General features: G+C 40.9%; 3 protein-coding genes and 1 long non-coding RNA gene across 5 annotated transcripts; 3 read left to right on the top strand and 1 right to left on the bottom strand.

Annotated features, from left to right (window-relative positions):
• Positions 1-23,610: 23,610 nt before the first annotated feature.
• On the bottom strand, positions 23,611-25,782 carry PNRC1 (proline rich nuclear receptor coactivator 1). Its single transcript, XM_084514339.1, has 2 exons — positions 25,236-25,782; positions 23,611-24,742 (listed from the first exon to the last, which is right to left on the bottom strand). The coding sequence occupies exons 1-2, from the start codon at positions 25,653-25,655 to the stop codon at positions 24,302-24,304; spliced, it is 861 nt and encodes a 286-aa protein (XP_084370465.1). The 5' UTR covers positions 25,656-25,782; the 3' UTR covers positions 23,611-24,301.
• A 408-nt stretch (positions 25,783-26,190) lies between these two features.
• BORCS6 (BLOC-1 related complex subunit 6) lies at positions 26,191-27,578 on the top strand. Its single transcript, XM_084514340.1, has one exon. The coding sequence runs from the start codon at positions 26,237-26,239 to the stop codon at positions 26,933-26,935; it is 699 nt and encodes a 232-aa protein (XP_084370466.1). The 5' UTR covers positions 26,191-26,236; the 3' UTR covers positions 26,936-27,578.
• Positions 27,579-34,416: 6,838 nt separating this feature from the next.
• Positions 34,417-41,641, top strand: LOC311434266. The gene is made up of 3 exons (XR_014691349.1): positions 34,417-34,549; positions 39,646-39,762; positions 40,200-41,641. It is a non-coding gene; the product is annotated as an uncharacterized lncRNA (long non-coding RNA).
• Positions 41,642-43,469: 1,828 nt separating this feature from the next.
• On the top strand, positions 43,470-224,169 carry RNGTT (RNA guanylyltransferase and 5'-phosphatase). Of its 2 annotated transcripts, XM_084514322.1 has the most exons (16): positions 43,470-43,588; positions 47,892-48,001; positions 55,991-56,094; positions 56,235-56,323; positions 60,079-60,154; positions 63,989-64,238; positions 70,986-71,095; positions 71,890-71,991; positions 93,712-93,847; positions 102,483-102,554; positions 116,304-116,468; positions 136,050-136,118; positions 164,293-164,393; positions 192,226-192,292; positions 218,702-218,825; positions 221,371-224,169. In XM_084514322.1, the coding sequence occupies exons 1-16, from the start codon at positions 43,525-43,527 to the stop codon at positions 221,532-221,534; spliced, it is 1,803 nt and encodes a 600-aa protein (XP_084370448.1). In that variant the 5' UTR covers positions 43,470-43,524; the 3' UTR covers positions 221,535-224,169. The 2 variants fall into 2 exon arrangements, with proteins under 2 accessions (XP_084370448.1, XP_084370449.1); XM_084514323.1 differs by lacking the exons at positions 192,226-192,292; positions 221,371-224,169.
• Positions 224,170-267,073: the final 42,904 nt, after the last annotated feature.

Raw genomic sequence — 267,073 nt, 5'->3', positions numbered from 1 at the left:
ACGTGGACACTGCCCAGCACCACGTCCAGGTGGCTTTGAACATCTCCATGGAGGAGGCTCCAGCACCTCCCCGGGCAGCCTGTGCCGGTGTTCAGTGACCACACAGCACAGAAGTGCTTCCCAGTGCTCAGACAGACCCTCCCATGTTTCAGCTTGTGCTCATTGCCTTGTCCTGGCACTGGGCACCCCTGAGATGAGCCTGGCTCTGCCCTCTTTGCACCTTCCCTTTGGGTATTTCTGCACATTGAGGAGATCCCTGCTCTTCTCCGGGCTGAGTAGTCCCAGCTCTCTCAGACACTGCACATAGGAGTGGTTCTCCAGTCCCTTGGTCACCTTGGTGGCCCTCCGATGGCCTGTTTTCAAGTCTCTCTTGTATGGGGTGGAAGGGAGGGAGTCATTTCATCAACCAGAAGTCCTGTCTGCTTGCAGTTTGTTTTCCCCTTGACATTTCTGTGGGATTTCTGGCCCCTGAGCACTTGAAGTACCCATATGGTTCGGCTGATCAAGCAATGGTGGGTCCAGATCTCCCCAAGCAGCATATCACTGACCCCACAGCCCATGTCCCAGCCTCTTCACTGCAGCATGAATTTCCTGCTCCTTTGGGACAAAGGCAATGCACAGCTGTGAACCTACAGCAATACCCAGCATGGATGCTTTCCTTGTTGCAGCCCACAGCACAGAACGCCAAGTGTGTGGGCTAAACATCCACACAGTCCAAGCACAGACAGTGTGACGATTTCGGGAAGCCTCGACCTTGCTGCCAGTATGCTGCGTGCACCATGCTGCTGTCCACAAAAGCCCAAGTGATTGCCTATGGCCTTGCTGACTTTCATAATGAAATCCTGATGATCAGCTGCATTTATTTTTTTCTTCCCCCTGGAGCTGTTGTGCAACACAGCTTTTGTTTGAAGTCCCATGTGCACTTATAGCTAATGAGGACTCATCAGTAGTTGGAATGGGTGTGAAGTGCTCGTCATGGATTAATATTAGCTACAAGCCAGATAGCAGGGTCCTTGCCTGTCTAACTGTTCAGTACCTGACAAAGTTGAAGTCAGCAGGGAAAAAAAAAAAAGACTAATTCTGGCATTTTTCTTGTGTTTACTGAAGTAGTGAAATTTTACTTTTTGTTCAGCTTAATGGAAAAAATTCTTCTCCAGTCTGTTTATCAACTGTTTATCAACTCTGCTCCACAGTGTTTCTGTCACCTGGAGAAGTGCTTTGGCATGCTGAACATCAGGTTTCCCTTCTCCTTTTCCTGGTGCCACCCAAACTTTGCATGACCCTCGGTCACTCCAAGTAGAGCTCAGGCACTCATGCCCCTTACGCAAGTGTTTGTCACGAGCTATTTTTACTCTTGTAACACACTCCAGCAAATACCGTGGTTGTGGTCTGTTCTTTCCCTCAAATACTTTCAAGCAGACAAATGCCTCCACTCAGAAACACATGCTGGACTTCCAACTGTCCCATCCATACTTCCAGTCAGTGGTAGACAGTGCACACGCATAGCAAAGGGGTCACATAAAGTCTTCTTGCCTCCTGATTTTGAGGGCTGGGAGCCCTTTGGAGCAGTCAGGGAGTTACCAGCATGCTTCAGCAACAGCCACTCCAGGCATCCATCAAACCCAACCACTTTTGCACTCACTTGTCTGCATTGCTGAGTGGCTGTTCAGAGAAGAGTAGATCACACCTAGGGAGAGCTGGCTCACACTTGAAGTTGTACTAAGGGGAAACCAACCAAACAAACAAAAAAAACACAACTTTTTGTTCCTAACTACCCGGTTCCCCAAGGCAGTACTGTTCACCCTATAGTTTCATATTTCTTCAACCAAAGCAGGGCTCTGCTCAGCTCCTTAGATCAGATTCATCCTGTACCCTGTACAGCTTTATACACTTGATCTTCACCCAAAGGTGTGTGCTTTCAGTAGTTTTAAAACTTGTATGTTGGAAATGTACACGTTCTGTGGTGTGACATAGAATCACACAGAATTTTCTAGGTTGGAAGAGACCTCAAGGTCATCGAGTCCAACCTCCAACCTAACGCTAACAGCCCTCCACTAAACCATATCCCTAAGCTCTACATGTAAGTGACATGTACATGGTTCCTCAGGAGGATTAAATCTAGGGTGTGGACTTTGTCCATTTGCTCCAACAAAGCCATAGCCCTAGTTTTCCAAGGGGAATAGAAGCAGAGAGAACCCTGAATTGGGTTTCATAGATATTTGCTGCCAGTGGGCAAAAGGTGAGGGGCAGATGGGGACTCAGGCCCCATTTCAGCACAGAGGAGAAGTATCCTCCACAGAGCACAAGCTCTTCAGCTTCTCCTTTCCCAGGCATGACCTCCTTCTCTTGATGTCCTATCTGCATCTGCACAGTGCAGAGAACTGGAAGCCAGGAGCTTTTTGGGCAAGTGAGTGTTCTGCCAGGTTGCTGCAGTGGCTCCATGGGGATCAGATGAGAGCAGTCAGAGACGTGCCAAGGCAGGGCCAGGGTGACTGTGAGAGAAAGGGCAGAAGCAGGGAGGAGGCCAGTTCACAGATTGGACCCCGTCTAGGACTGGCTTAGGCTGTCTTGGAATCACAGCTCGGATACATCTTAGGCCTCTAAGTCTGTCAGATGGCCTTGACAGCATGTCAGTTAATAATGATAGGTGATGACAGAAAGCATTGACAGGATAAACCCAAAGAATACAGTAGGAAAATTATATGAAACAGACCAGAGTCTTGACATCCTAGCAATTAATCAAAGTAGAGAGGCTCCAAGAGGCTTGACTATCCTTCACAGCAGGGATATCACACCACAAGTGTCTCCTTTCTCTACAAGGAACAAGCGCACCAAGAGGCCCAGCAGTGCATGCCTCAGGGTGCTGTTCCCTCAGAGGGCCTTGCTGGGCTCCGTATCTCCTTGTGCCTGGGAGCTTCTCTTTCCTGGACATTTCAATGAGCAAATTAAGTCAGTGAGATGCAACTCAGAAAAGAAAATAGTGCTTTTTCAGCTGGCTACAGTTTCACGAGTCACATAATATATCTCTGCCCCCCATGGGTCTTCCCTAGTTCCACCATGATTTTCCCTCTCCCAGACAAAAACTCCTGCCACATGCTGTGTTTGGTATTTATTGGATCTGTACATGAGCGGATGTAATTCAATAAAATGGCAGAAAAAAACCCCCTTTGCAACAAGTTAGGAAATTTCTTGCTGATCTAGTGAGATAAACTGTCTCGGACAAAGGTCCAAAATGTGCCAGAGCTGGGAGTGGGGTGGACAGAATTGCCTGGCTGGGGGCAAGGGGTATCGTGAGACTAATGGTGTGGGGGCAGTGAGCTGTTGGTTCAGCTCAGCTCAGTGAGTTGAGGATGAGATGAGAATGGTCAATCCCATCCTGGCAGAGCTACTGGGAGCATCCCTGCCAAGGCCATCCAGCAAAAAGAAAATTAAACTACATTTACTGCTCTAGCCCAGTATCAGAGGAAAGGTGGATCTTGGCTGATAGCAAAGCATGGGAACAGTTTTGTATAAAGGAGAAGAGTAAGCAAGACCACAAGAGTTAGTTTTCTCTGTCACAGTTAAAACAGAGATGTGAATCCTGAAATCAGATCTATTTAGGAAAGACAAAGGAAAAGGTGTAGGTATTTTTAGTTGTAAGTAGTGAATGTATGCCAAGTGAGGGCTTCTAGTCCTGTTATACAAAGCCCTTGCCTTCCTACTGTTGTTCCTATTGTGTCTTCTCCTTGGTGTGTGATAATTGTTTGCGTGGAAGAACTTCTGGATATTTACACCAGAGGTGTGATGGTACCTATCAAGTGAAGCAATAATGGTTTTGCTCCTCATATTAGAAAACTTCAGCTCACAGTTGTTAGACTATCACAATTTTTCCCCTATTCTAGAAGACACTAGACTTTCAATATCTTATGCACATTCTAAAATTCATTGATTTACACTGCTAAGAAGAAAACATTTCTGTTTACTAGTTGCATTTTCTGTAAGTTGTACATTGGCTTATGATTATGAGAATATTGTAGTATAGTTGACATAAATAAGAAATCTACAAAATAAAAAAAATATACAGAACATGTTCTGATTTAGTAGACATGTATGAGTGCATTTTTTAAAAACAAGATCAAAAATATCATGCTGATATTTCTGTTTTGCTAAACAAATTGTAATGCACTATTAGCCTGCTAAAAATACCATTACTAGACAGATGAAATGCAATCCAGACATCATCACTGTTGTTTCAGAAAAGCAAGAACCATGCATATATTTATTTGTAAGTAAACAAAAACAAACTTCGCAGCTGCTGATTCAATTCATATTCCTGGAATCAAGCTGTAAACAAATGCTTGTATTTTTGTTTTAGAGGGTGGATGAGGTTTTGGACCTTTCCATTGGTCTAAAGGAAGGAACATCTGTTGTGGCCATAAAAAACTTGATGATCAAGTTTACCTCATCCCACATTAGCAACATTAGGCATTTAGGTTGAAATCCAGATCTGAATGAACCCAATGAAAGTCTTGTTATTAAATTCAGGGTGGCCTGGATTTCAAGGCAAAATCCAAAGCTTTAAAACAATAGTACAGTAAGAAAAGCAGAAGTATGTTGATGCTATGTGTAGAAACTGTAGGCTGACTTGCCTAAAATAACATTCCAGCATGGTTTACAAATAGGCTTGTATTAGAAAGTACTTATCAAGATATGCAGTGAAGTGAAAGTGGATTACATGTTTAAAAAGCAAGAGTAGTAAGGGGGTCTTTGGTTAGATCACAATGGCACTATCACAATAGAGCACACATTTTAAAGATCTTGAGAAGAGAGATGTCTTAAGTCACTGAAGCACATTGTCTTATTTAACTGTGAATGGATAAAGGAGGCCACGATATTATACATTGCTTATTAAGGGAAAATAAATGCACAATAGGTAGATTCAGAAAAGCAAACCCTTCTCCCTCCAGATATTTTGTTCCCACAACTGAAGATTTAATCACAGTGTGGTCAAAATTCCATTGTCCAGAGCAGACAGAGTCAGAAAATATGAATTTATCTTTTTTTTTTCCCTCAGATTTGGTCACATCATGTACAAAACTTGGAGTTAAATTGGAAATTCCTCACAGCATTTTTATTCCTCTGGATCATTTTGTCCTCCTTTCTCAGTCTCCCATGTGTTAGCTATTTGACTTAATGGCTAAGACCTCACCAATTGTTCAAATGCTGTGAACCTGCACCCAAAAGGGCAATGCGAAAACTGTGCTTGGAGCTCAGATACATTAGCTCAGAAGACAGCTGTGGCTATTTGAGATGTCACTGCCCCTAGCTCATTGTAACTGCCAAGGATGCCTGCTCCAGCTCTGGTGGCAGAATGAAGGACACAAATGTCTGGGAGCTGTTTCAAAGTCCAGGAGCTTAACTCCAGCTGCCCTTTCCCCCCTTGGCATTTTATGCTTTAAATGCTGGACTTTATCCTGAAGCAGCTTAGAATTAGCTGCGTTTTCAGCCTGCTGACTCTGCTGTGTGGGTGGTATCCTCTGGGAGAGAGGCAAGAATATTGTAAACCGACAGAGTTATTTTCAAAACAATCACTTTTATGCACCATTAACCACAGGGACTGGTGGAAGCTTTGGTAGCTTTAGACTGGTTCAACAGACCAGTGCTTTTGTATCTGATGCATATTTACATCTGCACTCAGAAAGCTGCGTGAATGCAGGCAGGATTTAGCTGTATTCTGTATTTCTGCTGTTTTTTCTTTTCCATCTCGGCTGTAATTTTTTAACAAGAAGTGTTAGCTAACTTCGTGAACAGTTCATGAAGTTAACATGAGTTAAGTATTGCCAGTTAGGGAAGGTAGCTCTTGAAAGATAGGGCTAGATAAACTCCTGTTTGTTTCTTCCGTTACATAAAACATATCAGCTACTATGGGGCTGCTTGAAGTTGCACAGCACAGAACATAAACAGAGAATTAATTCTCTACCAATAGCCAATACTCTTAACACACAAAGCTTGCTGACTGCTTGTTCTCTCTTCCATATTCAACCTTTGTTAGTTTTGTGATTGCAAGAAAAGTGGCAAATATCAAGATTCTTGCCTTGGAGGAAACTGCCTTGAACCTTTCCCACTGCTGCAATTAAAAATCCTGCTTCCAATATGTCTTTTTATTTCTTACACTGTTAAATTTACATATATATTTTAGCCTATAATAACACTGTATTTTACATTGTACTATGGGTCAAATGTTACAATTGTACCATTTCTATAGTAGCAACATCATTATGGTCATAATGCTATTAAAACTTGAAAGGATTTGTGATGAAAATGGCCTAATCACACGGATGTCCCATCAAGACACTTGATGATAAAACAGCTCCATTACTGACCCTGTTGTATTAGGTGCTTTTTTAATTGATTGTGCTTTAGATATTGAACTCCTTTCTACCTCCAAAAGGCAGGTTTTGCTCATTTAAAGACAGATAAATTAAACCATTCATTTCACAGCGTGACTTATTCACTGGACTGTAAACACAAACGGTCAAGAGGGGAAGGAAAAAGTGACCTTAACAGCTTAAGACTCCACTGCTACAAAATCTTCTCTACAGTCTCTGAAACAAGCCACCTCATGCTGAGGAAGAAGAGCTTGCACATCAACTGTTACCAGTGGCTTTCCTGCTGTAAGCTCACTAGTTTACTCAATGACCACTTGTGTTGTGCACAGCACCATCAACAGCCACACAGAAAACAGGCAGATGGAATGGTCAAAAACTGAGCAGATTCGTGAGATCCAGTGATTTCCTTCGTAAATATTTATATAGCTAAACAGAAATTAAAAAAAATAAAAATAAAATAAAAAGTTACACAAATGTCCACACATTTAATTGCTTCTCTCTTCTGTCAATTTTTAAAAAAGGTTGATTTATTTTAATGTTACCATGAGTGCAAATGTAAGTGAAAATGAAATCTGTGCAAAATTTTTCAAAGTAACGCAAAAAAGATACCTCTTTACTAACACATGTATGCTCCCAATTAGTTACAGTCAGGTCCTATTATGATAAAAATAAAGTTTAACTCTGATATTGATTCAAACAGAACTGCAGGCAGGCCCCAACTCTTTTAGCCCATTGGAGAAAAAATATTTTGCAGCTCTTACTGATCTTTATTTTTAATCCATTCATTTTTCAAAGTGGTACAGCTGTTTGTTCATAGGCAATCTCTGTTTGTGGGTTTAACAGACAGAAAATGACTGCTTAACCCAAACAATACAATACTCAATTTTCAGTGTTTTAAATTCCAGTTTAAATGTAGAGGGAGTTTTTTGTTTGTTTGTTTGTTTGTTTTCCCTCATAAAAGACTTTATGTGAAACACTCTAGTTTATTTTATTCTGGTATACTGTTTTGAAGTTAGCAAAAATATGGTATATTTACAAAATCTTAAATGGATTATTTCTGTTAGGCATCACAGTATTACTACTAAGTACTTTGTTGTGGATTTAGTGGTGCTGAGGGGTTATTGAGACAGCAAGCCTGCAGCTTGCTGTGTCTAATTGCAAATCTGTTACCCCCAAAGCTTTCTTTGCTATCTTTTTTTTTTTTTTTTTTTTTTTAAACCAAGTTATGATGGACTGCATAACCATAGATACAACTATATTAAGTGTTGGTATCTTTCATAATACCTTGGGAATTACATTAAGAAGAGACATTGGTTTTGCTCCTATTACTGAACAGATTTGTACCAATCATGCAAATGCAAACAAAACAAGTTTCATTTAATAATGATTATTTGCTTAAGTTATTCATGTAAAAATAAATATTTCCATAAACATACTTTATCTATTCACTGTGGAAATAAAGAAACTAATAACACACTGGTTATAGCCATTATAACACAGATTTTTTTTTTTAGTCTTTATTTAATTTAAGCAATATTGCATACTTCAATGCACTTACAGAATACGTTTTCACTCACCTTGTATAATCCTAGACTTACTGCTGGCAAGAATAGGTTTGCAGATACAGCAAATTTGTAGATTTGCCCAATTTTATATATATATTTTTTTCTGAAAACAAACAAACGAGAAAAAAAAAAACAGGCAGATAAGTGAAAAAAAATATATGTTTGTCTGCAGGGTTATTTAAAAGAACAATACGTTACTATGAACTTTGCTGACCTCGTGTATAGGAATAATTCATGAGTGTAGTAGGATTTTCTCAGGTCAATGTAACGTGCAGAACTCTGCAAGAGTTTCAGAGCCATTTGAACACAAGCAGCCATATTCATCACTGTGAAATGGAACAAGTGTGTTTTTATATTTTTTACATCTGAGAAAACTAAGACATCCGATATATCCAGATACCAGTGAAAAAGTACTGAAAATTGTAAACAATTGTGATCAAACTGTGCTAGGGATAAACTAGTCTGATCCGTATTGGTCTCAACTAATGGTTGAAATAATTTTAAGGTCAAGTCATGCATTGCCCGATGACTTCTGGCAAATTTTGTGAATGTGTTCTAGTTGTTTCCAATTCAAGAGAGCTTAATCTTCATTTACCCTAGCTTGCTCATCATTTCCTACAGTTAAGCTACTTCCTTTGTTTTTAACCGTATTATTAATATAATAATATTATTATATTATTGCTTTTTCATAGTTTGTTATAAATCTCACATCTGCTCTGTGCATTTGTACTTTATAGAAACCTGACTGTCCTATTGTCCCTAATCTTTTCACAAAATGGGTGACGGAGGTGGCTTAGTGTTAACAGGAGGAATATGGGTATGCCTCAAACAGCATCTGGTTAGTAGCAAGATGGCCAGGACTGGTGACTGTAATTAAAATGTTCATCATCTCCTGCATTCTCACACATAGTTCGTGCACCGACAGGCATTTGTGTGCTCTGTAGTATGTTTTATGTATGTTTTATACCACGTGTGTGTGACCTCCCCATTCCTTGTCAATGCTGCTTATCATATCACATACAAAATCTGTCCATAAGGCACTGGTTACGACTTGTGTGGTGCCAGTGATGTATCCCTTATTTCACCCATGTGAAGAGAAGTCCTTCCAGAAATCTTCCTGGGGATAACTCACATGTTATCATTTCAAATCTAAAGCACTATTAAGAAAAATCACCATTGCAGCAGCAATTAATTCCTCAAGCTTTCAGCAAGGCTGCTGGAGAAGACAACCATGAGTACCTCTTTGCTGAAAGCAGGGCTTGCCCAGGGTTCACCATCAGGAAAATATCAGGCTGCATCAACTCCCCTTGTGATTACACAAAACTCTCATATATAAATGATACCAGTACTCAGTTGCTAAAATTATTTCCCAATTGAATTAACCTTAGTGATTAGTCCTCTCAGTATATCCAACAGCTAGGTAGAACAAGAGGTTATTAATATATATATATTAAGCTGCAGGATAGGGAATCAGCAACCTGCTGCAACTCTTAAGCGTCCACAGATGGCACAGAGTGACCTACTTTGGGATAATAAATCAGAAAGAGAGAATAAAGTTGCCCTGGCAGCGAGTGCCTGTACCAGCACTGGAAAGCGAAGGTGACGGCGGGCACAGGGAAGTGACAATGGGTGTCCCACGGCTGCCAGCTGCCCTGGCAGCCCAGGCATCTCCAGTACGTGCTGGCAGCTCTGCAGCCTGCACGCTGTGTGCTGGTAATTTTAATCTGGGCTTCCCAGCAGCAGGTGCTTCTATCATAAGACTCTCTAGCGTGATTGCTCTGCAGATTGGCAGAAAGTCCAAGGTTTGAGCAAGTCAGAAGAGCAAAATTAAATTTCCAGCCCTTGCAATGTCTTTTCTGGAGTCGGGCTGCATATTGATTCTACAGTATCACTTTTTACTTTTAGTAAACCCTTAACAAACATGTAACTCCTATGAAGAAAAAAATATTGTCCAGTACTTTCAATGAGCACCACAGACATAAAAAAATTGTCAGGATTTTCCATTCTCCTCTTGCTTTAAGCTATACATTATCTATTAGAACTACTGCTAATTCCAATGGGAAAATCTCTATTTTTTTTTCCTTATAATATCAAGTGTCTTCACTCTCCTCACCAACCATCTTCAAAAACTCCACCTATTTTCCCTATCATATCTGTCCTTTTCCAGAACTTTCATTAAACAAAGAGCAAGGAGATGCTTATGTGCCCAAGGGAGGTGCTTGGATGCCCTGGGAAGATGTTTGGATGCCCCAGAGGCATGCTTGGGTGCCCAGGGAGGTTCTTGGGTGCTCTAAAGAGATGGTTGGGCACTCCAGAGTAGTCAAAGAGCTGGCTGGTGTCATCACGAGACTTACTCAATTACCTGGAGAGGTCCCAGTCAACTGAAAACTGGCAAATGTTATCCCAAATTTCAAGAAGGGCAAGAAAACAGGCACTGGCAATTACAGGCCTGTCAGTCTCACTTCAGTGCCTGGTAAAATTATGGAGAAGATTATTCTGGGAGTTACTGAAGAACACCTGAAGGACAATGCAGTCATTGAGCACAGCCAACACAGGTTTGTGAGGAGAAAGTCCTGGTAATTCGCTTTTATGACAAGGTCACACATCTGCTTAACCAAGGGAAGCCAGCTATTGTAATGGTTTTGGATTTCAGCAAAGCTTTTGATACTGTATCTCACAGTATCCTTCTGGACAAAATGCACAGGGTACAGCTACATAAATACCTGATGCAATGGGTGAACAGTTGGCTGATGGTCAGGCTCCAAGGATTATAGTCAATGGGGTCACATCAGGCTGGTGGCCAGTCACTAGTGGGGTTCTGCAGGGCTCCTTTTTGGGGCCAGTTCTCTTCAATGTTTTCATAAATTACTTGGATGCAGGACTTGAATACACACTAAGTAACCTTGCAGACAGTATTAAATCAGGAGGAACTGTTGATTCCCTTGAAGGTAGAAAGGTCTTGCAGAGAGATCTTGATAAATTAGAAGGCTGAGCAATCACAAAACACATGAAATTTAGCAAGAGCAAGTGACAGATTCTGCCCATGGTAAAGGGCATCCCTGGCTATATGTACAGATTGGAGGACGAGAGGCTGGAGAGCAGCTCTGCAGAAAGGGATCTGGGGGTTGTGGTCAACAGCAAGCTGAACATGAGCCAGCAGTGTGCCCTGACAGCCAAAAGGGCCAGCCGTACCCTGGGTGCATCAAGCACGACATTTCCAGCCAGCTGGGGGAAAGGATTGTCCTGCTCTGCTCTGTGATGGTGTGGCCTCTCCTTGTGCAGCTTTAGGCACCACGATATAAGAAGGACATAAAACTATTACACTGTGTCCATAGGAGGCTACAAAGATGGTGAAGGGTCTGGAGGGCAAGATGTATGAGGAGCAGCTGAGGTCCCTTGGTTTGTTCAGCCCAGAGCAGAGCAGGCTGAAGGGAGGCCTCATGGCGGCCTGCAGCTCCCTCACGAGGGGAGCGGAGGGGCAGGCGCTGAGCTCTGCTCTCTGGAGACAGTGACAGGACCCGAGGGAACGGCATGGAGCTGGGACAGGGCAGGGTCAGGCTGGGGGTTAGGGAAAGGGTCTGCACCCAGAGGGTGGTTGGGCACTGGGACAGGCTGCCCAGGGCAGTGGGCACAGCACTGAGCCTGATGGAGTTCAAGAAACATTTCTGAACTGCCTGTGGGTAGTGTCACGGTGTGCTTTCCCACAAGTTTGGCACAAACACTCTCAAGAGACAACAGACTAAACATCCATATGTACTGAGACGACAATTGCACAGTTAGAACACTTTGCACTAGATCCATCATGGTTTTTAACTCTTCCTGCTCATTCTTAAACATTTTCAGGCCTTTTAACTCAACATGAAGAAAACAGGGATAGATTGGTGTCAGACTTTTCCCAAAGCATTAGGTTTATGGAGGTACATTTAAACACTCTGGCAGGGAAAAATGTGTGTCAGGAAGAAGGTAAAGGAATTCAGTCATCCATCCCTCTGCCAGGCTCAGTATCGGGTGATTAGATGTAGTCCTGCATAACCTGGTCTGATCCTGCTGTGAGACAGGGTGGTCTGACTGCACCTTCCAGCCTGGTTAACCCTATAGCCAGATATTGGGAACTATTCTTTGCATTAGTCTTTAATATGGGGAGCCTTAGCAAAATTATTTTTCTGGAATGCCAGAAGCAACTTCCAAATTTCCACTCTATAACCAATGTGGACGGAGATCAGCTAACAGGCCAGCAGCTCTCCCCTGGTGTTGGTGTTCAGCTTACACCAAAACCATTTCAGACATCCCGGTTTGGAACCACACTCCTGCCTCAAAGGGGAAGGAGCCTTTACCTGTATGTGAACAACAACAGAAAATTATTTACTCAAGTAGTCCGTAGATCATGAGCAGATGTCCTCAAAATATATGGCTCATTTGCTACTACAGCTCTCTCCTCTCTTTCTGCTCCTTCACTTACTACACATGATCAGCTACTGCTGCTGGAGTCCCCACTGGCACTGCAGCTGTGCTGTGCACAGACCTTTCCATCAAGCAGGCACAAATCTTCACTGCCCACCCATGGTAGCAGCTCTGACACCACCTCCCTGTGCAGAGAGGGGCTACTAGGAACTGTGGAGAGCTCACAAATACACAGCCTGCAGCACAAAACATATTTCCTCAACTTGCCCTTCTCACCGGGCAGGTCTTGCCCTAATCCAAGCAGTGATTACCAACTGTCATGTTCATCTCTTTCATGCCCTCTGCAGGATGCAAACTGCAGATTGCCCTTAGGGAGCAATGAAAACAATGAATGTGTCCATACAGTTTGTGGAGAAAATATTAGTAAGTCTGGTTAACGTGCAAGACAGATCTTTTTCATGTATGGTAAGACCCTATGCATGAAGACACGTCCAGCATGTGTTTGATTTTGGTATGAATTGTCACTTCAGTAAGTCCACTCACTAGAAAAAAACGATGAACTTGTCAAAGCGTCTGTATAGTAAGGCCTTAGACCTTACAATTTTCTGAGATGAAATATATGTGCTGTGTTTTATTTGGGCTTGCTTTCTCTCCAGAATGCCTCTCCCAGAACTTGAATGTCCTCGCCTGGATACACCAGCCTGCGCTGCCTGCAGAGGAGGCCAACGCTCAATTAAGCTTAAACAGATGAAAAATGAATCCGTTTTTATTTTCTCTAGACAGATCTAGAAAACCACTACTCTGATATTGGTACATTTTGTACATAATTCCCACAAATCAGAAGTATTTGGCTTTTTAAATTATTATTATTTTCTTTTATTTTTTGCAAAAGTGTTTGTCTTGGTTCAGGAGACTCCCAAACACCTGGCAGATGAGCTGTTTCTGGAAAGTCTGTGGGGACAGCTCCTGACTACATGTGGAGAAACTTACTCAGGTGGGCAGATGTGTGGCTGGGGCAGGAGACTGCTCTGCACATGTGGTAGAGGTCCCAGGGTGAGAGGCGCTTTATCTCATTCAGCATTATAAAGGATTAATTTGTTAATGAAGCTTTATTTAGCTTCATGGCTAAGACAGCCTGACATTTTCATTTGTTAGATATCTCCTTTTCTTTTATCTTCTGCAGATTCTGTGCTCATGCAGGAATAATCAATTTGTGTGCAAAATGTAAAACAAACAAACAAAAAAACTAGGAAATTGCTTTGAAAAAAAATTAAACTCACAAAAATATGCCAGTGCCTAATTTATTCTGAAGAGACTGTAGGAGTAATATAGTCTCTTAAATGTTTTTTATATTTATTCTGCTGATGATATCACCCTACTAACTGAAGTATTTTTTATCCCTCGTGACTAATTTTGCAGCACAAATCAAAAGCTGTCAGACTGCATAAATCTGAAGGCAAAGAAACTACTGTTAAATATGAAAAAATGGTATTGTGTGGTACATAGATATGAGACCGAGCTGCTTTAAAAATCTTGAATAGATTTCAAAACTGAAAGCAAGAAATATGAACACTGTTCACAGAATTGACATGATAGCTTAAGGATGCATGCCTAAGATGTAATTTCTGCAAGAGCAAATACTGTTGTTTTATGGAAGAAAAATGTTATAATACTGGGTCTGTTCTGCACACCAGAGTCCAGGTGACACTCTTGCAGCCAGTCTCAGTGCCATTCCAGATCATTTCAAATATGCTGTAGATCAACATCACAAGGTCACAGTCCAAGCCATTAAGGGAAAGGTCAAAGAATGTGGAAGAATCAGAGGCGAGTTCCCAACAAAGGGAGTCAAGTTCCCTATATGCAGGAACAAAATCAAGATCTCATCAAAGCATTCTTCAATACTATGACCTCCATCCTGATCTCCCCAGAGGAAGACTGACATTCAACTAAAACACAATGTGAGGAAACATCACAATATGCACATTCTTTCTTGTGCTCCAGCTCTCAGAGTTTGTGTCATGAAACTGGCTGTTGGCTGGCATTTGAAGAGGACTGACACCTCATTTCATTTGGCTAAAATGGCTAAATCTCTCACTAGTACGGGACAAATAGATTACAAAGTTGTTTGAAGCTTCATAACCTTATGATAGCCTGGGTGTCTTGAAATGAATACGGTGAGGAATCTCACTGATGCTTGGTATTTCATTTGAAGGTGATGTCCTCATCTCAGAACTCTGAATTTGGGCTTACAATTAAACCTTTCCACTGGAAGGAGAAAATTTAGTCTGACACAGTGATGCTTAGAAAACTCTGTTAAATCAGTAGGACTGTTCATGTGAAGCAGCAGGGTACAAGGAAGACTTCAGGTTCTGTGTTTCTGTATCTAGGTGACATTTAAGCGCCTATGACCTTGAAGTGATGTCACAAGCGCATCCAGAACACAGATGAGGATAAACATTAAATTCTTGCAAAACTTGTCAAAAACTTGGCCTATTCCAAAAATAACTAACTCAGCTAAAGGCCGTGCTGAGTAAGCCTGAAATACGATCCATGCTCTGAACTTGAATTAACCCATTCAGGATAGATGAACAGTCAAGCTAGTTTCATAGGGTATTGTTAAAAACTCTGTGTTAAGCATAGTGAAAGGTGAAGCACGGGTAAATGAGACACTATCTGTCTGGCATCTCCATTGCATATAAAAATACTATTTTAAAAGTCAAAATTAAAATAAATCAGACATTTTGAATGGGACTGTCTTTAAAAGGTGTGAAATGTTTTCATGTTTGATAAGTAATCCACAGAACAACAGAACTTTATCCCCTATGAAAAAAATGTATTTATGTATATAAACGTATATAAATATATCTATGTATGTGTATAACAAAGCCCTGCATGTGTCCAAATATATCACCTTCACACATGGCTGAATGATGTCTTCATCATATTATAGCGGTATTTGAAAGTATGTTGCATTAGAAAACAAAAATCTATATACAGGGAAAGGTTTTTTGTTTGCTTGCTTTTTTTTTTTTTTTTTTCCCCAGTTGCAGGCTTTGTAGTTAACCTCACCGTGTTTTTGACCAATTGGGTTATCATGTGGGGGAAAAATAAGAAACATCAGACTATTCTAGAGGTAAAACTAATGATTGGGTAAGTTTTTGTTGTTGTTGTTTTGTTATATGTAAAGGAGGATTTTCAGGTGTGATAATGTATGAGTTTTAACTGAAATTTCTTTATCAAGATTCCATGGGTTATCTAGTCTGGGCCCAGTCTAAGAATACAACTGGATCAATTTAACTTCAAATAGAATTACCTAGTATGTTAAAAATACCTTAAGTTGAAAAAGTAGGATGCTTTTGATAACAAAAAGGAGACTTTGAAAGGACTTTTCTATATATTTTTACCAAGTAAGTAATTTTTTATTTTTTATGTTTTATTTTTTATTTATTTTTTAATGACATACAGGTTGTCTGTACATTGATGTAGCAGCTAATCTTTTTAAAAATAATTTTGTCACTTAATGGCCATATAGTCCATGGAACCTACTGCTGTGAATTATCACCAAAGCTAAAATCCAGCAGGCCTGAAAAGTATTGCAATTTATGTATATATATATATATATATATTTTTTTTTTTTTTTTTTTGCAATTAACAAATTGATTACAAACATAAAGAAGAATTTGAAGGAGACAAAACAAACAAACAAACATATTTTATAACACTCTGTAAGAGCTTAGAGATTTCTTTGGAGGTAAATGAGCTGATAACCACCTCCTCTTTCCTGTGACTATGTTACTGCTGGTAATGACAGGTAGCACCCTCAATAACATGGTGTGAAATTCTGAGAAACTGACTTATTTATAATTTCCTCCAAACCCGTAAAAATTGTCGCCATGAACCAGAGTGCCCCTTTCTGTTTGCTGACTGTTGAGGCTGAGGTTAGATATAGGTGTCTAGCTTATAGACACTTGATGGAGGCATACTCTGCCCTGTGTGTCCTATGATAAAAATACGGATGTAAAACACAGGATAGAGAGAACTCACAGTTTTTTGACTAGATACTGCAATTTCTTTCTAAGTTCATAAGTTCACAGTATGAAATCTGTTCTACTACATTTTCAAAACACCAGGGACAGAGTAATTAATAAGTCATAAGTTTGTGTTTTACAAAAACAACATCTGCCAAAAGTGCGCCGGATGTTTTCCTTTAAAAATGGAGGCTTCCTGCCTAATCCATTTTGCCTTAATCCTCCAGCTGCTTTTTTGGTAAAACATTAGCTCAAGAAAAACAAAAAAACATTAACTTTATGATTCTACATCGTAAGACCTATACTTTCTCTCTTGCAACCTTTGTAACTTTGTGTGTGTGGGTGTGTGTCCTAACAGTCCTCATTGTCCTTCTAATTATTCTAATTATTTGTCAGTGTATCTGTACATGATAATAACACACTTTAATGTGCTATAGGCTGCTGCTGTGGGAGGACATCACCCAGCGTGGCACTGCTTGTGGAAGGACTTGCTGTTACAATTACTGGCAGCAAAACTCAGTCCCCTCTGCCCATCTGAAACTATACAGTCTCTGGAGGATTTTTTTTTTTTTTACCGGCCCTTACAACAATATTTTGACCTAATAAATTGCTGTCCGCTGAGAATAAATGTACTAAACTGAGCTGCAGATGGAGAGTCAGCTGCTGGCTGTGTTTTCCACCCGCAGAGCCTTTCTCCAGCACTGCCCAAGGACATCCCACAGCTTGTTCTGGCTCACTGGGACGTCACAAAGCCTCTCCCGACAATCACAGAATACCCCAAGTTGGAAGGGACCCACGAGGAGCATCGAGTCCAACCCCTGGCTCTGCACAGGACCACCCAAAAACCAGGCCATGTGTCTGAGAGCATTCTCTAAATGCTTCATGAACTCTGACAGGCTCGGTGCTGTACCCACTGCCCTGGGGAGCCTGTCCCAGTGCCTGACCACCCTCTGGGTGCAGACCCTTTCCCTAACCCCCAGCCTGACCCTCCCCTGTCCCAGCTCCATGCCGTCCCCTCGGGTCCTGTCGCTGTCCCCAGGGAGCAGAGTGCCCACAGGTGCCAGGTGAAGCAGCAGAGCTAAGGGTGGATAGCAAATTGTTAAGGGTCCTCGCACCTGTGTGTGACCCAGTGATAAACAAAGACATTTATTAAATCTGACAGAATTTAAACAGATCAAAATTGATTTAGTCTGTTTACATAACTGAGCATTAACCCGCAGCCAGGCCCTGGCTGGGCATGGCTCCCCCAGCTGCCCCACACAAGCGGGGCCTGGGGAAGGCTGAGGGGAGGCCCATGGGCTCCTGTCCCTTGGTGTCCCCTGGGGCCACCCGAGAGGTGCCCCATGAAGCCACCAGAGGGAGCCCACGCCTGCTCCAGGCCTGCTCGGACCTTGGCTTGAACCTGTATGTGCGCATACTTGGAGCTACATGCACATGCTGTAGAGGCACCTGTGGAGAAAGGTTCCTACAGGCACAGAGCTCCTCCCTTCTCTCAGCTGCTCTCGGCCATCACATACATCCATTGGCAACAAATTTGGCATGATTCACGAGATTACAGAGGATGGTGACTAATTCATCCAGGCTGCAGGGGGGTCACCAGAACTGGGGGCTCCTGCCTGACCCTTCCCCTCACCCCATAATTTCTTAAAGGTGGAAATTTCGAAGGCTGTGTCACTTGTTCATTCTTGTGTATCCAGCTATGTCCCTCCAAAGCTTCAACATTTATCCCAAACCTCATGGTAGTCATTGCACCTTTGAAAAATAGGGAAAATGAGAAGTCATGAAAGAAAGAGCTTAATTCCGCACGGGCATAGCTAGTTGGTCGCACTTTACCCGTGCAGACAGTGAAGTGTTGCCATTTTTTCCTTCTGGAAGTTCACTGATATGTGGCAAGAAGTCATATGGTAGCTGTTGAATTTGATCTCTGCCATTATCCATCTGAAATTCTATCTTTGGCCAAAATGGGGAAAAAAATCTGCAGGCTCCATGTTAAAGCCGTTGGGATATTTATTGTCATTTATGTGGAGAAAATGTCATTTCAGCGCGGCAGTTCAAAGGATATTGGAAATAGTTTTGAGATGAATCAAAAGTATATTGATAGATATGTGGTAGAAGAGCAGCAGAATGCATTACAAGAGAACAGTTTCCTGCAGTGAGGGAAGAAGGGCTGTAATTTGGCATAAATGAGGGCTATGGATGGGGACTACAGAGGAAGGCTGAAGAAACAGGTAGCACACACCAGGGGGAAAATGATAATGGTACAGAGCATCACCCTGCAGGTGTGAACTGACACCTCGGGCTTTGGGATTTGTAGATGCTGAAGACAGTGAAAGGTATTGTGCATATGTGGCCTGTATAATACTTTATAATTCTTTTTTTTCTTTTCTTTTTTTTTTTTTTTTTCATAAAACACAAGACTTGGTGCTTTGGGGGAAGCACCATGGTGCATGGGGCAAAGTAGGGCTTTCAAGTGCAAAACTAGCCTGGTACCCTGCCATGAGTTAAAAAAGAAATACAAACCACAAGACCCTGTAAAAGGAGGGGTGTAAACTCTTACCTCTTATCACCTAAGACACAAACAGGTCAGAAACACAGAGCCAACCACAGAACTAACACTGAACACATAGAAAAACACCATCCTACACGTGGGAGGCTGAGAAGAAGGATTTTGGACACAGGCTGTGCTTGTGGCAGGCTCTCAAACAGCAGACCTGGCCTGAAAAAAAATAGATAAAAAGCCTCAGTTCATGCATCTCAGAGCTGCAGGCTGCATTTATCTTCCTGAAATGTCCGCCCAGTGGCTTACGAGCCAGGTCAGGCCAGGCCAGGCATCTTGGACTTCCTGATCTCTGGGGAAACAATCCTTAAAATCTGTGGTTTTGTGTGGTGTGTGTGTGTGGTTTTGGCTTTTTTAGTTAAGTTTGGCAGATGAATTCCATGGTATTTGCATGGACCAGCTCACCAGAGTTGTTTCTAGCCCTCCGGGATATCAGGTGGGGCAGGTTATGTTACTGAGACCGTGCTACATGCTTGCCTGGTCAAGTCATACTACATTGATCATTGACTGGAGATATCTCAGGAGGATTGCTGCATTTTGTAAAAATCTGATTTTCCTTTAAGAAGAAAATGTATTCCTCCTTAGATGAAATGTAACCTGAATGCAGCAGGTAAACGTGGCGTGCTCTCAGATGGATTTTTTCAGGCAAAATAAATTACATGTGTGAAAAGCTGTGGCAAAGTGAGGGGAAGTGGGCAGAGGGGGAACACAACTGGGCTCAGGGCACAGGTACCATCCAAAGGCAGCTGTAGTCTGCAGCACGAGTAGGCAGCAGTGGAGAGCAGCAGCCAGAAGCAGAAACCTCAGACTTGGCATCGGTCTTCCCACTGCTGGCTATGGGGAAAGAACAGAGAGAATGAGCTGGAAATGACAGTGGTGTGTATAGATTATGTGCTGTATCAACGGGTTAAAATTAGGGGTGGAGAAAAACAAAGCAGTCATCTTTCATGTGCAAATTACTAAAACCATCATGCAATATAACTCCCCACAACACAAAGCCTAAACGCAGTCCAGTTTATCTCACCAGCCCTACCAGTGACAACACATCCCGAACATTTCAAAGCAGAACATTACATTCAATGCATTTTAACATACTATACACAGCCCTACGTCTGCACTAACATCAGGTACTTTGGGAGATAATTTGCTCTTCCAGTACCTTTCCTAACCACAACATTAAATGGCAACATCTATGCAGCTTCTTTCGTATCTCTCAGATGACCCTGTTTTTCAGTTTTTCTACTTTTTTTTTTTTTTTTTTTTTTTCCTCCTTATCACTTCTAGTACAGGGCAAAAAAATGTATCAGCACTTTCTTTATTGCTTACATACCAAGAATCTCTAAAGTTTGGACAGGGTCTGTCAATTTACTACACCATTAATTCCTGAAACGATCAGCTGATATTCTAAATATGACAACATGCAATTTCTGAATAACCTGATGCGAGGAATGCAACTTATATATATATTTATAGTGAAGATTTAATATGTAAACTATGTATATCGAGCTATCTGCTATTTTAGGTAAGGGCACACCTTTTTCTTTCTGATGAAGCAATAAAGAACACAAGTTTCAAGTGTTCTTGAAGGAAGAGAAAGGCCTGATTCTATATACAATATTCTATATATGCTATACATATACTCTAATACTATATAACACCATATATATATACTATAATACATATAGTATATATCCTATATCCTGGATGTCCTTTATTGAATGTAGCTCTAGGTCTTCTTTCAGGGAAAAAAAAAAGTAAAAAATTTTATTTTGATGTGTAAATTGAGGTTCATAGACCCACCTGATGAAAGCACAGCACTTTTTAAAGAAGTGAACACCCTTCATAAAAAGGGCATCTCAAAACTTGATGTTTCAAGATCTTAAGAATGACAAAATGGCAGCGATCTGCTTGCTACTACTTGAAATACACACACAGTGTATATACATACACTGAACTACAACTGTATAAATACGCAGGCAAGTCCTGTAAATACAAGAAAAGCCCTTGACCCCAAAATAGTCTTTCTGGTAATGAACTGCAGATGTTGCAGCAATTCACTCACCATTGGGTGACCAGTGTGTATATATAAACAATGTAATTCTCAAGCTGAAGTCAAACATTTGTGAACCACTCTACACAAACGACTGCATGTGCTGCACACAAGCCTGAGGATGGGTAGCTTGTGGGAATGTCACTGGGTGAACTTCAAACAAAAGCACCCGCACAGCTCTTCCAGCCCAGGTGGGCTCAGCTAAGGCTGAAGGCCTCTGTTCTGGGAGTTGAATAAGCGAGGTTTTATCAGCCCAGGGGAACAACAGATAGAGGAGAATGCTGACTTCTGAAGCAGCACCTCTGCTGGGATGTGTGCATTGTGCACATTAATTCCTGAGGTGGTGTCTTTTTCTTTTTTTTCTTTTTTTTTCCAAATGCAGCTGAATTCTTGACCTTCCCGTCCTAGCTCTGATAACATTCTTCTACACCCTAAATGCGGAACAGAAAGTTCAGCCTCTGCGTTGCTGTTGCTCAACCTCAGAACAGAAAGCTCCTTTTATTAGGTGACATATTTCTCCTTAACTGATAGATGTTCCCCTAATATTTTCTACTGAATCAGCAACTAAATATTTCTGCTTGCCAAAACTATTTGACACTGGTTCCCATCCAGCAAGGCAGCATTGATTTTTCACAAGAAATGTTAACATTTTACTATGTTTCTCTCTTATGCTTACCTCCTAGACCCTGTAGGATAAGGATCAGCCTTTTCGTAACATTAAAACCTCTAAGAGATCACAAGAGTTCCTCGTAAACAGTTGTTAGTCAGGCATATATTATTGGGGAAAAAAAAAGCATTGTGTAATCAAGATTTTAAGAGTACAAGACTTTGTAGAGGACAATAAGGAAATGAGGTGGAAGAAAATGAGTGTGCTTAACTGCATGCTGAGTAAGAAACAGAGTAAAAGATCTGTTGTTACCCTACCCTGATAATCTTTATGATGCACCAAATTATGAAAAGTTTAAGTTTTCAAGACTTCAGAAGTCTCATCCAACAGCTTTGAAGAACTGGCCGAGGAGCTGCGAACTGCTGACAGTTGTGTAACCAAATCTGTAATCCCCAGGGGATGTCAGCAAATCAAGGCAGCAACAAAGCGGAGTGCGTTATGTTGGCAAGTTTTACGCAGGATCAGAGCTACCTTTCAGACTACGTGACCTGAGGTCAGCTCCAAAGGGCAGGGAGGAAAAGAGGCTGATACAAACAGAGGTAATAGGCGGGGGAGGAAAAAGGAAAAAAAAAAAACTTGCCGTCTTTTAATTAATGCCAACCTACAGGGCTTATGGAAACTACGTGTTGACAAGCCAGTTACCAAGATGCAAGAAGATCACAAGTTCAGCTGACAAAAGTAGGCACTAGTTAAAAATTACGCTATGGGGAATTCTTAAAAGGCGTTTTCCTTTGTGCTTGTTGGCATTCAGACAAAAGGAAAAGACAGCAGCACAAACGCAGATCAAAACAGCATGTCCCAAATGTAGTAAAACCAGGACTTACGATCTACTAGAGCCATCTTCAGTGAGATTCTACCAGCATTCCTCTTTGCCTTAGTACTGATAAATACAGATATAAAGGATAAAAATGTATGTTAATGATAAAAAATATAGATTGTTTTTAGAAGACTTGCTAAATTATGGAGGTTTTAGACTGGGAAGCAAACTGGGCTAAGGAAGCCATAGATTTTCCTCAAGCATGTACCATTATTAAACAACTAACACAGATGTATTTTGCAAGTTAGTAAACATGGAAGTATTCAGGCCAGTCCGAAAATTTTGTATGAAATCTTGGTTTAGAGCCTATGATGTAATTAAATAGCCTAACAGCACTACAATGAACATTTTTGCAAGTATATAATTAATGTCAATATAATAACAAAGAAACTCTCCTCTACTTTTTGACCGATCTCATTTCATAATTGGTGGCTAACTAACACCACCAATTCACCCTAACCCAACGAGGCAACCGCACAGACCAGAACTAGCAACGTATCACAAATGCAGGTAACGCTGCCCACTGAATCTCCCTTGAACGTGCTCCGAGAAGACAATCCATGCCAAGGAAACATTCCACCCAGGACCTTGCTAGTTGTTTTCTTCATACATATCCTACCTAGTAAACTAATGCCCAGAGGTCACATTTTTTTTCCCCCAGTGGATCTGAAAATTTCGAAGAGTTTTTAAATCCCATGTAGTTTTGCTTTATACTTTTAAAATACCAGTTAATCACAAATCTTCGCTATCTCACCAAGCCTGTCAAACTTATCTATAGCTCAGTTCCTTAAGAATTTTAGATCAGAGGAACACTGTTTCCAGCACAGCCACCAGCAGGAGACAAAATAGGTGTAAAACGTCAGTCTTAACTTGCACCCTAACTTTCAATTACTGCTACTTTTCAGTATCAATTAATTTAATGATCACTTACTATGAAAGCAGCAGGAATTTTGATGTTTAAATCCCCGACTTTCTTGAAAGCTAAGTTTTAAAGAAACCAAAGAATAAAGAATCTCAAAAGACATGTCACAAAGGCTAACATTACACGAGCTATCAAATACCTTAATTATTCACTAAAAGAAGGCGATCAGGTAATTTAAGCTCTAACACTTGTACACACACACACACACACACACACAAGGAAAACAGAGACATGATTAAGGGGAGGCCAAATTGTTTTATTTAATTTGTTAGTGACCAATTAAAATTATGGCAGAAAGCTCTGCTTTTTTTTTTTTTTCTTTTTAAAGAAGTCAGCAGTGCTCAATTTGGTGGGTTGGAATTCTAGTCAAATTCCAGTTGATTTTGTAACAAACACATGAACAGGAATTCCAGATATTGTTTCCAGAGCAAAAATTCACATTTGTATGAAAATTCCATGTTTGTACTTGAACTGGGACACAGAATGTAAAACTATTGTCAGTAGTGCATGAGTAAACCATTCACATTTGATCTGGAACCTTGACATCAGAAAGTTGAACTCTCCTTTCAGATTTTCCATTACCTTGTGCAAATCAAGTCAAGTCTTCATGTGTCAAGCACACACTTAAAATTGTCCATGTTTTATATACAAGACATCTACCATTCAGGCAGTGCAAAATACATCCTTTCATAACAAAACTAAAATGTACCTCTCAAAGTATGAACAAGAATATACACATAATACATGATGTACACTATTTACACAACCATAAAAAATATAATACAAGGATTTTTGTATGTGGTTACAAGACTTGACAGTCTTTTGCAATTTTTTTTTTGTAATTTTTTTTTTTTCTTTGCAACAAGGCATGTGTAAGTTTCCTGGATGGACTTTTTTTCTTTGCAGCTCTTCAGAGACCTTGGAAACTATGCTTGAACTTTTAGGAGAGTTTTCAAATGGACTGCCATCAACTCCCTGTTTTGGTCGGAAAGTTCAGCTGTGCCACCCACCCAGTGGCTGGGAGGCTTTGGAAGGACACTAGGTGATGGCGGGTCGCTGAATTTTGCCCCAGCGTAATTCTCTTTTTGGTTCGCTTCCGTTAGGGTGACGGGTTTCTTCGACTTGGCGTTTCTGAAGTTCTCTGTGTTTTTCAGCGGCTTCTTCTCCGGCTTGGGGATTATTTCTGCCGACACCGAGTCTTGCCAGAAGCTCTCCATCTTTTTGGCGGAGGCGATCTTGGCCAGCGGCACGCCGCACTTGCCCTTCTGCCTGTTGATCTTCGGTTGCTCACACAGGTGGAAACCGTGAACGGGCGGGCTGTGGGGGGCCACCGCCTTCTCAGACTTTCCCATCTTATTCTTCAAGACCTGCGCAGACAAAGACCTCACATCAACGGCCAAACCCTCTCTCCTGGCGGGGAGCCTCCCTGAGGGCTCCTCCAGCCCCCTGCCGGCCTCTGGGGCCAGACCCCGCCGCCATCACGGCGCCCCCCCCCATATCCCCTCACAGCCCCCCCCCGGCCGCCATGGGGCGCTGCGCCCCGCGCACGTCCCCGCCCTGCGCGCGCAGGGGCGGCTGGCGCGCGGCCAGCAGGCTAAATCCGGCTGTTGCTGGGCGCAGCGGCGGCCGCCCATTGGACAGCGCCGACCAATCAGCGGCGGCGGTTTCGCTCCCCCCCCCACCTCAACGGACGTAACGGAAACTCCGCCGCCACCGCCCCTCACACGCAGGGCGGAGGGAGGGGGGCGAGGAGCTCCCCCCCCCCCCCCCCGCGCTCCGGCCGCCAACAAGCGGCCCCCCCCCCCCCAATGTAAAAAACGGGGAGAAAAGTAGCGAGAAGTGCCCGAGCGCCTCCCCTACCTCCTTCCTCAGCGCTCTGCCGGGCGCGGCTCTCGAAGGGGCGGCCGCGGGGGGCTCCTCCGGAGGGGTCGCAGCCACGCCGGGAGCTGGGGGAGCGCGCAGCTCCCCCGGGCCGTAGGCGGCCAGCGGCGTCCTCCTGCCCAGGCCGGCGCGGTGCTGCTGGTACTGCTGGTAGCGGCTGGGCAGCAGCCCCGCGGGGCCCGGCCGGAGCTTGCCCTTCCTCCGCCTCACCCTCTTGAGCGCCGGCCGCGATCCGCTCCCCCCCGCGGCGGCGGCGGCCAGGCAGCAGCCGGGCTGGTTCTCGCAGTTGCTGTCCCCTCGCCGCAGGCGCTGCAGGAGGCCGGAGGGCAGCCGCCGGGGGTCGTCGGCGCCCGACGAGATGCGAGCCAGGAAGGGCGGTGGCGCCGTGGTGGTGACCATGGTGGGAGGCGGGGGCCCGGAGCTGCGGAGGGGAGAGGGGCCGGGGGCCGGGGAACGGCTGCCGGGGCGGTGCGGGCTGGGAGGGCGGCGCGGTCGGGGCTGCTGCTAGGAGAACATGGCGGGGAGTGAGGGAGCAGCCAGCAGCGCCCCTGTGTTGTTACACGGCCGGGCGCCGCCCCCTTCCGCCCTCCGGCCAATCGGCGCGCCGGGAAGCCGCGAGCGCCACGCCTCCCCGGCGGGCTCGGCCAATCCACGCCGGCCGGCCGCCGCGCTGGCCCCGCCTCGGCCAATCGGGAGCGACACAAACAGTTCGGGCCCCGCCCGCTTCCGCAGGCCGCCCAATCGGCGCGGACACAAACAAGGGGCACTCCCCAGTCTCCGAGTCACGGGCCCGCGGAGCGGGGCGGAGGGGCGGGGCCAGCCTCTCCCCTCTCCAGAACCGCCGGCCAATCGGGCGGCGCCCCACCGCCCGGAGGCCACGCCCCCGGAGGCCTCGGAGCCAATCGGAGGCGACGTAAACAGGCGGCGGTGGCGCGCCCTGGGGGGGTGGCGCGCTCCCGGCGGGGCACGCGGTGCTCGCCATGGAGCCGCCGGCACCGGGCGCTGCGGGGGGCCCGGCCCCGGCCCCGGCCCCGGCCCGGGAGGGAGCGGAGCGGGACGGGCGGAGCCTGGAGGCGCTGAGCCTGGCCGCCGGCAGCACCGGAGCGGCGGCCGCGGCGGCAGCAGGGGTGGCGGCGGGGAGGCCGCAGCCCCCCTCGGAGGGCCGGCGGGCGACGCTGGCGAGCGCCCTGGAGCTGGAGGGGACGGTGCTGCGCGAGGGGCGGCTCACGCAGTTCGTGGCCAACAACCTGGAGCGGCGGATCCGCCTGAGCGGCGCCCCGCGGGGCGAGCAGCCCGCACCGGGCCCCGCGCCGGGGGCTGGGCCCGGAGCCGGAGCCGCAGCCGCAGCCGGGGCCGGCTCCATCCCCGCCATCGACCCCGGGGCGCTGCAGGACGTGGTGGCCCTGGCCGGGCAGGTGGCGGCGCAGGTGGACGAGCTGCTGCGGGGCGTGCACTGCGGGCTGCAGGCCCTGACGGCGCTCAGCGTCGGCTGCATCCAGACCTACCGCGACGGCGTGGAGAGCCTGGGCGAGGCGGCCGACCTCAGCATCCGCGCCATGTACGCGCTGGTGGCCCGCTGCGAGGAGCTGGACCGCGCCATGCAGCCCGTGCCCGCCCTGGCCAAGCGCATCCGAGACATGAAGGGCACCCTGGAGCGCCTCGAGGGGCTCTGCAAGTAGCGCCGCACCCGCTGCCGCACCGTGGGTGCGACCGAGCGGCCCGGGCCACCTGCCCGCGGCCCCTCCAAGCCACCCAGGAGCCGGTCTCAGCCCCCCGGCCTCGCCCACGGTGGCTGTGGGCCCCCTGCCCGGGCCTGTCCTGTCCTCGTGGCCTGCCACAGCCTGGGGCTGGAGGAAGCTTGGCAGCTGGTGAAGGGAAGGGGTCTCGGTGTAAGCGGCCTGGCGAACCGCCCGCAGCGCGCCGTAGCTTAAGCTCCATTAAAGAATTTGGACTCCACATGCCTTACGCTTGCTGTTTGTTGAGGGCTAGGGAAAACTAAGCAACCTGAATCCAAAGCAGCTGTCAGTATTTATTTCTGATCGAACCTGAAGTTGTGAACGCGTTCTTGATGTTTACGGGCGTACGTGGGTCTTTGTAGTTGACACTTAGTGCCTGACTGAAACAATTCTCATGCTGTTACGGTTAACAAATGGGGAGAATGCTGCTGTCTTACAGGATGCAGTTGTAAGGGAAGATAAGACAATTCAATTCACCAAAACACTTACTTTCTGAGAATAATATAAAATCCACGGGATAGAATGGAGATCTGGATAAGAGCAATCTGAGATACAAACTACTAAATAAAAGCCTTCAGATAAAATACGCTCTGCCTCTCTCAGTTTCTACAGTTTTCATAGAAATTTGAGTGATGTCACTGCGAAATGATTCTGTGATTTCTGTCCAGTGCGAAACATACTTTGTTTGATGAGGAATATGTGTACATTATGGCATTACACGGGTGTATGACTGGCATAAAGTAAATACTTTGTAAGAATTTACTTAGCTTGAAGCTTTTGTATACACATCACTGTATGCCGAAGTCATTTTGCTGTATCAGTATTTCCACTGAGGCTTGAGAGAGATTCTCCATTAGCTGTGGTTCCTATGCAACTGGGCTTTTAGGTGGAGCTCCTTAGCAATCTGTTTATATTACAAATGTCTTTGCAACTGGATTTCAACAGAAAAATAATCACTGTGACCCTGAATATGCACAGTGGTGCTTTAGGTGACCAGTGGCTCCCAAAACGTTGGAGAAAAGGTATCTAGAAATAATGCACAAGTCCCGTAACTTTTGGTTGAGGAGTAGGTAGGTTTATAGTGGGTACAGCCGGCACCCCCATAGCCTCATCAGACACATGAGTGAGAGACAGACACTATGATACACTGCACTTCTAAACATGCATGATGCTAAATCTTAACAAAATGATTAGCTTTTAATTTTATTATTTTTTTTAATTACCCTTGTTTGCAGTCCCTGGCTGATCCAGGGCCTCTGCATGGCTAAGCCTCCACCTTTTCCCTTGGCACAGGGGAGGTTTCGCATCCGGCTTCCAGCCCCAGCAGGCTGGGTATGGGCTGTGCTGCCTTTGTGGTTGGCAGCTCGCACGGTGGGGTCTGCTAGGGAGTAGCCGTGGCTCTGGGAAGAGAGGAGATCAATTAAAGAATAGAGGTTAGCAGAGAGAAAAAGGAGAATGCAGGGCCTAGAAGACATGAGAGGTTTCATAACATCCCAGGAACAGCTGTCATCATTTAGTTTTGGGGTATTATTCTTGGGAAAGCTTGAAATTGTCTATCCTGGAGATGCAATAGTTTTGCTAAGTGTGTGTTGGTTTGTGTTTTTTTATTATTATTATTATTATTATTATTATTTTATTTTTTATGTCAGGACTTAAAACCAGAGTTTGCTCTTGTTCTTATTGTTGAACTGCACATGAAATACCCCTGGACGTATTGGTATAGCCACATCCATAGAGCTCCCCGTTATTCATCCAGTCTAAGGTTAAGCCTTTAAAGCTTCCACGTTTTAGTACGCGATCAGCTTCCGATAGCTTTTCATTTCCAGTCACCTACGTTCGATGCTAATTCCCTGCTAAAATTGTCGAGCCCGTAGAATAAAATCATTACTTTTGTGTTGTAAATTGTTAGCAATTAGCTGTTGTGGAAGTGTTTCACTTCTTAATTATTGCCTTTCCTGCTTGGTAAAATAGTTTGAAAGCTAATTTAAACTCTGCTCCTGTATGGCTCTGCGCTGGGAGCCATTAGTGTGATTGCAGAGCCAGTTTCAGTCTGGGCCCTCGGGCAATAATTTCTGAGAGTGATGTCATTCAGGGGACGAAAAAGCGATGACTGGCGAGTTCCAGGCATGAAGGAAGCGGTAATTACAGAGGGTTTTTTCATGTCAGCACGACTTGCACGAAGGGCAGACCCAGCTGAGCTGGGCAAAGTGGATTTTGTTCCCACCTGGTACGCGTGCCCCGCGGTCGCCGTCCCTATGGCAGGTGTGGCTGCGTGTGTGCTGTGCTTTACAGCCTCCTCCTTCCTACCCTTTGCTTCGTTGTAGGAATGGTGCTGCCTGGCAGGGCCCGTATCAGCGTGGCCCTGCTGCCAGCCCTGCCTTTGAAGTTGTGTTTGGACAGCTTGTGAGCTCCGTGCAGCTCCGTGCCCGCCGGTGAGCCTGCTGCCGCCGCAGCCAGAGATGGCTGCGCTGCCTTTTTGATCCCCGTCCAAGCTTTCATGTGCATGTTCTGTGTTAATCCTGGCACTTCCCAGCCTTGGGACTGTTGAGCTTAGCTTTCAGGTTTGTCTAGCCTTTGTTGCTTAACCTGTCACGGAGCAGAGCAAAGCTATGTTTGGATTTTCCAAGAACCTCCCGTGCGTTCACATACTTTTCTTGCACAATCCACTCAGTTTTACAATTGATCTTGTTTTCCTTTCCTTATCGGCTGCCAAATGAACTTTTGTTGAGACCAGACAGACAAGGTCAAAGAAGAAAAACACCAAAACGACGTGCCAAACACCGTGCAAAGCCAGGAGCAGAATTAGCTGTTTAGAAATCACCCCCCTGTTCTGGTAACTGCCACCGAGTCCCCTAGGAATTAGGTAAGCTTCATTTCTTTTCATCCAGGACAACTGTCAGATTTGACTAAGGAAATCCTTTTTTTAATATTCATTAAAGTATGTTTGGTCCTGCTTCATATTCTTCATATTTACATCCCCTGGCTGTTGACTGATCCCTGATTCCATATCCATGCTATTCAAAGGAGCTTTACCACATAAAACCTTACCATGTCCTGGAGCAGGACCAATTGCTGGTATTTCACCTTTAAGGCTTTTTGCCAAAGTTGCTCAACTGTGCCAGGAATTCAGTAAGTGAATATATCAACATTTGGTGCCTCTTTCTGCTGACCAGATACCAAAATATGCGTCTTTTGGGTGGAATTTCCAGGTCTCCCCGTCAGATTCCAGACTATCTCCCCCTGATCAGCACTGGCCTGTGCACCTGAAAGAAAGCCTTTAAAAGATCAGCAGGTAGTGTTTCTGTTTCTGTTTAGTGCTTGGAAATTGCTTTGAGAAAAGGACGTTCCCATAAAAATCATAAAGAATCCAAATAGTATGATCTGTGTGAATATTGTCCCCACTTCTCACCCCACCCTGGCCTCTTGCGGGAAGCGTATCTTGGATCGTCCTTCCTGCCACGTATGTAAGAGCACACACGAGGGCGAGATTCAGGACATTTCTCCCGTAGCGAGCTAACGCAACTATTGCATCAGAGGCAGGAACTGAAACTCGTTGGGTTTCACGTCTGCTGCTCCAGCTTGGTTACTGGGGAAAGCTGTCGAGATCATTGTTCTCCGCTATTCGGAGCTCAAGGAGGCGTGATCCGTGGACTTGGGCCCTGGGCTTCCACCTGGGAAGTTAAGATCATCCTGCCCCCCGATTAGATAGTGGCAGAGTTACACACGTCCTTACCTCGTAACAGGAAGAATGGTAAAGAATCAAAATGTCAAACTCATGCAGTTTTGTTTCTTTCCTCCTGTTTACACACACTAGAAGCAATGCAAAACCGAAAACCACCGGCAATAAAACAAGCATAACCTCCTGACCCAAAGACTGCTAACTGGTCCTCTTCCCAAATCTGCCAGGCCAGCAGTTTCAGCAATAACAATAATTTTGGCTACCAGGATAACATGCTTGAACTGGCTCTCTGCAGCAGTGTTAAAACAAATCCTGATGAGAATTAAGAGAAAAGTGTAAAGAAAATAAAATCCTACATTTTAATGTTGGTAAGGGTTGGAGGTAGGACAGTCCGTGCTATTTCCCAAACACTTCCCAAACTACCAGCTGCTTTTTGTTAGTAGGGCTGTGCACATTGGTCAGAACACCTCAACGTTAATTAGCTGGGAAAGCTGTGTTAAAACTGTCTTGATTATTTAGACAGATAACAGCTCGAGAGTGCTGTCGCTGCAATCAGTTACAGAATTTGGATTCATGTTGCTTGTGTTACTGTAAAGTATCTTTGCTGAAAGTTGATTTAATTCAGAGGAGGGTACACATTTATTTCAGTATTTTTATTTTCACAAACGCCATTTAGCGAGATAAGAGACCTTGAATTTTGTCCAACAGTGTATTTCGTGTCTCAGTGTCACCAGCCTTGGTTTTTCCTTATTTTCTTGTTGTACAATGCTGGAAAAATTCCCAGCATTGAACTTTCTTGTAAAGCAAAGAGCCGTGCCCAGTGAGTTGTGAGGAAGCACATTGTTAAGAAAAGCTTCCTTGTCTGGAAATACATGTAAATCTGGGGGGGAGAAAAATCCACGAACTTGCCAGACGATCATTTCTAATTTTACAGCAATCTAATAGGCGTGGGCGTCTGCTTTGTGACTGGGATTGTTTGACTGCACTCAGTAGCAGAAAATAAAAAATAAAATCCCGAGTTGAAGTCTTAGCTTGTTAATAAATGAGCTTTCTTTCTGGAGCCTCATACCAGCAGCGAACCTTCCAGCCAGCTTCACTCGAAGGAGACTTTTCTTGTCTGAACTTGAACTGTTGCCATTCAAGGAAATGCTGAAGTGAAAATAAACTCCTTTAAAGTCAAAGTATCATTTGACTTTGTTCCTCTTTCTGTTTTCACTGCCTAGGCAATTTGTTTACTTGCTGGATTTTTTTTCAGGCTGGGACTTTCCAGTGACGTTTCATCAGCTGGAAGGAGAGTGGAGTTTTTCACTACTGAGCAACTTCGGGGTTTTCCATTTTCCCAAACTCTTCCCCCATGCAAGTTATAGTTGATGGTATGGATCTCGTTTGGTTTTGTTTCCCTCTGTAGAGAAAGAAATATGCAACTACAAAAGCCTTTCGTTTCTCCTGCTCCAATGTCATCAGCTTTCTTTTGTCTGTCAACAGCAATCTGAAATTTATTACAGTTTTCCCCTTCACCATTTTCCAGAGCTACCTCTTGTACCTCGTTTCCCCCGACAAAACCTTGTTCTGGACCTCACCAGTTCTCAGCATTAATATTTCATCCCACGTATCTTCTGTCTTTGTCTGTGTGGCTGGCTGCTTCAGTCTTGCTAAAATCTTCGTGTTTACTCTGTGCTTATGTCCTCTTTCAGCTACCCTTGGTGTCTTTTGTTTGTATTCTGCCCTATGTTCAAAATATTCACGTGCACTTCTTGGCACGAGCTAGCATCTGCTGCCTACCTGGTGTACTGTCTTGATGTCACCAGTTCCTTTATTCTTTACAGTGTGGGGGTAACTTACATCATCCTTTTCTTCTGTTATTACTTTCTTGGTGCTGTTTTCTGCAGTGCTCCTTGTACCTTGAACATCCACCACCAATTGTCTTGTTTTTAAATCAACCCCCGGGAGCAGACAAGTCAGAAACGACATAGATAGAGATTGCTGCCTGTCATACTAAGATGAAGGAACTACAGGAAAATTAAACGTCTTTAATAGAAGAGAGCCAGGTCTCGCTACTTGACTCTGATCTATTTTAACAATATGCCAAAAAAAAATGCAAACATCACTGAACTACTTGCAAAACACCACTACTATAACTGCGTGTGCTGTGCTGTATCCCTTGAGAGACAGGAAAATCAATCAGCTGCTGCTTACGCTTGCTCTCGAGATCTGGGTTATAGCATTCCAAACGCCACGTGACACAGGGAGGTGATGCAAGATTTATGAAATGCATGCAAGTCCCCAAAGCAAGTGATGTTGTTTTTTCTAGAAAGATTAAGTAAATACTCGAGTAAGGCTGCCATTAAATGGATTTCTGGCCTCCCCGCCTTCCTTTGGGCACGTAAGCACGTACGCTCGCACAGAGCTCTCACTGGCTTTAATAAGAGCTGTATGTATTTATGCAGAAGCTGCGAGACTTAATAAGATGTGTTATATTTCTTAATTGCAGCACACCTTGCCAATGGGCAGTGGTAGAAAAGGATGGCCTCGAATATTAGGAGTAGAGGGTATGCCAAACCAGATCCTTCTGTCCGTTCACCAAGACTGGCATGTACATACTTTAGAAAGGCAAATAAATTCCTTTAGAACAAAGACATCACCTTCCTGTCAGTGATCCGTGGTCAATTGACAAATGCAAGTCATAACCAAAGGACTAATTCTACATTAGTGTTAAAATCCCCATTTTGAAATAAAAACTCACGTTGAGCTCTACTGAGTTGAATACCTGTAAAAAAGCAATCTTAACAGTTGCTAAAATTCAACTTTTAATAATGTTCCACTAGGCAGTTCTTAGTAAGTATGTACTATCTTGTTATTAAAATATACCTATCATCAACCATTACAAAAACTTCAGTCTGACCAAGCACCACGGTCTGTTCCTTACACTTTATCTGAACTTTAAGTAGGAGAGGTGACTGATGTAGATGGTGAGTAAAATAGGAGTCATGGAACATAGTTCCCGTATGTGGTAATATAAACCAGGAAAATTGTGTAACTTGTTGATGACTTCTGGAATTTACATAGCACTGTACAAACTTGGGATTGCAGTGTTCATTCATCGTCATTTACAGCTGTGAAATCAAATGGACTTAGTCTCTGTCCTTCGCTATTTATGAGCTTTATTTTGAGATAGGGATGAATGCTTTGTCTTGGAAGTACGTTTTGCTCACAGACAAAACAAACTCTGGGACAAAACTGTGTTTGTTTCCATACAAATGTGTAAGTGGGACAATTTGATAAAAATATCTTTCTGATAGTGATTTGCATGATACTTTGGGAACAAAAGTTTCCTGGATTGAACACAGGCAGTGGACTTTTTGTTACACAATGTACTTTCAGTGGCGTGATCTGTCACTGCTGCCTGCTAGATAGCGTATCCTTATCAGTCTGTATTACTCCTGTAAAAAGGCATCTGGCTGATGCAAACGTGGGTAAGTCATACCAAGAGGTTTCTCTGTTACACCTATTTATTTATTAGTTGTTTTTTCCTTCTGATCCCTTTTCAGTTCTTACTAGTTCTCATGTGGAATGCCACAGCCAAGCCCCTAAGTAGCACTCCTGCTTTAAACTACCTCAAACAAAGTAGATCAGCAAATATACTTTGTGCATACATAGCATTGGCACAGCCAGTGGGGTAGTAGGCTGAGATAACCTATTCAGGACTTGGCACTGATCCTTGAAATTGAATTCTCAGTGCAGGAGAGCAGCATTTTGGTGGGTTAGTACAGAAGCAGCATACCCCTGGGGCTGAAAAACACCAGAGAAAAACACCATGGGGAGATCTGCAGACATGGCTCCAGGTAGATTCACCAGAAGTATGAAGAAAGGATAAGCAGGTCAGTCTGGTGCTAGAGATTGCTTGCCTCTCTTCCATCAACTTGCTGGGGTGGGCCTGCAGGGCTGGCGAGTACCCACTGCAGCCGCTATCTCCCCCAGCATCAGAAATGAGTCTATCTCTGAGGTGATTAACACCATTCAAACTGGATATACATGTATTCATAATGTGTTTGTATGCCATGGTTCCTACTGAAGAAAACAATATTTAATGCTAAAGAGATGAGTGGAATTGAACCGTCCTTTGTAGCCGAGTCCAAATTGTTGTACATGTGGTTTTGCTACCCATAGAAAACAGAACAAACAAACAAACAAACCCAACAACACAACCTTTTATGGTGACAGTGAGTTTCAGTAACAGATGCAAAAGCACATAGCCAGATCAAGAAAAGTGGATGTAACCATAGTTTACTGACTATGGTTATCCGAGAGCTGTCCTGGGTTTCTTTAGGCTACGGCCTTTGAGCTTTTCCAAACTCTCCAATCAAATTCCTTTCACAAAGTCCAATAAAATAGGGCTAATAGGGCTGCTAAGATGGTGAAGGGCCAAGAGGGGGAGACACACGAGAAGCAGCTGAGGTCCCTTGGCCTGTTCGGCCTGGAAAAGAGGAGGCTGAGGGGAGACCTCATGGCGGCCTACAGCTTCCTCATGAGGGGAGCGGAGGGGCAGGCTCCGATCTCTTCTCTTTAGTGATCGGTGACAGGACCCGAGGGAATGGGGTCAAGCTGAAACAGGGGAGGTTCAGGCTGGGTATCAGGAAGAGGTTCTTCACTGAGAGAAACTGTGACCGTGTTCTGGTATTTGGTGGCAATACCAGATATGTGTAAGGCAGCCTGAACAGTCCCCATCTTGTCCCAGCCCTGCCTACTCCTTCCTGACTGTCTGCTGCTTTCTCCTGGGAATTTACCCACACTGTTTATCCAGCCACAAAACGAAAACGACACGAGGAACTTGACCCAGCTGCTCCCAGCAAGGAGTGAGGGGGAGGCTTGTCTGCAGCCTGCTTGCAGCAGCTTTTCAGCTGCATCGCTTCCCTGTTTTTTTTTTTTTGTTGTTTTTTTTTTTTTCTTTATTTTTCCTGAGTGAGCACAGACAGCTGCTCAGCACAAGGGAGGAATCATGGAGCAGAAAGGGTGTGTGAGCCCAGTGCTCACAGCAGGGCTCAGCAAAGCGCTCGGGGCTGGCTTGCAGCTACTCAAGCCCTGCTGTCCTGCAGCCTGCAAAGCCGAGCAGCTTGTGCTGAAAAGAGGCCTGCAACTAGAAGCAGGGTTGTGCTGGAAACGTTGGTTAAACAATGCCTCGGATTTTAATTTGATGCAGTTAGATACATAAAAACTCCTTTCTGCATGGCTGGACCTTCAGCTGCCAAGTGGGTAAAGAAGATTACCTAGCAACAGCTCTGCCCTTTTCGATGCTGGAACAAACTACCGCAGAGAGAAGAATGGAAAATAATTAAGTGGGTTGTGTTTCAGGACAAAATGCCTCGTCTTTTCAGTCTGCCCGCTCCCTTTGTGGTAATCAAAGTTTGCATCTAACATGAAAACAATCAAAACAGGCTTCCTATTTTAAACCAGCACACCCTTATGTGTAACCAGGATTATGTCCATGCTGTTCATACTAATTTGAGACCCTCTATCTCTGTGTCATTGCTCAATAATTTATGTGTAATAAAGCATTTTAGATCTATTCATGACTCTCCGCGGTGGTGTACAAAAGGTTCCTGGCATGTTTTTCTAATTCTCCATGTTAGAGTATTTGTGTAGGTAGGGCTTGATTCACAGTCCACTGAAACTGGTAAAAGCTTTTCACTTAACTTTAGAAACCTTAAAATGTGTCCCATAGTGGGTCTCTGCCAAAACATCCAATTATAGTCAAAAATAAAATACTGAACTCGTTTTAGCACATCTAACTCTTGATACGTGGAAGACTATGTGGAGATTTTTCTCCCCGAAGGGATTTTTGAAAAGCAGTTTCTGAATAGCAGAAGTAGATAAAGGAATTCACAAAATGACTTTTCATAGAAGAGTTAGGATTTCTAAGTAAAAGCCCACATCTTTTCAGTGTGGAAAGATTGTTTAGCCAACCCCCAAAACTTCAAACTACTGGAATATAGGGAGAACCTCAGAGGCCCAGGAAGCTAATTTCAATGAACTGCAGCCACCTTCATACCTCCTTCCCTTTCCCAAGGACCTTAATCTGAGTAACCCCTAGAAGTCCACCTGGACAATGACAGTTTCATACCCATATCGATTAAAGGTTTGAGTATGAGTAGGTTTATTTGCATTAATCCTAACTACGTGCAGAAGGCAGTGGAAACAAGCATGGATTTCAAGTGTGGTTGTATGGACAGCGAGGGAAAAGGGTTAATAATTTCTCCAAGGCAAAGCCCATTCCATAATGTCTGTCATAAATAATTACTGTGTGATGTAGCCTGAGCTGGTGAGAATTTGGAAAAGAGTGCTTCTAGGCTACTTGCAATGTGTGTGAAATGAAAACAGATTTCTGCTCCTTTCTCTAAGGAATGCTCGGAAGAGGCAAATCTGCAACCTATACAATGTCCTTGTCTAAAAGGACACATACCAACTTACTCTGAAGGTTTCTGAGAGCAGGGATGCTGCATATGTATATATTAGGACATTCCTCTTGCTCTGTGCTTGGTTTTGAGTGAAGCTCTTGCAGGGAAAAGTGGGATGTGTTCTTGTAAAGCTTGTTCCACAATGAATACTGACAGAAAGAAAAGCTATTTTCATAAGGCAATGTTTGAGCATCTGATTTTCTCTATATGTTTGCATACATATATTTTGCCATAATTTAATTTGTATACAATAAAAAATAAAAAAATAAATAAAAAAAAAAAGGCCATGTGGCTGCTAGGCTAATCACTTTGCTTTACTTCTTTTCCTTCATCTTTGGCCAGTTTCTTGGGACATATTCAGGACTGCAAACACCTCATGATAGAGACTGTGGTCTTCATTTATACGTGCACATTACAGTGCATATTTTGTATATTACAGGCATATAACTCTGCAGGTATTTTCTCACATACTGTATTATAGCTAATACATATGTTATTCTTCACAGGCTTTATGCTCACGTATATCCATAGTATACATATCCATAGGCTCAAACTTAGGATGCAGAATGTCAGAGAGTGCCTAAGGGGAATAATCTTGACTTTGTGTGACTGATCACATGAGAAAAATATTTCTACCAGTATAGCAACCCAGAATTTGATCATCACGTACGCAGGTTTGTAGGCTGAAAGACAGACTCGCTCGGCTATTTCAGGCTGTCGAGGAGTGATAACCCTCCAGCAGTTACTGACTGCTCTTAGTCTGCCTCCCACACTATCCAGGGCCTCAGTGGTGCAGTTTTAACCACAGCCTCCGCTCAGGGCAGGATTTTTACTGAGGTGTCCATATTCAGACAGTACAGAAACTAGAAAGTGTAGCAACCGTTTTACTTTGTGGAATCTAGTCACTTACCACATCATCTCCAAAGAGTCATGACATGCTTTCCACTTACTTAAATTAGAGTTGTTCCACTTATATATTATGTCATGCTTTTCCCTACTGCGAGTTATTTTCCACCATGAAGTTTTAGCTGGTTGATTACTTTATCCACACTCAGAGCACAGTCTTACCGGATGACTTGATTTTATGCAATGGACCAGATCTTGAATGGTTCATCCAGATACTTTTCAAAGTGTAGTTTTCCACTGAAAATTATTCCTCACAGCTAAATGAGTTACACCACAGGTGTCCAGGTCAAACCAGAAGAACACTAGGGAGATGTCCTAGTCCTTCAGGAATGACAGGTGCCTGTTGTCCAGCTGCTTGCCTCTGTACATCGAGCACACAATCATTGCAGTTGCAGAGGAACAAGAGGAAGAGGAAGACATTTTGTTTTTTTTTGGCCCTGCATGTCACTGTGTGAAGTCACATACCTCAGAGGCTTGAGCTGAAAACATCTTCGCGAATCAAACCCTGAAGGGAAATTTAAGATTTATGTAAAGACTTTACATAAAGCTACTTATATTGCATCAATTAGTCATGCAGTTTTATTACTGTTACACAAAGGAGGGTGTAGTCTATATTCTACTAAACGTCTGGTTTGCCTTCTATGTGAATTTCTATTAAGAACTGTATCATAATCTTGCACTAGGGAATGACTCCAGAATTTGATTTGGCTGTTTCCATGCTGTTTCCTGTTTATTTTGGACAGGAAAAGTAACTGTACTTTTAACTTACGTCATTTTAAGTCTGTGAGGTTGTGGTGCCCCCTAATGTCTTGAAGACTGAAGACTAATTTTGTTGCTGAGCTCTCAAAGCTCTCCATAGGAAGAACGCTGTAAGTGTTATCAAATATCTCAGAGCACTTAAAACTATGCTTGAACATCCCTTTTTGTTATTTTATGCACACAAGGAATAAAATAGTTTCTTTTTGACATCTTATTTTCTCTCTCAACCTGGGAAAAATAATTTGTCTCAGAAGTTAGGTTCTTAATTATTCATTGACACCAAAAAAGTGGGCATGATTTAAAAAATGCTGAGCTCCTAGCATTTTCTTTTGATTTTTCATAAGAGTTGGAGCATACTCAGCGTGTTTTAATGTAGGTGTGTGTATTAAGTTCTTTAATATGTATGTAGGTATGTATTAAGTTTTGCAATAAGCATATGCAACCCCAATATTAACTTTCACTTAAATGTAAAAGTATGCTTTCGTTGTACTGTGTGTACTGTGGTATTTTTTTGTTTTGTTTTGTTTTGTCTTGTTTTTTCTTTTTCTTTTATTCTGATGCTATTAGAGTCTAAGTGCTTTTGGAATAAAACATGACTACAGTATCAAAGAAGTTAAAATATTTATTCAAACAGTGCTCACCCCTCCCCAAAAAAGCTTCATGCATGCTGAAAGTCATAAAGGAACATTGTAATTAGTCATACATGTTGTCACAAGTCAGACTGCTATGAACATAAAAAAAACAACAAGCAAGGAATGCATTAATTGCATCAGTAAACCAAAAATAAAAATACAGTTTGCTCTGTTACAATTCTTATATAATAGCTTACTAGTTTATGACATCAAGTTTCTTTTCAGGTGAAGACCTGTACCATGAAGTGGAAAAATAATCCTGCGTGAATCACCTTTGCCTGCATAGTTAACATCTTTCACAATTACTTTCACTGAAATAAAACCAGTTATAGTCTCAGTTCTGTAAATATGTTTTTAAAAATAATTTAAATCATTTTTATTATTTATTTTATTTTTATTTATGTTATTTAATAATCAAAAATGTCTATTTCAAAGAACATATTGAGGAAAGGTTTAATTTTCTTATTACATTCATTGTTACTTTGCAAACTCATGGAAGATAATACTATACTGAAGCAGAACAGTAATGGGGTTGTTGACATATCAGTATAGCACACTGTGTTCTTCCTTCAGGCAAAATACCTTGGTAGTCCACTTTGCCCAGAACAGGGCCAATGTAATGAAACTAGTTACAATATTAATATATTACGTTAAAAAGGTAAGATTATTCACCAGAAACAATTTGGATTAAATGTTCAGTTTGTAACTAGGAAAAAGATTTAAAGTGTGTTTTTTGTGTCTTTTTTTTTTTTTAAATCTTTTTTCTCAACTCGTGGGAGAACAAAAACGCAGCTCTCCACTACCAGAAACAGTGCAGCTGAACTAAAATCATCAGAGGAGTCAACAAAGCCATGGTACAAGGGATGAACCTCATCCCAGAAAAATCACTTTGACTGTAGTGTCTGCTCTGCCAGGAAAAAGATTTGAATTGATGAGCAGAAACCAGTGAAGGTACAGGAATTTTAATACCTCTAGATAAAAAAGAATTGGTATACAGAGAAGCACTAAGAGAATGTTATATCACAGACTATTAAAACACTTGTAATTTATTTATTTATTTCTTTTTTTCAAAGCAATCCTTGAAAGAACCACTACATTCACCTGTTTTTCCTGTTCAAACACAGCAAGTGCAGGCTTTTGAAAGCCACGTGGAATATCTGGGAACTCGGTGCCCTCTGCTGGTACATCAGGAAAAAGTGTTCTTAACTACAAAGTCAAGCAGGAAAATAAGGCTGTTCATAAATAAAGCTATTGATGCAACACACAAACCATCAACCTGTGCCTGTGTAAATTGTTTCAGAGTGTCTAACATGTCAAAGTCCAGTGTAAATTACATTTGCAGAATATGTAAGATGTCCATCCATGAGCTGTAAGTAATCTGCCATTTCAGGTCACAGTTATAGCATATTTACTGTTAAAATCTAGATGGATTTTACACCAACTGGAAACAGAACAGCAGTCATCGTGCTGATTACTGGCTGTGACACCATTTTGTGGAAAAGATGGAAACAACCTTCTCTCTCTCCAAGAAACACCTTTCTCATTCTCAAACAGGCATCACAGTCATTGTTCTTGGTACGTGATGTGGAGCAAGATGGTACGTGGCAAACAACGCTCGATAGTGTGGTGAAGGTGCTCAGCTGAATCACAGAATCAGAGAATTGTTGGGGTTGGAAGGGACCTCAAGAGATCATCGGGTCCGACCCCAAATGGCTACGTGCATTACGCTGTTTGCCAGAGGGATGCCCTTAACCCTGCTCAGCCAGCAGGAGGTTAAACGCTGAGTGCTGTCTGGTGAAGCTCATTTTAGCTAAACTCTCTACCTTATGTTGAAAATTTCAAATATTTTATTTGCCTTGTGCGCTGCTGAATAAAAACATGTACAATATACTCCCGGTTTAACTACACCTCTTTACATGAAAGTAACTGCTCTCTGCAGCTGTTTTAAAAACCGTATCAGAACCTTACAGCTAGATGATGAGAATAGATTACTGCTCATTCATGAGATATTTTTGTACTACTCTGCACCTCTGAAAATGGTTTCGTTCCTAATTTTGCCGTGCTGGTGACGGTAGTGTACTGAAATCAGAAACTGGGACACTTGGGGTTGGTTGCTCTTGGCTTCTTGAACGCTCCCTGCACTCGTTTCACTTTCTGTTCCGGCTGGTCTCTGGCACCACCTGGTGCCTGACTGCTGCTTGTTCTGCACAGGGAAAATCAACATCTGATTTCAAACATCACGCAGTAATGTTTTAATGGACCTGTGTTGAACAGTTAAGGAAAATAATAGAAATAAATGGTCTTTCAGTGCAGCGAGGCTGTTTCAATTCTGACAAGAATTATAAGATTAATATAGAATTATATGTATTAATCACAAATTCAGAAACTTGTAACATAGCATGAGAACATACTGACTCTGCTACTCAAGCTAATTCCCTGATACCTCAATTACTCGACTCAACTCGAGGGAGAGTTTGTATATTATCCTCAGTGAGAGGATATTCTAGGGAAGAAACTCCATCTAATCAAATCTAGAGTACTAAAATGCAGCAGGAAACATGGCCACTGTATGAAGCACTGAAATGTATTTAATGGAAAATAAGTTATGCTTCACTGAAACCACCTTAAATGGCTTTTTGTTTGTTTGAGGTAAATACAGAATGTAAGCAGACTGCTTTATGGCCATGGGGAGTTTTTGCTGGTGTTTGTGCAGAAACATAGCTCATGTTATGTGCACATAGTCGCAGGCCTGATCTTTCTGGCTGTGCCTGAAGGCCTGGTGCAGCAGCACCTCTCGTTTCCCTGATGCTCCATTTGTGTGCAGCTCAGGACATTTCCTAGCCTGGTGCATCCTGGTTTGGCAACCCTCATTTCCCTTTTCTTTCCAACATCGTGCGCGGCCTCCCCTGAAGCCCACGCAAGCCTTTCTGCACACACGACAGCTTTTGCTGACACTCCAGCTCGTGTTGCACGAGCCGTGCCCACACATTGCCAGGAGAGCCCCTGTGGGCTGTTCCTCCCCGTCCCCACAGCCCTGCTGGAGGAGCTGGGGACAGTTTATGACATCCCCTCTGTGTGGGCTGATCCTGGCCATATCAGTGATCTTGGCTATGTCTCAAATCTTGGCCATGTCTCTGCTCCTGGCCGTGTCTCCTTCATGGACCAAGCAGCCCTGGGCTGGCCACTGGGCGCAACACATCCCCCACTCTCCACAGGGAACCTCCAGCCCCAGTGTGCCTTTTTATTATTATTTTTGGAGCTAAGGGAGACCGGTATGTCTATTTATCACCATTTTCAGAGTTAGGGGTGACCAATATGTCTTTTATTATTATTTCTGGAGCTAAGGGAAACCGGTATCTCTATTTATTATCATTTTTGGAGTGAAGTGTGACCAATATGTCTTTTATTATTATTTCTGGAGCTAAGCGAGACCGGTATGTCTATTTATTATCATTTTCGGAGTTAAGGGTGACCAATATGTCTTTTATTATTATTTTTGAAGTGGAGACCAATATGCCTTTTTATTATTATCATTTTTGGAGCTAAGGGAGACTGACGTGTATTTTATTATTATTTTTTGGAGTTAAGGGAGAGTGATATGTCTTTTTATTAACATTTTTTTTGGAGTTAAGACCAATATGTCTTCTATCGCGATCATTTTTAGGGTTAAGGGAGACCGGTATGTCTTTTCATTGTTATGTTTGGGGTTAAGGCAGACCAATACACCTTTTTATTCCCTTTTTTTTTTTTTTTTTTTTTTTTTTTTTGGAGTTAAGACCGGTATGTCTTTTTATTGTTATTTTTGGGGTTAAAGCGGACTGATACATCTCTTTATTATCCCGCGTGGGGTGAAAGCAGACCGAGGCGTGCTTTTACTACAACTTCTGAAGCCCTGAGGGGCCCTCGGGGCCGGCTCCCCCCGCTCTCCCCTCACGGCCACCCCCGGAAGCGGAAGCGGCGTTGGGGCCGAGGCGGGGCCGGCTCTGAATGAAGGCGCCGCGGGCCCGGGGCCGGGGGCGCCGCTGAGCGCCGCGGGCCCGCAGCCGGCACCCGGCACCCACCGCCCCCCGACCCCGACCCCATCCCCGTCCCCCTGCCCCCGCCATGTCCTACAACAAGATCCCGCCGCGCTGGCTCCACTGCCCCAGGAGGGGGCAGCCCGTGGCAGGTGAGCGCCCGGCACGGCCCGGCCCGGCCCTTTTGGGACCCCACCCCCGGCCCCTCGGCCTCGCCACAGGGCCCGGGCCCCTCGGGGAGGCCGTGGGGAGGGGGTGGCAGGGACCCTACAGCTCGGCCCCTGCCGCCCCAACACCTGCCCTTCTTTTTGGCTTTTTTTTTTTTTTTTTGGCGCTGACAGCTGCGTATAGGCTTATCCCAAACCCAGTCAGACCCCTCAGTAGGCTCAGTCCCGCCAGGAACATGCTTTATTTGGGATTTATCAGCGTTTTAGTTCCTCATCTAGTGTTACTGGTTTCCCTCAAGTTCTTCGTGTTTCTCCAAGCTCGGCTTTTATTAAATAACACTATTATCTTCTTATCTCCCTTATCTCCCCTCCTTTTTTCCTGATTGCTGGCAAATGTATTGCTTTCTATCTAGTAATAATTATGGTACTGTGAGTCGTCAACCTTTGACTGTGACAAAAATAGACTAACGAATCTTTATTCCCTTTCTTCTCAGCAAGTTCTTGATCTCCAGGAGTTGTCAGTTTTGTTTGTTTCTTAAGCTGTGGCTGCTCCAAAAATTTGGCATCTGTTAAGCCAGAATGTGGTCCAGCAGCATGGCATCTGCTGTGCAGTGACTGCCTGTGTCTTTGCTTATTCAGTAGCTGCGAGGTAACTTTCTTGTTCACCATAGTCGTACACAAAGAATTACTGCATACACACAGATAAAAAGTTCATTTCTTTGGTTGCTTTATCACAATACATTCTTATATTAGCTCACTTAATTTTTAGTGTGTTTTTTGTGTGTGTACAACTTAATCAAAAGTCATAATATGCCATCAGTCTTCTCTCCTCTTCTGTTGCTGCACGTTCAAACGCATCTTACTGTTTTAGTGGTGCATAAGCAACAAGAATGAATTTTAAAATTGTCTGCCAGATGTTTTATATTCCAGTTTTAATCAGCATTTCAAACAAATCTGTAAGCATCTGTGCATGGCTTCCAATTAGACGGTATAATAGCCATGATGTTGCTCAGCAAGGTTTGTCTGGCTTCTGAGGACCTAATATTCATCAAGTGTTTGATCATTCCCCTCTTGTCTTATGACTGGCATCTATAATTTCTAGGTGATCTCTATTACAAGAGCTAGTGAGGTCTGGAGCTTGTCTGCTGGCCGAGATGGGGTTCATGTAGGTTCCTTCTGAATGAAGCGAGTGGGTCTATGCCTCCCCCTGATGTCCAGTTTACTTCTTTTAAGTGGTGGTGTTCTGCTGCCACCGATTTTATGGAACGTTTTCACGTCGTGCTGTATTGTGGCAGCAGCTCAGTCACTTGACAAAAAAACCTTTCTCTGCGCTCTTAGAACTGAAGTTAGGGTTGCTTCAGCCTTTGCATCTCTGTCTTTGCAGGTACCTGCCTTGTGTGGCCCCCAAAGCCAGGTCTCTTTTCTCTCTGCCATAGAGAGTGTGAGCAAGATATTGAGGAAGAGACGTGAGAAGCGTTTCGGCAATGTCTTGCAGTCACCTATTGGTTCCCATTAGTTACAGAACTGCCAGCTATTAATAAAAACATCTCTATTGCATGTGGAGATTACACCTCTGGTTCAGAAAGCTGCTCATCTATCTGCTTGTAATCTGCTGATAGGTTGTGGTTGTTTTATATTCTTTCCTAGGCATCTGTTATTGACCTGATTTGGTGATGAGATACAAAGTGTAGTGGATGCTTTGACCCACTGTAGTTGTTTTTGAGGCATAAGACTTACTTTTTTTTTTTTTATTGCAGATTTTACTGACTATTTCATCTTACTGAAGTTCCCCTTGCTGAACCTTGGTCACTTTCCCTTGTGTTTAACCTTCCTAATCGATGTTCAGGCTAAACATAACCGTGGTCATAAATTATTCGTGGCTCCTGCCACATTTTGAATTAATAGCTTCATGTCACAAAAAATTAGGCTACGTCACGGGTAGCTTTTTCACTGGCATGCTCTAGATAAAACCTTTAAGAAAAGATGAAAAATGTGTCTAAACGTGAATGTGTATTTAGGAAATTTGAATTCTTAAATTATTCACTTTGATTTCTCTCAGAGTTATCCACTTGATGTCTACACAGTACGTCTGACATACTGACTTATGTTTAGATTTATTTAGGATTAAAAACAGTTAAAATACTAATCTTCAATCTTTCACACAGACAGCTCTGATTTGGAAAATGGCCTTTAATATCCACTTTCCAAAACTATTTGCCAAATTTGAAATTAATCGTGGTAGTAGGTGGTAAGGTAAGTCAGGGTTCTGGTTATCTTTTGAAGTGTGAGAATTCAATCAAGGAATTACAATTATTATTGTAATTTAGTGTAGTTACACTAATGATTTTGGGTGCTTTGATGTTCATGTAAGGTATCACCTTGCTACTGTCAGTTCATCTCGTTCAATATATAAAGAATTGCTTATTTAATTTTCAAACCCTTATGCATGAAGGCTGAAGAAGTGTTGTAGTAGTAACTGTTTTCAACTCTCCTTTAGCGTGATCTGTATGTCAGATCTGTAGCAGAAACTGTAGCTATTGCCTTATAGTTCCCATATTACTGGGAAAGTTAAGAATTTTTTCCTTGCGTTACAGCTTAGATTTTCTGCAGCTTAATGACACTGAGAGGGGCTTATCTGTGTGCTAGGAAGGAGGATTTTCAAGCTTCTGTACAAAGATCAAAAAATACCAAATTTGCCTGTTAAGATACTTTGGTTTTCTGTCACTGGAAGAATATTGTATGAGATCGTATTGAAGATTGTTTCTACGTGTGTAGCAATAGCAATTTGGAAAAAAAAAATAGCAGTATCTTCAGAATTTACATTTCTGCTTACTTCAAAGGCAGAATGTAAGTTGGTATTGCTGAGAACTGTGATTTTTTTTAAAAACAAAACCAAAAAACCCCACAGCCCAAAGCCCTTACTTCCGCAGAGTGGGATGTGCTGCTAGTGGAGTGGAAAGGCAGGGGGAAGTAGGGCAATGGGAGGGATTTTTCTGATAGCCAAATGAGTTGAAGAGGCTGGGAATTTATTACCATCTAATGTGTATGTTGACTGTGTGAATAACTTTTCCTGAAGCTCCGCAGGTTGGAGTGGTCTCAGACAAGCGTGACAGTGAATTGCTCGTGGTGCTGGTCACCGTCAGAAATGAGCTAGCAAGTTGTGTGGAGTGCCGCAGTTTCCTTTCCGTAACTGCCCATCTCCTCATTTTTAATGACTCTTTTTCCTAAAAAGCTAGATGCTTATGTGCAAATGGATGAGATGTTCCGATAGAATTTAAGGCTACAGAGATCCCTGTGGATACGTTGCATAAAGGAAAAGCTCTCAGCAGACACCTGCACGTTCGTTCAGTGAGAATGGGATGCTTTTCTTCCATTTTTACAAAGATAGCAAGCTTCTTTCTCACTGATCCTTGTAAAAATGGAAGAAAAACATCTCTTTCTAGCTGAATGCAATGGGTGGATTAGTGTCTTTTCATTCCTTGTGGTTTCACTTTGCTGGAAGTGGGAAATGTATTTCCACAAGCTCAGGATCTAGCGGTGCTTTCTTTCCTAGAAAGACGTGTGTCTGGGGCTCTTCCTGCAGTAAAAAGCCTTTGCTGCTCTTCTGTGCGATACAATTACATGCTTGCATTTGCTCTGTTGTTAGAAAGGCTGCGTTTTTGAAACAATTCTATTTAAAAAAAAAAAAAAAAAAAAAAAAAAGGAGAGAAGGGATGAAAATTCTGGGGCAATCATTTGTTTTGCACTTCCCATGTGCAGAAAACACTGAGGTTCCCCCAGCTTTGCTTCCTGCCTGTGTCGTTCCCCTGGCTACAGCCGGGCAGCTACGCCAGGCCCCTTTCTTTCCATGAATTTAAGTCCTTTTTCTGCAGCTTGCCACTGCCTGGGGTCCTGGGCGCTGCAGCAGGAGGTAGGTGTGCTGCTGCCTTGGGCTTCCCTATTAAACTGGCATTTAACATTAGTTTTTCATATTTTTAACTCTGCCAAGTTTAAATTTTGTCTGTTCTCTTGTTTGCTCTAGCTCTGCAGCCTATATCACACTTAAAAACTAGCTAAAACATTTTAAAATACCACTTTTTGATGACCTGACCTGTTCCTTCTAAACTTATTTGCACATTGAGACATTTCGTGGCTAAGAAGAATTCCAGTTGGGCTGTTGCCGATACTTTTCCTGCAGTTGTTTTTCATTGTAGATGAACCTCTCAAACTGCTTTGAAATCACAAAGTTTTAAGTGATCTTATACACGAGTATACATTAAAAGCTGCAAAATTTGCTTGTGTTTTATAGGGAAGTTTTTACCTTTGAAGACAATGTTAGGACCAAGATACGATGATCAGGTCGCTGAAGAAAATCGTTTTCACCCAAGCATGCTGTCCAACTACTTAAAGAGCCTGAAGGTAAAGTGAAATTAATTGAAATGTTACTGGTGTAATTCATACTTACTCAGACGTTGCTTTTCAGGTTTAAGAAAAATGTTGTTGATGGCTGACTTTGGGACATGTGTACAGAAAAAATATTTTTTTAAAATATTAAAAAAAAAATAATTTTCAGTTTCTCTCCGCAACTCCTCAGTTTCTCAAATACTATTTTATTATAAGCAAGAATTGTATAAAATTCTCCAGCTCATTTGCTATGTTACCAGCAAGAACCTCACTCTTCTGTTATTACTGTCACACCTTGGTTAGATGTCATTGTCAGAATTTAGATAATTTGTAGTTTTACAGATGACTCTTGTGTATGGATATGTTAAACTGCAATTTTGCTTATATGAGTGAAAACATTTGAAAGTGAAAGGCAAATTTCATGGAACTTTTGTTCATTGTCTCTCTGCAGCCCATTTCTGTCTGCCTACATCAACGGGGGTGTTGTTCTGCATGACTGCAAAGCTTTGGTGGGGAACAGGACTTTTACAGCCTTTCATGTAATGTTGAGGTCTGTCAGTGCTGTGCATAGCTGGGTGCATCTGGAGATGGGCTTTTAAAACTCTCAGGCAAAGAAAGGCACGCGACCTTATTCTTCTAATCCGTTTGTTAAACTCTTGCATAGAAGGTGGACACCACTTGTTTTGATTGTGTGGTTTATAAAGCTAATCATGGTGGTTACAATTTTCATTTATTTTTTCGGTTGATCTACGATTAATTCTGAATTTGTTTAGCAACTGGAGCTTAAGCATCAAAAATCAGATGGCTTAAACACAGGAAATCCCATGTTGTGAATCTTATTTGGGTTTAGGCATAGGGTGGATGGTGAGGTACTCAGTGTAGCAGTGATAGAAGTACCAGTGGGCAAATGCGAAGCACGTGTGGCTGAACTGGTAGGACTTTTCTTGTTTGAATGCTTGGATCTTTGTGCCTAAATTCCATTTGGGTTTCTCTTTTTTGCAATATACTTTTTTTTACTTTTTTTTTTTTTACTTCTGATCAGCTTTAACAGTCATCCCTGGAAGTTTTCCAAAAGCATTTGTGGTTTAAAGTAACTCAAAATTCTGCATGTGTTTTCAAAGTTACAGAGAACTTCCCAGACTTGCTCAGAATTTCCGAGTATTTGTTTGCTAGTGATTTGTCGCCCAAAAAATAAACCATGATGAGCCTTCAAAGTCTTTCCATGAGGCATATCACTCAGTTGTTTTGCAATGCTACAAATTTATGAAGTCTTTGTGAGGTTAAATGGTTAGTCTGATAGTGCAGGTATCAGCTTGTGGTTCTCGGCTAACGTGTTGCTCATTTCGTTTAGTAAGCAGAATGTATAGTTTCTCTCCATAATTTCATAAAATCTATTAAACAATTTTTGATTTGCCAAGATAGGCGATGTGTTAGCAGAGAGCTGTATTTCCAGAACAGCAATTTACCAACAGTCTGGCAACGTGAGATGAGTGTGCAATCAAGGAGATCTAGAAAAGTCGATTTTCCCAAGTGAAAAGTAACTCACTGGGCATGGTTGTCATCACTTTATTTCACTCTGTTAAATGCTCATACTTTGCCAAATGAGTCACTTCTGAAACTCTGCTGTTACTTAGGTCCGTGCAATTTATCTGCCAAATTAGCAATTTCAGCAGAAATTTTGACATCTGGATTTTGGTGATGGTGAGGTATTGCTGTTAGCACAGATACTTGAAGGTAGGGGTTCAGCATGTAAGGCAACATCTGTATGAGAGGAACTAAGGTGGAACATTGCCTAAAAAGCTTCCTGTGCAGTTGCTGAAAGTCTGAACGTTAGACACAGATTTGGTAAGGGATGGCTACTCCTTTTTTCTTGCAATTGCCAATACTGACACAGTATCTTAATGAACTTACTAAAAAATACCAGAGGAGCAATTGGTGACAATGTGAATAATTTCTTTTTCTTTTTAAGTAGGTAAGTTAGAGCATAAGTTAAAGCATAACATTTATGCTTTATAAAAGTTCATTTTCTGTCACTAAGAGCTATGGCATTAGTTAACTCAAAAGAATTCCTGTTTGGAAAACTAATTATCAGTTTTCAGCCACAGTATTGGTTTAACAGATAAATTCAGGCACTGATTTAAACTACTTTCCTAAAATAAAAAATAAAAAAAGGAAAAAAGTCCAGGGAGTGGAGAGAATTCACTGCATTGTAGTATTGCTCTCAGCCTCCTGGGGAGGATGTTTTCAAGTTCCAGCGTCTAATGAGAAACTTCTGGGGTCATGCAAGGGGAACATAGCTAAGCCTGTTTATGTGCTGAGCAGCAGAAGAGCACATGCATAAGGCATTAGTAGCTTGAGATAGCTGGAATGTGAGAAAGTGAGAGGGGGAAGGCTTTTGTAACAGTAGGAGGACGTGGAGAGACTGGCCAGAATAAATATGAAGACTGTGAGGCTATTGTATGTAAAAGGTGATGTTTTCAAGCTATAGGTGAGCTTTTTCTTCTATTCACTCACCTTTTACAATTACAAGCAAGAAAAAAATCTAGTTAAATTGTGTTGCAATGCAGTAAGATTTTATTGTTGCAACAGTCCTTGTGAGAAATATATACGTGCTTTAATGAGAAGTTGCTCAACAATTCTAATGTTATTCTTTCTTCCAAAGCTGTGTCATTTAATGATGGACTGAAGGATGATTCATACCCAATGCTGGATGGAAAAAGTTTTTTTTTTTTCCAGTGGGTAACTGTCTATTTTACTTGGGTAGTCCTTCAAAAATCAGCTCCTGTTAAGAACTTTCTAGGAGCAAACCTATGCTGTGATGCCAGGGCGTGGGAGCAGAGCACGGGACCTGCATGATGGACGTCCATGCACTCGAATCTTTGCAGTAGGTGAGATCAGGCCAAGTGCAAGCACAGTGTAACTCCCGTTCAGTGACTGCAGTGCTTCAATTCCTGTAGGAGCAGTGTGTCTTCAGATGGATTTTGGAGTCTCATAATTGTATACTTTGATTTCAGGCCTTATGCTCTCCATTCCACTTCATAGTTTTGACTAAGTTGTACCAGATGCCTGTGTGGTTTACAGCTCCATAAAAAACGTGAGGAATGCAGTCACTACACAGGATCTTCACTTACAAATAATTTGTAATAATTATAAGGGAATAGTTGGCCAGGAGTCCTGTAGTTCTGAATTTTTTCCTTAACAGACGCTTTCCTTTGTATCATCCTCCTCTTCCAATTAAATGCAACATCCCCAAAATTAAAACCAAACATTTAATACAACATTACATGCAACTTAGGGACAATTTGGGTCTGAAGAACATTGTAGCATTCCCCTGGGTTCTGTAGGTCAGTCAGGAGGCAGAAGTCTGTACATGAATACGTTTAAAAGAGTAATTTCTAAAAGCTGAAGGAAAAACTTGAGTATCCTTTGAGCTTAAATACTTTGATATGAAATTAATTTTTGAACTTCCTTGTATCTCAGTGACAGGTCTTCATTGTGGGAGGAGTTTGGGGAAGGTTGGAAGCTTCTGGTGGGAGCATTTGAAACCACTGGTGTTTGAGAACAGAGGGATTGGGAATTGGCTTTGAGTTTTCAGTAGTAATGTGGAACTGTGTCTTTTGGAGGGGAAGATGTTAAACTATATTTCACAAATTACTAGCACTTTTTCTTGCAGCTCTCTGTTAACAACTTGCAATATTAAGCAGCGTTACCTTTTAATTTGTCTTTGTGATCTTATTAATCAGCTCATTTTCCTAACAACTCTTTTTCCCTATACGCATACTACCAGATGATACACCATTTTATAGACATTTAAAAGTGTCTTTTTTTCTTACTATGCTGGAACTGAATGCAAGTCCTTCACTTTAAGATTCAGTGAAAATACAATTTTAATCTTATTTTGAAAATAATTTTTTCCCTTTAGCTGAGGATATCTTGGAAGCATTATACCTAACCCCATATTTTAGATCACAGAATCACAGAATCACAGAATTTCTAGGTTGGAAGAGACCTCAAGGTCATCGAGTCCAACCTCCAACCTAACACTAACAGCCCTCCACTAAACCATATCCCTAAGCTCTACATCTAAGCGTCTTTTGAAGACTTCCAGGGATGGTGACTCCACCACTTCCCTGGGCAGCCTGTTCCAATGCCTCACAACCCTTTCTGTAAAGAAGTTCTTCCTAACATCTAACCTAAAACTCCCCTGGCTCAACTTAAGCCCATTCCCCCTCGTCCTGTCACCAGGCACGTGGGAGAACAGGCCAACCCCCACCTCGCTACAGCCTCCCTTGAGGTACCTAAAAAGAGCGATAAGGTCGCCCCTGAGCCTCCTCTTCTCCAGGCTGAACAAGCCCAGCTCCCTCAGCCGCTCCTCGTAGGACTTGTTCTCCAGGCCCCTCACCAGCTTCGTCGCCCTTCTCTGCACCCGCTCAAGCACCTCGATGTCCTTCTTGTAGCGAGGGGCCCAAAACTGAACACAGTACTCGAGGTGCGGCCTCACCAGAGCTGAGTACAGGGGGACGATCACCTCCCTAGCCCTGCTGGTCACGCTGTTCCTAATACAAGCCAGGATGCCGTTGGCCTTCTTGGCCACCTGAGCACACTGCTGGCTCATATTCAGCCAACTACCCACCATCACTCCCAGGTCCTTCTCTGCCTGGCAGCTTTCCAACCATTCCTCTCCCAGCCTGTAGCTCTGCTTGGGGTTATTGCGCCCCAGGTGCAGGACCCGGCACTTGGCCTTGTTAAACTTCATGCAGTTGACCTCAGCCCATCGGTCCAGCCTATCCAGATCCTCCTGCAGAGCTTTCCTACCCTCAAGCAGATCGACACACGCACCTAACTTGGTGTCATCTGCGAACTTACTGAGGGTGCACTCGATGCCCTCGTCCAGATCATCGATGAAGATATTAAAGAGGACTGGCCCCAGCACCGAGCCCTGGGGGACGCCACTAGTGACTGGCCTCCAACTGGACTTGGCTCCATTCACCACGACTCTTTGGGCCCGGCTATCCAGCCAGTTTCTAACCCAACGAAGCGTGCGCCAGTCCAAGCCAAGAGCAGCCAGTTTCTTGAGGAGAATGCTGTGGGAGACGGTGTCAAAAGCCTTGCTGAAGTCAAGGTAGACCACATCCACAGCCTTTCCCTCATCCACCCAGCGCGTCACTCTGTCATAGAAGGAGATCAGGTTCGTCAGGCATGACCTGCCTTTCATAAAGCCATGCTGACTGGGCCTGATCGCCTGCTTCCCCTTCAAGTGCTGCATGATGACTCTCAGGAGGATCTGCTCCATGAGCTTTCCTGGCACTGAGGTCAAACTGACAGGCCTGTAGTTTCCTGGGTCTGCCCTCCGGCCCTTCTTGTAGATGGGCGTCACGTTTGCTAGCCGCCAGTCGATTGGGACCTCCCCCGATAGCCAGGACTGTTGATAAATGATGGACAGCGGCTTGGCCAGCTCCTCTGCCAGTTCCCTCAGTACCCTTGGGTGGATCCCATCCGGCCCCATCGACTTGTGCACATCTAAGTGCATCTAAGATAAAAGAATAGTTTGTCAAGCTTAGCTATGCAGTTGGGCAGGAAGATATTTAGGGGCCGTTTATGTGGCTTCATAGTGCTCTGGGGAAAACACAGCTGATTTTTTTCTACCAGCTTTTTTGTCAACTTTAGCCAGGCTCCAGATAGGACAGAGCACAAAAGACAATTGCTGTACTTTCCCTGGGGCACTGTGGGGATTCCCTAGCAGAGCCATTGCTTGTGTAGAACAGTAGAGAAGTACCTGAATAGTTTTCATCTAACGATCTCATTTTAGATGGACTTCTCACCCTTTTATGTTTTGCTTTTCTTTCCTAGCCTGTTGTCCTGTATGTTCACTTGGAAGTACTGGCATGAGAATGCACCATTGTACTCCAAACAATTTGTTTTTAACTGCTTTATCTCAGTGTTGTAGTGTTATGGGCCTAGGGCATAGCACCTGGAAATCTTGCATGGTCTTACTTGCCAATTAAGTAATCTCTGAGATGATTGCTGAATGCTGTTGGAAGTGGAGGGGGAGGAAAGTAATCATTAAGCTAATTGCCTTTTGTATACTTCGTACAAAATTAATCACTGGTTAATACACTGTCAGTCCATATGGTTAGCAGTTCAATTGATGCTAAATACTTGAGATTTCAGATGATAAAACATTGTTTTCAGGTGGACTGCTACTGAAGTAGCTCGTATTTCTGCAAAAGAGTCTCAGTAAACCATTCTGAATAAAATATGCAAGTTGAATTAGACAAAAAAGAAGGAATTTCGAACTGATGTAGGTATTAGAGTACATATATTTAGTGCTTCTGACATAACACTATGACACTTTTAAATACAAAAATATGAAAATACACCGTAAGAACCACACATGACTACCTCTGTAGAGAACTGGAAATTTGCCTTAGGGGGTCTATTGATTTACATACTCACGTGAATCTGCTCTGTCTGAACTGTATTCCAGTTAAAATTGGAATTCATCTTCTCTGAATTGTCAGGAAGCAGTGTTTTAAGTTGGAATTTCTCTAGCTGCAGTTCTAAATTATTAGCAGTCTGCTCACCTTCAGGTAAATAAAACCTGATCAGAGCCCTGTTCATGAATGTGAGTTGGAGTTTTAAACGTATTGAAGACATGGTGTTCTTTTATGTTTCTGCACGTGTAACATGCTTCAGTGGTAATGTGTTTTTTTAGTGCACTATTGATGTCTCTCTTTAAAAAGACAAGACTATAGAACGAGGATTTTGCTGAAAGACTCCTTGTAAATGGCTTCTAAATAGACATCCGACTTCATGGTGAGGATCCTACCTGAAAGCACGACATTTTGCTTTTTGACCGAAAGCAATTACTTGTACCTATAAAGTAGGAAACCAGGAATGCTTTCAGGTGTGCCAGTAAGCTGTTTTTGTGCAGTAACAGGGGGAGATTGATGCTTGGCAGAAGTCACACGTGGACCAACGATGAAATTCCATAGAATGGAGAAGGCCAGCATCGAGTCAGCAGATGGCCATGCAACTTTTTTTCCCCCTGTTCTGTTTCTCTGTGATTTCCTATGTTCATGACCTAAAGGCAAACGTTTCCCCAGAACATGGAATAAAATGTTTTCCACCGTTGTGTTAAGAAGTCTTAGGAAATATGAAGAGTTTAGTTTCCTGTGTTAGCTTCAGTGAGGACTCAGTAGGATGCTGATGAACAGTGTGTAGGATGCCACCCGTTGGAATTTCTGCTCTCCATCTTAGTTTTTTAAACACAGTAACTTCTATAAGGCTGCTGTTAAAGAGCTATTTTACAGCTGTAAAATCAAACACTAACAAGGGGACACGTTAGAGTAGAGTGGACAAAGCAACCTTAATTCAGGTATGTCCCAAAGTCTGTATGGTTAAAACTACAACCTTACTTAACCAGCAGCAAGCATCTCTGAAGATTTCAAGCTTTTTAACATCTCAGCTTTGAATAAAGTATTTCTAGGAACTTAAGGGATTTTTGTTTTAAACTTGAAACAGTGTTTTCCATTGTAGCAGATGGGTAAATTAAGGTAAGTTTTTTCTAAGAGGGTACTTTTATGTAAGTCTCAGGAGGTAATTTTTTTATGGTACTCCCACTGTTTAAAGTTTTATGTAAAGTGTAAGAGTGCCTGATTTAGATTTATGTCTTCTAACATGTTTAAATACTTCTTTTGCATGTACTTTTTTGCTGTTAACAGATTATTCTTATTTGGGGATTTTGGGGGGAGACAAAATGAGGTTTTTGAATTGATGACCAGTGCTAATTCAGATGCAAGATTTCACAAAATAAAAAATGACTATGATGCTGATAGAATGAAGTTGATATTTATATATATATGTGGAACATGGTATTTGAGAAATTTGAATCTTGTAGCAGTAGCCTGCTACTGTTTTTAATTTGGATGTTATTAACCAATTAATATTTATTCATTAATATTTGGACCAAATATATGCAATAACTTTATTTTTATTTTTTAGGTTAAAATGGGTTTGCTGGTGGACTTGACCAACACTACTAGATTCTACGATAGGAATGATATAGAGAAAGAGGGAATTAAGTACATAAAGCTCCAGTGTAAAGGGTAAGTTGTCTTCGCTCTTTTAATATTGAGTTTTTAACTTCAAAGATCACACTGAAGTAATTACTCTTCCCCTCCTTAATCCCGACTCCCTTCCTTTCTCCAAAACTTTGTCCTAACCGATGTGTTCCCATATTTATCAGGCATGGTGAGTGTCCTACACCTGAGAATACAGAAACATTTATCCGTGTATGTGAACACTTCAGTGATAAGAATCCCTCAGAGCTTATAGGTATGTCTTCTTTTATCTGTTTTCATTATTTTTTTTCTGTTAATTTATATAAGCTGAAGAATTTCTGCCGTACAGTGTTTGTGCATATATAAATATGTTTTTTTTTTAAACTCCAGAGTAAACTGCTGCTTTTTACAGAAACCAGTATGTTTCTGCATAAGTCATTTTGAATCCAGCTATTGACTTTGTGCAGAAAATACACAGGCTTAAGAACTGTCTACAAACACAAAATACCTGCAGTGTGTTTTTGAAACTCCTGCTGATACAGATGAAGGTTATGCATTGCCTGATTGTTGTTCTAGCATTCAATGGCCTGGCTTCCTTGAAGTCATATTTAGTAACTGAATTATCAGATATTCTGTAACAAATTTCACAAAACAGCTGATTATTTGCCAGAAATTGATAGTAAACATTAGGCTAAGCGTTTCTGTAGCATAGTGTCTCATGGTAATTATTGAAATGTCATGAGGCTGACTTTTGTCAGAGCAGAATAAGTTCTCAAGTGAATTTTAGTTCTAGTAAGAGCACTTTATTCTGATTTTTGGTAAGCACATTAATATTCAACTCTATCTGCTGATGTGCAGAAATAACTCCACAACCGTAGGGTTGTAAAGCAGGTATACTTTATTGTGGTGCACCAGGTGCACTGGGAGTAGCTTCCCTCAAAAAAGTGTGCGCCTTCCTGGTCATTTCTCAGATTTATACATGAATACTGTTACATATTACATGAGCTCTATTACATATTCATTCATTTCTCCCCAAAAGGCGGACCTCTTCCTAGTCCTTGTTTCCATACTCCCCTCCCTTAGCTCCTCCCGGTTGCGCCTGTGCCTGGTGGTCACGGGCTGGGGTCTATCAGGATGAAGGCAACAAGGAAGAGGAGGCTAAACTTTTTACCTTTCTGGTCTTTGACCTTCTCTTGGACAGTATTTAGGAGTTTTTTGCTTATCTTTGCCTTGTTTCCTGCCAAAGAGTTGTTCATCCTTCCCTAATGAGTTGTTCATCCTTCCCTTATATATTGGCCTTGAGTGATGTCTTCCTTTTTACATTTGCTTCTCATAAGGTTCTTGTCTACATTCTTCAATAATTAGCAGATTTTACCATATATGTAGCTAAATATTAATTCAGATAAGTTTTAGCATCTTCCCCGTCTCACTGCAAGCTATCAGAGACAAGAAATTACTGTGCAGCTTAGTTTCCACATTCAGAAGGGGTTTTGTCCTTGGGCAAAAGATGATAGTTCTGCAACCTGACTGAAAAAGAGTGTCTGTATGACTTGGAAGCACATAGAACAGTTGTTTGTGTAGGTGTCATTGATGAGAGCTTGGTAAACTAAGCTAGTATGCTCACACAGTTCAGGATTCACACAGTCTTGGAACAGTGGAGGTTGGAGGGGACCTCTGGAAACCACCCAGCCTATCACCCCCCCTCAGAGCAGGGTCAGCTGAAGCAGGTCGCTTAGGACCGTGTTCCTCTAGGTGTTGACAGTCCACAAGGTTGGGGACTTGGCAACACCTTCTGGCAACCTTTTTTCCAGTGTTTGATCACCCTTAAAATAAAAAAGGCTTTGTTTCTTTTTTTCCTTACATTTGAACAAAGTTTTTTGTATTTCAGTCCGTGCCCATTGCTTCTTGACCCATCACTGGATACCACCGAGAATCTTATTTTTATTAATGCTGAGACATTTAATTGAAGCACATTATTAAGTCCTTCACATAATTTTCTTTCAGATACTTTATTATTTCTGTATTCCTCATGGAATGAAGTTTTAATTTGAAACCTCTGTTTTCTTCCCTGAACTGTACCACAAGTATGTGATATGAAAAACTGCTAAATGAGACAGCGAGTGGGATCAGCTATTGGCAGTACTGCAGAAACTGAAATACTGTTACGGGTCAGCAATTTATGTGGAATATGGATACCATTGTAACATGCACAAAATAGCAGACCCGTTTAACTGCTATTTAAACTTTTAAAATGCCGCTTTCAGTGTTGAGTCATTAACTTTTGGACTTACGTGAATTTTGGAATGTTCTTACACTATTTAGAGTATTTTTTTTCTTGACTCTTAATTTACTTTTTTTTCCCATAGAAATGAATCAATGTCTTGAATAAGCTCTTGACCTGTAGTTTAGGCTTTTATAGCAAAAGTGAAATGTTGGGATATTCCATTTCCCTTCCGTTAGTTACAGAAAGGTTATTTCTGGTTCTGGAAGAAAAAGCATCCAAGGGATTGGTGTGGAGGATGTTTTTATCAGGAGGGAAAGCAGTCTGCAGGAGTGATAGTACGACACCCTGTGTGACCATTCCTTTCCAAGCCATTGGTCTCATTGCTGAAAAGCTTCTTATCTTTGGCATGTGTATAAAATTATTGACTTAACCTTTTTGGTAGCAGCAACAGCTGCAGGGCTTATTGATAGCAATTGTGTGCCATTTCAGTGCTGGTGTTAAGATTAGACATGAAAAGAGCCTGAAATGTGAATGATAAGTGATCAACGTTTTCTATTCAGCTAGTACTCTATAGGATGGAAGCTTTATTTTTGCAACTTGAAGGACTGCAACATGCCTGCCAACTTCAAGGGAACAAAACAGCACGATTTTGCTTAAGCAGGAAACAAAGGAGAAGTGATTGCTGGGAACAAATTCTATGAGGAAGCTAAAATTAATTTCCTTTGATGCATGTTACAGTTTTTGTTGTTATTAATGGTTCAAATGTGCGAATCCAAGAAATTCCTGGTATTTCTTGCCTTGCTTTATTAAGAAGGGAAGCTCAAATTGTTGCTGACTTACTCTGCTAACTATGTTAGAGAAAAAAGTAAATCAACAAAAGGCTGCTTTATAGTCAGAGCTGTAAAATGTGTTAATATTAAGAATAATTGCGTTTGGTGTGAGTGGAAACTTTGATGCTGTGGTGTTTGCCATTTAAAAAAAAAAAAAAAAAAAGCACTGTGAGGAAGAGTCAACACTTTGCATGAATCCTTCACCACATTTTAGCCCTACAAGTTTCAGACTTGGTTTGTGTATCACTAGATGGTGCTGTTGCCTTGAAATGGACAGGAAAAAAAGAGGAGTTCCAATGTTTGACTTTTCCCCTCCTTTCACTGGGGAATGAATTCAGTAAAAGAGAGGGGGAAAATTGTTTTTTCTTAAATTGAAAAGATTAGTAGTTGATGGCAATTACATTGTTGTATAATTTTATTTCTGTAGTGTTTGTTTTTCTCTGAAATCGGTATGTCTGGTCTTAGCGTGGTAATTATGAATTTGACATGGAGTTGTAGTCTACTGACGCTGCTTTCAAGTTTGAAGTAGGGTAATCTGGGTATGATTTTTATGCCTGATGGTGTGAAATAAATGTAATGCTTGTTGAATCCATTAAAGCACAGTTATCGAATTTGTCTGCAATGTATTCTGATAAGTGTTTGATCATTCATTTAAAAAAAACAAGCAAACAAACAACAGAGAACAATTTTGAATCTAGTCTGTATTAGCCACATTTGAGTTGCATTAAGTTAGTGTTTTTGAGTTGGTGCAGTCTGAAGTATCCTACATGTATATTCTTGTTGCTAATAATTTGCAGGAAGAATGTAATAAATATTTTTTTTCAGGCTTGTATGCATTAAGCCATCTGGGATGCCTTGATAGGAAGGAAGATAACTCATTTGTGTTATTGATGAAGATCCAAAGAACACTTGTGAAACTAAAACGTTTGTTAAAACTACTTTAAAATGATTATTCTCTTCTCTTGCTTCGTATAGGTGTCCATTGCACGCATGGTTTCAATAGAACTGGATTTCTGATCTGTGCCTTTTTGGTTGAAAAGATGGACTGGAGGTAACTGAATTTTAATTCCTGTGAATTTGTAGACTAATAGCATCTTCAGTATGTTTTACTTATCATCTTGACAGCATAGCTTTGACAGCATAGCTGTCAAGACGATAAACAGCTACTCACTGTTTATTTTAAAACTTCCTACTAATTTTGAGCAAACAATGCTAACAGTATTCCTAAGGTAGCTTAGGCTCAGCCAGTCAAAATTTTCAGGTCTGGTAGGTCAAAGTTAGCTCTGCCTGCTGTGTGTGGGCTTTTGAAAGTGTATGGATTATGCTGTCTCTGTCCCCCATGACATACCCCATGCTTTGAGTAATAATGTAGAGTTCAGAGAATGCTCAGAGTTATTTTTTCTTCTGCTTTCTCACAAAGGTTTGTGTTTAACTCTTCTAGTTTCTTGAGTTCTGAAAAGGAGACATTAGCTAGAGCAACAGTGGAGAGACATCGACACTTCTGGGTTGGTGATGGGGAAACGCAGTCCTTGTTTCCAGTCACTGTTTGACTAAAGTCTGTGGCATGTTTCTACAGAGGCACCTGTACTTTAAAAGTTTCGTGCCCTCATAAATAGTAATGAACTTGCTAAATAATGTTGACTTTAAAAAATACTGCCTGTACCATGCTGATGAGCCTGAGTTTGCACCTTTGGTAGTGTTCGTGAAACACTGTCTCTGAGCCGACTGGGTCATGTGCAAGGTGTGTTCCTTAATGAGTCCTTTCAGCAGTTGGATGGTATTTCTGGTATGGTCCTTTAAGGGAAGAAAATTATACTCCAGTTGCTGCCTGTTCTTGTGACTGGACATAGAGTTCACTTGGTGATTACCGTGTATTTGCAAGCTGTTTGCAAAGAACTGGGTCATCGCTTTCTGTTAGTAAACTTGGAATAAAGGCACTGGAGTAATGGAGACAGAACACTGTTAACAGTGGGTGGCTGATTCTTGGCAGAATCTTAGCTGAGTACAGGAATTAGACACAGATACTGAGATTTTTATAGCATGATTATAGTTATTCCTATGAAATAGCAAATCTGTATGCTTTTAATGTAACAACTTAAAAGCAGCATGCAGTAATCAGACTCAGTATTGTGCATTTCCTCTTTGGAGAAAACGACCGCAAGTCTATTTGCAAGTCCTTTTATGCAGCCTCTTTTTTATTTTCAAACCTGTGTGGGAAAAGCCTTAAAACTTAGCAGCCATATCTTCTTTGTTTTGTTTTTGTTTTGTTCAAATAACTAATTATATCAAGTTTGTTCCTCTCTGTAATACTGTTTTAACAGAGCACTCAGATTCCACTTGATAGGTAAAAATGTCCACAGCAGAAGAATTTCTGCAAGGTGGTAGTTAATGCTAAGCATTGTATCAAGGTAAATCCAATTTGCTGTATCATTCGTTAAAATAAGGCACTGTTATTTGCTGTGGAGGAAATAAGGTTTTCCTGATGGAAAAATCCATCCATATTCATTCCTTAAGCGTATGATACGAGAGTACAGCTGATGCATTGTGAATGCGGAGAGGTATTTTAAAATACAGAGTTAGTTTAAAGAAAGGTCATCCAGACTGAAAGCCCTCTAGCTAGTCATCAGAAACCTTACTAGATTTTCTTTCTTTACACCTCGTTTTCCTGGAAGACGGCTATATTTCTAGAACTTGCACAGTATGTTTTCTTTCTGCTAGCTTTCTGAGCTTAAAATCTCTCCTGCTTCTTTTGGCTTTCATTATTATCTATTCCATAATAGCTCAGAGTTCTTCTAATTTAACAGGAGACAAATCTGAGTGTGTTTCAGGCCCCATCTCTTTTTGGTTTGTTTTAGCTTTTTGGTAGTATTAATTACAGAAGATATAATTTGATTTAAGAAAGATACAGAAGTAAAAATTGTCTCGTGAGGAAGAAATCAGGAATTCTATGAAACAGAATGAAGAACATCTCTCTAAGTAACTCAGATATTAAACTGTCATTTCTGAGATCCCCTGACCATCTGATAGCCTTACTCCTGAAAGTGTTTTCTATTTTTACTGAAGATCAGGAGAGGGAACCAAACTTATCTGGTTCTTAGGAAGTATATCTCTCTCTTTTGGGACACTTATCTCAAAGTTCTCAGGCATTGTCTTGTACTGGATGGATCAGACAAAAAATGACTTTTGTATTTAGCTTTTTTTTATTTTATCTGTATGGTTTCCTTGTTCCAGGGGTAGACTATTTTATTATCTGAAAAAATATTCACGGCAAATCATATGTGCTTTTGTTTCCAGCTTCAGGATTCGTGCTTGTCAAGAAGCCTAATGGGGATTTACCTTTTAGTGATCTCTCTTATATTTTATAGATTCATTCAGGTTGGAAAAGACCTCTAAGATCATCTGGTCCACCCTTTAACCTAGCACTTCCAGGGACGGTGACTCAACCACTTCCATGGGCAGCCTGTTCCAACACTTCACAACCTATTCCATGAAGCGATTTCTCCTAATATCCAACCTAAACCTCCCCTGGTGCAACTTAAAGCTATCTCGTCTTGTCTTATCACTTGGCACTTGGGAGAAAAGGCCGATCCCCACCCTGCTTATAGCCTCTTTTGAGGTAGTTGTAGAGCATGAAAAGGTCTCCCCTAAACCTCCTTTCCTCCAGGCCAAACAACTTTCTCAGCAGCTCCTCATAAGAGTTGTTCTCTAGGCCCTTCACCAGCTTTGTTGCCTTTCTCAGGACACGCTCCAGCACCTCAATGTCCTTCTTGTAGTGAGGGGCCCAAAACCGCACACAGCACTCAAGGTGCGGCCTCACCAGAGCTGAGTACAGGGGGACGATCACCTCCCTGCCCCTGCTGGTCCTAAAGCTCTTTCTAATACAAGCCAGGATGGTGTTGGCCTTCTCTACCACCTGGGCACACTGCTGGCTCACATTCAGCCAGCTATCAACCAACACCCCCAGGTCTCTTTCTGCCAGGCAGCTTTCCAGCCGCTCTTCCCTCAGCCTGTAGTGCTGCATGGGGTTGTTGTGCCACAAGTGCAGGGCCCAGCATTTAGCCTTGCTGAACCTCACACAGCTGGCCTTGGCCCATCGGTCCTGCCTATCCAGGTCCCTCTGCAGAGCCCTCCTACCCTTGAGCAGATCAACACTCACGCCCAACTTGGTGTCTTGTGCTCATTGACATAAATTTTGGAGTGTTCTCCAGTTGGCTAGTAAAGGTGCTTGGCTGTTAGTTTGGTTTCAAACTATTTTTTTATGATTCTGTCTACGGTTTATTACTGCAGTTAAGTTTGAGAGTTAGAAGTCCTTCCCTGTTTAGCTAAATTCTATTTTCTTAATTATATTTTTTTGAGAGAAGCTGCCTGTAAGAGAAATTGCTACAAAAGATTTGGATGCATTTTGTCAGTGTGATGGCAAAGCCTCTAGGGAAGGTAATTCTTAGGAGGAAGTGTGTAGCCGTATTTGAATTTTATGACTTAAATTTCTGTTCATCAAGACTTCTTTTCCTCTTCATTCAGTCCTTAAGTACTTAGCTACATGTCATCCATTCCTTCTCTACAGCAATAATAGAAGTTGTAGTTACAACAAAAGTTTTGCCTAGGTGACCAGCAGGCTGCTCTTAGCTGCAGTTAGGAGATGAAGCAGACCAAGATATAAACACAGGATCTACATGATCAACGCAAAATCTTCTGCAAGAGCAATACAGTTGCTGGGCTGATCTAAGTATGGTGGTTTGAATATCATGAATGTTTTTGTAATTAACATTTGGGGATTTTTTTTCTGAATTTGCAGTACCAATACATTTTAAATAAGTTTTAGTCATGCTATGCCCTAACTAATAAATAAGACATACAGAGTAATTTTCCCATTTTTATTTGACAGTATTGAGGCAGCTGTGGCTACTTTTGCTCAGGCTAGACCACCAGGTATTTATAAAGGGGATTATTTGAAGGAATTATTCCGTCGTTATGGAGATGAAGATGATGCACCATCACCACCTGAGCTCCCAGAATGGTGCTTTGAGGAAGATGAAGAGGAGGACGATGACAGTGGTAGAACAGGAAGCCAAGAATCAGAACCTGGATCATCAAGCTCTTCGTTTGGCAAAAGGAGAAAAGAACGCCTAAAACTGGTATTTTTGATTAAAAACTTTAATATTCTAATTGCTAAGATTACTTTCATAAACGCTTAGTCATATGTTCCTATATTGTATGTGATAGAAAAGTGCTAGTGGTCGTTCAAGTCAGGAACAGGTAGTACTGCCTCTAGCCAGTAAAAACAGGTAGACTTATTGCAAACTTTGTTTCCTGCCTGAACACTGAACTTCAACATTTAACTCCTCACCTATTTCAGTTGTAATAATGATTTAAAATTATTCTAATACAACATTTTTTTAAGCTTGAGTTGAGATAGTAGAGCTTTTCTCAATTGTTCAGTCTGTCTTTAGAGGTGAAATGTTATGGGATGTGTATATAAAACAGTTTTTATTTATTTTTTGCAGCCATGTGTGGATAAAATTAAAAATCTTTTCAGTGCTTATTCTAATAAATATTCTTACTTTTGAGAATCCAGGGGGGTTGAGACTAGGATTAGCAAACAGCAATAGGATTTTAAAAACCCCAAGACAGTTGGAAATCATATTTTTTTTTCAAAGCTATTTTAACTATAATAGTGATATGAAGTAGAAGAAATGTAATCACTTATTGTGATTATTTAGACAAATTTGCATAATTCTGATGGATTAAGTTACTGTAGCTTAATTATAGTATGGAACTAATACTCAAGTATGGAGAATATTCTTGTACTGTACTAATCGTTCAGCTCTTTCCAAATCTATGACTTTTGTTTTGTATAGAAAACAAGTACAGGAGAATATTACTGAGAGCAAAACTAGATGTAGATCCTTTTGCCTACTGTTGAATTATTTTGTTTGTGTCCTGAGGTGTGTTTGCAAGCACTTGGAAATCCTCACATGAAACGTGCTGCGAAGATGTGTTTTGTTGTTACTGCAGCTGCTCATCATGCTTCACAGATTGAAGATAGTAGAAATTAGCCTGAAAGGAATGCGAAACTTTGTCCAAAGAAGCAAGATGACCTTTGAAAATCACTTTCCAATAGACCATCAGCTGAAATAAGACTGCTGATGCTGTAAATATTCATAGTCAAAATATATTCAGGGATATAGCCATTACCTCTATTAGCCTTGCAGTAATACCTTGGTATCTAAAAACTTTGGGCGTTAACTGCCAAACTGATATTTTTTGACTTGTCTTTTGATGCATTAGTAATTGGGGTGTGATGGTGAGGTCCAGTGATTTATTTTTTTTCCCCACAAGTATAAAGCTAAACTGATCTGTTGAACGGGAATCACAATCCTGGCTCCCCAGGCTTTTTCTTATCTGCCAGCATGTTTTTTTTTGAAAGCTGGAAGCTAAATTATACGAATAAGCATATTAATAACGAAAACTTAATTAAGAGTTAGAGAATTTATGAAAGAAAGTCATCTAGTTAATATGCATATTCGTATAATTCAGTTTTGCAGCTCTGGAGGAACAGTCTTTGCCATGAAGAGGAGGCACGGGGAGAATTCTTTACCGTGATTCTTGGCTGGCAGATTGGACTGCTTCTTAACTGAGTAGACATGGATACAGTCTGTTTGTGATTCCTTGTAAATATGCCATCTACAGGGGGAATGATTATCAGGTAAATACCTCTTGCTCTAGATTTTCTCTTCTTTTGCTGTCTAAAGGGCTCGATGTTCATCATTACAGTTGATTTCCCTCAGCAGATGTTTTTGGCTTTCTAATTTGACCCCCTCAGCAAACACCTAGGGGTGTGTAATGTCAAACTGACGGGGGCTGGTATGATACTAATGTGCTGAAATGTTTTTGTTCGACACAAGTCTTTGTGGGAATAGAAGGAAAGTTTCATGGGTAGAGGAAAAGATGTTTCCCAGGCAGCTTGCTAGGATGATGAACAGTCAGGAGCAACTGCCCAGAAAGCCACAAGGAGAAGTTAGCATGCTGCCTGTTTCAGAAATTATGCCCTGGACACGAGAAACTTTACTGCAGCATCTTTAACTAAAGCTTCTGTATTTTGATGTCAAAGAGTCTTGACAACCTTTATTTTTTCCCTTACAAAGCGTTGGAACAGTCAGAGCATAGTGCCATTACAGTTTCCTTCACCATCACCTGAATGTAGTTGACAGGTAACAGCAAGCCCCTTTGCTCTAGTCCCAGGTGTTACACAGCAAATCCAAACGTGTTTCGACTCCCTCAGTGCACGCCCTGCTGACCATAGCATTGAAGCAATATTAGCTGACACTTAGAATCTCACTTTGGGGAAAAAAAATAATCTCCAAGTATTTTGTAAATAGGGCAAAAAGTTAGAATTCTCAGCCAGAACTTTCCAAGTTTTCGTGGGTCACCCAGCTCTCTTACTGTTGATTAAGGAGTACCATCTGTTCTATTTCTATGTAAGTTGTGTCTTTCACGGTAAGTACAGAGCGTAATATTTAATGCTTCTAAAATGGGTGGTTATGTCTCAGCCAGTCTGGAAGGGGTGCTTACTGCTAGGGATTTGCTTCATGATGTTGAGGGCAGGTGTCTTGTGGTCATCTGTGAGACAGAGGGAAACTCTGAAACCTCACGGCTGATATACTTAGCAAGGGTAATATTTAAGTACAAAAGTACATCGATTCAAATATTAGTGGCTTCATTTTTCTCTAACATCCCTTTGTACATTTAACCCATATACTTAGTGTTCTGCCTGTGGACATGTCTTGATGGATATAGGAAAAAGATTTTATTATTTATTATTATTTTTTATTTCACAGCAGCATTTTATACACTTAAAGACAGGTGTCGTGTTTGCTTTCAGCCTTCTCTTTTCCCACATTAAATACCACTTTGTTAACATTTTCCCTATGGTCTTTTTTTTTTTTTTTTTTTTTTTTAATACTTCTGACCATTCTGGTCATTCTTTGTCATGCTAACCTACATTTTTCTGAGGCATTGGTGCCCAGAATTGAACACAAGTCTCTATCTGAGGCCATCCCAGTGCTTAATAGGGAGAAATTAGTTTCATGTGTCTTAAGGCTAATGCTTCTGCTTATATATCTCAATATATAGAGACAAAATAATACTAATTCACATTTTAGTCTGTTGCTGCCTCTGTCCTTTTCACTAATCGCCTACCAGTGTGTGTTTGTGTAATTCCTTATTTCTTTTTAAGTGTAGGGCTTTGTTTATATTGAATAGAGAACTCCCCCTGCCCTTCCTAAGGATAGCACTGACTTCTAAAGCTACCACCACCAAGTCACAAAACTAAGAATATGCAATTATGAAATTTAGGGAAAGTGGAATTAATTCTTACACCTAAACCAGACCCTCCAGGTGCTCCTCAATAATATTTTGCCATTTTTTAGTTAAAAAAAAAAAACACAACTCCTCTGAGGCTGGCTTAGAAGCAAGTTGCTTTTCTGTTTTACAGAAGTTTCATCAATCCCATGTTTTCTGAGTTACATCTGCGAGAACATGATGAGATCAAAAGCCAAGCTCAACAGAAGTGATGTTTCCTGCTTTTCCCAATTCTGCGGAGCCTGCCACTCCACAGAAAACATGATTAGTTGCACACTTTGTTATTGAGGGCAGGTGGTAGGATTTTGTTGCCTTTTTTTTTTTGCTTGTTCATGCTCAGAGGCAGTTCTTGCGGTGTGATCCTCTGTTTCTAGGAATCAAATCTAAGCTGATCAGTGTCTCTCCCTTCCTCTTTCAGGAGATATGTGCTCTCTGTTTTTCTGATAAGCTTTGAAATGTTTCTTGGCCTCTGGAGGGCTGTCTTTGAGCATTTTGCACTTTGTCAAGTCTCTGAGTAGCTGAAGATGGCTCTTGCCCAGGCCTGGTGATAGCCACCGGGGTCAGGGAGGTGTAGGGTTGGGGCTGTGCCCACCCACCCACCCCTCCAGGCAGGGTTCAGAATCAGAGCCAAGGATGTGGTGATACACGGCTGCTTCTCCTGCTGAAGTGATGGGCAGAAGGGTGTGGAGGGAAGGGCTTGATGAGTACAGTTCTGGCACCTTTTCCAAGGAAACCTCCTCACGACCCCTGAGTGCTGAGTTAAGCAAGCATTGATACGTGCAGGTGACTCACCTTGCTTTCCTACTGCTGCGCCCTCGCTGCTGAGTGTGCTTGAGGCCTGACCTTACCCTGGAAAAGCCTTGTCTTGCCATACAGCTAAGGCTCAATTTAAACTAGCATCTGGATGAAGTCCCTGGGTAACTGAGTTGATTATATTCGTAGGCTGCAATAATCAAGTGAAATATTCTCTGCCTTGACTCTCCTACTGCCTCACCTCACAACCTCATCTCCATCCTGCGACCTCGAGCGCTTTGCTCCTCACTCCTCCCAGTCTCTACTTGTTTAAAATCCACAGCGATACAGGGAGAGGTTACAAGGTGCCTACTGGAGGCATGGAGAAGCCTGTGTGGGGAAAAAACAAAATACACAAGCTTGGCTCGGCTGTCCAATTGTAAGCACTGTTGTTTCCCTAAGTCTTTCAGACTTGCACCTTTCCTCAGCCCTCAAAACCTAATTGTGTATGTGTGTATACGTATGATTGTGTGCATCAAACACCTGCCACCTGCTCCACCTGGTCAGGTCTTTAAAATCAATAAACAGTTGAAATTCCTGACAGTAAACAACAACCAAACCAAGCAAGGTACCTGGAACCAAATCAGTGTGTATCCTTCCTATGTGCTGCGAAGCTAATGCTTTTGTAATTTGGAGTAATGCACTCGAACTTTTTATCTTTCTCACCATACAGAGATTTTAAACTTCTCAAGATTATAGTGATACAATATCTCGCTTGGGATATCAGGCATAGAAGTGGCATGCAGCTGATTTCAGTTCACACGGTCACTTGATCACACTATGCATTCGGACATCAGCAGCTCCAAAGCAGTTGTGTATGTGCATAACTCTCTTAATCAGATAATCTGCAAGAGAGAGCTTCAAAGGGCAAGCACTGGTTTCACATTTGACTTTATTCTTTTTTAAATCTTTGCTGTTGCCTGCTTTTTGCTTTCACCTGTGCAGTCCCTACTGGCATTGCACTCTGGCGTTCTGCAAACAGAAATAACACGGGATAAGCGATGCACCAGAAGTCTGCGGAGCTTGGCGTAGTTAAGGTTATGGACTAGCTTTTTTCTTTAGGATATGCTGTTCTTAGAACATGATTTGGTGAGGCAGCCGAGCCAATCTTAACTAAATGCAGGCTGTACTGAAAACTCCAGTTCTTCTTTCCTTTCACTCCCTGTGCTCCTTCTGCTTCCCTCGCGCTGGCTCCAGCGTTGACTCATCCTATGGTGAGCTAGTTTAGGATACTAATTTGGCAGAATATTACTAATTCATGTTGTTATTTTTGCCAACTTAGTTCCGAGACTTGCTCAAGGGTAGAAGAGATGAGTGCAATGGTGTGTGGAAGGGGAAGGGAGCAAAAAAGCTCCTTTCATCAGTAATAGAGTTAGATTTGTTCAAGCAAGTTGCAAGCATTTTAGAGAACAGGTAGGAGATGCTTCTGTCTTCATTTGCAGAATTCATAGCTCAACAAGTAAAACATACTTTGATCTTTTTTGAGAAGCACTGAGATTTTGATACGCTGTCAAAATAAGTCTGGTCGGTCTGAAACCTCCATAGAAATGTTTAGTTAGGCAGGTTTCTCAATGTGATGTTCTCAACGTGTTGTTCTCAACAATCAGCCTTATTGTGTTCTGTTGTGCAGAAGTTGTTGTTTGGCTCTTACTGCCAGTGCTCTTTTATTGATCTCTACTGAGACTGTTCTGTGACATTCAGGATAGCTTCTACATTTTGGTAACTTTTTTCCCCCTACAGTGTAAGTTTACGTTTCGAAACATGTAATGTGCTAGATACCTAAAGTGGAGGTAAAATCCATGTGTTAAAGCATCTTGTATTGAAATTACAGTCTAGATCTGAATAACATTAATTATTGAATTAAAAATGTATCTCAAAGATTCCAAGGGAGAAAAATAAGACTTAATTGGTTCATCTGCTGAGATATTTGCTTTAAAAAAAATGTCCAAAAATGTTTCCATGACTTTAAAGTATAAAAGAAATTAGCCTACTATTTTTTCTGCTGTTGTTAGTATTATTTTCCATGGATGGAGGAGAACACTGAATTGTTGGTCTAGAAATACAATTTATATATTAAAAAATATTTTGTAACACTTCATAGTTCAACTTTGTCATTAGTGTCCAGTTTACCTATTTTCCGGCCATATATATTTTTTTTGACACATTTAAAATGGTGTCATAAAGACTTGTGTGAGAAGGACTTTTCTGACCTTTCAGCACAGCATTTTTCTACAGGCTTACGATACTGTTTAGGTCTAGATTCTCATCCATATGTCCGATGCTACCTTATTATAATACTAAGTGTACTGAAGATTATTAATTTGATCCCTAATGCAAATTACTTATGACCAATTTACAATTACGTATTTGATACTAGTGTACTTTCTGTTTAAGTAAAAACATGTTAATTACAAATAAAAAGAACTGTAGCTTGATGTAAGAATTTTCTTGAGAGGTCTACAGTGCCTATCCCTTACCATTTCCTCCCGCTCATTTTAAATCTTGTGTTCATAATATGGCCCACATATTTGGTTTTATTGGCAAAGTTGAACTGATGTTTCTTGGTATTTTGGGGAGTATTAGTGCTGGACTGGAAGGAGTCTTCAAGTTTGGTATTGCTCATGAAGGTCATGTGTTGCAAAACTAACCTGACTCTTGTATTGACATGTTCTGATATGCTTTTATGAAAGCTTACGCACTAATTCTTTTTTAATTATATTTTTATTTAGGGTGCAATTTTCTTGGAAGGCATAACAGTTAAATGTGTGACCCAGGTGACAACGCAACCAAAGTTAGGAGGAATACAGCAAAAGTGCCAGCAGTTCTGTGGATGGGAAGGGTATGAGAACATTTAGAACTTCATCATTTCTATTGTCTAGAAATGTGCTATATTTCTAGTTTTGCAGAAGGGAACAGCTCATTAAGAATGAAAAGTGATTATTCTTAGATGGACTTTCACAAAAAAAAAAAAGGTTCAAAAAAACTTAACAGTGAAACATTGTCCTATAAAACAGAATGATCAACTGTGGATTTTAAGAAAGATTTTCAAATTGCTTTTACACTGAGATAACAATGTTTTTAGATGAATTGCTGCCATCCAATTTCAAAATGTAGTCTAGTCCAAGTATTTGTGTAAAATTTAGTGCTTCTTCATGCAGTAGATTTATTTATACAGCTGCAATTACACTCCAGTTGTAAGGTATAATACTCATTTTTATGGCCAACCTGGATTTATGTCCAATGTTAATGAGAGTTTTGGTTTTAATGTCTCAGATTCTGAACTTCATCTTTATGAGGCTGAAGAACCAGGGAGTTGCTAACAGCGCTTCCTAACTTTCTGAAGCTTACAGTTTTTCCAGTGCTTCTAGTTTTGAATTCAAACCTCTCTTCATCTAAAATTAGAACTTCGAAGTTCTACATAATTCATTGTTTTGTCATGAACAAATACCTTTGTTCTTATCAGAAAAACATTTGGTTCTTCTCCCAAAATACCTTGTTGGGGAAGATGTTCTAACTGCCAAGTTAACCTTGCAGCAAGTCTAGTACAAGGTGTGACTTCAGTCTGATGAAAAAATGCATTGCCTTTTGTGACTACTTATTGCAGAACATTAATAAACATGTTTCTCTTTTTAGCTCTGGATTCCCTGGAGCACAGCCTGTTTCCATGGACAAGCAAAATATTAAATTTTTGGAGCAGAAGCCATACAAAGTTAGCTGGAAAGCAGACGGCACACGGTAAGCTCATTTTAAATGGAAAAAAAAACCACCACCTTGTAAGTTGGATGGATGGTTTGTACGTTCCCAGAAAAGTGTATTTGCATGTACAGTGCTGTGATCCTTTATTCAAACTTGTAGTTTTGGTTCGTGCGAAGGGGTCAATTTTTTTTTTCTGTAACACTACAACCTGATCAGATGATGTGTCGAATCTGTTTGATGCCAGGATTTCTGGTTTGAAATGCATCCTTATCAGAGAATCATAGAATGGCTTTGATGGGAAGGCACCTTAAAGACCATCTAGTTCCAACCCCCTTGCTCTGGGGAGGGATGCCACCCCCTAGGTCATGTTGCCCATGGCCCCATCCAATCTGGCCTCGAACACCTCCAGGGATCCTTATATCTAATTTCTCCTTTTTTCTCATGTTAGCATTTCAGGGTAGAAGAAACTCCATACGTTACCAAGTACAGAATGACAAACACTTATGTCACTTGCAACTTTTCCTACTTGATAACTTCTACAACTGCAATTGCCTGTTTTGCAGTCGTAGTATTTCAGTGCTTACTTGAATTATTGATATTAACAAAACTTAATGGTCCTGATCAAAATCCCTTAACAGCTTTGTAAGAAGTATGAAGAGAGAGGCTGTGCCAGCTGTTCGTTCATTGATTGCTGTAACTAGCATGGGTCAGTTGATGGTTGAAATGTTTTAACAAATGCATTGAGCATTAGCTAACTCCAGCATGACAAGAACGTTTTCTGTGGTGCAGTCCCCAGGACACGTTCTCAAGGTGACTAGTTTTGTGAGATTCTGATTTGAACATCATCTGCGTGGTATCCTTTTGTTGCTTTCAGACTTGTATGAAAGAGCTGTGTCACACAGGGTGTCTTCCCTCTACCCCCAACAGTTCGGATGAGGTGTAGAAAGTATTTCTTAATCACGTGGAAATAAACCCCCAAATGTTGGGTACACTGTTGTTCATGTACTCTTGCAAAAAGGTACTGTGGCTCTTCATATAAGCAAATCTTCATTGAGTCAAATTCTGAAATTCCAAAATTGAGATTATTTTTGTAGGACTGAATGTTTTTTAATAATTTGGAACATTTCTGAAATTACAGCTATTTTCTTGAGGCCTTGGATGACTGGAAACATAACCATTGGGGAGTGATGCTCTAACCTTTTTTCTTCAGTATTTCTGGTTTCAAAACTAAAATCAAGAATCCTAGATATTAATGGAAATGGTCGTGACCTATGCCACTTGTAGCATTTAGATCATGGTCTTCTATTTTGTTGTGAGCACTCTCTTAAGGTAGTTGGTAACAATACTTCTTATATCATATTCAATAGCATCTCGCAGGAATGTCTTATTCAGTAGTGTCTCACTAACAGGAAGAACTTGAATTGTGTGATGCATCTAATTATTTTCAACAGTTCGATCTTGACTTCTGAAATATGTTCTTTACATACAGTAGTACTTAAGCAATTGTAATCTGTACTAAGTGGAATGACTTTAATTTGTATTCACTTAAAGCAAATGAATAGATTTTCAACCTGCTTTGACTTGATCAGAAACAGCACAATTACAGTGAACGTACATGTGGTAAGAGGAAGACTCTTGGGCTTATTTGTGCCCAGTGTTTTAGACTATCACGGGAGACCAATCTTCACACGAACACAAGTTAGAAGGTATCAGTTGTATGGATGAGATGTGAGGAGATGAGAGTTCTTGTTTTCAAACTGGTTTTGTATATAGATAAAGGCAAAAAGTTTTGCTTCAGCACTTTGTAATGGAAGTCATGCTCCTTTCCGTGTGCTGACAAAACAAAGCAAAGTTTTAGTACCAAATCAGCAAATGATGTAGGATGTCTTCAAAAGTTTTTCCCTGCATTTGCTGTTTTGTTAGGTTTGGTGACTTCAGTCGTAGAATGGAATAGTCTAGGTAATGAAAAGTCTGGAAAATGTGGGAAATTGGATGTCTTATGAGAAGTACCAAGTGGTTCCACGCGGCGTCAGTCAGGATTCAGCACAGCTCAGCCAGAACTAAGCCATCTTCTGCTAAAAAGGCCCCTCAGATGCCTCTCAGCTGTGTTGTTTTTACTTCAAGGGTTTATTAGCTTGGGCAGAGCATGATGTGAAAACACAAAGTAAGCTCCCACTCAGTATGACATCCAAGCCTTAAGAAAAAGGTGGGAATGCTGGCCTTATCACCCAAATGTTTGTGCACACAGTTGGCCAGCGTTAATGTGATGCAGGCATTTGGAGAGAGCTGGGTTACAGAAACATCGTGTTGGGAGACCCAGGCTTATTCTCAGAGCAGTACCGTGCATTCAGATGCTGTTGAGCCTAAACAAATAAACTCAGCCAACTTAAATTGACCATGCAAAGAGCCAGATGGGAGTCTTTGCATTTATTATGCTTTTAATCCACATTCCAGATATACTATCCATGAAGTTAACTTCTAAAACTATGAAAATGTTTGCAAAGTATTAATGTCCCGTGCAGCTCAGATATTGGGATTGGTAGCCCTTGTCTTTTTGACATCTTGCTCCTTAAGGAAGCCTTTGTTTTAGGGATTGATTTACACTAGTATTTTTGTATGTATTAAGGATATTTTGTGGAATTGTTTTCAAATAATCTAAGCCTGTTGCTTCTAGAAATAGTAACACCAAAAAAAGTTTTTTTTTTTTTTTTTTTTTTTTAAATAATTTTTTTACTGAAGGCTATTTGATATTAAAGGGGAAAAATGTTTCATCTGCAATGTCTCGTGTGCATTGCAACTGAAGAATAATCTGGTAAAAACTATGGGTCATTGACTGATGCAGTTTGGTACAATTTACAACAAATAGTAAGATAGAGGATTGTAAGCTGTTTTTCACATTTTCTTTATTTTCAATATGAAAAGCCTTTGGCATGTTGTATTCATTGGGAAAAGTGAAGATTTAGGGAGTATTCTTTAATTCTTACTCAAATGTACAGGGTGCATTCATTGCAAATAGTGGAGTAATTATCTATGAAATAGTGCACCACAAGGACTGACTGTCATGAAGGAAATTAAAGTGTGTGTATATACTTAGAGGAATTTTAAATATTCGGGGTGTTTTATCCCGCATTTTTAAAATTCAGGATTAATAATTAAGAATAAAACTGAGGAAACTGCTCAGTTATATAATACAAATAAAGCACAGTTATGGAGAAGATAGGTATGCTCAGAGAATAAATTGGTGCTACGCAGATCCAGTGTTAATGAAATTCAGCTGAAGGAATGTTATGAAAGAGATTAAAGACAAAAACCTGAGCTGTTATTTGGTCATGTAGGCAGTGTGTGTGATAGCCACGCTAATGAACAATGAAAAATGACTGGCAATTTTTACACTGGATGTGCTTCTAATTATTTTGTTGTTCTTCAGTGGTCCAGGCTCCCTGTGTAATTAAACAGATTTTCATTAATTATTCTGAATGTTTGTGTTGACAGACATGACCTTCCTGCATTTAATATTAAGACATGAGTTACTGGAGATCCATTTACAGATACCTTACTCACTTTATCTGGAAATGAAACCCCTGTTGTCACACATCTCTGAACATATTCTGTTAAATGCGTGACAGATACAGCAGCCTAAGCTGGATATTGCAATGTTATTTTGCTTACATAGTTGTTTTCGTTGTGGTTTTGTCTATCATTTTGGTTTAAAGAGTACTGCTGTTTCATCAGGCTGGCTGGATGTACAGAAAAGTAGGTACTTAACTAACAACTTTATTCTATGCTTTCTCACTTGAATAAAACTCTCTCATAAGGGTTAATAACAGTATTTGCTCAGCCTGGCCAAACTCTTATATTTCACCATTGTTAAATATTTGCATTTTATTCCTTCAGCAGTAGTTTTCTCTAGAGGTTTCAAAGCTGAAAGCCTTATTTGTAGATTGCCTTAACTGGCATATAGTACCACTAATTTCATTGAGGACTTACATTTTTCTCCAAAGGTGTCTCTTATTCCTATTGATTTCAACTGGAGCTGAATGTTCTTGTTTTCTTAGCATTGCTATATTTTTCTACCCATAATAAAAAAAAAAAAAAAAAAAAAAATAAAAGAAGTATTTCCCTAACCAAAAGAGCATTATTTATCGTCTTGCACTGACTAAATAATGTGATTCAACCAATTAAATTATTTGACAGTGATTCTATAAAACGTTTTGGTGAAATTTACTGGAGCACTAACTTATGCACTTATGTAAATGCATGAGTTATGAGTTATGAGTTTTGTTTTGTTTTTTTTTTTTTTTTTTTTTTTTTGGTCAAAACTCATCTTCCTCTATTCTAATGGACCCCCAGGTTCAAAATCTTTGGGCTTATCCTTGCTTGCTGTGTCCTGATTTGCAGTGGATGTGTCCACACCAGTGGTCTTGCTTGTTCAGTGCCTTGCTTCCAGAGCCCTTCCATGAGCACCACCAAGGCACATGCCTTGTTCTTGCTGCACGTTACCTTCTGGAGCAAACCAACGTGTTCAGTCCAAAGGGAAATGCAGTGTGGATAAAATTACTTCTCCTTGCCAGCCCAGGATGGTTTTTCAGTTTTGTTCTCTCAAACAGTCCTGAATACTGTCTGTAGGAGCATGCAGTATATACCCACAGAACGTGTTACAAAGGCACTCTGGTAAATGACAGTGCAGCACACTTATTTTATATGTTTCTAAACTGAATAAGGACAGAAGGTATTTCAGGGCTGTCTTGCCTCCACGGGTGCCCAGAAGCACGTGAGAAAGTCCTGGTGTATAGCACGGTAGGCTCTTGTGCTCTCAACTCATGTTCTCCTATGTCTACCTGTGAGGCCTGTGATGTGTTTCCCAGTGCTCCACAGAGCACCAGTACAGTTCGGCATGGAGAAGACATCCAAAGGTAGGTGTCTACAGGTGGGCCTGGGAGACACCGAACTCCTGTTGGAGCCAGTGCCTTCTACAGGGCGATTCAGCCAGGCCTACACTAGACACTTGACGGCTGATCTGCAGAATCACTCAGCGTTTCCTTTACTGAGCTGGCTAGATGTCATCAGCAAAGAACTTAGCAAGCTTGTTTATAAATGTCTGTGTGTGGGCATCTGTACCTGTTCATCTCAGGTTTAGAAAAGTGATCTTTGAGATAAAAGACCCTTGAAGTTCACTTAGCATCGTCTGTCTTTGGAAAAATACTTCCTGTGTGCCAGTTCTTTGCCTGTAAATTTTATATGGAAGCCATTCTGTTTTGGGGAAAAACATTTCCAAAATCGTATTGTATTATTATTAAAAATGTACTTAAGTTTGCAGTTATTTTGCCTGGTTTGGCGTGAGCTCTGTTCTGTATATTTCCCGGAACAGTTGTCAAACCTCTAGTGTCTTAAAAATCATTTTTATGCTAATCTATTCATGAGGCACCGAAATCAAAAGGACAAATTTTCCACTGCTAAAATGATGCCTTTGGGCTTTTTAATATGAAATATATGTTTTATATTAGCAATAGCTACCAGGTATGGATAGCTTTACAAATGCATCCAATTTTCTAGGGCTGGGCTTGCCGAAATATTAGTCGCTGACTGAATAAGCTAATTGTTACAGTATGTTCAAGGCGTACTGTATGACTCAGTGTTAGCAACTTTGTACTGTAAAGTGATTAGCCCAGGTGGTTAGCGGCTTGCTCTATCCCTTGATACGTATCTCATTAATAATGTTTGTAGCAGATGTTTGTTCTAATGAGTGGGGCTGAATGTTCAGGCAGGAGTAGGGTTGGTGGAGTAATGAGACACCAGTTTTGGGAAAAAAAAGACCATTCCCATCAAGAAGAATAAAAAGCTTTAAAATGTCTATAGAATAATTCAGATTAATACAGTCAAAGAGGACTAGGTTTTGTCATGGTAAAATGTGACCTGAACAAATTGCAAACTATTAAGGGGCATGAATTCTTTTCTTACATTTATGGGAGCACATTTTCATTTTTCACCTTTGTATGAATGCAGTTTTCAGATTGTGTTTATTATTTTTTACTTGTACTATGGCTGTTCAATTACGGTAAGCCAGCTATTTAGCAGAAATGCAGAACAGGTAGTTCTTGCCAAAGACTATTCTATTTGAAGAATATTCATATAAATTTGATGGCTCACTGATACCTAAATGCAAAGAAGTAGATATAGCACATGAAGTATAGATAAGAACTCTTGCTAATTGTCTAAAAGGCTTGTAACAAAATGTTTAGAAACATATACAAAGTTAGTAGGTTTTTTTTTTTAAATAATTGGCAAATTACATTTTTGAAAAAGTGCTGTTGCCGAAATAATTCTCATTTTGATAGTACCGTAATAGAAAATACATTAAAACTACAGCTAAGTGTGTGATAAACTAAGTGTATGATAAAATTGGTAGCCAAATTTTAAAACTGTTTATTAATCCAAGGCATATATGTTACTATTACTTGATAAGTCACAATAATCATGTAACTCGTGATAGCTGCCCAGATGCTTTTGGTACAAATTTAGGAAATTTTTATTTTTTTCTGAAGAACTTTGAGGTTTTTCCTGCTACAATCTCCTCAAACACTTGTGAACATTGCTTGAAGGATGTCTACTGGCTGATCTTTTCACACATGCTGTTAGAAGGTGATGAATGCAGGGATGAAAGTTTTTTCCCTGAATTTGCACGACTAAATACTTTCTTCTTTTCCTATCCTTTTGTCCTTTAGACAGTGAGGTAAAGTGTACTCATATAACTGAGAAATATCAGATTCTTAACATGAAAAGTTAGCCAGAAGTCTTCTGAGGTCTGAGTAACTTGCAAAAGGGTGATCATTTGCTGAAGAACAACTCTATAAAACCAGAGAAACCTGAGAAACAAACTTCGTTTTAAAAATTAGGAGGTAAAATGAACTAGGCCAAAATAAGGTATCACAGAAGAAGAAAGGTCACCTGTCTACATAAGAATAAAGAAGACATGGCTGGATGGTTTCACGGAAAAGCCATGAAAGAGGCAGGACAAAGAGAGAAAGTTGAGGTAATAACCCAAATGAAAGACTGAGAAGATGAGAGAGTAGTACTAATCCAAATAAAAAACAAATTATGCAACTGAGAACTTTTTATTAAGAATGAGAGACCAGCTTGTCATGCAAGAAAGCCTGGAGAACAGAAAGATTGTCTCATGAGAGAGAAGATATTAAGGTGGAGTCGAACTGGAAGGAGACTCTGGGAATGAGAGAGTCACAGAGTGGTTGAGGTTGCAAGGGACCTCTGGAGATCATCTAGTCCAACCCTCCTGATAAGCAAGGTTACCTGGACCACGTTGCATAGGATCACATCCAAACAGATTTTGAATATCTCCAGAGAAGGAGACATAGATTAGTTTTCAGATCTGTAAAAATGACATGAGCAGATTCTTATGGGGATGGAGGTTTATGGCCAGTGGTGGAAAATGCCTGAATTGGAGTCTTACACAAATGTTAGTGAATTTTTTCCCAATGTACAGGAGGAAGAGAAAAAAGTAGGCTGCTGAGATTTGCCGGATGGCTTCAGAAATGCTGCTAAGAGGAGGGTTTAGGGCTGTTCATCCCTGAAAAGCATTTATGAGTAGGCTTTTCTCAAGGGGGCCTTACTTTCTGGTCCTAGATGGCTAGCAAATAGGGAATTATTTTAAGCTATATTTTGCATGTCTTGTTTCATCGTGTTCATTGTTGTACATGTTTCCAGTCCTGGGGTCAGGAAGGAGCATTTGCCTCTTAAGGATGTGATGAGGTGGAGAAACCACACTAGAATTACCTGGGCATTTTTAAACCATACCTTCTTTTCCTTTCCTGTCCTCAATTATCTTAAAAATTACATATATACCTCCGATATTTATCAATTTTTCACCTTGATCGGTAATGCCGTGTATCCCTTCCTTTGCTGGGGCATTTTTTTACCGTCTGAAATCTTGAAAGACAGAAGTGTTGAGGGCTTTGGGTTTGGATCTGCATTAAACAGACTTTTACTGTCCAAATGAATTTATTATGGGAGTGACAGTCTTTCTGAACAAGTGGGCTTAACTCAAGTGGTTTGATTCCATGTTAAATAAGCTCTATTCATGTGTGTTTATGGAACTGTCAGCAATGGGCAGAGCCTCAGCTCTTGAATGCTAGTTATACATTGTGTGGGTGGGGGACAGTTGTTGATCAGACACTTATTTTTATTGAATATTGAATAAAGCAGTAATGGTAAGGCGTAAATTTTCTATTACGCTATTGGAACTTTGTCAAAATGGGGTATTTAAAGAGAAGATTTGCACCAGAAACCTTACTTGCTATTCCCTTATTCCTAACTCTGCACTATTTTGTTGCATGCTACCTTTTTAAGTAGCATGCTTTTAAGTAGCATGCTTAGCGGTCTTTGGGAGGGAAGTAGTTTATTTACTATGGTATAGCCCCTAGTGATCCTCCTTTATAATTGTTTACTCTTACAGAGCTAGTTAATTTTAACTTGCTTATTTTTAAACTAGTTCTGTAGTTCTGCTTCTTACAGATCTGGAGGAAATTACAATTTTCTTAAAATTTGGAAGAACTTTGATTTAGGATGAGTCAAGAATCCATGTGAGTTTATTTTGAAGAATATACTTAAATGGAGATTGCATATATTCTGGATGGAAATCTAAAGTTGTGAAATTTATACAAATAGTTGTACTAAAGCTTTTTTCCCCCCCTCCAAACAAGGTTGAATGCTGTAAATAGCTTTTGAGCACTATAGTACTAATCAGTTGTTGAACACCTGCAGTTGAGCTTTTAAGTGTGTAATGATACCATAATGTCAAGCTTCCCCAAGTGTATAGAGAAATCACATACATGGTTCTGTATTACAAAGTGAGGCTTTTTTAAAGTTTGCACCTACTTTATTTGTGCTTTTTTAGGATAGACAATGGTATTAGCTGCCTTTCTCATGGTTGATAGAAAGAAGTTACAGCATGGTAAATGGCATTCCTCTTAATTTTCTGAAAAAGCAGATGCCTAATTCATATTGTGTACTTAGGTAGGAGAGGAAAAGAAGATGGGGAGTAGGGAGCAGGTAAGATGTGTTTTGGGACTAGAAAGATGGGTTTGTAGTAGCTGATACATCTTAAAAATTCTCTCTTGTAGTCTTGTTGAGCAATAATTTTAGGATTGCAAGGTTGGTGTAAGCCTGTTTTTCATAGTGTTAGAAATTATGAAAATAGCAATCCTTACTTGAGTTTTTATTTTGAGAGTGGGGGGGGAAACAAAACAAAACCCAGCTTGGATGAGGTCTGATTAGGGGCACTTTACCCATATTTAGTGCGTCCGGTGTGTCAAGGTAAGACATTCTAGCTCAAGGTGGTTTGAAGTGAAGGAGATCCATCACAAGGTTGCCTTGGTGATCTCCACCAGTTGATGTGTTGTTGGTGTTGGTCTTTTCTTGCTTTTTACCCATTGAGTGAGAGCATGCTTAGACTTTCTGGCAGTCTTGCAGCAAAACAGTATTTGTCAAATTTCAGTAGCCAGTCTAAGGGGAGTCCCAGATAACTGGGGAGTGCAGTGTCACAAGGTGTTAGACTAATATAATATCTGGGACCAATGTGTCGAAGTATTGTTACTCTTAAGTTTGCACAAGAAAGTATTATTTTAAATAGTGATACATATTATAGTCCAGATCGAGCAGTTTTGTGCTTGTTGGACTAGGTCGAAATAGCTGTGTTTTTTTAAATCTTAATGGTTCATTTGGTGTGGGTGTCATTGTTTTTATTTTTTTTTGCTTCTCTACCTCCTGAAGTCTGTCTTTTTAAATCATTGAATCAATATATAGAAATAATAGGTACGACAGGTCATATCATCCCCACTTTGGATCCAGACTGACTCAAATGGCTGAAGAATGCCTTCTTGCTCTAGGTCGTGGTCTCATTTATATGTGCCTAAAACAGAGTCATGACCCCGAAGACAAACCACAGATAGAAGCTGTTGCTGCTGTGTCCCTTTCTTAGATGGTTAAAGAGTGCTTCGATGTGAAACCATGCCAATTAAAAGTTCATTTTTTGAAGCACCAGACTTGATGTTTCACAGTTCTGGAGCAAGTTTTTATGCTCAGAATTCTGAGCACTTTGAAAAGTACTGCTTAACTAATTATTCCTATAAAACTATTGGAATATTTGAACAGATTGTCTTTTTAAGCAAGCTCTTTTGTTTATTTATAAAGAGTTAATGTATGAAAATGCGTATTATGGAGCTTGTGCTATGAATACTAATCTTAAAGTATTCAACTGTAGTCCTGGAATATTCTAATTAGATCGAGATAAATGGTGTGCCTCCTTTTGTACCTGATGTTCAAGCCATGAATACCAGTGATTAATGATTTATTTATTATTTTTTTCTTCCTCATAGACCGCTTTTGAGGGTGGAACAGCGTGTCCTGTGCTGCTGGTTCTCTTGGGAGCGTTATGGGCACATTTCATCAAGTGTAATGGATTAAGTTTATTCAGGGAAGAATGATAGCAGAGTCTGTAGAGTGTGCCTATACAAATATCTAGGGCAGCGTTTTCCCTTGGAGCTAGTCTTCTAATCTGTGAGCACAGCTGACAGTTGTGCTCTTCTATGGCTGGTGCCTGTGATGTAGGCAGAATCAACCCAGCATATATTCTGGCATAAATCAAATCAAAGTTAAGGGAACCTCCTCTTTCAAAGCTGTATACGCTTTTCCTGGCTGTTACGTAGTGGACTTCCGTGAGAAACAGGGTTCTCTTGCTTGGGGAAGGGTGGAATGTAATTATTTGTCATCTGATACCAAGGTTTGGTTTGGTTTTGTTTTTAAATACCTCTGCGTAGCTGCTGCTCTGCATTTTTTGAGCTTTTTGCTCCTTTGCTTCAGGCGTGAATTCCCCTTTAAATCTACAAGATATTTACAGTCTGAAAATTGTGGAGGAGGAATGCAGTCAAACAAATTCAATCAAGCTTTAAGCTGAATATTTGCAATAAGTAATAGAATTCATTTTTGAGAGAATTCACCAGTTCAGTCAAGCTTGCATTACGAGATCATTCAAACAAATGACAACTTTTTAGGAAAGTAATCAGAATGTTATGCTGTACAGTTGTTTGCCAATACTGTTCTTCTATCTAATGTAAAGATGTACTTTACTTTAATACCTGACCGCTTACCTTCATTAAAGTTTAGGTGAAGCATAGAAAATCTACTCTTTAAAATAAATCTGCTAGTATACAAGTTGTTACTGGTTCACACAGTTCCTAACCAGCTAACAGTTCTTTTGTTTTCAACACCAGATACTTCTTATTGAAGAATTCTTGGAGTTCGTTATATATTAGTTATAAATAAACTTAGCCTTTGTGGTAGGTCAAATCATGATAACAAGATGCTAACTTCAAATTTAACCCATAAGGTTTAATATCCTTTAAGAAATAGTGTCGTGGATTTTTTGTGTCTTTAACTTAATTAAAACCCTGGAAGGCTGTCAAGAAAAATGCTGTAACTGGATAGTCTTTTTTTGACCTTGCTAAATTCTTGGTTTTAACAGCGCTGTCGCAGAGTTTCACAATCTAATAATACTTCAGATAGAAAATATAGTTTTGCATTGGTTTTTAATTTGCCATCTGTTAAATTAATTAAAGGCATCTTTATCCTTGATTTATAGAACAGGAAAAACTGAAGTTTGAACTCAGTTTAAGTTATGATACTTTATTAGGAGAAAAAATAGCAGCTTCCACGCTTCTGCATGTTTCTGTGCTCCACGGTATTACCATTAGCTCCCCCTTTATACAAAACCTGACTTCCCTGATAATGCTGGTGCACATGCTATTCCAGGTGAGGGGGTGCTAGCAAACTGTGTAACGATGCAAGATTATTTATTTCTGTGTTATGCACTGTGCTCTTAGTTGTGTGACCTGACGATTTGTTTGCTGTTCTTTGGCTGCAGGTGTCTTTCTGTGGTCTTGCTGACCTCTAAGATGTGGCTGCTGTATCGGCTTTCTCAGCCAGCAGAGTTAATTTAAAAGCTTGTAAGGGAGAGTGTGTGGTCTTGGCTGTCTCTTCCTGCCTGTGTCTCCGTACCTTTTGGATATTGAAACCTGCATTGTTATCGTAGTTTGGGGCGTTATGAAGATTTCTGTAGTAAGTGGTGCAATCTGCAGATTGACTGCTTCGCTTTGCATGATGTCTTAATGGCCATAAAGCATCTCCTCTGGACCCTGAGTTGTCAAGGAGAGCAAACAAAAAGGGAAACTTGCATTCAGAGTTGGAAGGAGAGCGGTGGGAGGCATGAGGAGAAAAATAAAATGGTATTGAGTGAGGTAACGGTGGAGGGGACCAACAAATAGTAAAGGTTATGAGGAACAGTAACTTGTATGAGCTGTCAGATGTCTGTTGTTCTGTAGTGGTAACTTGCACAAAGTGTATATATTCAGGGGAATACCAACTTCAAGAGGTTTTGTGGTCTCAAATAAGCAAAATTAGGCATAGCACTTTGATTGTAATATGAGGTGATCAGTAAGACGAGATTTTTTTTATTTTCCTTACAAGCATCAGGTCAGGGTAGTGAGATGGAATAGCTTGGATGAGTGATTCAGAACATAAAGCTGGATGTTGGGAAACTTCAAAATTATCATGATATTGCATATTGGCATAGCGGATAAGCTAGGGTAACTTTCTTGATTATCGTGAGTGTTAGAAAGCATTCATTATTTAGGAAAGATGCAAAATAAAGTCTGAGGGTTAACACGTTTTCTTAATGGCTGAAGGATAGAAAAATAGTATGGAATCTGTGTTTTTAGAAAATCACTACGGGATTGTTAAGATAAATTTCTGAGTAACTGTGAATCTGCTTCAGATACTCATCTTAACTAGAATTGTTGTGTAAGCACGCTTTAGTATCTAATGCCAGTTGTGTGTCTAGATCTCCACTGATGTAGTAAGAGGTTAGGCAACACAATTATTGAAGCCTAGGGAGCTGTTAATGTCACCCTGAAGTAGACACCTTACAACTAGGAAACTTAATCAGAAGCTGAATTCCACCTTCTCTTTCCGGGATTAGTTGGAGAAGAATTTATTTATTGACAAGTAGAGGTGCTTCTGGTTGTATTGAGAGAGATGTTTATTTACTAAGTAGCAGCATATAACGCAGTATTTTAATATTGAGAAAATTAAAAAAAAATAAAATCTTGATTGTAGAGGGTAAGTTTGGTTCATTGATGAAAAGGCTTTGCTTTAAATTTAAAGCATTGTGGATGCAATGAAAGGTAACAGTAGGTCGGTAATATTTCTTTCTAGATTGACAGATTTGGATAAATGAAGGGAACTAAATAAAGGGGTCAGGAGGAGGGAGGAATTCAGTCTCCAGTAGAGAGGAGTTTCATTTCTTCTGAGTGCATTCATTTAAGTTGCAGTTCATATGCCATGTAAATGATTTTTTTTTTTTTTTAATTATTCTTCTTAAGGAAGGAATAGTGTCAGATCTCATGCCTATGAACCTTGACGAAATTTTTGATTTATTACAGAGACTGGATCTAATGAAGTTTGCTCTAATTGCAGGACAGGTCAAGAATGGGTTGAATGGGTTGAAAGAAAATGGCAGTGGGAGGTCTTGGAAGAAAATATATGGAAAGCCATAAGTGGAGGTCCTGAATATCAGGTGTTGGGACCGGTTTTATGTTCTTAATAAGATAATTTTTGAAACAGAAACCAAATATGTTCTGACAAACAAATAAAGAGGCAAGTCACTGAAGACACTGAGGAGCAAAATAATAAAGTGGAAGGATATTTAGTTGCAGAAAATGCAAGGTCATGAATACAAAATACTGGAGCTGGAGGCTGTTAATTGGAAGTTACTGTCAGTCAGAAGCTACTTAGTTTTTGGTTAAAATATTGCGAGAAGAGTTGATAATAGAACTTAACCTAGAAGTATTTGAGAGAAATAGGAAGCGTTGGTATGTTCAGAGCAGTCTGACTCCCAGGGGGCCTGTGTGTAGTTTTCTACTTTTTTTTTATTTTCCTTCAGAATTTGGATTACCACGTCAGGTACGTAATGCCACAGCTGCTTACGTGTAGCTGCTTCATGCTGTCAGGTACACTATTTGCTTGCACAAACGAAAGTGTGAGTACGAACATGAAAATGCTATTTGTGACATAGCTGCTAGTGTGCTAATTAGAAAGTTACTGTTTTCCTTTTGTTTGCACAATGGAAATAATATTCTGAATCTTCCCAGAACTTCCTCTGTTAGTGTCCCTGTGTCCAGGTTTTGTCATCCTTCAGGAGCCAGTCAGAAGCGGTGACCATTGCCAGCAGCAATTAATGTGAGAAGGAAGCAAGCTGCGCCTTCCCCGTTTCTTGGGGCTTTAGGGTGTATTGCTCCATCTGCCACAGGCCAACTACAAACTCATCTAATTTAGACTGTTACTCTGGTCCCAGCACAATCTGGATTGAGGCCAGGACGTGGAACTGAAACAGCTTAGTGACACAGATAGACAATCTCCTAGTGTTGGTGGATAAAGGACACCGATTTATTTTCATTCTCCTGGCCCTTTCTACAGCATCTGATGCGTCTGGCCAGCGGTTGATGCTGTCTTGTCAGAAAGGGGTGGCAGGATCCTAAGTAAAGTGCTTGAATGGCGTGGCCTCATCCTAGGTGATGTATCTAAGGAGTGGCAGCACACTCATGATTTTGAAGTGTTGCCAGTCATAAAAGGAAATTAAGAAATGAAAAATGATACATACAACAGCGTTTTGTTGTTGCCTGTGCGTCAGCCAACACGTTAGCGATACTAATTGCTATTCTGAATTGGGTAAGGCTTGTTTGTGTGGGAGGACTAAGCTTTCCCAAAGCTGAGTTTTAGCCTGTGTAATGAACTCCCATGGGAATGAAGAGCTGCCGTGCTTTTGCACTTAAGAGCAGACGATGGAATTCCTTGAGCTTTTCCTTCTTTAATGTGCAGTACAGACACAAGCATCTTTAAGGGGGAAAAAAAGAAAGCATCGTCAATGCCCTGTCAAAATAATAATAAACAGTGATATAGCCCATCTAAAGAAATACTGTGGGACAAAGAAAGCTCCTGTATGAGCTGCGTTTTTAAGCCTCCTTTAAAAATTATTACTAATCCATTTACTATATGTAGGGTGTTTTGTTTTGTTTTTTTCAGATTTTTTTTTGTGTGTGTTAGAAGAGGTCTCAAATTTTGAGAAAGCTGTGTTACGTGTTTTAATGTTCTTAAGGTTTCAGAACTCCTTCAGGGTAGTACAAAATTAACATGGATTGCCTTAGCGATAGAGTAGTTGCTGGGATTTTGGTTGGGAGAGAGAATTGGAACATAGGTAGGGCGTACGGTAAGATGATGTCAGTGGCAAAGCTCCTTTGAACATCTAGGAAACCGATTCAGCATTGCATTTGCACATATATATTTATGGCTAAATGTCAGGATCTGTGTTGAGTATTTTCAGAGCCAAATTTGTTGGTGCTAATCGGATGGGAAAGAGGAATGAGGCTGCACGCTCTGGTGAATGCGGTGTTGGGTTTGGAGCTTGGGAGATGTGATCCTGCTCATTCCTGATTGTAGGTCAAGGGGAAACGAAGTAATTTGCCGTATTTTGGCTCAAAGAATATTTTCCCTGAGGGGTACTTTAAAATTTAATGGTGAAAAAAAACATCTATATGAAGTAGAAAAGTGAGTTTTTAAACTTATTTTCAATACAGCTTGAGTCAGCCATTGAGCTGAGTGAAAACCACCACCACAACAAAAACTGAAAATGGAATTTTGATAAAATAGTTCCTCCAACACGTATTTTGTGCCCAACTGATGTGGACTGCGTGAAGAAGATATGTGAAGGCAAACCTGGGCCTTTGAAACAGTTGCCTTTACTTGGGCATGCTAGAAATAATTGATTTCTGAAGAGAACTTCTCAGGGTGATGTTTGGTGGTTGACGTTCTTTAAAGATTGAAGTTATTATACGCTAGTAAGTGCTTTGGAGATCTGCCTGTCTAATGCCAAGAGGTGTAATTCTTTTCCTATGAAATTGTCATCCTATTTTCTTGAATCATCTTGTTACTACTAATGTCTGATTAGAATTAGTAATGAGCCTTGCCTCAGGACCAGAAATGAATGGGGGAAAAAAAAAAAAGGTTTTAATGAAACTTTAGATTGTATGATTTCTATGAGTGTAGATACTTTGCCTGCTGGTGAGATTAACCAGCATGGACACTGTGACCCTTTTTTCTTTAACTCACTTGTTAAAACTTTGGCTGCAATGAAAATTGGTTGGTTTGTAGTGGGTAGATTGGCAGTTTGGAGAGGTGATGTTTGTCATTCAGACACGATTCTCTAGTTTTACGTAAAGTTACCGAAGGTAAATGACCAGTTCTGTCTTTACTCTTGTATTGGTGCTCCAGTCTTTTTCTTTTATTCACTTGCCTTGCTTTAAATTCGTACTGAGCTGTCTGATACAGGACCGTGTCATCTTGTGTACTTGCAGGGAATCTCATACAATGGGGCCTCCTTCCTAATTGGAGCTTTTTGGGTGCTCACACAATGGAGATAATTAGTAATAAGTGTACAGCTGTAATTGCAAGTAGTGTTCACAGTATGCAATACAATACATGGCGGTTAAGCTCCTATATGCCATGTTAGTTCCTATTGAACGTATTTGAGAAATGGATGTTATTCTTTCTTTGCCAATGTGGTGCTGCCAAGGGGCTTACTCTGCCTTCAGGTTTGCGTGCTGGTAAGGCTAATACCTTAATTACCTTCTTCAAATATCAGCTGTCAGGACACATCCAGGTAATGTTCAGAAATGATCAGCAGTCTACAAGATTTCTCCAAGAAGGCTTGAAGTGTGCTTGGAGAAAACGTGAAGCCTGACGTTAAACATGTGAACTTACACCTTTTAATTTAAATAACAAAAATAGAAAATCTCATTAATTAATAAACTCAATTTAACCAAAACCTTGGCGTGGTTATGTAGCTCATTTGTTGTTTTTTTTTTTGTACACTTTCAGTTATCAGCTACTCATAGAAGACTTGTGAGTTGTTAGTCCATCCTTGACCAGATTTCTTCCATTTAATGTTGGTAACAATTTATGTTTTGATGAATTCTGTTGTTTGGAACAGATTCAGAGTTTTTATGTATAGAACATTTATTTTATTTACATCAAGTGAGTTTGTCCACACTTCTCTCAAGTCATGCTTTCTGTAATCACAGTGACACTGAATTTCTTCTCTAGATAATTGAAATACCTACCTTTTAAACTCAAAGAAACAAAACTCTTTAGGCAGTCTTGGAAATTTCTTAGAAGTTTTAATAGAAGACCTAAGGAATTATCTAGCTTTGTTTTGGTTATTAGTTGAATAAAGTTACTCACTTCTAGTGGCTAAATTACAGCAAGTATTTTGTAGCCAATTTGCAGAAAAATATTTCTATGTTTGACACCTGTAGGATTATTATGTGGATTAAAGTTATGTCTTTATAGTGTACAAAAATATTCTAGATGTGTATAATGCATCTCAAAGAGCCAGACTGGCTTTGCAATAGGATAACAGCCCTCCATAAAGAAACCAGCTGCCATCCCAGCCACTGCATCCCCTACAGCTCTTAGGCAGTGGAATAGGTCACTTCTGTCGTTGTGTGAGCTCGTAATCAAAACGGATGGATTTGAAGCACAAGAGAGACTTAAAGGAATGGATGATTTCATGGCTTAGTTCTAATCAGAGCAATGTGATGTTTTGTTGCAAATGTGAATTCTAATTTTGGCCTTGCTTTCGGATAATTGCTGTTAGCATTACCGTACGCTGCCTAAAATATGGCAAGTTCCTGAAAGCATACATATATTTTAAACCTACCTTTTCTCTTGGCAGCCTTGCTGCTCTTTTTCATGTGTGTTGCACAACAGGAGAGCAGATGATCTATAAAATCCTGCTCTAAATTACTGAAGTCTTTTACTGAGTCTCTCTTAAAGACTGGGATTTATTCTTAGCCTCGAGGTAGAACTAAAATCAAGTTGAAGACAATATTTTTTTGGGGGAAATACCCTCTCTGTGTGCTAATAATGTTCAAAAACTTGAAATTCTTGCACAAAACTTTCCAGTTTGATACTGGATATCATTAGCTTTGGGATGTGCAATTTAATTGTAGTTGTCTTTAGGAGGAGATTCTCAACAAAGTGGATCCAGGGACTTGAAAGATTCCTCAAATCTTTCACTTCACTTAAGTTTCACTTAACAAGGTCCAACTATGAAAAATATTTGCACAATATCCTGCTATAAATGGAATGCCAGGCAAAAGTAAGTTGCTCGAGTTAACTTGCTGGCTGGTTATGTAGCTTAGGAGTAAAACGAAATTTTTTCTTAGAAGCAAAAAATGGTACTGTTAAGTGTGCGATCCTGGGTGTTTGGTGGCCATTGGTATGTGTTACTTTTTTATAACTGATTTTTACAGGTAGTGAAACTGTGGTTTTTCCTGTCAGTGCTAAAATGGAAAAACAAGAAACTGTGATCTAAAAAAACTTTTTTTTTTTTTTTTAAATTTTTTTTTTGCTTGTGCTGATTACTTTCCAAGTTAACGTTAATACTTACTGGTTGTAACCAGTAAGATAAATAAGATGTATAAGATAACACTAGTTTGAGCTTTTGAGCTAAATTTTATGCATTTGCTTGCTGGTAGGTAGGTTTGACCGAAGTTTGATTTCTAAAATTTTAAAGCCGTTAAGGTTTTGGAGAGTTGTTCTTCACTATATTGAGCTGTTCTCTGACTTTTGGATTAGGAATTCAGGGGTAACTTTGTCCCTTTTGTTGGGCTGAGATAAATAAGAATAATATAATTACCTGCACTTTTAATTTATATATGTGTAAAGGAATGTGTGGCACAGCTTTCCCTCAAAACTACAAGCTGAATTGAAATAACTTTAAAATAACCAGTGTTTTTCTGTTTTGAGAAAGCTCTGATACTTAAAGTGAACGTGATGATAATTTAAATACAATCTACTATGCAGGGAGAGTAGAAGTTCATATAGTTTATATAGCCTGTGCTCTAAAACAAAGAGAATGTGCTTAACTCTTCTCACGAAAGAGAAAAGCACAGAGAGAAGATAGGTGAATATTGTGAGATATGTTTGAAACAAGCTGTTTCCAAAGGCAGTTGTGGGAAACAGTTCAAAGATAGACCTAAGCATAGATGTTTGTAATTTGGAGATTTTCTGTGTCAAGGTGGTGGATGAGATAATGCAATAGATTTCTTCTGTTTCCTTTTTTTTTTTTTCAGCTCTAGTTTGCAGAGAGTAAAACGTTAATGTGCTGTGTATGCCTGTGTTTCCTTGCTACGACTGAATGTATTAAATCTGTATATTAAAGTAGTTTATTAAATTGGGGGGGATGTTTTCAGTCTTCTAGCTTTAAAAGGAAAAAACAAAAACAAACAAAACCTTCTCAAAACTCGCATCTGAATCAGTCTAGTGCCTTGCTCCTGCACAGCAGGTCTTCTGTAGCTGGTAAGTGCAACTATATTATCATGAGATCCATACAAAAGGGCCTAAAATTGGCTCATTTATTGTCATGAGACCAGTTTTTTGTCTTCAAAGTGTATGCATTCTCACTTGCGCTCTAAAGTAAGTATAATTGTGATTTCTTGTGGTCTTTGATTGGAAATCCGTTGTGTGCAATCCTTAAGTCCTGTATTTTTCTTGCTGTTTAGAATGTGATATAAATACCTAAAAATGAAACAGTTGAAAAAGAGATTATGAGAGAGGAGATGTAACGTTAGTGTCATGGTTTGAAAGAGCAGGAATCTCAACAGTAATTGGGGACCTATCCCAATTTTAAATAAATCACCATAGATTTTGAGTGAAAGACCTAAAGAAAGTGGTGTTGTTAATCTTCCTTTTGATGTTTGACTAACAGATTTCTGTGAAACCTTCTGTATGTCCTCTGAACCTGTAGCTGTTGTAGATGGCTGAAAACAAACCTTTTGACTATTTTCTTTAAAATCAGTCATAAGACCTCTTACCAAAACAATACTTGTGTCATCATTACAAATGTGATACAGTAAGTGCTATATCTTTCGAAGTATTAGAACTTGCTTCTGATGTTGATTTCTCATTGAGGCAAATTGCAATGAAAGCATGTGCTTAAGACAGTAAAGAGTGTGTGAGCGTGGTAGAGATGGTCAGTTAAGCTTACTTAAATTTAAAAATAGCGTACATAATTTTTCCCTCATTTACATACCTCTTTCTCCCTGCCCATGGTTTCTTTAATTTTTGAGGAAAAACACAACCTGCTTTTTAAAATTAGTTTTAAGTACATTTGCGTGGTTTGAAGAGCTAATCTTGTCTGTAGGTTATTCTTGCTTCTAAAGAACTGGCATCAAGTCATCTAGTTAAAGGCATATATTGAATTATTTTTTTCATAGACCATCTTGTACAGCTTTTGGTTCTCTTGAAGTTGCATTAATTTAATCTACTCCTATCCCTCCCAAAGACTTCAGTATTTCTGCACCTACACGTCATCTTTATCTTTGTGCAACGCATACATAACATCTCGATGTACTGTGGAGAAATATTGGTTAAGCTGATCTATAGTGTGTTATGATTGAAGTCTTATCACTGGAAGGAAGTACTTATTTAAGCTGCATGGGTGAATCTGTGCTCCTGTAATCAGATTTACTGATTTCGAGAGGTGGGATTTGTGCTGGCAACAGCTGAGCTGCCTGTGTAGACCAAGCACCTGAAGGGTTTCTGGGGGATGCTTGCTGCTTTGTTCTGACAGCAGAAATCCTGTGGGCATTACTTGTAAGAGTGATGGTGAATTACAGAAAAGACTTCTGATAACTCATTATTTCTTCAGAACCAGGACTTCCCAAGGAGAATTAGTTGAATTATGAAAAGTAATTTTTGTATGCTTCCCAGCACAGTTAGTGTATTTGAGGACTACTAAACGTATGAAAAGTTCTTTACTGAAAGGAGACTTCAAAAATATGCCTTCTCTGTTTCAAAGTATTTTGGTGTTGATGATGAAACTCCTGTAATCTTTGACTTTTAGTTCACTGTTTTTCATCGCATACAGAACGTAAACCGTATAGGATTAGAACAATCTTCTGTGGGTTTAGCACAAAGAGGTCTTAAATTCTTGACTTGGGCTCCCAAGTGCTGTCATAATGTAAGGATTTTTTAATTTTTTTTTTTTTTTAAGAAAACTTGGACGTTTGCATCTGAACCAAGCTCACAAATTGCTTGTGATAGCACAGTATGCTTTGGGGTTTTCTTTATGTGTACTGTGACAGAAGAATGTTCCTTATCTAACTTCCTAGTGCTTTAATGAAAAGAGGTTTGATATCTGGCTGAGACTTTGTAGTACTGCAGGGTTGGATAGTCAGGAAAAGATGTTTCTTTGAATTAAGCTTTACAGATTTATAATGGGTAAAGTTCTTGCCCACTCAATAAAAAAAAAATTGGAGTGAAAGGTTTTTTAGTTAAATCTAACTGAATTAGCCTCATGCATTTCTTACAGTGTTTTGAAATCTCTATTCTTTATTAATTTTATCTTTACACAGTGACATTCATGTAGGTATATTTTAAACTTTTATTCTGAACTTTCTTGGTGATAGTTGGATCAAACTAACTGCTTTTTTGAAGCAATAAGTTTCAATTTTAAACTATAAAAAGTTCCTTTCTAAATGCTCTCTTATAACATCTGTCAGGATTGTTTTTCAACACGATAAATTAAATAGATCTAGAGGATGCATCTTTAACATCTTAACATTGTCATTGCAGGTACATGATGCTTGTTGATGGCAAGAATGAAGTTTACATGATTGATCGAGACAATTCAATTTTTCACGTATCTAATCTGGAATTTCCATTTCGCAAAGATCTTCGGACACATCTAACAAACACTCTTCTAGATGGGGTAAGGAGCGTACTGTATAATAATTGTAATGATTTCAGCAATTTATTTTTGTTCAGAAACAGCACCAAGTTTTTTAGGCTTGGATCAGTGAATCATGGGATTTAGGAGTAATAGATTCAGCCACTGGCTGAATGTGGGAATCATGCTGTTCATAAGTCACTTTTTATCTACAGAATAGCAATGATAACTGCTCTGGGGGGAGCTGTTTACTTGTCTTTGAAATAAATCAAGGTATTGAGATGACATTCTCTGAGTATGAGAAAAAGCTTGAAAAGAATCTAAAGAAATAAATGCAGAACATCATCTCTCATTATAGCTTTATGTTTTGATTCGGTAAACATAGTGAATTTAACCCAGTTAATGTAAATATTTGTAAAATTTGATAAAATTTTGATATTTTGATAGACTTGTAAACTTATGTTTTTGCTTCTGTCATCTCTATTTTCAACTAATTTGAATTAATGACTAATTTAGAAATGGTTTAGTTGTTTGACTGAAACATTTCTAAGCAGTCATGCTAATTTAGATTATGTAAATGTGCTAATGAACTTTGTTAGCTAGTTGTAAAACAAGCTGTAAAACCTCTGTGTTTGCTAAAAAGCTCTCCTGGAGCGTTCTTAATTGCTAAGCTTTTCAGTACAGTAGCCACAAGAAGAGAATATTTCTTCTTCGACCTCCCTATTTTAGCAGAAGAAAAGAACGACATTAGCTCTTCTACCCTGGCAGGTGTTTGGTATATGAATGCACTTTCTTATCGTGTTTCAGTAGCAGTGGAGTTGTTCTACCTTGCTGTCTCTCTTGCTTGGTAAAATGCTGAATATCTGGGTTGCTCTTCTATATTGGTCTTCTGAAGCTCAGTGCACCTTTCACGTATGGAAGGCCATATTGTCATTGTCACTGTTACTTTCTTTCCTTTCTCAGGCCTTTGTTGTCAGTATACTTGAAATGTCACTTTTGTGTCTGGCGTGTCTTACTGAATACACATGGGAAGCATATGGAAATGGATCTGTGCATCAGGCACAGCATTGCGAGCTGGCTGAGGGCAGTGGCTGTCCTGCTCTGCTCTGCGCTGGTGCGGCCTCACCTTGAGCACCCTGTGCAGTTTGGGGCGCCACAGTGTTAAAAGGCCACAGAGGTGTTAGGAAGCCTCCAAAGGAGGGCTATGAAGATGGTGAAGGGCCTAGAGGGGATGACATATGAGTCAGACAGCTGAGGTCCCTTGGTTTATTCAGCCTTGGTTTGTTCAGGAGGCTGAGGGGAGGCCTCATGGTGGCCTGCAGCTCCCTCACGAGGGGAGCGGAGGGGCAGGCGCTGAGCTCTGCTCTCTGGAGACAGCGACAGGACCCGAGGGAACGGCATGGAGCTGGGACAGGGGAGGGTCAGGCTGGGGGTTAGGGAAAGGGTCTGCACCCAGAGGGTGGTTGGGCAGTGGGACAGGCTCCCCAGGGCAGTGGGCACAGCACCGAGCCTGATGGAGTTCAAGAAGTGTTTGGAGAACGCTCTCAGACACATGGCTTGGTTTTTGGGTGGTCCTGTGCAGAGCCAGGAGTTGGACTCAGTGGCCCTTGTGGGTCACAACGCTTTCCAGTTCAGGATGTTCTGTGATCGTTCAATTCTGTGTGAGGAGCGTTGTTGCAAGGTATAAACGTAATGTCGGAGAAGCAGGTAATGGAATACTTCCCACTGCCTTTTGCTTTACTGAAAAATTGAGAGCATACTGTGGTAAATGTGATGTTCTCAGCTCAAAAGGGGTTGCACAAGCTGTCATGTCTGGAAGGAGCCAGGCAGGTTCCTAACCACGTATGTAAGGATATTCAAAATATTCTTAATAGCATACATTAGGCTCCATACTGTTGAGGTAAGATGGGTACTATTTTTTCTTTCTGCTCCTTCTAAGGCTCTTGAAAAAAAGCAATGGCTTGCCAGTGTCCGTATGCTGCAATCCTCTTTTGTTGAAGAGAGTTCCTCCCATTCTTCCCATCTAGGAATTATTAATTCCTAACCCAAACAACGCTTGTGGATGATAGCAGAGCTTCTGAAACTGCAGTTGAATCCCTTGCTGAAATTGCCTGTGGTCAGTACACTTCACATAGTTCTTTCAGTGATGTGCCCCTTGTGGCCCATGGGCTAAACAGGATGAACACTCTGTCAGGACATGTTTCAGAGCTCTGCTCACACTGACTTCATCTGTCAGGTGAGAAGACAGTCAGTGGGAGTGAGAGTGCTCAGCTCACCACTCTCCAAAACATTTGAGCCCAAGGGTTTGCACTCTTTCTTCTTTTCCCTCACCCTTTAGCTGTGATGTTGAAGGAGTATCCAAAGGTTGAAGAAAGCGTTGGCTCTATAAGTATACAGGGAAGCATGAGAAAAAACTGGAGCTTGCTCTTCTGAAGCTGTTGTTTTTTTCAGCCTGCACGGCTAAATAACACATGCAATGCTTTATTAAAGTACTTTGCTATACCAGGACTTTGGGGCAGAGGGGAGGGGGAAGTGTAGTCCATAGCTATAGTTCATTAAATCATATTTCACAAGCAGCTAAACTTGTTGAAATGACAGATGTTTTCCGATGAGGTGAACACCCAGTTAGCTTTAAACCAACAGTATCTTTAAAAGGAAAAATCTGCTTTTTGACATTGATTAGAATCTTCAGGTGTTACTGGCTAGGAGTCCATGAAATAGCTTTGATGGATGCCTATAGAGAAAAAGGAGATTGAAAGAAGGTGCATACAAAAGTTGAGATAGAAAGGAGAAGATTTGAGATTTTTATTTATAATGGATGAAGATCTATGTGTGCAGAATCATCCTGCTAATAATGATCAGCTGATACACGGAATAAAGTGTACTTTTTTGTAGGAACTGAGTTTGGGAAGGACCTTAATAGTTTCAGGAAGAAATTCTACTGAATTGCCCTTTAAGAAGGAAAATTACAATGCCAGACTGCCACTGGAGGAGGTACAGGAAGAATTGATAAGTTAGGGAGAGATTTCAGATGGTTTTGAGAATTTAAAGCTTACTGCACAAATATATTTCACATTATTCTGGTCATAAACCAGTGAAGAATAAGCTGTAAAGTATGTTCTGTCCATATGATGCCTTTGTTTTCCTTATAGGCACCTTGAATTGTGCAGTGCTTTCCTGCCGAGGAAAGTGACTCAGAGTTTTATTAGAAATGAAGACTTCATGGAGTAAGAGCTGCACCTTATTACTGAGATATGGTGAAGTTTTCAGGCTGAGGTTGGGCAAGTCATCTATCTCAGAGTTAAATTATAGGTTGCCTTTGACTTCATTGTCTCTCACCACAGAATTGTAAAGGAGCAAATAGTTTGCTGTCATTGCTTTGTAGCAATTGGTTTATTAGGAAGTCTTTGGAAAGGATTATTTAAATAGTTCTTCAGGGGCACGGCTTCTCTCTTCTGTGTCTTAAAACAGGTGATTTACTAAGGTGGGCTAATATGCATATGGTGGATGGCAGGGGAGCACATATATTGGTGTCTATGTAAACGTGGCAGTGACTGTGAGGCATGTGAGAGGGGCTCTGATCTGGCATTTTGTGACTCCCATGTTCGTAGTTTGTCTCTTAAGAATAAAAAGTTGAAAGAATTTACAGCCAGTCATTAGTTGCATCACACATTCACAGTTACCTAGGGTATGAGCTGTAACTTCTCCTAATTTGTTGCTTTGTAAAAGTTTGGTTGTTAAAGTTTATTTGAATATTTCACTCTTGGCATAAAACTAGTGTGTTTTTTTTTTTGTTTGTTTGTTTTATAAAGTAAAAAGCAAAATGAAATGAAGTCTTGGTTGAGTAATGAACCTTGAGATAAAACTAAAATCTTTGGATGGATAAACACTTCCATAGTGCAGACTTTTAAGTTACTTTGTGTGGTCAGTTAAATAATAATAATAAAAATAAAAAGTTTGGAATATATTTCTTTTCAATTGCAATTCATTTCAACAGGTCTGATGCTAGAACTTATTTACTGTTTGAAGTATCAGAAGCTTAACTTTGAAATTCAATATTTCTTTAATGTTCATGCCAAGAGATAATTTTCATAACTGTTCCTTTACTCTGAATATATGCATGATTTCTTAATCTATGGGAAGAAAAATTTGGCTTTTTTGCATTAACATATTTTGCTAATTAATACTGTTGGAATTAATTCTTTAATTACAGGTTGACATAGTTCATACTTACTCTCCTTGAAGTAGCTTTTTTGCTTTCAGAGAATGATAACATAGAATGAAGTGCCCAAATGGCATTGCACTGCATTAATCCTGAAAGTGTAAGAAAGAAGAAAAGAAAATAGATGAATTCTAACTCATCAGTGCCATGCAGTGAAACAGTTGCACGTGTTCAGAATACAAAAGATTAAGTAGTCTCTCCAACTTTATTCAGAGCGACAATGCATAAAACTTTGGTAATTTCCATGAATTCAGTGAACTCTTAACTTGCTTTAAGGCTTCTGATGTCAGCCTTTCATGCGGTTGTCTTTGAGAATCTCAAATGCATTTAGGGTTCACTTCAAGCTGAAATTACTTGCGAACAGTTCTTACTGTGATCAATTACATCTCGGGTGACGAGAGATTTTCCGCAATACTTCGTGCTCATCTCCAGTCCTTCAGTTGTGTTTATTCCTCCGGCATGGAAGAAAGTTTTCTGCAAAGCTCATTAAAACTAATTTGAACGCTACCTACAGGTGACTAGCATAATATGAGGTATTCCTCTAGAAAGCCAAATGTTTTGTCTTTCTACCACAGTCTGAGGGAATGAATGAAGTGCATCAATGGTTTTGGCTGCCATGCAAGAAAGCTAGTTACTTGCAAAAAGTTTTTTGATATTGTACACAGCTTTGGAACAATTTAGTAGATAATGCAGAGATGTCCTTAGGCTTGAAATATTTTCTTCCTTTGAATTGCTATTTAATATCTGTGTGAACAAGGGCTCATTTTAAATATACAGTATATAAAACTGTTTTTGTACACTGTATATTTAAGTGTATAAAAAGTATTTTTTCAACTAATGAGATAAGATGTGATCTCTGAGCTGTCAGGACATTCCCATCATTTCACAAATAAAACTAACTGTCAGTCATCTGTGTTTGGGAGCAAAACATTGGGTGTTCAAAACTGCTCACAAGTGTGGCAGAACATGCAGTGAAATTCAGCTCGGTGAGGGTTTTCTTAGAGACAGTACTAAAAGAAAACACACACTTCTGTTTGTTTGTTTGTTTGTTTTTCCAAGCATTTAAGGCTGTCATGTTATATTACTTAAATTTTAAAACAGCAACAGTGGTATAGGCATACATGTTGTTATATATCATAAATGTACATCAATCTCAGATGCCTTTTTTGGCATCCTTGAACCCTCCTTGTCTTCAAGTCAAATAAATGGAAGGTTTCAGCCACTCTGCCCTTTATGTCCTTTTGGTGGAGTGCCTGACATGTGACGTCCTAGATGGATGTGGCTCTCCTAGAGCTTTAATTTAAAACCTACTGGGTGCATGAACGCGGGGAGCAATGCACACTGATGATGTCCTGCAGAACTGCAGTCAGTGTAGGGTGAGAACCTTTCACGTTCCTGTGTCAGTACAGACCTTGTGTATTTGTAAGCTCTGTCAGGAATGGCACAGCTTACAACTCGGAGTTTGCAAAATCTGGCACCTTGTGCAGTATAGTTGTTTTTTTTTTTTATTTTTTTAAAGCTCTTTGTATTCCTGAAAGACAGCAGTGACTAGAATTGCATTGAAGGTAGATGGATAAAGGGAAAGGCAAGGGATAAGAGGAAAAGGAGCAATAAGCAGATGTGTGATTGGGTCTGACTCCATACTCTGTTTCAACCAAACGCACATTCTGTAAGTTACTGGTAAGATGAGATCCTTTGCTTTGTGATCAAATTTTTGACTATTTTAAGTCCAAGTTGCTTGCTAGATAAGTTATTCATGGAAAGACGGGGGGTTCCCTGAGCTGTCAGTCCACCATCGTTCTTTTTGGTTTGTGTCCAGCTCCATGCTTTTAGCACAGTTGCTGTTTCTGATAGCTGTAAGACTCTGCACTGCAGCACCAGAGAAGAAGATTAACACCAGCACAGTTTTCCAGATTACATTAAAGAAACTGGTTATTGGACCTCCTTCTGCAAACCTGCAGGTTAAGCTAGTATCTGAAGTGGCAGCTAATGAACAAGTGGTAAAAATCAGATTTCCTAGTAGTGGTAACATGGAAACACCCCACAGTGCCTGTAAACCTACACAGGGTATATAAAATGCAGTGCACGGGTGCAGGTGTATCTTGTGGATAGTTTTGTGTTCTGTTATGTTGCCATGTGAATGTTTTTCATTTGAAGATTTTAGGTATCTAGAAATCGGCTTAAATGTAGCCTCATAGTATCAGGTTATTAATCAGATCAGAATGAGTGAGTTTGAATTTGATGAGTTCTTCAAATAGTTCATATTTCCATGAACTTGCTTCTGAGATCTAATCCCTGAGGTGTTGTTCAATTCTTGCAATTTCAAGAAAGGCTCTGAAATCAGCGTCTTAAATAACGATGTGTTAGAGTACTTTTAATCTGAATCATTCCTATGAGCACATTGCAGCTCTTGCCTTATGACAGTTATATTGGCGTAACTAATGGAGCAGCCAACGCCGGTGTCGTGATGGAGATGAGCAAGACGGGAATTTGTCATCTCTGCTACCGAAGCACATCGCGTTACCCTGCGTTTGGTAGTGGGGATTTCAGTCAGGATCTGCACAGAGAACAAGAGGCAGGGACGAGGAAGAAAAGAAATGGAAATGTGGCAAAAGGAGGCTGGCCTAACCTGTAATAGGGTGAAAAGGTTTATACACATGTGAAGTAGAGAAAAAAATATATATATATATATTTGTGAGTTAAAACTAAATGTTCCAGAGAAAACTTAAAGATCACGCATGGTCCTCTTGGCTGTATTTTATAATTAGTTTTAAAAAGGATATCCAGAGATTCAGATTTTAGAAAATTAGACTTCAAATCTTTTCATACCAGGCCCTGGCATGTTTTCAGGGTTTTGTATACAAATGCTAGCTTTGCAGCATTCAGATTAGTCATTCAGAGTATCTTTCGGGCTTGGCCATGAAAAAACAATCTCCATTTCTGTATTCACTTTATAAAAGATGAGATTTAAAAAAAAAAAAAAAAAAAAAAAAGACAACTTCTGCTTCCCTATTGTTATTTGAGAACAATAGGTTTGAGTTTTCTAGTTAAGCTTTAAGTGCCTCAAGCTTTGTATTTACTTTGAAACAAATTTACATTTTCAAACTGCTTGCTTATTTTTTTTTAAAGCCAAATGTGATTAAATTCTAGGTACAATTCAAGAAGTTTGGTATGTGCACAGACTTAAAATTAATCTTACAATGAAAATCTTGTTAGAGTTCACTTTGTGGAAGTTAGGGACTCTAAGAGAAGTTGCGATGTTGGGTTGTAACACAAAAATGCTCTTGAACTAGCAGGGAACATTTAAATGAATTTGAGTTGATGTAAAGTTCTCTTTGGGATTAATTAATGAGTGCATTGCTTTGTTTTTGTCATGTTATAGTGAAATATTTTTATCTTTTATCTTTTATTGTTTCATGTCATGTATGTGAATTTGGAACTCTCTCTTTTTTTTTTTTTTTTTTATTGGCAGCAAAAAGTCCTTAAATACAAGTATCTTAATAACCAGTAATTGGGTGGTGGAGAGCAGGATGGAGGAAGACACGTAGTATTTAGAGAAGTGAATAGTTTGTTTATTTTTTAATATTTTATACATATATAATATTTTATTATTTAGAGAAATGAGTATTTCAAAATTGTGCCTGAGAAAGATTTACCAATTGGTTGACTGCTACCATTTTCAATCGTGACTAATTTACATGAAACTAAATCATTTGTATTAGTTTAATCAACTAATAATCTGTGTCTAATTCATATCCCAAGTCTGAGTACAGATGTAAGTGTCAGCATTTAAGGTACATATATTTATTGTATGATGATCATTAGTAGACTTTCTCCTTGCGAGTTATTTTCAAGGTGTATTACCAGCATTTATTGAATTGTAACAAGCTTCATGTGATACAGATGCTATCTGTGATACTTCCATTTGAAGGAACCCTGCTGCTGAGTCACAATGCAACGTTCAAAGAAATTTCACTTGTCACCGCTGCTTAGAACACAGCTAATGTGAAATGATCCCAGCTGAACATAGAAAATGGATGTTAATGCTTGTTCTTAGCTTGTTTACTGGTTCTTCTTGTAGGTGAGATTTCCAAAATCGGTTAGTTGATTTAGGATTGCAGTTTTTACTGAGGTTTTTAAAAACACATTATTCTCTCAAGGAAAGTAATGATTTTGAAAGCTGTGGAGAAACTAATGGGTAAGTGTTGCAGATCAAAATGTGGAACCTTAGGACAGCTCCTTGGCTTCTTGCTGAATGCTTCATGAGGAATTTAGGGCAATAATACTTCTATAATGCTGACATACTATAAAATATATTTGATATAAAAATGTGGCCATTATTCAATTACATCATGCTCACAGGTATACTCACTAAATATAAATGCTAGGTAAAAATGTGCTAACTATTTTTTTGTATTCATGAGATAAACCTAAATGTCTTTTTGTTTGTTTTAGGAAATGATCATTGACAAGGTTAACGGACAGGTTGTTCCTCGGTACTTGATATATGACATTATTAAGTTTAATGTAAGTACTTTTGGTTTTATTGGTTTTATCATTAGTTATTGATTCTCATTTCTGTTTTAATCTCATCTGTATTATTAAGAGTTTGAGAATAAGCCTTAGCACCAAGAGTGTCTGGGTATTTTGCAGGTCAATAAAATGCAGCGCATCAGAATTAAGATCGAAAGCAGCCTGCTAATAGGCATTGATTCATTTCCATGTGATGGTGGTTTGAAACAGTCTGCTAAACACTGTGTGAAAATTTCCCATTTCTAGAATGTGTCTGAAATATAGAGAGTGAAAATTGAGAGTGGATGGAGAAGCTAGCCTGTCAGTGGCATACATGTTACCCGAGCATCACAGCGCTCCTTGCTAGGCTACTCCATCACCTGCTTCTCAAATTTCTCTTTGAAACCAGGCATCTGGTCCTCTAATAGTTGTGCTCAACAGCAGACTCTCCTGTTTACGCTGGCTGTAGGGCAAATATGTGAGAAAGAAAAACGTTGTGGAAAAGGAGAAGCCTGTTTTGACAGCTAGAAATCAAATCTCTGGTTGCAGCAGAGAACTGTTGAAAAATGGGGAGAACAAGAAACTTTTTTTTTACAGCAGCTTTCAAATATGGTAAGTGGCTGAAAGTCACCAAAGAGCTATTGTATGTTACCTTTGTAGATTTTTTTTTGTTTAATTTCTTGTATTTATCCCTCCAAAGTCATGATATATGTGAAATTTGAAGATGGCCTTATGAAAGGGCCTCCTATTTGAAGCTTATTTGAAGAACTAAACTCGACAGTATGTTTCACTTGTTACCACTTATGAAATAAATTTTCTGGTGATTTCTCTAGTTATGGGTAAGGAAAAGAAAATGTGTTTCAGGAAGGATCAATTTAAACATATATCTTTAAAATAATGTTGTGAAAACAAAATGTGTGTGCTGTTTTTTGCTGGGATAAAGTTATTTTCTTCCTAGTAGCTGATAAGGTGCTGTGTTTTGGCTTTGTTACCAAACCAGTGTTGACAGTTCATCAGTGTTCCAGGTGTTGCTGAGCACAGCTTGCACAATGTCTGACTCTTTTTTTGCTTTTCGTGCTGCCCTGCCAGTGAGGAGGCTGAGAGCTGGGGGGATGCAGCCAGGACAGCTGGCCCAGACTGACCAAAGGGATGTCCCATACCATGTGATTTTGTGCTTGGAATTAAAAGCTGGGAGAAAGGAGGAGAATGGGGGGCATTCAGAGTTATGGCACTTGTTTTCCCAAAGGAACTGTTAGGTGTGCTGGAGCCTGCTTTCCTGGAAATGGGGGGGAATTTCGTGGAAATTGGGGGAATTACAGACTGAGCCATGGTACTAGACACAAAAAAAAAATGATGGTGGTATGTTGGGAAGCATAGTCATTTTTCCTTTTTTTTTTTTTTTCCACTTGTTCCACCACCTGTGATTCCATGTTTATTTTCCTTCTTGTTGTTCCTCATTTCTACTCTTAATGTCTAACTTGCCACTCACTGCTGTTACTTTCCCTGGGAAAAATAATGGAAAGGTAAGAAATGAACAGTCTGCCCTCAGTTTGGCATATGCTGTCCTACCAAAGTTGTAAATACTTTGGTGCAGTGTTTTTTTTGGGGTGTGAGGGAAGGGAACTCTCATTTGTAGGAAATGTTCAAACTTAACATGAAGAATCTTACATCACAAACAGCAGAAATGATGGGGGTTTTCAGAGGATTGTTAAGGTTTGAGGAAAGTCTGCTTTTGGGCAGGGCTGTAAATGCTTTAAACTTAGTGTTATGTTTTTGTTTTGCTTTGTTTTTATAACATTGGGACTGTGGAATTGGTTAGCATATAATACAATTTTAATGTCAAGGACAAATTAAAACAATGTTATCAGGATGAGTACAAGCAGGGCTTCAGCTGCAAGAGTTCATTAGCAGTGGTCCTACCACAAAGATTAAAAACCATAGTGGATTTGAAGTTAATTTTAGATAGTTAATTACAAAACTGGACACCCGAGGATGTTTGGCTTGGCAAGCAGTGGTCAACAGAATTTTATCACAAAGAGAGGTAAATGTATTGAAAACTTGTAATTGGCAGGAAAGAATTGGTTCCTTTTTTAGGGTGTGTAAGTCAGTTCGTGTAATCTTCCTAGTAGAGCTTCAAATCAAGTAATTACACAAAACACCAGTTCCGTTTCAAAACAAAACACCCCCCTGCAAGTAACCAACCCCCACTCCAAAAGCACCCCCTCAGCAGCAGAGGGCTACACAAAGTGCTCAGGGGTTCTGCGCTGCTGCTTTGGATCTTGCAAGTAGTTGTTTCTTCTGAAGGTGAGTAGTGGGGTTACCGTACTCACCGGCCATCATCTAAATGACAAGATGTCCAGCATATCCCCATCCCATCCTCTGCTTGCTCTGCTGCTGGAGATGCTGCACTGCAGTGGGGGAAATGTGAATACAAGCTGCTGATGAACACTTCTGTCTGCTCAGGCAAACTTTATATTTAAGTCAGGTCTAGTGATCTAGAGGTACTTTCAGTTGACTTTATTCCTAACTATTCAACCTATTTTGCACGCACGCCTTCCTACACTAGCTAAATGCACAAAGTTTTCTGGGTTTTATCAGAAGATTTCTTCCAAAATACTAAATTCACAAATTCTACACTAAGTCCCAGAGACATTTTGTGCACTGTTAATACCGCGGAGAATTTGCGTTAGGATGACCAGCACCAACACAGAAATACAGAACAGTGCCGAAGTAAGGTGGTAGATAGTTCTGCAGATTGCACGATACATTTATAGTAAGAATTACGTCAACTTGCGCCCCTCAGGATGGCTGTAAATAGTACAGCGAAGGCTGTTAACATATACAGAGAAAAATCATGGAATTAACATTTTAGATCACAGCAAAATAATGTCATAATTTAAACTTTCCAATTGTCATTTGCTGTAATATCACTTTGAACAATTCTCAGTGTTTTCACCCAGCACTATTGTCATGCTTCAAAACTGGGCTGTACTCTATTCTTGTATTTATTTTAGTTCTTTGCTACCTTTCTTTTGGGGGCTAAATTTTCTTAAAATGGTTGTTTGGAAGTGTAGCAGTTAGACAAGGGAACCGGTCTGAGACAGGAAATTTTGAAAAGTTACCTCTTTGAGACAAATATTAAAATGAGATTTAAGAGCAGCAGTGGTCTGCTTGGCATGGATCAGTTGGGAATAAAGATAAGGGTTTTAGTTTTGTGTACAATACAGTGATTTGGGAGAAGATCATGGAATCACTGAGTGAAGTGTCTCAGTACGTTGTAGGATCTTTCTCCAGACTTGGTCAGCATTTCATCTGAGCTTGACACAGAAAAGGTGAGGAAACCACTGCAAGTAAGGATGATGTGATCATCAGGAGAGAATGGTAACAGAAACATAATGGTGAGGCTCTGGAACAATTTAAAGAGAATAACAAGGGAGAAGATTTAGAGATGAGAGAGTGGAAGAAGACCCGTCTTAAAATTTTAATCATATTGGTATCGGTGAGGCTTATTGTTACTCAGCTTCTCAATTTTGCTGTGGTGTATCAGGAATCAACTACAGCAGCCTTCTAGAAAGAGGTGAAAGAAACCAAGAAAATAGACTGATTGAAATATGTTCTGAGCGTTTGACTCTAAGTATGTAGACAGGACGAGTCTTAGGAAGAAGGAAAAAAATGGGTTTCAGTGATTGGGAGAGACATATACTGGAGTTTTCAGGGAAAACACGGAAATAATCTCTTGGCTGTCATCTTCTAGGATAAATCTTCTATCTAATTGTGATGTTTATCACCTGTAACCACTGAAAAAGTCAGTTTTCATGGTTTTTGATGGAACAATTTGGTTTTGTTTCTTTTTAATCCTTGTTTGTGTGACATGCAGTTTCCAGAAGCTTATGATAAGTCATCCCGTTGTGCTACAAGACGCGCCTATGTCAGGAAAAACAAATTCTTTGGGAGATTAAAAAAGACTGTTGTCATTTTGTTCAGTCTGAATCATAATGTTAATTATTATTAATAGCAACTCAAAATATGACATTGCTGTATCACTGCTTTCATCCCACATGCTAAAAGCAAATCCTTAGAAAGGAAGCTACATGCAAATGAAGTAAGTCAACCTTTCAGCCTCAACTCTTTGAGGAAACCCAGAGCAATCCCTACTGTTTTTTTTTTTTTCTCTGCTTTGCTTGGATCTTTCTTAAAACAAAACACAAACAAACCAACAACAAAAACCACCTCAGTGTATATAAAATTATCTCTCAAAACCACGTTCTTAGAGGCTACACACATCTATAGTAATACATGAAACTGTGCCAGGGGCAGGGTGCTGGTACTGAAACTTTAAGTTTGGGTTGGAAGGGACCCTAAAGCCCACCCAGTCCCACTCCCTGCCATGGGCAGGGACACCTCCCACCAGCCCAGGTTGCCCAAAGCCCCATCCAGCCTGGCCTTGAGCACCTCCAGGGATGGGGCATCCACAGCTTCTCTGGGCAGCATGTGCCAGGGCCTCACCATGCTCTGAATAAAGAATTTCTTCCTAATATCTAATCTAAACCTACTCTCTTTTAGTTTAAAGCCATTATGCCTTGTCCTATCGCTCTACTCCCTGCCAGAGTCCCTTCTCAGCTTTCCTGTGGGCCCGCTTTACGTACTGGAAGGCCACAGTGAGGTCTTCCTGGGGCCTTCTCTTCTCCAGGCTGAACAACCCCCACTCCCTCAGCCTGTCCTCACAGGAGAGGTGCTCCAGCCCTCTGGCCATCCTTGTAGCCCTCCTCTGGACTCGTTCAAATAAGTCCATGTCCTTTGTGTGCTTGGGGCCTCAGAGCTGAACGCAGTAATCCAGGTGCACAGTACTTCAGGTACTGTGCTGTCCAGCTTCCCGTATTTTGGCTATATGTAGATAAGCTCGTAATAACTGTAGTTGTATAGTATTACCTCTTTCACCTGAATTGTAAAATGTTCAAATTTGGTGGGTGATTCTAGTTTAATAGAGGATGCTGACAACAGAAAAATTAAGTCCCAGAAGTAAACACAAGCAAATCCAAATCCCCGTTATCAGAAACAACCTACAAAAGAAAATGTCTTCCTTCTCTGCTCATCTCTGAGACAGCTCCTTCTGGAAAACCTTGCTTTGACAGGCTTTTTCTTACATTGTACTCAGTAGCTGCATGTAGATGTATAAACACTAAAGCTAAGCGACTGTTTGTGTTTTTTCCATAGTTAACTAATAAAAAGTACTCTGGCATCATGTAGGATCTAATTAATAGATTCTTAGCAAAGATGCTGAAAAAGAATTGTACTTTTATTTTTCTTTCTAACCCTGGCCTTTAAATTTTTAAACTCTAGCCAAGTTTTCCTGAGAGCAGATTGCAATGGTAAGAATAGATCGAAGGCTTGAAAAAGAATAATTATTTTGATGTTTAAAAAGGAGATAGTTTTTGATGAAAGTTTTGAAAACTCTGAGCATTAAATTAAGTCAAGATCAAGATTCCTGTGGCTGTCATGTCTAACAATGCTGTAGCTGTTGGATTAAATTTGTCACTGTACATGCACATTCTGGCCATAAATCCTGCCCATAGCCAGTGGTGGGTTTGTTGAATTCATGCATGAAAAATTTTTGTTTCAAATCCCTGTAAAATATTACCACGTCTGACTTTTCCGCTATAAAGCTAATTTTAAAGCGCTGCAGAGCTCGCCACACATGCTGTCTCTGCTTTATTAGTCTGGTAACCTTATCTTAAAAATACACTATGAAAATTCTGAGGGCATAATTCAGAGATGCGAGCACTTCCTTGCATAATCTTTTCCATTTACAAATGCACCTGACTGCCAGTGACTTCTCCACTGTTGCTTCTAATTCTGAGGTTATTTCTCAAATGGTATCACTTGAAAGCACAGGTTTAAATAACTCCTGTTGCTAATAGTGCCCTAGAAAATGCAGATGCTGTGCATGTGTTTAGTCTCAAATCCTTCCCTTTATTTATTTATTTATTTATTTATTTATTTATTTATTTATTTATTTTGCTGAGACATACCTCACAAAAACCTGTATGTACATCTTCCCATCACAGCAAAGGCAGAAGGAGATTTTCAGGTAAATGAACCACAGAGCATCTACTTCTTGTACCTCATGTTGCTTTCTGGTGAAACACTGAGAAAGATGTGCAAGGTTGCCTGTATCTGCAGTACTCGGGCATCTCCAGAGCCTCTCTCTGCTATTTTCAGATCTCTTGCTTGAATTCATGGCATTACACAGCTGCTAATACCACTGCTTTCTCCTCCTCCTCTGAATTTTGTAATGCGGCTTTACTGGATGTTGAGTAGAGAGCAGGGACAGCTTGCCCAGGGGAAGCAACATAGTGTAGTCCCTTTGAGTATTTTTAAAGGGTACGTGAATAGGGTGGTGTTAGGGAATAGGTAGGGTAACAAATAGTGGGTTAGGAGAGCTTGTAAGATGGAGAATCAATACAGGAGGGGAATGCTGGGGGGAGCTTTGAGGTCTGTGGAGATGGATGGATGGATAGATGTATACTGAGTAGTTGTATTTTTCAAAGTCTTCCCTATTTCATCCCCATTCCCTGTTGAGCATCACTTTTATTTGTTATTAAAAGGCTGACGTGTATGTCTGAGCAGCAAAATGTGCAGATATCTTCACTTATTTTGTGAACTTCCAATAGTTTTGTTTTCTTCCCTGTTGCTCCTTGGTCTTGGGAAAAGTCCATATGCAACCAAAAGGTAACATTCTTGCACAGTTTTGCATCCCTCTTTAAAACTCCCTCTTTGCCTGCAAAAATTAAATTATTGCTGGAGAGTGGTGACCAGGGTGATCTTCGGTGTTTCCTTGTTCCTCATTATGTGCTTTTTATCTAATAAGCTGCTTGCTGTCAGGAAGCATTCCTTTGCTTTGTGATGAGTTTGAAGGATGACTCTTACTTTCTGGTTGGATTGTGTGAAAAATACATGTGATATTTTTCCCTTCCCCTGCATCTCTGAGTTAGATACTCCTTTTCCTAACCCTGGGGGCATTACAAACCGCAGTGAAGGTAGTTTGTTTTTCACAATTGTCAAAACTGAGAATGCTTATTGGACTGTTATATAAAAGCAAAGGGACTGTATTAAATTCTGTCATGTCTTGTTTTTTCCCAAAGGTAAGTGTTTCCATGCCTTCGTATGAAGCAAGCCTCATGAGAACCCTTTGAATAGCAGATTACCACTGGTATAATTGTCAGGAGAAGAGGCATGAAGTGTTGCTCCTGGGAGAGAGAGAGATACAGGCACAAGTAGTTTTCCAGAAGCAGCTGTAGAAGTTGCCTTAATATTAAATCCGTTCTATTTTTCAGGTGTGTGGGTTATGTAGGTTTTGCTCTTATTTACTCTGATGTGATAGTTCTTCAGCAAAATATAATACTTGCTAAGACAATTACAACCTGAGACCGGGATGTTAAAGTTGTGCTGTAAATGAAAATAATTTTCTCGGTATTTTTACTAACCTGCTTTTTCTCTCTCTCATATTTTCAACCTTAACAAAAAAATCCTCACTTTTTATTTGCAATAATTTTTATCTTCTTGTGTTGGGAACTGTAACATGATTAAATAGAAAAATTGTCTCTCTCCTTGCAGTTTGTAACAGCCATTACCATAGGAACTGCCAAGTAGACTTGGACCCAACTTCTGTCTTAGGCAAATATTCAGATCGCTCCAGACCCTGGCAGTGATCACAACTGAAGTTCAAAGTGTTGAAAAACTTTACAGTGGGGCAGGTCTTCCAGTGGCATTATTATTTCCAGTATTGAAGACAGTGAAGTCTAACACAGGGCTTTTTTCCAATATATTTTTGAAAAGGAAGAAGTATAGGCAAAATAGGAGATGGTTGGAAGGATATTACATGGAACCGTGTAATGGTTTGCCTTGTTTCCCTAACTTAGTTTTAATTTTTCCTTTTATACACTTTGTTTTCTACAGTTTTCTACACATTCTGGCCCTGTCTCCTGTGTTTCTATCTTTTTCCTGCTTTTAGGTGAAAAGAACTTAAAAAACAAACAAAAAACTATAATACAGGATAGGGTTTATGAAGGTGAAAGCAGTATCTTTCTAATATCCTCTGTTCCATTCGCAGTATGTTTGAATAACTTGAGTGGCTCTTATCTGCTGTAGGACTTGTGGTAGGAGAGAATGTGAAGGTCATATTTTCATCCTGTTTAGAATATTTCTCTTACTTAAACCAAGTATGAAGAAAAACACCTTTGGTTGAAAGAAGTATGATAGCTTTTCATTAGTATTTCTTATTCGTAAGCTAACCATGCACATAATGAGCTAAGTATCTCAGAAAAATGGTGTCCTTAAAGTTACACATCTTTTACAAGTCTTAAGAGTGTAAAATATGTAATAATCAGATATTTAATTTTTAATTCTGTCATGGTTTAGGAAAAGTATATGACTTCCTTTTTAAGAGAACCCTCATGAACCAGTGCTGATTGTTGATTGATTATTTTTTTGTATTATTTTTTTAGGAGACTTTATGCTTACTCTAATGGGCAGTCTTAATTTAAAATACTACGAAGCGATTTCTATCCTAAAAATTCAGTGCTGCAATCTTTTCAAGTATGAAATACTCTGAAGAATGTCTCCAAGTTGTGAGATTTTCCCATTTTTTTTTTTAAACTAACAGGAATGATAATTCTTCAACATCACAGTTGTTGTAAAAGCCAACAGTAAGTGTCCCTGTGATGAGTCACTGAGTAGCTGCTGGAAAGAGTATGAGGAGAGAGGAGCATAAGAAGAATAACTGGAATTAACTGGACCATGTAGTAGCTGTCACAATTAAGATGTCTCCAAACTGTGTGCAGAACAGCACGAGGAAAATTCAGAACGCAAAAAGCAGAAGCAGTAGAGCCCCGTGTTAACTATTTTACTTTGCTGATAGTTTACTTAGTGCTGAATTTAGGCTATTTCAATTTATGTTGCCATGGGAAGACAATGTGAAATCTTTGTCTGTAAATGTCCTATGATGATTGTGGAGAACCTGTCTCACAGCTATGGATTTTTAAAATTCTGACTTTTAATTCTGTAATTAAAGATGTGAAGTTCATCTACTCCTCAAAATACGTGAGGGAGGCAGCCAGTCTAGACAAAACATCATTCCTGTAGATTTCAATCATTTACACCCCAGTAAAAATCCCCTGACTGAGTTTTGTTTTTGAAGGCTCAGAAGGATTTATAAGGATTAGAAAGATCCTAAATGAAGCCACTGTCCATGCAGTCAAACAGTGAATTGGATGGAGCTGTCTGTGTTCCCAAAGTAGCAGCTACTAAGCTTTTTTTTTCTTTCTTTTTTTTTTCTACTTTTTTTTTCTTTACTTTTACCAAGCTCTAGCATGCTTTGCTAGAGCTGTGCTTTCCAAAGAGGTGGGTTGGTGTTTGCCCTCTGTATGCCAGTTTCCCCAAGTCTGCCTCTTTTTTGCAGCGTGATAATGGTGAGAATCATAATTCAGTCACTTGCAGTGATCATAAATATTTTGCCTTATCTGTATTACCTTTACACCAGTGAAGTGTACTTCTCATCCTCTTGTACTTATAAGGTTTTATTTTTTTTTTGGCCTTGAATATGTATTTTCTTTCGAGCAATTCAAGGCGGAGAAAATTGGGGAAGGGAGCAATGTTTGTAGTACAATCTACTTCTGTTTTGATCTTATCTGTTTAGTCACAGTTTTGACAGTCCTGCTGTTCCATTCAAGTTACATTTGCTAATAATAATAATAAAAAAAAAAAAAGCACAGAGCTATATTTGTATCTTCTGTTAGGCCTTGATGTTTATGCATGGAAAACAAACTTGCTTCCTTTGTTGATTCATACATACATGAATTTATTATTAGTGGTTTTCTTTTTTTGAAAAAGGAAATACAAATAATTAAATACTTGTCTTAAGCAATCCTTTAATAAGTCTGATTCCCAAACCATTTTTGTTCTATGCTAAAATCAAAGCAATATTCCGCTGTATAAGCTGACAACATATAAATAGTAATTATGTTTTGCAACACGTTGGTTGAATTAATAAAACCGAACTAATGTCACGCGCTGTACCTCATGGGTGCAAATACACATTTTAGAAACCATTTTGAAACTGCTTAATTCCTTGCCATTAACACATTATTTTTGAACATCTGAGGGACAAAAGTTAGGAAAAACAAATTTAAAAATGTGTTTTCAGTTCAGAATAATTGTCTTATCTTTTGTGTATTAGAGATGAAAAAATTTGGAGTCATAATCCTCCGACGTTTTTCAGTTCTCTAATACTTTCTGTCCTGTTTTTAAAAGAAAACTTCATCAGAAGTGGAAAAAAAAAATGTTAGCTGATTGAACATAGTAATAATCTTATTTGGAGAATGAAACAGCACCTCCAGATTGTTTTTACGTAGGAGCTATCTATATCAAAAAAATCGCAGCATCTATAAAACCCCAGTCAGAGGAACTACATGCCAGGCCATTAATATTAAATGCGAAATATTTGACTGCAGGGTCTTCAGAAAACGGGAGAACTAATAATGGGCTTTAGCTGGAAATGCAGATGTCAGCTGCGGGTGCCTTGAATTGTCAATAATAATGCTAAACACAGGGTAGAATATCAGCCTGTGCTTATTCTTTATTCTCTCAAAATCATTAAAGCTAAGACAGTTGTGACATATGTTCTGCTATGGCTCAATAAGTGAGGACGTGCGCAGAACGTATATGCGTGTCTGTGCTGAATAATTCATGGTGAAGGTATTGCTCTGGGGAAGCAAACAGAACGGGCTTTGCTGGCAGGTAGGCTTTGAACCATATCTCATAAAGGAAGAGAATAAATATTCTCGGTTTGTCCTGGACCAAGCTGCTTATCAACAGTGTACACATTATTTCTCTTTTTACTCCGGTTGCGTCGGGCAGAAGCTGGATAAATATCAAATTCTAATAGGAAGTGTTTTTATGGGATTTAGCACCTACAGACCCCATTTTATCTGTACTCTGTCCGTCTATCCGTGGAAGGACTTTCCATGGAAAGCTCACCAAATTTTCCGAGCTGTCACCACAAGGTCACCCTTAGAGGCTGGAGGAAGGCCGACTTGCAGCTGGTGGATGCCAGGAGCTGCTCAGATGCCCCCTTTCTCCTTCCCAGAGAGAGGGGCCCAAAGTGGGGCATGCAGCAGAAACCCTGTTATCCTGATAGACCCCTCTCAGTGGTTCCTGCCATCTTCCTCTGTTTACTGACTAGGGGTGTAAGTCACTCACCAGCCCTTATAGCCACGGAACCACGAGATCCCAATTTCAACACAGACGTCTCTGTGGGCCTGGAGAGGGGCAGGAGCTACAATTTAGGCACCCCTGATGTACCAGAGCAGAACCCGACACCTGACCAAATTCCATCTTCCAGCACCCGCTTGAAGGAACCCTGTTGGGATTGTAATTTTTTTTTCAATTTTTAGCTCCTTTTGGTAAATAAATTGCCCTTCCCCCAGTCCCTTAAGAGAATGGATGTTTAAGGAGTTGTACACTCAGATTTTTTCATATGTTTAGATGTATTTCTTCTTTGGTCCACTAGATTCTTGTGTGACCTACTGGTTATGGGTTCAAGTGAGCAATTCAACTGCAATATTTTAAGTTAAAATCTTGAAAAGTTCAATCTTGTGCAGCTTCCAGATCTCATTAGAAGCCTTATTTTACGTTTTGAGGATGCATGGGAGACTGTGCTGATAATCGAAACGATTTTTCTCGGTGTCACATTTACTGCAAGCTGTGACCTTGTAGTGCAACGCACAGAGTTTCAACAGGTGAAAAAAAAAATTCGGGAAGAGGTGTTGAGTCAACAGCTGACTCCTCTCCCCAGGCTCTTCTCAACGATATTTTGCTCTGGAATGCATTTTAATCACTGTGAGGGGGAAGTGTAACTTGCTAGCATAGACAGGAAACACATGCTACTTGTTAATTGGGTTTTACCCTGTGCTAGCAAATTTATTTTAGGATGGAAACGTCTGGAGCAGGGATTGCCGTCTCAGTACGTGTGCTGTTAGGTGGTGCTGCCCCTCATCCTTCCCAGAAGAGCAGAAACTTACACACCGAAATAAAACCTCCGAAGTCGGAATGTTTAAATTAATAAAAACATTTCTGAATTGCTTAAAAATGTAATAGTATTTGGTGGCTGGGTTTTGACTATGAATCCGTCGATGTCTTGTTTTTGGAGAGCTGCTAACTGTGTGCTTTATACACAAAATAATCTCATCCCGGTTTTGTCAAGGTCTGCAAATTATTTCTTGCAGCCTACACTGCCCTCCTACTTGGGTGCTAAAAGCTAGGGTTTTACCACTTGAATATTTGGGCCAAATATGTTCTATATAACCAATTTTTTTGTGTGATTATGGCAATTTCTGTTAACAGAGAAGCCGCCCTCCTGTCCCAGTGTTGGTTTTATCCAGCATATCCTTGCTTTGCATTCAACATTACATTAGTTTTCTTGCTGCTACTATCCTGTGCTTTGAGGACAATGAAATACTCCTTGACTTCTGGGCTTACTTGGCCGATGAAGAAATCGCTCGGCAGCATCACCCGGCTTCTCCCAGCTCGTATAAGCTGATGTCAGCCTCGCTCTGACCTTTTGGTGATGGAGGCGAGTGGTAATGTCACAGTAATGCACCCTTCTGCTCAACAGGCTCCCAAGTAAAAATAGGTGATCGGCAGAGCTGCAGGAAATAATTAGTTGCGAGTAGATGTGAGAAGTGAGAGGATTGTTGAAAGGACAAGAAGGCGATTCAGCGGGTTCCTGGGGCACACAAAGTCATCTCAACTTTTAGTTTAACTATTAGGAGATGGAAATAAAAGTCAGTCGCTGTGCTAAATTTCTGAATGAATCGTCGTAAGGAAGGCCTCTAGAAAGGCCTCACCAGTGAGGGGAGGGTGAGTCTCATCCATCTAATATCTGTCGACCAGGAAAGGGAGGATTTTTCCAAGTTGTTTTTTGCATGTGTGTGAAGTAGAATGGCAAAACGAGGGATGATCCCCTGCAAATAACCTTCCTGTGCTGGCTACTGCTCGTAGCAGGGTGGATGCACGAGTTTGTGCCTCACTGCTGTGGACGTGGCACACCTCACTGAAACTAACGTGCAAATTTCCAAGCCTCCTGTTGCTCATTTACTCTGAACGATGCCCACAGTGTGTTCTCATCACCATCTCATGTTCAAAACGCAATCAGCTCCGTTATCAGCCATTATTCATCTGACAAACGTGTGTTTTGGATGCTCATAGTGACTGGTGCAATGCACCAAACATACCAACAGCAATGTAAAGTTCCTAGTTCAGATCAGATCTGGAAAGGTCAGAGCATGCTACCGTGAATCAGAGAAGAGCTTTTACCACCTTTTAGTTGACTGAGCCATCCTGTGTTTTGCAGGTTTCTGCAGTCACTGTTTATTGACACGACTTCCAGCTGCAGCTCTAATTTTCTCTATTCTGTGATATAATTAATGCTTCTTTCAAAACATCAATAAAGTACATTTGAAGCAGTGGTTTTGCTTAACTCTCTAAATTGCATTGTTGTAGGTTTTTACCCTTCCGTGACCTTTGATTTCATTAACTTCTTTCAACCTGAGACAAGGGCTTGAAAAACAAATGCTTGACCAAAATGTGTATGTTCAATTAAGGAAAAAAAAAAAATGTATCTGGGTGTTTCTAAATGCTACATCAGGCAAACTTACTGTTCAAATAATTTGGTGTCTGTTTTTAATGCTGATTTTTGGAACTTGGCAGGGACAGCCGGTTGGAGACTGTGATTTTAACGTTCGGCTTGCCTGTATAGAAAAAGAGATTATCTTTCCCCGACATGAAAAAATGAAGACTGGTCTTATTGACAAAGCACAGGAACCATTCAGCGTTCGGAACAAGCCATTTTTCGACATCTACGCTTCAAGAAAGGTAAACTTGATTTTAGTTGTTTCTGTTGGGGTGCAGAAGGCAGCAATGCAGTGTTGGGTATAGGTTTTCCCTTACCATTTCTTTTAGCTTTGTGCAAATTCCTCTTCTAACCAATTACTCAGCAAGTTTTTTGGGAGGTGACGACAGTTTGGGATACCCTGAAAAGTGGTTTTAAACTGCCTATTCCTTCTGAATTCCTCTTTTCCTGTGTTTAAACCTTCGGCAAAACCTAATTCTTGAGTTTCATAATATTGAATGACAACATCAAAGTTGTTAATAATTAAGTTTGAAATGGCTCTGAGCTTAGGGGAATGCCTGAGAGCTATGCTATGGATGCTATTCTCCTTCTTAGGTAAGAAAGTAACTCTTTTTGCTTCCAGTTCCCATTTGGCCATAGGATAAGAGTCATGAATTGTGCTTGGGCTGCCACTTCATGTTCAGCAGCGATTACTAAGAGCCCGTGTTAGTGAATGCCTCCACGCTTTACTTATTAAAACACCGCCCTAGGTCTTCTGAAGGAAAGCATATGACTTGCAAATATATACGAGTTTCTATCTTTCATTATGCACTCTTTTCTTCAGCATAGAAGTATCCTAACATTCTGTAAAATATTTTTATTCTCTTCTGTGAATTAAATTGCTCACGGATAATACTTTGATCTAGAGTAACTAGTTTTTCTAAGCACTGCTGTTAAAAGTGGTCCCGTGTCTCGTCAGTGCAGACCAGTGAACACCAAATTGGTGCCTTCCATTTGCTTTTGTCACTTCCTTGAGCCTGTAGCAGGTAACAAATCTTGCCCCAAGAGAGGCAGTAATAGAGTCCTGGCGAACTCATAGGTGGCTGAAAACTAAATAAAGAGATACAAGTTGGACTTGCAAAGAACCTGGCAGAGCCAGCAGTCTCGGGAAAGTTTGTCACGAACAATTCTATCAGAAAGGTTGTGTGGATAAAACACTGTAAATGTTTTGATCACTTCTCTGGATGTGTGTGGTTGATTTTTTGGATCATCTATGTAAAATAATATTTTCAGCATTGTGAATTCGAAGTAAATCTTTCATAGGAAATAAAAGGCTTTCAAAGGAAGTAAAATTTGTCTAGGACGTAATTTCAAGCTTGAAATTGAAAGGAACTAGTACAAAGGGAACGAGTTAAAAATGGGTTTCTTACCTAAATTTATAGTCTTTTGAAGTGTTCTGGAGTTGCAGGTTATTTAACCTCATTTAAAAATCATGGGAGAACATGCCCGGAAGCATTCCTAGAAAGCTCACTGGGTAAAACATATCTATAAACAAAGCTCTGGCTAGGTATATCTAATCATTGTTTTACAGATGAAATTGTTAAATGCTGACAGCCTATCTGTTAAGAGTTGGTTCCCATTAAGAGGTAAAGTTCGAAATTCATCCAAATATACTTTGTACTGCAGCTCTGTGAGGTACAGCTTAGAACCAGCCAAAAGATGACTACTGAAATGATCATCTGCTTCCCAGAAAGAGTAGGAAATGAAAATTATGCTTAAGTACTTTCTTTTTCCTATCTAAATGAGGTTTCTTAATTGTCCATGTATTGGATTTTAATAATTCTGACTGCAGCATTGTTCGAAGTCAGCGAAGAAATGATGGTGTTTACTGCTCTTTCTCTTCCTCTCCCAACCCTTGAGTACAAATTCTTCAAGATAGTGACTATCTCATTACCCACCAGTAAAGCATCAAATATATTGGTGAGGAAAATGAAATTATACAGGACTAGAATTTGTTTCATAATAAATTAATAATTGCTTTTGACACTAATACTTGGACAAGAGTTTCTTTTTATGCTTCTCTTTGCCATGAGGTTTGATTAACTTCTGAATTATGGAGTGAACCAGTTTTCTGGCTAGTTTTCTTAGTCCTTTTTTTATTATTATTAAAGGATGTTACTGAATGGAGCAGTTAGAGATACACAGAGAGAGCAGGAGAAGGACAGTTACCTGGCAGTGCAGAGCAAGTTGGTTCTTTTATTCTTGTTTTAATTATTTCAAACATTTATGATTCACTTACTCTACACACATAATAGACGAAATTGGTAAGAAAATAAAGCAAGTAAGAATAATGTTGTGGGTTTTATTGAAGTGCACATTATGAAAGATTATGTTTTTTATTAACAACAACAAAAAAAATTGTTTCAGTGGCTCTCTTTTTGTCACATAACTTCAAATGAGAGTAAAATTCAATAATGGCTTTGCACAACAGTTACATGGCACTTTTTTCTTTCTCTGAGGGCTCCTTTTCCTCTGAGGGTTTTGCTGCTTTTTATAAGCAATGATACACCTTTGAAACAGATACAGTAGTGAAGTAGTGGTTTGAGAGCAGGGCATCTAAAAACGTGAAGGATGGGTCTCTTTGCTTTTTGTTACTTATCTGAAACTTTTAAGAAGCATTGTTTGAAGACAGCAGTAAGTCTGCAGTACCAGATAAAACCATAAGGACATTGCAATCTGCGTTTCAGGTTATGATGCAGTTCAATGAACAAATTCTCACCCCAAAGCGTTATTGCTTTAAAATCATCTTTGAGATAATACTGTCTGGATGTTTTAAATTTATTGGGGTATTTAGGTTTATTGCCTCTTTTGAGAGGATGGGAGTGGTGATTTTTTTTTGAGGTGACAACCAGGGCAGGCTCTAAAGCTTTAATGCATTTTGAATTTGAAATAACCATAGGCTTTTATGTTTTATTTTTGTACAACATATGAGGTATTTTTTAAGCAATCTTTGTCCTGATTTGAAGTGACTGCTGTATAGTGAAATGAAAAATAATAATTAAAAAAAAAAAAAAGAACAGCTCATGAGGCTTTAATTCTGATTATTGTTTTCAGTAAGAAAGTTTTATGTTGATCTCGTTGATCTCCAAGTGTTGTTTGTACAGCCTGTTATAACTGTAGGGAATTTCAGGTAGCACTGCCAGCATCAGTGAGGAGTTTTATCTAAGGCAATACTGATAAATGCTTAAGGGAACTCTATAGATTAAAAATTTATTTCAAATCAAATCTATTTCAAATATTGTTGCTATGTCAAAAATACAATTTTCATTTCATTAGGTCTGTGAACTTGATGAGCGTGTGATTCTCTAACACTGCCTTAGGATAATGACGCAAGGTGGCATCTTCCTACTCATCACAACTTCGTGAACAGAATGCTTAATTACACATGGTCAGAGCAGGCTATTGTTTAGAAGTGTTATCCTGTCCTGAAAAAGGACCATTTAAAAATAGTATCACATTGCTGGAGATCTTTTTCCTGTGTTTATTCAGTCTTCTCTGCAACTATAGCAACAAGTGTACTCACAGCTATGAACACCTCATTAGCGTAGCGGAGAGAACAGGCTGGGTTTCTGTAGCATCAATGACAAATGTCTTGGTAGGGCTTACCAACTCTGTGTTCAGCACAGCAAGGGTCTGGAGAGAGCCAGGAAATTCCTCCTAGCTGCTAAATCTGCTTATTCTCCGACTGACTCAGCATATCCATCAATCCATCTCCAGAGACGGTGGCAGTTGAGTGAACGCTAAAGGACAGACAAAGGGGACCTACTCAGGTAGATCTTTTCCTTCTATTTAATTAGCTGTTTGGCTTGTTCCTCTCCGAGAACAGCAGAGTCCTTTCTTCTTGGGATCAAACAGGTTCCTTGCTTTCTTGACCAGAGGTCCTTAAAGATTGGCACCCTTGCGGGATCTCAGGAGAAGTGTGTGTTTTCGTAAGTGTGGGTTTCTTCCCTACACCCAGCTCTTGTGCTTCACTGACAGAAGATGCATCTTCTCGAGTCACCCCCAGAGGGATCCTTCTTTTTGCACAGGGGGATCAAAGCACACAGCAGCCTTTGGCCAGAGATGAGCTGGATCTCTGATAGCACCAGAGTATTTGACTGCAAAAGTGGGAAGCCCATATCACTGGTCAGAATGCATCTTATCAAGATTTGAGAAGCAAATGTAGCCTCTTTTAATGGCATTTTCATCACGTATATGTTCAACATAAAATCCCTTGGAGTATTTTGCGCAATTTCAGCAGGAGTTTTGCCATTCTTGAAGTTTGCCTCAGGTACTATGTTTTGAAGGTGATCCTGCAGTTTATCTGGGACTAAAATTTAGCTTCTTAGCTAGGTGATACTTTATAATTGTGCCTTTTGAGTGACAAGCCAATGTACACTTTGATGGAAAAGAGGCTGGACATCCTTCATGTGCAGGATGTGTACACATTTTGTAGTCCGACCTTCAGTCTTACAAAATCCCAGATTATCAGAGGAAGATTTGGAGAGAGATGTGCCTTAAGCTTTGTACTCCTCAGGCAGCCTGAAGAGAAGCAGGGAATGTGCGTACTGGGTGACTCAGATGTCTCAGTCTGAGAGCCTGGAGTAATAGGTATAAACAGGAGATTGTATCATTGGCAGTGTTGCTTGGATTTTCTTGTAACACAGCTGTCTTTTGCTTAGGGTCAAGAAAAGAATCAAGTGTACTTCTGAATTCCCTCAGCTGGAACCACGCATCACATAGTTCTGTTTGGAGACGCTTCACTTTTTGAAATATGTTCCCTGGAAACAAATTTAAATCTCTCCAAAGTAAACATTGTTAGCCCTCTTTTCACAGCCTCACTCCATCAATCCTTTCTGGGGACTGAGTTAAGCTCCGGTGTTCCAGACTTAAAGCCAGTGCTGGCCATTCTTCTTCTTAATAATACCACGGATGGGTAACTGGCCGTGTGTTTGGGAGGATTGTAGGAAGAATACTGAAAAAAAAAAAAGGCCAGGAGTCTCAGCACTATATTTAAAATATTTAGCCACTTACTCTGCTATTAGTTATACCAGGAGAAATGATGTTGCCGCATAGGTTTAGTTATTTTCAGTGAAAATGTGAAAGTAATTACTTGAAACAGCAGTGAACTTTGTACTATGCTATACGCTATGTCCAATAATGGAATAGTTCTTAAAGTTATGGATTTAGTGCTTTAATAGCAGAGTTTGAAGGGTAATGGCTCTTCTTTCTGAATCTGAAAATCAATTTATTGTGAAATGAAATGCACTTTTAATGTTGCAGTTAAGAAGTATTATGGCAGCATTCACAGTTTTGCCTTGGCATTTGTTGTTGGTACTAGGTCTTGGAAATGAGGGCTATATCTTTGCAACATTGTCTTCAACTTTATTTTAAGATGTTTTGATGGACTTCTGCTGCTTCTTATTAAGAGAGAGGTTTGATGGTAACAGGAGGAAAAGAAAGAGAGATCCTGAGAATCTGCAGCCTGCACCCAGGTGACTAAAAATGTTTCCCCAGCTGAACTTTGATACTGATGGAGGAAACAGTGTCACTAAATTGGTCTGCTTCTATAATCAAAGAATCACTAAACACAGCTTAGTCTTTTAGTTTTTATGTTGCTGAAGCTGATCTGTAGTTCTTCTGCAAAGCTTTTCTGTGTGGGCAGTCACAACCTGGATGTCATTACCGAAACCTAGTGTCCAGTGACTGCCCTGTCTAGCAGGGCTGGAAAAAAAAAGTTTCTTTCTGTATGGTCCCGTGGAGAATTGTGCCGATCTGCCTCAATGGAACAATAAGGCTAAAGGTTAAACAATGACACAGGTCAAATGCACAACCTTTTTCAAATGCTAGCATGCCGTATATCAAGGAGTTGTCAGTTCTTAGACTATTATCTGATCTTAAAATGACAGCTGGTCCTGGAGGGATTAGGATGAAGGTGAGTAACCCCTGCTAGAAGATTAAATGGTCTAGGGTCTTCTTGAAAGTTTTCAGTCAAATCTGTGAACTGACAGACTCTGTACCCCTGCTTTTCCTGGGTTTTTGTTCATTTAATTTTGTTTTGTTTATGTTAAGGTTTTGTGCTGTGGGTTTTTTTTGTTTTTTGACATTTTGGATTTTCATTTTTATTCTGGGGGAAACTGCCTTTGTTGTGGTTAGGAAACAGACTGTTTAAAAAAGTTGTACCAATAAAAAACCACAGCCACCGTTGAGGTGGTATGCTTTGGAAAGCTAAGAGGCTATGCACCGCTTTGATGATGAAGATTATAGGAGTACACGACTTGCTGATGTTGGAGTGACGTGTTTTTGCAAGTGAGACAGCAATATCCACTATTTGTGTGGTAAAAGTCAATCAGATGAGGGCCTGAAAAAGGCAGGATACGTGGATGTAACTCACTTCTGCCTGACTAGAGAGCTGCTAGCTCAGAACTGACTGTGAACGACCTCAGAGCCCCGTCTGGTGTCACCAAGTAGCCTGTGGACAAAAAAAAATGGTGAAGGTTTGCAGAAATGGGATAGAAGCTGAAAAAAATCAGTGGTAGGAATGGCAGCAGCAGAAGTGTCAAATAATCTGTGTATTTATTGGGCATTTTGAATCCCGTATCTAGGTGGAGAGAGCATGGTACCATCTGGAGGGGTTTTTGTGCCAAGAAGACTTGTTTCCTCTGCTTTTGTTTTTGTTTTCTATGCCTTAAGGAGTAGCTTAATCGGCTCACCTTCCAATCCTGCATTTCCTCACCCAGAGCTGGCAGTCACTTGGCGGTGTCCGGCCTACACCATAGCCCTTGCTCCATCTGTTAGGTTCCAGGTTTTTGGCCTGGTTACCATCTCACCTCCTTTTAATTATCCCCTAACCCATCTCCACCTCTACCATTTTGTTTCTATTTGCTTTTATTTCTTTACTCTGTACGTTTCTACCTCACTTAGCCCCATTCCACCATGAAAATCAGAAGTCAAATGTAAGAGCAGCAGTGCCTCACTCCACTCCCAGAGGTTTTTGTGCTGGTGGCTGTTCTCACTCAAATCATCCCAGTGCTTTTCTTCATGTAAATACACGTAATGGTCGACCCAATAAGCCTAGTAAACCACTGGTGAATGAGAAGCTGGAAGGATGCTGCCTCATTTATTTTAGGATGCAAAATCTTCAGCTGGCAGCTGTCCTGTATCCCAGCGTGTAGTCCTTCAGACTGACTTCTCAAAAGGATCTATCCTGAGTTTTAAAGGTAAGGACAACAAACCAGACCAAGTGGGAGCTTTGTAAATTTTAATGTGCAGTAAACAACCGAACTGTGGCTCTTGAGCTGGATATAGATTGCTACCACTTAAAATTCAGCGCTTAAACTGGAGCTGTTTCATGCAGCCAGCTGCAGCCCTGGGGTGACGATGGGTCCTGCTCAGTGAGAGTAATTTCTGGCTGTAGGAGCATGAGGGTAAGCAGGGATGCTGTAGGCCAGGAGTGGTGAGGTTTCCAGCTGCCTCCGGGTGTTCCTTTGCTGTCTGCAGTGCAGAGAAGGGGCGCTTTTCTCCATTGCATAGCCCGTCAGGTTGGGGTTTTGTCACCAGTGCTTGGGCCTTCTTCCTTAACCTGCTCCAGCTGTCAGTGCATTATCAGATATTTCTAAGTCTGAGAGAATTATTAAATAGTTAGTTTTCATCTCAAAACTACATACCCGTTAAAGCAAGGAATATACTTCTTTCTCTTCTTTCAGTATCATTCTAGATCTGTCCTTGGTTTCCTCTCCACTGGGCCTGCATAAAAGTACTTTGTCATTTGCACTGTGATCCTGTAAAACTTTTTAATGCTTTTTTTCCCTCTTTTTTTTTTTTTTTCTTTTTTTTCTCAGACATCTTCCTGAGAGGTGTTTTTATGTCAGTGGGAGCCATGCTTTTGTGATTAAATGCTACCACCTCTTTGTCACTGTTTGGAAATTTCAGTGGAAGTATTTATTCCATTGTCAGGCATAGCTCAGGTGGTCAAAATCTACGAATCTTACTTCTGTGATCAAGATGGACTTCATGGTCTGTTCTCAGTATCAAACAATTCCTAAACTCTTCTTATCTGGTTTAGACTACCTCTGGTGATATCAAATAGAAATGTGCTATATATTGAATCTTTACATTAAGGAAGTTTTAAGGATGGAGAGGGACTCTTTACTCATGTAGATAATGATAGGAGAAGGGGTAATGGTCTTAAACTAAAAAAGGGTAGGTTTAGATTAGATATTAGGAAGAAATTCTTCACTGAGGGTGGTGAGGCCCTGGCACAGGCTGCCCAGAGGAGCTGTGGATGCCCCATCCCTGGAGGTGCTCAGGGCCAGGCTGGATGGGGCTTTGGGCAGCCTGGGCTGGTGGGAGGTGTCCCTGCCCATGGCAGGGGGCTGGAACTGGGTGGGCTTTTTTTTCTTGTAGTATCAGATATCAGGTTCATAAAGCAGCTCATGGGCTGTATCTCCCCTTGAAAACCTACTTAGTCCCCACAAAACTGTGTGGAGGGCCCAGGTGAGGGAAAGGCTTCACTGTGAAGGTCTTGTGTGCTGCCCAAAGCCTGGCATAGCAGATAAGTGAAATCAACTTTGATTTCTTTGCTCAAGGAACACAAGCTGGAAGTGTAACGGTGTCAAGAGCCAGGTCTTCCAGGTTTACACCAAGAGGTTTTAAGTCATGCTACAAAAAAAAAAAAAATTGTCTGTGGCTAACTCTTAGCCTCCTTGCTCTGATGGAGCCCTTGAGGAGATCCATTCATGACCAAGAATCTGTGTTCATTTCCTAGAGTTAACAAAAGAGGATTAGGCTACTTGCTTTTGATTATTATTATTTGTGATGTTGAAGGTCAACGATAATATTTCAGCACAGCATAATTTTGGTTTGAGAAAAAAGGAAACCGTTTTTTTGCTTTTGGTTTAAGAAATCATTCACACATCAGTTACGTTTTTTTTGGGAAATGACCTAGTGAAGTTAAAACAAACACTCTTCAGTATTTTCCTGAAGGGCTATTTTCTTAACTAGTGGGCCATGCTAGTGGTACAAGTTAAATTAATATACAGCAATGCAGATGTGGAATATGTAATTAAATTCGACTCTTGAAACTTTAGTGTGGGAAAGAAAACACTGAAACTAGCAGAAAAATAAGAGCATATGGATGAAGCATTGTATTTGGTGCACAATGAACAGTACATGTTTTGGGCAATGGAAGTCATACAGCTGTAGGAGAAATGCCTATAGATGTCTGACTGACTTCTGTTTTTTCAGTTTTGTGATTTATGACCAAAACTGGGAAAATGCAAATCTGTTCAGAGCTAATTACTAGTTGGTATCCCGGAATGGAGAACGGAATTGGGATATCTGCTGTCCTCTGAATTAGCCAGAGGACTCAGCTGTGGTGACTGAGTGGGTCACTCCACTCATTAATTGAGGGGCAACTGTTTAATATTGTCCGCTGTAGCACTTCACAGCCTGTCACTTTCCCGAGCTGCCTCCTGGCAATATGCTCCGTAGGGAAGCCGTCAGCCTGCTCCTGTTGGAAGGGTTTGCCGGAGACGTGCGCTTAATTTGGATAAAATGAATAAAGGCACAAAGAAAATGGTAAAGGTGGGGGGTGAAATTTAAAGCAGTTTGTTAGGATGCGAGGTTGCAAGGCATCCCTGCTAGCTCTTCCTTTTCTTGTTTTATGCCCAGTGCTGCAAAAAAAAAAAAAATTCCTGTGCAAAATTAATCTTTTTAATTCAGAAATATTAAAATTGGAGCATTTTACTGTTATGGCCATAACATGGCAAATTTTAATTCAACTTTGTAGCAAATTAAGCCCTCAAGTGCCATTGCATAGCCGAAGAATCAGATGTTTTTAAATATCCAGAATATAATGTTAAATCTTAATGTTTGTGTTACAGCCATCGCGCTGGGGCCCCGTGGAATACACTGGCCCACTTTGAAGCAGGCATCGCAACAGTAAATGTACGAAAGACTTTGTATTCATGAATATCCATTTTATAGTTAATTGAATTATTGTGTATACAAATTTGGCTTTGTTCATGAGTCTTAGTGGGAATGCATAATAAAACATCATCCTTAATTATCTGATTTAATTAAAACGGGTCTGTCCAAGTTCTCGATAAGCAGAGATCGGATTATATTATGGCAGTTTACACAGGGGCTGGATAACAAATAAACCTTATCAGTTTTATGATGTTTGAAGATCATTTAGAGAACAAATTAAAATGTACTTGGCCACATTTGTAAGGCCTTGCACTCAATCCAATGTCACTTGTTCCTTTGACATCAGAAGAGCTTTTGACAGAAGCTGAATTTGATCAAAACGAGTACTGAGGAGCTTCTTAGCTATAGTGGGTGGGGAGACCCTTGCTCAGCTGAAGGCATAGGGTAAGGCAGACTACAGATTCTCTGCCATGTCTACGTTTGGTTGCACATATGTTCATCTGTACACACGTACATCGTGTAAATAGCTCTAAGAATTTGCTAACGGCACCTGTGAAACCTCTTCCAGCCCCAGCAGGACGCCAGTGTCAGGCAGCTGTGCTCTCCCAGGTACGCAGGGTGTGTTGACACCCCTCACCATCATCACTGGGTGGGGGAAGGTGTTGTGGACCAAGTCCTAATCCCTAAAAGAAGGAACTGAATTGCTTTGCAGGTTGAAACAGAGAACTGGAAAGAGCACAATAAATTAAATGGATAAGCTGTGCAGTATACACCGCTTTATTTCATCAGGTAAAATATGCTTGAAAGACCATTGCTGTTCGGCAGCAGCATTCCTTCCTAGCCTTGAAAGTGTTTATCCCATTTTGAAGCTATCACAAAAGTCAATTAAACTTTCTCGTAGCAGCCTATTTCTCTTATTTGAAAGAAGCATTTGGAAACATCTTAGTTAATTGATGTCAATTTCTCAATTGTGCTTCTGAGAAGAGATTGACAGGGAGAAATGCCTAATGCTTATTTTGAATTCAGTAATGCAGATGTGCTGTCAAATTAAGCATTAGCACACACAGCGCTTGTGTTATTCTTGGGTATTGTTTTGAATATATTAGGTGCGTGACCTTTGGATTTGCTCACTCAAAAGCAGCAAACTGGTGGTAGCTCAGTGGCACTCTTGTGGTCTGCTCTCTACTTCTTTTTTTTTTTTTTTTAGAGTTTCCCTGTGCAAATAAGAAGGAGCACAGCATACAGCCAGTGTTAGTAGCAGCTGTAGAGAATGCAGTTAATAAAGTAGCTGTAAAACCAAAACCAGATTAAAAAATACAACCAGCAAGCATGTTTCCTCCTTCCTTCCCTTTCCCTTCTCCCTCCCCACCCCCATGTATGTTTTATTGTCGTTCACTACAGCATTTTTTTTTCCTTTGGGACTGGTTAATGAACTCAACAGTGTGGTGGGTTCACCTTCTCCATGTCAGAGGTTGCATCCCATCACAGGCTGCAGTAACTTGCAGCTAATCTTACATCTGGAAAATGCTTGTCTTTACATTTCGTAGAGGGGGGGCTAGAGAAGATGAAGCAGGCTTCGGATAAGGTATATGGGTTCTCTGGCTTTTAAGTCCTCTGAAAGAAGCAGCCTGTAACAATCCTTTGTGAAACCAGCAGCAGCCAGTCTGTGGAATACTTGTGGGGTTTTTTTTTTTGGTCTGTTTTTTCAGAAGAAACAAAGAATGTAGGTACTGTTGGTTGCATCCTTGTCTGCAAAATTATAGGGGCAAATGGTGAAGGAAGAAGCTGTCGCTGTGGTTCTTTGAATTACAGCGTTATTTATGTTCTGTGGCCTACAAGCACCGAATCTTCAGAGGGTTTGGCTTCGATGTGAAGGCATCAAGGAATCAGTGGGAGCCCTGCACGTCCTGCCCTTAGCCACAAAACAGAGCTAAAGCATGGAGCTGAAGTACAGAACAAAAATCGTGTTAGTGGCAGCCTTGAATCTTCAGTCTTTCAGCTTCATCTGCTGTCTGGATGAGAGCATGCTTACATTACATCTGAAGGGGCTGTTGTAGCTGTGAGGTAAATAAATATTTCTTTCTGCATTGCTGCTGAATGTCTAGGTTTAGAGCAGAGGAGAGTAAACCCAGATGGAATGAGGTCAGTCTCCTTCCTCTCTGTGCATGCACCTGCCCGTTGCCTCTTCATGTTACTTCAGCCTTGCTGCTCCTGCTGGTATTAGTACAGAGCTGCTGAGGGTTCAGTGCAGCGACCAGGTGAGCTCTTACAGTAGCAGGGCAGCTCCTGTCATGCAGCAAGAGCTGGGAATGGGCTGTGCCTGGGAGAGGTGGCTGCTGGTGAAGCTGGACACCCACAGAGGGCTGGGAAACCAAAGGAAGCGAGCCTGTTGCAAAAAGATTTCTTGTAGTTATCTGTATCTTGTAGGTACCTGTGATTACAACAAGCCCAGCACTGTCAGTAAGTATTTTCTCATGGAATATGGATTTCAGTTTCATTATCTTCTAGCATTATTTTGCTGCACGAGCCATTAGTTCGGGCCACATGCCCTTGAATACCATGACTGATGTTCTAAAGGGTAAAGTACTGTATTCCGTACAAGAAAACACTCCTAAGGGTGATGAAGGACTGTAGATGATGCATCAATTCTTGCAACAGATTTTTTTCTCCTCTTGCAACAGAATTGTTCGTACTGGAGTGTGATCATACTGTGAGGCTAGAGCCAGTAGTACTAACACTCCTTTGGTCAAACTTGAAAATGATGAAAGCTTGCCCTATGTGCTTGCTTTCTGGGCAACAAATGTCCTATCTTGAGCAGGTGTTTTTTTGTGCTGGATTCTGGCCTAGTGTTCAAAATCACCAGCGCAGCTCCCTTACGGACCTCTTGAAATGTCCTTCGGTGACCAGTCGTATCCACTCTGCTTTTGTTTGGACTCTTGGCTACTCCTGCCTGGAACAGATGGCACTCACTTAAACTGACAAGCTGTGGGATAGCCGAGCATTACTAATAAAACCTATCACATGTTAAACTTGACCTGACATTAATCAAGTTTTGAATGCTACAAATGATTCATGGATAATAATTAGTCTCTTGATCATATTAGTGAACATCAGTCTCACATTGCTCCCATTATCCCCTTTCATTCTTATAGGGAACAAATCCATTGCAGTAATTAGGTGTTTTTAATGTCTTTTGAGCCAAAATGTTCTGTATGATTAACTTGGCAAAGAGGTTATTTTTAGTCTTTTAGTCTTGCAGTAGGCTTGGTTTTGGAGCTTCTACTAAATTAACAAACTGAAAGGCTCTTCGTAAAATAGTATTTTATAAAAAGTATTTATTTTTTAATCTTAAAAAATGAGAAAATTCCCATGGTTCTTCAGACAGTCATTTGGTATAATTTTCATCACAATATATTTGAGCTATTGCCACAGAATACACTTCAAAACTGCAGTGATTTTGTTAAATGGATGAGCCCTTGGAGTTTACTTTTATTCTTCCTGTTTAGTACTGAGTTACTGGTTAACGTAAAGTGCTTTCAACCCTCACACTTCTATAGAGACAAAATAACATTTACAGCTTTCCTCTGTTTATATCTTGAATTAACATCTTGAGAGGATGGCTGTGTGAGACCTAGGATTTGAGCTTTAAGTATAATTTCTTGAAGGATTTTCATGCGGTTTGTATTATACAGCCAAAGAGCATGAAATTTCATTTTAAGTAATGAGCAACCGCAAAGTTCATACTTCAGTTCCTTACGCAGTTAAGGCAATGTAGATCGTTTCACTGGTTTACTAAAACCATTTTTCACCTATTCTTCAATATTTGTTGCTTTTTGGTGAGCATATCAAATTTCCTCCGATAATGCTTTCTCAGGGACTTAAACTTTTAATGTCTACATTTTGTGATCCTACTCTGTCTTTCTGCATATTTAAGAATAATAGCATGGACCAAGAAATAGTTTATAGGTTCATTATTTTTTTTACATATTAATGTAAGAATAAAGTATGGTTTTGTGACTCTACTTTGAGTTAACAGGCTGCATTTCCTTTCTTGCATTTCTCTTTGGTTTCCTAACAAATCAAAATTTCTAAGATAAGTATAGCCAAATACAATGAATAATCGAGAAATTGGGCTTTACCCTGCTATAAAATACACTTCAATTAACATATTAAATACTGTTCTGACTGTAAGGAGCGTATCATGGTTTGGCTGTGTAATGAGAACGATGCAGAACAAACCGGGTCATGTTAAACTGATTAAAAACCTACTTAACGTTTGTTTTTTTAAGGTGATTTAAAGGAAAGCATGAAATCGAATGAACGAGGCACGGATTACTGATGTTAGCAAGTGGGAAATAAATGTTCGCATGGAAATTCTACTTACAGCTCTTAGAGTGACTGGATGTGAGCAAAAAATATTTCCTTGTGCAGCCGTGTGTCAAGTCTCACTTTGGGCATCATAGGCCGTGTTTTCAGGACCTTCACAGTTGCTTGGAAGCATCACTGTCCCTGGGGGTGTTCAAGGAAAGGCTGGACCTGGTGCTTAGGGACGTGGTTCAGTGGGTGGCAGTGGTGGTAGGGGGATGGTTGGACCAGGGGATCTTGGAGGTCTTTTCCAACCTTAATGATGCTACGATTCTATTTGACTTGGTCACTGCCTAAGTACCTGTAGAGGAACAAGGAAGAAAATTTAAAGCAAGAAAAAATTGATGAGAAAGAGGCATTAATTTTTCAATTGTAGACTCAGTAGTCCATAGGAGCAACTCAACAAAGATCATGGCTCTCAATCACTGCATGCTATCTGCAGCTTGGGACTGGACAGTTTTCCAAAAGATTACCTGGGACTTGAGCATATCATTTGAAGAGTAACTTTAATAGGCATGAGAGGATGGGGTTTCATCCCCTCCTCCTAGCTGACTGAAAGTAGATCCAAACTGGTCATCTGGGCTATGGCACGGATAGGGCAGGGAGGGAAGGAAGGAGTAGAACTGCCTTTGGTCTTTGATCCTTCCCCCAAAAACCTGTTAATTTGCACCGGTTTTGTTTGGGTCAGCTGTTTTATTCAGATGTTAGAGCTAGGTGAGGGGAGTGGTATCCCAAGTATGGAAAATAGATAAGTCTGAGTGGCTTCACTTTGTGATTTTTTTTTTTTCTCCATTTTTCAGAAGGTTTTTGCTCCTGTAAATTCTCAAGGCTGTGCATTCTCCTGAGTCACTAAATACTAGTTTAAAAGCATTGCCATATTTTTATAGAAATTTCAGTGCCAGTAAGAATCTGCTTTATCAAAGAAGCAAAATCCAAACTTCTCTTGACATTTCATTTTGGAATCTAATTCTCGTAAAATATGAGATAGACAACATTTTTTCCTTCTGTGTGTAAAATTTAAGGGTTTTATCATAAATATATGGAGCTTCCCCCTCCCAGTGTATATTGGATGCTTTTTCACTTGTTTAATTCTTGGTACTATCTCTGATTTAAAATAAAAAAATAAAATAATGCTTCTGACACTTAGCTTACAGGGAAAATTTTGCTTATCTGCTCTGAAGCTGCAGTTGGTGGTATTTTCAGGTACCACCATATATTAGGTATTTTTCATAAGTATTTCAGGTATTTTTCAGGTACTGAGTATCATCTTAAAGGAAGCTTATACCCCACCAACAAACCCATTTAATTCTTTTTCAGGAGGCTTCCTTTTCAAAATGTGATGTTAGAAAGCTGGAGTTTATAATGTAAATAGTTTGAACGATGGCCCCATCACTGCTAGTTAGTTTTATTGATTTATTTGTGGGAATCGTCATTTGTGGGAATGAATCTGAGTAACTATTTGTGTGTAATTTTAACTTAAACTGAACTTGACATATAACACATGCCATAGAATTTCAGGTGTCATTCAAAGCCAGGATTTCTTCTTGATGTATTTTTCTTTAACCCTTAACAAGGAAGAATCCGGATTTTCATCCTTTTTTTTATGCAAAATTGTTTAGTTAAGCAGGTTTTTCATTTTTTTGTTTAAGTTAAATTCATCAAGGCTTTGTAATTGAAACAGTGGTTTTGTTACACAAATCTTTAACTGGATTTCTTGTTCAGAGATCCTTTCTTCAGAGACTTCCATACATAATAATAGAGATGAAATTTCTTTATCTTGTTAGTTAGCAAACAAAAAAAGAGCAAACATTCATTATATGAATAATTAATTCACATACATTTATATGTTTTATTGAATGCTTTTAAAACCCTGTACATTTGGAAACATTTGTGCCTCCCAACTTGGATGTAAAACTTCCTGGGATGTCTTCGATACATCGGGCAGCAATTAATTTTTACGTTAAGCTTGGAAAATCAAGGCCTCGTGAAAGGGGGTGCACTAAACTGAGACTATTGAGGGCTAGTGAGGCAATTGTTATTGAAAAAAGAGCAGGTAATTCCGAAAAATAGAGAAGCTGGCAAACAAGATGAAACAAATTAATGTAAAATAAACCAGAAATAATATCCTGGTTTATAAGCGGAACAGTCCATCTCTTTCAGAGTAATGCAAGGAAAGAGCCATGGTAATTGTTTCCTCTCAGATAAGGTAGTTATTAGTGCTGGTAACAACGGAATATTTCCCAGAGACTGTATAATATCTTTGAAAAAAAGTCTGCAGCATCTGTACAGGGATTTACTATTTATGAACCCACGTCTGCAGAACCTGACAGCTCTCAGGATGTGCCAATTATTTTGTAGTCCCGTGCTGAAGGCTGTAATCATGAGATGAAGTGATCCTCCTTGAAGTTGGGCTGCAACTTGCCTCAGTTAAGATGTTGGCTCTGTGAAGTTGGGCATGACAGGATGCTTGTGTCTGAAGGCACTTCAAATTCTGGTTAGCTGACAATTCAATTGCTGGTTTGGTTATGGATCTAACGTTCTTGAATAAGGTTTGTTCCCTTTCCCAGCCTGAACAGGTAGATGAGCACCAATGTGGAGATGGCTCTGAAAAACTGCTTCAGGACAGGTGCATGCAGAACTGCTGTAGCTTGACTGAAAGCTGAATGAAGCGTGTAGCAGGTCTGAGATTGAAAAAGCAAGGCAAATGGACATACATTTGTCTTGTGTTACAAAATGCAAAGTCGTTTGTTTCTGTATCCCCAACGGTTTCACTAGGTGAATAAGAAGCGTCAGCCTCAGAATTACAGCAACACTGACTAAAAGCTACCAGGGTTATGTGGAATCTGTACGCACCCAATTTTCTTCCTCTTCCTGCTGGAGGAGCCAAATGATTTCTTTATTGTTAATTATGGAGAGATCTCTAAAGCGCGATCCTTCAATTAGCCACTCCAGAAACGTTGCTGACTGATGGAGTGTTTTAGCAAAATCAGTGTCACAGGTTATCACAGGTTGTCACAGGTGCTGCTGTTGGTGACGTATGGCTGCTCCTGACCTCTGTGGCTCAAAAGCAAGGAGAAATCCTTTTCCTCGTGCAGCTCCAGTCGTTTCATGTGATTATACTCTTCTGTTTATCAGGTGCCTATTATTAGATATACAAACACTTTAAAATTAAAAAATGAGAATTGGAAGATTTTAAATAGCAAACTGTAGCAAGAATATATGCTTCATATATATCTATACCTACAGAAGCTGTGAGAAGTGAACAAAGGGTTTCACAGGTGGAAATACATGCCATGAGGCTACAGGGCAGAAGAATTGGCTTGCACGCATCATTTACCCATCTTTTATGAAATGACATTGAGATGCATTGCATTTTATCTGATCCCTGGCAGTCATCCCAGCCAGGCAGGTGTGCCATTTATCATGGTGCCGATTAAAAAGACTGTTCAACTTAATTAGAAATTTTAACGTGTGTGGAAAATTGAACATCATTTTTTAAAAGATAAACCGTGTTATCTGCATTTTAAGTTCATAAACCTAAAAACCTTACATCAATTACGTTCCTGGTGTCAAAAATATTTGCTTATGTGTCAAACGTTCCTTTTCTGCTCATTCTCCTGTCATTTCAAACTTTCTGCAGTATTCAATAGATGTATATTCTGCTCTTCACAGACGAGCTCTAAATAGTTTAATTCTGAAGAAAAAGTATGTGGGAAGAAGCTCCGATACAATTTCCATTCCCTTCCTTCCAATCTTTTCTAGTAATTTTTTTTTCTAGAATGTTATAATTGAAGTACTTGTAATCGACCTAATGAGAATGAACCCAGAATAACCGGGAGCACAAAGACATTTAATTATCTGTTCTGGCTTTAAAATCCTTTTGTCTTTGATGCATAATTGACACTTGAGGAGAGATGTCTTAATAGGATGACCGTGGAACTCCAAAATGAGGGAATGAGTTCAAGTCTCTAGGAAATCTGAAACTGGATGTCAAGTTGATGAGAAGGAATCCCTCACATTTTGTAATTCTTGTAGGGCTGGGAATAAAAAGGAATACCAGAAGGTATTTTTGAAATGTTAAATATAGATATTTTTTGAAATAGCTTTTTTTTTTTCCTCCCATTTATGGATTTTGTAGTAATGCTTTAATTCTCTATAACCTCGGTTAGAACAGAGTGGAGAGAGCTACAGGTGAAGGAGTGCTTGATAATAACTCCGTGTTTTACCTTAAAGAGTGGTAAACTCCAGATTAAAAGATTGTTTCTCTATTCTTAAGTTGTATTTTGGGAAGGACTAAATGATGAAGTTTATGTAAGCTCCAATGCTGAAATAGCCATCTCCTCAAATAGTTCTTCTAAGAAGTTATAAGGGTTTTTGCTTGCTGGTTTGGTTAGAGCCTGGGAAGAAGCTAGCTAGAAATGTACCTATTAAAAGGATAGTCATAGATAACTCGAAATTTGTATTTTATTTTTAGTCTTTTTTTTTTTTCCTACTTTGGAGAGAGGGTTTTTTTGGTGCTTGAATTTAATGAAATCTTTCCCATATGTCTTTGTAAATATCAAATGTATTCTTATTACAGATTTCCCATTGGCTAGTAGATTTTGGAACTGCACCGTAACCTTGAAAGTTATCCCCAGAAGAATTAGCTTGTATAGACTTTTTTTATAAATTATTATACTTTATATTTTTATTTTAAGTACTGTTTAAAATATGTGCCCATCAAGCTTTTGATTTATTAAGTGTTTAGCTGCACTGCTTTGACTTGTTCAACCTGCAGTAACACACAAATGTTAATTCTAGACTTCTTTCATATTTTTGCCCTTTACTGAGGGCAGAGGTTGATACTTCATTTGAATAATTTAGGCAGTGGCTCTTTGACTGAAATTGGACTGTACAAAGGAAGTGGCAGAAAGCTAACAACCTAGGCTAAAACGTTGCTTTAAAAACTGCCTGTGATTTTCAGATGCATTTGCTATGTTTTGTGACCACGTGGTGCCTTACATGTCAGAGTTTATCAGCCTAGAACTTTGACAGTTTCTTCATCTCTGCAGTAAAACAAACTGAAATTAGTAAGGAGGTATTTTGGCAATTGTCCCATTTTTTGCTGTTACTTGTCAGTTGTGGTTCTCACTAGTTATTCGCTTTTCCTTTGGCAGGTCGTAATTTGACATGGAAGTATATGATCCGTTTTCATAACTCTCGACTAGCTGGTTTCATTAGTTTCTTTAGGGAGATGTTTTTTTCTATGGCAAATGCATCTTGATGGATGTGTTCACCTCCGTATGAAATTTAGAGTCTTTCTGACTGTAAAATGCTAGGTCTGTGTTGATTCAGGTGGTTGGTTTTACAGTATTGTATCAGTGGTAATGGGTTATTCCCCAGTTAAGCAGTATGCCAAAGGAGAATTTTGGACAATGCCCTGAAATGATCCACTTTGATATAAGATCTTGTGAGTGACATGTTTCTCTATGGGGAAAAAAAAAAATGTATTTTTTTCTTCTCTTCTGCAGCTCCTGGAAGGAAGTTTTGCTAGAGAAGTTAGCCATGAAGTGGATGGACTGATATTTCAGCCTACAGGAGTAAGTAGTGTAATAATTGATTTTTCTCCCTACAGCCCCAAAGGAAATTCTCACCCTCACTCCCATCTCATCCTCTTATCTACTACCTAATCATTGTTTTGGTTGGGATGACTTCTTGAATTTAGTTCAGATTTTTGCAGTTCCTTGGACTACTTAAATTCAGGTAATTGCAATCGCAGATGTAGTATATGCGACTGTGGATTTATTTGTGGAAATAATTTTTAGGAGTCATCTTGTGGATTTCTTGTTCATAATATGATGATTGTAGTATGATAAAGAAGGACTTTTTTCTGACTGCATGAGTTCTCAAATCAATGATAGAAAGACTCACCATTCTTGCATTATTTTCCTTTCCAAGGATATTTCACACATTTAAAATTTTAGTAACATTTATGACGTATGTTGTTTTTTTAGTGCAATTAAAACATGATAGGGTGAGAGGGAATGGCCTCAAGTTGTGCCAGGGGAGGTTCAGGTTGGAAATTAGGAGATATTTCTTCTTACAAAGAGTAGACTAGGGAGGTGATGGGGTCACCGTCCCTGGGGGTGTTCAAAGAAAGGCTCGACCTTGTGCTTAGGGACATGGTTTAGTGGGTGATATTGGTGGTAGGTTGAAGTTTGGACCAGATGATCTTGGAGGTCTTTTCCAACCGTAACGATTCTATGGTATGTACTTGAGCCAATATAAAGGTATGTGACTGCGGGGGGGGGGGGGAGTCACCACATTTCTGCAGACTAGAAAATAATAATGTAAATATGTAATTCTCAGGTAGGGAAACTGGCTTTAGAGGAATTCAGTAATGGGCCTCTTTTAGCCTACTAGCACTACTACTGATTTGGGTACAATGACGCACTGCAACATGTATTGTAGGTTGGTGGGTTGTGACTGTAACATCATCCAACGTTGATTTTTTTTCTTACCTTGCAAGATTAGGAATTGTATTTGATTTCAAATTTGACAGATAATTCTACCCTTAAAGTTACTTAAAGTTACTAAATACAAAGAAATTGTATTTAGTTTTCCAGCTAAAACATTTTCTGGCATACTTCCTATGTTGCAGATCTTAGTAAGGGTAATGACACTCTCATCTGGGAATAACATTAACCTCTGATCTTTATTGCAAGTTCTACATCAGCTAGCCACAAAACAAATGATTAACTAGACCATGTACTTTTTTTTTTTATATATATATAGCTATTTCAAATTCAAAGAAAATCTACTAGTGAAAAGGAAAATTATATATAGGAAGTCCTGATAACTTAGTTCATATAATATTGTTAAAATCTAAAGCAATTGTAAAGGCTTCTCAGAACCACTTCTCTGAATATTAGAGTTTAAGCTATGGAGATTTACCATAGCTAAATTTGAAATTATCTTTTCTACTTGAAATGAAATTACTGCAGAATGTGTGTTTCTAATTTTTGCTGTTGCAGGAAATTAATATCTGATGTTTTGTATTTCTAGAACTTGTATTTTCTGATTTAGCATACTGAGAAATTTATAACCCAATAAAAACTCATTTTCTTGCATAAATGCTTTATAAAGGTTTTTCATCTTTAAAATATGGGTTATATTTGTTTAGCCCAATTTAATGCTCAAATTTCAGCATTATTTCAGGTTTTATGAAATAAAGTTCATTACATCTGTTATTAAACCAGTTTTCCTCGATGAAGCAGTATACCGTTTTCTCAGTTGTTTGTGTAGTTGAGAAAATATAAGTAATACATTCAGTGTAAAAGGAATGATTGTACACCTATTGGGAAATAAGTGCTAAAACTGTTTCATTAGAAAGGGTGAAGTTGATACAGATAGCTGATGCTGATTTTTTTTAAATTTTGTTTTATGTAACAGGGAACAAATAGGCAACAACACAAAGGCCACAGAATATGATTCATAAGTAATCCCTTGAGAATGCTACCTGAAATAATTTTTCTTTTTGTATTGTAGTTGCAGTTGTGTGTGTGATGTATTACATTGTGTTTCAGAGAAAGGTACCTGTTATTGAGTGGGGTAGAGACAGAAATGGGGCTGACTTCAAGAGAAACAGGGAAGTTCATGGAAAATCTTTTGGGAACTCCTGAAGTCTCCTGTGTTTATTGAGGAAGGAGAAAGCATAAGTCAACAACAATTGGAGCAAGGTCACAACGGATGATGAGGTAGCAGCAGAGAATGAAATGTGACCATTTACAGACAGGACAATTTGTGGGGAAAAACACTTTCCATGCTTCTAGTAGTTAGATGAGAACGCAGGAGTTAACTCATTATTTAATATAAAGGATGTTGAAGTCATTAGTTCAGTCTGTTTGGAAGCCTTTTTCTGTGTTTAGTCAGAGAAGTTTCTCTTCATCTCTGGTCTCAGATACAGCCATCCAGACCTGAGTATATGGGTATATTCTCCACTAGCTATAGGCAACACTGGTATCAGAAGTAGAAACGGATGGAGAAGGAATATTTTGGTTGCTTTGAAGTTTTGGTTTAATTATGTCATAAAAGAAACATCAAAATACCTGAAATTACTTGTGAATAGGAATAAGTTCTGCAGCCTGTAAAATCTGTGGGTTTTCTCATTTTTCTTTTGGATTTGAAGAGATTCATCATCAAAGTGGCTGGGAATTAGTTCGGCTCTGAGAAATGTTCACGCTTTGGTGAAAGGGGATTTGTGAAAAGGTTTAACTGCCGAATTTATGGTTTTTGTTAGGTATGATAGGGTTTTTCTTCTGGCATTTTTTTTGTTTAAACTCTTATTATGAATAGAAAGCTTCTCCTGCTGAAGCAGAAATTGTTTTGCACTGTGACTGGTGATTGTAGAAACACCATTAAGGAGTAAGGAGGTTGTTTCCTGTCTGTGCAGCTTAATTTGTTTTGCAGGATCATGCTAGCTGTGCATTATTGTCCCTAATTAATTCACCAGCTACCTGAGTTGTTATTTATACTGTGTATTACCCAGGCTGTGCTAAGTGCTTTAGTTTCATGATTACAATTAAAGGGCAGTGACTGAACCCTCCTTTCTGCTTCCCTTCTTCCCCCTTTCCAGAAGCTAAAAGCTTTCACAGATCATGAGAAGAACATGGTCAGTGGAAGTGATGGAGGGTTTTTGTTTTGTTTGATAATTTAAGACTGCTCTGTAGGTGATTTGATGTGATGTGTGCTTCACAGTAACCCTGCACACCCCTGCCATACCAACCATTCTCTAACAACTCCACGGTGAGAGACAAATATCAGACAATGCTTTCTTACTATTGTTTCTCTTCTTCCCTTTGTACTCTTTTCCTATCCTTTGTTTCCTTTCCATGCATCCTCTCTACCCAGTAGCCTTTTTATCCACATTCCTTTATGGTTTCCCTTTCACGTCATTTCTCCCTAATGCTCCTTTTCTCCGCATCATTTTCTCTCCATTTAAGATGCTCCTGATGTAGCTCCCATATGGTTAAGTCAGCTCCATTCCATCTGATCAGCTTTCTGATCCCTCTACACGTAACAGGTTTGCAGAGCAGGGACCGGAGCTAAGTGCTAATTAGGAGGAGTGAAACAGGCCAGCAAGAAACTTCGTGGACAGGTATGTCACCCTGTAGTTGTGCCCCAGACAAAGAGCGAATTAGTTGGCAGGCAGAAGCCAAACACCTTATTCACAGGCTCTGAATTGCTGTGGGAAGACTGGAAGCTTTCGACCATTTTTTTCTGAAAGGCTCCTTAAAAACAGGGATTGGCACTGTCCATTTGTTTTTGCCAAACGGTGTGTTTTTAATGGAAATCTCAAAAAATGGCCTCTTATCTTCTGATGGCAGAATTAGCTCAGACCTGTGCCCACTCATCAGTGAAATTACTTGTGTTATCTGCCTTGTAAATCATACCCTCGCTAGCTATCTGCCTGTGACTATCTAATTTTTCTGCTAGGAATCTCTTAACAGCTGATGTTCTTGCTGGCTACAACTATTGTTATTTTACCTTGCTTGGGAAAAGGATGGAGGGAATAATTTTTATTATTTCAGGAGCCTAAAAAGAGGCTTGTGGGCCATCAGTTAGGAGGGCTTAAGGACACTTTGAGGATTTGTGGAAAACTTGTATCAGAATTTACTCTCTTCTTTCTAATCTTTTTGTCTCATGAGCTCTGTGATGATTTTGGCTTTTGGTTCAGGATTAATTCTGTTTGATACTTCTCTGTGCTCTTATTTTGGACAAGGCATAACATCCAGTTGTGTGGGCTTGGGGTTTTTCCAGAGAAAGGAGAAAGACAGCGACCGAGCTCTGTTCTAAGATAAATGTTATTTTAAAGAACGGCTGAATTATTTAACTCAAAACTCTCAATATTGAATGCTAACAAAAAGCTTAGCCTTTAAAATGAAAGGAGAATAATGAACAGGTCTTTATTACTGACTAACATTGCATGAGTTTTTAATACATCTTCCTTGCCATCCTTTGGCAGACTTAGTGGTGGTCTGAAATGCTTGGTTGCCTGACAATTATTTCTCCTATTATGATTGTGTATTAGGCTGTGTTATCCTTTTCTGTCATTGAAGAGTTTACCCCCAGATCTCTGAAGTTAACACTGAATAAAATATCTGCTAAAGACACCACCAAATGAAATATCTCCAAAAGGCACGTTTTCTTTCCTTAAACAGTGCCGTATATTATCCTATATAATTGGTAAGCCTTTCCTTCCACAGTATGTTTTGCTGGATCATTTGTAATATACACTAAGCCAGGTCTTGGCCTGTTTTTGAAACCTAAACATCATGTCTGTGGGTGATAGGGCATCAGTTGTTGTGCAATATTTTTGCTGCAACAGCAAATAATGGCTTCAGATAGGCCCGGTGGTAGTGTTAGTACTGAAGATGATACAGAAAGGCTTATGGAACAATCATATCATAACCTAATTTTTTGCTTCTAACAAGTATACAATTTTCTGGACTTAGCTTTCTAATTTTGTAGTGATTTCTTGCATTTATTTATTTATTTATTCCGTCGAGTTTGTAGCATAAAGGAAGAGAATCAGGCGAGGATTATGTTCATCAATCTTTGTGTTGACCCATACTACTAAAACCTTCCGTGTCTCTTTGCAATGACTCATTACTAAATGTGATTTCCTCTGTAGCAGGAATGTTCATGACTGAATCTGTTCGTAGTCAGGGGTTGCTGTTGTCATGTCAGCCTGCACTTTTCGTGCTGCTGCAGGTTTTCCTTTAGCAGAGAACTTGCTGTCAATCTCCTGAAATGCCACTGAGCTTTACAACTCTTTTCTGCCTATGAATAGTTGTTATATTCAATTGCCATGGCAATGTTCCTTGCAGTTCGTCTCTTTAAATTGCTAGTCAGACCTCAAATACACCATCGTATCATATGCTTTATGAACATACTAAAACCTATTAGCAACGCACGGTGTTTCGTAGAGCTTTTTTCTGTGACTATACAAGCAATTTTTTTTATATACCAATTCAAGTTTGGCTTTGCTATCTTGAGGTGATTTCTTTTACACCTTTTTTGGAAATTAGAAACCTCAGAAAATGAAGCGACACTAACAACAGAAACGTGAACTTAAATAGCAATGAGTAGCATCTAGTTAAACTCATTATACTTCATGTAATTGAGTTGTTAGACTCGAGATGAAAGTGCTGTGATTTGCAAACCTAGTAAACTTTTATGATTTCCACTTACTTTCCAAGAATCTGAGATAATTGGCTCCTCGGGATCGTGTCTTATGGATACAAAATCCTAGCATACACACTTGTCAGAAGATGGCCAGAAAGGGGGAGAAGTTATGAGTCATTTTTAGCTCTGAATTTAATAAGGAAATGATGTAGCAGAGTTCTCCTTGCTTAAATTTCTGTTGTTGGTCCTCTGTTACATTTAGAGAAGCAAATGTTTATGCTGTTTGCCCAAATTGTTTAACCTGACTTCCCTCATATGTCTGAGTAGATGTCAGTGCTTTAAGTCTGATTAGCTAAGGAAAGCACTAGCTCTATTCTGTAAGTTATCTCATTTGTTTGCTTGTGACCTATGCCACCTGAAATTCTCTGATTTCTCAAGCAATGAATCACATTTATAGTAGCAATCTAAATAGGTTCTTCAATTTCTGTTGTGCGGTTTAATCATTGTGCCTGTCAATGGTATTCGGCAGGAGAGGTCTATTTCTCGTATTTTATGATCTGTGTGCTAATTATCCTCAGCATTGCCAATTGCCTTTAATATGGTGGTGTCTGTATACGTTTCATCTGAGAGATTCTCTGAAAAAACGTGTTTTTCTGGGTGCTGCTGTTTTAAATGTTGGGAAAACAAAGATGTACATGTATTTTGTGTTAGGATAAGCAGAATCATTATTTGCAAGGGCTTTCAAGTATGATTTTTTACATATCTTCTTTGTCTCAAAGTCCTTCTAAAGAGCTGCTTGAGTGCACTTGCTGTGATGCTCACAACCGTCAGATTGCACATACTTGCTAGCTAAAAGAAATACATGTTAGGGATATGTACTGTAAAAGTGATATTCAGGTGAGAATACCAAAACAATTGTTCAGTCTTTACAAAACGTGTATGCTTTTGAGAGAGTAAGCCTGTATTCCTCAAACTGTTAACTTACATCTGTGGTGGATCAGCTCTGCAAAACAAAATCCAATTTTGTGACTGTATAGGAAAGTCTAGGAGAGGTTCTGCTTTGAGTCAGTGAGAACTCTTTACTAGATTAGAGCTGTCTATTCAGCTCTTGATCCTTAACATAGGCTGCCATTAGCCATCAGTTGTTTCCTGGGCAGTGCTCCCACTCATTCTGAATCTTACAGCAGTCTTACCACTGCTGAGAAGTTGGTAGAGCAGCAGTGACTTGGAAACTGAAAGGTAGAGTGGAAGGGAACTTAAAAAAAAAAAAAAAAAGTCACTTTTCGTTATATAGTTATATAGAAGAATAGTTATATAACTACTTTGTAGTTATATAACTTTGTAGTTATATAACTTTGTAGTTATATAACTGTTATATAGTTATAACTATATGGAATAGTTATCCATAAACAGAATTCCTCATATACTCTCAAAAAGCCTCATCTATACACTTTTCAAACTGAAAGATTTAGGAAAGAAAATACCTGAAAGCGCTACCTTGTTGGGATTGTTTTCTCCCCAGACTTTCACCCGTGCATGCCAAGACAAGACAGCCAACAGGCCTCTTCAATTTTGATGAAGATCCTTCATGAAATGCTCTTATTTTTTCTTACTCAGGGGCATAGCAGTAAAGTAAAAATTGTGGTTTGTATCAGGATAAAGCAGAATATTTAAGTAGATCTTCATCCTGCTGTTCTAGTGTAAGTAGCATCCCGATATATAAGGAAGATGATGTGTGTACCTGAGATTTGTGCAAGCAAGGTTGCTTTCAGAGGAATATTGGCACTTGCATTTCGGCATGTGGATGGTCAAAACGCTTAATGGAAAGATACTTCCTTTAAATTAAAGTAGAACACTATTTTATGTTACTCATAATTTGAAATGTATACTCTATCACTATGAATAGTAACTTTGGGAATGGAGGCTCAATATCACAAATGGGTAACTGAATTTTTGCAAATAGCAAAATATACCGTTTGTTTTAGATGCTAACACGTATTATTAGATAAATCATGGAATGCAGCTGTGTATATTTGCTAACATTTTAAAATTAAATACACTTAGCTATCTAACAACAGTGTCCTGTGCAGAACGCACTACGCTCCTCTAGGCTCACGGTGTGCTCTGCCAGGCTCATAGGTGCCTGCTGAATTACACTGTGTGTTGAGGAGGTACAGCAGGACACTATTGTGATAATTTGATCTCATTTTGGCTTCTGGTAACTTTTGGTTTCATTTGCAATTGCATTCATCAGCTCTCCTAGTCTTTGACATTTCCAAAATAGTAAAACAGCTCCATTAAAATGGAGCAATTAAAAATGCAAGTCTTCAGTTTAATATGAAAGCTGTCAATTGTTTTTTTTAAGAGAAATCCATTCTCTTCCACTGCCATACGTGCTGAATAATTTAGATGTGTTTGCATCATGCAGGTTACGCTCCTGTAAGTACAGAGCTGGAAGGGCAGTGCTGGGCATCATGCCATAATTGGTACAAGTCAGAGATAGGAAACCAATGCAAACTGCTTCCGTAATTACTGCAGATAATCAGAAAACAAAATCTTATTTTCTCTTAGTGCTGCCAGTTGTCTTTGTGAAATAAAACTCTCTTCTTTTCCGTGTTACTCTAGAAGCTTTCCACCAAGACTGAGGGATGTGCAACCGCAGTGTGTCTGCTGGTTCATTCTGGAAGGGGAAAATGAGTAAAAGGCCTGGCTGCAACCATCCCAGCCCTCAGCAATGCAGATGTTCTGTGTACTTTGAATCGTTCATTAAAGAAACACTTAATACACTTGTAAAACATCGTCTGAAAGTTTTGATGAGCTTGAACTGACAACCAGTAGGTTGTTTGTTTCCAAACAAAGATTGCTGGAAATCCCAAGATCATCTTATATGTGTATATTCATCCAACCACTGAAACAAAACGTGAATTTTATGCAAAATGGGGTTCTCTAGAGAGAACTATTAGCTTGTGAGAGCAATTAAAATGTGTGTCTTAGGGACTTGTCAGACTGTGAATTGATGTTGCCATTGTTACGTGAAAATATGGCTCGTTCTGCTAGCAATGAGGAGATAAAACAACAGGAGAATAAAAAGATAGCCTTAATAAAAAGTAGTTTTGGAAATGCTTCATTGTTTGGCATCTGTAAATTGATCACAAGATCCAGTGCTCATAAGATGAGTTGAAAGTAGTTGTAAAAGGTTTACTATGCAGTTAACAAAACAAAGCCCTCAGGGTTGTGTCTTTTTTGTCCTGGTGTATATAACAGGCAAAGTTCAAAATTTCTCTCTAAATTTGTTTTAGAAGATATCTGATGCATTCTGTAGTGAGCAAAGGCGAGGGGAAAAAATTAAGGTTTAGTTGGAGAAAAGAATGGCAGAGGTCAGGTTTTGCTAGTTTTCAGGCAGTAAATTCCTATGCAAGTCTTAGCATCAGCTGAATTAGCTAGTAAGCAAATTGAGGTTTGTTTGGTGTTTTTATGTTACGGCTTGTGTGTTATTTACAGAGTATAAAAAAGTATTACTTTTAGATAATACAGATTTTTCTGTTAGACAAATATTTAGGTGTGCAGTGAACCACACCAGGTATATCCTTTTCATAAAACCTTCAAGACTTTTTTCCAGACCATCAGCATAGTTTTGGGAGAATGTTTTGTTTTTGAGGGGACCATCAGCAATACTTTCAAATGCAGAGCACAGTACTATTTCCATATAGTAAAACCATAGAAAATACTTCTTGCTCCTCTTGGTTAGGCATGCAAACAGAACTGAGTATTTTCTATGTAACTTTTCAGATGAGAGTTACCAATATAGCTTCTTTCACATTTTCAGAGTAATACGATCATGATGTTTTCCTCACTCTTAGAGGTTTTGATTTAAACTTTACATTTCATTAAAATACTTCAACCAGAAAAGAACGTGAATTTACTTTTCATAACTTGCACATGGACCAGAACAACCAGGTAGGCTATTTTTTGTGAATATTTGTTCGCATTTCAAGACTTCTGCAAGATAAGCTACATTTCCTATTGCTGTGTGTGCTTATGTAAAACCTAGTATTTTACTTGCAAATATATTACAGGGATTGTATTTATTTCACACGCTTGTACGGCTGACCCTTTCCAGTTTCTTGAATGGCCGGGCAGGTAACACTATCCGAGTTGCATCCAGTATCAATCAGAGAAGTGAAACTTGCAACATTGCTAATCAGATTGGAAAACATACTCGGCAAGCATTGTTGTAGAATAAGTTTGGGTAGTGGTTTTTGTCAGAGTCATCAGCTGCATACAGATACTTCCCGAAGTGGACCTAATTTGTCAGATAAATTACTCATCGGAAGTCATCCACGTGGCTCTGATTGCTGTGCCCATCTCTGGAGAGCAGCTACCGTGCTCCTAAAGAGTCTTCAGCTGGCTTTGAGAGTTTGGGTTGGTTGCTAAAAATTTCGACTTCTCTATAAGGGCAGGTAACAAGGATTACTTAACTGCAATTGTGGGTTGTACCTTTTTATACTATAGCTCCTGCTGTGTTTCCTGCAAGATGCTCACGCATCTGACAGTAGTTGCATGAGTCAGATGGCGTGATGGGAAACATCTGTAATATAATTGTTCTTTACATAGCCATCAGCCTCTTGTTTTTTCTCAAAGACTTGCTCAGACTTGCTTTAATACAGTTAATCAGTTTGCCCCTACGCTTATGTTCTGCTTCGGCTTTAATATTGCATGCTTATGAACTATTCATGTTTTTATTAAAGCTTTATTTTGACTGGACGTATGGGATGTTATGGAAATACACTGAAATGAAACATGGAACTAAGCTGGTTCCTTGTCTTGGAGGATGTAGAAATCAGAGTGGCTAGCTGCCATACCAGGGATGGTGTTACCATGGCGAGAGCTCTTGTTTCCATGACATTTGCTTGCTTATTTTGCTAGGCCTTCAAAAAAAAGTCGAGTTTTGTCCTCTGTCAAATTTGGTGGTGGTTATTTCATTACTTTCAAAGCCCTTCAGTGTCTCCCTGCAAAAATGTATTAATTAATTCCTTAGGAATATCGATGGTGACTGGACTGACCAGGGGAAAAATAAAAAATACAAAAATTAAAAAAACAAAAACAAAGCGGATGAAAAGTTCTTAAAACTTTTAGCATTTTAGCATCTTTATTGTTAACTAACTTAGATATTCCATCTCAATTTTAACTGGATGTAATGTGCTCTGCTTAGATACATTTTGGTTAATTAAAGAAAATCCATAGCTAGTTAAGAAGTAAAGGGAAAATTTACTGGTTTTAGAAAAAAAATGGTTTAGCTGTTTAGCTAATGGCTTTATTTTGTGAGGTCTGCATGGTACTGGAACTCAGGATAGCAGTAAAACTGTAAATTAACTCATGTTGTTGTTCAGTTATTGGCTAAGGGGTAAATTTAAAAAAAAAAAAAAAAACAAAAACCAAAAAAACCCTCTTTTCTTAGAATGGGGGGATAAAAAAAGTGCTTTTCTTACTGTTTTTCCCCAGAACAGTAATTACGGCAGTATCATGGTAACCTACTGGCAGCTTTTGCGTTACCCTATTGAAACTTTCTGATTGCAGTCCCATACATAGTTAAAAGCACAGGAGTGCACACACGGCCGTGCAGGTGGGAATAATTCCCAGGCACGTGAACGCAGGGAGCCTGGCAGTGGTTTTGCTTGCTGAACACTGCTGCACCCCCTGCTCTCTCCTGTACAAAGGGAGCTGGGGAGGAGGGATGCAGTTAAACCCTATTCAGTATTCTTTTGCCACCCCGGCGCAAAATTGCTTGTCCTCTGTTCCTAATGAACTGTTGACTGTTTTTTCCCTTTGTATAGCACGCTTCTGTGCTAATCAGTTCTCAGCATCCCAGAGGTTTTATTAATGGTCTTTTTCACTGGTTGCAAGTGGGAGTTGCAAACTTTGATCCGTTGTGAGCTTGTGATACTTGGAGCAAATTATTTTTTGGTATGTCTGTTTGCCACAGTTATAAACAAGTGTCAACGCTTAAGCTGATATCCCTCCTGAAACCCATTTTTTTCAGAGGTTTCATGTTTTGGAAACACAAATTTATATGCAAGCAAGGGAGAACTAATCTCGCTAGCCTAAAAATCTAGGAATTGTCTGTCTAAAGCAATGAAAACTTTGGTCCACCTATATTGGTATTTTGGTAAATGAGGGATGGTACGTCACCTAATGCCCTCTCTCAGCTTTTATCACAATTCTTGTAATAGTGTTTTGTTTATTTTTTAAGCCAAGGTGTCTTTGGTTTCCACTTAAATGGAAATTGCAGACCTTTTTGCCAAAATCATGATCACTGGCTCAGTGTCTACTAGCTATATGATTTGGGTTCTTCACCCCTGAATTCAGAATTATTGCATTTAAAGAAAAAACTTACTGAACGCTTTGGTCTATGAAAGTCACGTTCTCCTTCTGTCGAGGAGGAGAGTGTACATCTGTACACGGCAGAAAGTTTTCTTGTGAGACAGCTCACAAAATGAGCAGGAACTTGCTGTTCCTGGTGTCAACAGAGGTGTAGCACGACGTGAGCCTCTAATCCTTCTTGGGACCCTGCTGGGTCCGTGGCAGGTAGATTTGTTCGCTCCGCTGCCATCTCTGTACCTTTCCTCTCTCACTCTATTAGAACCCTTCTGAAGGATGCTATTGAAGTTGTTTTGCAAATGCGATGCTCTTTCATAGAAGTGGGGTTTATTGGCTCACAGCTCGCACCAGCATGCTCATTACTATCTCTTTGTATTTTGGTAGCATTTGCATTGGAAAGATGCTGGTGACAGGTACTCCTTAATGATAAACTCGCTTGATCTTGGGGGTGACAGGGGATTTGTAAAATATGTTCCAAACGTTATCACAGATTCCTGCTTGATTTAGTGATGTGTGTTTTTTTCTGCACCATTCTCAGTTGTGACAGAGCTACTCAGCTCGATGTTCCAGTGATTCTGAAGGGCTCAGTTTTCTTATGACAGTAGCAAAAAGGATGCAGGGGAAAATGAGTAAGTGGAAAAACCTCTTAGAGGGATATCAGATACGAAGAAAGCTGCTTGTAAAGTGTCTCAGGTGTGTCTGCTTCTCCCAGAACTTCATTGAACTTTCAGTGCTCACTTGATGGATGTAAGTGAATCGGCCCTGTGAAGATAGTTCTCTTGCTTAAGAAACAGAATTTTGTCTTTTAAGTACATTATCGCTGCTTCTGTTCCCCCATCACCACTTGTAGCAGGTTTAAAACTGCTAACCTTGTTCCCATGTATGAGTACCACCGCTTTAACGTGAGGATGTCGCTCTTTAGGGACAGCAACTAACCTTTGGAGTAACCGAAGTTCTCCGAGTGGCTTCTTTTAATACAACCTAAACTTCTTCTCCCTTTACTTGCAACGCTCAGGAAACAGCTATCCTGTGCAGTTCTTGGCGCTTAACCAGAGCCACTGACTTGCTTGTTCCTAAGCCAAAACTGCAAGGATTAATTTCTCACCAAGAGCAGGCAGGTCTCTGTCGTTTTCTCCTTCAGCATGCTGTTTCTTCCCCCTACAGGAGGATTTTTCGCTTCTCATTATCCAAATTACTCTCCTCAAAACGCAGCTTTTAATTGTACTCGTCTTGTGGCAGAACACTTGAAAGAAAAAATACATGCTGTTTTTTTCAGGGTACGCTTTTTTTTTCTTTGTTTTTTTCAACTCCAAGCACATCAGCTTGCTGCTAGCAAAGCCGAAGGACTGCGAGGCGCATGCTGAGCTCCACCGGTTGGGTTCACTTTCTTGGTCTTGAGAAAATTTGTATGAATGTTTCCTTGTGAAACTAAGGATGCAAAGTATGTTTTGTGCTATTTTAATCTACATACATAATGATGAAATTAATATAGTTAAAATTCATCCTTTTATCATTAATGTATTTGAATGCATAGTTTAAAAGGCTACTTTCTGTTGTTTCTTTCAAAATACTGCAGGATTCAGTGTTCGAAGAAAGACTCATAAATATTTAATTCAAGGAGATTTGTAGTCCTCTAAAATGTAATAAGCTAGCCCTTAATGACAATTTTGTGTAACATACATTTGGCAACATGTACAAAAATCCTGCTGGCAATTCTGTGTATCATCTTTCATGCGTATCTGTTCAGCTCTGGGGGCTTTTTAGCTGTGGAATTAAAAAGAGAAATTAGACTACGTCTGAGACCAGCATGCTGCGATCCCTTAGTTTGTACTCGTGCGTTTCTCCTTATGTTCAGATTAGCTCACTGTCTGCCTCTTGATGTAAGGCTTGTTTCTGCTTCTCCAAGATTGACGTTCCTGAAGCAGGAATATATTTTTGCATCTTTCTATGGAGCAGTGGTAGTTTTCATTAATCTTCATGAGCTCTCAGGTGATTTGTGGCAACGCCCGTTCCTGGTATAGCCATTCCTGTTGTGGCTTGAGAAAAATGTCAACACAACCCATGGTCGGATGAAGCCTTGAATTCACAGGTCGTAGCTGCTACAAATATGGTCTTTAATACCCATAAATTATCCAACTTACAAATCAGGTTATCGCGGTGAGTCAGCCGGGAGCACTGCTTTCTTATTTCATGGAGCTTCTTTTGTTGGAAGAAGGATGCTTTTGTTGTAAGGCGTCAAGCAGGGAATGCTTCCTGCTGATCCAATCTAACTTTAGTGAGGTTTCTGGGAGCCTTTGATCACAAACTAACCATCCACAAAGAAATAAGTTCCTCTGTCCTCTGAGAGACTGACTTCCCTCGCTGTCTGGTGTAAATTCAAGTGGCTACATTTAAGCTTAAGGACGGAGGTAGTGAGAATGAAAGGACAGAAGGTGAAGAGAGATGGGGACCATCAGGCTTTGAGAAATGAGAGAAGTTTTAGGCTGATACGTATGGAGGTCTATCCAAATGGAAGGATGTAAACAGTAAGATCCATAAAACCTTACTGTTTTATGACTGATGTAAAGACAAAACTGCACGTAACGATTTCACAGAATGAAAATCAATTTTTCTCCAACATCACTGGCTTTATTCAAGTGAAGAGGGTATTTTGTTATCTTTTTCCACAATAAAATTGTGAAATGAGGAAGGAAGATCGCCCTAAAACTCTCTCCAAGATTTGTTGTTTCACTGGAGGAGAGGAGAAGAAGAAGAAGCATGGCTTTAGGAGACTGAAAAAGAAAGTGAAGGAGTGGGGCCAGGAGTGCTTCTGCATTATCTTGCTTGTCCCAACAATTTTCTTCATTGCGTTTTCTTCATTGCATTTCTCTAAAGGACATTAATACCTTATTAGGCCTGAAAGAATAGCAAAAATAAGCAGCATTAATGATATCAAGTGTTCTTATTTAAGAAACAGTTGGGTCTTTCAGATGCGTGGTTCTACATTGACTTGAAGAGTGACAGAGCATGAAAATATAGAAAGCAAATTATGACCCATTTCTTGAATGCCTAAATGTAGTCAGTGAGGATGGGCAAATGGCAGGGAGTCCTGTCCTCTGAAATTAGGTTTGAAAACATGTAGAAAGGTTCGGATACCTTGGGAGAAATATGGGAAATGGGGGCTTACTGGGGAGCTGCTTCATTACATAAAAGCTCTACTGTCTCTGTATTGCCTAAGTTAGATCAAATTTTACCCATAAAGACCTGTTCAAAAAATAAATAAAGGTAAAAGTATCCATAATTTTAGTGCCAAGCTAACTCTTGTAGTTTTTAGCAATGACTGTGTTGAAGTTTTCAGGGAGAAAAGGTGGTGTTTGGGGAGAAAAGATGGGCTTAGCCTATCCCTCACCAGTCTTTCTGGACAGTCATTCCAAATTATTTAGCTTCTTACCTCTCAGTTGTGTTTATCTGTATTTCTAGAAGGAAAAAATACTAAAAAATATATTGCTGAGGGAGAAAATTATGGCAGTTTGATCTTTTTCCATTATATTAATTTCAGCTTAAGGCTGTTGGTGATTTATGAAGCTTAGTTTACGAGCAAATTTCATCTGGAGAAGTAAATACAGGAGTATCCTGTAGTCACACTGGCGTGCTGCTAACAGTTCGTGCTGTGGCTACGTATTGATGTCACCCCACTGCAAGTGATGCAAAGTGAAACAAGCAGAATGCAATAAAGAAAGCAAGAGAAGACAATGTGAAGCATCTTTATTGTGTTATTTTGTTAACTTTTCCTGAAGACTTACGCAGCACAAATTTGTAGGAAATAAATCCTAGATGGTGAACATTAAGAAAATTAGAAAATAATTAATAGGAGTATAAAACTGCAACAAGCCTGGAAAATCACCAGTTCCTTTGACCAAAAGAAATATAGTTGTATAGTCAGGACATGTCTGTTTTCACAAAGATAGGAGAATGTAGCTTTTTAGCAGTTGCTTTAATTTCCCTGTGTTCAAAAGTAGAATTTAGAATTGACAGCAGACACCATTTAGTCCCTTAGGGATCACATATATTAGCCAACAACTTGAAGCCATTTATTTTTTCTATTCTGCTTCAGATCAAGTGTTGGAGTTTCATTTAATATTACGGACTGGAACTAGAAAGGATGACTACAAACAGAAGTGTATGAGAATAGGTTTCTGCTGCAGTGATGTGCTAGGAAAAAGGGAAAAAAAAAAAAAAGAGCAATGAGTAATTTTGTGACTGCCGTATTCTGATTGCTGTAAACATGGATTTTTGGCTGCGAACTGAACTTAATTTATCAAATATTAAAAGGATTAATATGTAAATGGAGTTAGTTATGAAGAAAATTTCATCACATTTTTCTTCTTGCTTAATGGAATATTAAGAAAAGCTATTAGTGTAGTTATGAAACAAGATGTTTAATGAAGCTGGAGGTGCAAAGCTAAATTAAAGTGCAAGAGCAGGGGACAGCTAGCCTAATAATTACCAAAATGTCCAATATAAATATTGCATTAACTTGAAATTCCGAGGCACCTTTGGAAAAAGCAATTGAAAAATATCTATTAAAATATTAACAGAATAATTTCGGCATACAGGTTAACTTTCTAGACCTTCTTTGCATTCATATGCTAAAATCCTTAGCATGGAACATAATCTAACGCTATTTGAATGAGTGCACATTAGTAGCATGTTTGGCTTTTCAGTATGCTGACAGTTAAGCTTAATATTTCAGAGGCCATTTTGATTATAATCGCTCTCTTTCTAATTCACATAGCTTCCAGTCACGTTTTCACAGAAGACAAATTGTGATACAATAACATTTGCCCAATAAAAACAGCTGCTTCTGACTTACCTGTGCCTGTGGATGAAGAAGAAAAACACTGAGTAGGAACGGTACTAGCTTTCTAAAGGATTTTTTTCTGGAGTACACCAAAGATAGAGTACCTTAGGACCCAGGTTAATTTTATTTTTTCTTTATTTTGCTTTTTAAAGTGGAGGAGTGGAAGAAACTGCACAAATCTGCTTGACTACATGGACTTAAAGCAGCATTACACCCTGTCAAGTAATGAGTTATTTAAAAGTTTATCAAGAGTTGTCTTTGTCATCATTTTGGCTTAGTTCTGGACATGAAATGATTTGAACTTAGGCAAGGATGCTGTCTTTTTCCATCTTCTTTGTATGAGCTTCAGAAGTTATTGTCTACAGATATGCTTTCTATTATGTGACAGTACAGTGTAAAATGTTTGAAATTCATTAACAACCTTATATTAAAGCTGATGAAATATTTATGGAGCATCAGCCTGTCTCTACATCCTGATTGAATTACCAAACCAGGCAAAAAGCTGAAGTTTGGTGAGGACTGCAGCTCTTTGTTCAGGTGTTTTAAATCAGTAATTCAGAACATTAAGCAGTAAAAACAGCTTTTATTATTTTACTTTTGTTTATTTTTGTTGTCTTTAAAGGGGAGCGATTTGCTTTTGTTATCTTCTTTACATAGAGCCTCATGGCCATCTGTCTGAGCTTAGACACAGGTTGTGCTGGGTGAATGGCTTGATGCAAAGTGTATACAGTGTTTGCCTGAAGTTGGGAAGTGTTTGGGTATTTTTTTGTAGTGATATAAATTCTGTGGCTATATTGTGTGTCCTTGTGTTTTCAATGTTTAGTTTCTTCTTTTTTTGTCTCAGCCATGAAAATCTCTTTCACAAAACAACAGCTGTTTGCAAAATATTGGTGTTTACCCAGGAGTTTCACCCCACCTGATCACTTGTAAGAGTACTTACAAATCATGTCTTGGTGCATTTCCTTTACAAATACAGGGACAATTGAATTGTATTTATGGGGGGTGAAGGGGAAGCCACCAAAAAAAAAAAAAAAAGAAAACACAACCAGACAACAACAACAACAACCAGAACTGCCTGCTCTAAAATTTCAAGAGGTTATACTGAAGTAAGTCACATCTGCATGAAAGAAAACAACACCAGGTACATCTGATTTTTCTAGCTAATAAAGGAATCCTAATCATCTTTGAGAACAGTGAGTACTACTGAAGAGATTTCATTGAAGCAGCTTTTTTTTTTTTTTAGCTGAATATACGCAGTCAAGTTAAATGCAGCAAAGCTTTCCTTCACATCTGGAAACAATAAGTATCATCTATTACATCCATTGATAGAAATTCCTGAGATGACTGAATTCTTCAAACTCTCCAGACTCGATCAACCACTTTTGTTTATACCTCCAGCTTCAGCATCTTATTATTTTACTGCCCTCTTCCTATAATCATTTTGTGGCACTGCTAAATGCGTATGTTGCACAACAAAGTGTGTTTCTCAGCCTTCAGAGATAATGAGCACTTAAAACTTTCAGATCAATGGCAACTGCATGGTACAGTTTCGTAGGCTTGAAAGGCTTGCATACACGTACTTTTTCTTACGTGGTCCCTTGTGAGTTTCTTTTTTTTTAAGAAAGGCATTCTAGAAGTCTAAGTAAGTTTACATAACTGGGTTCTGAGGTATGAAACATTTTGTTAACACAACTGAATTTCTCCAACTATTCTTGGTAAACATGCTTTCTGTGAGAAGTAGTCACAATTAAGTCTGTCTTTGGAAATGGTTTAAACAGTTCTCATCCTTAACAATCACAGTTTGCTCACATTAGTCCCATTAACTCTCATAAGCCTAAATAAGATTTTCTAAGGTACAGAACAGCATGTAGAACAATTTTAATGAGCCTGATTTTCGTATAGAGGTTTAGGGTGTACACAACCACTTGTGATCTGTGCAGTGGTTGTCCCAGGAAGGGAACGTGGGGTGTGAGTGGTTCAGGGCAATAATAATGACAGGGACAGGGGTGGTTATTTCTACCTACGTAAGGAATGCAGCCAGGTGAAAACTAGTGTGGCCAGTGTTCCCAGGGACCCTTCTGATTCAGAGGTATGTGGAATGTATTTGGCAAATGTTCACCTCTGTAAAAATTCTGGAATAATAGATAATCAGTTTGGGCAGCTCTGATATATTTTAAATAACAACCAAATAGGGTGACTTAATGTTTAAGTAAACAATAGTATTTTTCTCTTCCTGACTGATAATATGTCTTAGTAGATAGCATTGTCCTGGTGTTTTTCCATGATCCACACCAGGTCAATGCATTAATTTTATCACTTTTTCTGTACATCCATCTTTGTAATTAAGCACCCTGTATTGAAACTGAAGGCTTTTGCTCTTGGGCTTTACTCTGCTTTGTTCTCCTAGATTGTTGACATGCAATGTGGCTGTCCCTGTAGTACATTGGCTAAATCTTGTAGTTGATTCATTGTTTGCCAAAACAATGGCAAACAAACAAACAAAAAAATGGCAAAACAAACACCATAAATGCCATAGCACATGATGTAATTTGCCTACACCTCCAAAGATACGAGTTAGGGATGAGTCCAGTATTCTTGAAGCAATTTTCTAATATAGTCAAACTAATACAGTTTGCCTTAGACATAATTTAGAAATGCTGACCTTTCTCCTTCTCCACCAGGCAGTTGTGGGCTTGTGATCAGACTTAGTGTATCTCTTCCCTCCAGTTCTGAGTGATCTATCTGCTCAATATGCAGCAAGAGCAAGCATACTCTTGTTTACCCATCAATAACCAAGGCACTGCTGATGCCTTTTGCCTCGTTTTTTTTTCTTTAAAAAAAAAAAAGGGAAAGTAAGTAGAATACATGGGGAAGAATGGGGTATTACAGTGATGGACTATGAGGAATACAAGGATGTAAGTTGTTTGTACAGACACTTTGAGAAACAAAGGGGCTGGAACTGAAATGGGAGGCTAGAAGGGACAGAAGACAAAATACTTTCAGAGGCTAAGAGTCACGGATTAACTACAATAACTTATTTCCTTGTATAGATGTTATTGTATTTCTTCATGTGTTTTTTTCTCCCTTCTGTTTTGGTGGCCAGATTAGCACAAAGATATACAGCCAGAAGTAGACTGTGTATCTAGGAGGAAATGTATTAAGTGTATTAAGTCACAGCTGAAGGCTTTGCTCTGAAAAGAATTATTTCAGGTAGTTATCAATGTATTTTAATGCATAAAACACGTTGAAAAAATGCATAATGTAAAAGAATAGGAAACACATGCATTTTTTTTTAATATGTCTGTGTACTTAAGCAGTGAAAATAACACTGGAATAGTAGAATCAATTCTGTTGTCTAATCTTTGGAGACTTTTTGGCAGAATTGTGCAATGAAAATGCATGCGTACATTAGCCAAATGGAAAATTACCTGTGCAGCGACTAAACATTTTATCTTAACAAAAGGAAATAATTTTGTGGAGGGCTGGGCTTCAGTCTAAACTAAGGCATTACACGATTCAGAGGTATTTTGTGTAGAAAAAAGCATACATTTTTAATCTTAAGTGTAATGGTAATCTCCATAACTATCTGATGTTTCTTTGCTTGGTATCTTTCACAGAGGTGTGCTGTAATTTGAATAGGAATTACAAGCTTGATATAAACGTTATTGTTCAAGTTTTTCTGTCCTGTGTGCAACAGAGCTGACTCCATGAACCCAATGATGTTTTTCTGCCTTAAAAATCTATGAATATGCAATTGAGTCAATGGCTGTCTTTCATCTTGTGGTTTCTTGATCCATTGACGTGACTCACTCACGTACAATATTAGCAACTTCTCTTTCTTCAGCTCATCTCTCTATCAGCTCTAGCCTGAAATGATTGATTACAATCGATCTTTTTGGTTCTTTAGAATGATTCAGAGCATTCAGTTCAGGAAAATAAAAACTTAGTAATTGTTCAGTCTTTATATTTACACAACTGAATGCAAACTATTAGATTGGGTAGGGCAGTAGGTGCCATAAGGATATTAAAAGGTCTAAGAGTAATTAATGTAGAACACTTCAGAGAAAACATTCAACTGTTGTTTTAAGTGAGTGAGAGGAAAAGATTTGTTGTTGTTACAGGTTTGCAATAGTTAACTTTTTCTTTAGAGGCGAAAGCTGTAGCATAATGTTGAATCCCAAGTCTTTTGCAAAGTATTTGATTAAAACACAGAAAAATGTTGGTAACAGAAATGGGTGAATTTTACAACATAAGAAATGTCTTAGTGTTTGTGAATCTGAGGCATTCTAATATGTTTTAAGACCTTTACTGTCTTTATCCTGATAAGTGAGAGTGACTAAATATCAGAATATCATATATGTAAGGGCAGAATATTTCTCTTGGTGCTAAAATATGAACTAGCCAGGTAACTTCTTTGTAACTTAAATTATGAGATACTGAAAGATCTATATTTCAAATTCATATTCATGTTTCATATTCAAGACTCATTAATTATATATTCAGCGTGGTTAAATGTTGATCTCATTTGCAGTGTAGCAAATGACATCTGAAGGTTTAAAAGAACTTCAGCAGATTCCCAGTGTCTGTCCTGGTTAACCCCAAACCCTCCTATCCCCATGGCACTCATGCCTTGATGGTACTCAGCTTGACATACATGTACCTCTTGGGCAAGCATGGGTTTTCAAACAAATCTTTCCTGGTCCTTCTGTGTCCCCTCCCTTTTGAGCTATTTTTGATTTTTTCCGGCCTTCTTTCTGCATTGGTGTGTGCCCATTCTACCTTAGCAGTGCTCTGGCTCGTTTGCAGGGCTAGGTCTGAAAGGTGTGCCGAGGGCGAGGACAGCGGACACGTAGCAGCACTGCTCATCCTCTCCTGGTCATCCCTCAACGTTTCCCTTTTCAGTCATTAGGAGAGCTGATCCATTTGCTTTGTCAGGCCTTGTGGCTGAGGTTTACTCAGTCTTCCAGGTGGGTGTCTTCATGGTGAGGCAACAACGCCCCACAGCCCACGCTGCCTGCCCAGAACGCGGTCCCAGAGATTGACTCCGCTCTTCCTCCTACAAAATACTGAGCAGCAAAGTCTCTACCATGTGGTAACAGAAAGCAGCTGCCTGGAGAGATACTTCACTCCCCTTACATCCCCACTTAGCATCCCCACTGCCCAGCCCTTCTGCTGAGCCACTCAGTGAATGTGAGCGCTGGGAGGATGCGTGGCTTCAGGCAAAACATAAATTGAGTGGGAAGAATATCTGCAGCTTGCGAGAAACAGAGAAACGTGTCAGCAAAAGTTGAGATAAGGGAACTTCATTCTCTGAGGGCCAGCCTTTCTCACAGGGAAGGAGAAAGGAGTTGCCTCCTCTGAGGACAGCTGTGGAGGGAGGGGACTACTAGGCTTAATACTTCTGGGACATGAGCAGACACCCATCAGTTTACCCCACAGTACTGATGTGGCTCACTGGGGACCAACAAAAAACCTTATTGAGTGTGCTCTGAGAGCATGGGGTTAGGAATTGGTGAGCAACCTGAGCTGGGTGCGGGAGGCTGTGCTTTCTGTTGGGCAGTCTTCTGGGATCACCCAGTGTCTTACAATACTGGGTGTGCAGCGGAGTGTCACGCTTGTTGTTGTGCTCTTACCTCAGGTTCAAGATATCCATAATAGGGGCACATTTGCCATGCTACTGCTGGCCCGTCATGTGCCTGGCTTGCATCTTCTTCAATTAAGGTAATAGTGATTGATAGTGCTCCTGTAACCTGCAACACACCTGAGGTTAGCAGCCTCTCGGTTCTGCCAGGCATCCTGCTGCTGGATAAGCTTTTGGTTCACAAACCCTAACTGGCCAGGCTTAGTTTTGTAGGAGACTGAGGTGGTTGACACTGATTAGAAAGGGAAGTTGTGAAAAAGAAAGGAATGATAAAAAGAAAGGGGCTGGTGTTCTGCCAGGACAGCACCTACCTTCTCCCCTGAAGGTGGGGCATTCATTGTGATAATAACAAAAATAGAGATTGAAAAGAAAAAAATAGGTGGATGCTGAGTGAGTAGCAGAGTTGCTAAAATCTGAGGGCTGGGGAGGGGTTCCTAGCCGTCCTGAAGACATGGTCATTGGCACTTGGAAGCAACTGCAAATCAGCTGTAAATCAATCCTCTAAAGCTATTTTAGATGTTTTCTGATTCCTTAATGTATATTTTTGGGTGTCGTTAGACGAGGTGGAAAGGTTTCAGACTGAACCAAGATCTTTGTATTTGAAATGCTACGTGACCTGATATGTTTTAAAACTAGTCATGCTACATGTGTATTTGGGGAGAGCGTTGAGGATATCATTGCTATAAATGCTATATTTGAAATGCTAGGGAGTAGTTTGGTTTCAGACAGATTGTTTAACATTTTGTTTTGGAAATGGAATGTGGAATAACTTTAGGCAGTACAGGTCTGCAGTACGCAGTGATTCATCTAAGGTGAAGTTTTCATATACTTAACAAGCAGAATTCTTGCTTGGCTTCAGCTCATGTTTGAAGAAATTGATTTTGCACTCAGCATTCAAATTCAAGAACTTGCTACTGCTCTATTGTGTATATGGGCTCACCCATTGCAAAAATGAACCCCCTCTCAGGGTTTGTTAATATGGCCTCTGGATGAATTCTCATTTTAAGGTGCATTTCTGTGATTTTCATTTTTTTTATGTTATAACAGCAGAAGTCTGAGACCATGAAGCTTCTTGACATGAACTCTGAAGTCTGATTACTTATCTAAGCCTCTGTAAATGTTTCAGACAAATATCTGTAGACGGTGACTTTTATCAGCTGCTCAATGTTAAAAAATCTGCTGTGAAGTCAGAAGTGTATTGGCAGTGATCAAGACCAAGTGTAATAGTCAAAAGGCTATTTTTATTGCCATTGTTTTCTAGACAATATCTCTTTTGCTAACATGAAGTGTGGAAGAGATTGTTCCTTCATTTTTTTTAATTTTTTTTTTTTTTAATATAACAAAATGTTTAGCCAAGACTTGTTCCGCACTGTGCTGGTTCTAGAGGGAAAGGCAGGAAAGGTAACTCCATCTTAAAGAACAAATCTCCCCCCCCCCGCCCAAACTCCCCTTCAAGCAAGTCAGCCAATCAATTTAGTAATTAAACTTGAGTCAGTGAAATTACAGGTATGCAGATGTATCCTGTCAAAGCATTGCTTTTCATTAGTCATCTTGGAATAGTTGCTCATGTCTGCTGTGAAGTTGGTTTCACATTGGAGTTTAGGAGGCTATAACTTGTTGGTCTTAAGGAAAAAAAAAGGGGGAGGTTGAAAAAGTCCTGCAGTAGATTGATCCTGTGTGGAATGTATACATACATTGGTGCCCAAGGATGTGAGGACAGCAAATATAATGTCAGAAACAAAAACAAAACAACAACAAAAAAAAAAACTGAGTGTGGGGACAGATGTCATAGAAGGTCAGGGAAGAGCCTCCATGTGTGATGTCTCTACTGGACGGAGTAGTGAAAACTATAATAAGGAGTGCAGTAGTTGATGCTTGAGTAAACATCCTATAGTTGGGAAAAATCACATGCCTTTATGAAAGGAAGGTTATGTCTCTCCAACCAGGTAATCAAAAATAATTTGAGTAAGGATCACATGGTGTTCTGTGCTAGGACTTCGAGAAAGCTTCTGTCGATGTTTCTAAAAAGAAAAAAATAAATAAATAAATTGAAAAAACTAAAGCAGGTGCAAGATGAAAGAGTTCTTGTCCAGATGAACAATTGGTTGAAAAGCAGGAAGGAGTCAAGGGATAGGGTCCAGGTCGGTCCTCACAGCTGAAGGGGAGTCACTTGTACTCAGAGAACGAGGATGATGCCTGAACAGTTTGTCAGATGTGGGGAATTGTGGTAATTCTCGATATTAGAAGATCGAGTGTCTGAGTGATAAAACAGCACACAAAACTACAGGTAGCATCGAAACAATGGGGTCTGGTTGTTCACCATCTATCCATACAAGCCTTAGGGAGTGCGAGTGTGAAACCAATGAAAGCTGGTCCATAACCAACCCAAGGTGGTGCTTTTTCTTGCCATGCCATGGGGCTGCTGTGCTGCAGGCTGTTACAGCTGGGGGAGGTTTGCACGGTCCTAGGGGGGAGCTAGATGGGCTCGGGCAGGGAAGGCTGAAAATCACTAAATACCTGGAAATCACATCTGCATCAAGATGGCTTTGAGCTTGAAAATGGATAGTCTCTGGGAGAGTAACAGGAGAAAACATCACATATGATTGCCCAAAGTGTGAGCTTTTGGGCGCTGACAGAGCCAGGGTGCTAGAGCTCTAGTGGGGCTGTTCTTAGGTTGTTAGATAGATCAGGTGTGTCTCTTCTTTGGGATTTCAGTGCTGTGACTCTGAGAAGTTGGTTCGTATTTTTAACATTAAGGAGAATTAATTTCCTAAAGGAATGTCAAGCTTTTTCAGGGTTTATGTTCCAGACAGAAATACATCCTCCTCTGTATGGTTGGGAGAAAATACTTGGTAATATTGAATGCAGAGCAGTCCAAGTTTTCTTTTTGGCCACAAAAGATGGTGTGTTTTGTGGTTAAGACTGGTATTTCTATACAAAAAAAGATAATTTCCTCTGTCCTGAAGTCTGTTAGCCTCTCTTTATTTTCTCTTTTAAAGGAATGATACATGTATGTAAAAAGATGGTTTGTACCCATATATTAAACCAGCCGGGATTGTTTCCTAGAGTCAATTAGACTGGGTCGAGTCTTAACATCTCATAAAGTCTCAAAAATATGATCTACGGCTTAAATAGAAATTGATTACTTGAGTATGTATTAATAAATCCATCATTGTAAATGCTCCAGTAATCTTGCTTGGAAGATTATTGCGAGTCAATAACCTAGAAGCTGTGCCACACAGAGGCTTAATAAAAGATTTTAGGGCTTAGGCGTGATTGACAGATGACGCTTTTATGGAATGGTTGAAGACCTCGCTCATGTTTAAAGGGACAGATGAGCATCCATTAAGATGAATCTTCCATGCAGCAAAACCAACATCTGTGCCGACAGCTTCAGCTACTCAGCTGTACTCCCTGTTCCTTGGTACCTGCTGTAGAAGTTGCTTCATAAATCAAATTTTCACTCTGTGGAGAAATTGGTCCCAAACAGAGGTGTTCCTCGTAGTTTTTATTTGAGCAAAGTAATAAATACCTAGCAAGAGTAATAGGTTTTGGCCTAATTAACAGGCAAGAGAGAGCAACAATAATTTCTTTACAAGCACCATATTTCGTCCCATTATTCCTGGAACATACTTTAGCAATGAGCTATATAGAATTTAATTACGTATTCTCTTGATATCAGGTATAAGAAAATTGCAGGAAAATTTGACTGACAAAGAGACTTTGGCATCATTCACCTTTATCGTAATTCTCATATTCAATGCATACAAACGTTCAAATATATCTAGTAAATAGTATTTTCTCTAAAATGGAATGCAAATACTTTAAAGTATATTTAAATATTCCATCTGTATATAAAAAGAAAAGATTTAATACTTTACTGAGCTTTTTTCTTTATCTTGTATGTTCTTTCGTCTTATCCATTTAATATCGATTAGTATATATAGTGTATGTCGCGTGAGTCTTTAAATATTTGTACCTGCATTGTACAGGATTTTTAGTCTGGTAATGAGAACAAAAAACCTAAGGATGTATTTTATTGCTACAAGAGCTCAAAGATGAGATCTTTGTGATTTGAAGATATCTCTGGCAAATGGAGAAGAGCCAGAGAAATAAGGGAAGGACAGCAGGATGGAGCCAACTAAAGAACTATTTCTATTGTCTACTGAAATATTTGTTTTTATTTTTATTTTGTAAATTCTTTAAACCTTTCTAAATCCCATTTTTGGACACGTATAAGAGCAACCAGCATTTCTCAAATAGCTGTTGATATTACAGGACAGAAATCATATAAAGGGGAAATAAGGTGGGAAGAGAAGAAAGTAATTAAAAAAAAAAAACAACCAATACCTTTATTATTGCACTGTATCTTACTATTTTCCTGACTCTAATGGAATAAGGATGTTTGATTAGATCTGGCAAGATTTCCAGATGTGAGGGACCACAGGGGAAAGTTGTTTTCCAAGAGACAATTTTCAACTAGGAGATCGTGGGGGAAGAATAAAATGAAAGACATGGAAAGGGAGCAGGCACAGAGAAGAGGTGTCAGAAACAGCTTCTACACGTTGTCCTAAGGACAAAGATAAATAATTTAAATTTTATTCAGATGTAAAGAGAAGGTTGTGGAGAAATTTAGTGCAGAGCTGTGTGTGATGAGAATAGCGAGTTGGGTAGGATGCTCCAATACTGGCGTTAAGAACATGTTTATAATGGCCTGAATGGGAACAACAACAGAGAGCCTGAAGCCATCAGTATCGAACAATCTGGAGCCGTGGTCAAAAAATGAGAAAAAAAATGAGAAGATGCAGTCTAGCCAGCCATGTTCAGATTCCAAAAAGAGCTTTTAGTAGGTTACTTTTGTTATGCATAGCAGAAACGTGGCTGAGAGTGTTAGGAGCTGATTTTTGCTTTTGCCCTGTTCATGCTCATTCTACTTTTCTCCATTGCCATTAAAAGACATTCCAGGAAGGAAAGGTTTAGCTGGCTCGGCTGTCACTGTTAGCTGAGGATGAACAAAGTGGCATCTTGCTTACACTGAAGTAGATGATAAGAGACCGAGATAAATCAAAACTCTAATTCAAGAGAAAATTGCTCTTTTCTGATAAGTATGGCAACTTTTGGTTCAGACAAGCGTGTACCCTGTCTCTTCAGCAACAGATGCTCCCTTATTTATGTTTCACTGTGTCATGGTGTTCTCTAATCTTTATATAACTTACATTCCTTTGATACGAAAGAACATGTTTGTGATGGGCCTTTCTGAGAGCTGGCAGTATGGTGACTGCTGGCTTTTTCACGTTGTGTCAGCCAACAGTGTGAATAACAAAAACATCGCTCAGAAAATCGCTCAGAAATGTTGAGGTTATCTTAAATGCGTCTTCTGTGTGTGTCCTTTCACAGTTCTCATTTATTAAAACTGTGCTGTCGTATTTTCTTTTTTTATTTGGAATTTTCCATTAGGCAGAGATAATGAAGTATGCTAATTTTTATTTCCATTCTCAGTTTTGCATTATATACAATGGCTTGGCTGCCGTGCTAAGCAGTTTTAAAAGGAGGCAGCAAATAAAGTAGTGAAGCACAACTACCTCTGTGGTAATGAAATTCATTGTTTCAGTCACTAACTATTGTAATTCATTAGAGACATCTAATACAGCCCGAAACGCTGAATTGTTACTTTTAAAACCAGTGAAAACCAATAAGCATAATTAAACTGCTTTTTAATTTGCTTCAGAAATACAAGCCTGGACGATGTGATGATATTTTGAAATGGAAGCCACCCAGCCTGAACTCTGTTGATTTTCGTCTAAAGATAACAAGAATTGGTGGAGAAGGGTATGTAATCTCTTCCCTTTTTAAATGTATAATGCTCAAGTGAACGTCCCTTAGCAGTTAATCTCTCCTCTGATATTTCTTGACGTTTTCTGGGGCTAAGCCTCTCTATATTCAGAAGAATCTGTTCGTTGAAAATCTTAGCAACTGTTGCAATCAGTGCTGTACTGAAAACAATGGCAGATGCTCATAATGTAAATCTACTCATTCTTAAATTGTTTCCTAAAATTGCTGAAAAAAACAGCCCTGTTTGGATTTGGCATTATTACCTTTTATGTTTTCTGAAGGTAGGCAGGCTATATTAGCTTAAATTCTTACATAAAGTAACTGCTATCCCTTGCTTTTATGCAAAATAATACCAACGTAAGTTTTCTTCCATTTTAGGATTCTGCATAATGAAAAATGATGCTTAACTTTTTAAAGAAAAAAAAATGAATTTTTACTTCATAGGTTTTCTTTGGTATTGTCTCTAAAACCATTAAAGTCTTTTCAGAAATGGTAAGTTTTGACAGCAGAAGACATGTAAAACATTACATTACATCAATTCCACATACTATTTGCTAATTCAGGCACTGCACATATTAAAGAGGGGCAATTTTCATGCCAGCGAGGGCAGGGGGGAAGACTGAGTCACTGGATTACAGCTTGACTTGGAAGTGATTTTGTTTAGAACTGAGTTAGTTGATTTTTAAGTTGCTTAATGTTTTAACATCTGGGACTCATTACAACTGGCAGTTTGAAACACTGATATTTAGTTTTTCTTGATGCCACAGGTACCTCAGTATGATTAAACAGTTCATTTGACGTATTGCTTACTTATTTCAGAGTGTTAATAATGGACCCATCTAACTTTTAGACACTTTGGCATGTCATATTACTGAACATATTTGGTGAATATATAGGATCTTAAAAATATGGAGTTTATTCAACAGAAGATATTTGGCAACTAACTTCTAAGCACTTCATAAGGTCAGAAGCATCTATTCTGATTTTTGTGTTTGAAAGTGGAATATTAAGGCCTTAGAAGCAACACAGCTATTTTAGACAACATACAGGAATATTTTAAGTTTGACTTCAGAGAAATCAACTCATTATAAATTTCTATTTCACATTTGACTTTTATTTAAGTCACAGAAAAGTAACAGGGAAAAAAAATCTATTAAAAAAAAGACCTGGTATTTGGCAGGAATGCTATTTTTATTATGGGATTCTTATGACTTCTGCTGAAGCTTATGAATTTACAGTAGTAGTCTATAATTCAGAAGCAAAATAAACCTATTTTTCATTTCACCTTAAAAAAAAGTACTCTCTGATTACTCAACACTGATTTCAAATAGAAAAATGTCAGTGCTACTGCTACGTTTAATATAATAGATGACAATTATTTGATCAGAAAATGAAAATGTTTTAAAATATTAGCCAGCAAAACTGTTTCTAAAAAGCTGGGCTGTTAGCAGCAAGCTATTAAAGAATGAGTGTTCCCTTGTAGAATTTGAAACACTTGCTAACATTTAGAAAATTTCTACCATACTCCAGCTATGTGAAAATCCATGCAATGCTGGTACTGTGGAAATGATTAGCTGGACTGGTCTCTAAATACTGCAATACGTAAATATGTTAATGTTTATGTTCCTCTCACATACATAAGGAAAAAATAATCCTAGAAATCTGACGTGAGAGAAAGTACAATTCTTTGAAATGAATTTTACCTCAGCTCATATCACAGTTGACTGCGGTTTGTAGCGTAAGCGCAGGTGCATTCATCCAACAAAAAGAAGTTAATGAAGTACTATGTGGAAAATAATTTACCATCATTGGAAGAAAAGCATTTATGTTAAGTAATGACCTATGAAACAGTCGGTTCTACCCAGGTAAACAAAATCAGTGAGTAAAATACTACGGCTTTAAGCACATCACTTGTTAATTTGATTTTTTGATTAATTCCGTGGTAAAATATGAACTTAATTGAGGAAACACCCAAAGTATACCAATTTTGAAGCTGTTGATGTGAGTTTTAAAAGAAGCAGGTTTGGTTTTAGACTTGAAAAATGCAGTTCTGAGCACTGCCATAATAAACGGGCTGTGAAGAAAGCCTGTTAGGTTGATTTCTGACAAAACTAAAAATTGTTTTGATGAACTGAATGTCTTGCTGCTGGCAATTCTGATGTGACAGCATTAGGCTTCTACCTCTCCCCAGCCCCACTGAGATTAAAAGTAAGCATTTGATACTGGTTTCAGTGCTTCAGGTAAAAACAAAGTTTTCCTTCTCTTCAGTAATCCAAGAAGAAATTTGGCATGCATTTGACAGCAGAGTAGCACAAATGTGTTTAAAGTACTATTATAAAAAAATGTGTTATTTTGATACAGTAAAGCGATAATATTTATGGAAAAGGAATCTATGACTTTGTATTGATCTTCTACTGACAAATGGGGAACTGAAATCAAAGTATCGATCTCATATACTTGACAGCAGCTTGAAACAGTGAGAATGGGGATGGTCTGTAATTTCCAAGTCCTCTCTTCTGATTTACAGGCTCATCTTTAAACCCTGAAATGCAGGCATCCAAATCTGAGCTACTGTTGTGTGTGGTCTTAGAGCTGACAGCCACGATACAGGTTGAACCTCTACCACACAACTCCAGCCACGCTTCCCTTGTGTTTATAGTCTCCTGTCCACTTAAATGGTGAAAAAGCATAGAGGGGCATTATTTATTCAGTAGCATGAGACAAGAGCACTGTCAGCCGTTAGACCTGTATTTTGTGTGGCACATGTAATTGAGATCCTGATCAGTTGTAAACAATCGTGTGCATTTTTCCTATGAATGAGGGAGTTCTCTGGGGAATCTGCCTGATTTTAGTCAGTACGATTATTTTTCTATCTACCTAAAATTCCCCTGTGCTTTCAGTTGTGCATTTCCATCCATAGATCAGTCTGTAATAGTAATGTTAACCGCAAAATAGCTGCTGTGCTTCACCCCAGATGTAGTTCAGTTCCGGATGAATGACCAATTTGCTTTTGTCTAGGGTTCAGTTATTTCACAATTGATAGGAGAGAGTTTTGCCATTGAATTAAAAAGGAGGATTGGGCTTATGATCTATGAAGTACTTTTAGAATAAGCTGCACTATTAAGATGAAGATCGCATAACAAAGAATACAAATAAAGAAAAAATACCATTGCATCCCAAGGAAAGGGATTGTCTCCATAACCTCGGTGACCTAATGCTGACACTTCTGTTTGGTGCACATATTTGAAAGAAATTGCGCTGTTGCACATTAGTGAGTTACAGCTTATCAGCTGAGCCACGATAATTGTCCCCAGTGTATTCTCATAGACCAGCCCGTCCGAGCATCAGAACGATGCTTTACATTAACTCTTCTCTTGTCTTTGCAAGAAGTCCAGCGTATGGTCTCTCAATCTGTTCTGATCACATCCAAATAGACACTTCATGTAAAACGACAAAACAAAACCAATCACAGTAACCAACAACCTATTAAATCAGCTAAATGAGAGAGTAAGGTGACGTGTATTTGTGCTGAAACAACGTAGCTGAACTGAAAAGCCCTCACATTTCGCGTGCTTTAAAGTAGAGACACTTGCCAGCGCTTCTGCATCACTTCAGGTTTACTAAGATAATTGTCTCTCATCAGCAATGTTGAAGCAAAGCCCTTTGATCATATAACAACAGTACCTTGCCTTTTTTTTTTTCTAAATTATGATGATGCTCATGGAAAGCAAAATTACAGCACACAAACCGTGTTTCCAAATGGCCTATGAGTTAAATGACCTTGTCAGAAGAGAAAATAGGGGATGTTTAATTGCTGTGTGCAATTTCTCAGTTGCTTTACAGAGAAGATTGTTTTTAAATGGTGGAGATTTTTTTTCCCAAAATGTCTGACTCCAAGAATGTTTCTAAAAAAAAATAAAAAATGCTAAAAAGCCCAAACCAACTCTGAGCTGTATTTAAATGTCACAAATATCAACTGAAAATGTCTACTCAGTGCCAAATTTGTGGTAGCTTGCAAGGACAGAATTTTTAAAATGTCCGTGCTGGCTTTTCCAGATTTTTAATTAGCCTGTGCAGTTCCTCCAAATTTTATCTGAATCAGACATGCTAAAATCAAATGAAAAGCAAGGTTAGGTCTTTATTGGCTTCGAATGAGCATCTTAGTGGGTCAAACAATTAGGTGATCAATCACTCAATACCATTTCATATCACAGAATAATAAAAGTTTTATAGAGAACCTTGAGGTATGGGAAGGAGTCAGGAATTTTAGTCATCTTTGAAATGCTGAAGAAATACTGATAAAGGCTTATATGTGTATATTTATATATATATACGTTTACATGTATATATATATATATGTATATATAAAAAGAATAGATATATTCTGTATATATTAAAGAACCTGAAGGAAACATGAAACATCCAACCTAGATGATTCTGTGATTAACTCTTTGTTAGCAACTATATTATTTACCTGGGGGAATCAAGTAAGTTTCAAGTTGTGTTTCACTTGTTCATAGTTGAGTAATAAATAATGGAAGGTGAAGTACAATATATTTGAAGACAACAGGGGTTTCAAATCTTGGGTACGCTGGCAATTACAGTTTGAGAGCCAGATATAGATATCATGAGACTGAAGGCAAGTAATGTTTTCCTTTTGTGTTAGATGTTAGGCTGTCCTTTTTGTTCTGTAAATTAGAATGAGCATCTGAAGGAAAAAAAAAAGAAAAGCTACAACTGGTTCAAAATAACTGTGATGTTCTTGATCTGCTGTCATATATGTTGCCTGTCACAAGGTGGCTTATTCATCTTACAAGCTAGTCTTCCTCACAGTTCTGCTTTGAAACAAATTGCTGGCTGGCTGAAAAATTGTAAAAGTTAACTGAATAAGCTAAGAACTGCAGAATTGATATGATAGTTTGTTTGGTCTGTGTTCTGTTTCCTCTTATTTCTATTCCCTCTTTTTTATTTGATCCATAAATTGTTATTTTGGCCTGTGAGCTCTTTTCAATCTTACCTGTTTGCAGAATGTCAGTTATCAAATAACACAAACTTGTTTTTACGACTGTCATCCATCACAAAATGGGAGCTTTACAAACAGTACCCTGGCGATAAAAAAAAAAATATATATATAGTAATCACATATTCCTCTAGCCTCCAGAGATCACAGTCTAGATTAGGGTTGCATTTACGTTGAGTACAGTGGAGTTATGAAGCAGGATGCAGATGATGTCCCTCAGCAATTACGAACAAATAAGGACAAGATGTTGCAAATAGATGCAAAGATGCACAGTGCTGGGATGACAGCAGGAGGAGTGCAGGTTTGAATCTATTAACTGCATTTATGGCTGTACTGTTGGTAAAGCAAGTGCGTGCTTCAAAGTTGCCTGCTTTTTCTGGAATGTGAGAGTTGCAAATGAAAGTAAATGAGTAATTTGTTTAGCTGTTATCTTCAGGCATTTATTGTTACCACAACAGGTCTTACTAGGCCTGAATAAAATTTAGGGGTAGGGCTGTGCAATCTGACTGAGAGAAGGCTATGTGCAGAAAGAAATGTGGCAGTATGAGAAGCACAAATATTACTGTGGTAGAAATATGCACTTGTAGTAGTCACCTTTGGTGTTGCGATGGAAACCATGAAAGCATCTAGACTTTACCTAGGTACTTCAGGTTTACTACACTCTTAAGTATTTATGCTATGCTGCTGTGAGGGTATTTGAAATCTTTCTGTAAGGCTTCAGTTTTTAAAAACAATTTCCAAAGTAAGTCTTGGAATCTAACCTGTATTTATACGCTGGCGTACTGAACATAATGTTGTACCTTCCACAACTAATATGCAAGATGCTCTTGGAATTTCAAATGTTGGATTTCAAAAATGAACTCAGCCTCATCTTTTTATATGTTGAAGTGGCAGCCTTGGGGCAATCTCCATCTGTCAGATAATTATTCTGCTTTAGCTACTCATTTCTCCAGATTTTTAAAAGCTTTGCCTCATATCGTCCTAAAATTATCTATACGCTTGGTAAATGGAATGTAAATGTAGCTTTGTGTGTTTTATATACCCTGTTCCTTTTTCTTGAACTTGCTGCTTTCTTAAAGCAGTCTTTCCAGTTGCTTGCATCAGCTATCATAACAATTATCTGTGCTGTTTAAGATCTGTTTCTATCTGTAAACTAGATCAAGAAAAGCTCCCAAATACTATATGCCTCTAAAATTTGCTTATCTCACATATCCTCGGTACTCTGTCTTATTTTACATTTGGGTTTGAATTTTATTCTAAACTTTGTATTCAGCCATGTCACTTAGACTTCTTGCTACTTGTGAATGGGAAAGAACAGGTTAGAAAATTGAAGGCTGACGCCATCCCTAGTTAAACATCTGTAAGAGATGGTAGAAAAGCAGGCAATGGAGAAATAATCTCAGGCTTCAGGATAGCTGGCTTTGGCTTTTCAGTAAGCGTATAGGTAGTATCCCATGGCAGGTTCCCCTAAAGTGCAGAGTGGCCCAGGAGAACTGGCAGATCTTCAGGGACAGCCTCTTCAAAATTCACCCCCAAAATATCTGTGAAAGTTTATGGAAGAAGTAAACAATAACAGGCATCTGTGGAGAATGTAAAAATTGTGTTTGGATGTAGAGGGAAGGAATTACAAATGCTAAAACTCAGCTGGAATTGAAGGTAAGTGAAGGACAACTGTAGGTACCTCTGTGATGAAGAGACAACTGAGGAAAATAGTGTGCTGCTGATGCAGTGGAAGACATAGTGGCAAAAGATAAAAGAGCTGAGGTATTTGGTGTCATCTTTGCTTTGGTCTTGACTGGTAAGGTGTGCTGGCAGGCCTGTGAGGCTCCTGAACCTCATGGCAGTGCCCAGGGAAATGACTTACTACACAAAGGTGAGGAAGTCCAATTTAGGGACTATTTAGGCAAAGATATGTACATCCATGGAACCAACAAGCAGATGGGCTGCATTTTGTCATTTTTAATGGCTGTTGTGGAGCAAATTCTCTTGAAAGCCATGTCCATGCACAAAAAGGACAAGTCAGTGACTGCCAACAGCCAGCATCATTTTGCCAAGAGCATACCCTGCTTGACTAACAGAATAGCTCTGCAAACAAGGCAAAACCAGTGAAAGCTGGCTTAACGTTAGCAAGGCCTTCAGCAGCCTTCTGTAGTATCCTTGTAGCTCAGTTAGTGAGGCATGGTCTGGATTAGGTGGACTACAAGGAGGAAAAATGTCTGGACTGTCAATCTCAAAGAGCAATGGTCAGTGAAGTCCAGCGGGAGGCCAGCCCTGAATAGTGTTCCTCAGTAGACAACAGTGAGGGTGAGTATATTAAAAGCTTCATTAGCAACCTGGCTGTTGAGATAAAGTGCCCTGTCAGAGTGCTGATGGATGACACTGAGCTGGGGGGAGTGGCTGACAGGGCAGAGGACAGGGCTGCTGTTCAGAAGGACCTCAGGAGGCTGGAGAAATGAGCTGAACTTCCTGAAGACTCATGAAATTCAAGTAGGTAAATGCTAAATGCAGCGCGTTTCACCTGGGGCAGCTGATGGGAACAGTCAGCCTGGAGATTGCCTTGCCAGGGAGAGGCTTTTGTAGAAAACAAACTCAGGGGCCTGAAGGTCAAAGTTTTCAGATCAGTCAGCAGTTTGCTCTTGTGGCAAAGATGGCCAGCTGATAACTGGACCACACGTGGAAGGAAGAGATCTTTGCCTCTATTCAGCATTTGTGAGCAGTTCTGGGTCCCCCACTCTGACAAAAACACTGATGGGCTGGAGCAAGCCCAGCGGAGGGCCACCAAGGCAGTGAGGGCATTGGAGAACAACCTACAAAGAGAGTCGGAGAGAACTGGGTTTGTTCAGTCCGGAGAAGAGGAAGACAGGTAATGCTTTGTTGCTGTTTCCTACTACCCAACAGCAGGTTATAGATCAGATGGAGCCAGGCGGCACTGAGATATATGTTGAAAGAATGAAAAGGAAGATAAATTGTAGAAGAACAGGGGGAGAAATAAGGTGAGAAAGGTCAAACCCTGCAGTAGGTTGGCAAGTTGTGGAGGCTTCATCTTTGGAGATACCCAGAGGTTGACTGGATACGGTTGTGAACAGCCTGATTCAGCTTGGAAGTGGACCCAGTCTTGAGCACAAGGCAGGTGACCTGCAGAGGGCCTTTGAATCAGAATTATTCTGTGATTATCTGCAGTTCATATGTTAAACGTTTTGCAAATGATAGGGAACTGTTACACATCTAACTACCAAACACTTTAAAACGTTGTTTTTCTTTCTTCATGCTTTCTTTACAGTATTATAGAGATTTTTCAGAAGGCATACTGTACCAGCATTGAATTTACTAGTTGTGGGATTGGCCTTTTAGAGATTACTTAAGTTGCATAGTAAAATAATGTTTTGCATAAGGAGGAATTTGACATGGTTCTTTGTTAGAGGCTGTAAGGGTTTGCCAGATGCAAAATGTAAAGACTGTCTAATTTAGATGGGGGAAATGCTCATCTTCCTTCTGCTAGAGTTTGAGCAATAGATGCAGTTATGTCAGACTTACTGGAGTTCATTTGTGAACATATTTTTCTTTTGCCCTAATATAAAATTACTTTTTCAGTTATAGGAGTTAGTTTTTTGAACATACCGTTCAAAGTGTGTTTTTATTCTGGATTTTATAAGCTGGTATGACCTTCTCTGAATTGCATTTTTGCATGTAGTAACTTTGTGATCTTCTGCAGACAAGGAGTTCTTGCTATATTTTGTGAGGATGCCATAAATGAGAACTTATTTCAGAATATTTTTCCCTTCGTGAATTACCTAAAGTATTAATGTTCAATTGTTTTTGTTTGTTTGTTTTGCTTAATTAGAGATTTTTATTGTGTTTTCTTGAGTTTACAAATCGGTACATTTAGAAACACTCATGGAAAAGAGTATTAGCATAGAATTATTACAGATCTCTAAGGTAAGAAATCTTAAGTGTATTTTCCATGGTATGGAAAACTAAAGAAACATTTATATAAGGAAAAATCTTAGCTCAGATGACTTCCTTGCATGCTTTGGTGTATTTCAAAGAAAAATAAAGCAAACTAAGAGGAAAAAAAAAGGTTATCATTGGACAAACAGACCAGAGAGCAAAAGATATTGCATGTGTTTTTTGTACTCTTCATCCGTCTTACTCCAAACATTTTATTATTTAATTTTCTGATAATACCAAACTCACAAATCATAAAAGACCCGATACAAGTACTAAATAATGAATATATTATAGATAATACATGACAGTCATAACTCCAGGAGTACAATTCAGTTTGCTTTGATACCATCAAAAACATTTTGAAATTGGTTTAGGAAATAGAAGCCCAGGATTTCGTGTCTGACTGCATGCACAAGTACTTTGGAGTCAGCAAAACACGTCAACAAAATAAATGACCCTGATACAGGTTGTTTGCATTTCTGCCATGCTGGTGTTATCAATACGGTGTGCATGCAACAGTGCTGTTCTAGAACAGTGGCAGATTATCAGCGTTTTCACCTTCTCTGCTTGATAGCCAAGAAAAACTCTCGGTACATCCGCTTATCTTAAAACCTCAGAGACGCTGCAGAAGAAACCTACGTAATTATTTTTTTGCATAATTATACAGTGCCTCTCGTTTTGTAGGGATTCAAGTTGGGATGATTGATTACGAAAAAAATAATCAGTCTGTTATGAGTTTGTTAAAATTAGCATTTTAAGGGACGTTTGCATTCTGAGGAAATAAATGGTATTTTTAATATCAGTTACTGTAATGACTTAGGATCCGCCATAGGTTTGGTAATTCACACATGCCATCTTTTTGGCAAACGGCCAGCTTGTAGGTTTTTTAGTGGGAGAAGATGCTTATCCTGTCGGAGAAATGCATTAAAGGCAGCGGGACTAGAGGTACACGTATCCGTCTGTGGGAGATCCATTTGCATAATCGAGGCCTGATGATTCAGTGGTAATGAAGGACCCGTCTTGTTATTTATCGAATATGGAAAAGAACAGTAACTGTTGGGTGTGGAGCTGGTGCGCGTTGTGCACTTTGACAGGGGATGCCTGCTGCTTTGCAAGAAGTCAGAGCTTTTCGGTAGAGATTTGGTTCCATCTGACAATGGTTAAAAGCATGTCATCCTCCTAGAGGATCTCATAAAGGCCAAAATTCCTTATTTTCATACTTTTTATGCTTGTTTGCTTTTTACCAAGTGGTCTTCTGACAGCAATTGTGAAGTACAAGCATGGCTTTGTACTGAATTCCGTTTTGAAATCAACATCAATGCTTTTATCTTATACGCATGGAAGATGTGTTCCCTCACAGGACCTACTTCATTTTCAGCATCGTTGTATATGTGAGAAATAAACTTCAATTTTAATTTTGAAGCCCAAATTTCCAATGTTGTAAGTTGCTTCAGCTTCACATGCAATGAATCATGTTTTTTTATTTATAAACATACGTGCCTCTGCGTGTGTATGTGTGCGTGTACACAAACAGGTGACAGCTGCTTCTTTGTGTTGTGAAATAAAAACACAAACAAAAAAGTTAGAGGACTCCCTTGGCTGTTATGAATCAAAACAAAACTTCTCTTTCCCATATGTACCCATGAGGAGGAAACTGTCCTCCTTTCCTCACAGTTTTTGACAATTAAAAAAAAATAATAATCCATTTTGTTAATGGACTTTGCTCTTTCCAGTTCCTGGCTCTTTTCATATATTTCTTTACTGGACATTCTTGACTTATTATGGTTATTTTTCCTTCTTATGCAGTATGGTTTTCAAGGCCATGGTTTCATTGTTTTAGGCCAGATAACCACCCTGTTCTGTACCTGTATTTTGGCAACCAGTGTTCCATCACTGGTTTTTGAGTGGTAAAAAAAAAAAAAAAAAAAGTTATATATAACTTCACGGCGAAACAGATGGAGTTATGCTGCTCTGCTTTCTATAAGCTAGATCAATTTAATTATCTAACCATAAAATTTAGATACGTGGAGATGTAAAAGCATGTGAAGTACTGGGTACTGTAAAGATATTTCTAATGTAAAGATTAGAAGCATCCTCATGCGTATGGTAGTCATTGTGCCTCTTGCTGACAGACCTCCTGCTCTCTGAGACAAGACGCTCACAAGTCTCAGGTGGTGCATAGTTTTACCAAGGCAGCTCTTACATTCTCCCAGAAGAACTGAAGTTACTTGTATCAGTTTTTAAGATGGGGAAAAGTAAAGTCCAAAGTGAAGAGAAGACTCACTTAGGGAAGCATGGTATAATAGTAAGGAAATTTTAAAAAACCTCAGTCCTCAGCTGTACCCAGCAGATGGCATTTTTCCCCCTTATAACTACTAAATATTTTCAAAGCTATAATCTTTGGATATTTTCATACTTAAAAATAGTCTTTTTTTTCCACAAAATATTGAAGGATTGCACTGTGGGCAAATACTTATCAATGGTTTATAAATGAAATATAATGTGTATACCTCTAATTATAGGGGAGAGAAAACTGGAATGAGGAGAGTGCAACAGCATAGTGAACTTGATTGGGTTTTTCCCCCTCAAGTCTGCATATTAAATCGTTGCCTCCACTTACTTGCTGAATCTTAATGCATCAAATCTTGCATACTCAGATTTTTAATCTTTTTATTAAGGAGTGCAAAATTGTGCTGGAAGTTAGATATTCAAATGTAGGAGATCAGTGGATCTGGGGAGCAGAGCAGAACAGAAACTCAGAAGTGAATTGGATGTCCCCTAGTGAAAGCTCTGAACTACTTGCCCTTCCAGAAGCGAAAATTCATTGTGGGCATGATTAACCCTTCTCAACTAATAGATTAATAATATTTATTGCTTCTTAATTTGTCATGACAATGAGCCATACACAGTTCTGATTCAGAAAGAACTCCCACTCTCATTCAAGAAGAGAAGCAGAAATGGTCAAACCTCACTGCCCAAGATGTTTGTGCTGTACAGTTCTGCACAGCGCTCCCTTCAGTAAGTCTCCACCCATTACTTGAGTGTTAAGAAAAATGTTTTGGAAGATGAATTGTGTATCAGGTTAAATTAGATTGATTTTTGGTTTTAGAAGAGAAAATGGTAAGACTTGCAAATACTTTCATCAAGTTGAGATAGATCATAAATAGCAGCAGAAGTATTAAGCTTCAGTTATTTGAATTATATCATGAAAACTAAATGATTAAAACTGGGCATTTTCATTCTTTAATCATTCTTATAATAGGTTATGATGAATGTCTTTTCACACACTGATAATTTCTGTTTTTTATTTTAGTATCTATTTTACATTAAGATTCTTAAAACATTTTTCATGTTTTCCTATACCTCTTGTTTCTCTTTGTAATATTCAGAGACATATGCTACAGAGGAATTTTCCAAATGCCTTCTGAAGATAGTATCTTGCCTTTTTTGGAGATAAAATTAAGGCTCTATGATGTTATTTGGCTGGTGAATTTTTGTGGTTTGATAGAGCCTGTGTAGGCAAGAGGCAGACCTGTGTCCAGTCTGTGGTAAGATGAGTGCCCAGTGCTTTACTCATGTAAAATGCTATCATTTGAATAAAAATAAATAGGTACAGGCTATGCCAGGCTTCAGAGACATGAGATGAATTACTTAAAAAAACACTTAAATACCTCAAGGAAGCTTACTTGACAAGCTTAAGGATCAGGAACGAGCCCTAACCATTGTAGAAAAGCCTTTCTTTTAAGGATCTAGTATGGAAGTTAGACATTGTTCTGTTGCTTTTCATTGTGTAAACTGAGAATTGTTCTTTTCCCAAAGGATTTTGTATAGTGTTTGGTCCAAATGTTTCATTTTGTCACTGAAAGCTGTGTTATGAAACTGATCGTTCCTTCAAGCGAAATTTAATACAGAAAAATCCACAACATAAAGATAGTATAGACGTAAACTTCGCAGAGTCCTTTTCTTGCTGCATTTTTTTATGAGGTATGTAAATAGTACAATCCAATTATGTACTTTTGTTTAATGCAGAAAATATATCTCTGTGATAGCTCTGCCTTAATTATTGCTTTGTTTCACTAGATTTGAAATGGTATAAACTTTTTTGCAAGGCATAAAGTGCATGCATAGAGGATTTTTGTGTTAGTGCCATGGTTTAAACCAGCAGGTAGCTCAGCACCACACAACTGTTTGCTCACTCTCACCAACCAGTGGGATGGGAGAGAAAAACAGGTAAAAGTCATGGGTTGAGATAAAGACAGCTTTATGGGCAGAAGAGGAAGGGAAAATAATAATGATAATAATCTATGTATCTAAAACAAGCAATGTACAGTGCAGTTGTTCACCACCGTGCACCTACTGATGCCCATCCCATCCCTGAGCAGTGCTCCTAGAGTTGGTGTTCAGCATGATGCCACCTGGTGTGGGACATCCCTTTGGCCAGCTTGTGTCCCCTCCCAGCTCCTGGTGCACCCCCAGCCTCCTTGCTGACAGGGTGGCATGAGAAGCAGAAAAAGCCTTGACTTGGGTTAGAAAACCAGAGATGAACATGACAGAAGGGCAAGAATGTAATGACCACTTACAGTTAATCCTTCTGCTGCAATAGCTCCAGGATCACAAAGTTGTTTTGTTTTGTTTTAAACTTAAAGTGGGAGAGAGAGGAAACAACTTCATCCTTTTTGTTTGTTTGTTTGTTGTTAGATTGTGAGGGTTTGTGAAGCTCTAAAACAGGAAGAGAAGCGAAGTTAGCAGGTGCTTTGTATGTTCGTTTGATAAATCTTCATCCTGAATTTAATTGCCAAGGAGGCCTGCAAAGATGCAGGAGTTAGGGAATGTATTAGCAGTGAGAAAGGATGAGCTGGAGAACGAAGTAGACTGGAGACACCTTCAAGTTATTAATTCTGTAATGCTTTTCTCTTCATCCTCATTTTTAAATGATTCATTTAAAATACTTACTGGTATTTACTATTTCACAGCAGCCTTTTTACTGGTAGCCACAAGCTTTCTGTACTTTAAAAACAAAACCAGCAATGTGAGTTCCGAGGTTCTGTAGAAGATGCATACGAGCCTTTTAATAAGACACTACTGACAAACTTATTCAAAAGTGGATTATATTTAAAACTGGTAAATGGAGAAATGATAAGCTGTATTGAGGAGAAAAAACATTGTTTTAACTGCATTGAAAACTGAGACGAACTTGGATCTACAGAACTGGCTGGGATATTGGGACAATTGCAGAACATCTGTTTGTGCCATGTATGCAAGCTTGAGAAAGTTGGATAAGAAGGAATTTTGCAACTCACTCAAGCTCCCTAGTATGTGGTTTTGCACCCTCTTTCCTCATTCAGACATCTTTAGGCTGGGCATCTTCAGAATATCTTTATGAACGTGAATTCCCTTGCTTGTCTCTTCCTATATTCTGGTCCCGAGGAAAGTGATTCTCCTTTTCTTCCTTCTCATTTTCAAATTTCAAATACGATAATTGCTTTCTATCATTGCCCTGAGTGATTTATGTTCAAATGAAGTGACTGTTTGCTTTCTAATAGTAAGTTTTCCTGGCCATAATAACAAGGTGGTGTTGGAAGTAGCTTCAAAGAAGAGAATGGCATATTTAATTTTCAAATAGGTAAAGAATTTATCTGAAAGAACAATTAAAACTTAATTTTGAAGCATTTAAACTAATTTTTGTCTTGTAGATGTTCTTTTACTGGTTCAAGAAAATAAGTGTGTGCTCATATAGCAAACCTAGAGTTATTTTTTTCTGCACATTTTATGTCAAATCACAGATGAGTCTTCCTGTGCAAGTGCTGGATGTGAAAAATTAAAGTGATATTCTGAGTGTGAAATCAAATATGTTAGCCAAAAAAATGTAGAATTGTAGGCAATATCAAAGTAATACCATTGCCACTGGCCTGTGTATTTAAAACATATCCAGAGGAGTGTTAAGGTTGCAGCCCAGCATTCCAAAGAAGTGGAATTCCTCCAAAGTGAGTCGGCCCCAGGGGCAGTGCGTTACTTGTGCTGGAACAGGCAGGTCCAGCTAACAGACTTGGAGTAACTGGGTAAATGGAATAATAACTCCTACCACTCCTAAATTTTATTTCTCATAGGAAATCAGGTGGTAAAAGTATATATAAGACACTTTGTTGTTGGGTGTCTACCTGTTACGGAACTTGACAGCAGAGATGAGTTAAAATGTGTTTCCCATTATCTGTTATGGGCATATGTGCTCTAAAAGTTTCCCCCTTTCCATCTTTTTTTCTGTGGTACTATTGCCATATACACTCAATTTTGTGTTACTGCTGAAGTTTTATTTATTCTCCTTTCCTCCTCTCACCCAAATTTGCATGCAAGTCTTCAGGGTTGGTTTCCCAGTACAAGTGATCATTTTTTATTTATTTATTTATTCTCAGTTCTTATTCAATACGGATTAAAGTCCTGGATAAAATACACAGGATATCCAAGCAATAACTGAAATTACATTCGTGTATACTGATTTATATGTTTCTCTTGCTTATGGTCTGAAGATGGAGGTAAGACTGGGTATATAGGAAGCATTAATAGCTTTTATTATGCTGATATGTTTGAAAAATAGCCAAATTTTGAGACGTCAAAGCTGTTCTTCAGACTTGAAAATTTGCATGCTCTATTCCTTGTTCTTCCCAGCTATATCAGTTAGTCTTCCTAGAGACTGCATCTTACCTTAAATCAGACCTGAATTAAGGTCATTGTTCATTTATAATGAAGGATTTCTTTCTGCAGTACTTTGCAGTTAACTGTATTACCTAAAAAAGCTCTCTATCCATACAAGTAGCTTATAATCCTGCCTTGAGTATCATCTACTTGGAAAATCAAAGCACACTGAAGAACGTTGCGCTGGTCTTCTAGCAGGGTTTTTCTGGCGAAGATAAAATATAGTCCAAAAGGACATGCAAGATTGCTTGCAGTAAAAATGATGTCTTGGAGGAAGGAAAAAAAAAAAAAAAAAAGCACCCTCCTTTACTGTACATTTGTTAATTAACACCTTAATAATTCATGTTACATAAATCTTCGCAGATATAGATGAAAGAAGAGATGGGCTGTCATCCTGATAGCAGCTAAATCACTCGTTGTCAGCCAGGGACTGGAAGTAACTAATTTTTTGTCCTGTGCAGTTAGCATTTAGTCATAATTGCTCTTTCACTTGTGCCCCACATAATAAAATTCATAATTCAGGACAGTAAATGAAAAGATGCTCTCTTTCTGTAATAATAATACAGCAATTTTTATGAAGAATTCAATCATTTTTTCTTAGTGCTTATAAGAAAGATATATTTCTACAAGTTGCTCATCACCCAGCCCTCAGCTTCTTGGGCTTTTTAGAGAGCATGTCACACGTAGGTTAACCATTTTAAGTAAAAAACATATTTTTAAAAGGCCTTGAAGTGGAAGTGTCTGGAAATACTGATAGTATACAAGATGCTTACAAACTGGCTGTATTAGACCAAAAATCTGTAAAAGTATCTGTCTGTCAAATGCTTTCTTGGCTTTGATTGTATCTTTCTGTGTTCATCTTTGTTGTAAATTTGCTGCAATAACCTTTAAGCATGGTCTTGCTTGCTTTTGACTCTTCATCTCTATCTGCTGTGTAGGGATTTTGAGTGACTTACAGTTTGTCATTTGGTTTGGAAATATAAAATGGCAATGTGTGTGGTGGGAAGAGGGCCTTGGAGATGGCCTGTTGGGGCCTGTGTCTTCTCCCCCAAGGCATCCCCTTCTACACACGCTTTGGCTGCAAGGAGGAGGAACACGGTGCTGTGTCCTGGCCCTCTGCCTTGGCCCACGCACAGGCCAGCAGCTGGATCTGGCGGTGTCAGACATCTTGTGGTGCTGGGGTGGGGACCTCAAACGTGACTGTACCTCAGGAGCCTGGGAAGAAGCGAGCCTAGGTCATACCACATGGGGTTTTAGTAGCTGAGCTGCCTCTGGTTTATGTTTCTGTGGAGACTGGGGGTGCCCAGAAACTGGACCAGAGGTCTCAGCCTGGGAGCTGAAGGCAGTGCTGTGTGTCAGCAGAGGCATCTCAGGAGGTTTCTTGTCCCTAATCCTCGGGCTGGCAGCCCTCCCTTTCCTAGCATGGCCCAAGCTGCCATCTTCCCCCTGCATTCCCACTCCTGTCTTGGCGCTCCATGGGAAGCACGCCTCGCCTCTTAATTTGGGAATCGTGGGAAAAAAGGTGCTAAAGATGGGGAAAGGAGAAGTACACGCAGTGTGTACTGGAAGGATATAGGCCTCTTAAAAAGCAAAACAAAACCAAGGGGGCAGTGGGTTAGGGGAGTTGCTGGCTGTTAAAGTCAGAAGTAAAGGAAGAAAAGAAATGGGGAGATGGGGGACAGGAGGAGATGGGGCACTTCTGGACTGAGGCAGAGCACTGACAGCAGAGCAGTGGTTTCCCTTACAGGGAAAGCAGCCTCAGAGGTAAGGGTACTAATTTTTGAGCAGGATAGTACACCAGGACAACAGGCCGGCTTTGTGGAGATGCCTTCTAGAGTGCAAACTCAATATTACAGCATTGGTAGTTGCTGTTGGAGAGTCCTTTCTTGTGTCACAGCCAGGAAAACACTTCAGCTGTGTTTCTTAATTACTTGGGAGTGCTGAATGAAGTCTTCTTATTACCTGAAGAATTTCTGTAAAAGAGGAGGAGTTCATAAACTCATTTAAGTAATGTGTGGTGGGACTTCATAGTGAACAAAGGAGCGAAGTCTTACACCTTTCATGCAGTTTCAGAAGTGAGAGGGAAGCATTCAGCAGAGATCCTGACAGCCTTCCCACATTATTTTGGGTGGTAGGTATCTTCATAACATATGGGATTTTCTGCACGCTGCCAGTGGCACTTGTGCCTGTGTAGATGGTGGCTGCGTGTGCCTCACACCCGCATCTAAGCAACAAATTCTTTGTGCTTCTTGTGCTTCTCTTTGGGGTTGTGGTCTGCATAGTCCTGCTTGAACTTATACCTAAATGGTTTGTAGATTGTAGTTCAGGCATTTCTGTGGTTGGGCATGATTGATTAATAAAGTATTTTGAATAAATCATTTGAGTGATGTGGGGAAACAGGAAGAAAAATAAATCACTTAGACTGGTCTGGCAGTGCACATTTGTGATGCCTTCCCCTGGAGCATCTTTAGTAGGAAGGTGGGAATTGTCATAATACACATGTCCGTGATCCATGCAGACAATTGATTTTTGTTCTTTACTGATTTTTTTTCTTAAAGAGGAACTGTCAGCCTCCTAGATTATTTTATTATACGTCCACGTGTTCAGTACTCTTTCACACCAAGGCAGTGTCAGTGAGCTCCCATCTAATGATGTGTCTTGTGATTAAGTATTTATTGGGTTTGAATTCTCCCTCATTTGGCATAATTCAATTACTCCTTCCTCTTTTCTTCTGAGAAATGAAATACAGATCACCTGATCAATCTCTGTTTTTCACTGCATTATCAAAAATATATTGCTGCCAACTAATTTATTTAGGATATCTTATACTTTGATTTAGGTTTACAATTTGTTTTCTGACAAACTTTTGCATCCATAATCCATCAACTTCTTGATGTGTGATAGTCACCTCCCTGCGATCTGGAAGTGCCTTTTCCTCATTTCAGAGCTCTCCCTGACTTTGGCCAACTTGCAGAAAGGTCTGGTTGTTCTGCTTGGAAGTGTTGGCTGCCCAAGTCTGGCAGTGCCACAGGGTCATGCCACCACTGGTGCAGCATGCAGGGCACTGGGAAAACCAGGAATCTGTTGGAGCAGCTGCTCTGACAAATGAAGGGCAGAGTGGGAGAGACAACAGCCAGATGAGACCAGCCCATCACAGCTTTCTTGCCAATATTTTGTTGTGGTCTTTTCAGCAGTAACACCCTGTGTTAAAATTGCTGAAGAATTTGATTTCCAGCTCTGCTTGAATGATTTAGAATAGTTGTGCAGGATATCAGTTTTTATTTTACTTATTTTAATGTATTAAAAATAGACCAAAGACAAATGACAAAACCTTACATGAAAAGAAAGTTCATTGGGCTTCAGAATTGAGCCTTTGAGTGTTTGGAAATGACAGTTCTAGTTGCCAGGTTCACACACATTAAAATACATTCCTTAATTAATGCTAATTTAATTCCCGAAGTCATATGTGCAGGAGCACCTATCTTTCACTGCAGAGGAAAGTAATGTTAAGGTGGTATGGGTGATTGTAAATATGGTATCAGCCTCCTCTCAACGTGATGAACTTTGCAATCTAGCTAAAGTTGCCTGCCTTTGCTCTGTAACTTGCTTCATCAGCAGACTTTCTCTGTCCATGACTCTTTCACGTCACTAATAAATATACTAAACAGTCTGTTACAGAAATTGCATAGTTCCTTGGCCTTTGCCAAGATGAAAACTGACCGTTTATTCTGCCTTTCCAGTCCCTTAATCAAGGCTTGATCCATAATAGTAAGTAGCCTTTTCCACATAAAAGTACTTACTGCCTAGTTTTATTATTATTTTTTTTTTAAAGTATATTACTGTGGGAGACTGTAGCAGAAGCCTTTTGGCAGTCTGAATCGATTATGTCAGTGTGGTGCCTCTCCTGTCCCCTCACTCCTTTTTAAGTGCTCTTTCATTAAGATGATCAAAAGAGAAGCAGATGCAGCCACAGTGTGAGTGCAAGGGATGCGCAACCCCATAAGTAGTGCAGCCACACATGGCCAAGGTGGGCATGCTGAACGATGCTGAGCTAAAGGGCAGGACTCCAAGAAGTTTGCAGAAATTAGCCTATTTAGATGTTAAAGATTTATATTTATTTGCCTATTTGTTACTAGCAATTCAGACCCTACCTATTAAGAAACGTGGATTTAAGAATCTTGGATATATTAAATCTGGGTTTGGTGGTTTATTTCACTTTGATTATCAAATAATTATTCCCAGAAATCATCCCCAGAGCTTTTCTTTTAGTACCTCTATTTCTGCAGGCATTTCATTTAGGTAACTTAAAAAAAAATAGTTTCTGACTAGGTTTTTGTTTTTCAGTAGGACAAACAAATAGGCTAGCTTTCCACAGTGCCCCCATCTTCCTTAGTTATTCCTTCTATTTCCATAGATGAAGTGAATCTCTTGAATTTTTATAGGATTTGTACTTGGATATACTTGAGATTTTGTCACCACTACCTCATTTATTTCTTCCTTCTTTATCTTATTTGATATTAGGAGTTTAGTATATTAGGATTAGGAGTCCATTATTCTTAACTAGCTGTGGAGACAATTAAAATGTCTTTATTTTGACTTTGGAAAGTCTGTAGTTAGATGCCTTATTTTATGGAAATCTCCTATTGTAACGTTTAGCATTATGGCGTCAATTTTTAACTTAATTCTTTGTGTTGAATCTGCAAGCTTTGTGCGTTTTGTTGTTTTAAAAGATGGCCAAGCTGTAAGGACCTTATGGGATAACCTAGAAGGTGGATTTACAGAGTTGCAGTGAATCCACTGCTGGGTACGTGCCAGCTCTTGTTTCGCAAGATGTGGATAAATGTGGGGAGAGCTGCTGCACAGCCCATGTCAGGAAGTCTTCCAGCAAGTTGGAAATAGTTCCTAACTGCTGTCCTGTATTTCAGTGAGATGAGAGGGATGATATTCAGAAAAGAAAAATTGAGGTTTACTATCAGAAATAGATTCTAATAGTGAAATCTCTCAGACTATGTAATAATCTCCCAAAGGAAAAGGCAGACAGCCTCATTTTTCAGATAATTTATGGCCAGCCTGGCCAAATTGCTCATTATACTACAGGGAATAATATTCCATTGGTGGAGGAATGGCTGTGATTATTTAATGGGTACTTTTTGTTTCTATTTACTTGTCCTTTCTACTTTTTATGGATAAGTTGTATGTAAATGGAGTCAAAATGCTTCTTTATGTGATTTGCTTGCAAGGCAAAGCCTGGACAAACTTTAAAATATTATCAGCACCAGGCATAAATGCAGCAAACAAAAGAAAGTCCTTTTGGAAACATCTAATGGTACGGTTAAATTTATAAGTACAAGGATGTTTTTTGAAAATCTCCATCTCTGCATTCATGTATAATCTTTCCCCTCAAACAAAACAAAATAATAATAATAATAAAAAAATAAAAAGCCAAAAACTCGAGCAAGAATAATGTTGATTAAACTCTCCTAAGTCAAAGTAAACCTTGATACCAGTCACTTTTATTCTTTTTGATCTCGATCCCAAACCACTTCAAGACCATTGCCTCAAATACGAGGTCCTTTTGTTTTGCAGTTTGGAGCTCTTTAAATGTCATTTTTATTGGGTTTGGCACATAGCCGTGGTGAGGTTATTCAGTGGCAGCATGTCTTTCAAGGATCAGTTACTTGCTAGATTCCTGCTATCAATACTTAATGACAGACAGTGATTTACTGTAGGAGTGATGTAATTCAGTGAAGCCTTTCAAGTAGGAAGCATGGGAGCTTTTCCTGTGGAGGGCAGTTAGCATGTAACCCCGATATTTTTGCCCAAGTTGTGTGTGTTTCAGAAAGCAGCATGGGTATTAATGCAACTAATAGCCTACGCCGTTGGAATGTCGTAGTGGGGAAGGCTGAGGGTGGTGAATTCAGTTCTGTAGCTTGTGCTGCCCGCTGCATTTCCTTCTCCATGAATATTACTTAGAATGCAATTCAATGCTAATTGCTGTCACCATTAACTTGGCGTGGGATATTCTGCAAATTCAGAATTCATGGAATGGAAAGGTTTTGCTTAAATTACCTGGGGCATTTTACTGCAAAGATGATTTTAACATTGTAAAATTGTTTACAGTCTATTCTTTTAACACTTGTACCCATTCCCAAGGTTTTTACTTTCCAAGCTCAAACACATTCCTTTTGCATCTCTTCTATATAACCAGCTCTGCTTAATGGCTTTTTGTAGTCACCGCATCTATTTTTTTTTCAGTATGTGCTCATAATTTGAGGGAAAATGTCCTAAATCAAATATACAATCTTTTGCCTGTTCTTTACCATGATGATTACACTAGAATAGCATATATTTGTCCATCAACATTTTATTTTTCGTGCATGACTGATGAGTAAAAAAATTGTCATAATATTTCCACTGCCTAAAAAAACGGTTTGATAAATACACCGTTGAATGCAGGGAAAATCTCTTCCGTCTTATACGTGAAATCCCCGCATTTCCATTGTCGATATTCAACACAAAAGATTCACTGCTGAATAAATGTAAACTCTCAATACGTATATGGAGAGCCGTACTCTCAATGGCACTCAAGCAAAATTGCACATTGTTTGCTAACCATATATGCCTGTCAGATTAAATTCGAAAGCTTATCTACACAGATTTTTTTCATATTTTTATAGGATCCTGTTATAAAAACTTCTCTATTTTATAAAACCAAAATTTCATGTTTTCAGTCTGTTACTGTTGCACCAGCCTTTGAGACAAATTAATAAAATAATTAACTTTATTCAACTTGAAAAAAACATTAATTCTTCAGAGTATCAATTTTTATAATTCCCTTTTCATGGTTTTCTGATTTTTTTGTTGCATTTTCCTTGAGTTTGATGCTCCAAGGAAATACATCCTAAGAGTTGAAAAGCAATAGGGAATGATTGGCTTGAACAAGAAGCAAACTATAATTGTAATGTTGCTGTAGTAGAATACAAAAATATAGTTCAGGAGACTAAGAAGCTGCTTCTTTTTTGTGGTTAAGATACTGCAGCACAGTGTGCTGTTGTCCCTCGCAGTTTAAGTGAACACAGGATAAATGTAGTATACTTATTGTATTATTAAGAAGACATCAGCAAGATTGTGTGGATATGACAGCTGTTCTTCTGTGCCCTGGTGCTTTATTTGTGCTCTAGTCATAGCTCTGAAATAATTAGTGTGTATAATGGAATACAAAATTTGTAAAATTACGTATAAAAGTTGCTTTTATCTTCGAAGGTATGCGTCAAAGCCATTCAAATACTTTTGGGAAGTGTAGTTATTGAACTCACAAAGGGTTGCTTCTGCTCTCAGGGCAGTTGTTCATTTGTGTTTTTAACTCAAAACAGTCATTTCTGCCTAAAATGTGACAATGTATCAGGAGAGATTTTTACAGATAGTTAAAAGCATACGTAGAGCATAACAATGAAATTCTTTGTATGTGCTTATCAGAGAGAAGGTATATTTTAAAATGTAAAATTGGTCAGGTAATAACTAATATTAATCCCTTCTCCATAGTTATTTTAAGTGTGGGAGTTTAGCATGAGAGAGTGGTCACATTGATTTTCCTAAAATTTTATCTGACTGTCTAATTTACATTTTAAACATCTTTTTTTTTTTTCTTTTTCTCATTCCAGCCTTAATCATTCACTAATGCATATGCAGAGATACTCTTAGCAGTAGAGGTATGGCTGTGCTCAAGGGTCAGTAGCACTGCTGAGTGCCAGGATCGCTTTTTTTCATTCAGTTTTGTTTCACACCCAGTCCATGCTTGGTACACAGCTTCTCAGGACTGAAACCTTTTCACCAGCAACCTCTGTGAAGACTGCAAATGTCTTTTGGCAGCATGTGCATGATGAAGTGGTTAGATCAGATCCTCAGTCCCATTTTAGCCACCTGTAACTGCTTCTGACTGTAAAATGGAATTAGAGCATGTATCTTAATCCTGTTAATCAATGAAATCAATGCTATTTTTGTTTAATAGTATCTACTAGGGTGAAATCCCTTCCATGCAGACACCAAGGGTATTCCAGGTGGTTGCAAGACAGTGGAGAAGCAGACAACAGTCAAGGATAAAACCAGCAGTACAGAAGCAGTACAGGATCCAGTGAGTTATGTGAAGTATTGAACTATTCATCAACCACGATGGCTGTCAAGATACATTTTAGGATCGCCTGATACAGATCCTGCAAGATACCATTTGATAGATTGTCATAAGTTGGATTTGGATGAACGTTACTGAGGAAAATCAAGGGAGAAGTTGCATCTCCTGTTTCAGACGGGTAGTTAATAACCGGAGTGTAGCTGTAGGCAGTTCTGCATGCCTCCTGCTGCTTTATTTCATGCAGCTTTTCATCTTGAAAAAACAGATGTCTCAGGCCCATCTGCCTGCTCGTGTCTCACTGTGGCATTTCCACCTCCCTGATGCCATGTACCTTACCTCCTCTCAGCCCCTCTGCCGCGCGCGTTGGGTTTTTTCTCTCCGTGCTCTCCATGTCCCCGGCCTGCCCGCCCTCTGTGCTAGAGCTGCGAGTCTCGGCGCTGCCCCTGTGTCCCCGCACGATGCCCCACGGGTGTTGCAGCAGAGCAAGCACAGGAGCTGCTGCCTCGCACAGGAGCAAGTTACCGCGTTCGGCTCACCTGCAGTAACTTGCTCCTGTGAGAGGTAGCGGCTCCTGGCTCCACCCCTGCTCCTGCATTGCTCTGCATGCCCCTTTCTGGAAGCACACGCTCTGCACAGCAGCACTAGGATCCAGACAGTCCACTCACTCTTTTGTTCCAGATTCCCTGCTGTCTCACTCCTCCTTATTCCCAGTTTCCTTTCACCCAGCCCTTAATCCTGTTTTCTACTTGTTTGTATTCACCCCCTCACATCACTGTTGCCACCACTCTTTTCTATCTCTGTGTCCTACCACACTCACTCCTGACTGATCCTGCAGTCAGCATCCTTCATGGGCACATGAAGCCTGGCTCCTACAGCTGGGGTTTTCAAAACGCAGCCATGCTTTGGGTCACAGAAGAGGCCAAATCTCGGATTTTGAAGGCAGAAAACAGGTCGCTTGGCGGTAACTATACGACAGCGTTTTCTTGGTACTGGAAAGCCCTGTGTGACCTTGGCATTATTTTGCCAAAAGTCAGAAATGGTCCCCATACTTTTTTTTTTCCTGGTGTTTTTATACAGCCCTAATAGGCATGTCTGGATGGATGGTTGCTCAATTTGGTATATGGGACGGGAGGACAGGGACTGTAATTCTCTGTATGGACAGCACATCTGAAAGAACCGCTGCTGTTTGGAATGACATTTCATACTTTTGTTCTATTTTATTATTACTTACCAAAAAAAAAAAACCCAAAACACTGTATTGATAATGTATTGAACAGAATATACTGCAAATAAAATACACTGCAATCTGTAAATTAATATGATTAGTTTAGGCAACTTTGTATATTGCTGCATATTTTAAAGTAAAAGTCCGTGTATGTACTGAAGTGCCTGTAGACATTTGCTTTTTTGATTATTTCTTGTAATTTTAAGGCAATTATTTGAATGTCAAGTCCAAATCTGATCATTGGACTGTGAAACCAGTGCAATGGTTTCCTAGGCTGGTATTGATCTCAGACAGTGAAGTCCAGCTGTTGGCAGTGCTGGGCTTGGGGACTGCTCATGTGGTTTGGAGAGCAGAACTGTGAAAATGAGAAATTAGATAAGAAACAGCTCTGGTTTTGAGAAGGCATTGGCATAATGATCCTAAAAGTGTTTATACTAGTCGTGAGGCTTGGAATGTGTTGATTGCTCAGGCTGTTTGGGGCAGGGGGGAATATTTCAGGACATGAAGTTGTGTTCATTTTGGGATGCTCGTTTCAACCATGAGTACTTATGGTATGGAAGACGGACTGGCTTTGTGGTTACGACTCCGAACTGCAGAACTCGAGAGGAATTGTGAAAACTAAAGAATGTGTCCTTTCATTTAAGTGAGATACAAGTAACTTGCACTTCCCTAAAAATTTCCCAACATCGCATTGAATTTTGAAGTGACTTGTGAATACAGATCAAATTTTTTTTAAGTGAAACACATTTCCGCTGAGGTGGTAAAAGGTGAATAAATAGTAATAAGCTTGTACTTCTGTGTCATTATTGGTCATAAAAGGAAGGCAATCTTTGCAGTGTGTTTGCTGGCTTTGGATGTACACCAGGGGATGGCAAGTTAAGTAGGGACAGCTATGTTGTATTCAGAAATGACCAGTTTTAAGGTTCCCTAGCTGTTCATTACCTTTAAATAAAGCCATATAAGGACTCAAATTTATAATGATCTGTCATTTCTTTCCAGTACAGAAAACAACATAAAGAATAACCACGTGAGAAGAATCACAGTGTATATCACTTCTCTTTTTTTGGTCCCGTACTAGAAGTGTAATTGGCGTCATTTGTTGGCTTGTTTTTTTTTCTTGGCCTTAACAAAACTACACATAATTTATTTATTTTTTTTAAGAATACTTTGTTGCATTTAGTTGCCTCTTATATGGTGGCATACCCCAAATCCTTTCTATGGATTCTCTTTTTAACCTTTTTCACTGATTACTTCACATGTTTCTTTTCATTTAGAGAAACCTTAAATATTTTCTGAATTTCCTTTATACTCCTAGGAGAAGATTTGATCAATACAGTGGCTTTTTCAACTCCAGAGACCTGTGTTCTAAATGAATTTAACTTATTGTGAGTGAAAATGAATTTGACATGCTCATCCTGGCTTCTGTATGTCAATACTGCAGAACCATTGCAAAACAGTACAGGGCTTCCAGAGCAGGCGCACTAATGGGCAAAGTGAGAAGGTCGCTTACCTGTCCATAGTATGACTGATTTGCTCTGATCCTCACTAGTCTTTCCTTCCTTTGGGTATTTCCGTCAATACCCAGGATATTTTTGTATACAGTATCTAATTACAAAAGGATTTTGAAGATGATACATGGCTTGACACCACGTCTTGCAATCTGTTTTATATACTTGAGTGTTTCGACTTTGCCATTTTGCTGAGTTCCACCAATTCCCACTGTTAGTGAACCAGTTTTAAGGTCAAGCGTATCAGTTTCAGAACTGGGAAGAATCAAAATCATGCTAAGACGTGTTCATTGTGTGAATCGAAGGTCAAAAGAACAAGTTGCTGTCATCTACGTTTATATTTCCTTTTGTTTTTAAAAAAAGAATTGAGAATGGTGAGAAATTAGTTGAAAATGACAACCAGATTATATGCAGAAAAACAAACAAACCATGTAGCTCACTATGAATTAAAGATATATACATGATATGCATGCCTAAAATACAAATTTTATTGAAGAGAGACACCTTTTGCCTTTGCTTAGTGAGGGGATAATAGCAGTAGTCCAGTCTGAACAGCACAACTATCTCATGCGCTTTCAGCTGGGCGCCTTCCCTCAGTGATGGGCTCGTCTTCCTGTTCTTAGGAGTGGCCTCCTAATGGCCCCCTGGTATTGGGAGTTGGTGTAGTAGTAACACTGACTTGCCCAGTAGCTGCAGAAATCAAGGTAATTCTTGTTAAAAAGCACCCACGTTCGAGTCGACTTATCCCACTATCCCTTTGAATCTTGGTAGTGCCCCTAAGGACTCTATAGTTGAAGAGAAGAACTAGCACAAACCAGATCTAGTGCTCTTTGTATTTAGGAAGCCCTTAGACAACACAGCAGAGATTCTCCATTATTTCTCTTCTTTTAGTGATGTCTTTATAATACTGTGCATGCTTTTATTTGTCCTAATCTTTGTTAACTCTTAGGCCTGCTGAATGTATTTATTATTAGCCTGTGCTCTTGCTGTCTCTTTGTCTCTAAGTTCTCCAATAAATAGATACGGTACATTCCTGCTGTTCTTGTGTCTTATTGAGTGACGTTCCTCACAAAGGAGCCTGTGAAATTATTTTGTTGAAGAGCTTCTTCACAGTAAACACAAATTACCAGTGCATATCCATCTTTAATGCGTCCTTCCTTCTTGTACTTGTTCAAGTAGAGTTGCGTAATTGTGTTTGCAAAGGTAGCTCTTGCTATCATAATGAACTCCAGGAACAACTAATGGGGATGCAAAAAGTTCATGGATATAAAGTGATATCTTAAAAGACTTTTTTTTTTCCATTTTTTTAGGCTACTCACCCAGAATGTTGGTCTTCTTTATGTTGGAAACTTTGACAGACCTTTTGCACAAATTAAGGTACGATTAACGAGTAGGGGGGAAGGGGCCATTTAACTGATTTCACTTCTGTATGTTTTCAGTCTTAATATAGAGTACTTCAAGTGTATCGATACAGTTCCAGCAAGAATAATGCGAAATAGTGCAGTTTTTGTGTTGTTTACCATATTCTGGGTTTTATTTTAGTTACAACTGCATACTGCGTACTTAACTTGTCAAAGAAGTTTAGTTTTTTCCTCTTGCCGTTTGATTAATTTTGACTCTGGTTTAATTATGAGAAGTAAAATGTTCTTTTAGGTTACCTTGTCAGTGACATTTCAAACAAAGCCACTTTGGAACTCTGTAATTCTTCAAGTGATCCTTGACAGGGAAGGATTGCAGTAAAAAGCACAGATTGTTTTCCCAGTATTATTGGATTTATTATGAGAGGCTCATACAATTGCTGGAAGATCATCTGTCTTGTGTGACTTACTGTTTCTTTTCCTTCAGTTGAACTACAATAGTTTCACATTTCTAATTGCCAGTTGCTAATTAGTTATTTTCAAGTCACTTGCAAACAAAAATGTCTTACAAGGATATACGGTCTGCTTCTGATGAGCATCGCTGGGATTTTCCTTAGGAAAGAGAGATAGGCATTAGCATGTCAGTCATTACAGTGGGATGTGGAAACATGATCTCTATTTTAGAATGCCGAAATGCTCTTGTGTCCCGAGTGATACCACTAATTACTATGTATCCTGCACTCTTGGCAACGTTGTACCCTCCATTGAGTGTACACTCTTATGCCTCTCAATTTTAAAAGCCTTATTATTTTTACACCAAAATGAAATTTAATTTCTAAAACTCAAATGTGTGCCCTACCTTCAGCCTTGGTACTGTTTTCAAATTGCTTCAAAAGAACATATGCTTGCTTTTCGTCCTCCCAGTTCCTACATGTATATTACTCAGTTTGATAATCAAACAATCCAAAATGTTTTTGGCATGAAACCTTGTATTGAAAGAAGTTTCTTCCCAAATTAACTATTTTTTGTGACAACCCTTTTATAATAGTGCTTGTTTAAATGCTTTGTATAAGTAAATAAAAGGTACAAACATAAAAAATACAAAAAGATACCGAGGGAGTCTAAACTCACTTGGTCCACAAAGCTAAGTGTAATCACCTTGTCGTCTCTGGAATAAAAGATAATCTGTTTTAATAACCTACACCTCTACAAACTACACCTTTGGGTGGGTAATCTGGCAGTTGTCCACCCAGTGAAGGTCAGTCCTCCTTTGAGATGGATGCCAATTTTGTGAGGGCTGCCATTAGGCTCCATCCTGGTAAGATATTATCCTTTATCCATAAGCAGCTAAGGAGCGAAAGTGCCTGAGGTGAGTGATTATTCCTTTTTATTTTTTTTTTTTATATTATTTTTAGTTTTAGGAACTGGCCTCTCTCACAGTCATCTCTTAGGAGTTACTTCCCTCAGCTTCCCTTCCCAGAGTTAATCAGGGAGCTTAACCCTGCCTTGAATGACTAATCGTAGGTGTTCTCCAAGATGTGACAGCATTTCTCTTTCGGAGTGCTGTGCAAGTGTAATTGCTAGGCTGAGGAGAGGAGGTAGAGCCCTGGCAGGTCGCCCAGGCAGCAGTAGAAATATTTTGTCCTTCCATGGAAAAACGACTGGCACGATACAACCAGCTTCTCATACTGTTCTCCCTTCCAAATTAGGCCCCCTTCCCACCCTCACCTACCTCATCCACTTCTAATAATGAGCAGCAAAACGAGGGGGGCAGTTCTGCATGGCTGGGAAGATTTTGTAAATTCACTATTGCACTCTGCAGCCACTTCCAGTTCGCAGCAGTACCGTCACCCTCACTTGCAGCCAAGGAGAGGCCCTTCTGCTCACACCTCCAGAGCAGATCCTGTGCAGGATCAAACTGCAGGACTGTGTGTCATATTGTGAGTAGGGAAAGAGTGCAAAACCAGCACATATGCAATGCATGCATCCAGTTTCCTGCAGTTTGCATCCAGGGGCTTCTCTGGTGGAAGTTGTACCTGCATGTTTGTGCAACTTTTGTTGGATCTTCTTCTCTGAATGTGCCTGAGTGATTTTCCACTACATTTTCAATATTCAAAGTCATACTGTGATTACGAGTTATAGTATTATTTCTTTTAAAGTGATACTTCAGTTTGGTTCAACCTAAGCCTTATGTCAGGAGAAATGGTTAGCCATTAGAGTGGTTATTCTCTATGCATGACTTTATCCTCTCTTTCACATCACCCCCAGTCTTGTATTTTCCAAGCTACAAAAACTTACTCTATGCAAATCTCGTAATGGCTCCAAGCCATTCAACATCTGCAATCAACACCATTTAAATTCTTAGTATCCTTGTATGTTTCTCTTGTTGCATTTTATAAGGTAGGCAATGGCACAATTTTAAAGATAGAGGCTCAATTATATTTTCTTTAATATTTTCTGTTCATATCATATATATATAGTGTAATGCTTGGTAAATATCTGATATACATTTAATTTGAGTGCGTTCATATTAGACTTTGTAATTTATGTTGCTGTAGTCTCATCCTAAATATTGCGTTTGCCACAGAATAGGCAATCTGGATATTCAAAATAACTTTCAGTTACCACCTAGGGAAAACAAACCTTATTATCTGCTAAATTAGTGTAGAATATAGAGACGTGTTTGAACAAGCTAATTCCACGTGGCTGCTCTCTCTAAAGAGTAATGTTTATTTTTGGAGCTATAGGTGCATATATGGGCATGTATTTGCACACTGCTTTGTTTCATTTCTGGTGCTAAAGGTAATCCTGAAGTCCTCGTTTGTCTCAGGATCATTTCTTCTGTGGTTTGCAAGCAGGAAATGATGCACAGCTAACAAACACAATGCGGTTCTTTAATTCAGACTCCTATCTGATTGCTTGGAGAGTCTAGAAAATGTCAGCCGCCCGACAGCAGCAGAACTGAGTGATGAGGCTGCAACTTCTCAGAGATATTCAGCATCAAAAGTGGGGAATAATAATTCAGGTTAAGAGACAGTGCTGCTAAACAAAATGTGCGTGCTCTGGAAGTGTGCACTGGTCCCTTGGAACTGTTGACACAAGCTTCTCTCATTATTCCTCTAGCGGTTTTTAGGTTTTTCATACGTGGTTGCTAATGGTGCCATCAGTTAAAAGACTTGTGAACCAAACTTTGTCCTGGAATATTTATATATAAGGGAGAGTCTTTGCAACCTTTTATTTGGATCTGCTTTTGCTCACTGTGTGATGGATTGGTCTCTCTCGATGTATAAATTACCAAGTCACGTTCATTTGCAAACATCCGAAGTATTAAGGCCTTCTATTAAGATATGGCATTTCTTGCCAAACGTGTGCATTAAGGAGTGCCCCAAACCACTACACTCCTCTGTCAGTGTAGATTTATTGCTCTAAGTGAACCATTATTTTTACAACAGTACTTCCAATGCATTTTTAGTGCACTTTCAGTAGGACAAATAGGAGTGTTACCAGCTCTTTGAAATATTCATAGTAAACATATAACCTGCCATGTTAGTACTCATAAATTCATGTTTCAATTTACGTACATTTAAAAGATTGCAGAGAGAAGCTCCTTATCAAAGTGTTTGTTTGCAATTGCACAGAAGTTTTGATTTTCCAGGACTGTACAGGAAGATAATTGTACCAGTGTCTTTGATGATGAAGTCTAGAGATGGCAAGTCTGTGAAATGGTTTCGCAATACTGATGCCTCTTCTAGAGATGATTATTCTATGTCTTTTTTCCTCATATGCAGTAATTCATTAATATTTATATATATTAATATTTATAATGTTTCTGAGACATAGATGAACTGGTAAGATTAACTGAAATTACCTATCTCCTGGCTTGCTTTCAGAGATATTAGTGGTAGTGCTTGATAGATGTTTGATCTCTGTGCTTCATTATACAAAAGGAATGTGAAGCATTCACTCCTGAAGTTTTTGAATCCTGTATCTAGTAGCAGTTAGATTAGAAGATGTGAAAAAAAGAGTGTTTTTCTGGCTAGAGGGATCTGCCTGGAATTTTTCTTTTTCTATAATGTAATATGCCTGTTTGTAGACACCATAAGATTTTGTATGTTGCTACTCTGAACAGAATTAATGATGCAAATCTTTAAGTTACTGCATGAAGTTTGTGGTTGCTCTTGTTCTGGAGTAATACTCAGTGGGTTTCGGTAAGTTCAATAGCTCATAAAAGCGATGGCTGTTCCGGTTAGCTGGTGAGAGCACTAAGTGAATTAACGATTTGAAAGTCAAATTTGCTGTGGCAATGAATTCCCATTTTGTTTTCAAGGCACTGCCCTTTAAGGTTATATTAAAGGAATTGGTTTCATATACGGTAGTTCTTATTTTTTTGTTTCTGAATTAAATTATTCTAAATGACTGTTTGATTCTAGCATCTGTTCAAAGGTGCTCTAGGACAATTTCAAACATAAATATGTTTGCTTTTTGTATCTCTTCCCATTTAGGTAGCTGTGTTGGTAATCACTGTCATATTCATCTGCATTCATTCTATGAACTTTGGAACAATTCAGTAATTTGCACTGCTTTGGGATCTTATATGGTCACTTTTATTAATTATTTCTTGGACAAGAAAGCTGATGAAATGACAGGATGACATCAGTTGACATTAGCTGGCAAACTTTCTTAAATCTATTTATATGAATTATTGTTAGTGTTCTTTTACGAACAGTGAAGCTGATCAAAAATTTTATCATACAAACGTTGTGGTTAGAAGTAACTAATGTCATTATGTTCCAGCATACATAATAGTCACATAATAGTGATGGAAGGGTACGTTATGGGATTTTTAACCTATTTACAGAACAAGAAGTCTTTATAACGTGCATGGCCCATTGCTTTTCAAATAGAGATTTAGTCAATGTAGATCAGGATGAGAACTTAGCTACACTATATCCACTAATTATAAATTCTATAGAGGAAATGCTATCGCTTCACCAATTTATGAGGATTGAAAGTTTGTGCAGTTCAGTTCTGAGTTGCTCCTTGGATTAGGGGAAGCTGTTCAGTACGCTGTGTTCCCCATTATTAATCAGTAATGAAGCTTCTGGCAGTCTTTACTATTGCGTTAATGACTAGTTTCATTTTGGGCTCTTAACACAGTAAATTACCATTTAAATAAAGATTAATTACCGCTCTTTTATTTTTAGTATTTTAAGAGTAGTTATTAAAAAGTTACGTAATAAATACTACTTTGTTCAAAATAGAATTGTTCCACTTTGTGGGATGTGAGGGCGGGTAGCGGTGCAGAGCGTAGTTTGGAAATAGCGACGGGTTCTTAATATTTCGCTTCTCTGCCCAGATTGTGAAAGTTTTCGGTTTGCTTACGGGGGATTTTCTGCCGAAGTTAGAGCAATCTTCCTGTCAAGGACTAGTAAAGGATCGAGCTCTGTACCACGACCTGCAGCTCGGTAGCCATTATCTGAGGTTTTATTAAACTGCGGGGCGGTGTGGCTGAGCTGGCTAAACCTCCCACCTATACTTTGGGACTGCAGTTTGGTCCCAAGCTATTATTTGCCCAACCGTCTAATTTTCCCTCAGCAAATACGCTTTTAACTTGAAACGTGGTAAAGCAGAGCAGAGCCCTCGCGGGGACAGGCCTTGCCTCAGGATCATTTCTTGCCTCAGGATCTCAGGTGGTTGCCTCAGGATCATTTCTCTGATCGCCTCAGCACCAGCAAGACCCTCCAGGCACAGATCTGTCCACCTTTACTGTGAGATCTGCAGGCAGCTGACCGGTGACTCAGAGAATTTACTGCAGTGTTCTCAAGAGCTGAAGCAGCTTCAGCGTGGCTGTTTCACCTTTCTCCAGACGCGGGGGATGAACTCATGTCTGAGAACCAGGCTGGACCTCGTCTGTGACTCCTTCAGCGAGATTGACCAGCTCTAGGTGATTGCTGAAGTGATTGGCCACAATTTTCAAAGCAATCTTTTCAAAAAAAAAGAAGACAACAAAGGCATGACTTGGTGAAAGAGGTGCTTTCCATAGACCTTTTCTTGAGGTAGATTAAGCTACTAACTTGTTGACTGCAGCTGGGATGTTTTCCCTCCCAGGGTGCCAGTGGCTTCTCCTTCCAATTAGTGTGATCTGCGAGCTTGGTGGAGTGCCTCTGCCCAGCCTAATCACAAAGGGCAGATGTGGAGAGCCTTGGTAGGGTGTACAGCTCTTCAGGCTGTCTGGAAGTTTAGGAGTAGGGTTAGTGCACCTTTCCCCATCCACTCAATTCCTGTCCTGACAGAGCTCCACAAAAACAGCGTCGTGTGTGTGGTCTTTCAGCAAAATATGTCTAAAAGTTTTCCTTCTGTGCCTGCTGGTAGACAGTAATGGTATGTTGGTACTCTAATTACATGAGGCATTGCTTATTGGCCTTTGCTAAATATTGACAGAGGTACTTGCTTGCAGTGCCACAGCAGGAAAGGATTTCTAGTTTATCACCATGAAGTCGTAATCTGAGTGTTGCTTCTGCTGCTGCTCCCTGTATTATTTTGTGCTGTTAGTGCACTTTACGTGAGATCAAATGCAGTAGAATAAAACATAAGAATGTCATGCCTTCGACTCAAAGAAAATAAGTGGTTACCTTGTCGTATCTTTGCAGTTCCCTCTTGTCACCATTACCCTAACCATCAGTTATTAGCGTGTGTGGTTCTGTCAGGCAGGCCGTGTATCACTGGTGGAGCTACCCCAGAATTAATCTTGAGAACGTGCTTAGTTATTTTAATAAGTTAATAATTTTACTGACGAGTTTAGTGTGGTTGAGGATTACGTGTACAGAAGTTGAGGATTCATGGACTGATTCACGTCCTGATGATGACAGTCTGAAAGCAGCGCCAGGACAAAAGAGAAGCAGCCCAGGGAGTGACTGAACTTTGGCTGTAGGTAATAGGCTAGGATGAAACCTAATAAAGTATAAAAATATGCAGTCACAGAAACAGGCACATCTGCCATCTTCTGAAGCTTCCTCATTTGTCAGTGATGTGTCTCTGAAAAAGCAGTGGTTGTTTACAGGGGAGCTAAGAGAAGTGGGTTTGGTGCAGCCATGGAAAAAGGCAAATGCAGCCCTAGAACCTCTGGACTGAGATGTTCCTGAGAAAAAAGAACCGGGGATTTATCTGTAGGTTCTGGTTGCTCACAAGAAATACAGGTTTGTTTGATGTAGTTATTAAGTGATAGATCACTTAACATCTGAACATACTCAAAACTAAAACTGAGGACCAGTGATAGCAGTAAAAAAAAGCTCTAAGGAAGTAGAAAACTGCCCTACCCATTGAGTTTGTATCCTGTAAAGAAGATGAGGGAGAGGCTAGAGAGAATTCACTGAACAAACTGAAAGTTAGAAAGTGTTGTAAGGTGCTCGCAAGAAATCACGAGCTGCTGATTCCAAAGCTGTGTTTGTTAAAGGTAGCAAATTTAGCTCCTTTTTTAAAAATAGCATCCTTTTCAACTATTATTTTGAAAATTAAAAAACAAAACAACAACAACAAAAAAACAAACACACAAACATATGGCTTAATTCTTTATCTCTTGACTTCCTTTCACTTCTCCACATGTTACCGTTCTTTGTTGCAGTTTTTCTCAAAAGCAGTTGCTAACACCTAGGGGCAAGGAGTCCTGACTGCCCACGTGTTTGTATATGGAATATTGGAGCCCTCAGCCCTGCCTGCCAATTGCAGACACTAATAATATAAATTAATAGCAATATATTTTGTGTGTCTGTTTATATTACAGTAAGTGCCAGTGTACAGTGGGCACGTTTGCTCTCTGCAGGCACGCTGCAAAATAATAAAAAATACTAAAAAAAAGCCAGCATCGGAACTGGTGATGTAAACAGAAAAAGAATAACAACGAGGAAATCTGCCTGAGCGCTGGGAAAATGAGGCAGTTTATTTTGTATGCTGTCACAATCGCTGTCCATAAGAACAAAATGTTAATGAGCTATAATTTCATAAATTCCCTGTGTTCTGCTGGATCAGATAGTCCCCATTTTGCTTTTTCTCGTGATTATGCCCATGAATTTAGTTAACAAATTTGTTCTTTGTCAAGTAGAGAGTGTTCCATAGAAGTCCACAGAATTAAGAAGATTACCTCTGCAGTTTTCTGTTGTTGCTGCCAATAAGATAGAATAATTGGTGCTTGGTTTTGGACTATGGGTTTTTTGTTGTTGTTGTTGTTGGGGTTGGGTTTTTTTGGCAGCTTTTGTTGTTTCAGCATGTAGTAGGTTTTTTGAAAATCCATCCAAGTTTGTTCTTGCTAAGCACAGGGTAGGCTAAGCCTTCTGGGAAGATTAAAATAATAGCTAATTGATTGTAGATTTCAATATACATTAGTTTTCTACTTCTGTATTAACAGTTTAAGAAAGAAAATATCTTCAAATGCTTATAATGAGTATTGTAAAAATGAACAGATTGTAATTTTTAAAGCCTTCTTTTTCCTGGGTTGCTTTGGAATATAAATACATCCAAGCGAGAGAAAATTAGAATGATAATGCCTCATTTTCCCAAAAGCTTAAAAAAAAAAAAAAAGTGCTGGCAAAGGAACCTTGTGAAGTTTAAGAGAAGCAAATGCTGGGTTTTGCATCTGGGACCAAACGTCCCCCTGTGGCGTTCAGGCTGGAGGCTGACTGCCAGCACAGCAGCTCTGCAGGAAAGGGCCTGAGGGTCCTGGTGGCAAATAAAGATAAGACCAAGCATAGCCTGGTTTGTGTTAGCTACAGCAGAGCTGTCAGATCAAGGAAAGCCACTCTTGTCCTCTACTCGAGCATTTGGGATGCCACATCTGGAGTAACTGCATGCTGTTCTGGAGGCCCCAGTGCAAAAGAAGTCTCCCATCTGGAGTGACTGCTGCAGGGGGCTGTGAGGAAGGATGGAGCACCAGGCATAGGAGGGAAGGTTAAGGAAATTGGGTCTCAAGAAGAGAAGTCCATCCTTGGAGATTTTCAGAATTTACCTGGAAAAGGTCCTGAGCAGCCTGACTCCTCCTTGAAGTTAGCCCTGCCTAGAGCAGGACTTTGGACTATTACTGCATTTACTTCCAGCACTTCCATTCTTAGCATCTCTTTTTTTTTTTTTTTTTTTTTTTCCTGTTAAACGTTTACCTTTGTGAATGACTGATTTTTCTCATAATATCAAAAATATGAGGAAATGCATCTTTCTTTCCATTGAGGGCTAGAATTGCATTACCTTCCAGAGATTCTATAGTCTTCTTTCAGAAAACATTTTCTTCACTCTAGTAGTTACTTAGAAGAAAGGGCTGTTTGGTTTTGTTTTTCCTTTGAAGCAATTTTGCAGCTCTTTTTATGTAAGGAGACAGTATGGATTTTTTTAATGGAGTGTGTGGTGTATGTTGAGAATAAAGAGCCTTCGCTGCCTTAACCTGAAAATCTGGGAACATAAGTGAAACTGAGAGATGCCGCTGTTCTCTGGAATGCCTATAAAATGTAAGAGGTTTATAGATTATTCAGAGCCACGTAACTAATCTTAAAGAGAGCAAGGAAAAAAAAAAAGTAGTAAAATTTCCTTCTCCTCCAGTCTTGTCTGTGTCCCTTGTTCCACAGCGACTCCGAAGCAAAGTCCCTCAAAATTAATCCTTAACATTATTCATGTTTTCTTCTTTGCTTCATTTTGAGTACTTTTGTCATAATACCTGTGAGATGAAGCCAACCAGCTATTCTTTATCACGTTAGGGATGGTTGATTTGAACCTCTTGGTTTTGTCTCATTTGATAAATAATGAGATTTGAAACCAGCAGTAGCTAATGGAAGTGTCATCACGCTTTAGGTTTTGTGATTTTCTGTTTTTTTGTTGTTGTTGTTGTTGTTTTTTTTTTTTTTTTTTTGTGTCTCTTTTTGTCTTCATACAGAATTAATTTGCTTTCTTACTGTTCTGGGTAATTTTCTAAATATTTTACTACAGAACTGAATCACAGAATATCCAGAGTTGGAAAGGACCCACAAGGAACATCGAGTCCAAATCTTGGCTCCACACAGGGCCACCCAAAAATCAGACCATAGGTCTGAGAGCATCATCCGGTCTCCTCTGCTCTGGGCTGAACAAACCAGGTGATCTCAGCAGCTCCTCATACATCTTGCCCTCTAGACCCTTCACTATCTTTGTAACTCTCCTTTGGGCACTCTGTAATAGTTTCATGGCCTTGTTATACTGTGACACCCAAATCTGTGCAGAGTGCTTGAGATGAGGCATGGCACTTCCCAATTGTGAGTAGTACAATCATAGGGAGAACTGGATCTTCAAGTGATGTGCAGATTGTGCTTACAATGGTATAAAAACAAACTATGTAAATGTTAAGAATCACAGAATCACAGAATTTCTAGGTTGGAAGAGACCTCAAGATCATCGAGTCCAACCTCTGACCTAACGCTAACAGTCCCCACTAAACCATATCCCTAAGCTCTACATCTAAATGTCTTTTAAAGACTTCCAGGGATGGTGACTCCACCACTTCCCTGGGCAGCCTGTTCCAATGCCTAACAACCCTTTCGGTAAAGAAGTTCTTCCTAAGATCAAACCTAAAACTCCCCTGGTGCAACTTAAGCCCATTCCCCCTCGTCCTGTCACCAGGCATGTGGGAGAATAGACCAACACGACATGCAGCTTGTCTCATTATTAAACTTACATGTGCTAATATGCGAATAGTTTTTTTTTTTTATAATATTTTTCCTTATTGAACAGAAGGGTGAAGTTGTGTCACGGAGCCACGGAGTTATTGCTCACTGCCAACTGGAAATTGCTGGGGAAGATGCAGGGAGCGAGAGGTTTGTTTTAGCACTAAACAAGCACAGGCCGTGCAGGTTATTTCTCATCTGCATTGCATCGATCCCTCATGCTCGTCACGGTGGAATAACCAAACAGGTCATTGTGAAACTGCCAAATTCACCATGTCATGGGGCAAGCAGTGTTTTGTAGTCCTCCCCATCTCAGTCACGCTGTTCTTTCCCAGGCTTCCATGCCTGAGAGTATTCTGGCTCCCATGTGTGAGCAACTTGGGACTGGCACCGGTCATTGTTTTGCTTTCTTCTGTCTTACAAAAATCATCTTGTGCAGAAGAGGGATGATTTGTCCACGATGACTTTAAGCTCTCGAATGTGGTAATTTGTTGCTGCAGCTGTTACCGTGCTATAATTGCATCCTGAAACCTGTTTGGGTGTGCCTGTCTATATCGAGAGCATAATTTGTTCTGAGTAATTGAGGATACCTTGCTAACAGCTGTTTATGGGGCCAGCTCCTCTGCTTGGGTTGAAACAGACTGTTTTTCCTTTGATGCAGACATCCTCACGCTCAGTTTCCATCGATGCGATTGCATTTGCATTTTCTTCTGAGTAGAATTCAATACTCAAACAGCAAATGCGCTCAGGCTTCTCAGAGTTGTAGTCAAATTTAGGAAACTCATTGTAGATAGTGTCTTCTCAGAGAAAGGGGTGTCCAAAATCCGTGTGTCTTTATTGTGTCCTTCAGAAATTACTCTTTTCATGCCATATTTGTTATTGATTAACCTGTTCTCGTTTTCGAAATCAAGCCTTTGTCTTTCCTTTCTGCATTAGACCAGAGGCTTTTGTTGGTAGTGCAGGCAAATGAAATAAAAGGAGTAGGATGGATAATGGTCAAGGGGGAAGAACAGATAGAAAAATAATTTCTAAATAAAATGATAAAAATCAGACCCTATTAGAAATCTAATAGAATGCGACAATGGTAAGGTACTTGTCCAAAGTCTTTAGGTCTTCTTAAAATATTTATTAACAGCTAATTGGTTACAAATACCATGAGAACAGCCAAGATCAGCCTTGAGGGGGGAAGAGAAAGCAAACTGTTGTTTTTAACAGTTAATAGGCAGAATAGATCTAAATTTGGTAAGATTTTTAGGGGTGAGTGATTTTGAGTCTGAACTGAACAAATGAGGTTGCACTTGATAAATGAGCTTGAACTTGTAGTACCTTTGCAAAATGCAGATGATAATCTCTTTACAATAAATTACTCATGAATAAATCAAGATGTTGAAGTTGCAGAGGGTGAGAGATGGTATAGCAGGGCAATTCTTAGACGAGGATATTGTTTCTGAGACCTTTCTTTATAAGGTATATAAAGCTCACGGTGAACACCATGAATGAGAAATATTTTAAATGTCAGATAGCGATAAGATTGGAGAAAAACAGTTGGCAAAAATTATCGTATTGAGAGGTACTGCGCTGTTTTTAGGGCAAGTAAAAGGCAAATGCAGATTAAATTTAGATAAATGGAAAAGAATAGGCCCGCGAACAATAACAGAGAAGGGAGAAGAAATATCAAATGAGATAATTATGCAGGATATCAACCTACAAAGGAAAAAGGGTTGTGGATAATATCCTGTCTGATTATAATACCCATAAAGGAGGGCAGTTCCAGCCACCACGTGCTCCACAGGCTCCCTGTATAGCCCATGGAAAATCGTTCATTCCAGAGGGGGGAATCTGAGAGCCTCCAAGAGCAGAGCCTGGCCGGTGCCTCGCTGGGTCTCTTAAATCGATTTAGGGGTGCCAGTGTCCCTCAGTGGATTACATACAAAGCTAGGTCCTAAATTTTGAGTACCTGAAGTTATGGTGCAGGTACTTTCGCTGCTTGTAAAGACAGGAATAAGAACAAATGCTTGTTGTACAGCGGTTTTAACTACAAGTGAGCAGATCCAGTGTCATATACCCCACGCACTGGCATGGCAGCTTAAATTTCACTTCCACTACTGCTAATAAATTTCCATAAATGTATTTTTTTTCCACCATTTGCATCCTCAAATACAATCTGTAAAACCTGAGATGTCCTTCAATCTTCAGCTCTGTTAGACCTCTGATGAGCAAGCTGGTGACTCTTACCCAGGGTTTGCTGATGAAGGTGGAATGAAAATAGATTGTGCCCATGAAAGGCTGTCCAGCCTGCAAAAAGATGAGATTCCATACTAATAAAAATAAAAATAAAAGGATATTTATCTCCTACGCAAGGAGCTGATAAGTAGCCCATGTACGGTTTGGAGAATGCCTCTGATAGCTGGAAAGCCGTAATCCTAGGGAAAAACGAAACTGTATGTCCACAAAAAATCAGGTATGAACATCTGTTTGCATTCTGAGGATCACAGAACAGTTTGGGTTGGAAGGGACCTTACAGACCACCCAGTCCCACCCCCTGCCATGGGCAGGGACACCTCCCACCAGCCCAGGTTGCCCAAAGCCCCATCCAGCCTGGCCTTGAGCACCTCCAGGGATGGGGCATCCACAGCTTCTCTGGGCAGCATGTGCCAGGGCCTCACCACCCTCACAGTAAAGAATTTCTTCCAAATATCAAATCTAAATCTGCTCTCTTTCAGTTTGAAAGCATTACTCCTTGTCCTATCACTGCACACCCTGCTAGTAATTCAGTCCTGTATGTGTATAACTCGCGGTGAAATATTTTATTAAATGAATTTTTTCATCAAATTGACTTTCCTGTGTATCATTGCAAGGCTCACATATATAATTGCTTGGCGGTGTTCCAGAATGATTACAGTATTTGTAAATTCTCACATCTGAGAAAGAGGAATGTGTACTAAAACTCAGTTTAATAATAGAGATAGAGTATCTTGTTATGTAATAGTCAACAAAAACATTATTTATTTACTTTTGTTTGACAACAGTAAAACTACTGCAGCTCTATCTTCCTAGCATAAAGTGAGAATAAAAGTGAAGAACAACGGAGCTCAGTGGTGCTATTATATTTCAGCAAATTGAAGTTTTCAAAATGCCACTTCTGCTTCTCTCCAAAGGGGGGGAAAAAAAAAGAAAAAAGGTTGATTGTAGAGAAAATAGCATGTTACATCTTTGGGAAAAATAACGTAGAAGTATTTGAAAAGGAGAAATCAAAGATGTGGCGGCGTTGTTAGAAGCATTGTGTGGACGTTCTGTTGGTATTGAGAGGAGCTAGAGATGTTTGCATTTACTGGGGAGGAAACTGTAAATATGCAATATTGCTTTTTATGTTACTAACTTCATTGAGTTACTGTTTAATTGGTACATTGAAAAATTTCTGCCAGTGACTTTACAACTGAGTGCTGTAATGAAATGTCACTTCTTTTCAGAAAAATGTTACTTTCTCTTGATTAGCTGAAGTATTAAATTTGTTTCAGTAAATGAATCTATTGATTTTAGCTTAATGTGTTGTAATAAAAAATATTTGAGTGTGTTCTCAGTTGGTAGATTCATGAGGCGCTGCGCTGGTCCTGTACAGGCGCTGCTGTGGGATTTTTTATCTGTTCCTCCTGCATCAGGCAGAGAAGTCGGCATTGGCACCAGAGGGAAATAAACACCCCGGTTCTGCTGGAGGACATTTCTCTCTGTTCAGCTCTGCAAAAGTCATCCACGGGCTTTTTTGCACTGGGTCATCCAAGACCCAGTGGGAGGGAACGAGGCTGTAAGAAAACAGAGCCTCTTAGTCCAGCTCTTCGCTCCAGGTCTGCCAACCCGCAGGCAGCTTTTCAGAGGTATTTATGTCGTCCACGGGCTGCTCGGCCTTGGGGAGCCACCCACTGCCTGCATATTAACGCTGCGTCGCACCAGAAATGAAATGCCCGATTAGTGTCATGTGTTAGCCTATCTAGGTGTAATTTAATGGTGATACAGCCAAGTGCAGCCCAGCTTCTGCTTCGTTTCGTTAGTGGGTCATGGCTAGCCAGGCTTGGTTGCTGACCACCGGTAGCAGCGGATGAGCTGAGAATTAAACCATTTCTTTTCTACACACACAATCTGTGAATAAACATGGGTGGGATGTAGGGAAGAGGCTGGTTTACAGCAGAAACAGTGTACAGGAATATACAAAAGCAAAATCAGAGACAATAATGCTTTCTTTTACACGGTAATGCAAGATGCTGCTCACTGTATTTTTCTACATCATTACGCTCTCTTTCCACTGGTCACACTCTGGCTGCCATTAATGCACAGAAAAAGGTTTTGGAGTAACTGAACTTCAACAGCAGGAAAACAAAGGACATCTCTGAATAATTTAGAAGGACATTTAGAGATCAGTGAGTCAGAGGTTTTGGACTTAAACTACCGAAGTTAACACTAAAGCAAACAGACTCTGAATAAAAGCTTAATTACTAGCTTGTTAATATTTCATTCAGAACTTTAAGGAAAAATCTGTAATTAGTAATTAGCAGTTATAGCAGGAACCTACAAAACAGGGCTTTCGGTTTCAATTTGGGTTTTCCCTAGTGTGCGCGCTCTGGTCTGACAAATCAGCTCCTTTTTGCTTCGGGCTTTTCAACTGTAGAATTATGTATATAAAAATCCTTATCTAAAGAATCCTAATGAAGTTGGTTTAATGTAGAAAAATACACTTTGAGATGACCAGAGTTGCCAGTGCCGTTTGCTCTTCTTTCCTCTTTCCTTAGCTCCTTCCAGCACTGCCTGTTCTTGTAGGGAAAAGCCTTTAGGAATTTATTTCTTCCAAGTCCTTCCTGGCTGGGCCATTCAGTGATTGATTGTGACATTGGCCGTCTCTAGAATGGGTTTATGATGTTACTTGTAATGCTGTTACATCATGTGGGAAGCAAATCAAATTTCTTAAACTGTATTTTTTACAGCACTAAAGTTGTTTCAGCCTTGGGCCTCAGGTGGAGGAGGATGGCCGCTCAAACAAAACTTGAGCACAGTGCTCAAATTCTAATTTCTCCGATTTCTGGAGGGTTTAAGAGTCAGCCCATCAGGAAGCGTTTGCAGACCAGAGCTGTCTGAGGAGGTTTTTTTGGAAAGGACATCTGCTTAGAAAACCCAAGCGACTTTTCTTGGATTTGCTTGCCTTTGGCAGCTGCTGCTGGTTTGCTGAATAAAGTCAAAGTTTGTGAGCAAAGCCAGGACAAATGTGCTCGTCTAGAGTGGGCATTTCCAAATTTCCTCTCTTTCAGGGGTTTGGCAGGTTCAAGTTCCAAATGCGAATTTTGTTAGAGTTCACCATTCAGAGTTGTAACCCTGCTAGTTGATGGTAAAAACTCCACTCAAACAAACAAACAAAAAAATTGTCTAGAAACGTTTCTGTCCAGACAGCCCAAAAGTTCATCAGTGTCTCGGACCACATCTGGTAAAGCCATCTGAGGCCAGTTGTGACTCTTGCAAGGCTGTGACCATTGCGTGTACCTGTGCTCTCCGCCGCCTTGTGATGACAGCAACTGCTCCACCCCACATCCATCACAGTGCTGTCCCTGCAAATCTGTCTTCCTAAATCTGGAGATTCTTCAATAATGAAGGGAGAGCAGGAAGGACCCCTCCGTTGCCTCATTTACCAGCAAATTTGTGCTAGTGATGGATTAGCCCTTGCTTACCCTCCTTTGAGGCGACTGACCCCAGCAGCTGACGGGCACCGTCGAGCCATTTGCAGCATCTCAGCCACCATTAGCTTCCCTATCCAGCCCTTTCCGTTCTGTAATCCCACAATGATTTTTAGATAGCAGGTCATATTATAGCGAACATCTTTAATTGCTTTTGAAGAAGGAGGAATAAAGATTTCTGTGATTTAAGCCTCAAAGCCAGTTAGGCTTTGAAGTTAAAGGTAAACTACTCGAGAAGGGGAGGGAGTTCGAGCCAGCTCAGCACTAGAAAGGCAGTCGAGAAGTGAGGTAGGGCAGTTGAGGACTTAGACCACAGCAGTTTCTTTGATCAAAGCTGATTTTTGAAAGTCTGCATTAAGCCAGTAGCCATTAATCAGTTTATGTTGTGATGTATCAGGAATGAAAAAAGCTAAGAGCCTGTTTTCCTTCTAATTGAAATCACAGAAGAAAGAAAAATACAATGAAAAAGCCTTAACGTGGCTTTCACAGCTCTTTTTCCCCACCAAATCTTTGCGTTATTATTTGGATTTTCTGGTATTACTGAATAGATTTGTTTGGCTCTTCTTGGCTTTGTGGTTTTTATTGTTGCAGCGTTTCATTAAGGCATTTATCAGCTTCCTCGCTTAGGGGGTTCCAGCAGTCACCTGAACTGATCCAGTGAGACGAGCTACAAAAGTCAAGGTTGTCGGTGTTGCAAACTCTGAGCTCAGCAGTCGGGGGTAATCCTGTCCCCTCAAAATGAGGAGGTTTTAAAAAATGGTTGTAGTTTGACATTTTTGTTATCCTGTCTTTGAAAATTTAAAGGTTCTCGCTTTCTTACAGACACAGAAACTGAAAACTTTTTTATTTGAAAAATGTGTTCTGCTGTAAGAGACTGGTGTGACTTCAAGATCTGGCACTCTTAAAGGCACTGAATATTGCACAGGGTGTGTGAAAGCTGCAGTGACCAAGGCTCAGCTGTCTTCTTTAGCTTGACCCTCTGGTTCTTAGGAGAGTTGGTTGATGACAAGCCGTTCAGTCTAGTGGAGTGGATGGGAATTGTCTGAATTTTTATTTCCTGCAGGTCCCTGATGCTCCAGTATCAGATTTATGAGTAACCAGACATTGCCTCCGAAATGTAAGATGGAAAAAAATTGACTACTTTTTGTAAACATTTCCAAGGCAAAAACTGAAATGTGCTAAATATGGGAGATCAAAATTGGGTTTGCTCAGTTCTGGTCTTAGTTCGTGGGTACATTCTCCATTCTCTCTGTACCACCTCAACATTTTCAAGTATTAATAGGATTTTTAGATGTTGAAAACATTTATAAATTTATAATCTTGCTCCCTACCCCCAACCTGCCTAATAATGCTTTCATAGCATGTTTAATAATTTACATATCACTTAGATACCAGTATTTGATAATGTCAGCGTGCCAAATGCAACTTGCAGTGTTATGTGTTTCTTCATATGACTGCTATAGTGAGAATATAAAGAAAAATTCTGATCGTATCTTTTTTTTCTGTTGTCATTCAGTGATGTTCCAAGGCAGAGAAATGTGAAGCACGGGGAAAGCAGCGCTGCTAACAAACCAGTTTGGGCTTTGTTAGGCAGTGGATAGACACATGAATATATTACATATGATTATCATAAAATTACGGCCTGGAAATTGAACAGTCATGCTGCTGCATTTTAGGCAGTACATTTATAATAAGCAGTAATAAAGTAAACACTTTGAATGGGTAGAAGAACAGGCGTTGCTTGCGACCACAAATGTATGTTCAATCGGTGCTTTCGAAGCTCAATTTAACAAAGCAAACAGATTTCCTTGTAGCGTTGACACGGTTGTTCGCAGTGGTGAGTTTTTGATTTACGGGGAAAAAAACTTTAAGCATATAAAAGTAGCTGTTTGGGAGAAAAATGGAAGAAAAGACTATGATTCATAATGGCTGTTTTTTGAAAGCTGCGTGTTGTTAAAAGTGGGTTTGAAAGACTCGCTTGCAATTACTTGGTACTTTGGCTTCCAGTTTCAGTTCCTTTTGGTTTGCGCCGATATCATTTGGTGGTTTTCAGAAAGAACAGAAGAAATATCATTTCTAAGAACATTTCACAACCTGGATAAGCAATGGCTAGAATTAGGTTCAGGGCCTGATCCTGGTAACTCTAGCACAAACTAATTGGTTTTATGAAACTGCCCCGAGGTGTATAACTTACAAGAATAAGAGTTTGTAGAGCCAGGGCCCAAATAAATAGCAAAAGATGCTATCTGAGTTGGAAAAGTACTTTTTTTTTTTTCCAGTCGGCACAGGAAGGCTGATGGGAAGCTTCTGATGGCACAGCTGCAGGGCTTCTCCCTGCAAACTGATCCATGGGGGTACGGCAGCAAGCAACAGCTCTTGTCGAGTGTGAGACAGACAGATAAAACGAGGTAAAAACAGACTTCTACGGTAGTAACAACCTGGATGTAGAGAAAAGATGAAAAACAGCCCTATGAGAAAGTATAGTGTAAAACTGAGGTATGCTAAACACCAGCACTTGTTCTAAGACCCCTGGCCAACATGCAGAAGAGACTGTGTCAGAATTAACTTCTTCATCCCGTCCTGACAGTCGCCTCTCTGGTTTGGAAGTACAGAAATAGTGGAGCCAGAGGTTGTAAAACAGTCGATAGCCTTGCTTTGTCTCTGGAAGATTTGTTTTGGTTTTTGCTGATAAATTATTAAAGAGATCTCAGCTGCCCTGTGTTGCTGGATTTCTTGGTATCATGAGTGTAAGTACCTAAGGGGTAATTACGACGGGGTTTGAGAACCTAATGGGGGGGGTAAATGCTTTCCCTGGTGTGTGACCACAGACCATCTCTCTCTGCTTCCCCATTTGCAAGCTGAGAATAGTAAGCCTTATGAAATTCATAATTTATGAATGAGGTAAGTGTTGTTTTCAAAGTGTAGTCTTTGTTGGTGCATGACTCTTGTGGCTGGATCTTTGTTTCTTAGCATGCAGAGCTCTCAGTTTGGGGCTGTCTCCCTTCTGTAGAAGCAGTTTGAGTGAATAAAAAACACAAATCAGGGTTAAGAGTGGCTTTCATGGACTAGCTCATGTCAAGCAGAAATACAGTCCTCAAAATAATTCAGGTTCTGGGTGAAATGTTTCCCCCAGGAGCCACTGCTGCATTATGATTACAGCTTTTCAGTCAACCCACACCACATCTCCTTGCTGGTTTAGCTCTGTCTTTCCTCTCTTGCAGTTTCTTACCTTCCTCATGGGGAGCAGCTTTTTTTCAGTAACCTCCAGGGGGTTCCTTATCCTACAGTGAAAGGTTTTGGGTTTTGTTTTCTGTGTAACCCCCTCAACAGTTCTTTGCTTGCATCTGCCTGTTTTAGTTCAGGACTTGGACAAATGCCCTCAAGTTTCAGCATTCAGGGATGCTGAAGGGCTGACAGATTGCGGTGCCGAATCCACGAGGGCTACCTCTGGCCCCTGCAGAGTTCTTCCAGGTGCTTGTGGTGATTCTTCTTACCTGTTTCTCCAAATTCACGAGCTGTAGAGCAAGTGAAGCTCTGTTGGCACCAAATACACATCATCTCTGCGTGTGTTCGCACTGACTCCTGCCTTGAGAGCTCCGTTACAGCTGTCCTACCACCTGGAGGGTTGCTGAAGTTGCCCCATCCCCTACAGGTTCCTCCTCTTCCACTGGTGCGTGCTGGGGGTCAGACTGCCACGAGGTGCTTTTTTAATACAACTTTATTTAGGAACTCAACCCAGTGGAGGTACGCTGAGTTCACCAGTCCTTAGCACAGGGTTCTTCTGTTTCGCATCTTCTGCAGAAGATGCACAGGGAGATCTGGTTTGCTTTGATCCAGAAACCTCTGGTGATGAGGGTGCCTGGGCGGGGGCTACCTATCTGGGACAACTTCCATTCATTTACCTTGTCAAGACCCGTGGTCCCAAACAAAGCTCAGAAGAACACAGGTTTCTTACAGGTAGTTCAAATGGTGTCGTAAGGGTGGGTGTACCCTGTAACCTTCCAGGATACATTAAGAAATCTATTTCCAGCTGGCACAGCAAGTCATTAAGCTTGTAATATCACCAAAGCAAGGAAGGTTTGTTATTCCTGATGTTGCCATCAGTCAGTTGTCAGGAAAGCCCCAGGACTGCAACCCATTTTATGCATAAGGAAATGGTATCCATATTTGAAATTACTACATGTAATGTTTTCTCAGAGAATATCTTAATCTTACATATTAACAGGAAAGAATAAATCATGAACTATGAGGACTAGACACTGGAAGTCTACAAAAAAAATCTACAATTCAGAAAAACCATGCTCTTGTGGCTTTGAATCACACCATTTTCCTTCTTGGTTTGTTCCATGATCTTCCAGCATTGGGTCTTAGCAATGTGGTTGTGAACAAAAATGTTAAAATTTTTGTATTTTTTACGTTCCTTCCCAGGAATGAGATCTCAAAATCGGAGCATTTCCATTTCCTATGCACGCAAGAAGCGGCATAGCTACATCCCAAAGGCTTCTTTCGTGTTAAATAAACGTATCAGCTGCATTGTGTTTACCCAGGCTGATCAGTGTTTGTTGGGTAATACATTACTTAAAAGGACACACAATCAGTATGTTTAATTTAGCAACAGAATTGGATTACCAGTGCTGTTATTTCACTTTTGACACATCTATGGTTTTGATAAAATAATCTCTTGAATTGTATTAAGAAATGGATATTAAATTACATTACGAAATCTCTTCTGGCTTGAGTGAAAATATGAAGCAATTGACTTAACTGATGAATTTCTGCCAGTTGTCAGTGTTAATATTTGTGGGTCTGTGTACAGTAATGGTACGTACAGGCATTTAATAACCACCCTTTGTGTTTCTGTAATTCTTTGAGAAGTTTTAGTTTTACTGTGGAAAATATAAAATACTCTACATGAAGGGGGAAGAAAATTCTTTAAAGCATCTGAAGAAGCTGTCCAAAAATTGGGAAGAAGCGCTGAAGGGATAGCTTGGAGTCTGAAGCCTTCAGAAATACCTCATTTTGAGTTTGGCTTATCACTTTATCTTCAGGAGCTGTTCATTTTGTTACTGCTGCTGCCTTGTTTCAGTCTCCATCCTGTTCCTTCAGGAAGCCAGGACCGCTCTTCGTTTGCTCTTCGTTACTGCTACGGAGTCATAGGCGCAGCGGGCAGGTTAATTTTCTCTATTGTGTAGGTCACTCAGAACTGCTTGAGAAGTTCAGAAACGATGTCTGTAACGCTGCACCGGAGTGTGGTGGGGCTGTCCCAGCGTTTGACAGGAACAGAAGGCAGGATTTGGGATGTGCTGTTCTGCTGGAGAGGCTTCGCTTCCTAAGCTGTCACTGGTGGCTGAACGTACCCCAGTCTCCTCAGGGCAAAGGAGCTTGCAAATGTCATGTTCTTGGATGGTTCTTGGAAAAAACGTGGTTTCACGTTTGCAGAGAAGGGTGGGCTGCAGTTCTCCTCCAGCAGGGCGCTGGGAAGCCACCCAAGGGCTTCTCCCTCGTGTGCGTAGGGCTGGTCGCTTCTTTTGGAATGTGCTCATTTTGCTTGTTTGTTTGCTTCGGCTGGGAGAATGCATCCTAATGGAGAAAAGTTAGTTATGTGATCAGAGAGGAAGAATTTTCTTTCTAGACCTTCTGTGGCAGCTCTAAGCTTTTTTTTTCCACTGCAGGCATTGAAACTTGAGGTTAAAAAAAGAAAGCAGTTTGTGTGCTTGAGCCATTATCAAAAAAGAATGCCTCCATTGCACATGGTAGCTATTAAAAAAATCTATTTTCTGAGAAGGACCTGCTCTATCTTGCCTCTGTGTTATAATTCCTTGTTTACTTCTCTATTTAGAAATAAAGATCTTTTTAATTTCATAAGGTTTCAACTGCTGCTTTTGCTTATTTGTTCTTATGAAAGTTACCATTTTCTGTGTCTACTGTTGTGATCGTTTCTTCTGGGATCTCGGAAACAGGCTGATGACTTTGCATGTGGAATAAGCAAGAGAAATAGCTGCATTGAAGAACAATTTTCTTTCTATAAATGTTTGGTAATAGAGGGGAAAGTGCAACAAAAGGCATTTAAATAGAGAAAGGATTGGAAATGGAGAAAGGATTGGATATAGGATGTTAAGATTTTGCTTACAAACATATGACTGTCTTTTAAATAGACTATTTCCTGAGATAAAATAATTTCAATTGCTTTGAAAAACGTATGTATATAGAAACATAGGTCTTCTTTCAGTCAAGTCTCCATTTATCCAAAAACTTACCTCTTTTTTTCTTTAAGAACTTGAATATGAGAAAACATGAGCATTTGTAAAGTTTAAGATTGTCCATTCTGGACTTGCTTTCTGAAATATTAACTACTTTAATTTCTTACCATTAATACCTCTTATGTAAAGTAGCAGCTTGCCCAGGAATTTCTCTCTCCTTAGAAATTAGGGATGATGAGGCTAATGCTTGAACCAAGTCTTCAAAGAAAATAAACACGTGTCAAGTAAAACAAAGAGTGACTCAATGGGGGACATGGTGGCCCAGTCTGATCAGCAAGTGCTGAGTGCACAGAAAAACCTTGGCTACCAGTAGTATCACAGCAAATGCAGCTATTTTCAGGGGACCAGACCTAACTACATTCAGTGTAAATGGTTTCTCCTCTTTCCAAGATTTTTTTGCATCCTGCCCTGACTTAATGTAACATGTGGCTGCGTATAAACATGCTGCTGTGATTCATCTCAAAATGACTCCATTAGTCTGCTAAGCGAGGCAACTTAAGACGTGTTAGGTGTTTCACTTTTTTAATGTATATATATTTTTCTGAAAATGGGGAATGGAGGGAGACTGATGTGAAAAAACAACCGTTTTTCACAGCGAATAGCACAGATGATGGTGGCAGTGGGAAACCTCTCTCAGCAGGGACAGGCAAGTAGCTGTTTTTTTCTTGTAGGCTAATGTTCTTAGGGGATGGTCTGTGTTGTGTCCAGCCAGATTTGGTGGTGAGCTGTTGCTAAAGCGGGGGTGCAGCTCTTGCTCACTGTTTTTCCTATCATTTAGCAATCTAGCAGTACACAGCTGTGGCCCAGACCAGAAGCACTGTCCTGATGCACATCACCTTCAACAGCCCAAGTCTAAGATGTGGTCCTCTGGGATTCTAATTCTGACCCGCGGTCTGAAAATAGTCTAGGGAGTGAGTATTTAAGGGAGGCTCCGTGGAGTCCTTCGTGTTTCTGTATTGAAATTTCCATCCTGAAATCACTGAATGCTGGCTCAAGGCGTTTTATCAAAAGGCAGAAGTATTGGCACCCCACCAGGAGCATCGCTGCTGATGCAGATAAGTGTTTTGGCTGAGACCTGCCATCATTCCTAGGACACTTCTCCCATTTCTGAGAAGTGCTGGCTGGGGGAAATACCTCTCAGGAAGGGAAACGGCGGTGCAGTGTTCAGTTACTCCTACAGGCTGTAAAACTTAAGGGGAAGAAGAAAGGCTGAACCAGGAGGACACCATTCGGAGCTGCCCAGAGTGAATTCCCAAAGGGAAGGAGATTCAAAGCAGTTAATTTTGATGGGTTTCCTTTTCCACTCTAAAGCTAAAGCACCAGAAAGTAGCGTGCAGGTGATAGCTGATGTAGGGTGTGAATTACAGATGTGAGCATCGCTGTGGGCTTGGTTAGCCCTGTGTGTAAACAGTGCTCATTTAGAAGTCTACTAGGAAAGAAAAATGGTTTTAATGCTGAAAAATGTGTTGTGCTCAGAGTATTTGTCGTCTTGATCAGAAACCTGGGATTTGGTAAAATGTACATAAAAGCTGCAGTAGATACTTCTATGAGACTGACATCACTTAAAGTATTGGGATCAATATGTGCTGTATTTCTTCCTTTATAAAAGTAATTACTACAACTTGCAGTTGTTAGAGGCTATGATCACCATTTTTCTAACAGGAAAAATCATTTAAGTCAGTGCTTTGGCAGGTGTTCATATTTTGTAGAAGGATGTGTCTCTCAGACTGCTAATGAATGGCCAAGCAAGTATCTAGGTAGTTAATAATGCTGCTTAATTGCCACAGTCAGATAGAGCTGCCGTCTAATTTATTGCTATTCTAAGCATCCAAACACTGCAAGAATGATAAACCACGAGAAAGCCTTACGAGATTGTTATTTAGTTGAAGTCGCTGCCTTCGGTTTTATATATTCCTCTCTCTGGCAGGTGATCCTTTTAACATTTTCCTGCTTTGGCAGAAAATCAGACACGTGGCCGTACCCCCCGCTGCCCCCATTTCCCCTAGGCAGCTGTTTTTGAAGGAGCATACCTTCCCCAGCCAAGAGTCCCTTCCTGTGCTTGTACACCCACAGAGGGCTAGAAAAGGACATTGTTTTTCCTCAATATACCTGACGGAACAAGAATATGGCCAGTGAGCACGTGGCAGTCAAACTTTGGACTGCGTGGAGCTTTTCCAGGGGGATGCGAAGAACTAAGGTGCTGTGCAGAGTGGAGGAGGCTGGAAGAGGCTGGTCATTTGGGTAACTGGTTAATTTTATCCAGGAGGTCATGAGCAGATGCAAACTTTGCTTAAGGATTAAACGATTTTAGGAAAAAAAAGCTCTTTAGAGGTGATGGGATGGTGAAAGGGATAATGCGTGATGTGGAAACCTGACTCTGGCTCTGCAGCCTAGAGCGTAGCAGACGTCAGTTGTAAGCAGGTTGAACAAAATTGTCTTGTAGCACGATTTTTGCTTGACAAGTGAAATCCCAGAGCTCCCTGCTCGGAAAGGAACAGAAATACTCAGAGTAAATGCCAAGCAAAATGTTACGGTCCTGCTTATGAAATTAAGGACAAGGCATGTAGCATGCAGTGTAGGATGACTCAGTCCATGTAGAGAACCTTTTCGTTAATTAATTGCCTTTATCTGGAATTAATGGAAAACAGGTTCACGTGCTTTTTCATGGTATGTGCTATTAAGCTGCCTGCAGACAGTTATGGCCTTTTTGAAACCTGCATCACCCTGACGGTAGTAAATCCCCATGTCACTGCTCGGGAGCGAGTAGGCAACGGAGGTGAAGAATTATGCTAATGAATTGAAATAACCGGCCCCTTTTTATGAAAGCACTTAGGCAAAGATGCTGAACCTGTGAATACAACCCGTGTTGCATTACCCTGTGCAGCTCTTGATGGGTAAACTCTGGCAAACTAAGCGCAGCCAGGAGTTAAATACAGATTTGTACTTATGAAGTGGCTCTTTGGAGCAAAGTGAAGTATATGGGTAAAACTGTTAAAGCCTTAGATAAGGTTCTCCAGTTACCATGGTTACTTGAAATTTTTGCATTGTATCATAGATTAGGATGCATAGGATGAAGTAGCCAAAACAACTAGGAAGGCCAGTGCATGTAAACTACATTTCCAAATCACACGGCATTGCCAAACAGAGACAAATAGCTCAGGATATTGGTTGCTGACAAATCTGTGAATCAGTAACATGAGACCTGAAGGGTATTCATATGTGGCTTGAAGTCCCACATTATTTTGGAGTTACAATTTTATTTTAGTTTTTAAATACAAATGAAGAGGAAAGAGAACAAAAAAAAAAAAAGAAAAAAAAATCCTCAATAAAGTAGAGTGGAATGATTTTCCATAAGCTCTTTCTGGTATTGAAATCTGACATTTGGCTTTGAGACCTTCAACAAAGAAGGTTGATGAAACATGGATAATACATTTCGTGCACTTAGGCTGGCAGTAGCACTTACACTGGAAGCAGTTTATTCCCATGGAAACCCATTTGCATTTGGGCCAGAAGTGACTTTTTTCCCCTCTGCTAGAGCTGCTGATGTTTTAGCATAATATAATTGCTTTATATTGACAGCAGATTTGAAAAGTATTTTTAAAATGTTGAGTAGCTGAGCATATGTATATGGAGATGGAGTCTGTGCAGTTTTCTGTGTAGGCTGGAGGCACGGTACTGAAAAATGCAGGACAGCTCTTTATCTTTCTTGTATTGTCACAAAAAGAAAAAAAAGTGAAATGCATTATTATGTTTATCCCAACTTTTTTTTTTTTTTAAACAGGTAACAAAAGAACTGAAGCAGTATGATAATAAGATTATAGAGTGCAAGTTTGAGAATAACAGCTGGGTCTTCATGAGACAGAGAGTAGACAAAAGTTTTCCAAATGCCTACAGCACTGCCATGGGTGAGTAGAGTAATGCCCTTTAAAACTTCTCAGGCTCACCTTTTGATCTCTTAACTCTGTTCTAGTTTAAGGAGGAAATGTGTTGTGTGTTCTCATTTCTACTTTGAATCCTGGCATATATAACTTATAATAATGCTTCACCATGCAAATGCTTCTGTCATGTTTAGCTTTTATGTGCCATGAATCCTTTGGCTTCAGCAGGGTTGTTTAATGAAGTCAATTAAACAGATACTCTGATGTGCTATTTTACGTAATGCAGCAACAAGTGCCTAAGTCTTTGCAGAACTGCAAACACATACTCAAAAACACTTTCAATGGTAGGGCACACCTTTTAAGTGAGACCCAAGAAAGATTTTATTTACAATGGCACTGCAGTGGTAGTTGACTAACAGACAACAGTTCCTGGTCTTGTGCTGGTTTGTAGTGAAGTAATGCAAACTGGCATGCTACAAGTTGAATTGTTGAACAAAAAATCCATTATAATTTCACCTCTATTCAAAATGCCAGAAGCATTATTTGGTGGATGGACAAGAAAACTAATAAGAGAAAATGTCATCTGAAGTTTCCACACGGGTATCACAAACAATGAAGAGGGAAGCAAATGAAAGGTGTTGGCTTATCCCTGTGGAATTATGAGAGTTTTGTTTTCTTCTACTGAAAATGATTTTGTCAAGTTTTGTAAATTAAGCACTGTTGTTTACTTTCAGGTAAAGTCTAAAAAGTTGAATAAAAATGTACAAGGTTGAGTAGTGTCCAACAATAGTCATGTTGATACTGACTTTTTTTAGGAGCCAAAATGAAATTTAATCATATTTAAGACCACGTTGTTTGCTAGAACATGCATAGAATATGTAGGATTTTTTCTAAGCCATTCTACTTATATTTCTGCCTCAGCAGTGAGTAGATTTTCTGGCATAAACAAAATGTGGTCATTTGTCAGGAAATAATAAATCTGTTGGCACCTTAGGGGGAACCATCACAAAATGTAGCTGAAAGACTTCTCGTCTTTAAGGAGTATCATATTTTTTCTTTCCTTAATTCTTAAGAGCATGTGCAGCTGCCCTTTTTGTCTTCATATTTTCTCTTTGTGGAGCAGTTAAGTTTTTCTTGACTTTTCCATATCAAAACAATAATGAACTCCTTAAAAATAAAATAACTTAAATGCTACAGGAAGAACTGTTTTGTAAGAGATACTAAAATTTTTCCATAGGAATTTTTAGAATAGAATGGTCCCTTTTTTTTACTTCAATTTTCCATTTTTGAGCAGCCAGAGTCAGGAAAGTATATGCCGATTGTTACTTAAAACAATGCTATGTTGCAAGTAAATTTTAGGGAGTCCTACTGTGGTTTAATAATGTAGGGAGTCAACAGATTTTTATTTTTCCACAAAGTTGCATTCATACTGTAGCCAGTCCTACCTGCTACACATTATCCTCTCATAATCTTCTACCTTTTTCCAAGACAGCCACAGTATTCATACTTCATTTCTTGCCCTTTTGTTGGTGGTGGATTTGTTTGTTTGTTTGTTTTGTACTCCCTGAATCTCTAGGGAGGATTAACTAGGAGTATAGAAGAGGAGCACAAAGTTACATCTGAAAATTATTAATAATATAGGAACACAAAATCATTCAGGTTGGAAAAAACCCTCAAGATCATCAAGTCTAACCATCCACCTAACGCTACCAAATCCACCACTAAACCACGTCCCTTGGTGCCACGTCCACACTCCACCACTTCCCTGGGCAGCCCGTTCCGATGCCTGACCAACCCTTCTGTGAAGAAACCCTTCGTCATGCCCAATTTAAACCTCTCTTTGTGCCATTTGTTTTAAGAGAATTGAGCCTTTTTATGTGATCCATAAAGCCCTGCTGGCCATAATTTAGAAGCTATGGTCTGGGTGGTTGTGTTAAGTAACATGAACGTGCTTATCCATGCATGCCTTGGCCACCGAGCGGGACCGCGGCCTTGTCCACCATGAGACCTGGTGTGCTAGACACACCCCTGGCTTGGCATCAGGTTTCTCTGTCACGCAAAAATGTGTGGGTAAACAAGTGTTGTGCATTGGGTTTATAGTGTTTGTAGTACTTAGTGGAAAAACAGAGTGGCCTGAGTTTAGAGGTTTTCACTGCTAACAGTCTTGTTTTGAAGTATTAGGATTTGGGTAGTGTCTTAAGGCCAGGCCCCACGAGGCGTTTGTTGCCATTCCTTGCCTCCATATGACATCAGTTCCTGGCATGTTTGTAGTTGCTGCATGAAGAAGTGCACACACAACCTCAGACACACATGTGTATGCCTTTTTTTGGTTAAAAATAGCAGTTCCCATGAGGTCGATGGCCGCTGTGGCAGTGGTGCTTTGCTGACCTCTGAGGCGAAGCAGGGGTGGTTGACTCCTGACAGAGCAGCCTTGTGCAATTACGCGTTAAGGCCAACTACTTGAGCCAAATTACATTATTTATTTTGCAACGAGGGGGATCAAATTATCCAAGTGCAATAAATACTGCAACAAATTGGGTTGGTAACTTCAGAACGTGCTCTTTGTCCCCAGCTGTGTGCAATAGCATCCAGAACCCGGTCACGAAGGAGATGCTGTTCGAGTTCATCGACAGGTGTACAGCAGCTTCCCAAGGACAGACACGGAAACACCACCTCGACCCTGACACCGAACTCATGCCGCCCCCGCCGCCCAAGAGGCCGCGCACCATCACATAAGGCCCCGGTCTCAGCAGACGGCGTGTTTACACTGCTGCAGAAGGTGAAATACGAGTGTGAGGGCTGGAAAAAGAAATACCTGAATTGCTGTAAATACCTAGGTGTGTTTTTCCTTTTTTTTTTCCTTTTTGTTTTGTTTTTCTCCAAATTCCACATCATGAACGGACGTTGGTTTGTAACTGACAAAGTCAACCTTACCGTCTGGTATCTGAAGATGAAATTTCCAAAGGTTTAGACAAGAACAGTACAGTGGAATCAAGGGAAAGCTGCCTTGTTTATATACGGATATCTTTTCACCTTTAATTTATAATGTCAGCAATCTGGAACTGAGAAAACATTGGAATGCTGTACTTTTTAGAAGCCGTGTTTAAAAAAAGAGAAAAACTTTTTTTTATTATTATTATTGTTATTCAACTGGTTGCAGTTTGTCACCCATAGTATAATTTATCCTAGTTTCCCTGCATTTCTGAGACTTGTGTTTAAAAGCAAACAGCAATGTTGTTTCCGCACTGTGTTGGTTAAAAACTAAGCCTTCTTAGATTTCACTAATTTTAATATTAGCTGGGTTTTTGTTGTTGAAATATTAAAAAAGTGAATCCCTCTTGTAAATAGCATCCTTTTGAAAGGGAACGTGCTGGGTGTTTTATTTTTTTCTCTGTTTGAACCTAACACACCAAATGTATAGTGGGCTGATTTTAGCTTTGCCTTCTAAGTTCCTCTGTAGATAAGGAATACACCAAATCTTTAGCGTTAAGGTCTCTGTTCTGAGACTGATTCTAGTACAGGGCTTAGTTCTCCACAGTGATACTATTGTAAATATTACGAAAAAAAGTACACTTCACTGTGATATGCAAGAGTTACAACCAGTGCTATCGACGACGTCTTAGATCCAGGCGCTAAATGGCAAAAGAATTGCCAGACAGCTCCTGCGTGAAGGCGAAGGCAGTTTCAGCGGGAGACAGCTGTGTCGCAGGGAAGGTCTCCTGGCTGGGGTAATTTGCAGGGTTCATTTTTTGTGAAAACGAACCATTTATGAGGGTGGTCAGGGTTGGCTGTCCAACGATACAGCACAAAGCCACTGTCTGACTTCCCTCCGAACCAAACGGAGCAGCACGTTAATACGTGGTGGCTCTCAGGGCAGTGCATTGGCAGCTGTCGGTGATACTGATTCTGGGAAGCTGCCTCCTCGTTGTCTCGTGGAGGAGCTGTTCTGAGCTGGGGTCAATTAGAAACCAAACTATCGCAGATTTTAAAGTTTACTGTCAATTTAACAAGCAGGGATCTGATCGGCTTTTCCTATAGTTTACTTACCGTGTCAGTACGAGTCATCCTTCATCCAGCAGTCTGATCAGTAACGATCCTCAATGCGTTATAACTACAGTACGTTTCCATTTGGATGAGTTTTAATGTTTGTAAGCAAAATTAACTCCTGCAATATTTCCTTTTCTATGTGGAAACCTTAGGACTACGCTTTGTGGTGGCTTCTCTTGCTGTTTCAACCTGCTGTGTAAATACACGTGGCATCATTTAGGTGGTGTTCCTCGCGTCTCTTTCTGGGATATTCCACACGTGTTTCAGAGAACCGAAGGAGTTAAATAAGTTACTTTTTATACTACGGTAAAACTTGAGGGGAAAAAAATGTGTTCATCAAAGTTCTTTTCTCAACTGTACATAGTTTCTGCATATTATCTATAGAAAAGATATAATGTCACCTATGCAAGGTGCAAAATCATCTCTTCAAAAGAGCCTTATGAATTTGTTGTGAAAACCTATGCAGCCTCTATGCATCTTGCATTGAAACACGCAGTTAATTATTTCTTCACCACTTAGTATAAGCATTTTCCCCCCAATTACACTCATCGCTGAGATTGTTAAAACAAACTTTTTGTCGCCAATCCTCATGGTTCTGTGGCAATTGCAACTTATATGATGATTGCAGCCTTTTAAATGAGTTACTGCATTTCATTCTTGTGAGGATGTCTCCAGGCTGTCTCCTTCTTTCTCCTTCCCAGCCCTCGCATCTTGTATTTCAACAAGACCTAGCTTCTGGTTTACCTTTTACTTTGGAGCTGCGGGAATCAGGCTGCAGCTCGCTTCCATGTGCATTCCACCAAGCTCATGAACGTGTTGTAGCCCTTGTATCCGGACAGCATCTTTTCACACTCTACTTGAAATGGGTATTTTGAAAGAGCAGTGGCTCTGAGGAAGGTTAGAGCTCCATGTTCACGTTTGATTATAGAACAATCCTTGCACTATGACCTGTAGCTTTTCAGAGAGGTCAATTGCCTTTGCTTTTCTGGAATCTGCTGGTTGAATGAAGAACCTGACAAAACCAAACAGAATTTCACTTGGACCAGATGGGTTTCATGCTGTGAGAAATGCAGACCTGCTTTGTCTGCTATTAGATGTTTGAGACTGAAGCTAAGAAGCAAGGAAGAGTCTGTGCCAGGAAAATAATGATAATAAAAAAAATAACTTGTCTACTTTTTGGTGTACAGCATGATATCATCCACTGTTACGTCTTTTGTTAAATATATAATTAAAATTTGGTTTCAGTGGAGTTTCCAAAAAATGTAAGTACATTCCTCTGCAAACTATGTATTAAGTATTTTAATAAAGTCAATGGTTTAAAATACTGCTGCTAAGGATGTGTTTGTTTACTTCTGAGGCCCTGTGCTATCCTGGTATCAGTTCAAGCACCAAAACACTGTGGTTACTACTCTTCAGTCCTCCAAGGTGGTTTTCCACATTTGTCAGAGGTCAGAGGCTTTTCTCTCGAGCCTCCCAGCCCCTGAGCCAGTGGTGGTAGTGATCCATTATGCCATTTTTTAAGTACACAGTGATCCATTATGCCATTTTTAAATACAATTCGCTGCTCCTAGAACCAAAAGGAAACCAAAAGGTGTATGAAGTACCCATTTTATGACAGGCTAACGTTAGGTAGCTTATCCAACTCAGCGTTAGAGTGCAGTTGTATGAGAAGTTGTGCACGAGGCAGCTGCCAAGCCAGGCCTGGCATTTGAGCACACCTGGGGAGGTTCAGTAACTTCTTTAACTCCCGTCCCGTGGTCTGTGTGCATTTGGGAGGCAGGCTGGCGTGCCTGGCACATCGTGCTGTGGTTCGTGTCGGCTTGTTCACGAGAGGAGTCCTTCAGCATCCCCACTCCTCAGCGCAGCAGCTCATCAGTGTGGTGTCTGTGAGGTGTGACTTTGTATTTGCATAATGTGTAACGCATAATTGTGTCTCAGGACCCAGGAGTATTCACAAAGGCTTTGGCACAGCGAGCTAATCTCCTAGGATTCATCTGCAGTCAGTGCAGAGAAGATGAGAGCAGAAGTTCAATTTGTTCCTCCTGCATCCCTCCTGCAGATGTCTGTCTGTCTCTGCAGAGTCTCCTCTACCAGTTCCTTTTTGAATCGATATTATGCGCGTCCTTTTATGTCAGTCCCCTGTGCTATTATGCTCTTCTGAGCACAGCATTAAACATTTTATTGAGTGTAAATCTTGGTGCATCAAAATCGCTGCAGTGGTCAATGAAATTTATAATCTCATTAAAAGTATTGGATTAGTTGGTCAAGAGCTATTTATTTTCCATATGTGGCGTTGCTTTCCTTTGTACCTCCTTAACCCAATCCTAAATCCCAGCCGTTCTGCTAACTTCCCTCAGACCGACATTTGGCTGAAATGCCTGATGTGGCCGGATCACTTCCACCCTTCTAAAAACAGTGGCTCAGGGTTTGCTGTTCTGTTCAGGGGAAATCAAAGCAGCACCTGCCAGCTGGGCCGGTATTCATCATACATGTACGAGCAAGGAGCCTCTCCTCCTTCCCTCCCTCATGACCCTCGTCCCCTTATTTCCTGTACAAACAGAGGTAAGTCGCACTCGGTGTGCTGACGTCCGGGTTAATTAGTGAATGCACGCAGAGGGAGCACGGGGCACTGTTCTTTCTGCTTCCCTGGTGAGATCCTGCTGACCTCCACAGCGAGCCGAGAGCGTGCGTGCAGGTGCAGGGATGTGTAGGGCTGGGGCTGGAGGTTGATTGAGACATACACAGCACGGTTTTTCCCTCCGCCAGGCTCATTTTTAATCTGTTTTATTTCAGTCCGCAGGGAGCAGTCGAGGAGTACCTGAGCACGCTGCAAGAAGCGCTGGTGCCAGAGCCTCCCGCTGACGGCGCGCCCCACGTGTGGAAACGTGAGGGATGCTCAAGGAACCCGATGAGAGGAGGACAATCTCGCTTTCCACTGTGGCAAAAAAGAAATAAAACCTAAGTGAAACCCATTTGCAGTTTGTCTGGAAAACACTGGACATAAAAATAAGCCAAAAAATTAATGAAATCCAATTATAGTCAAGTCGGCTCCCATGATAGGAGTTTATTTAATAAGAAGCACTGCTCGTGCCCCCTTTCTCCCTCCTTTTTCTCCTCCCTCTGTATCTTTGTGCCTATTTGACTAGCAGAAGGCAGGCAAATTGGGTTCGGGAGCATTCATCTATGATACTTTGAGAAAATTAAATGTTGATTAACTCCTGTGTTCACAGCTTCCTCTAGTGCGAGGAGGCGATAAGGTTATCGTACCAAATGCGCCTGAGCCGAGCGTGTAACGCTGGAGGAACAGCACCTTCTTGTTACTGAAACAGACTCCGAAGAGTTTGTGAACTCATTTGACCATCAAAAGATGGAAAATTTTCAACCAAATGGTGGAAATGGTTTCCCCCCAGCTCACACCCCGCCAGCAGGAATGATCAAGTTTTGGCAGCTGGTGCTGTCTGTTGTGTATTTAAGGACTTCCAGCCTCCTCCTCGGGTTCAGTGTATGGACAGCCTTATGCAAGATCTTTTCAATGAAGAATTCCGGTTTGAAAATAGGGAGGTTTGGGACCCATGAAGTAAGTGCTAGGAAAGCACTAAAGAGCCAAAAAAAAGTCTTTTTTTCCTCATCAGGCGGTGGAAAGCTCGCATCTCTGAAAGGATTTCTGGTCTTTATAGCAGTGGGCTGCTGGGCTAACGCACTTCCTCCTGCCACGACAGTTTGTTCTTTTAACAGAAAAGATTTAGTATGTTACCGGTGGGCTGGAAAATCAATGGCACGAGATCAATGATCATTCTGCTGCCGGGTAGGACTTACTCGTGTGAGCGAGCGAGTGACCCGCTGCTGTCCTGCACAAATAACCCGTGGCAGGCAAACGCTGGAGTTTGGAAAGTTGCGTTTGGCTTTGTGCTTTTCGCCATTTGCTGACCAGTGGAAATGGGCTCACACCAACATGGAGTGAGAGCAGCAGCCTGCAGCGCTGGGGCTCCTCGCCTTATTGATGGAGAAAAGAGTTTTTAGCATGCATGCCCCTGTCTCTGCTCAGGACTGTGCCCGAAACACTTGTTAATGCTGCAAAGACAGGGGAAAAAAAAAAAAAAAAAAAAGGAGCATCTCTCACTAAGTATAAAATGCAAGATTTACCGCGTTAGGCAGCAGCTCCTGATAAATTGACTGGCAAAATATTTTCCAAGTTTGTGGAGATTTGACAAAATTAGCCATTCCCTAAAGCCAGTTGTGAGCGCAGAGCATTTCTGCTTTCACACACAGTTTTGGGAGGAAAAACAGAGCAATTCCTGTACAGGCAGCCGGGTTATGAAAACTGACAGAGCATTGCTTGTGTGGAGAGGTTTTAAATGATGCACGAGGGACTGGTTAGCGTGTGATATGCAAATGCAAATCTATCCTTGAGGCACCGCGGCTACAAAACGGCTCACAATAATGCTCATTTATCGGAAAGCCATTTCTTACTGCGGATTCCTCCCTCCCAGAGCAGCAGGGCTCCTTTCCGGAGTGCCTTGGTCCATCGCGTGGGCTTTGCCTGCCTTTGCCGAAAAAAAATGGTTATGGGTCACTGCGTACCCCTGAGGATCTCAGCAACGATTTCGGTGTAGTTACAGCAATGGATGTGTTTGTGGCCAGCCTGTCCTGTCCAAAGTTACCAGTCAGTGTGTGAATGCAGGAGGTTTGCCATGCCTGCCGCTGGTTGCAGGGGGATATTGCAATGGAAACAAGCACGACTGGCAAGGAAATGTCAAGATTTCCCCCAAACACCGGCTGTTCTTTGGGGTAGCACCGTGGAGTAGGTGGAATCCAGAAAACTTTTCCTGCATTTTACGTAAGTCTTCTTTCTTTTTCTTTTTTTTTTTTTTCAGCTTTAGTAGAAGCTCCTTGGAAATGGCTTGCGATATTCCGTGTAAATTACTGGAGTGCAGCTGCGGGGAGTGCTAAGACTCTCGTTTTCAAGTTCCTGGACAGATTTTAAGTGACAACGGAACTCAATTCACATCCGAAGGGCTCCCGTTGCTCGCTGCAAGAAACGATATCAGACGTGGCACATTATCTGCCTGCTACCTGGCTGAAGCACTTTAGTGGCTGAGTGGGAAGATTCATTCTGACATTCAGGCAAGCGATCGGTGCTGTGACCCCAGCTCAGGGCGGCTTACAACACAAGATTGCCCCTCTTCTACTGGGCTATGGGGCGCCATCCAAACTGTCTCGAGTCACACCAGCAATATTGTTTCCCAAGCACAATGGAAAGTTTTGTTCAGGCTTGTTATTCGGAAGAAAACCAACTCCATTAAACGCAGATGAGCGTGTTGACATAAAGTGACGCGGCAGCAAAAGTTTTTAGTTTTAATCTTTTTAAGAGAGAACTTTCCAAGCTCTTTCTTCTTTCTCAGGGAGACGAGGGAGCAGCTGAATGCAGCAGGTCAGGAATGGCGTTTCCTACCTGCTTTTGGGGTGAAATTGTACTGAGTGATGTTTAAAGACTCCAGGATATTTTCACAGAACCACATAATAGGTGAGGTCGGATGAGACCTCCAGGGACTGTCTAGCCCAATCCCTTTCGAGGCCTGCATTTGTCACTTTTTAATTGCATATTAAAAATGAAGAAACGGCAGGAGCGGAACGTTAAAGAGTTCTGTTCCTCATTAAAACGGGACAGCTAATGTACGTACGGTGTGCTCGCTGACAGCCATTAACTAATCAACAAATCATCATCCGGGGTAGCGCCATCACTCTGGCAAATGAACGGTGACTGCGCGGGGACAGCGGCAGCAGCTCGCCCAGCAGCACGAGCCCGTTGTGAATATCCATCACGGCTCAGAGGGCTCCAAGCCCAGGGTCTTTGAGGATCTGTAATTGGTGCCAGGAGTGCGTTCATTGCCAATAATACCTAAAGGAAAGGGTGTGCTTCTGGAGTGCCTCCCGTCCTAGGGGTACTCACAGCTGTGGGCGGCGGATTCTGCTCCTGTGAGATGTTAAACTTCGTGTCCCGTTTCACAGCTGGGGATAAAGGCCTCAGGAGGTGCAATAAGCAAAGCCCCCAGGGCCACCAGCCAAGCCATGGCAAAACCCAGAGCTCCTCTCTGCTCGACCCTGCTCCTGCGATACGGCACAAGGTCACCCTCTGCAACAAACCAAAACCTTCCCCTGCTTCTTCCCAAGGACACGAGGCCTGAAGGACACAAAAATGCAGAGCCCGGGGTATTTTGAAGATGGTTTCACTAAAAATATCTCCGTTCCCAGCCTTACATTTAAAATGCTGTAATTTGCCAAATGGGAATCCAGGCTCATTTCTTCATATCTGCGATTCGGAGATCATTTCCATGTCTGCCTTTCCCTAAATAGGAACTCAAAACTTGTGGTGGCTCACAAAGACTGCCTGTTTCTGCTTTGCTCAGTCCTGAGGAAACTTCAGTTGCTCCAGACATTACAGATGGCCCAAAACACAGTGGAGTGAGGACGAGACCTTCTATTGACACGTTTTGGATGAGGGCATTGATGACCTGATGTAAGGCTGTCAAAAGCAAGGAGGCTCCTGTTGAAAGGAAGGGCACTCCGCTGAGCTCTAGGTGTAAACTATTGCAAACAGGCTTAGAGGGGCTCCCAGACATCCAGCAGAGCTGGCTGAGCTTCGCTTGGATCCTCCTCTTCTTCTCAGGAATTAGGTTTCACGATACCTCTGTGATTGGATAGGAGAGCTGGCATTTTCTGCTGCCGTAACGTGCTCAGCACAGCTCCAAAACGCTGGTGGGCAGACAGACCGGTGTGTGAGTTGGGATCCGGTGAGCGAGCCTTCACGCTGTAACCAGGAGCTCTGCAGAGAGACTTAGCTGAATAAATGTTTGCCAATACCGCCCTTAATTCCCTAAACTTGCTGAAAATGAAAGAGAATACTGGCCCAGGCGAAATGATTGAATGTAACTGCTTTGATGTTTCTTAAACAAATCTTCGGGTAATTTCTCAATCACATCTGTGCATGCTGTATAATTTAATATTTTTGACAACTCCGTGGAGTTGCGAATTTCTGGGATATTTGGGTTATCAATTTCACCGGCATGGTTTTGTCACTTTTCAAAGCCAGAGCACAATTAACACCCCCCTTCAGCTTATTCCAAGCAGCTGCTTCTACCTCTGCTTTGAAAGGGAATCCTATTTATGTGCTGTTCTCTGATGCAATTGGGCAGCTAATCATTCAGATAGCATCCCATCTCCTTCTAAAAATTAATAATAGGAAAAAAAAAAGAGAAAGATTCCTGCTGGTCAGAGATTGAGTTGGAGCTGGTAACCTGGGTTATTGCAGGAAGCCGATCCCTGGGCAGGGAAGTTTTTTGCTTGGCACTCTGTGCCAGTAAACAGAACTGGTAATAAGTCACACCTCTGAAGTGGATCAAATTGTGTTATATCTGAAGAAGCTGTCAGAAACTGATAGGAGCAAGTCCTGAACCGAGTGAAGATCTGAACGCGCTGTTTCCTCCCTCCTGTTCTCCCGCACAAGGATGGCATGTGAGAAGAGGCTGTTTTGAAGTCCCTGAACCCTCTTGCAAAGCCTTTGATTTGCCGAATTTCTCGCTGTTCTTTCTTTTCATCCGATAGCTATGCAAGAGGTTAAACCAGGACATTTGGTTGCCTCTGCGTAGCAGTGTGACTTTCAAAGGTAGATGGAAATAGGCATTAGAAGGTTTTGCCGTACATGAGCTGTGTCTTAATCGTCTTAATAGCTGATTTTTTCTTTCAAAGCCATCACTAACAAGAGGAGACTTTATTGTTCTAGACATGAGTGTTCATTAGAGATGAGGAGCAAATGGTAGGACACACAGTTCCCTGGGTAAGCCACTCTGCAAAACTCTAGCAGGACATCTAACACCTCCTCTGCTGCAATGCGACTGCCACTGGATAGGCAGGATTTGAATGGCGACTTGCTGAGGGGCCAGCTACTGTGCCTTGCAGAGTGCTTGGATGGATTTTGCACAAATGAGGGAGAGAAAGACTTAATAAAGAGTTTGATATATTATTTTTTTTCCCCCCAAGCTGTGTAATATCCTACTCTGTAGCTTCGTGTGATAAGAGAAGGTTCGGACGGAATCAAAATCCTTTTCTGACCCTGTGTGGTCTCTAATTAAATGATTCACTTAGACTTATTGGCCTCAAGTGACTTGGCTTTTCCAGATAACGTAAGCCATCTCCCTTCAACCCAGCTCGGGAGGACTCCACCCAACCAGAACCTCTAGAAAACTTGTCTTCATCAGCGTTTGTGTAGCCATAAAAAATTTACAATTTTTTCACGTTGACTAAGGCTAGTGCCGTGTTACTAAAACCACCTTTCCTTTTGGAAATTATGTTCTTGGCAACTACAGAGTGGGACTTTGGAAAAGTCATTAGCACAGCCTGCCCTTCCTGAACAAGTATCCTCTTGCAAGCCATCTGCTCAGTTCGGAAAGGCTTTGTTCTTCTCACAGGTCATCTGAGGATTTGGGAGGGAGGCACGAAATCCAAGTCATCGGGATGCAGCACTTTGTACAAGGCTAGCAATTGGGTTAGCCCTGAAAGATGCAGGAGCAGGGAACTTCCAGAACTGCAGTCAAACCAAGGTCTGAAGAAGGATGGAAATCGGTCTGCTGCACATGAAAACTTGGCAGGAAGATTGATGGTCCAGTGAGTTCACAGGGAAACGCCAGCCAGAGGAGAGTCAGACCTTGCAAAAGGCAGATACATTAGGCATTAAAAGGAGCAAAGAGTTTCAGTATGTTAAAGATATGAAAGTTGGATTTGAGGCTGGGTTTAAAAACACTTATTTGCAGTTGTGCCTTTGCAAATAAAAGGGTCATTTATCCACTGAGTGGTGCAGCTTGGAGAGGTGATGTTGAGCCTGCAGGTAGTGTTGATGTTCATGAATACAGAGGGCTAGCCTTCGATGGGGCTCATTTATCGTCTTGCCCAGAATGGTAGGATTCTTCATCAGCTGGGTCATTTCTTTTTGACCTTGTCCTATCCCTCCCCAGCTCCTGAAACATTTATCGTCCTGCTTCTTATCGTAAATATCTAGCAGACTGCCATCTAGGTCTTGCTCGAACTCTTCTTTTCATAGGAACAGAAAGTACTCCAACACCTTTATCATTGTCTGCTTGTCGATGAGCAGTGAGCTTGTTCCCACCTTGTCTGATATCAGAGCTTAGCTTGTGCTGCTGGTTAGTAATTCCAGACACTGCAGGAAGAAATGCTCAGCCACAGATATATGCCTCAGTTTGAAATTAAAGCTCAATTTAGTTTAATTGTCCTTGATTTTATCAAGCATACAAAATGACTGATTCCATATGCAAAAAATAAATACATAGACAGCAGCTCAGAAATGTCTTCTTCCTTATGGTAGCAATTTTACACGGCTTTCTGGTCTGCCAAATGATCTTTCACTTGTTTTGAACCTGGTTAAATCTCTTCAATAAAGTCTATTTTGGTAGGGTAAGAAGCCAGCAGAATTAGTGCAAAGGCATGTGATAGGTTTTCGGCACTTGATGAACATGGCTTGAGTTGATAACAGTTTTTATATTACTTTGATATTATTTTAATATTCCAAAAAGTGAGAGATTTGGAGTCAAGTGCAGCTCAGATGGGGTTAATGGACCCAGCCCAGCAATTCATCCTGGCCTTGGAGTGAAGGTGACATCCTCCTGCCTTCTCTAAAACTGTGTGGCCACTTCAGGCTGTTCTGGGAAGATTTTCCAGAGATAACCCGAATTTCTCAGTATTATTCCATTCACTCCTCAGTTCTGCTGCTGTTGGTATTGCTGCAGAATCTAAGAGTGAGAGGTATGAGGAAGAAAGAAAATGGAAGAGGTAATTGCAAGCACTGCTTTTGTGTTTGTCTGCTCTTTGTTTGTTTGTTTTAACATATATTTTATTCATTTCTGCTTTTGCATCTAGGAGCCTCCATAACGGGCCAGGACCCATGGACAGAAGCCATACTGCAAAGAGCTCTCGGTATCCTCTGAGAAGAGAAGAGGGCTAGGTAAAAACATTCATGTTGTTGAAACATTACCTGCCCCTTTGGCAGTTGTTCTCATCTTCCATCACAGTGCGTCAAGAGAAATGGGTGCATTCACTCTGATTTGTAGCAGTGGAGGGAGAAATTGCAAGTCCTGCCTCAGGGAGCAATGCAAATACTGAGCAGGCAGGAGGGTGTACTAGCAGTTTACTACTGTTTGGATGGATGTGCCTACCTGTAAGAGGGCTGAGGGTTTCCAGCCTCCCGTGAGGACCACTGAAGCTGTTTCAGTGTATCAGTGGGGGGTATGTGTCTGATAGGATCCTAATTTATGCCCTCCAAACCCTCTCTGGACCAGACATCTTCCTCTGGGTGCATCAATGTCCATCCAAGGTCATTTATCTGAATATGGCTCCATAGCTACTTGAAACTTTTCAGCTTGCTTAGAGGTTTTTTATGTCTTTTATCCTCCTTGTGTACTAGTTCAATTGCATCTCCAGTTTTGTGGTGCCTGGCTGAACGGGCTGGGCAGACCTCAGGCATCTTTTCCATGTCAGGGAAGAGCAGGGAGCATCTTCTGCCCCACTGCGGGATACATGTTGAGCCTGTATGGACATCATGTGCATGGGGAGCGTGTTGCACTTCCCAGCCCAGTTCCAGACTTCGTCCTTCCCCCAAGCTCCCGGCCTTTGGAGGGAGCAGTGTAGGAAGGTCTGTGGTGGCAGCAGACTGCCATCTGGGAGCCCTCCTTCTCCAGGGCCTCCTGGTCAGCCGACCAGATAAGTGCCATTACGTAATGGCAGGGGTGGCCAAGGGGACAGATGGTGGCTGCTGCCAGCAGAAGGTCTCATCTGACCCACACGCCGCTCCTCTGGGGCTTTGGGAACAGGGCCACGGGCTCCGCACTTCTCCTGCTGGGGAAGTGGCAGTGGCTGACACGGAGCACCTCCTCTCCTCCTCGGGGAAAAAGAGACTGACTGATCTCCTTTGCAGACCTCTGAAAGTATTTTATTAGCTGCCTCCAGAGAAACTTCCTCTCCCAAATAGTTTTAGGGAGGATGTTTTTTCACTTACTAAAGATACGAGGATCAGTCCTCCATTGTTGGAAATCGTCCTAGTTCCTTTGAAGCCTGAGGAGCTGTAGCAGACTACACCAGAAGAGGATGTGCCTCCTTAGTTTTTTCTTAATGGTAGGAAAACGGTGAAATTACCTTCCTAGGAATCGACTTTTTTTTATTTCTTTAGGCTTAAAGAGAAGGAAGTACTTTAATACAACATTTAAAAAAAAGTTTGTAGTACAAGAATTACCTCTTTTACCTTCCTTGTTTTTTATAGCTTTGACATAAGACATATGATTCAGTTTGGATTAAAACAGAAATAAGCTTGTTTTGCTCCTACACATTTCTTTAAAAGCCTGCACATTCTGCTTTTGATATTTTCCTACCAGATGACTTCTGAAGGGAATATGGCTGCCTGTGACTTGTAAAAAGTGTAGCTGCTGTTGTCAAAAGCTTCAGAATGAATCTAATCCGCTTTATGTGTGCATATGGGTGTGTGCATGCATGCAATTGTGTATTCATATATAAAAAGCAAACCAGAATGTCAATATACTAGCATATCAGTAAAAAGTCAGTTATCCCCAACTTCCTCTTTCCACTGGCATTTTGTGCACTATTTTCAGCTTCTCCCATTTGAAACTTCTGGAAAGCCTTCCAAACAAGAAGTTTGTTGAGGTTTCTTCCAGTCAGGAAGTCAGGGAGTGCGAAGGGGAAACTGAGGCAATGGTCTCTTCCCTAGCAGCTCTCTGGATTTGTGTATACACCAGAAATGCCCTCTGGTACACCTGGTTGTGCGTGGCATGCTTTGGTTATTTCTAATTTAATTTTGAAAAGAAATCCAAACTGATTCTCCAGCTTAATGTCAAGAGCAGCCGTGCTTAATTCAGTGACAGCCCAGCCCGAGGATGTTCACATGGCAGCTCATCCATCAGCCATTCCCTGCTATCACGCTCTCCTTGACTGCTCCGTGTCCCAGACAAAGGAACTACCACCCTGTATCTTCACTTGCAAACTGCCAGCAAACACCTGATTTTTTTAATCAGAGGTTAAAAGCAAACAAAGATGGGCATGCAGACAGCCTTTTGAGGCCCTACTTCTGAGGTACTCTCCAGTATGGGTGGAGGCACCCGGGGACAGGGAAGGGACATGGGGCTGCCTGCATAGTGGGGGTACACAGACAGCCTTGTTTATGAGGTTTTGACTGGCAGCTTGCGTTACCCCAGTGGCCTGAAAAGTGATTTTTTTTTTTCTATTGATCACACCCTGAGGCCTTCTGGCAAAGGGGAAGCTGCTGCTGCTCACATAAGCAGACAATTCAATCCCCCCTCATGCCGATGAGAGGCAGCCCGTGGCCGGTAATGGAGTGCTGCCCTCCCTCGGGCCTGCCACCCAGCATGGACACACAGTGGGGTCGCATACTGCCATCGTTGTGGATAATGGAGGTCTTCGGCATTTTGCAAATGTTTTTTTGGGGTCCTTCAGGCAAGCAAAGAGAAACCCCAGGCCACATCCCTCCCCTTGCTGCCATTGGGTTAGCACACCCTCCACAGCTACAGCACTCCCTGACATGGTGGCTGGTTAGGCCACGGCAGAACCAGGCAGTGTGAAAGAGCAATGGAGCTCTCATCTGTTAGCCCTAGGTGCGAATTTACATTGAGCCTCATGTAGCTGGGAGCTCCCTTTTGATTTATTGACAGGTGCTTCTCACTGTCAGATGTCGAGCTGCCCCCAGTAAGTCAGCAGAGTAGGGTCATGGCTGCCTCCCCCTGACATCTCCCCCAGAAAGGGACTGCACCCATTTCGCTGCAAGATGCCTGGTTCATGCCAACAAAGCTCTCCAGGTTTTGCACCTCCGTCTCCTCCAGTTCTCACATTGGCGTGCCACAAATCAACAAAACGCCTAGTAAGCCTCCTGTCAACTGATGGGGTAGCATTGCTTCTTAATTGGGGCATTTCTTCTTGTCATTAAGTACTGAATCAGTCATTCATTTTCAGGTGACTGTGGGATGAACTTCTCAAACCCTCAACAGAGTTGCAGGCACAAGTTATTTAGAAGTCAGACTTTGTTCCTGTGATCTTGGTGAAGAAGCTACAAGGTACTAGTGTTTTACAAGCCAAGGAGGATCACTTTTAGCATCCAAGTGCATCTCATGCATATAGTAAAGACGCCAGAGTTCTGACTTCCCCTTATTTATCAAAGTAATGCTATTTTACATTTAGATTGTGTATCCCTACTGAAGGGTACTGGAGTAGTTCACAAACAACATACCCACGTTAATAATACATTGTGAAAACACAGCTTCCTCTGGGGCGGAGAGCAAAAACCAAGGAAAGCTCAGTGCGTAGCATGGTCGGGGCATGGAGAGAAACTTGGCTCAGAGAAGCAAGAGAAATCATAATGCTTATACAATACCGTCAGAAGTAGACTGCTGTGTAAAGCAAAAAGACCCTTGATTTCTGAAGTTTTCATCAGAAAACCAATACATGGTGAACTCTGTGGAACTCAATTTATTGAGCTCTCAGGATCATGAGTTAGGTCAGCCTTGCCAAGAACTGGCGTGTTTTTTTAAGTAATCCAAGCTTGAGGTGTCGGAGCTCTGTTATACTCCTCTGATCTCATGCTTTGCTTTATTGTTTATTCATATGGCACTGTATGGCTGTGCCTGGGGCAGGAAAGACACTGCTTCTACCCAAAGGAGCTTTGCAATGCACGGCTCTCATTCTGTGAGGATTTGAATCCTCACAGGGCTATTTGCATAACATCAATCATTTTCATATCTATTTGTAAATCTAAGGGGTCAAGATCCAACTGAAGCAACACTTACGACAGAAAGATGACCCTTCAAAGTAGCAATTTAATCTGAGAAAGCTTAAGGGCCTCTGAGGACCCTCCTTCACACTCTAGGTGTGGAGTTAGTGACTAAAGATGCTGGAAGATTTTGTTGAGTACACCTCAAAAACAGGGCTTTTTCTAGAACATGCATTTTTCTATTACAGAATCACAGAATCACAGAATTTCCTAGGTTGGAAGAGACCTCAAGGTCATCGAGTCCAACCTCCAACCTAACGCTAACAGCCCTCCACTAAACCATATCCCTAAGCTCTACATCTAAACGTCTTTTGAAGACTTCCAGGGATGGTGACTCCACCACTTCCCTGGGCAGCCTGTTCCAGTGCCTCACAACCCTTTCAGTGAAGAAGTTCTTCCTAACATCTAACCTAAAACTCCCCTGGCTCAACTTAAGCCCATTCCCCCTCGTCCTGTCACCAGGCACGTGGGAGAACAGGCCAACCCCCACCTCGCTACAGCCTCCCTTGAGGTACCTATAGAGAGCGATAAGGTCGCCCCTGAGCCTCCTCTTCTCCAGGCTGAACAAGCCCAGCTCCCTCAGCCGCTCCTCGTAGGACTTGTTCTCCAGGCCCCTCACCAGCTTCGTCGCCCTTCTCTGCACCCGCTCAAGCACCTCGATGTCCTTCTTGTAGCGAGGGGCCCAAAACTGAACACAGTACTCGAGGTGCGGCCTCACCAGAGCTCAGTACAGGGGGACGATCACCTCCCTAGCCCTGCTGGTCACGCTGTTCCTAATACAAGCCAGGATGCCGTTGGCCTTCTTGGCCACCTGAGCACACTGCTGGCTCATATTCAGCCGACTATCAACCATCACTCCCAGGTCCTTCTCTGCCTGGCAGCTTTCCAACCATTCCTCTCCCAGTCTGTAGCTCTGCTTGGGGTTATTGCGCCCCAGGTGCAGGACCCGGCACTTGGCCTTGTTAAACTTCATGCAGTTGAGCTCAGCCCATCGGTCCAGCCTATCCAGATCCTCCTGCAGAGCTTTCCTACCCTCAAGCAGATCGACACACGCACCTAACTTGGTGTCATCTGCGAACTTACTGAGGGTGCACTCGATGCCCTCGTCCAGATCATCGATGAAGATATTAAAGAGGACCGGCCCCAGCACTGAGCCCTGGGGGACGCCACTAGTGACTGGCCTCCAACTGGACTTGGCTCCATTCACCACGACTCTTTGGGCCCGGCTATCCAGCCAGTTTCTAACCCAACGAAGCGTGCGCCAGTCCAAGCCAAGAGCAGCCAGTTTCTTGAGGAGAATGTTGTGGGAGATGGTGTCAAAAGCCTTGCTGAAGTCAAGGTAGACCACATCCACAGCCTTTCCCTCATCCACCCAGCGCGTCACTCTGTCATAGAAGGAGATCAGGTTCGTCAGGCATGACCTGCCTTTCATAAAGCCATGCTGACTGGGCCTGATCGCCTGCTTCCCCTTCAAGTGCTGCATGATGACTCTCAGGAGGATCTGCTCCATGAGCTTTCCTGGCACTGAGGTCAAACTGACAGGCCTGTAGTTTCCCGGGTCTGCCCTCCGGCCCTTCTTGTAGATGGGCGTCACGTTTGCTAGCCGCCAGTCGATTGGGACCTCCCCCGATAGCCAGGACTGCTGATAAATGATGGACAGTGGCTTGGCCAGCTCCTCTGCCAGTTCCCTCAGTACCCTTGGGTGGATCCCATCCGGCCCCATCGACTTGTGCACATCTAAGTGCCGTAGCAGGTCACCAACCAGTTCTTCATGGATAATGAGGGCCACATCCTGTTCCCCATCCCCTTCCACCAGCTCAGGGTACTGGGTATCCAGAGAACATCCGGTATTGCCGCTGAAGACTGAGGCAAAGAAGGCATTGAGCACCTCCGCCTTTTCCTCATCTCTTGTAACTAAGTTTCCCCCCGCATCCAGTAAAGGATGGAGATTCTCCTTAGTCCTCCTTTTTGTGTTGATGTATTTATAGAAACATTTTTTGTTATCTTTAACGGCAGTAGCCAGATTGAGCTCCAGATGAGCTTTGGCCTTCCTAATTTTGTCCCTGCACAGCCTCGCTACTTCTTTAAAGTCCTCCTTAGTGGCCTGCCCACTTTTCCAAAGCTTATAAACCCTCTTTTTCCTCCTAAGATCAAGCCACAATTCTCTGTTGAGCCAGGCCGGTCTTCTTCCCTGCCAGCTCGTCTTTGGGCACGTGGGTACAGACCGTTCCTGCGCCATTAAGATTTCCCTCTTGAAGAGCGCCCAGCCTTCCTGGACCCCTCTGCCCTTCAGAACCGCCTCCCAAGGGACTCCACCAACCAGTGTCCTGAGCAGTTCAAAGTCAGCCCTCCGAAAGTCCAATACAGCGGTTTTACTGGTCCCCTTCCTGGCCTCACCAAGAATAGTGAACTCCACCATTGCGTGGTCACTCTGCCCGAGACAGCTCCCGACAATCACATCCTCCACCAGTCCTTCTCTGTTTGTGAAGAGAAGGTCTAGCGGGGCACCTCCCCTGGTAGGCTCACTAACCAGCTGTGTCAGGAAGCTATCTTCCACGCTCTCCAGAAACCTCCTAGACTGCTTTCTCAGGGCTGTGTTGTGCTTCCAGGATATGTCAGGGAAGTTGAAGTCCCCCACGAGTACAAGAGCTGATGATTTTGCAACCTCTGTCAGCTGCCTGTAGAATTCCTCATCCGTCTCCTCATCCTGGTTCGGCGGTCTATAGCAGACCCCGACCAGGACACTAGCCTTGTTGTCCCTGCCGATCCTAACCCAAAGGGACTCGACCTTGTCATTCCCAACCTCGAGTTCTACAACCTCGAAAGACTCTCTAATATAGAGAGCCACACCACCACCCCTTCTATGCTGCCTGTCCCTTCTATAGAGCTTATAGCCAGGCATTGCGGCACTCCAGTCATGAGACTGGTCCCACCACGTCTCCGTGATGGCAACCAAGTCGTAGCCTGCCTGCCGCACGATGGCTTCCAGCTCCTCCTGTTTGTTACCCATGCTGCGTGCATTGGTGTAGATGCACTTCAGCTGGGCCATTGCCTTATCCTCCGGCCTTGCCATTGTTCCCCCTGGCACAGCCCCAACAATCCTAGCCTCAGCCCCATCCCCCTTCCTACCTAGTTTAAAGCCCTCTCAATGAGCCCTGCCAGTTCCTGGCCCAGGATCCTTTTTCCCCTAAAAGATAGGGACCCGTCTGCGGCCATCAGGCCAGGTGCTGAGTAAAGTGCCCCATGATCAAAAAACCCAAGATTTCTGCGTTGGCACCAGCCCCGGAGCCACGTGTTTAACAGGTGGGCTTTCCGTGTCCTCTCTGAACCCCTCCCTGCCACCATAGGGATGGACGAAAACACCACCTGCACTCCCGCTCCATCCACTAACCGACCCATTCCCCTAAAGTCCCTTTTGATAGCCTTGAGGCTTCTCTCTTCGATGTTATCACTGCCCGCCTGGACTATCAAAAGGGGGTAGTAGTCAGAGGGGCGTACCAGGTTAGGAAGCTTCCTGGCAACGTCCCTGACCCTGGCCCCAGGGAGGCAGCAGACTTCCCTACGGGTAGGGTCAGGCCGACAAATAGGGCCCTCTGTTCCCCTAAGAATCGAGTCACCAACAACAATAACCCTCCTGTCTTTCTTGGTGGAGGCAGTCCTGAGGCGCGGAGTGGACCTCCTCGCTCCAGGCATCCTCCTGGGAACATTTGCTACCTCTTCCTCACACACCGGCCTCTCAATCTCTAGGGCCTCAAACCTGTTGTGTAAGGGCACCTGGGAAGGTGGGGCCGGAAGGGGAGAGCATCGCCTGCGATGTCGAGCAGGGACCTGTTTCCATTCCTCCTCAGCTCCCAGATCCCCTCCCTCTGCCCGACGGGGACAGGGCAGGGGGTCCGCCCCCATTTGGGGAGTCTCACCTCGGCACCTCCCCTTGAGGCCCTGCAGGGAGTTACTCCAGAAGTCTATCTCCCGCTCACACTCCCTGATGGCCCTCAACCTCTCCACCTCCTCCTTGAGCTCCGCCACCATGCGGACCAGGTCATCCACCTGCTCGCACCTCACGCACGCAGTTTCTCTGCCTCCCGCCGATGGCAGCAACAGGCTCAGACACTCCCTGCATTCGGTGACCTGAACTGCGGCATTTTTTAACGGGTAGTCGGTCTGCGTGTGCACCGACTTTCTGGAGAGCGCGCCGTGCCTGGTGGCCACCATTATCGCCTAGTTACGGCTGTTGTTAACGAGGTGTTGTTTGTGTGTAGGGGGAGCGCTCTGCCCTTCCTGCGCGAACTGCCGCGCTAACTGCCGCGCCACTCCCTCTGACGCGCCACGCCCTGTTTGCCCGCCCTGGTCGCCGCGCTCCTGGTCGCTCGCGCTCCCTAAGGGCTGCTTTTGAAGGGCTGGGGAGGGGGCGCTGCTGGCTCCGCCTTCGCCTCGTCAGCCTCCCTCACGAGGGCTGCCGGGTCCTGGCGGCTCCCTCAAGTAGGCTCGATGCCGGAAAAAATTAGCCCTGCCTGGCCCGATCCCCCGCTCCGCTGCAGAACGCGTCTGCCCCGGAGCCGATCGCCTCGGCAAAAAGCTAGATGCTAGATGCATTGAAAGAGTATCTGGGAAAACATTGTCTTTCCTTTTACCCGTTGACTGAAAAATAAACCAGAATAGATTCTTGCGAATCTGCCACAGAAATCTCTATGCTAAGATTAAGATGGCAGACAGCAATACATTATTTTAAAAATACAGTCAATGAATTTAAGAGCATGACAGAAAATCCTATGTGCAGTAGTGAAGATATCAGCCCTCCTGATCCCTGTCCTGCCTGCCATGGTTATAGCTTGCTATCTCACATTAAACTCTTTGTAGAGCTGGACTTGTCATCCTCTTTTTAATTCTAGACGAGTAGCAAATTGGCTTAAAAATGTAGAAGCTGTCCTAATGTGCATGCATGCTTGCTCCTGCCTTTAGCTTTCAAACATCTGAAGGCATCCATTAGATTAGTTATCGTGTTAATAAGTAGATTTAGGAAATGCAGCATGTTCTCAGCTCGCACTCAGACAGAAACTCAAGTGATTACAGGCTTCTGTCTAGATATATCTGGGAACTGACCTACACCCCTGAAAGTGTAACTCAGAGCTATTTTATCTGCCAAAGAGATAGAGGGGAATCATAGTGCCCTTGTGGCAAGCAGATTGGAAGGTACTTGAGAGATGAGAGATGGCTGTGTCTGATACTGAGTTCCCATGCCTGATGAAGAAAGGTGAGGATGTTTTTCAGAGAAGCTGAATTAAAAAACAAAAAGCCCTTTCTGGATCCATCGCAAGGTAGCAGAGAATTCCCATCACTATGACTTTCATACTCCCAGCCCATTTTATGAGCAAGGTTGGCTGCACACCACTTGGAATCAAAGAGGGCTGTCAGTCCATCATGTATGGGGGGGCCTATTGTGGTGCTATGGGGAGCCCCTGTTAAAAAAAACAGCCATCATGCTGAAGGAGTGGTGATTTCCCTGCTTTGGTGTGGAGTCAGCCCCTCTTTGCATCCTGTTAAATCTCCTCTGCCAGAGATGACTCATCCCTTAGGTTCATAAAAATACTTCTGAAGAGCTCTTTCCCTTTTTTTTTTTTTTTTTTTTTTTTTTTACCTTTGAAGTAGACTAACAGCACTGAATACATATTTGCAAAATAATTCTGTGAGGATATTCCTGAATTCTGCCCTTTAATTCCATCATACTTTTAGCAGAAATATAAATATCCCCGTGATACAGGGGACACCATGCCAGCAATGTGGGGAAAGAACACACTTGCAAAACCTGGAAGCTGCTCTGGTATCTTGCTAGACAGTAGCTTACCTAGGATGCTTGCTCATTGCCAAAGAGAAATCTCAGAGAAAGGTCTCAAGACTGACCAGTTAACCACTGTATCTATGTGCATGTTTTGAGATTACACCACATGAAGAGAGGTCTGCAGCATCACCTGATGTTTTAGCTCTTGGAATCTTTACTGATTTAAGCAAGGGAGAGATGGTTTAAGTAAAAATAATACCACAAAACACAGCTTCAGTAAGTACCGGTGTTTTTCCTCGTATGTAGAAATAAGCTTGAAGATGATATTTATAAAGGTTATTAATACTGAGAGGTTTTTGAGACAAAAGAAGCAGAAGGTATGTGTAACATTATTGCAAGAAAGTGCTGCATAGTTTATGGTGCCCATCCACTGCCTTGATTTTCAGTCATGCTGCAGTGTTAGGAGGATGCTGGAGTCTTCTGGACCACTTTTTTTTTTTTTTTTTTTTTTTTAAGTTTGGATATGAGATAAGCCAGAGTAGAGACATGGACAGGTGCTGCTGCCATTTCCCAGGCCCTGTGACCCAACCAGCCTGCTGGGCTGCCCTCATTTTCTGCAGACACGAGGATAAGGTGACCATGTGGCTGATTGCCTATTCAAGCTTCCTGCCTGATCACAGCAACAGAGAAAGTGGGCTCTTTCTTTTTCAGGTTTCTCCTGTGCTCATCTTCAGCTGGGATTGAGCAACAATTTTTATCTCCCTGTGCCCAGGAAAAGGAGGGGGAGAAGGAAGGAAGAAACAGAGAAAAGAAGGGAAAGGGTGAGGAGGAGGGAAAGTTTGTCTGGCTTGACTTTTTTTTGAAAAAGAGACCAACCAGAAGTTTATGTAATGCTGTCACTTCGGTGGAAAAAGGAAAAGTGAGCAGATACAAGGAACAGAGGGGAGGCAGATTGCCATTTTGTGGTGTAAGCATGGAGCTCTTCAGCGCCCTGTGGCAGACGTGACACCCCCCTGACAGACTAAGCTAGCTAGAGACACCTCCTAGGTGCCTTTTTCTTGAGCATCTGAGAAAGCTCTGCAGCCTGGCATGTGGCAGGCAGGGCAGAAGACAGGAGAGAGGCCACTGCTGAGGGGTAAGGTCTGCTGAAGGTGGGGAGCATCTTCCCTTTGAGTATGGGGTCATGTCAGGGGGGCTTTCTCCTGGTGCAGCCCATCTGGGTGGGCACATTCCCTGTGCTTTGGGATCATCTGTCTGTCAGTGACAGGGATGTTGTACATCACGCGTACACCAGGGACCGAGAGGTTTGCTCCCTCAGTGTTTACTGCATTATCCAGTGGGGTTGTGGAACAGGAGCTGCCTGAGATCTCGGAGTCACAGCAGATGGGGGTACACAAGCAGCCCCCGACCCTAAGGGGCTCTACCTGATGTGCAGGTGATGACCTTAACTGTTCTCTTCCCTGTAAGAAATGAACAGCAGCGAGCCAAGTGGCATCTTAGGAATGAGTCATCTCTGTACCAAGCAGCATTGTTATTTTGGGAATTAAGCAAGGGAGCACGTGTCTGTGTATTGTAAAGGGCATGACAATAAAATCTACACCAAAGAATTCCTTACACACATTAAAACCAGGCTGCACGGAGCTTGGAAGAGGTCAGGCAAACTGGGAAGTTTCTATTTGCAGATGCCTTACTGGTGTTATTCCAGTGGTACTACCATTGTATCTTGCACACTCTATCTATCCTTCCTAGCCACACATTTAGGAATTAAATAAGCTCATCAGACACGTGTTCCATTTTATGAGAGCAAAGATGCGTACAAGCGCGTGAATGAATATGAATAGCCCATTTTTGGCATTACTCAAGTTTTGGAGCTGATTTGTGTGAGTCAGAAATAAGTGCTGTGCGAAAAGGGCTCCCATTGAAATGTGGATGGTGAAAGAAAGGGGGAGAGGAGGAAACTTTCCTCTCAGAAGGTGGCTGCTCCCTGAGACAGCTCCCCAAGACACGTGGCAAGTCTTCATGCAGAGCCTGGTTTGTACAGCAGCTCGTTGGGTTTGCTGACACCTCCCCACCCAGGGAGCCATGTCACTGCTTCACATCGAACAAATGTCTTCAAAACACAGCAAAAATAGACTCGTCTTTGAAAGGGAAAGATGAAAGAGAGTCTAAAAAATCCTCAGCAACTCAGGGAAAAAAAAAAAAAAAAAAAGTCACACAGTGCTTTAATTTTGCTTGTGTTTTTTGTTGTTGTTGTTTTCTTTTGTTCTCTTTTGTTTTTCTCAGTGCTTTCACACATTTCAAACTCTCAGTTGTAAATAAGAACATGGCTTTGAACACGGCACTTTTCCAGTTGACAATGAAAATTGTTGTTCTAGCTAGCAATATATATATGAGCTGGGAATGACCATGAGCCTAACAAGGCTAGGAATAGGCCCAGTATTTAGGATTTTGCCTCTCCCTGGCCTTTTAGAAACAGCTTAGTAAGGTGTCGCTTCTCCTGTAACCACCTAGGCCATAAGCTAGCCTCACTGCTGCCCAACCGCAGCAAATTATCCACATCCATGCCCCTACACCAACCCGAAGTGTCAGAGGCACCCAGAACGCTGTCAGTTCTGCTGGCCTCTCATTCCAAACACCTGCAGGAGAGGTGCGTTTTTTCCATAGGCCTGTCTCTAGCTCTGTAGATAGCAGATCTTGCTACTTGTCCTAATATCAAGTCAACTGTGGAGATCAGCCTGTTTTTGCCTGTGCTTGGAGCCCCCTGAAGAGTGAAGGAATAAGGCAGTCCATTTGTGACAGAGTGGAGATATTGCTCTGTCAGACAGTGAATGCGAATTTTGAGAACACTGTTCAGGCCTGCAAGGCCTAGGTGTTACACCACCAGTTGTACCATCAGTTTATTCTGTCCTTTGTTTACTCAAACTGAGGTACGGGATGTCCCAAAGAGATCTCTGAGCAAGCACGTCATCACAGGTCATTGCCTTTGAATGTCTGCTAGGGGCCTTTCCACGCCTGTGGGAGAGTAGATCCAAGCGTGCCAATGGAAGGGAGCCTGGAGCTCTTGCTTTGCAAGGCAGATGTAGAACAAGGACAGTTTTAAAAGAAACCATTACTAAATCCCAACCAAGTGCTTCTGAAGTGGCCTGGAGAGAAGAGAAGGCTTGAGCACTGCCTTTCCAAGCAGGGAGAGGAGAAAGGATTTGGACTATCCCCACCACTGGTTGAAAATGCTTTCCACTAAGATTAATTCAACAAGGACAAGGGTTTTAATTAGTAAACCTCTACTCCTTTCATTATTTTAGTATGTTCTTCCTGGAAAAAAAAGCAGGGAAAGCAGAGTCCCTATAGGAATTATATCAGGAATCAGAGTCTTGAAAGGCTCCAGACCAGTGCCATGATCAGTCTTTGAGGCCCTAATGCACAAATAAAATGAGCCTTTGAGGGAAATAGGGTCAAGATAGTGACCAGGTGCCAAACTGGGGAGCAGAGAAGGGAGCCTGAGCCTGGCTGTGAGCCTGGCTGTCACACCAAACCCTGGGGACACCAGGTAAAAACCTTGCTGGTGCTCAGTGTGGGCCAGCTCCTGGTAGCTGGCAAGGCCTGCTCTTGGGGTATGTGCAGGCCTCCCAAAAGCACAGATGGGGAGGAAAGGTAAAACCATCTTTCTCAGGTCCTGCCTGTCAAAACTGGGTTTTCAGAAACTGCCTGCTAAGCAGTTGGTTGGTATTAATTGGATTCAACCAGAGTCTCCTAAGGGTTTAGAGAGCCTTTGCTCCGTGGAGGAAAATAATCACACAAAGGGACTACAATATCTCTGTGTGACCCTGTGGCCAAAAGGGTAAGACACAGACTGCTGTTTCCCTTAGCAAACAGTATGGATTTGGTGTACTTGTTACAAGCCACCGCTGCCCTTTAAACACAGGATTTATTTAGGAAGTAATTCTCTTTCACACAGGGGTATCTACAGATGCACAGAGGAAAGGCTTTATATATCTTCAGATGTCTGTGTGTGCGTGGTAAAACATTTTTTTGGTGCGTGTGTGATTTAGGCACACTGGGCTTGAACTAGTATGGCACCAGAGTGGCCACATCTCAGTTTCATCTGGAGCTATATGATACTGAATCACTTTTGTCTCCCCCCCCACTACAGCTTCAGGTGCTGGGAGTGCGGGGGTGTACGGAGCATCATTCCTCGTCATTGCAGTTACAGAAAACCCTGGAAGTGCAACTGTGAGTGCCTCGTCTAGCTTCAGAAATCAGGAACCAAAACAAACAAAAATCTTCGACATTTATTAATATTTTTAATTAAGCTGCCCTGGTTTCATGCCCAATTGCACAATTTCTCAGGGGGGGAAGCAGGAGGGAAGTGAATTTATGACTGTTGAATGTATTATGACTGTCAGAATTGTATTGGGCACTACCAAAATGGATGGCTGGAAAAAAACTGGGGTGTGAATAAGCTGTTTCCTCCACAGGTCTGGTTTACACTGGCAGGGTGCACTTAATGGTTGACTGGAGAAAAAAATGTGACAGACAGGATGGTTTCTTACATGGTCCTCAGGGAATATAAACATGAGCACTGTTCTTCCCTTTAACTCGCCCTCTGGTCACTGGCAAAATAATTTAGATTCAAGCTTCAGGTTTAGAGAAATTGCTGGTAGGAGGGGAAGGGTTAATTTGTTTATTTGGGGGCGTTGTTCTGTTTATTTTGTTTTACTTTTTTTTAAGCCCTGATGTGAATTATCCATTTTGGCAAGTGAATGGGAGCAGTTGCATGTACTTGGTATTTTCTGTCACATGCACTATTATTAGTAAGAAACACATTTCCTTTTGGGGTGAACGCTAAGGACAAAAATAAGGCTGTTCAGATTACCACCCCCCTTACTAATTCTGCTAAAGCAATTGTGCTGGCATTTAAGGGAACTGGCAAATGCGTTTCATCAGCAGCAAATGTGATGCATTCAACGCTCTTTTCACACGAAGAAGAAAACAGGGTCTTTTAAGCACAGGGAATGTAATAGACAAGCTTTGGTAATGATTTCTAATATTTTCAAGAGAGAAGAGGGGGAACGGATTCCATTCAGTTGTTTCAGTGTGAAGGAGGGGGAATAGCTCTATTATCCAAAATCTCCTCCAAAGCTTTCAGTGCTTCTTGGTGCACATTTTCTCTCCACGTGCAGACAGATTTGCCTTCAGTGACAAATCATTTGGCTATGGTTTAGATTTTGTATCCAATAAGCATGGTATGCCTTAATTCCTGGAATGAATTACCTCATAATCTAGGCACAAAGACAGGACATGCCTCAGTAGCATTAAGTTTTTCCACTTGTAGGGCAGAATACCTTTTCCAAGAATGAGTGGTATCATGGTGCCCAGATGCTGTTGGGCTCTCTTGTTAGCAGTGCTATTATCAGTCATAACAACGTGCTGGTTGAATATCCTTCCTGATTTCCCAGCCAACTCAGTTCAGAAAGGGATTTTTATTTTTTTTTTTTTCCTTTCAGGTGTTTTGTGCTCACTGGTATCAGCTTTACATTTGGCCCCAGTTAGGTTGGTTTGCTTATCACTTGTCTACTTGTCTCCACTTCATGGAGAAAATGGGTGGCTCAAAATCCCAGTAGGGGCTTAATGTTGCCTCTCAGCTTTGAGAGAAATGAAAGGCAGTGGTGGAAAGTGCTGTGGCAACTCATGTAGGATGCTCATTTATATTTATTTTAAACAAAATGCCCTAGCAGTCTGTATTGATAGAGAGTAAACTGCCTTTTCATGGCTGATGGGAAAAAAAATATGCATAGAGACAAGACAAACTGTTAGGGAAGTTTACATTGCTCTTAGCTATGAGGTATTTTTCCTGTGTTTGCTTCAAGGACTTTGGTCTTCATCCATCAGCTTTTATATATATACTAAATAGCGTTTAACAAGTGGCTTTTAAAATAGGGTGAACTTTTGAAAAGGGAGTATTTATAGAAGTAGCTATTTAGTTTGCTAGTAATTTTCAGTATTCATTTTGCTATTGCTGAATATACAGAACAGGATTATTCACCCACATTACCCAGCTGCTTCTGTTTGATAACGCAACAAAGGTTGTGATGCAAGTTTCTTTCCATGGAAATGGCTGTGATGTCATGATTCATGTCTATGGGTTTAAAGTGGGATCTGTAAGGAGGAGCTGTTTTTGAGGCAGAAAATCCCAAAATGTAAATGTCTTCCATTATTGGTTAAATGGTTGATTAAAATGCAATCCAATTAAGGAATATGGCAAGAAACTCGTTTTCCATGACACACTTGAAAAATACTTCCTGATACTGGAGTTCACTAAGAACACAAGAGTAACTTATTAGGAGAATCTACTTCTCCAAGTGTGCTCTTCCCACAGATGAGACTTGGCAACATCAGAAGTTTACAGGAAGAGGTGCTGTTAGAGTGCTTAGTAAAGAATATTTATGGGATGGGAGCGTGGATTTTTTATTTACCTCGTTGGCAGTTGCCAGCTGAACTGGGTAAGTAACTTCACTTGAATGTTTTCTGTCCTTTTAAGCTGGGATTTGAGAGAAAAACTGTAGAACTGTCATGCACTTAAGTAGGATTTTTCTCCTGCTGGGTGTCCCTGGAGCAGCAATGAAACTATGAGACTCAATACTCAGAAATTTGGGTAATAAGACAGGTAAACAACCACCCTCACTAGATGTTCCAGTGGGTGTTTTAGGTAGAAGTCCTGTTCCAGCTGAGCTGATCTAACCTAAGATGCTTTTGGTTCTTCTCTTTACAAGCCCATTGAACTAATGTACCACGTCTCTCTCAGTCATTTGGCAAATCTCTTGAGCTGGATGTGAGCATCACAGAGCTGGCTCTCAGCTCTGCATTGGATGGTAGGCAAACCTGCTTCTCATTCATTTGCAGCCAAATGGAAGCCTGAGGCTTTTCACTGCTTTGGGACAATGTGCATCAGGACTGCCACCTTGGTTATTTGTTGACCAGCCTCAGTGGGCACATGGGATCTAGAAGAGGATAAAGCGTATGGCAGGACTTGCTGGTGGGCAGCTTAACACCTAGCAGAGCACTGTTATAGGCATGTTTCCAGGGCATACCCTTCATCATACGACCCAGCATACCCACTGCCAATTTCAAGACTCAACATTTTGGTGGTTTAAACAGAGGGAAAGCTTGTACCTGAAAGTCTGATTCTTACTTAGGAAGGCTCCTGTAATGCTTTGAAACTTTTTGGTTCCCTCCAGCCTAGTGGTGTTATCCCATCCCTGTCTGTGCTGGTGACAGAATAAGCAGTGCTGTGAGATTTCTGTGTATTACTAACGGGTCATGAGCTAAATGGCCTCAGTCTTCTCCATTGACAGTGATGTCTACTTATGGCTTCCTCCGTTAGGTTCAGCAGTGTCTTAGCTCCTATACAAAAGAGAGAATGTCACTTCATACTAAGGAAAATAAGCTGTGGGAAATCCATTTAGGGGTTATATAAGATATAGCTACTCGTGTCTGTTCTGGTTTTCTATTCCATAAACTCTGGTTGTAGCCAGGCTGGAAGTGTGACTGAACCTGTAGTCAATGGGCAAACACAGAGATATTTTATCCCTTGGATCAAAGAATGTGGACGAAGCACAGATATGTCAGGAGATCTTTAACTGCAAATCTCAGATGCAGCAAGACAGGCAGCAGCGTTAGACTGATGCAGACAGCAGTTCCATAGACTGAGCATCTTCTCCAGGAAGATCTCCATTACCCTGGCCTCCTCCAGAGCTGTGGATCAGCCAGCCTGTTCCACCACAGAGAGCTGACTTCCCTTACTCTGACATAATACTCAGACTGGTGGCTAGCAAACGTGACACATAGCTACAAGAAGGGCCAGAAGGAGGATCTGTGATAAGACAAGGGGAAATGGCCTCAGGTTTCACCAGGAAAGGTTGAGGTCGGATGGTAGGATTAATTTCCTTACTGAAAGGGCTGTGCGGCCTTGGAGTAGGCTGCCCAGGGAAGTGGTTGAGTCGCTATCCCTGGAGGTCTTCAAGAAATGCGTAGTTGTAGAACTTAGAAGCCTGGTTTAGTGGTGGACTTTAGCACTAGGTTAAAGGTTGGACCAGGTGATCTCAGAGGTCTTTTCCAAGCTGAATGATTCTGTGATTCTGTGACTGTAACACCTGAGAGCCAGCCCAGAGGCTGGGACCAGAAAAGTGTGTCTGGTGGTGGCAGCACACCATCAATCTGACCAGCAAATTATCACAAAAGGCAGGAAGGAAAGGTAGCTTTGAGGGAGCCTGCCAAGAGCCAGCTGGAACAAGCTGTGGTGTGTTTCAGAGGCTTGGGCTAACCCCATGCTTGAGATGCCAAAGGATGCCCACCTCTGGGGCACTTGGTGGCTCTGAGTGCCAGATGAGCAGCACTGAGTTTTCCAGGAACCTGGCAAATACATGTAACTGAGGAAAGTAAAAAGATAGCTTTAGGTCAGCTCTGCAAAGGTAAAAGAAGACAGAAGGCAGCTTTATTTTTGACAACAGGTGGTCCTGAGGAGCTTGGTATTTTTAATCATTTTGTATCCACCCAGACAGAGGTAGTTATCTATTAAATTGTTGCAGAAAAGCGTTGCACTGCCCTTGAAATGAGCAGTATGTTTTTAAACTGATAGTGTAAAGAGAAGGTGAAGACCTATCATAGCCTGTGATTGATCTAAGGTTTCTGAGTCCATCTTTCAATTTCAGAGCTCATGAAACATCAGGCTGATCTGTAACAATAAAAAATCTTTAAATTTCCAAGGCAGTGAGAGTGGGAGATAAAGAAAGGCTGCTGTGAAGCTAATTAACCCTTGACAACAAAATAAAAATTTCTAGGCAGCTGCCTCGCTTGTATTGAACCTTAGGGCATATGCTAGTACTCCCATAATGTTGACTGTAATTATAGAGAATCTGAAATAGCTTCAGGAGCAAGTCTGGAGGCAGAAAAGAAAAAAAGCAAGTCACAAAACTAGAGACCATAAAAACAGATCATGGAGCTGCCTGAAGTATGGAGAAACCACAGGGAATGGCAATAACCAGTGGCTGAGAAGAAATATCCAGATCTGCAATGGTTTTCCTGTCTCACCAGAACCTGCAGGCATCAGCAGTCACAACCACAGAAAGAGCCTTCAATGGGATCCTGCTTTGCTCTACCCTTTCCTTACTCCTTGACCTATATGAGGAAAGAGGAGAAGTTTCTGGTGAACCTTTTTTTTTTTTTTTTGGACCATAGCAGTTGCCTGGGCTGATAGTGCTCTGCCAGACATTGCTCTGGATGTGACAGCCATTGCCTAACACTGTCACTGCCCAAAAGTCCATGGAAATGATGTCACCAGGGAATGGCATCAGGACCATTTGCTTTGAGGCCTTCCTTTTAAGATTGGTGGACGAAATGGTGAACAAGCTGACCTGAACTAAACAGGGTGTTAGGCATGTCCTAGCCAGCCTGCTGGGAGGAGGAGCACAGGCTGTCAGCGGCGGTGCTGTTGGCACAGAGAGGTTTTGAAAAGCACTGTCAGGAAGATGATGTTTTATACCCACTGAGGGATTATTTGAGATAGGCATAACAGTAAGGTATAGATTATAAGCGGTGCGCTGATTATAGTAGTTGGAGGTAAAATGTGTCAAGTATTGAGTGCCTTTCAAGAGACAGCATTGCTGGGGGAGCTGGGGATCAAAACTGGTGAGAAGAGTTTGTGGTCTTCTTCCAGGACATGCAGCAACATTTATCCAACTGCTCATTATTAAATAAAGTGGTGAGAATCCCCTGGAATTCCACTCCTGCAGAAGCTACCTTCACTTTTAGATAATAAAAGAATTTTATTGTCTTAGCTTGAATAAAAGAGGTCACTAATTAATGATGTTCTGTTCAGAGAGTATAGCAGTAAGCCCAGAAACAGTTTTCCATGACTCCTCCAAAGAAAGCGTCTGTGCCAGACTCCTACAACACTATGGCCAAAAAAAGTCACTCAAGTGCCTGTGCACCCAGGAACAAGGAAGAGCTGGCTATCAATCTCCTCAGGAAAATGCATGCTGATTTCAGATGAAATGTTACAGGATGTTGGCCAGAAGCACAGGCCAACAACAACGGAAATAAGGAGTTCTCTAGGTGATAGCACACATAAATTGGCTTGCGAATGAAATACATTATCTTCTTGTCTCCAACTATTATTCTCACTTTCCTGAGACACCTGTTATTATCGTTTATGGTGACTGTACAAATCAAATATATTTTACTGGTAAGCAAGGTTATATGTGATAGTGTGCAGTGAGATAAAGGTTTAGCAATATTGCTTCAGGTTCCTGTTTTCTCCTGTCTAGTGGCTTAGGGGGCAATGAGTAATTTACTGCTGACTGAAGAACACCAGAGGAAGCTCTAAAAAATATCAGGGATTGTGATCTGTGAATATATGATTGGCATGCAAAAACGCTCCTCACGATTTACAGCTCCCATCATATGAAGGACAGTCCCGGGCAGGCAATAACCTCACCAAGGACCAGAACCAGAGCTCTCGTTGCTGCACTCCTGTGTGTATTTTAGGCTATCATCAGAAAGAAATTAAACAGAAACGAAACAGGATGCTTGTGTAACACCTCTCCCAGGCTGTTTTCTTCACAGCTAGGCTGACCGAAGTCTCCCCTGCCTGCCCTTCCTTCTCAGCCTGTTGTGTCTATATTCATGGCTGTGCAATGAATGGTTCAGTACCACAAGAAGGTGTGGGGAGCGTTCCTGCCCAGGGTTTGCAATGGCTTGGTGGTGGGATCCCTGCCTAAGGATGCTGAAGAAGTTGGTTCCAGAACCCTCAGCTCCTGGAGCACCTCGTCAGCCTCATAACCAATGCCTGTCCTCAAAGCCCAGGGCCACAGATACCTACCTGTTTTAGGGGAGGAGTTAAGCCTGACACCTACATTGAGTGAGCAGGAAACTATTAGCAGTCTGAACTCAGGTTCTGCTTCACAGAAATGTCTCTCTGTGGCTTAGAGTAGGAGTTATTCTTGGTGTTGGGATTTACTGAAGCATTTCTCTAAAGGAAGAAGAGATGAGCTCTATCACACGTGCAGCATGACTGATGGCCAAAAGAAGAGTGTAGAAAGTGTGAACATATACATGTGCAGCGGGGTACAGCCATTAGCTATTTCTGGTTGTGTGTGTTTTTATTTTTTGTTTGTTTTTTTTACAGAAATACCTGGAAAATAAGCAATTTCTAGTAAAAGGCAGGAACAGAACTGAAACTGTTTAGAAAAAAGAACAAAACCCTGTTTGTTGCTGTTCTTTCTAAGAAAAGTCTGTTGTTTAAGGACAGCGACTCTAAACATATGACAGAGAAAATAGCATTCAGAAAGCAGTTGTGTGCTTAAAATAACACTGCTTAAAAATGTAATGATTTCATATACTGTTTTGGTTTGGATTGCTTGACAGAGGCATAAAGTTATGTTTTCTGGGTCCTTAAATTGCTTTTATCAATATTTTATTTGCATGTACAATGAGGCACCCAAATATATTCTAAGAATATGCTCATTTGAATTTGGGCTCAGATCTTAAATGCAAGACAGATTTGGAGTAGCATGCATTGACTTCCTAGGACATGTAGGATGCTGGATTAATCATGAAGTGAGAAGTGCCTGTATTGAGGGACTTTGATCTTTTTATCTTTTCCACAGTTGTTGCAACATTTTGACATGAGTGGGTCCAAGAAAGTAAAAAGAAAGTGGGACATGAAATTAACCTCATCCAGCCTCTTTATCAGTTCAGCACACGTCTCCCAGCAGGCCAGCATGTGCCTAGTAAGACAATAAAAGGCCAAGAGACTGACCAGGAGACTACAAACCCATTAATTTTCTATCACTTGTGGGAAAACGCTGGAAGCTCTTGCAGGATTTCTTAAGCAAAAAACTTGGCGAAGTCAATTGATTAGGGAGATTTCAGAGAAAGCCTACGCTTGCTGAGCTGCCAAAGTAGAAGGGGTTATTATGTCCAGGAAATTTAAGTGTCTTGTTGGCACCATGTAAAACAAAATGGGCAGTGCCCTGTGAGAAAAGCTGGAAGAGTAAATAATGTTTTCCATCTTTAGGAGACTACAACTATTTGATCTTTCACCAGTGATTAGGGGAATTGTCTCTTTTCCCTATGTTAAATCTCCACAGTGCTCAGTACATACAAGGGACTGAAAAATGCAACTATTGTAATAAATATTAATTAAAAATATTAAAGCAAAGCACATCTTCCAAGAGCAAATCCTTTACAAAAATGGAACTGCCTCTGAAGAGGAGAGAGGCTCAGTCAGCAAGCACACAACTCAGTGTTTATCCATTTCGTTTGTCCCTGATCCCTGCAGCAGCTGAGAGCCCGGAATCAGGAGAGAGCCAATGTTCTCTGCAGCCCTCCAAATTAAAAGCCATCCTCAAACACTCCAGGATTTCATAAGGAATGATGATGCATCGCTGAATACGGTGGATTTGTGTCCAAGTCTGTTAAAAATTGAGTGGGGAGAAGGTGTTACAGCAAGAGTTTCTACACAATCAGCAATCAGATGAAAGAAAAATCTGTTATAGATGGCCTCTATTCTACTGTTAATGAGCTGAAGAGACCCAGGTGCCTGGAGAGAAAGCTGCTCCACAGCATCTTCCCAGCCTAGGAGCTTTTCAGTGAACGTGTAGGGATGCAGGGACTAACTAAATCCTAGCTCCTGGGCTTCACGGGGCCCTCAGACAGCCAAGGAAAGAAAGTTTGTGTGATGGGGCTGAGGTATTCCCTTCTAGAGGAGGAAAGTCAGGTGCTCTTGAATTTTTTTGGACCACCATAAGTTATATTTATCCTCGAGCTGACGACAGCTCTGACAGGGCTGTGCTTCGGTGGTGGTCCTGCATCCTCTCTGCATCTGAACCCATGTGGCACAGGGCCAGGAAAGGGCTGGCAGACTTGCCAAATTCTCCTGGGAGAATGGGCCAGCACCAGCGACGAGCAGAGCCCGAGCCAGCAGGGATGTCCCGTGGGTACTGCTGTGAAAGAGACCGCTGGCTGAGGGGAGCCATGGGCTGGGTTCAGAGATGTTGTGTGATTTTCCCCACTGCAACTTAAAAGGGAAACCAAGTGAAGGATTTTTTTTTTTTTTAAATTCGGTTTTAAGAAGTGCCTACATAAAAAGACAGGTTCCAGGGGAAAAAGCAAGAGGTTTCTGACATGCTTGTTCTCTGTCATAAAGCTATGAGAGTAGTATCATGTGGTTGTTTGCTTCTTCGGGATTCTTTATACCTTTGTTTTGTGCAGTCAAAGAGACACGACTGGGCTACAGAAGAAGGATGTTCTGTGTCTCCCCATGCCAGAGAAAAATGAAAACTGTAAGAGCTGGTGCTGTTGTACGTGAGATGAAGGAGAGGAGAGGAACACCTTCATGTCAAAGGTGGCCTGTGTGAGGGGAGATGAAGTTCCCTAGGGACTTCTAGACACAGGCAGGGGGACAGGGCCCACAGCCTCAAGGAAGGTCACCCATGCAAGGTCCCTGGGGCATATTCTGCTGCCAGGCCAGCAGAGAAGCAAACCCTGAAATCCCCTGCCCCAGGAAGCTGGACTGGCTCAGCCCGTGTACCTACAGGCACGAGCTGCCCCGTGCCCATCAAGACCAAGGGTACCCCAAATACTGCCTGTGCATTGGCATCTCTGAATGCAACTCACTTAGGTTTCCTTGAGAAATAGAAGCATCACGAGCACGTACTGATTTATCGGAACAGAGGTTGTGCATGTACTAAAAAAGGCTGACTTACATCATGGTTTACTTTCAGGGCCGGGGGGAGGCGGGCCTGGCAGGGATAAAATCTCTACAAAACTTCTTTCGGAAGCAGCCCCTCCTCTCCGTGCTGCCTGCCGTCTTGGCACTGTCCAGATCACGACTCTTGGCGGTATCCCAGGTTTCTCCTAGCTGCACTTATTGAATCTCCTCCCCTCATTTCCCTCAGCGTGCTTGGAAGACAAAGCCACACAACAGGGTTTGGTGAAAGACTTTCATTTTCCACCCTGAGTGCTAGTTCCCAGGGGAAGCCAAATAAATAAATAAATAAAGCCCTTTAATTACAATTAGTTGCTGCCTTTCAGTTTTGATGACCTGGTGCCACTTTCTCCATAGCACACGGTGGTTGGCTGTAACCCATTCTGGCCAGGTCTCCTGGCACATACATGCCTCAGTGCAGTGTTTCTTTGGAAGATGTTTTTTTTCCCTTGTCAGGAGCTGTGGACGTGCTTCCAAGCCTTCTGTTGGCTGAGTGGTGAGAGTGTTTAATGTGACATATGTTTATGTGATTATACTAAATTAATGTATATTTAAAAAAACAACAGTGTAATAAGATTAGTAAATTTTAAGATGGAATATCTCGTCTCTGTTGTACGGAGAATGCATTCCTTGGGAATCTGTAGCAGTCTACCCTGCTCAATGAAGTACCTTGAAGGTAAGTAAATGAAATGATTTCTGTATCTTGGACAAGGGAATCTATTTCGAGACCGGATGGTATTACATCCTCTCTGCACATCATTGCTTCTTGGTTCCTGAAGAGAAACGCATCAATCTGTGGTGACAATTATATGGGAAACCTCAATGAAAGCAGATTTAAAAAAAAAAAAAAAAAAAGGAAAGGAAAGGAAAGGAAAGGAAAGGAAGGGAAAGGAAAGGAAAGGAAAGGAAAGGAAAGGAAAGGAAAGGAAAGGAAAGGAAAGGAAAGGAAAGGAAAGGAAAGGAAAGGAAAGGAAAGGAAAGGAAAGGAAAGGAAAGGAAAGGAAAGGAAAGGAAAGGAAAGGAAAGGAAAGGTATATGGATTAGCGATTTGAGAGGCAGCAAAGCATGGGGGAAGCAGCTAAGAAGGATCCTAGAAGAGTGTGAATTATTTATAGATGAGTTAACTGGATCACAGAGAACGAATCCAGGATGGTATTGCTTAGCAAAGGCTACCTGAGTATATCCCACCAGCATGTGTTTGACTCTGGCCAAGGGAAAGCTGTGAATGAGAAGACTTGCCATGCAGATGGCTCAGTGCAGAGCCTTTGTGGAGAGCACAGACCGAGAGACAAGCCATGCTACTAGACAAAGACAGCTTGTCAAAGCAGATTGCGTTTCCACCTTCACAAGGCCATCATTTCCAGTTGTTCCTGTCAAAATAAATAAATAAATAAACAAATGAAAATCAATATATCCCAGATCCATGTAATCTATTCATAAAACGCAATGGGGCTTTGTAAGTAATGCCTTCTCCTACACTGGCAATTTGCTATCAGCTTGGTCAAGGACAGTCAAATTACTTAATTACACATAACAGTTATTCTGTAAAGACTTGGGAAAACACGGATAAACGTTAACTAATCCCTCTTTATTTATTCCCTGCAAACAAAAGCCTCAGGGCTTCTAAAAAAAAAAAAAAAAAAAAAAAAAAAGAAGCTGTGCAATTAACATAATTAGAGATGGATGTCACTCACATCTTCACCACAGCCCACAGACATCCTGGGTGTTTTTGTAATTAAGTCACGACCAGACACAACTTTTCAGAGGATGGTGTGGCCCAAGGCCGGTGTGGTTGCCTCCTCTTGCAATGTTGCCTTCCTGCCACAGGGTGGCATCTGCTGCAGGCTCCTGAAGGGCCATCATGATGGCAGGGGGCTGGAGGGGCTCCTTGCGGCTCCGCTTGGCCCCTGTTCCAGGAGCCGTGCACCTCTGTGGGCGACACCTCCCCACCTCTGCACCTCTGGGGGAGTCTTATGTGCAGCACAGGCATGTTTTAATGGGAATTTAGGAGAAGGGACTGAAGTGAGAACTCCTACGAACTCATGCTGTTTATTTGTGGAAGAGGCAGGGAAGGCCCCAGGTGTCCTCCCCTTGCTCCTGGCCACCTCAGCTGGCTGGGTAGGTGGATGGATGGGTGGAGGGATTCAGCTCATTCCCATAGCTCCATCCAACTCTAGGTCTGCCTGCTGAAACTATCCCCAGTGGAGGAGCACCTGTGTGCTGGGATACCTTGAAAACGGCCTCAGAGTCCCCATACCCACAACAAGACGCTGAACAGCCACTGCTTCCTACCTCCACTGCCACAAGAGCTTCTCTCTACCTGAAAATAAGATATGATTGCAATCAGGAGGGACAGAGCTCCAGATGACTTGGCACTTTTCTTTCCTTGGTGATTACTTTGCTCTGGGTGATGCCTTTACTTTGAAAGAAAGTCATCACAACAGCAATTTGTGGGAGATAGGATCCGTGCTCTTCACATCAAAACAAGAGGAGCTTTCACCGAACTACTACTGATGAGCATTAAAAGACTGCATCACTGTAGCACAACACAAACCTGGCCTGCATTTCATCCCGCAGCCTTCCCTGGTCTGCACGTGGAGCTCAGCAGCCTCCCCCGTCCACGCGGGACACGGATGGTGATCCCTGAAGCTACAACAGGTGACGGATGCTCCACATCAAACTTTCTCCTCAGAAGAAAGTCTTACGGGCTGTGGGTGGAGAACTTTGCTGCTGTTTGCCATCTGAATGCTGAAAGGATCTTCAGGCTGAAGGGAGGCTTGTGAAAATGTCCAAGAAAGCTTTATCTGTGCAGCAGGTGATGGAGGGCTCCCAGCTCTCAGCCCTCTTTCTACTAAGTGTGGAGGGGCGATGAGGAGCACAGGTAACTCCTCCGTCAAGGACACACTCTTTTCCCCTTTTTAAGGACTGCAGAAAGTAGAAAAGCCACCGAACAATTGGACACAGTGAGAGTTGTGGGTGCTAATGTTAGAAAAGCGTTGAGATAATCATGGAAAACAAAACAAAACAAAACAAACAAACAAACAAACAAAAAAAACACAAAAAACAAAAAACACAAGGAAACTCAAAGCAGCCCCTCTGGAGAAAGGAAAAAAAAAAAGAGAAAAAAAAAAAGAAAAAAATCAAAAGAGAGACTATGATAAATGCTGACCAAAAGATAAAAAAAAATCCCTCCCCAACACAGATGCACACAAAAGATGAAGAAAAAGGCAGCCTGATTCTATTAACCAAGTATTAACACCCCTGGCTAAAGAAACCCTGCAAAAAGGAAGGATTAACATTTTCAATAAAGGGGACCAGATATTGCAGTGCTAATCACCAGTGCTCTCCACTGACAGGAGAATGGAAAATAATGTTCTTAATAGTGTGAAACAGAGCAGGAGGTTCACAAGCAAAGAATCGGGGGTTGCTGCGGGCAAATGACAAATAACCTGGTTAGAAAAAGGCATCACAGATTAGGGGAAGTCTCTGCAAGAAATAGCAGCAATGCAAATTGTCCCAGCATCCGCGCGTCTGGTTGAACTGCAGCTCTACCAGAGGGCGTCGTGACAAGGGCTTTAGCACTAAATATTGAGGCCACATTTTGCATCACGATTTTCTATTCATCATTTAGCGAAAAATAGACCCCCGAATGTCTTATGCATTGCATAATCTCAAGGAGTCTGAGAAAAAACATGTTCATTTTCTGAGCAGCTCCGTAGCATAATGCCTGGTCTTCGTGTGCTGCCTGTCAGTACAGTAGGAGTCTGCCTGTCAGGTTAAGGTGCAGAGGGAAAGGTGGGAAATCACGTCGTGTGATTTAGCGTGACTGTGAACGAGTCACGGCCTCTTTGCAACTGAGTCTGACTGAATTATTCATCTTCGACCTCTAGAAGCCGAGCAGGACTGGGGCATGGGCCTGTCCCTGCACAGCAGCTTGCCAGGAAGCCTCCCTGCATGGATATTTTTTGGATAATGAGCTATGGGGCTGTGTTTGCCTGTGCTATGCGGTGGGACAGGGCTGTAGCTTTGGATATCCGGAGCTGTAAGTGCACACGCACATTGACCGTGTTGCTCAGATGCAGTGGATGTGGATATATGTGTTAGGGTCATTGTCACAGCCGGTGTGATCAGACCTGCTACCCCCTTCCAAAAGGGTAGAGAGCAGCAGTTCTTATACATCCAAAGAGCTTGGGTTCAGATAAAGCGGTCCATCTCCAGCTGCCACGGAACCGGAGCTCTCAGTTAGTTTTTAATCTGTCTCAGTACAGGATAAGATACTGGGGGCAGGGATTTGCTCCTCCCCTGTTTTTATGCAACACCCCAGCACGACAGAGTAGGGTTCTCTCCCACTGTATGATGGGTTTGAAGAGAACCGAGAATCCTCTTACTCCTTGCCCCAAAGCACCCTCAGAGGGAATTAGCAATCACACAGTAAGCAGGCACCATTTCACCCATTCCTAAAAGAAAGTTTTTTTTTTTTTGTTTTTGTTTTGTTTTTTTTTTTTTTCCTCTGAGAAGAGTGCATATACTGTTTTATCTCCCCATGCACCTACAGGCTTGAGGAGAAAAGCTATCCCTTTTCAAGACTTCCAAGGCACTTGAGCAGTCAGGATTTAATTACTGCCAGCATATTAGGATGTTCTCCGAGCTTCTTGGGAGAAGAACGGAGCAGTAGTGGGACCAGGAGCGCAGGCAACCCACACGTTTACTCAGAGGGCTCCTCTCCGAGTTTGCTGAATCATGAACAACTCTGACGCAGGGAATTCTCTCACTTGTGCACATCTCACACTGCACCGTGGTAGGGTACGGCTCCGGCTTACGCTGCGTTTTCATTTGGCTCGGGGTGAAAGGTGCTCAAGTTTAAATATCTTTTCCCTGTTAACTCATTTGCACAGAGTCCACTGCATCCACGGTGTCTCAGCCCTGGATCCGGGGAAAGATGCTCGTCTGAGGTTTCTCCGAAGCTTCCTCAGAGGCCCTTCAGTTCACGGGAACACTGTTACCAAGAGATTAAATGAATTAAAAATTGATGGCTGTTCTGTACTGGATGTCTTGCAGTCAAGGATATTTAAACAGATAGCAGGAAGAGTGGGGGGAAGATTGCTTGCCAGGGTATTTTTTCCTGTTTTTAAATAATAGTTTTATGGGGGCAGGGAGAGGGAAAGGCAAGGGTGGAGCCAGAGTAGTGTCTGCTGGTCCTGGGTAAGGAAATTTGTCTTATAGATGCAGTGTCAGGAAAAAATGAGAGATTCACTTTGCCTAAATGGCAGAGTAGGTACCCAGGGAAAAATCAGTGGATTTTGCAGATTGTTTGAACCCAAATGGCCATTTGCTGGGCTTATTGCAGGTCCACATCTGCCTTGGGTTTATGAGGCTGCTGAGGTTCACACGATGCTGGGTTCTCAGTTCTTTAAACCAAGGCTGAAGTTTTCAATGATAGCAGTGACTGCGGTTCCTTTGTCTTTTGGTCCCCAGCTGGAGAGCACTTTAAAGGAGCTGGGTTTTACAGCACCTGCTCTGAACTTACTGGGTATCGTGAGGTGAGTGCTCCAAGGCACCTCTCTTTTAAAACCGATACCTGAACTCCATCTGCACCCAGGCAATGTTCTCACCTGAGGGCGATTTGAACTGCCTGGCTTCGTTCTGTTAGCAAACAGGTGTGTAAAATGGTTTCTGTGCACAGCCTCTGTACCTTGGTCCAGCACGAAATGTCACTATTGTCTGGCATCGCTCCAGTCTGGAGTGGTGGTGCCTGTCCCCATCCCCTGCCCTTACCTGCAAAAACATCAGGGCTCTGACTGTCACTGTCAGTGGTTTCGGAGGAACAGAGAGGAGTTTTACTGTCTGCAGTGAATTCCCCTGCTTCAGATTGCATCGGTTATGAATATGAAATTGGAGCTCAAGTTCAGAGAAACAGATCCACTGAGCAAACAGGTTCTTGATACACATCCCTGTGTGTGTGTGTGTGGAGGAGGACAGAGCACTGAAGGAAGAGCAGACTCAGCTTCCTGTGTTTTGAAGCAAAGTTCAAGCAAACACCAAAACTTGTGACAACTCGTCTTGGCTGAGGGATGAATAAATGCCTCAGTAGTTCCCCAGGACAAAACATATCAGATCCTTCCCCATATGGTTGGCTATATTGGCTAACTAATTAAAATCCGTGGTCTCAGTGACCACCCAAGCTGTATCTTCATTGCTCCTGTAGAAACTACTAATTTCCACAGAATTAAAATAAAATAAAACAAAAAATTCATTCTGAAGTGGCTATTATACCTTCCTGTAAGCTTATATTGCATATGCACCACCTTAGTTATATTAAAAAGACCGTCATTCAAATACCGAAATGTAAGTGACCCGGTTACAGAACAACAGTTGTGAATTTATTTTTCATTCTCGTTTTCCTCCCTGAAACGAGCCTGTTTTCTTTGGAGAAGAATGGGGAAGGAAAGTCTCAAATAAATGGACGTAATTGCCTTCATTAAAAGCTGGCTGAGCGGGGTTTATCCTGTGGGGTCTCCTCTCTCTCTCTCCGAGGTAACTTCTCATGTATTTTTAATGGGAAACTTATTACCAATCAAACCTGTATTCTTGCCCTGGTACATGAAGGTGGATGTTCGGCACTTTTTCATCATGCTGGGTCTCCCGGGAAGAGCAACTCATTACAGCGTCAACTGTCCCTGCCCTTTGCAAAAAGCCCCACCAAGGTCATATCAAGAGGTGATGGATAAAGCCGAGCTTTAACCCTTGACCTTGGCTTTCCTGGTGCGGAGTGTTAATAAATCTGCATTTAGGGTGGAGGTGCTCTCCCAGCTGCTCTTTGTTTGGGAAAGGGGGTGAAATGCTGACGCACAACAGGTTGCATTTCCTAGGGTGCTGCCTTCCCCTTCCCCCCGCGGAGCCCCGCATCCATCGCAGGAGGATGCCTGTGAATTTGGTCAGGCATCTGGCAGCGCTCAATCCACACCGTGAACCATCTGAGGCATTTTGCATATACAGGCCCTCCTGTTTTTATAGGGGAACGCTTCTTTGGTACGATGGAAATCAGCAGAGCTTACTGCTGGAGCCTGTGGGTGAGGCCCAAACTACATTTACCCATGTTGTTGTCTTCAGAGTCATGTTTGAGGTGACCTTCCAGAGGCTAAGGCTTTTAAAATGCTTCTGCTCACTGCCACACCCAAGGGGAACCAGCACTGTTGAGTACGAGCAGTAAACAAGTCCTTTGAGAGGCTCCAGAAACTGTAGGGGTGTACTCCCCTTGCCCAGCAGCCTCTTCCCAAGTGGCCAGAAAGCTCATCCCAAAGTTGTTCGATGTCATTGCTGTGTGTCTGGGAAAGAGCAATGCCAGCAAAGGGGACAAAGGGGCTCGTTTTTTCATTTTTTTTTTTTCCTCCTGCTATTCTCAGCCCATTTTCCTGTGCTATCTTTAGAGAGCAGCCATGGGCTCACTCCATCTTCTGCATCGTTTTTCCTAGGAAGCGTAACGCTGCTGGCTCCCAGGCCGCCCCGTGGTGAAAGGGGCCATTTGGGGCACACCTCAGCCTAGATTAGAGAACGAGCAAACTAATGTCCTGGGCTGGTGCAGTGTGTTCCTGTGCACTCTGTTTCTTTTCTGATGAAAAGTGTTGCCCTAAATCTTCCAGTGCGTGAAGGCTGCCCGTGGTAAGCGAGGTGGAAAAATTAGCTCCAGCACAGAGCTACTCGCAATGGCTCTGGGCATTTCAGTGCTGTCATCTTCCAGGGAAGTTAAATTGCTTTGTTCCCTGTATCCAATTAGCCCTATAATCAACTTAGCAGAATGTGGAGCAGGAGTGTGCTGAGATCGGGTATAGTCATTTTGTCAGAGGATATGTTCAGATTGATCTCAAATTGGGGCAAGGACCCATGAGGAGATCTCAGAGCAGAGGGCAGAGACTGTACCAAGCCAATCAGACCTGGAGCCTGTACAGCACCGGGGGGCTTTCTGTGCACTGGAGGAGGAAAACATCGGTACCAGGAGAAACATCAGAAACGCCAGAACTACCAAACCCAGAAATTAATGTTGCAAACATTTGTTTTTAACAAATTTTATGTAAACGCTCAGGTTTGCTGTCCAAAAAAAGCAGCCAGCAGTATCACTGAGAGGTGAGAGGTGCCGGGGTTAGCAGGTGAGGGCAATTGGCTCTTGGGCTTTCCGTGCAGCAAGGCTTTGCCCTGTGACTCTGCAATTTGTTTCAACTTTTTGCCAGGAACATGTTTAAGCTCCTTCTTCCCTGTTTTCTGATCCTAGATAGGATAAGTAGCTGGAACAAAGCCTTTACACCTTTAGAGGAAGATTTATAACCTCACAGTTTGTGCAGATATATTAGAGGGAGAGTTCACAGCCCTGCAGCGAATCAGCCAGCACTCTGGAAAAACGTGACTTTTTTTTTCTCAGCTCCTTTGCAGTGGGCACCAGTCCAGCATTTGCTTTGTGTGATTAGCCAAGGTGACAACCGATGCCGGAGCAGTTCAAGGTCTGATGCCAATGGCACAACCAATTCACGTCCTGGGCAGGCTCTCTGAGGCATCCCTGCTCTCTCTTAGGGTAGATATTTCTGACAAACGCCCACTCCTTCAGATCTGCCTCGTATTTCCTCTTCTCATTTAGGATCGTGTTGTGGGAACTCAAATTTTGGTGCACTGGGTCCCATGGCAGTGCTGGCCTACTGCCGTGTAATGCGTCAGGCTGCCTCCAGATCAGAGGAGCCACAACTTGGCTCATCCCCGGTCTCTCTCCTGCGAAGATGGGACATGGAAATGAAAAGCCTGTGGTTCTGCAACTGCACGTAGTACAAGCAGTATCAGCTTAAAAGCAGAGCGAGCACGAGGTAGGATTCAGTTCAGAGTGTTTTGTGTTCAAAGCATGAGGCTCGATGGATTTCTCTCCGTTCAGGAACTCCCTGCTCTGCCCAGCTTCGTCCTGTGTGGGACAGGTTTCCTGCCGACTGCAAGTTGCGTGAGCCCAACAAAAGGGGTGGGGAAGAGATCTTTTGAGTGCCCAAACATGTATCTTTGCCCTCACCCCATATCACTACCCTTTACGGTTCAAATGTCCTCAGCATGTCCACAGGAGAAGGGTAAACAAGCGCAATTCTCTCCCCTTGCCGTGCCGAAGCCAAATAAACTCTGCACCTTTTGCAGAGAGGGTTTAATATTTTCCTCCTTGTAGTCTCCAAAGCTGTACGGAAGAAAAGGATGGTGATAAGCCCGAGCAGGAGCCCTCTCTGTCTCCCAGGTCAGGCAAAGGTCAGTGAGCATTAAGGGAATATTGCTGGTGCTTCTGTTGTTACAGCAAGGCCCAAGCAGTTCAAAGCCAGGCTGCATCATCTGTGGCTGAAAATCATCTGCAGTGCTGCTTCCTGAGCAGCAGATTGGCTTCCCATTACACAGGCTAATGAGAAAGTGTCACAAGTGGTCTCAGTAATAGTGTTGTAGCAAAAAACCCCCCCCACCCCCACCCCTGACCCCCTTTCTCAGCTCACTTGCAGAGATTTTGATTAAATTAAAAAAAAAAAAAGAGAGAAAAAAAAAAAGAAGTAAAAATATATATTCTCTCAACTCTTTCTTTTCTATCCTCAGCCTCAAAGTACTGAATCTAGAAATCAAAGCAATGGGATCAAGAGAACTGGAGGCGAGAGGTGCGTGTGCCTATAACACTACCTGACTGCAATGCCACTGAAGCCCTAAGCACAGCAGAGCGACTGGCTCCCAAAGGCAGTGTGTTGTGTCCCTGGCATGCTCAAGTCAAACAGCAGCGTTTTAGGATTTTCCAGACAAAGGTATCAGATTTTCAGACGTGCCTTTTTTGCTCCTCCCTCTCCCCCCACACCTCTTGCTGGCCAGTCTTCCACCTGGCTGCCAACAGCAGAGCAAAGCGGCCTCGAATCCCCCCAACCTCATGCCAGTTTGCAGCAAGGACTCGGGACATGGGTCAGGACACAAATGAAAAGATGCTGATCGCAAATCAGAGTTCACCGCAGAGCCAACTTGTCAAGATACAATGAAGGAAGGTATCTGACCTTCTGAATGCAACACCACGGGGGCTCTTACTGGGCTGATGGGCCTGCAACAGTGCTGAGCTGTTGTTTTATTACAAACTCTTTTTTTTTTTTTTTTTTTTTTTTTTTTTTTTTTTTCCATGCAGTCTGTCTCTTTTGTGTTTGGAGAGCTGAGGGGGCGATACAATGCCCTCTGCCCCTTTCCTCGCTCTGTTTCCAGTGCAGCTCTGGGGATGGAAACCAGCAGCCTTTGTTATATACTACCACGATGCTGACAGGTCAAAAAGCATCAGGATCATAAACTGCTTCATTCCAGGCTAAGGCCAAGGTTTGCAAGGATCGATTTTCCTGCCTTGCATGCTTCCTGAAACCTTCACTAATTGCACTCCTTTTCTTATGAACTGTTGCATTAACTCTGGCTTTCTAAAGACCCCCACCAGAAACATCGCAGACATAAAACCAGAGAAGCATTACCACAGCCTTGCGACACAAGTGTTCTTTGTCTCATTTGTTTGCTACCCACTGCTGCGTACTGTACATTTCGTAACAGAGGTTATTAGAGGGAGAAGCTCTTCCTCTGGGTCAAGCCAAAACCTCAGGAGAGGAGATGAAGGGTGGGCAAGTCCTTTTTCCCTGATAAGAGGTGGCACGGCACAGCCTTCCCAAATGAATGGTGGGGCGGGCAGCAGGCTAAAGGGGCAGCAAGCAAAGCAGGGAGCAGACTGAGAAGCACTTAAGGGAAGAAGAAGGCCTGTCTGTGACAGGGGAACTGCCTAATGGTAGGGTTGGTTTGGCTCAGGAAGCCACTGAAAGTTG

This window comes from Aythya ferina (assembly GCF_964211825.1).
Source record: "Aythya ferina genome assembly, chromosome: 3".
NCBI lineage: Eukaryota > Metazoa > Chordata > Aves > Anseriformes > Anatidae > Aythya > Aythya ferina.
This window is presented reverse-complemented; position numbering and strand designations above follow the sequence as displayed.

Excerpts from the sequence above, each read along its gene's own strand:
- PNRC1 (XM_084514339.1), bottom strand. The coding sequence starts at position 25,655 with ATGGTCACCACCACGGCGCCACCGCCCTTCCTGGCTCGCATCTCGTCG. Across the intron at positions 24,743-25,235 it reads GCAGAGCGCTGAGGAAGGAG|GTCTTGAAGAATAAGATGGG; the intron begins GTAGGGGAGGCG and ends TTGTCTGCGCAG.
- RNGTT (XM_084514322.1), top strand. The coding sequence starts at position 43,525 with ATGTCCTACAACAAGATCCCGCCGCGCTGGCTCCACTGCCCCAGGAGG. Across the intron at positions 71,992-93,711 it reads TGGAAAGCAGACGGCACACG|GTACATGATGCTTGTTGATG; the intron begins GTAAGCTCATTT and ends TTGTCATTGCAG. Across the intron at positions 116,469-136,049 it reads ACATCTACGCTTCAAGAAAG|CTCCTGGAAGGAAGTTTTGC; the intron begins GTAAACTTGATT and ends TCTCTTCTGCAG.
- BORCS6 (XM_084514340.1), top strand. The coding sequence starts at position 26,237 with ATGGAGCCGCCGGCACCGGGCGCTGCGGGGGGCCCGGCCCCGGCCCCG.